Source organism: Trachemys scripta, chromosome 5 (genome assembly GCF_013100865.1).
Source record: "Trachemys scripta elegans isolate TJP31775 chromosome 5, CAS_Tse_1.0, whole genome shotgun sequence".
NCBI classification, from domain to species: domain Eukaryota; kingdom Metazoa; phylum Chordata; order Testudines; family Emydidae; genus Trachemys; species Trachemys scripta.
The window spans coordinates 39,378,197-39,666,554 of record NC_048302.1 but is presented as its reverse complement, the minus strand read 5'-3'; the positions used below and the strand labels follow the sequence as shown (position 1 = coordinate 39,666,554).

The following is a 288,358-nucleotide window of genomic DNA, read 5'->3' as shown; positions in this document are numbered from 1 at the left end:
ACACACCAAACCCATGTGAATAACTCTCTAATTTCCTTTTCCAATTTAATAAATCTTCAGATAGTTTATTATGGGATTGGCCTTGTCGTTGGTGTGAGACCTAAAGCACAAGTGACCTGGGGTCAGGGACTGGTCCTTTGGGATCAGAAGTAACCTGAATATTTTGCTGTGATTCGTGGTGCAATTGGCCATCTACCTTAGAGGTATGCTCACCTGGATGGCAAGACAGACTGGAGTATCCAAGGGGATCATCTGTGACTCTGTGTTAAAGCTGTTCAAGTGCCTACAGAGTTTGCACTTGGTTGGTGAAATCTAAGTTTAGAACTCACAACCAATTAGGGGTTTGTGCCCTGGTTTTTAATAGCCTGTCCTGAGGTAGGTTCTCATGCTCTTGCATCACCCTTATACCGTGTAACACGCTGTAATGCTTCCATTATGGTTTGGTGTGATGTAGAGGCTTTACTGTCACGCACTTGAGTAACCTGCATTACACAACTATGGCTTCCCCATTCCAGTACAATGTGACTGCCCTACACTTGTGCCACATACCTAGTATATGTGCGCTATCTCATGTGACAGACACATAAGTGCATCCTACACTATACACTTATTGCAACACAGACCACTACTACTTTCAAATCTTTTAGAAAACTTAGTCATTCCTCCACATAACAGGAAAAAATGAAATATATTGTTATGATACTGCATTCTTGTGTGTGTGGATATATATATAAAACATAAATCAAAGAGCTGTTTTAAACTCTCTGGTAGTAGAAGGTGCTTTGCTACTGGAGAGGCCTTCTTCCAGATACAAGATATAAAATTGTGCCCCCAACTTCTTGTTGTCAGTGAAGTTCCCACAGAGGCTTTTTTTGGTGGGAGGGGGGAAAATAGGAATAGAGTTAACCTTAGTGATTAGGCCCAATTCTCTGAGGTTTTAAACTGAAAGCAATTATTTGTTTCCTTCTTAAATTGTGTAGTAGTGTTGCTGGGTGCTATTAAACAGCTGCATGGTGAATGAAGGGGCTTCTATCTGCAAATATTTTGGGATCTTTCTGGGTAACAGATGCTATATAAGCATCCAATTATCTAGAAAAGTATGTTTAATGGATTCACAAAAACGTTTAACAAAACCAGAATATATTCAACTTACCAACTAATAGCCAAACAACATTGGAGTCGTGTTCTGTCAAAAAGTGTTCCAACTGTGTGATACTTGGGACAAAACTGTCATTTTTTCTTTGTTCCATTGCTAGATTGCTGTTGTATCAGTGTATAAAGGGCTGAAAGAGAAAGATTCCAAACTGAATAATATAGCACAGCAAAACTATCAAAAAGTTCCCACACAAAACTATGTTAAAGAACTCATAATGGTTTAGCTCGCACATAAGGCAGAAGATAAGAGTTCACATTCATACCCTATCCCAGGGGTTCTCAAACTTCATTGCACCCTTACCCCTTTCTGACAAGGTAAGTTACTACATGACCCCAGGAGGGGGACGAAAGCCTGAGCCCACCTGAGCCCAGCTGCCCCGGGTGGAGGGGCCAAAGCATGAGCACCACTGTTCCGCGGGGGGGGGTAGCGGCCAAAGCTTCAGCCTGTGACCTGAGCCCCGCCACTAAGGGATGAAGTCCTCAGGACTCAGGCTTCAGCTTTGGCCCCAGGCAATGGGTCTCAGGCTTCGGCCGCGAACAGTGGGACTTGGTCTTGGGCTTTGGCCCCAGCAAGTCTAACGCCAGCCCTGGCAACCCCATTAAAATGGGGTCACGGCCAACTTTGGAGTCCCAACCCACAGTTTGAGAACCACTGCTCTACCCCATACAAGGCAGGCCAACCTCGTACAAGATTTGTAAAGTTGACTCTAATATTAGAGTTCCCCATATACCTACTTTCTGAGGATTGGGAGGATAACTGCCCAAGATTATTTCAAAAACTTTAGCATCAGAGCACCAAAATATTTTCCCTTTAACTTCATCATGATTCCTAGCTATCCTTTCAGCCACTTCGGTGCCTGCTGAGAAGCCACTACTGAGTAATACAAAGTGCTTCTTCCTGCTACAATGAGTATACTTCCTCAGCACACTCCACCTCTGCCAAAATGGAAATGAACCAAGTCATAAATTGTGTTCTCCCCCACAGGGTAGCAAGACTGAGGACCCATCTAGTAACTAACAAGCTTATAACAGCACAAGTCACACCACAAAACATGTTATCTTTCCACAATGTAAAGGCAACTAATATATACTAAATTAGTTAACCCACAACAAGGAAAGCATTACAAGCAAATGTGGATAAAAGAGAGTGTACCTTTCACATTAACACACGGGAAATTCACTTCTACAAAGTGTTTTTTTCAGAGCAGATTTAAGTCACAGACAGTATGTTTCACAGGGATTACTATACTCTCCAGGAGAATTAAAAAGATCTATCAGTTTTCAGCACTGTACCTCAAGACACCAACTAAGGCATATAATAGCTCAGAAACATATTGCATGACTTTTCTTTAAATTTCTTAAGTTCATAATGCCAAACAGAAATGCAGAGTTCGACTTCCAAAAAGGCAGGTGCATCAAAGTGTATGTGCACCAATTAAGTGCATATCTGACCATTTGCACACCCATTCAGTGATTACTTTTCCATATTAGGTGTACAACTGAACACCGAGTGTTTTTAAAAAAAATTCAAGCCTGTAATTCATATTTTTTTCCAAGGAAGTTATGCCTGGCAGCCATTAAAAGAAGACTAGTTCTTCCTTCTCTTTTTTTCCTTCCTTTCTAAAAGGTAATATGATAGAATATGGCTTCATGCCTTTCCCTTCTCAGTCCCTCATGTCACCCCAGAAATTAGAGTCCTAGACTGGGACCCTGTCTGAAGAACCCAGCATGGTTTTCAGTCGCCAGGTGAGTGCACAGTTACATGTATGCACAATTGCCCAACTTTGCTAGTTTACATCAAGCTCCAAATGAGCAAGCATGTGAAGATTCAGGCACCTGCAATCAGGATCTGTATGCACACAAGCAGATATGCTCAGCTACCTGAGGGCTGAAAGATCTTTTCCAGAGATTTTTCCCTTCCCAAGTCTCATCAACCCAAACATGCACAAAACAGCCTAGAAAGCTGGCCTAGAAAACATCCATTGAGAGGCACCAGCTCTTCATAGCCATCAAGCTTTGTGTGCATCAAGAGTTACCACCAAGCACTAATGTGACAGGAAGTTTACAACTCTTCCAAAACTAGACCTCTCCCTACACAGAGGCTTGATCATGGCTGCACCCTTAATGCACAGGTGCAGAGAGGAAAAAGATAACGTTATCTGAAATGTGTGCCCCCAGCAAGCTTCTCATCTAGGAAGTTGGTTGGATGGTTGCCACAGAGGCTGCCTCACATTCCATGTGCTGGGGGAGAGACATCCTTTGTCTTGACCCCTTTCTCCTGGAAGGTGAAAAGGAATAAGGCAAAGATTGCTAGTGGATGGACAAAAGTGCTAGTCTCTTAGATGAATAGATGCACATGGGAGCATGGATGGGTGCTGAGAGGAGATGCCATGGCAACATGGTCTAATACTTAGATCATCTGTGCCAGTCCCTTAGGCTAACTACATCTGTGCATAGAGAGAGAAACTGGGGGGAGGAGAAGGGAGGAAAGACATCCCAATGGGAGATTGCTTTATGTGTTGGGTCCTTAGTATCTACTCATGCTTCATTTTCCCTGAGTAGTGTCTTTCAGTGCTGCCTGGCATGAGCATTTCTTCTTTAGGACAACTTAATGTCTTCAGTACTGAAACTCCTGCTGCCCTGAGAGGTAGGACAATCTTCACAGCATCCTGCTGTGGAAAGCTCCTGAATAGGCAGACTAGAAAACATCACAAAGAGCTCCATTAATGGGTAAAAAGTAATGACTTCTCCCTGAACTTTGTCTGTTGGCAATTAAGATTGGCCATCACCACCATCAATACTTGAAAGAAACATTTCCCAAACTGAAAAGGATAAAAAAAAAATCAAAAACAAAAAAGCCAAAATGTAAGGCATTATGGTGTTCACTGCCTCAAAAAAACCACTGAACTATAGAAATAATGCTACACCCCATCAGGGCAGTACTGAGCTGCACCGTCTCCACCAGTAATTATCATCTAGAATATTGCCTCAGCTTTCTATCAAGCATACACCATAAACTCCAGGGGACAGGGACTGTATGTCATAGTTCCTGAGTTAGTAGCACCTTTATCCCCTTTGTGGCCTCATCAAGGGTCACCCCCTCTTAGGTCTCAAGCCTCTAGCAGCCACGTTTCTCAGGGAGCTAGACCTGGGTCTTAGGTTGCAGGCTCCTGCAATTTACTGTGATTAGCTCATGAAGTCTGATTTTATGAAGCAAAGTACTATTTATTCAGAAGAAAAGCATTACAGAAAAAACATATACAAACAAACAGCTTGTATGCATGTCTAGCTTTCTATTCACCCAACCTCCACATGGGGAAAATCCTGACAGGACTAAAATACTTCAGACCTTCCCACAGAGCCTGTCTCTGGGCACAGACTCAGTCAGTTCTTGGATCAAGTGCAAGTGACCCTCTTCCTCAGATCAGGTCGGTCACTTTATGCAGTTTCAAGTATTTTGTATTCTTAGGCTTCTTGAACCAGGTCAGACCAGTATATACTATTTCCCTTGAAGGTGTAACCTAAAAAAAGACTTGATATCTACATTGTTTCGGGATTAGGTATTTGCATTAATTACACATCATTGATTTTATTTCCTGAACAACATCCCTTTTACTCACCCACTGAGACAGAAATATGATCACTACCAAGCCATAAAGATACATATAACACTTATAAAGCTGATAAAATAATCTTTGAATATTCCATGTTTCACATCTGCCACACACTGTCTTTTCCCTTTCTCCCTACAGACACCAATGCAAACTGATGGCATTCCAGTAAAACAGAATGCACCTGTCCAAAAACTACAAAGCTATTAGAGTTCCCACCAGTTGCATGCTGGAAGCATGGACCCATTACAACTAGTGTATCTGGAGAAGTAATTTGCAATTAGGAAAACAGGTTATATAAATGTGAGGTAACTGACTCAAATAAAAGCCTACCACTTCTGGACATTACGCATCAGATTCCAATTTTTTAAATAAGAACTCGAAGTTTAGAGAGCTTGAATTACATCTCAAAGTCAAAATCAATATTTCAGAGTTTCAAATTAGTTTTATAGCTATACAGTGCAATGTGACCGTGTAATTAGGTGATGTTTCAAGAAAATCAGTGTTGAAATGAGATCTTTCACCTTTGTCAGAGACATCAAAGTCTATCACAAAACCTAGACCATTACCTCTCAATCAATCTTCTTCCTAGGTAATGTACACATTCAATGTCTATAAGAACCAAGCGGAATATTAGTCATTCCGATTATTTTCAGTTTCACTAGTATGAAAAGATGTGTTGACTGACAGAAAGGACGAGAAAGAATTAATCTAGAGGAAGAAGAAAAATCACTCACCAGAGCAAACTACTCAAGCAGTGGCAATATTCAATGTTACTAGAGTACATGGCTCAACAATCATCCACGAGAAAAGATGAATACAAAACAAAAATAAAATACAATCTGTCAGGATTGAGTGAATCTATGGTCCTTTAAAACAGTATTACCAAGATTGGAACATTGCTAATCCATGAGCAACAGTCTACTGGCTCATTCAGAGGACTGAAAGTCAGGAAAACTATGTTCTGTTCATCGGTTTGTCACTGACATGTTAGATCTTAGGCGATTCACTTTACCTCTCTGTATCTCAAATTCTCCATCTATCCAATGAGAATAAGCATATACCCATACCATACCTCAGAGGTATATGCTGAGTCTTAACTAACTCTTATTCAGCAGATTGAAATTCTCAGTTGGAAGGCAATATAAAAATATATTATGCCAAAGTTTTATTATTATAAGGCAATCTACCTAGAAACGAATATATCTACAATTTTGGCAGAACTCCAAAGAAGGTATTGGGGATGCATGAGGTAGGAGCAAAATTCTGAGAGGGAAGGCTATTTAGTGATTAATAGAGCTAAACATCATTTTGAGATTCAACAGGATCTCCTCCATATGTTCAGCCAGCCCTCTCCTCCATTCATTACCCTTAAATATTATGCAGACCAATGATTTAGTAGCCTAAAACTCTTCAGAAGTAGCATCATTACTGCCCTTCACAATACCGCCTGAGGCAACAGTCAAAACACTAAATATCAGATAGTGTGACATGAGTGCCTTATACAACATTTACTGTGTTTTCATTTCATCTACTAGAACCATGTTTTAGTTATCCTAACACAGTTCAAAAAACACAAGTGCAAGGCATTTTCCTGTTTCTACTGAAGTCAATGGAAGCAAGTTCAACCTCTAAACACATTTCAATTGTTTATTAAGAATCATCCATCAAGGGAAAAGTCAGCCCAATTCCTGTAAAGTTATTTCATTGCTATTTAGATTTAAGAACAACTAGTTGCAATACTTTTTAATTTACTTCAATTTTCTAGTTTTCTGGCATTACTTTCTAAAACCTAAACTGTATGAAACAAAGAGAAATATAGTTGGGCACTCCTTTAGAGAAGTTGATTTTACAATGACTCACACTTTTCAGTTTTATTTAAAAATGAAGGGTATGTTTGGTCAGTTATAATACTTATTTTATGTAAACATGATTTGAAGGGAAGCTCCTTGCAGTAATGCAATGATGTAGGAAAGTTTAGCTTTTTTATTCAAATTAATAAAAGCTGTTCAAGTTTAAACACCCGTCAGCCCAGAGTTGCTCTTTAACCCCTTCAGATGTAGTATGGGCTTTACACACCCCATCACAGTCCCTGTATCAAGAAGGGCTAGAACTTATTTTTTATTTCAATATTTTCTCAAATTGAATATTTAAATATTTACAAGGCATTCATTAAACTGAGATAAAAAGTTTCACTTAGTCAATGATTCAAGTTTCAAGACATGCACAATGGTACAGTAAGGAAGTGGAGACGAAACCCCTCTGCTCATTACGATGAAGGACTCCCCAAAGGTGAAGCTTCTGCTTTCCTCTGCTCTCTCCCATGGTTATTTTGACAGGTGAGCCCTATACAACATTTTGACTGCACTGGTACAACTATCTCCACAAAATCAGTATTTAATTTTTGATTAATTACATATGCGCCTACCATAATTCATTCACTAAAGCTCAATTCTAAAATAAACTTCACCAGTTCAAAACCATTTAAACCATCATCTTCAAACAAAGCTTCAGTAAAAAGATAGGTCTTGCAATGTACCCTGATGTTCAAACTGACTTTTCAGACTGATGGAGCAAAGTACTCATCTAATAGGATGGATCTTCCACCATAACCCATCCCACCTGATTCTGTCAAGGTGAAACACAAAGATTGATTTTGGTAAGGTTATAGAAAACCACCTCTGACAGCCTATAAAGGCACTCAGAACTACTGGTAGCCAGCTAAGTCCATAGAACACAGATGTAATGTGCTCTTCACAAAAAGCACTACCAGCTAAGAGGTAGCTCATGCTTTGGAGTAATCTTCAAGGGTAGCCCCACATAAAGCACTTTGCTATAATCCAACCTGGAGATGACAAAGACATATGTAACTGTGGCAAGGCCTGCATCCAAGAGAAAAAGGCAAGAATGAGATAATCTTGACTACTTTTGCTACCTAGGAATCCCAGCGCAGTGCACAATCCAAAGGGAACTGCAAGGTATGAACTTTAAAAAAATGGTAACTGTGTCTGTTAATTCAGAGAGCACAATGTATATTAAGAAAATGGACTCAAGGAGTTTACTGCCCATGAACAATAGTGGGCAGGATCGAACCGGGAATCTCGGGAGCTTAGTGCATGAGCCTCTACCGCATGAGCTAAAAGCCAACTGGCTGTTAGCTGAGGCTGTAGAGCAGACTCATTTAACTCCCTCTAAGCGGTCTTGGTGCCATTAAATGGGACACAACACCACACCACACCCAGAAGGACTGTGGGTTACATACTTCCCCTAGCTGAATAAGCGCATCCCAAGCTTCAGAGTCTTCCCAGTTGAAATCCTGGACAAGTCCCCATTTGTAACGCCAACATTCTCCTGTCATCAGCAGGCGGGATCAAACCTGAGACCTCTGGAGCTCAGTGCATGAGCCTCTACTGTATGAGCTAAAAGCCAAATGGCTGTTAGCTATGGCTGTAGAGCAGACTCATTTTCTCTCTCTTTCTAAGTGGTCTCAGTGCCACTAGGTGGGACAGAACACCACACCCAGGAGGTGTCCCCGTATCTAGTACAGACCAGGATTCCAGTCTCGGGGAAGATACTTGTGTTTTAGTTTTCCCTATCTATAAATGGGAATAATTTGCCTGCCATCCTTACAGGTATACGTGAGATTTCTATTTTATATTGCCCATTAGTTAATGGTCATAAAGCACTTTGAAAGGAAAATGTAAAGTGCTGCAACATATGTCTGATATTTTCTTTAGCAAGTAGCAATAATATTTTGCAATTATATCATGCCTTTCATCAGAAGATCTCAAAATACATTACAGACATTAAACTTAGCCTTACAGCATCTGAGACAAAGGGGGAAAGAACTGACCTGCCTCAAGTGACAGAGAAAGTTGATAGAGCTGGGAATAGAATCTATGAATTCCACTTCCTAGTGCTGTAATCATTCCACCACATGCAGTCCTGTAAAAAACTGATCTACATTATTTATGTCTAGTATTTTACACTTCAAAAACTCAAAGAAATTATTTTAATAAACAAATCAGTGATTGGCCAAATATTTCTGTGTAAAACACATTCTTAAACAGCAGTTAAATTGATCTCACCCAAGTCTTTCTTCCCAAAAGTCTTTCTCCCAAAGACAAAACCTTTATGTGCATTCTGCACTATGCACGTGTTCAAAAGCCTTTTACATATAAATCACCTCTAACTTGGGTTATATTAATTAGATCTCATTAACAGGGAGGAGGAGTACTACTCAATATTTGTAGTTATGTAGCAATATTTCTCTTGAGCTGTAATTTCAGCTGCCTTCCCACCTTCCTCTCACATGTTATCCATCATAAACGTGCTTTTCTTCACTGGAAAAGAAATATTAAAGAGGCACAGATAATGTTATCTCTTTTAGCTCCTGCCAACATGTCATACAACTTTATTTCTTAAGGGATGACTGCTAACAAGCAGTCTTACTTTCCCTTCTTTATGAGATTTTTGACACACTAACAAAAATTAATGAATCTGAAACCTAATACTGTTGTTAAGATAACATTTAATAAAGTCATTGCAATAGTCAGTATTTTAAATAGCCTGCCTTGGGAATCAATACTTGATTTACCCAGGGTTTTTTTTTCCCCCCACCTACATTATCCAAACTATCAATTAACTATCCAATCAAGAGCCTCTGCTGGAAATTTAAAAAAACATGGGCTCAGTCTCACAAAGAGAAACAGCTAGCAGTTTCTTTACAATCTCTTCTGATGGAGAATAAGAAAATAAAATCTATTTTCAGTACTGACTGAGAGAAGACACTACATTATCTTCACAGACAGGAGGAGAGAAAAGATCAGCAAACAATGAAATGGAAAGTCAGACTGTATAACAAAGCAAAAAAAAAAAATCCCCGGTTTTATCTCTGTTGCATTACAATAACAAATAGTGTCACAATGGCAAACTCAACTACTTCATGGTATTGCACTGTGCTACAAACCTTTCAGAACGGTAAGAGAAATATTCTACAGTGCATTACAAATATTTTTAAATTTAAGAAGAGAACTGTTACACAAATAATTTATAATAATTCCCACACATACAATCTCCCTCTCCTGACTCCCCCCCATAGGATAATATTATGGAAGACCTGTAGACATCCTACAAGGTCACATGACTTAAGTATGACATGCAACAAGTGGAGACAACTACTACTGTGCTGGTGGTGGAAATCTGGTTGGTTGCAGCATAAAGATTTTTTTTAAGTAAAATTTTGTGGCATGTGAAAGGCAAAAGAATATTTTTAGATGGTGTAGGCCAGCTGGAAAGTGCTGGCTCCACTGTTGTCTGAGATTAACATTTTTAAGGAGTGCAGAATGACTACTGAAGAAAGCAATGGTGTGGCCTTTTAAGAAACCATGAATTGATGTTTACATGGACAACTTCTGTCAGATCTAATATTCCATTTTTAAATTGCGAATAAGATTACGGTGACAACTCTCAGTACACAGATGACTCAGATCTCCTTGTTACTTGTCCATGTGTACATAAACCTGGGTTTGGCATGGAGACTGAACTGGTTGTGCTAGTCAATGATCTGACAATGGACAAAGGTATTAGAATTGTCATGTGCCTTCTATGTTAATAAAGAGGTGGTGACTCGACTTCTACTTGTGTGTGACTTCAGTCTTCTCTTCAAGAAAGAATACAAAGGGTAGCTGTGGGCAACTGATCTGCTTCCCCAGGGCTCCCAACTTTAGAATGTTACAGGGTTCCATTTTATCACACACACACCCCTTATTTAATGTGTATATGTAACTATTAGAAGGGTTAGCTAGAAAGCACAGGATAAGGTGTTTTCAGTATGTAGATGATCCTTAGCTTTCTTTTCTCGATGTCTTTCTTCTTGACTCACGTGCTATGGTCAAGCATGTCAACTAATAATGGGGCATGGATTGGAGCAAACTGACCAAAGCTCAATCTAAATAAGACTGAAGTGACAATGGTTGGCTGCAAAGCACCTGAAGTAGATGGCACAGATAGCATCACTCCTCTGATTGAGGATGTTTGTTCTCTATTAGTTTCCTGAGTTCACAACATAGGGATGATGCCAGCTCTCAAGCAACTTCTGGGCCAGCATATTACAGCAGTGACCAAGACAATTTGTTTGATATGTGCTTGGCCAAAAAGGTAGGTTTTCCATCTGATGCAGACAAGGCTACCATTATCCACATCTTTGGACTCCTCAACATTAAACTACTGCAATATGTACTATAAGGGGCTACCCCTTAAATTAATTGGAAACTGAAACACGTTAAATACAGCTGCCCACTTAAGCAATGTGTGACATTTAAGTTGTTGAGTATGATTTATAAAACATTAACTGGCTTGAGACATACCTACCCAAGAGACCACCTCTCTGTGTGTGATATTGTTTCCTCTGTGAATTGCTGGCAATCCCTTAAGGCCAAGGATGATCTCTTTCACAGGTTTTGTTTTTCATGGGTCCTTTGGTGACTGAAGAGTCAGATTCTTGAGCCACAGGCTCGTTGGCCAACATTGCAGATGATGTTGGAAGACAGGGTCGGGCCGTAATTGCTGCATGACAGGTGTCTTTCCTTTCTTTTCTGGCGTTTTTCTGCCACCAGGGCAAGGCAATTTTCCTCAAAAGTGGACGTTCCCTCTCTGACAAGTCTTTGCCAGTTATCCCTATCCTTCGCTGCTGTCTCCCGATGTTCGGTGTCGATGCCACATCTCTTGATGTTTATCTTGAGGGTGTCTTTAAAGCGTTTCTTTTGGGCACCTCATTTCCTTTCTCCTTTGGTAAGCTGGGCATACAGCAGTTGTTTTGGTACGCATACGTCAGGCATGCACACATAGTGCCTGTTCCACCTCAGCTGGTGCTGGAAATCAGGGCCTCAACACTGAAGATGTTGGTCTCTGTGAGGACACTGACATTAGTGCGATGATCCTCCCACTTTATGTTGAGGATCTTCTGAAGAAAGTGCTGGCGTTCCAGGTTTTTCAGATATTTTCTGTAGGTCACCTAAGTCTCACAGCCATAGAGGAGAGTTGGGATTACCACCACTCTGTAAACTAACAGTTTACTATGTGTTCTGATTGTTGAACACCCGGCGAGACAGTCTGCCAAAGGCAAGGTTGGCAAGGTGAATTCTGTGCTGAATCTCGACATCCATCTCTGCACTCTGTGAGAGATGGCTGCCAAGATAGGCAAAGTATTCTACATTTTCCAGATCTTCTTTGTCAATATAGATCTTCCTTGCTGGATCTGATGATTGACCGGGGACTGGCTGGTGGAGAACTTTTATTTTGCCAATGTTCAGTTAGCCCTAGGCTTTTGTAAGTTTCAGAGAAGCAATTAAGGGCTGTTTGAAGATCCTCCTTTGAATGTGCAACTGCAGCACAATCATCTGCGTACTGGAGTTCAGTTATTGTTGCTGATATTACTTTAGTTCTGGCACCGAGACGAGAGCGGTTGAAGAGGTTGCTGCCAATCTGATATTGGAAGCCAATGCCCTGTGTTAGACAGTCTTGGGTTAGTGTTTTCATAGCTGCTAAGAAAATGGAGAAAAGGGTGGGTGCCAGTACACAACCTTGTTTTATGCCAATTCAGATGACAAAGGAGGTTGAGACACTGCATAGGATGGAGCCACTGCATAGGATAGCAGTCATCTGCTCATGGAAGAGTCTTACAATGGTGATAAATTTGCTTGGGCAGCCAAACTTTGACACAATTTTTCACAGAGCCTTACCATTGACAGAGTAGACTTTGGTCAACTCGATAAAGCCATATACAGCTCCTGGTGTTGTTCTTGACATTCTTCCTGGATCTGTCTGGCTGCAAAAATCATTTCAGTGGTGCCTCATGATGGTCTGAAACCGCACTGGGACTAGTACTTCCTTGGCAAGAGAGAGCAGGCAATTCAGTAAGATTCTAGCAAGAATCTTCCCAGAGATGGAGAGGAGAGCAATGCCTCGATAGTTGCCACAGTCGGCCTGGTCTCCCTTTTTGAAAATGATGACGATGTTAGCATTACGTAAGTTGACAGGGATTTCTTCGGTGCACCAGACTTTGAAGAGCAGCAGGTGAAACTTGTTAGTCAGTAGTTCTCCCCCCACTTTCAGTACTGCAGCTGGTATGCCATCAGGACCTGGAACTTTATTGTTCTTCATTTGTTTAATTGCTTTGCAGATTGTTAATTGCTTTGCTCAGGTGTTGGTAGTTGGCAAGAGTTTCCCAGATTGGGTGCTGAGGGATGGAGTTGATGGTGTCGTCAGTAACAGTCAATTCTCAATTTAGAACAGTGGTCCCCAACCTTTTTCGTCTGGCAGGCGCGAGACGACGAGCCACCGTGGACTATGGCTGGTAGATGAGCACCCACCGAAATGCCACCAAGAAGTGGCAATGTCAATAGACGTTGCCGCCAAAATGCTGCTGGCAAGCAGTGTCATCCAGAGGCGTCGCCGCCGAAAATCGGTGGCATTTCGGCAGCAACACCTCTGGATGACGCTTCTTGTCGGCGGCATTTCAGCGGATGCTCGTCCGCCGGCCAGTACACGGGCGCACATAGATGCCCCGACAGGTGCCATGGCGCCCGCAGGCACCACATTGGGGACCACTGATTTAGAAGCTTTTAGTTGTGTTCCTTCCAGCACTCTTTGATGGGTTCATTATAGTTAAGAAGGATACCACCATCTTCAGATCTCAGAGGTGAGAGTCCACCTGAGATTGGTGCATACAGGGTCTTTGTCTCACAAAAAAAGCTCCGCATACCATATCTGTCAGCAAATGTTTGGATTTCTTTTGCTTTGTCCTCCCACCATTTGTGTTTGATTTCTCGGACCCTCCTTTTAACTTCAGTTTTGAGCTGATGGAAAGAGCTCTGCTTCTGATTGGATAGTGGTTGGTTTTGTCAGTTGCAGAAAAAACTTCTCTTCTGGTCCAAAAGGGCTGTAATCTCAATTTTGTTTTATTAAACTAGTCCTGATGGCGGCGGGTATAAAGGCCAATGAAGTCCTCGCAAATCTCACGGATGGTCTGTTTTAGGGCTTCCCAGTCTTCTTTGACACTTGTGCTATCATTTCCAGGTATGCATATAGCCAGTTGTTAACTGAGGAGTGTTTAGAAGGTCTCCTGATGCACTGGCAGTATACTGACATCCTGGTGACATTTGAGAAGTTGAGTATGATTTACAAAACATTAACTGGCTTGAGACATACCTACCCAAGAGACCACCTCTTTCTGTGTGAGATATTATTTCCTCTATGAATGAAATAGGCCAGAATGACCATTAGGTGTACCATATGCTATGTTTTCTGCGGATAGCTGAGGGATGAGTGATCTGTTTGTTGGCTATTTTAAGTTACTAGATGAAACACTTATTTCACTTGCTATGCTGTGAGGTGGCTATTTTTTGTATGGAATGTTATTTTTCATTAATTGTTAGGGCACTCCCAGTTTAATCAAACAGGAACAATTTTACTGCAACAAACAGAGACTTAGGCAGAAGATGTTAGCTTATTAGCCTCCCAAATTAAACTGTCCCAATGACACATAATAACTATAAATTGGATATTCAAAACAGAATTTTCTGGAGTATGTTTAATACATTTTCATATGAATAAATTATATGAAAGTAATGTTTAAACTTCTGCTTCTTAAGGATGGATTTTTATTTTTAGATGATAGAACGGCTAGCCAAAGTTACTAATACAGGGCTGCTTTTGAGATAAGGAGCACATCTTTGCTCACTACTCTAACACATGCAAAGGAGGAATGTGATGAAGTAAGGAGGTCTGGGGTTTATATGAATGAATGCAAAGAAATAAATAGTATTTTCTTAGGCTGTCAACTACTACCATGATAAGTGCAGCACAGAAGCCTAAACATAGCCCAAATGCTGCTCAGCTCACTCAAATGAGTAGTCCCATTAAAGTCAATGGGATTAGTGGCATGAATAAACTGAGCAGGATTTGGACTACAATAGTACTTTGCACTTACAGCACTCATCATCCAAAGATCTCACAGAGCTCTACAGTTTTAATTTACCTACTCTCACAACACCTCTGAAAGAAAAGGTATATTGTCCATTTTACATAAGGGAAACCTGTTGTAAGAGATTAAGTACAGTATCTTACAAACAATATTTCATGCTCATGCAATAAAGGGGCACAAAGATCACTTATCAACAAAATGCTTATTCTTCAGCTATTCTTTAATGCAGCAACTGGCTTTATTTGCCAGTCATCTGCAGAAAACTACAGGTCAGTTGCAATGTACAAAGTACTCTCTTACATATATGTACTTTGCAGTATTTTTTTCTAAAAACAAACACACAAACAAACTAAGGTTTAAAACGAATGCAAGTTTCCCCATGACATCAACATTTCAGCAGAAGCAATCCTCAGGGAGCTCTGTTGTCTCTCATGGCAACTTAGTTTCAAAACTCATTTTTTCCTGCCTAGATTCTGGGGGTGGAGGGTACATGAGTATTTGGTAAATTTCAAACATATATATTACATTATAACCTTCACCCCTAAGTTTGTAACCTTTGCATTCTTCTAAATCAAATGTTAGGAAATTCCAGAAGTAAGATTGCCTATGCAACCTTAATTCGGCCCCCTTGTGGGTATGCATTGAGATATGGCCTTTAATTACATGATTTCATACTATTTTTTCATTCATTCACAGCCCAAATTGATTTCAGTTGCATACAACACCTCTCAGAGTTTGCTCCAGGCGTCTCACATTGGGCATACAGAAAATGAGGAATACACAGTTAGTGTCCACCTGTGAAAATGTATGGTTTATATCAGTGTTTCTCAAACTTGGGATGCCGCTTGTATAGGGAAAGCCCCTGGCGGGCCGGTTTACCTGCCGCGTCCGCAAGTCTGGCCGATCGTGGCTCCCACTGGCCACAGTTTGCTGCTCCAGGCCAATGGGAGCTGCAGGAAGCGGCGGCCAGTAAGTCCCTGAGCCCACGCCGCTTCCCGCAGCTCCCATTGGCCTGGAGCAGCGAACCGCGGCCAGTGGGAGCCATGATCGGCCGGACCTGCGGATGCAGCAAGTAAACAAACCGGCCCGGCCCACCAGGGGCTTTCCCTACACAAGCGGCATCCCAAGTTTGGGAAACACTGGTTTATATGACTTGCTCAGTACCACTATGTGCAGAGGCAGGAAAAGAATTCAGTTCTCCATGGCAGCATTCAGCTACCTCAGTCATGAGCCCGTTCATTCTCTTCCTATTGTTCCCTGCATCATTCACTACACACATTCCAACATCTCCAACATAAAAGGCAGAGATCCAACAGAACCAACCCCAACTTCATTCACACAGCAGGTCCACTACCTACACTGAATAAGGTGTTCTAAGGGGTTCCTTAGAAAACAAAAGTATCTGATCATGTAACTACAGGCTGTATCATAATGCATATGCACAAGAGGCTGAATTAAAATTACACAAGCAACCTTAATTCTGGCATTTCCTGACTCTGCAGCTATAACATTGTATATCACTTCCTACATTTTTAAAAAGTAAAACAACAGAATTTCCATGATGTGCAACCAATATTGACAGCCACATGAGTCATCAGCAGGGTTGAAGTCTTCAGATCACAACATAAGTCTCTAACACTGGAGCTAACTAAAGTTAACTTGTAGCAATATCAGGCTTTTATTTCCTTTATGGACCAGCCACTACAGGGTGATGACACATTTAGCTGTGAAACCCATGGGAAATTTGCTGAAGTAGAGGAATGTTGACACACTGGAATCCTAGGTTCAATCTGAGGTTCTGGAAGAGAGTGTGATTTAGTGGTTGTAGACCTGCCCACCCTTGTTTCTATTCCCCTCTACATCTATCCACCCCCATCCCCAGCTCCTTTCCCTGCCTCCCTCTGTTCCTCACTCATCCACATTTGAGTCAAGCTGCTTCCTAATTCTCCTCCATGCTGCTTGCAGTCCAGCAGGCAAAGCAACAAGAGCACAAGAGAATCTCATTGCTCTCAGTTCTGATCCCTGACACCACAGGAGCCCCAGCTATCAGGAAGGACAACAGCAGGAGAAGTTCTGCTCAGCCCTGAGACAGGACATACTCTGTCTCACAGTGGTACATGAACAGTCTGGTCAGCACATAGGAAAGAACTGTGTGGCTATGGAGCATACTCCATATAGATCGAATCTTCAGAGGATTTAACTGCCAGCTTCCAACAACCTGTACCGAGCATGTGCAAACTGCTACATTCAGAGGCTTGTAATCTGGCCAAATTTGGCTGGATTTTCACAGGAATTGCAAGAGGCATATTCCTGATGTTGGGGTGGCCTCTCCAACCCCATCCTCACCCCAACCTCAAGCCCCTGTTCCAAAATCTGGAGGTACAAAAGCTTCAACAAAACTATTAAAAAGGGTGGGAGAGAAGCATTTTTCTCTAATATTGTTCTTGGAAACTGCTGAACCATTTTAGTTAAAGCTTAACAAAAGAAGATTCCAGTGTGGTTATTCCGGACATCAAATTGTATTTCTACATTTCAGTGCCAAAACTGATACAGAGTGTATCGACTCTGCAAATGTAATATTTCCTTGTTCAGTTCATAAGAATTTGAATTTCTGGCAATTACATTTTTCTCTGCCAAAAGAGTAACAAAACATGGTATACATATGGGGGAGCAGAAGAAAACTCTTTGCTGCACACCACTTTCAGGCCACTTATGATTTTGCTGATGAAATTTGCACTCAGGCATCTTCCACAAAGCATGACTGTTTTCGCTGTAGGAAATCCACATGGTCTATTAGGCATGCTAAATCCATCACCAACTGATGGATTTGAAAGGTTAAAACTGCTTCTTCAGGTTATAATCTTGAAATTAGAGTGCAACATGTCCTACTGAACTGAACTGGAAGCTTGTCTGCATGGTGCTGTACAACACAATACCAGCCTTTAATGCTTAATGTATTGAGTTTTGTTGTTGTTGTTTTATTAAATGGAGTCTCTATAGTTATGTCACTTTTCTGGATTTCCCTATTATTGCTGATGGCCAAATTAAGATACAGCTCTACTAGAAACAGAAAGAATAGAGGAGGATGCTGGGTACCAATTAGAAATACTACACTTGCTATTTTGGTTAAAAATGTGTTTCATTGGCTGAAGTATGTTGGTATTAATCAGGTGTTCGCCTTTTCCACTTTCTAGCACTAGCGGAACTCAATCTTGGTGAGATGTACTTCATCCTCATCCAGTTTCCAAATTCCAACTATTAACTGGTAATTTATGGATAAAAATTTGTCTTAAATTACCTAAAATTAGCTGCTTTTGTGAAAAAGCTCTATTAGTCATTATAAAAAGCAAACCTCGTTTTAACCCGACTGATGTGAGGTGTTAACATTGTTAACAACAAAAGTGACAGCTCTGTCTAAATGAATACATGTCCACATGACATTTAGAGAGCATTTGTATCTACACCAATATGATAAAAAGAATAGAAACCCACCAAATAGCTTGCCTGGCAGCACACAAACACAAAAAGCTACCTTTGAAGACCCAGATTCAGTATCGCCTTACTGGTAGCTCAGAGTGCCACAGCAGTAATGCTCACTCAAGATAGAAGAAAGGAAGAAGAGAGCAGACTGCAGAACGCTTTGTAGCATCTGCACATATATTAGCATTATGATCACAGATGACGCTTTCCAGCATTCTTGGTCATTGGAATAGTGTTGCTTAGTGTAGCAACAGACAATTGAGGCAAAGCAAGAAACAACTGAATGACTACCATAAAGACCTAGAACTGAAGGTGAAAATACAGATGACTGCTTAATATTCTCAGCTACAGAATCAAGATGTGGCTTGTGTGGAAGGACAGCAGAAGGAAAAATTCAAGGTTCACCCATCCTTCTAATTTTGGTTACCTTTTCCTCTTTGTAACACCTTCCCCTTCCTAACATCATTTTGTAGGAATAAACAGGATTATAATCTGACTGTTTGAGCGCAGATCGACTCTTCTAATTCTAATAGAGAGCATTTTTAATTTGAGGGTGAAGGAAATCAGGGCCGCCCGGGAGGAGGGCAAGTGGGGCAATTTGCCCCATGCCTCGCAGGGGCCCCCACGAGAGTTTTTCGGGGGCCCTGGAGTGGGGTCCTTCATTTGCTCCGGGGGCCCCGGAAAAGTCTCGCAGGGTCCGGACCCCTGGAGCTTCTTCTGCTCTGGGTCTTCGGCAGCAGTTGTGCGGTGGGGGGTCGTTCTGCTCCAGGACCTGCCGCCGAAGTGCTCTGAAGACCCACGGCGGGGGGTCCTTCCGCCCCAGGACCCGCCACCAAAGTGCCAGGTCTTCAGCAGCAATTCAGCGGCGGGGGCCCCCTGCCGCCAAAGACCCCAGGCCCCCTGAATCCTCTGGGCAGTCCTGAAGGAAATAGAGAACACCTTAGTCATCTCCCCTCCATCCCATATTCAGTGTTCTAGGCCTGATCTGCACCTAAAACTTAGGTTGGCCTATCTATATCATTCAAGTCTGTGAAAAAAACCTCACACTTGTGCAAAATAGTTAGGTTGATTTAAGTTTTAGGTTGAAACCAGGCCTAGATGCAGCTAGGTTGACAGAAGAATACGTCCCTCAACCTACTTCTGTCTCTTGAAGGGATGGATTTAATATGGCGACGGAAAAACCTCTTCTGTTACTGTAGTATGTGTTTTTTAAGTAACTTACAAGGTTTTCTCTCCTCCCTTTGACCAAATACTTTGCACTGACAAATCATTCAAACTCCCAATTCCTACAGCAATTATGAAAAATTTAAAATGCACATAGCAATCTGTACTTTTGCAACACTCAACATACCAGATTATATTTAGGGAGATTTATCTAGTAATGTCTATTAATTTACATAAGCTGCCAGGATGCTTTACATGAGTATTTCAGGATATGGCTCCCTTTACCATAGGGTATCAAAACCATCGTAAGCTTCTTAAGGAAAACAGAAAGAAAAAAAACAAGGTGGCAGTTTTAGTTTTCTATCCATTGTACCTCTTCCTTTCACCTAAAGTCTCCAATATTTCTACTACAAGATCCAGCTTATGACACAAATGATTCAGGTGGGAGAGTGAAAAAGACAAATGATCCATAATGCCACCACATCTCCAGTGAAAGGTGCAATTGAGCTATCAGAAGCCTCCTGTGGTCACAAATTATTTATCAGCCTCTAAAATGTATCTAGCATAGCACATTACTGAAAAAAGGAAAGATTTGGCCTCTGCCCCCAATGAGCTCCATCTAGACATGTAAACTGTTAGCTGCCCAGGTTGCACTGTGATAAGGGTAAATGGAGGTTACTGGAGTTCTTAGAGATGGACTCTGCATATTTATACTCCGGGGATGCACCAGATATGTGCAGCTCAAATGGTGAAATGTGGCAATTGGTGCCCATTGGAGCACCCTCGTACCCAGCGGCACTCCAGGCACCAGAGCTCCAAGCGCGTGCCTGGGGCAGCAAGCCATGGGGGGGCGCCCTGCCGGTCCCTGTGGGAGTGGCAGTCAGGCCGCCATTGACGGCATGCCTGCGGGAGGTCCACCGGTCCCATGGATTCGGCGGCAATTCTGCGGCAGGTATGCCGAAGCTGCGGGACTGGCGGATCTCCCGCAGGCATGCCGCCAAAGGCGGCCTGCCTGCCACGCTTGGGGTGGCAAAAAAGCTAGAGCCGCCCCTTCTCGTACCCCCTTTTACCTCTCCCCTCTCTGTTCCTGAGGGTTCTAGGGCAAAGTGCTCTGACCACCTCAGTTCCTTCTCACCACCTCCTCAGCTATGAGCTATAATTAAGGCGCCTAGGAAGAGGGGAAGGTGGGCATGTAGTGGAAATGTACAGAGTCTGTCATAAAGAACTTTGTTGACAAGTAACCTCTGTTTCTCCTTCAAGTGGCCTCTGCATATTCCCACTCCCCTTCCCCTCTTCCTCACAACCTTCATTATAAAAAATAAATAAATAAATAAATTTGAGATATCCTATCTCCTAGAACTGGACGGGACCTTGAAAGGTCATCGAGTCCAGCCCCCTGCCTTCACTAGCAGGACCAAGTACTGATTTTGCCCCAGATCCCTAAGTGGCCCCGTCACGGATTGACCTCACAACCCTAGGTTTAGCAGGCCAATGCTCAAACCACTGAGCTATCCCTCCCCCCAATTATAACCCATGACTGAGGTGCCAGTGGGACGGAACTGTATGGTGACCAGATAGCAAGTGTGAAAAATCGGGACAGGGGGTGGGGGGGTAATAGGAGCCTATATAGGAAAAAGCCCCAAATATCGGGACTGTCCCTATAAAATCGGGACATCTGGTCACCCCACGGAACTGAGGCAGCCAAAGTGCCACACCCCCTTTTATAGCCTTGCCTTAGAATATTCAGGGAACGATGAGGGGAGGTGCAAAGGGAGTATGCAAGAGCACTCCAGCAGGCACTGCTTGTCAGGTTCTACCATCTGAGGCTACTTCTACACTATATACCACTGGTGGCAGTGTGCAGTCTACATGTAGGTACAAACTGCAGTGAAAAGCATACTGCATCTACACTGTGGTATGTAGATATACATGCCCGTGAAAGGCTCTCATAGAGGGAATGCAGCGGGGAAAGGCTCAACCTGAGCCTCTCTCTGCTGCCGGACTCTTTCCCTATGGTGGGGTAAGGGCTGCAGCAGCAGGAAGTTGGCACAGCCTTTCCCCGCCATCTCCCCTGCCACAGCCTTTCCCCATGGCCAGAGTTTTTTCCTGCAGCAGGAAAGGCTCCAGCAGTAGCACAGTACACTGCTAAAAATGGCAGCACAGCCAGGGATGCACAGCCTGGGTGAGTAGAGAGCCACATAGGGATGTACTTGCGTGCATACTTGCCTGCACCCTTCAGGCACGTCTTTACTCTCCTAAGTTGTGCCTCACCATATACACTGCTATTTATACCAGTGCCAAGGGGGCTACATGGGTATGTACACTACACATTGGTGAAAGACGCATGTAACACAGACACACAAGAGCAAACAATATGTCAAACAGAATACAAAACACATTGTTCATTAATTGTGGCTCTTAAACATGATTTTTCTTATTTCTTATTAAGGCTACATTTAAAGATAAAACAGAATAAAGAATAAGGAAGAAAAATTTCACTGCAATCTGTCCTGCAACATATATAAAACACTATAACATCATGAATTAATAATTGATAATCATGTCTGTAGCTGCAGAAAGGCAGTAAATTACACATTGGTTAATGTGTATTAATCCTTTTAGATCCGAACTTCTAGTTCATTTAGAGTTCTATTTACATAGCACAAACACACAGCTTTAAAAATCAGGATTCAAGTTCTCTGTGTAAAACCTACCAACAACACTATATGGCAAATATTTTTCCAGTAAGTTCTTCCTTCACAGAAAACTACCTTGTGAGGGAAGTTTACCAATTACTTTCCAAGTTTCTTAACAGCACTTGACATTTTACATATTTGTTTACTTTCTTTTTGCATCATTTACACAGTATCAACACAGCTCTGAACTAGGAAAAGGATGTGTTTGTTGAGTTGTTGCAGAGACAGAAGAGGAAACAATACATTGTTTTGGCAATGTCTCAAATTTCTCTTTTAGGGAAAAGGCTAAACCATTTTCACTGTTGAAAAATGGAATCCATCAACTTAGAAAACTATATATATTCGGAATTTCTTTACCAGTGTTACTAGAACCAACTTCATACATAAAGAACAAATTATTAAAAAAAAACAAAATCTAGCTTACTTTTAGCTGTTTAAATTGCTTACTTTCTGCATTTCACTCAGTTTGGACAATGAAACTAAACTAGTCAGTTTCACAGCCAGGTTCTCATGAACTAGTACAATGCTGCTTGGCCAACGTACCAAAAATGTTATATTTTAAAAAAATTAAATAAAAACATCTATTTAGAACAGATTTTTATTAAGTCCTCTAAAAATAATCTATATTGTTGTTTTCAGGTACTTGAAAGATTCTCTAAAACCAGATCCCGTAGCAAACAAACTCTCTTTTAAAGAGCTCTTATTCCTTAGTGTTCTCAATCAGGTATTAGTTTTAATCCAATCTAACACAAACCTCTCTTCTTGTCAGTAGAAAGGATGCAATGTTACTAATTCTCATAATTCTATCACGAGTCTCATAATATCTGTTGTTTTTCTTAAAGCCTCGGCTCCAGGAATTATAATTAAGACTACATTTTAATCATGGGTACTATTAGTAAAAGTCATGGACAGGTCACGGACAGTAAACAAAAATTCACAGGCTGTGACCTGTCCATGACTTGTACTATATACCCCTAACTAAAACTTGGGCTGAGAGGCCGCGGATGCTAGGGGAGTGGGCCAGGGTAACACGGGTGTGGGAGGGGCGGCGCGTGGCCCAGGACCCCACTGGTGCGGGGGAGGGGAAGAGGCATGCAGCAGCGTGCAGCCCGGGACCCCTGCTAGTGCTGGGGGGAGGAGAGGAAGGGTTGGCAGGGCTGGCGGGCTCCCCAACCGGCTCAGCACGGCTCCCCAGAAGTGGCTGGCATATCCCTGCAGCTGCTAGGGGGAGGGAAGGCCAGGGAGGCTCTGTGCACTGCCCCCGCCATGAGCGCCGGCTCCCACCACAAGCACCGGCTCTGCAGTGCCCATTGGCCGGGAACCGCAGCCAATGGGAGCTGCAGGGACCGTGCCTGTAGGCAGGGTCGGCGTGCAGAGCCCCCTGATCTCCCTACCTAGGAGCTGCAGGGACATGCTGGCCACTTCTGGAGAGCCCCACCCCTCCCTCGAGGTAAGCACCGCACCACATCCCAACCCCCTACCCCAGCCCTGAGCCCCCTTCCTGCACCCAAACTACTGCTGCTGCTGGGGAGGTAAGTGGTGGCCCAAGGGCAGCCCCAGAACCAGCCGCACTGGCCACCGCAGAAGTCACAGAAAGTCACGGAATCTGTGACTTCCGTGACAGACACGCAGCCTTAATTATGATTACCAGAAAGTCTTAGCTTTCATTTAAAAAAGAAAAAGGTTTAAGTTTCCAACTCTTGGGATTTCAGCAAAGAGCTAAAAACAAAACAAAGCTTGAAAGCTTAAAACAAAAAGGCAAATAAAAAGACACTGCCCCTTTAAAAAAAAAAACTCATGATTCTTTGTTCTCTCTCATGATTTTATGAATGGCTTGTTTAGCAATACTAAAGAGGAAAACATCTCAAAGTTCTAAAACTTCTACCCAAACCCCATGCAAAAAGAATGCAGCCACTATTCATAACCAGGGCTCTGCATACTCCATGCTTCTTTGGAATCTGCTACAGAATAATGGCACAAAAGCCAAGCTCTTAAAAAGAAAGCTGTTAAGTATCTAGCCCTTAAGGTTGCAAAGGGCACCTTCCACAAGTGAATGAAATGTAGACATATAAAATGTCGACTGAAGTCTGCAGTCATCCTAAATATACCCAAGACAGGTGAAATGCTTCAACGCCCCACATAAATGAACAATTTAGAAATCTTAGGCCCTGATCCTGTAAAGACTTATGTCCATACCTAACTTCACACACTTCTATTAACTTCAGTAAGACCACTGCCTTGGGGTAAAATTAATCATGTGTATTAGTATTTGCAGCATCAAGGCCTAATTATGCAAATTTAAGCCCTGATCCTTCATGTTCACATGGAGCTCAGTGCAGGATTGCTTCCTTAAAATTTAAGTGTTTTACCAATGATAATTTGAACATCTTGTTAACATGCTTAGCACTACCAGTACTGCCTCTCCACATTATTACCAGGTGCCAAGAGCTCTAATTCTCCCCTGCTCAACTGTCCAAACCTTCAACTTCCATCCTGACAACTTCTGTAATACAGTTACACATTTTAAACACAAAACTGTGAAGCACAATGAAAATTAAAAATTAATGGACAAAGTAAAATTTTAATTTAATATCAAATTAAATATCAGAAGGGATCTATCATGACTGTTTTCCTGATTTTCATACTCCATTAAAAACTTCATTTTTTTAATTTCCCTCTAATCTGCTATATTTGAGTGCTGTAGAACACAAAGGTCATGCCACAAATCTTAGGTCGAGCTTGCCAAGGAGCACACATACAACAACGAACCTTTATACCTATAATGATGATGATTATGGGCCATAAGTGATTACTCACTGTTCTATTCAGTCCAAAAATAGTTTTATGATTGGAATCCTGGGCCTACTTCTTTTAACAACTGAGGCATTACTAAAATGGGAAACAAAAATTCAGATATGGACTATGATTAGTCTTTCAATGTTAAGATATTGAATAATTAGTCTTTCAAGATATGTTTCCAGTACAGTGTAAAACAACTTACATTCGTAACACATTAAAAACATTTTTTAGTATTTAGTATTATTTCAATATGATCTTAGACAAATGAAAAAATTATGGGGTTTGGGGTTTTTTAAGCAACTAGGATATGTCAATCATTAAGCAAAGGATCAGAGATACTGATAGTTATAGTTGACAAAGATCATCCCCAAAAGTGAATCTTTCTGTACAGACCAAACGAATTGGAGGTTCTTAAACTTTTATGATTTCATGTAATTCATACTCTCACTTGAAACAATTTTTTTTCCAAGCATATCACTGATTTTTTTTCTTCTCTGGAGACATACACAGGTGTGGGACAGAGCTCCCAAGAAACTCCACAAGCTTCCTCTCTCAGAATTTCCAATTAGTATGTCCCACAGGAGAAGGTTACTGAGGGCTGAAGAAGCAGCAGGGGATGTTGGCCTACAAATACCGCAGAACATAGTGATCCTACAGGAGCTGTGCTGAACCTCCTTCCGTTGTTATGCAAGAAGCTCTACAGAGGAGACTTTGTGAGAGTTTGTTCTACTTGAACTACTGAAGAATATGAAGAGGAATATGCCACTGAAAATGGCCACTCCCACCTCTATCCCCAAATATTCATGAAACCGTGATACTATACTGTACTCACACAGCGAGGTATGTCACAGAGCCAGAGCTCTCCATTCCACATTTTGGATTTTCGCCTTTTATCTCCCAAAAAGAAGGCAATGTTCTTACTAATTTCAGATAGTACAGATGTTCTTTTAGGAGTCAGTTTGTATGTCATCGTAATTAGCATTAGGAAGTGTTTTGTGGTGGGTGGGTGGTTGTGCGTGAGTGTGTATATATATATATATATATATATATATATATCAATTACTTGGGAAGTTACATCTATTTAAATTTACAACTAATGGACCTACTTTGTTTTTACTATGGCTTGGTTGTATAGGTTTGATAGCACAGCTAGCTGACAAGTGCAATAAAATGTGATGTTACAGCTAGCACAGATTCAGCATGGGATTCCCACATAGCCATGCATTTTGACAATCTTGTAAGGAAGGATCTTATTGGTGCTGTTGTTCTGTTCCTACCCCCACCGCTTCACCAGCTATACCAACAAGAACACATCTCATTAGCTCCACACTTTTGTTCCAATGCAGTTTTATGGCATCTTGTTTTTTTTACCATGAATTATTGACCTCAGAAGTGTTGACTCATGAAGCTCAGATTACAGCCAACTTTTATGGTACACAAATTTATACCATCTTCTTTAAAACTTCTTGTAAAGGGAGTGTCTCTGTGTGCACCGTATACCTGGGATCCAAGTGGGACAGCAACAGCACAGGACTAACCCTGTTGTAAAGCCGGTCAGTTTCATTTTCTGCTCAGCACAGGCCAAGTGTGGGGCACCCTGTGCACACTGAGTGAAAGTGACCAGTCTAATGTTAGTTTCACTTCAGTGAAGGAGCAACACAAATGACACCTGAGGGAGAAGATGAGAGGACAGCCCCAATTTTCAGGAGAGCCAATGGGAGCAACAAGAATGACCAGATAACTAAGAAACTTAGAAATAAAATTAAAAAAAACCTTCCCATAGCTGTCCAGCCGCTTTCACAGGGCTGCTTGGACACCAGTCAAGGCATCTCCTGAGGCAAGTCTCGCTCTGCCCATTGTACAGCCGGTACAAGGCAAGGCAGCACCAGGAGACCCGCCCCCATGCCGTGCCCCCCAACGGCCCCACCCGCTCCCCACTCAGCTGTTAGCCGGCACCCCGCAGACACCCCACCCCCCAGCGCTCCCCCAGGGGCCCGTAGCCCGCCCCTCACACGTAGGGTGACCAGATAGCAAGTGTGAAAAACTGGGACAGGAGGTGGGGGGGGGGTAATAGGAGCCTATATAAGAAAAACCCCCAAATATCAGGACTGGCCCTATAAAATCGGGACATCTGGTCACCCTACAGGGCCCCCCAGCGCCAGCCACCCCCGCACACAGGGGCGGGATAGAGTACCCCACCCCACCCGGCGCCCCCAGCCCGGCCCAGCGCCCCATCGCTTACGCCATTGTCCGGTGTTTACATCCGCACCCCTCCCCGCTTCTTACTACAGCCCCGGCGGCAGCCGCACACACCGGATGGCTCTGCCCACACGCACCGGCCAGCCCTCCCTCTGCGCCGCCCACCAATCGCCGGGCACAACCGGGCCGGTTGGCCAATGACCACGCACTGCATCCGACAGGAGGCAGGTGGAAGGATCCCTCCGTAGCCAATGGCAAAACGAGGCCCTGCAGGGGATCCTCCTACACCGGGTTGAAGTCAGGAGGGAGTGGGTTGGTAGGGGCTCGTGCGCGCGCGCGCGCAGACGGACGCCTTCACAGTTCAAAGGGTTTATCTCATGAATAATTAAAGTTACCTCATGAATAGTCAATATTCCCGCCGAGGCGGTCCCGCCCCCTTCCTGTCCCCTCCTCGGCGCCCCGCCCCGGCCTGCGGGGAGTGCAGGGGATTGTTCATTCATTGCCCTGGGCGGGCGCGGTGGCTCTTGCGGTGCGGTAGCCGTGGCCTTCAGCGTGCCGCACAAGATAGTCAATGAATAGCTCGGGGGCTCGCGGGTTGCACAGATGCCACGCAATGTTTGTTAGTATTTCTCTGGGGTCCATATTTACCGGCCTCTACCCAAAGCTTCTCATTCCTGTCCCTGTGACCAGAGAGGGGCCTGCACCAAACCCCTAGTCCGGGACACACCTAAATTATGCTCATGGTTGAAAGAATCTAGATCTGGGCCATGATCCAGATTTCGCATAGGGCAGCCTGAAACAAAAGCCCAGGTTTAAACATCTCCCAACTTGTTCAGTGTTTTCAATCAAAACCCACACAAAAAAATGTCTGGCTTGAAATATTACTGAATTCCAGAGGTAAAACACCGCAGGCAAAATATACATAAAGCAACAATGAAAGGGCGCTACCTTTAACATGGAGAGAGCAACATACCAGTGCAGAACACTCTGCACAGCAATGGAGAGCAGGGAAATTTGGAATGGGCCCCAGGACCAGCTCTTAATTCTGTAAGAGGTGCCATAGGATCATTACTGCCCATGCAAAGTACCCAAGGGCTTACAATGCAAGAGGCCTTCCCTCAACAAATGATTGAAAAAAGAAATATGGAAAGCTGTCCTCCGCGGTCCTTTTGAAAAATGCTACAGTCTGGTCATATAAACTCAAAATGGCAACTAGGGCAACTTTTGTGTGGGTTTGCGTGGTTACTTTGGTTTTTTGCTAAGGCTATGTCTACACTAGCACATTTGTTGGTATAACATGTTGCTCAAGAGCATGGAAGAACACACCCCTGAGTGACATACGTTACACCAACAGAAGTGCAGGTGTGGACAGCGCTATGGCGGCAGGAGCCAACATAGCAGCTACCACCCCTTGTTGGGGGTAGTTTACTTATGTCGACGGGAGAGCTCTCTCCTATGGGCATAAAGCGGCTACATGGGAGATCTAGTGGCGCGACTGCAGCGGTACTGCTGTGCCTCTGTAAGCTCTGTAGACATGGCCTAATCATTTCCACCCTGGAGAACCAGGGCCGGCTCCAGGGTTTTTGCCGCCCCAAACAGCCCCTCCCCCCCCCCCCAAAAAAGCCATGATCGTGATCGCAATCTGCGGCACTTTGGCGGCAATTCGGCGGGAGGTCCTTCACTCCGAGCGGGAGTGAGGGACCCTCCACCAAATTGCCGCCGAATAGCTGGACGTGCCACCCCCCCTCCAGAGTGGCCGCCCCGAGCACCTGCTTGCTAAGCTGGTGCCTGGAGCCGGCACTGTGGAGAACTATCAACATCCACTAAAATATCTATTGTGTACAGTATTTATTTACGGAATAGGATTTTTCTGAGTCCTAACTGACATGGATTATATACATTTTAAAAATGTTTCTGTTTACATTACTCATCTGAGCCAGAATTTGAAGGACTGGGCCCAAAGTAAATCTTTCCTTCAAATGTCCCTAACCAAGAGACAAAATATTAGCATGTCCTAGGGAGAAGGTTCTGAAAGAGTACATCACCTGGGGAGAAAACACTGAGACAGAACCAGAGGCTAAGAAATGAGAAGGAATCAGAGGCAGTTTGAGAAGCATGGGAAGGAATCAGAGTCTGTTTAAAGAAGTTGAAGAGGATGAAAACAAGAGCAGACTGCTGAAGGAAACTAACTTTTGGAGAGAGGAACAGAAAGAGTTCCTGAAGCAGGGAAAAGAGAAAGCATAAATTAGAATAGCAGTTGCAGGAAGAAGTTAGAGAGAGACAGAGGCGAGATCACAATAGAAGGGAATAAAGAAAAAGAAGTTGAAATTACAGTTCCATTGGTATCATGCTACATTGGGCAGCAAGGGTTGTATTTGTTTTTGTTTGTTTGTTTTTTTAAGGTAAATTTAGGTATCTGTAATTTGGATATCTTCTCTAGATCCCCACAACAATGATGAAGTTCAGTCAGAGTTGTTTTGGGCTTTAGTGGTGAGACCCAGATAGATTCACTGAAGCTGGAACACACAATAAATTATAAATGCAGTTGTTGGATCTAATACAACATTATCGTGATCTTCTATGGGGCATCATATAGTTAGAGAAGCAGTTGATCCTGACATGCACATTCTTCTTTATTGTAATCAAGCACAAACAATAAATTCTGGCTTAATTATGTGTGATCCCACAAGAAACACTGTTGCCTCATTTGCTCACAGTTTCATGATTTTTTATTTTATACACGCTGAAGTATTTTATTTTCAGTTCTCAGATAACTGTATTCTGCTTGTTCATATCTTGTCTTCTGTTTGTTCCATGCAAAGCCAGTGTACAAAACTTTTGGCATGGAATTCAGCAAAGGGAAAATAAAATTTGAAACAAAGTTTCCAATGTTTGTTTGGTCATGACTGGGCATTCAGCATTATAAAACATGATATAATGAGCTTATAGAGTTATTTACAATTGCACAGTGTAGAATTCTGCAAACTAACATTGTATCACATGAACTTTAAAGTATCTAAAATACACTTGTAAAGCAAAATAGATACAAATTATCATATATAATGTATGGGGGAAGGGGCACTGACTATTTATTAACCAAAACTGTTACTGGAATGTTAAGTTTCTAATTTAAACCACAAAAGTTGAAAATCAGAGTTAAGGATTAAACAACATCCCAAACTGTCATTGTGTGTGTGCATTATGGGCTCAGTTTTGTAAGGTACTAAGCATACCTGTATGGTGCTGACATTCCTTGAGTCCCATGGAAGTCATTAGACATGTAGGGAGTTCAGTATCTCACAGAACTGAACCCCGAACAGGATATAGGGATAAATCCACACCTGGTATAAATTGTCATAACTTCGCTGACTTCAATTACAATTTATACCAGCTGAGGATCTGCTTGATATTGTCTTTCATTCAATAATCATGTAATACTAAACAGTGCATACTATTGGGTAAATATGAGCTAGCTGGAAAATTAAAAGCTATTTTTGTAACAAATTGCAACTTTTTTTAAATGTTCTAAAGAGAACCATTTTTCATTTTTTTTTAAATGTTCATGAAATTGTTTATATTAAAAATAGCCTAAACATAAAAATTTTATCAAACTAGATACCAAAATTATTTAAGTTTTGGCAAACAAACCTTTTAAATTACATTGACACTAAGAAGCTTTGTTTTAGGTTGCTTGTTTGTTTTAATGCATGTATGCTTAAATACTACTAAAAATATAGCACTGCAATAGATAATTCAACATGTGTACGTTACCTTTTGCAATTATAATTCTCTCTTTCATTTTAGGCCCTGCTGCTAGCAGCAGTGCATTAAAGCAGAATCCCTCCCAGTCCAGGATCTTAGCCCCTAGTTTAAAGAGGTTATATGAATTTGTGAACACAGAATTCTGGTCTTCAGAGATCTGACACTCACAGTGTGGGAGTAGCAGTTCACTTTGGTCTGCCTGTCTGAATGTCTTACTAACTGGCTGATGTGCAGATCCTTCTGCCTGCAAGCAGGTACAGGGGAGGAATGCCACCCAGCCAGTTCAGAACAAAGACTCAGTGGCATTTTGGAGCCACCAGGATCTCTTCTGATGCTATATGTGTCTGCAAGAAGATCTCACTCAGACACACAAATGGTCCCTTATGATGAAGTTGGACTGATAGTGAGAATTTCTTAGGTGTGCTCGGAAATTCTGGTAGACTCAGCCTTCATTTAGGCTTTATCCAACACTGGCCAGGAGCCCTGTGAAATATCTTTGTCAGATCTGCCTCTCCCATCTTTTTTACCCTTTCTCTGGAAGTCCTTTTCATTGTAGTGAAATACTAAATATTACTACAATTACATAACATTTACATTCTTGTATGCCCAGATGCCATAATTAGTATCAGGGCCACATTGTTATAAGAATAATAAAGAGACAGCCCTGGCTTAATGGAGCAAATGAGCTACTTTGTAATATAGAGTTATATCCTTCATGTATTATTAATTATTATTATTATTATTATTTGTGTGCCTGCACCATTACTAAATATGATATGGAAAACACGCTTACATTTCAAAAGGATGGGCCAGCTCTTAGCTACAAGTGTCATGGGAGTCATGTGGCTAAAATATTTGTGTCAAATATTTGGGAAATGTCATAGACAGTGCTAGAAGATGCTCAAAAGATGTAGACATTTGTATAGCAGCAGCTGCTGCCACATTTTGGGTCATTCATCAGCCTCTGTGAGGACATCATGATCAAGTTTGCTATGAAGCTGTGGATCTATAGAACTGCAGTTATACCAACTCTTGTACAGCAGTGAAATCTGGGCATTGAGGAAGGCTGAAAAGATTTGGATTGACATTTTTGATTCTCTGTCTTCAGCAACTGTTCCATATTAAGTAGCAGGATAAGATCAGCAATGAGGATATTCAGAGCTGAATCCAGAAACCACCACCATCAGTAATGGTTTGGTTTTGGCTTTTGGTACAGACGACATTAGGATGGAAGACCAATGAATTACGGAGCATGTTTACCAAGGAATGTCACTACATGGCTGGCGATCATGGTGCTCAATTTGCAAAGAAGCTATATTCTTTTTGGATTTGCCATGGCAATGATGATGTGGCTGAAACTCCATGGAGACTTTTTACCATATCTCTTGCTGGAAGCATGCAGGAAGGTGGACACTGACATGGAATAGTGCTTGGTGAATAAGAGACCAACAAGTAGAGAATAAAGCTTTAAATGATATACTCCCACCTGTGAAATGTATACATGGTGGCCATTCTGTTGAAGAAAGCCTGTAGGGAAAATGTTCACCCTCTGCTACCCTCAACCCACTTGTTTCACAGAAAGCACTGTACTGACCTCTCTGAAAAAGTAATGATGATGCTCAGGAAAATGCCCTTAAAATGTTGAATATGAAAAACAAACTGAAAAACTAGAAGACAAAATTTTGTAAAGCATGTTAAATATGAAAGCGGGAGAAAAAGAAAGATCCATTTTCTAATAGAAACATTTCTGTTTGTAAAAAGAACGAGGAGTACTTGTAGAGACTAACAAATTTATTTGGGCATAAGCTTTCATGGGCTAGAACCCACTTCATCAGATGCATGGAGTGGAAAATGTAGGAGCAGATATAAATACATGAAAGGATGCGGGTTGCCTTACCAAGTGTGAGGTCAGTCTAATGAGATAAGTCAATTAACAGCAGGGTACCAAGGGAGGAAAAATAACTTTTGAAGAGGTAATGAGGGTGGCCCATTACAGACAGTTGATAAGAAGGTGTAGATAACAGTAGGGAGAAATTAGTATTGGGGAAATTAGGTTTAGGTTTTGTAATGACCCAACCACTTCCAGTCTTTATTCAGGCCTAATCTGATGGTATCCAGTTTGCAAATTAATTCCAGTTCTGCAGCTTCATGTTGGAGTCTGTTTTTTAAGTTTTGTTGTTGAAGAATTGCCACTTTTAGATCTGTTATTGAGTGACCAGAGAGATTGAAGTGTTCTTCTACTGGTTTTTGAACGTTATGATTCCTGATGTCAGATTTGTGTCCATTTATTCTTTTGCGTAGAGACTGTCCGGTTTGGCCAATGTACATGGCAGAGGGGCATTGCTGGCACATGATGGCATATATCACATTGGTAGATGTGCAGGTGAATGAGCCCTTGATGGTGTGGCTGATGTAGTTAGGTCCTGTGATGGTGTTGCTTGAATAGATATGTGGACAGAGTTGGCACTGAGGTTTGTTGCAGGGTTTGGTTCCTGGGTTGGTGTTTTTGTTGTGTGGTGTGTAGTTGCTGGTGAGTATTTTCTTCAGGTTGGGGGGCTGTCTGTAAGGACTGGCCTGTCTCTCAAGGTCTGTGAGAGTGAGGGATCATCCTTCAGGCTAGGTTGTAGATCCTTGATGATGTGCTGGAGAGGTTTTAGTTGGGGGCTATAGGTGATGGCTAGTGGCGTTCTGTTACTTTCTTTGTTGGGCCTGTCTTGTAGTAAGTGACTTCCGGGTACCCTTCTGGCTTTGTCAATCTGTGTCTTCACTTCACCAGGGTGGGTATTGTAGTTTTAAGAATGCTTGATAGAGATCCTGTAGGTGTTTGTCTCTGTCTGAGGGATCGGAGCAAATGCAGTTGTATCTTAGAGCTTGGCTGTAGACAATGGATCGTGTGATGTGGTCTGGATGAAAGCTGGAGGCATGTAGGTAAGTATAGCAGTCAGTAGTTTCCTGTATAGGGTGGTGTTTATGTGACCATCACTTATTAGCACTGTAGTGTCTAGGAAGTGGATCTCTTGTGTAGACTGGTCCAGGCTGAGGTTGATGGTGGGATGGAAATTGTTGAAATCTTGGTGGAATTCCCCAAAGGCCTCCTTCCCATGGGTCCAGATGATTAAGATGTCATCAATGTTGTGCAAGTAGACTAAGGGTGTAAGGGGATGAGAGCTGAGGAAGTGTTGTTCTAAGTCAGCCATAAAAATATTGGCATACTGAGGCACCATGCGAGTACCCATAGCAGTCCCACTGACTTGAAGGTATAAATTGTCCCCAAATCTGAAATAGTTGTGGGTGAGGACAATGTCACAAAGTTTGGCCACTAGGTTTGCCGTGATGGTATCGGGGATTCTATTCCTGATGGCTTGTAGTCCATCTTTGTGTGGAATGTTCGTGTAGAGAGCTTCTACATCTATGGTGGCCAGGATGGTGTTTTCTGGAAGATCACCAGAGGATTGTAGTTTCCTCAGGAAGTCAGTGGTGTCTCGAAGATAGCTGGGAGTGCTGGTAGCATAGGGCCTGAGGAGAGAGTCTACATAGCCAGGCAATCCTGCTGTCAGGGTGCCAGTGCCTGAGATGATGGGGCATCCAGGATTTCCAGGTTTATGGATGTTGGGTAGCAGATAGAATACCCCTGGTCAGGGTTCTGTTTGTGTTTATGTCCTTTGTAACCTGTAACAATATAACCTTTATCAGGGTTCAAACATAAAAGTTGTGTCTTAATTTCTAAAAGTGATAATTCCAATAACAAGAAAAAATGTTGATTCAGAATAAATACCCTGGTCCTGCAAGTTCATCCTTATGGGCGGAGCCCTCCAGCCATGCTGCTCTCCATTGACTTTAATGGAGCGCTGAATGGGTATAAGGGCCCACCTGCACAGACTAACCTGCAGGATTGTAGCCTAAGTGCCTACAGCTAATATTTTTATATTATGAGTAGATAGAAATGAGGGCCCTAATAATATTTATGTTCCAAGGTCAATTTAGCACAATGTGCTGCTTCAGTGGTTCATACCAGAAATGATCAAGCACATATATATTTAGAACAGCCAATCTTCCAACCAACCGTATCTCTGTTTCAGTTTCTATATGCAGGTAAACATTAATTTGCTATTCAAGGCGTGTCTATTTATCTGTATTCCTTGAAGTAACAGTTTTGTGAATCTATACCATTCTATATAAGCTTTTTTGTTACAATATATCTCAGATTGCCAACATTGTATTTAAAAAATACAGGACGGACCTCAGATGATCCCTTCCTTCTAGCTCCAGGCTCTCTGCACACACTCAACGCTCCTCTTCTGGATGGGGAAGGGCACAATGCCCAGCGCAGGTTCACTACTCTAGATCTGTGCAACATTGCATGTGCAGGGCATGGGGCAGGCAAGCAAAGCCCTCCAGAAGCCCAGTACCAGGCAGCAGAAGCCCCAGAGCTGGATCCCTGCAACCTCCTCCGCCAGGACACCATGCTCTCTCGATCAATCCAGAGCTGCCTGCTGCCCCAGGGCCTCCTCCCATGACTGTCCTGGCATGTGCAGAGCCTCCTGGGTGCTTCAAAGTGACTGGGACTTGGGCACTGCTCCCCACCACCTGCCTGGAGTCCCTGAGGGCTCCTGGGGGCGAGCACCAGAGACAGAGGCCACTGCAGAGCTGGAGGAGAGACACCTGGCCCTTCAGCACAGCTCCAGGCCACACAGTCCCATCCACTTTCTCAGCCAGACAGAGCCTGCGCAGGGAAAGCTGATGGGATATACTCACCTAGCAACCCAATAAGCTCAGCTGGGCCCAGTAAACCTTCACTAAATGACTGTGCACCATGATTGGTTAGAAGAACCAACTAGGTCACTATTTAAGCCCTGTAGCAATAGCAGGATAGTTAGTGGGTACTCAATATTTTCCCTGCTCCTAGTGAAGCTAGACTGATTTTCATTCTCTGTCCCTTTCCTGCTTCACTCTAGCCCTAGTGCCTCTGAATTCCTGATACCTAACTCCTGGCCCTGACCACTGGCTTATCTCCTGACCATGACTCTGGCTCTGCCCTTTGGTTCTGTTCTGACTCATGGTTTTGACCATTGGCTTGCATCATAACTATGCCTCCAGTTCTGCCCTCTGATTTTGCTCTTGCACCACCTACATCTCTGCATGTGAGAGAAATCATAGATTCATAGATTCTAGGACTGGAAGGGACCTCGAGAGGTCATCGAGTCCAGTCCCCTGCCCGCATGGCAGGACCAAATACTGTCTAGACCATCCCTGATAGACATTTATCTAACCTACTCTTAAATATCTCCAGAGATGGAGATTCCACAACCTCCCTAGGCAATTTATTCCAGTGTTTAACCACCCTGACAGGAACTTTTTCCTAATGTCCAACCTAGACCTCCTCTGCTGCAGTTTAAACCCACTGCTTCTTGTTCTATCCTTAGAGGCTAAGGTGAACAAGTTTTCTCCCTCCTCCTTATGACACCCTTTTAAATACCTGAAAACTGCTATCATGTCCCCTCTCAGTCTTCTCTTTTCCAAACTAAACAAACCCAATTCTTTCAGCCTTCCTTCATAGGTCATGTTCTCAAGACCTTTAATCATTCTTGTTGCTCTTCTCTGGACCCTCTCCAATTTCTTCACATCTTTTTTGAAATGCGGTGCCCAGAACTGGACACAATACTCCAGCTGAGGCCTAACCTAGAGCCTTTCCGCAAAAGAGCGCCAAACTCAAACAAAAGGGTGCCAAAGTTCCCAAGAAAGAAGGGTAGCTAACATTGCTGCCAAACAACTACTAGATACCATTCAAGATGGCGATTTAAACAAATTTTTGACATTACCATTTCCCAGGTAAATAAAACAAGATACCGCATAGATATAGATCAGAGCATGCATATGAAAACATAAATACATGAATAAGGCTGTACACAGGGTTAGCTTTGTGACCCCTGACTGTTTGCCTGCTGCTTTTTGAAGATTCTATTTTGTGGATGTTTGTCTTTGCTGCTGATTTCCATCACTAGTTCCATTCTTTTCATTATCCCTCATGACCCTGTGAGGGAGTGTCTATATTTTAGCTCCTTAGAACTCTCTCCAGCTTTCTTTTCCTTCTTCCTCTCCAATAAGGGATTTTCCTTCCAATGTATTTGTTCCCCATAGATAAAGCTACTGGATTCTCTTTTTCAACTCTTCCTTTTGCATATGGATACTGGCCACACACAAAAGAGGACTTTTAGGTTTCTACAATTTATTTACAAAAATGACCTTTAAATATGGCTAAACAAACAAATATTCAAGGTGTGAAAACTACTAACATAAACAGAGGCCACTCAGGTGACAGGGGAAAAGCTCTAAACATTTGCTATTGCTTTTTGAAATCCATGAGGTGATTCAGATCTGAAGTATGTCCTTGTGAAAGAGCCAGGGCCGTCCCTAGCAGGGTGGGAGCCCAGACAAATCAGCCTGTATGGGCCCCCTTTAACATTTTTCATACAGGTGAAATCTGGTGTGGGGAGGTTACACCAGTGCTGGAGAGTGAGGGATGATGGAGAGTCACAGGTGGCACCTATGCTAGGGGCGAGGGGGCTCTCTGTGCTGGGGGATCCGGGAAAAGGGAGTGGTCTGGGGTAGAAGGGCAATGGATGGGTCAGCCTGGCACTGGTGTGTCCCAGCTGTGCTAGGACACTGGTGGCTGGTGCGGCGGCAGGTGACGCCGGAGCCAGTGGAGCAGGGCAGTCTGGGGTCGCTGCTGCTGCTGCCGGAGACTGAGTCCAAGCCCCGTGATGCCGAGCAAGAAAAAGAAATACAACATGCGCTTCCTGCCGGTGAGTGCAGGCCCAACCCCCGCTGCCAGTGTCAGGCCAAACATCAGTTTGAATTTGAGGTGAACCCAAGTAATTAACTTCAGATCTAACTTTAAATTCCCTCCAAGTTCCAGCATGCTCATTCAAGCCTCTCCTCTCTAGTATTACTGCAAGCTCATTCACTCTGCTGTGAGAAGCAGCAAGCTTCAGAGGGCATTGTGTACAAGACACAGCATGAAGGGCCCCAGTTCTAGTGTTGTCCCTGGGGTATAACTTTTCAAGCTTGCCCAGATTTTTCTCATGCTTATAGGAAACAGAGAATCATTCATGTTTAATTCCTTGCAGTCTATGACGTGTGTTTGCTTATTAACATGGGAACTGAAAAATACATTTTATAGATCCTGTCTCACAATTTGACCATAACTTTCAAGTTTGTCTTCCACACTATAAATTATTGTAAATTATTTTTGGGGTCAGGTGACATTTCCATTAGCCTCAGAATAGTTGTTTTTATGTTCACTGTAACAAGGCACAGTTTGTAAAAAAAGAACATTATTTGCATGAGCATATAGTCCTGAAATTATTTAAATTTCAGTTTTGTGACAGAAGTCTATTCCCTAAGCATTACTTTAAAAACTCCAAAATCAATTTATCCAGCACTTTATCTGTGACTGATACTGCACTCGTGTTCCATAGTGTCTAACTCAAGCTGATTTTGAATGGTTAGTATTTATTTAAACCAACATGTAAAGGCTCTGACTATTTTATAAAGACAGAAATCATCTATATTTGTTTCTTGTGTTTCTCACATTATTATTCTTCAGAGTTATACAAGGACATGAGATCTTGATTTTTAAAGGGGCTTAGCGCCACTAGTCGAATTGAAAATCAAGGATACATGACACATTCAAGGATACATTTGCTCAACACCATATCTAAAAATCAAGATCTGATTTTGGTGCTCCCCTCTTCACTCAGCCTTCCAAAAGTGTCCTGAAAACCAGTCTAAGCAAAAAATCTGCTTGTGCACTATTGCCATAATAGTGATGATGATAATGATGACACTAATTACAGTGTACTCACTTGTCACCAAAAATTACTTGTCCTCTGACACCAGACAAGTACAATTTTACAAAACTGCCATATCTGGTACTTTAAATAGCATCTATCCTTTTTCTCTCTCCTCATCATCCCATTAATGTTGGCAGTGGCATCTATGAGAGGTCCTCTTCTCTCCAAGGTAGTGACTAGAGCACAGAGTTAGCTCATTCAAGATGGGATCCTCGAGCCTTCACCCATTGCTTTATTCTGTGTCATCTCACCATTCTCTTGTCCCCTCTCTTAAAGAAACCTACAATCACAATGCTCACTCTGCATTCAGAAAAGCAGACAAATTCCAACAATCTTCCTAATGTTCTCTGATGTCCAATTTATAGCCTGTCTGATCAGACCATAGGTTTACATTCAAGGATTTTGCATTGATGACATGATTTACTTAGCTAATAAGGAAAATACTAGAATATTGACTGAAAGCTACGTAGCCTTTATCCCATGCCCAGAATTAAAAGGATAAGACAATCCTCTTGCACAGAATTCTCTTATCTATCTTGGAAAAGTTTCCCTGACTTTAAATTCTAGATCACAAGAAACTCTAATTTTCCCTGTGTCCGGAGATCAACTTGAACCAGGAGTGGTGTGGGTAGGACAACTCAGGACTGAAAAACAGAATAAGTTTCTTCTGGGGCTTTGAGGAAGCTAGAACAAATCAATGAAACGTAAGTGTTTGGGTTTTAATCTACAGTTTATGTAACTGAGAGCAGAATTTAGCTGATTGGTATCATGTAGAGAAGCTGTGTTTACACACACAGAGTTCATTCTAGTCTACATTCATAAACAAATTCTGAGCTCAGATATAAATAAATATAATAGATAAACATAAATAAATATATACTTCAGAAATTTCTAATCCTGCTTGATTTACATACTGAAAACTTATTATCGCAAAGGCTGGGTTTAAAAAACCTGGCTTTTTAGTGTAATGGTAAATTTTCTAAATCTTGGACCCTTTTTATCTAAAGACTAAATCACAGACACTCATTTAAGAAAAACAAACAAACAGTAATAATTCGTATTAAGCACACAATTTGCCGGTCCTGAAAGTCACTTGTTGCTAATTATAGACTTCATTACATACTTGACCTTACAGAACTTGCTGTAGTTTCGTCTGCCAGAAGGACCCTTCCAAGTAATTGTGTTTGACCTCCTGGGTGAGTCAACGTGATCAAAGAGAAAAAGCCACTCATATTATAGATTGATAGGCTGATCTAAATAACAATAGTAAGTCTGCTGGTAGAGGAGCAACTGGCAGTTAAACTCTTATGCTAAGGAAAATCCAGGATGTGTGATTATACTGAACCTGCATGCTGATGTGTCAACTTCAAAATATATTTCAATGGAAATTGTTAGCCTCATGTAGCACCCTACAAGTGATTGTATACGTATATCAAATTCCTGGAAATAAGAAATCCTAATGCTTTTTCTCAGCCAGATGAATTTTGGTGAGTAATCTACTAGAGTAAAAGGACAAACCCACACAGATCTTATATCAACACAGATATGCATGGATTAGGTTGTTCTTCTTGACTTCCCTGACTATCATTTGTAGGACAAAATGCTCATTAGCATGTCATTTGATATACACATTGCTTCCATATTCCTTAAATTAATTAAAGTAAAGCAATTTGTATTATAGTCCAGCAATCATCAGAGTATCTGAGGGTTAGTAACATAGCAATGTTGATTCAGTCACCCAGAAGAAAGAGAAACAAAGAGGGTCTGTATCCTAGCACAAGTCCAAGACCTTACAACAGTTTGGGAATACAATATCAATCCCATTTGCACTACAAAAAGAAACAACATTGTAGCTGCTTAACTATTTAACTATTAAAAATATTTTTAAAAATGTGTTATTTGGAGTTACATATGCAAAGGACCTGTTAGCTACCTTATTGGCCTGGTGCATAGCAGTGGAAGATGTATAAACCATGTAACATCTTCCAAAATGGTAGTAATCTACATTAGACAATGAGTGCCAATGAGCAAAATGCAAGGACAAAAATCCCATGAACTTCAAACCCACCTTTTCCTCATGCACACCTCACAGGACAGGCCTCAAAAATGCAGCACTTAACATGCTGGGTTCCGGTTCCTGGGTATGTCTCCTAGGCACGACAGTAATACAAATAATAAAATAATCATAATAATGTCAGGTAAAATTCTGGTCTCACTGACATCAATGGCAAGTTTTGCATTGATTTCAATAGGTCCACAATTTCACCTACAGAAGCTAAAACCTAAAGTTCAACATTTTTCCATCAAAGCTGGGGATTTTAAAAAAATAGGTTTTTCAATAAAATATAATTATTTTTAAAGCACCTGTGAAAAAACATTGACTTTTAATTAAAAACCCAAATGTTAGAAAACTAAAACAGGGCTCAGCAATAGGGGAGGTCATGGTGCTTCAAGGGCTACATAGCATGGTCAAGGATCTCAGCCCACAGAGAAAAATGGGGTCATGAGGAACCATGGGGGCATTTCCAAACCAAAATTTTCAGATTTCAGCTCTATAGCTGCAGCCAAATTGTTCAGGTTTATTTTTTGTTTTAGGGAATAGTCAAAATTGCTCATGGAAAAAACAAAACATTTTCCTACAGACCTATCTTTCCCTTATTCACTGGTTCATACAAGAAAAACCCACAATCAAAATTCATCTAACTCTGACGCTCATTGAAAGCTGAAAGACAATTGCATTAAAAAGGCCTTCACAGAACGCAAGTTGTGTTTTAAAACTTTTCCCCGCTTGACTAAAAGATTTATCTGATTGTTCAAACACACTTGAATATCTCTAATTTTGGCACTAAATGATATACTCTTTTACACCTCTTCCTTCTATGGTCCTTTGACTCTTTTTAAGCCCATTTTTGCCCCTCTCCCCCAAACCTGATGACCTCATTACACGTACATGTGAAAGTGAAGAGGATTACAACTTTGTTTATATAAGATTCATTTTAGTGGTACTTAATTCTACACATAGGTAGTTGTCTTGTGGGGGGCCCCGTCAGTGACCTTGCATGAACAGTGTGCGCGAGATCACACTGTTTGGAGGACTCCATTTGAGCCCTGGGTGGAACTGAGCAGGATGGAGCAACTGACACCCTGTGGGCAAGATCTGGCTTTCAGGGGGCCCATCATTGTCTTGGGGCCACCTGTGATTGAATGGATTGCAGGGGCCTAACACCATCACTGCACATAGTCCCTGAGACTGAGTATCTCATAAATTCCAAGATTGCACTTGTCTTGTAAATTCCAAGATCTGACACTGAGTTAGACATCAACACTCCTGAGAGACTGTTAGAATTCTTCCAAATCCCGACACAGAGTGCTTCAGTAGTTACATTGGCCTAACACTGTACAGGGACTGTTATTCTGATACCAGAGACTTCCTCTTGCTTACTGTATCTTTGCCTGGACTGTTCTCTGAAACCATTAAAAAATAGTTACTGCCTCTGGGTATATGTTTGGAATCCCCTAAAGGTCTTACACAGGCTCTTTGATTTGTGACACTGTTGTCAGTGTCAGCCTGTATAAAGGAGACATCATTAATAGCCTGCTTTGTAGAGAAACATTCTAAGTCAGTTTTCTCATTTTTATTTCTGTCTGGTTTTATTAGTAGTATGTAGGGTTTTTTTTATTTGGTGTCACACGTCCTCTGAGCCATTTTGTGCTCTGTTTCAGAATGTTCACTATTACATTTTTACCACTGCAATGTAATTTTGATTATTCATAACTTCTTATTTTATATAAAAAGCGACAAGGTCTCTATGAGTGCACAAACTGAAAGTCCTTCCATGATCAGATTTCAACTGTACTTAAAACAAGTGTTCTAAAGGAAATGGTATTGTTCAGAACCACTTCCAAGCCATGAAAGCATTCCACATCCAGGGCCATTTCAGGATAAAACAAAACACAATTCAGAAAATCTTTCAGTTAGGAGATAACTAAATCCTGAAGTCCCTGCTCAGTTCTTGCTGATGAAGTCCATGAGAGTTTTGCCTGAATAAAGCCAGAGTAAGGATTTGAATGTTTGGCCCTAGGATTTCCACCAAGGGAAAATGAATAACAGTATTTTACCTATCTTCATCAATCTGAGGAGTTTGAAATCCCCATTATTCCATACGAAAGAAATGGTATGTCGTGCCTTTAAATTGTATAATGCTGCCTGCTCTTACTGGGTCTGTCTCATCAACAGAAATTAGTGCAAAAAAAGTTTTTACCTCACCCATCTTGTCTCTCATTCTAGGTAAGCATATGTCTATTTTACCTGTTTAAATACTTCTGCTAGTCATGTAGTACCCCATGCTGTTTTTTTTATTTCTATTTTAGCCACTTCAGCTCTCACAAAGTGGTTTGTACTGAAACATACCAGTAGGGAATCATTGTATTAGAAGTGGTAGCAAATTTTACATGCTTTATTTTGAAGCGATCTGAACATTTATTTGAATATATTATATACAGTGTTTACAGAATAAAGTTCCTTTTTAGACCACTTGCCCCTTGCTAAGTTCCTAGGATGTTGGACAGATGTGTAGTAAGTAATGTAACACCACTTCCAAACAAGGATATTGGATTACAATTTTTGTAGTAGACCATGATTATTTTTAACTTTCATTTCCCTTGTAATTATTTCCATTTCTAGATTCCTAAATCTGCCATGGCTTGTCATGTGAATCTCATCTATTCTGTGTTTACAAATAATTCTGGCCTTGAGTCTGCATTCCTTGCACACTGGGAATTCCCATAGACATGAGTTTTGGATGTACAAGAAACTCAAGTTGTGATCCTATGTAAAATATGACCAAACATTGTCCATTACCTGCTCTGTATACAACAGGCTTTTTAAAAAAATGGAAATACACTTAATGTACATAACAGCTGCCCAAATTCTGATTTAGGTATTTACATTCTTCATAACTCCCCCTGAGATGTCTGTTGGAAAAGTTAATCTTCACTTGCTCACTTACCAATTGTTTGTGTAATGGAAAGTAGTGGGGCTGAGTGGGTGTTTTCTTTAATTGTTTGTTTAAATACAAGGGGCTCCATCAGTGAATTGCCTGGGCACAAATCTCTTGTTGACTTTAATGTGAGATATGTGTGTTCAACTGATGGAATAATCAGACTCAAGTATTGCCTAGCAACTTTAGGGAGAAATTATCTGGGAGAAACAGAGGAAGGATAGAGAGGAAACAAAATAAATTAGGAAGAAAGAAATGGTGTGTGCATATAATGGCAATGGGAAAATTACAGAAGATCTAGACACTGACATTCATCTGTAACATCATCAGTTTTTAATCTCATTTGGGCAGCTATGTGTGTAGTATTGTTAGGGCACAATTGCTACCACGTTCAGCTACAGTAGGCGCTGTTTTTAGTACATAAGAACATAAGAATATAAGAATGGCCATACTGGATCAGACCAAAGGTCCATCCAGCCCAGTATCCTGTCTACCGACAGTGGCCAATGCCAGGTGCCCCAGTGGGAGTGAACCTAATAGGTAATGATCAAGTGATCTCTCTCCTGCCATCCATCTCCACCCTCTGACAAACAGAGGCTAGCGACACCATTCCTTACCCCTCCTGGCTAATAGCCATTAATGGACTTAACCTCCATGAATTTATCTAGTTCTCTTTTAAACCCAGTTATAGTTCTAGCCTTCACAACCTCCTCAGGCAAGGAGTTCCACAGGTTGACTGTGTGCTGTGTGAAGAAGAACTTCCTTTTATTTGTTTTAAACCTGCTGCCCATTAATTTCATTTGGTGGCCCCTAGTTCTTATATTATGGGAACAAGTAAATAACTTTTCCATAATCACTTTGTCCACACCACTCATGAGTTTATATACATCTGTAGCAGTATTCAAGATGTGGGCGCACCATGGATTTATATAAGGGCAATAAGATATTCTCTGTCTTATTCTCTATCCCTTTTTTAATGATTCCTAACATCCTATTGTGTTGATTGCTGGTGTACACTTAAGGGACCGGACCATTGTCGGTCTCTTTTTATTTCAGATTGCTTCAGTTTTCTTTCTCATTCTTGGCTTCTTAGTTCAAATACGGAAGCCCTGTTTACAGTATACATTATAGTACCAAACCATCACTGAGAAATGATAAACAAAAGGAATAGTATTTTTCAATTCACTTTATACAAGTACTGTAGTGCAATTTCTCTATTGTGAAAGTGCAACTTACAAATGCAGATTTTTTTTGTTACATAACTGTACTCAAAAAACCAAGATAATGTAAAACTTTAGAGCCTACAAGTCCACTCAGTCCTACTTCTTGTTCAGCCAATTGCAAGTTTGTTTACATTTATGGGACATAATGCTGCCCACTTCTTATTTACGATGTCACCTGTAAGTGAGAACAGGTGTTTGCATGGCACTTTTGTAGCCCGCATTGCAAGGTATTTACATGCCAGATATGTTAAACATTCGTATGCTGCTTCCTGCTTTGGCCACCATGCCAGGGGGCATGCTTTCATGCTGATGATACTCGTTAAAAAAAATACATTAATTAAATTTGTGACTGAACTCCTTGGGGGAGAATTATATGTCTCCTGCTCTGTTTTACCTGCATTCTGCCATATATTTCATGTTATAGCAGTCTCAGATGATGACTCAGCACATGTTGTTCATTTTGAGAATACTTTCACTGAAGATTTGACAAAACGCAAAGAAGGTACCAATGTGAGATTTCTACAGATAGCTACAGCACTCGACACAAGGTTTAAAAATCTGAAGTGACTTCCAAAATCTGAGAGGGACAAGGCTGCTTTCAGAAGCCTGAAAAGAGCAACACTTTGATGCGGAAATTACAGAACTGAACCACCAAAATAGAAAATCAACCTTCTGCTGGTGGCATCTGACTCAGATGATAAAAATGAATTTGCGTTGGTCCACACTGTTTTGGATCATTATCAAGCAGAACCCATCATTGGCATGGACACATATCCTCTGGAATGGTGGTTGAAGCATGAAGTGACATATGAATCTTTACCGCATCTCGTATGTAAATATCTTGCGACGCTGGCTACAACAGTGCCATGCAAACACTTGTTGTCGTTTTAAACAAGAAGCAGGCAGTATTATCTCCTGCAAATGTAAACAAACTAATTTGTCTGAGCGATTGGCTGAACAAGAAGTAGGACTTAGTGGGCATATAGGCTCTAAAGTTTTACATAGTTTTATTTTTGAGTGCAGGTTTTTTTTTACATAATTCTACATTTGTAAGTTCACCTTCATGATAAAGAGATTGCACAACATTATTTGTATTAGATGAATTGAAAAATACTATTTCTTTTGTTTTTACTGTGCAAACATTTGTAATAAAAATAATATAAAGTGAGCACTGTACACTTTGTATTCTGTGTGGTAATTGAAATCAATATATTTGAAAATGTAGAAAACATCCAAAAATATTAAAATAAATTGCATTCTGTTATTCTTTAACAGTGCGATTAATCACGCACTTAATCACAATGAATTTTTAAAATCACATGATTAATCGCAATTAATTTTTTTAATTGTGATTAATTTTTTTAATCGCTTGACAGCCCTACTAGAAAGCTTCCATAGAACCATAACTAAGGAAGAAAGCAGAGACACTTGGCAAATTAACTCACACTAAGAGTATTTCCAGGAAATGTTTATCTCTGTTTCTGAAAAATACAAATAGTGTTTTGAAAGAACAGCAGTGTTCAAATTGGATAAATGAAGTGGGGAGACCATGTGGATTGATGAGAGAGGCACCTTCCACCATATGTTTTTGGTGTCATCTGTTCTATCTCAAATAGCAAAAATCTTGCCCTTCAGCAGCATTTTTGACCTCCAAGCATAAGTCAACCTAGCAATATATATAATCCTCGACATGCTGAGACCACTCCCTATCATGCTGAACAATAATGTCTCATTGTTTCCTTGTACTCCCCCATCTGTCTGTATCCATCTGTTGTCTCTTGTCTCATAGTTAGATTGGAGGCTCTCTGAGACAGGGACCATCTTTTTGTTCTATACTCGTACAACACCTACCACAACAGTGTCCTTGTCCGTGACTGGGGCTCTATGCACTATGATAATACAAATACTACTTGATCACCTTGATCGATTGGTCCTTCAGCCCTCGTATAGATTGAGCCGATCACAACATGCCTCCAATTCTTCTCGTATCCTGGCCTTCCTTCTCCATGTGCAGCCATGTCTTTTCACAATAAAATCTTCCCATCTCTTTGGAGGTCGGCTGAGTGGTCATTTCAGTTCCCATGGGTACCACTTGGCGACAGCTGTAGTCAATCGATTGTCAGTGAGCCTCGCTATATGCCCGGCCCATCGCATTTTACTATGCCTGCTCTCAACAACAACATGCTGCACTCCACATTTCTGTCTGATCACTTCACTGGGGACTCAGTCGCAGATTGAAATTCCCAGAATTCTTTTTTCCATCGCCCTCTCCATGACAGGCAGTTGCTGCTCCTCTGTCTTCATCAGCGCCCATGTTTCGCTGCTGTACAACATTGCTGGCAGTACTGTTGAGTTGAAGAGGCTGGCGCGTGTTGCGTTGTTGATTTTTCCTTGGTGGACATCCTTGATAGAATTGAATGCGCACCCACCTGCTTTCTTTCTTTGTAAATACTACTACTATTACTAATAATAACAACAATATATGTGTATATATAAGAATAAAGTGTATAAGTGATACAGATTATTCTTTCCAATGTGCCTTTGTCAACAGTGAATTTTATTTGCTATCAAGTTATCCATCCTCTTAACTTTGTTAGATCCTACTGAAATGCCTCACCGACTTCTCTACACAAAATTCCCTTGAACTTTAAACAATGTTTAACAGCCTGATTTGGCTGTTATTAACTATGGGCTTGATCCAAAGCCCATGGAATCACTGGAAAGACTCCATTTGACTTCAAAGGACTTGGATCAGGCCCTTATGGAAGAACTGAGAAATCCTATATTTGGATTTGTAAATCGTAATAATATACATGCACAAAACATTTTCACTCTCCTATGTGTATTAGTAAAAATACCTTGCATTTCAATAGGCATCTTTAATCCAACAAATTTGACTTTGTCAACGAACTAAGCATAACATCCCCATAGATAGATAAGGAAGTGCAGCCACCCGCATTCACCTCTACAAGGCCACCAAAACGTATCTGGAGTTTTCAGTCAACTGAACTCCAGTTTAGAATTATCGTGACATGAGTCAAAGAAGTGTTAGAAAATGGTCAAGGGATCTAAAGCTAATTTTTTGAAATACCTAAATGTAACAGTCTTTGTCTGATTTTTAGCAAGTTTTTCAGAAAGACTCTACTATGGGATAAGATGTGGCATGCAAAATTGCAGGAATATTGGTTTCTTTGGAAGAAGTAACAAGGAGAGTATCCCTTTAAGTAGAAACATGTTTCACTTTTAGACCGTTAACCGCTTCTGTTAAAAGTATTTGCAAAAAGGAGTGAGACTGCATACACTAACACTGGCACTTTTGCTAAGCAAAAAAAATCTTTTCTGTTGTATTTTAAATGCCAATTAAAAAAGTTAACATATGCTTCAATGCCATGTAATGCTTTCCTGTTGGAAAGGTTCTGTATCTAATTCTGTCAACTGATCCTATTTGTCCTTGTCACTGCTGCCCACAGAAACACTCCCTGCAAGCAGAGAGCTTGACACAGCTGCCACCAGCAGCTAAGAAGGGCACATTATTCAGGTACTAGAGCTGCTTTCAACTGGGCTAATCCTAAAATCTGTATTCCAGTGGATTCATTCAGTATGAATTATTGATTAGGGGCCTGCGCCAAAGCTCACTGAAATCAATGGATTTCTTTCCATTGACTTCAGTGGGGATTGGATCAGGACCTATCTGTTGATGATGGAACTGGAATAGCTATTCCAAATGAGAAAAACAGCATGGCATAAATCAGCCAACATGATTTCAGTAGAGAGGGAATTCTTGGGTATGTTATTTCATTCCTTTTTAGATCTGTACTCTGAGTACAGTCTCAAACAAGCTGTATATCAGGTGATTTGTGCCACGCGGTTCTGATATTTTCAAGGGATTTCTTCCTCTTGCTTGTATTATGTGAAAACAGTGCAAAGGCCTCAATTGATGCAAAATGAAGTTGGCCTCTGTTTAGACCACAATATCACACCAAGCTTGTGCTCTGGTCCTTCCATTGGCTCCCAGTTTGTTCCTACCACCAGTTCAAGCCCTTGAAAGTTGTTAGCAGATGAGGTCCAGCTATATTAAAGATTGGAGGCCAGATTCTGTGGCCTGACTCCACTCCCTTTACCCTGTTTGCCCTCCACTCTGTGTTTGCTATGGTGCAAAGGGAGCAGAAAATTCCTGTGTTTCCCAATGTTTGTAAAGCTGATATAGCCACCGCCTATTCAAGCGCCTCTAATTGTTGCAGGGATGTGAGGGGCAGAAGGGAAGCCTGACATATATTAGAGCAGCTTACAACAAGGCTGGAGCCATTGCAGATGTGACTAGAGAATCAGGGAGCTGTGCCTCAGTGTCCCCATCTGAAAATGAGGATAATTATAATTATCTGCTTTGTGAAGCACTTTGAGATCTGCTGATGAAAAGTGCTATAGAAAAGCAAGGCACTATTATTATCTAACTCCATCCTTTGAGCATGCTATAAAACCTTCCTCTTTGGTAAAGCTTTTCCACCAGGTGCTAGAACTCCAGTAGTTCTAGGAACAGAACAAACTAAGGGGGCTTCGCAGAAGGAAGCTCTCCATGATAAACTGAGACCACACACAGTGGGAGTGGGATATAAACTATACAACAACCTGATTCACAGTTCATGGGACAAGACACAGAAGACAGCTGGCATCTAGTCCCACCAACCAGTCTTTTTCTTCAAGAAAAGGTGCTTTGATCCCCACCTCATGTTTTCCTTCACCTTCCTGCCTCTGCCCTTCTCCTCGGTTTTTCTTTCAATTACCTTTTTTCTCCATTCCGTTTTTCTCTCAGCTGCTCCTTTGCTGCCCCTCCCCACCTTCATACCAAATCCAAGATCATACAATGGCCAGACTTGCACAGAGATTCTATCCCGTCTCCTTGATCTTTCCCCACAGTACCCCCACTGCTGGCTCCCCTTTGCAGCAGGCACTGGAAGATGTAGTACTGAGTTCACCGAGGCTGATCATACTATTGCACAGATCCAGTGAAGGGACATCACCAGGCCCTCCCATCAAGCATGAGACCAGGACAGCTGTCCTGGCAGTCTACCAGCCTGCTTCCCACCCCAGCACTAGCCCGGTCATTGAAACATACTAAGGGTAGAGGCCACCAAAACTTTCAGTCACAGAGGAAAACCACATAGGGAAAAAAAGGACCTTAATTAACAAGTACTTTCTTTTCAGCACAAGAAGTAGTGCTTCCTGAGTGGGGAAGAAGAACCAGTTATTTTAAAGTTAAAGTAAAAGCACCACAATTTTAACTGTTGTGTGGGGAGGGATTAGCAGCAGCTCTCTACAAAATTACTGTAAAATTTGTGGTGCTTTTTTATTTTAAAAAGTGGTGCAATACAATGTGCAAGTGAAAAATCAAGCAGTTATTTATTTATCACTTTAATTACAGCACTTGTATCTTAAGCTCAGCAGGCGGAAGTCTCTGGCACACTTAAAAGATATTGCATGTCCATGTACTAAAACATGTCTTTTAAGCCCTAAGCTGATCCCATAATAACTTTAAATAATTCCTTGCAGTTGTCCAATTCTTGTAAAAGAGCAATAAATATGTACTACATCTACTGAATTAAAAGCACTTGCCTTTTTTGCCTGCATATAGAAATGACAAAGGGCATCAATTTCAAGGAATACTAATAGTCCTTACTCGGGCAAAATATGTCATTGAGTTTAATGGATGGTATGAGTAAGGACTTCTGTAATGTACCCGTGACAGGTTCAGTCACAGAGATCCCCTTGGGACTGTCGCCTGATGTGCTGAAATTACCTCTGAGTCCGTTTTCTCTGCCAGTGTGGGACTTCGAGAACCCTGTCTTGTTGAGCCAGACATGCTAGCCTGCCGCAACACAGACCCAGGGTCTGGACCACGCCCCCAAAGCTGCAGGCTACCTGTCTCCAGAACCCAGACACCTAGTTCCCAATGGGATCCAAACCCCAAATAAATCCGTTTTACTCAGTATAAAGCTTATACAGGGTAAATTCATAAATTGTCCACCCTCTATAACACTGATAGAGAGATATGCACAGCTGTTTGTTCCACCAGGTACTAGTCACTTACTCTGGGTTTATTAATAAACAAAAGTGATTTTATTAAGTATAAAAAGTAGGATTTAAGTGGTTTCAAGTAATAACAGACAGAACAAAGTAAGTCACCAAACAAAATAAAGCAAAAACACGCAGGTCTAAGCCTAATACATTAAGAAACTGATTACAGGTAGTATCTTACCCTCAGAGATATTCCAATAAGCTTCTTTCACAGACTAGACGCCTTCCTAGTCTGGGCCCAATCCTTTCCCCGGGTACAGTCCTTGTTAATTCCAGCAGACATCTCAGGTGGTAAGCAGAGGTTTTCTCATGACTGGCAGCCCTGTTTGTCCTGCTCCACTCCCTTTTATAGCTTTGGCACAAGGCAGGAATTCCCAGCCCCGCCTCATCAATGGAAAAGTACAATAATTAAGATGGATTCCAGTATCATGTGACATGGCCAAAGGACACAGGAAGGCTTGCAGGTAAATAAACCATTTACAACCAATTGTCCTTGTCAATGTGAGCCATCAAGATTCTAATGGCCCACACTTTGCATAATTAGAATAGGACCTCAGAGTTATACTTCATATTTCTAGTTTCAGATACAAGAAGGATACATGCATACAAATAGGAGGAATATATTCTGTAGTTTATAACCTTTGTTATGATATCTTACAAGAGACCTTTTGCATAAAGCATATTCCAGTTACATCATATTCATACTCATAAGCATATTTCAATAAAACATATGAAGTGCAACATCACAGTACCCCAATATTTATCGGTCTTTATTGCCGTATATATTAACCTTATGCTTTTCATATTTTTGGGTGCTGCTCCTGTAAAAGCAATGCTAGCTCAGGTTTTGTCTATAGTAGAATTGTTTTGCCAAAACTCTCCCCCAGTTGCTGCCACTGGTTCAACTCCTTCTAGGGTAGCAACAGCAGGACCATTAGTGTAGGCAAGGTACAGGCAGCCACCAGTGTTTTAATCACTATGTGAACAAGGTAGGGTCAGATAACTTGATGGTAAAACTGTCAGCACTGGTGTGGAACACTCAACAGTAGCTCCTTTGCTGACATAATGGTATCAAAATATTGGCAAAAATGCTAGTGCAGACATCCCCTAATAGCAAGGGGCACCTTGATGTAGACACAGCAGTGAAATGAGGACAGACACATGCATGGAATTATGTGAAAGGCTGCAACTTTTATTAAACTATAGCACAAGGGAGGGGCACTACCCACCGATCACCCATACTCTCCTTTACCAGGCATTTAATTGGTTCTAGTGTGGGGGTTACATGACTACTTATCATATAACCCATAATGCGGGTGACTCTCTGCAGCCTACACCCAGGACACAGCTCTCTTTGAGTCCTAGCTCCCGCCCCCACATAAAGGGGACAGTGTGCAAACAGGGGGTAGGGATCTTGGCCTGCAAGGGCCACAAGGTCTGACATCAACTCGTGAAAGCCACAAGGTCTCACCCTATCCCATGAGCCCAAGGCCCATCACCAAAACCCAGTTATTTTACTTCAGGGAACAGTAATTTATCCTTAATTAATTTTATCCTTTTAGCCTCACTGGAAACCAGCCACAAGTTGCCAGAAATTAAAAATTCAACCCAAGTACCTCAGTTAGGTACTGAGCACATTCCTACTTAACCCACATTGGCTTGCAGGTGCTGCAAGGAAGGTGAAAAACTCCTTGATTCTCTGCCAATTAGCCTGTGGGAGAAGAAATTCCTGCCTGACCCCCAAAAGGGCTATTGGCTAGACCCACAGCATCTGTCAGGCTGGGTTCCCATTCCTAATTTGGGGTGGATAAGATAGGGCTACTGGAACAGAGCCAAAAGAGGCTCCACCTGGTCCCATTTCACGTTACATTCTGGGAGCTGGGAAATGCTGGCCAATCAGCTGTTGTGATGGTAGCAAAATGTTGGCAAAGAAGCCCAGTGTAGACATTGCCTAACAGCAGAGGGCACAATCTTGCGGACATTACTCATGTTAATAAACACTCTTTCTGGTAACAAGTATTTGTAGGCTTATGCTCAAAATAATAATATGTGCACTTTTCACAAAGCCATCATTCCATATCTGACCTTTCAATACTAATCCCCAAAGGAAACCTCAACAACAGCATCAAAAGATGGGCCTGGGAACTTAAATTCATAATGCTGCTAGATACTAAAAGCCCATGGACTCAACAGGTACACTGATTTTATGTCCCATTACAACAATTTGCCTGCTAACCCTTAACTGCCCACTTCAAATTCCTTTTGCACAACAATCTAACCCTTATTGCCTACACCATTTTAAGTGGCCTCCTACACCATGCATTACCTCTTATGCTTAATAATCTGTCCCAACTTGTATTTAGCTCAGACACTGATTTCCTCTCCCAGACCTGAAGAAGCGTGTGTAGCTCGAAAGCTTGTACCTCTCACCAACAGAAGTCGGTCCAATAAAAGATATTACATCACCTACTTGTCTATCTCATGATTTATTAATGTAAATCTCCTACTTACATATTTATCCCGTGACTCTTTCCTGGTTAGGTTTAAGTGGTGCTGGCATGCAATTATACATTTTTATCACTAACAACTTATTTTATGGCACAGTAACTGGCTGTTGATGATAATTTATACTATATTTAACTGTACCAGTAGGTAAACCAGAACATACATTAGTGCAGCCAAGCAAGACATTGCTTTTAGCTACTGGTATCTGGATGTTTAACTGCCCTGACTGCATAACTATGTAACACAACTAACTGGCTACACTAGATAACATTGCATATCAAAAAGTACATTCTTTAGTCAGTCTTTTTTTGTTTGTCTAATAAAACATGATTCCTGGGTGGTCATGGATAAATCTAGCAAGGCTGATTATTAGCATTTTATGAATCATGTATCTGAGTTGTTAGTGTGTTGTATCTGATATGAATCCTTGCATTACTATTTCATTCTCCTAGATGTCCATAGCTACACTGGCCTGTTGTATTACTTTTTTGCTGTATATCCAGTTTACCTATATTTTCTGGCTGCCTCTTGTGAGTTCATTAACAGGTTCCTTCATGCAGTGACAAGTTATAGAGAAGGACACAGGTTCTATGTGATCTGGAGGGTTGACTCCTGCCTTAACACATTTTTTTTAAAATCAATCCCTAGGTTATGACATGTTGAATTAAAAAAAAAAAATTCAAAGCCCTGCTATTTTTTTCACCTTTGTAAATACTTTCAGTCAATCAGTTTTAATATAACATTAGAGATAATGAAGCAAAATATTCCATTATTCTTATTGCACTCCATGTAAGTAAGTGAATTTGATTATGCTACAAAAGGAAAGAATTTGTAATCATTAACTATAATGTTTTTGGGAAGGAGATTAGATAGGAGACTAGCATCATTAGAGGTTTTTATCTAAAGATTTCCTGCCTGGGGTAATTGTTCAGAGGAGCAGCAGTAGTCAGAGGGATTATGTCATTTATTTTCTTTATTAAAGCTTTGGGCTAAGCATTGTTTTATGGATTCATTTGAAAAAAATATTTTTATTTTCACGAAAAGTGAGACTGTCTTTTTTGTTGAACTCATCCTTTTGGTGGAGTTGAAGGGATTCTTTTCTTTCTTTTTTCTTACAAAACACATCAGAAAACTGTGGTTAAATGATATTTCACTTTTAGTGTATTGTCAGCTAAATCCTTTGAGATTGTATTATATTGCTAGACAAGCCAAAAGTTTCAATCATATTTATTAGCAATATTAGCATGAAAATAGTTGAAAATATGTTCTTTTACTTGTATTCATCTATGAAACGTGACTGTTTTGACCTATTGATAAGAATGTCAATACATCACTATAGTGTAAGTCTACACAGCAGTCCTATAATTGATCACACACACAAACACAACTTGCATCTGTTATCTAGTTTTTCCAGATGCTTTTCCTATGCTGTGTGTTCTTGGATGTTATTTCTGTCTTGTGTTCCCTTGTACGCTGGATTTCCAATAAAAGAAATGTAAAAAGAAAAAAGTATGCATTTTATATAAAATCTAAAATGATAAATGTTTTTCTGCTTCCCACCCCCCCACACACACACACACACGTGTGTGTGTGTGTGTGTGAGATGCTTTTTGATTTTGGAATCTCTTTACTGGAAACAGAAAAGTGGGAGAACATAAAAATGTTTCCTTACAGGTGACTTGCAAGGATAAAAAATTGAAATTATTCAATTTTTTTTGCTTCCTTGTGATTTAACAAAAAAGGACTGAAAAGCTTTTTTTTTTCTTTTAACTTTGATTACTTTTTACACTGTAAATGCAAGTTTTGTATACCCAAGAAATCTAAGGACAACTGAAAAACGAATGGGATTAAGACATCACAAGAAACAAGAAGCTGAAGTTGAGTAAGAGAGAGAGAAAAATATTTTTAGTCAGACTGCTTAAAATTGTTCAGGCTAGGTCTTCAGCAGGTTTAAATTACTGCATTAAATGTACCTGCACTGATGTCAGTGTGTGTATATACAGACCAATTTACATGATGTGAGGCTCTTGCTCTTTGCTTTTTGTTAAAGCCCATTAGACCAAAATACCTAATAAACTCTTGGGAGAAAGGATATCTTTGCTGAACATTCAACTCCCCCATTCTTTCAAGTAAGATGTGAAAAAGCTCATAATACAGATTTGAGACCCCTAAGAATTATTCCAGCAAAACCAGGGAAGATCAATTTTGATGTTCCTGCTGTCTGGCTTTGTGCTGTGGATCTCAGACGCTTTATAAGAAGTGATTGGGTGCTCAATCAAGCACATGTAATAAGCAGGCTTTCTACCAATGTATTTAGTATACCTTTTTCCCTTTCTGAAAAGGGATAAGGGACTCCAGCAGGTGCACTTAATATCAGCAAAACTGACAGATGGTGTTGGTCTCCTCTTTTTTTCCAATTGTGCAAATTCAATTCTTAAATGTAATTTTTTTTTAAAAAGTTGTCCCACAGAGATTTCCCCTCAAATCTTTAATAAATTTCTCTAAAGGTAGGTGAGGGGGAGAGAGATCATATAAAAATTCTTTTTCTATTCCTCTCTGAGCAAGCATGGGTTGTTAGCAGTTAGTTTTCAAAATACTCATTCTTTCTTTCCTCTGAACTGAAATGATGATTTGCTTAAGCTGCTAGAATTACTATTGTGCCAAAGTGGCACAAGTGCATCACAACGTCAATAGATTATAACTTTTAGGAACTTGGGAAGCACTTGCGATGGAAAAATATCTATAACTCTAGAAGGCACTCTTATAACAATTATCTGAACACCTGACTGCCCTTTATCAATTACACTGAAAAAGGATTAGTAATTAGAAGTTCAGAACATTTGACCAAGTTCTCTCTGTACTAACAGGATTATTTTTCCCTACGTGATAATTGGTCATACACAAGACAGATTAAGTGTCTAATGTGAGGACTTTGTGATCCTTACCTGTACTTCCAAATGTACTCTTTGTTCTTATTGTGTTAATACCTTGCAATAGTGTCTGAGAATGTATCTGTCTAGGCTTCTATACCTGACTGTGATGTCTGAGCATGTCACAGGAACATTCTGTCCTCAAGTTCTCATACTCTTCCAGTAGCACCTGGTTGCCTGTCATGGTGGAATTAGGTCTTTTGGCATTCTCTGGAGAGGATTCCTAAAGCCCTGCCATTCCCCACCCCAGTGCTGTCCCTAGGAGAAGGCCTATAATCTCCATTTTGGGGTTAATCCCCAGCCAAAATTCAGAAATAGCTCAGAGAGCCACTACTAGCTAGAAACTAATTAAGTGCAGGTAAGCCAAGATATGTCGCTTCAGTAAGTCCACTGCTTTCAGAGGGAAGAGGTGACAGCATGCTGGGCTGATTGGAAACTAGACCAGAGGAGCACGGGAGAAACAAGGAAACTTGAACTGTATTTTTTAAAAGTTCTTTGCCTATAAAGCTGCATGGACACAATGCAATTAGAGATTTTTGCAGAATTGGTGCCAATTCAAATAAACTCAGACCCTTGCAATAAAACCCTCTCTCAAGAGAGTGACTTGTATATTCAAGCCTGAGTCTCTGGGGAATTTTTGACTCTTGTCATTCTGCCCCTTGACCTGTGACAAGCTCTCAGTCTTATTCTGGGCTGCTTCTTGCTTGTATTTCTCAGTAGGAGTTGGCAGCATGAAGCAAGGGGTAGTCTGCCAGTGTCCCTCTCTGAAATCCTGTTCAGGAGTTGAAACAGCCTCACAGACATACATGAAGAATCACAGTTATCTCTACAATTTAATCAGACAGGGATTCTGCGAAGTTTTACCCACAATTTAACAAATGCTTTCTATCTCCCTCTATTTTTCAAGGCATGGTTCAGTTTCCCAGACTTTTATATGAAGATTGTGGTAAATTTGACAAAACGCAACTATATTTAAAGTTATTTAAATGCAAATAAAACATCAGAACAATTTTAAAAGACATGAAAAATATCTATTTTCCAACAGTCTGAAAAATTATTAAACAGAATTTTATAAAATAAAAAAAAATGAATGTGTCGTCTGGTTAAGCACAAGCATAAGAAATTTCAGTCCAAAGATGATTTTTTTCAGAAAGTTATAAGTGCCTGAAAACAGAAAAGAACACTGTGAAAGTGCTTCATCAGCCACGATAGAACCTGGCTACTGCACAGTTGTAATAACTATTTAGAGACCACATATTGAAATAAATTGATGCTTCATGTGAAATCTTGGCACCACTACAGATGAGACTTTTGCCACTGGCTTTAATTGGAGCCAGGATTTCACCCTTATGCTCTGACTACACTAGAGATCTTACAGCGGTGCAGCTGCACCCCCTGTAAACTCTCTATTGTAGCACTCTAAGTCAATGGGAGAGTGCCTTACTCCCCATATCAGTGGAGCATCTGAGAAGACAATGGCAAATCCAATTGCAAGGACATTGACACCTTGTAACCAACAACCCAGAGGGATATGGACTTCCCCACCTCGCCTTAGGGAAGCTGAACAATCCCCCAGCTCGAGATCAAAGGACTGGATGGGTATGAGGTGGGGAATAAGAGTTGGTTAAGTTGTGGCTCTCACCTGGAGTCTGACAAAGGAGGTCAGATGGAGGCAGACAGACAGAGCTTGAACCAAAGGGTTCACTATAGCTTGGCTGGGCTCTGGGCTAACCAGAATGAACTATGTTTTAATCTTCATTTCTCTAGATTGCCTCAAAGACTTCCTTTGCGATGTTCCAGTTAAAAAATAAACCTGACTGTTTTGACAACATTGTGTAAGAGCTACTGCAAATGCTCGGCAAGGCGCATTAATCCCCCAAAAATGTACAAGTATCCTTTTGGACTTGCTGAACAGAGCTTACAATGTGAAGCAAGAGTGCTGCAGGCCCAGAGGTCCAGTCTAAGCAGGCAATGAAGCCAAGTGGCTTACCCTGGAGGAAGACTGAGACCCCGAAGGGGTCTGGCGCACTGAAGGGGTTCCTCCTAGAGACTGTTCCAAATCTGGGGCCATAGCACCAATCCTGTGGATCTGTGACAAGGGTACCTGGAGATCAATAGTGATATGTGGGATCAAGATCTCAAGCAGATTTTTAGGGTAGAACATGTTGCTTCTATAATTCCTTATAATAGCTTGATATTACCTTCATGAAGGTCACTGGGCCAAAGTGTTGTCTCACCAGATCTGTAATTTCTGATGCTAAAATGTCTTAGGAAAATACATTCTGTTGAAAGCATTTTTTGCTAATAGCATTAAACGCATGCAGGCAGGATACATCTCTCCTCCTATAAAAAACTATACACATGATTAAAAAAGGACTAGAACTCAGGGAATTATTCTGCCTGAAACTTAAAGAAGGCAAAGGAGCAACTCTAACGCAGTCCAGCGGAGACTCTATAAATAACACCCTAATCTCAGTCTGCTGAAGTAAAAGCATTACTTTAGCCTTCTAGCTGAAATATTATGGTATGTTCTGTAAGTGCGTTTAGCTACAAATATTAAATCATCTTATTGTTTTAATTTGCATTAGCAATCAAGTATTAGATAGCAGGAGGACTGACATTATTTCAGAGCATCCTTAATGGCTGATGACAGAATGAAGAAAGAATGAGGAAAAATCACAGTTCTCCAGCTAGCACTTTCTCCCATAAATGCAAGGTGATGAATTTATTACTCTTGAAAAGCCAGACTGATGGGACTGGAAACTGAAGCCATCTACTTATCCATAACACGGGTGTAATACAAGCAATGGCAATGTAAGCTTCTTCATGCTGCTGTGCCCTGCCAATGTGCCTCTGCCTGATGTGGAGCTAGTACTGAGCGAGCAGCTTATACTTCGCTCCATTCAATCTCTCTATTGAAATTGCCAACAGGAGTGCTGATTAATGTGTGATTATGACTTTTATAATATGGATTCTTATCCACTGGGAACTAGACTGAACCTCCAGATGACCAGCTCATTTCACATCAGCCACTGAACAACCACCACCAGGTGACAATGACTTTGCCCACTAATGACTAGGGCTGTTTGAAGAGGGCCTATTGTTATTTCAAAAAAAAAAAATTTTTTTTGACTAATATAGAAGTTCTGCATGTGTAACACCCTGCTGCTGCATTCAGTTTCTAGCTGAATTAAAGTTTGTTGGGGTTTTTAGACAATGTGATTGTAACAAGGTCGGCACCCACCTCTCATGTGCGCCCATTCTGCTTGGGTGTGTTTGTGTTCTTTCACTAAGTAGTCCCGGCCCTGATATGGGGCCATATCTCCAGGGCTTCCTCCCTGGAGACCCTATCTTCCTGGGGTCCTCTCTGGGCTCAGTCTTTACTCAGTCCCCACAGCCAGCCAGGAGCTCTCTCAATGTTGTCCAGTCCCTGCTAGCAAACTGTTTTTGGCTCAGTCCTAGCAGCCAGCTAGGAACCTCTTGCTGCCCCGGTCCCTGCTAGCACACTGTCTTTGGTCCTGTTGGTCTTCCACCTAGGCATGCAGTCCTTTCTTCTCCCAGGACCGGCTCTAGGCCCCAGCAAACCAAGCATGTGCTTGGGGCGGCACAATTGCAGGGACAGCATTCCGGGAGGTGTTTTGTTTTTGGTTTTTTTTTGTTTTGCTTGGGGTGGCAAAAAACCTAGAGCCAGCCCTGTCTTCTCCAGCTCCAAGCAGCAACTAACTGCTGCTCTATTCTGCAGCTCCTTTTATATGGCCCTCCTGGCCACTGATTGGACATTCCAGCAGCCCCTCTGATTGCTTGCCTCCTTGCAACCACTCTAAGCCAATTGGAGGACCTTTCCACTGCTCCTTTCCTGGGATGGGTGTGGCAGAACCCTGAGGCCTCCAGGAGAGCCTTTGGGACTAATCCAGCCCATCATACTGACCTAACCTCATTCCTTCAAATACCCTTTTGTTATAATATTGTGGCTAGATAAGTTATATTGTTGCTCACGTAAGGTATGTCTACACTACAGCTGGGGGCAAGCCTCCCTGTCCAGGTAGACAGACTCAAACTAGCTTGGCTCAAGCTAGAGTGCTAAAAATAGCAGTGTGAATGTTGTGGCTCGGGCAGCAGCTTGGGCTTTCAAGCCTACTCATTTCTTAGGTCTGAGCTCAGGTGGCTAGCCCATGTCTCCACTGGAGCCACAATGTCCATGCTGCTATTTTTAGCATGCTTGAGCTAGCATGAGTCTATCTACCTGGGCTAGGAGGCATGCTCCTAGCTGCAGTGTAGACATACCCATAATGGCATACTGGTCAGAGTGATAAACTCTATTTACAAACTGCATATTGTATAGTGAAATCAGTAAACTAAGGGGCAGGGGGTGGAACCTGTAAAGCCATGTGATAGAGTTTAATATAAACTGCCTGCTGCCTCAATTTATTGTTTCAAGATTCTCATATTCCCGTACATGGAAAAGGTACCTCAGCCTTTGGAATGTATGTTCTGGCATTTTTTGTCTGGTAAACCATAAAAAAAATGACAGGACATCCTGCTGTCCTTTGGGGTCTTCATCAAGAGTTAGATAAAGTCAGATCTTTATAAGAGTGTGCTAGATCTCAATAGTAAATGCAGTATCTTGTATTTCATCTTCTAGCAGTTAAAGAACCCATAGACACTACCAACCCAATTAACAGAACATTATTACCTTTAGTCTGTCTTTGCATCGTTAGCAGTGTGAGAAATCTTTAATACATAATATGTATGTTCTCTTGCACACAAGTACTGTATGTTCATTAGTCTGCAGCACACACAATATTACTGAGACAACCACATTAATCTCAGACAAACTATTTACATCGCCAGTCAGTAAAGAAAACGAATACAGAGACAACAGGCACTAAGTGCAGTGAACTGTATATGTTCACTCATTCATGGTATGAATCACCGGTTGTAGTTAATGTTATTGCCATCACAACAACAAGTATTCCCAGTGGAGTTCCCAGGAATAGAGCAGTGGCTGTGAATACAGCAGTCAGATGACCGATCCAAATTCAGGGCAAAAGGAGCTGGGCAATGACCCAAGAGTATTCCTCCTGAGCTGTGAGATAGAACATGGGAAATGGATGATGCGGTTGTTCTATATCAGCTGTAACAAAAAATGCCTCTCTTGCCTTATCCCCAGCAAACACTGGGTTTAAATGTATGTCACAGTTATTTTTAACTTTGAGAATGAAAGCACTATTGGTATTAGAAGAAATTCGCTTTTTTGCATACACGCATTATAATATAGATATGTATCATATATCACACTGTGCTCTCTTTAACAATGTATTGCTTAGAAAAAAATTGCTAACAGGGGTGCTGATTAATGTGTGATTATTACTTTTATAATATGGATACTTGTCCACTGGGAATTAGTATTTTTGTTTTAAAAAGAGGAAAGATCCTGAACACAAAATTCCCAGGACCCCAGGTTCCCTTTCCAAACAAAATTACACAGAAGAGGAAAAACTTGTCACAAATTGCCACAGCATAAAAGTTACGAAGAAAACCCAGGTAAAAATCCTTTTGGAGGTGTGCAAGAGGATTTTGCAGGCTTGTGCTGTGTCAAAGGACATAGTCTTCTATTCATGTACAGGCTCCAAGAATGATATCTGCAGAAATCAGCAGACATTGGATTATTTAGTTTGTGGGCCAATCTCTTTAGACTTGCTTTGTGTCTCATTACCCACCAACTCCTTCAACCTATTCACGTCTATTAATTCTGCAAGTTTGTCCTGGGCTGATGCCACTTTGAAGAGCTACCATCTGTTCCACCCCTTCAGTTGGCCTGTCCTCTCAAAACCTGCAGTCTCACCTTTATGCAGTGAGAGTCCTCAGACATCCCAGGAGAAGCAGGAGATGATGCTTCTTTAGTGGCTATTTCCTCTTCCTTTTCCACCATCCAGATATAGCTGCAGGGGTGCTGTAAAGTGGGGATGCTAAGAGCCATTGAACCAAACTGTAAACCCTGTATATGATGGTAACCAATTCAAGCCAGGGGGCGCAGCAGCAGTCCCCTGGCACCCCTACTTCCAGCACTTATGAATAGCTGCTATTTGAGCCTGTTTCAAGTGCCCCCACACACTTTCAGTGGAGCAAATTATTTGGCCCTAAATCCATTGTGGACTTTGTTTTCTCTTCACAGTCTCAGCATTACGTGGACTATATTAATTACTTATCTTTTAAAGCACTTAGACAAAGTAAAGCACTGTGTTAAATACTGTAAGTGTTAAACATTTTTATGTTTAACTTAGATGTTAAACTTCTGACTTAAAAGTATCCAAGAGAATACTTGTACCAGGTCTAAAAAAGAGGCTTTTAAGAAGTTGCAATGCAACCCAAAACCCAGAAACCCTTGGGACTCAAGTTTGTGCTTTACTCCCAGGCTAGCAAATACTGGCATTGCTAGCTGTGATGGCAAGTGCTCTCAGCCTGTTGTGGTTATGCCTCTCAAATGAACCCTCTGCCTGACACTTGGTGTGGCATTGACAGGATGAAAGAAGCCACATCCTGCCCACTTTGACAGGCATCCTTGGTGTAAGGAAGTAAAAGGGGGACATTTTGGATTCGAGATGATCTCTGGCTGAAAAAGACAAAAGTAAACAAAAGCAGAAAGGGAGACAGGAAATGCAAGGAGTTCAATTTCATTGGTGCCCTTGAAGTGCAAGTAGGATAAAAGGTCAGGGTTTGTTTCTGTAATTCCAAGTTCAGAGGAACATTCTGCTTTGAAATCAGAATGTAGTTGGACATGTTCAGTATAAACCTTCTCAACAGCAGTTTATTTCATGGAAATCAGCTTTGCATAAAAACAGATTTTGATAGGTTTTGAAAGGGTATTTCCATACTTTCCCTAAGAAGGCAAAACTAAGAACATTGCAAGTGGTCCCCTAAAATGAAATCAAGTCTGACTTTGCTCTTATAGTACACAATGATCCCATGGTAAGGCACAAGCTTAAGAAGCAGGAAACCTGGGTTCTATTCTCAGTACTGCCATAGATTTCCTGTGTCATCTTCAGCAAGTCTCCTCTTTCTGCTTCCATTTTCTTATCTATAAAATGGGGAGACAAGCCCTTCCTTAATGCACAGGGCTGTTTGAGATGAAAAGTGTATAAATGGCTCTGCACTTTGAGATCCTTGGATGGAAGGAGTTATAGAAGCTTTATTATGCACGGTTTGACTTCCAGTTGTAGCAGAAGAGGTTCTATATGGGAGGAAGGTGTCGGGTGCATTTTGTCCTTGCCAGCATGAATGAATGTATAATTTGAAAAAAATGCAGTAAAATAAAAATAAAAAAAAATCACAAAAACCCTAATGCTCCCCTGCCTCTCAGGTTAATAGGTCAGTGAACGAAGAAGGTATTTTTTGTAAAGAAAGAGGTGTTGTAGCACAGTGCCTCCCAAGCATCCCTTCATAGTGCCTCTGCAGTGCCTCTGCAGTGCCCTGCCCATTTTGCCCTCTAAGAACTCAGCCAGTTCAAAAATCCCCAGCAGGAATCCAATTTATTTAGTCCCCTGGATATACACTGGCCCTCCAGGCCCCAGCACTAGTTCAGCCTCACACCCAATAGTTCAAAATAACTCATGAGGGTTGCCTACACATGAAATGCTACAGCTGCACTGCTATAGTACTTTAGGGTAGACACTACCTATGCCGAAAGGAGGGTTCGCCTGTTGGCGTAGGTAATTCACCTCCCCGAGAGGCTGTAGCTAGGTCGACGGAAGAATTCTTCGTGTGGAGCAGTTTGTTTATATACACAGGGATGTCCCTTGAATCCTCCTCACACATTTTGGTGAAACTTTCATGGAGGTACTCTGCAATCTTCTCCCGGAGGTTTCTAGGGATGGCAGCCTTATTTCTTCCTCCGTAGTAGGACACTGTTGGTGAGAACTTCGGCAGTCACCTTTCCAGTAAACAGGCTAGCAGCATACAGGCCTGGGATGCCAGCAGCAGCTGTGCTTTCTCTGCCTTTGTTACCCTCAGGAGTGAGATATCAGCTAAAATCACCACTGCCTGTGGAAAATGGCACCAGTGTTCAGTGCCATTGCCCTGTACTCATAGTTTTATGCAACTGAACAATTCCCTCCTCATTTCCCTCACCTCTACAGGGCCATACTCAATATGGCTGGTGCTGTGAGTGGTACTGAGCACAATCACTCCGAAGCAGACATGTCAATTAGCATGTCTTGTTTATAACTGTTAGAGAGCAAGGAAAGGGAGTTCTAAATCTCAGCTTTCACTTTCTTTTGTGACTATACTAACAATGGCACCTCTATGTGTTTTATCTGCAGCCGATGCCATTGTGGCCTTGAGGGGTTCCTCTTCCATACCCATGGAATGCCTGAGCCAGATAAGTAGGACATAGAATAGGACTCGAGATGACATGTTCAGCTACATCCTGCAAGCCAAATCTGCATCAGACCGTGAACAGAAGGCCTGGAGGGTGAATATTGCAGACTGTATAGAGAGGAAAGAGCGGGCAGGAGAAAGCCCAGGAGTCCCAGCAGGAAGAGGAGAGGGAGAGGCACCAGGACATAATGGGGCTTCTCTGGCAGCAAACACAAATGCAGCAGACTCTTGTGGGTCTACAGGTTCAATAATCCCAGGATCACCCTTTGCAATCCATTGGAGAACTCCAGTATAACACTTCCGTACTCCCTACCCCCCAAGATTCCAGGTGGCATCAGGAGCCACATCCCTACCCTACCACTCCACACTGGGGACATTAAGGACAACCACAGCTTCACATACCTGTGAGAGCCACAGTTGATGTATGTGCAGCTAAAATGGACATGAATGTTCCTTCCCCTTCTTTAAGCTTGATTCCATACATTTATCAAGGTTTTCATGTATTTGCTTTTAACTTGCACAGAATGTTTATGTGTGTTTTCCTTACTCAATACAACTCTATTATTTGGAAAATAATTCATCTTTATTAGTTCCCAACTTATGCTGGACAATGCCTGGTGGTAGTGAAAGCACCCACCAGTTGTTACTGTACACTGTGACGCAACTCAGAATCAGTGACAAACAGTGTAATAATCATAAATGTACAGCAAGCACCACAGAATTAATAGATAGATTGTCAGTATTATATTCATAAATGTACACCACGCATTACATAATTCCTCACAGGCACCCAAACTGCAGGGCCTAGTAGAGCACAGTACACCACAACTCATTACTGTGCTTTTAACATGCTTCAAAGCCTCCCTGAGCCATACAGCTCTGCACTGAGCTCCTCTGATAACCTTTGTGTCTAGCTGTTCAAACTCAGCAGACAGCCCCTCCCTTTGTACCCCGGCAACATCTTTTCCCCCTTTGCTTCACAGATATATTGCAGGACACAGTAGCAGTTATAACCATTGGGCTGTTTTTTTATGCTGAGATCCAATATTATGAGTAAACAATGCCAGAGTCCCTTCAGTCTACCAAAAACACATTCACCTGTCATTCAGCACATGCTGAGCTGGTAGTTGAATCTTTCCTTGCTGCTGTCGATGCATTCGGTGTATGGCTTCATGAGCCAGGGGACTAAAGAATAGACTGGGTCCCCCAGAATTACTACTGACATTTCAACATCACCAATGGTAATCCCTTGGTCATGAAAAAAAGTCCCTGCTGGTAACTTTCTGAACAGTCCTGTGTTCTTAAAGATGCAAGTATCTTACATCATCCCTGACCAGCCAACACTGATGTTGGTGAAGTGATCCACCAGTGCTTGCATAACCATAGAAAAATAGCCCTTTCTATTAATGTACTCTGTGGCAAGGTGGTCAGGTGCCAAAATAGAGATATGTGTGCTGTCTATCTCTCCACTGCAGTTTGGGAACCCTGTTGCTGCAAATCCATCCATTATGTCCTACACTTTGCCGAGAGTCACTGTTGTCATGAACGGGACAAGGGAGGTCAGACCTAGTAGTTGGAGGAGGAGTCAGGCTGAGCCAAGTACAGGGAGGTCAGAGTCCAAGACAGGCCAAAGGGCAAACCAAGGTTCAAGCATCAGGAGACAGGCAGGATCAGGTTATCGGGAGATCAGGGTCAGATGCCAGCAATCAAAGAGCAAAGTCAAGGGCAAACCAGGGTCAGAAGCTGGAGTCTACAGTCTATCGCGAGCAGGGTCTGGAGCAGAGATAGGCAGGCAGTCTGTGCTTTTGCTCAGATAGCTCTCCTGCATGGCTTCCTGGTTTAAGTACTGGTATAGCCAATCAATGGGCTGCAATGGGCCACCACTCAGGTCATGCTGGGGGGTACTTCCTGCTGAGCCCAGCCTCACAGAGTCCTCCCGTAGGAGCACAGCCTAAGCCTCCAGTGGTGATGCGGAGAAGTCAGCAGCTCAGAACCCTCAGGTTCCAGTCCTGCATGTTCTTACAGCACCCCTGCATGGCAGGAGGTGATTAATGGCCCTGCACAACAACAGCCCCCAACCCCAGTGCATTTTCCAACTCCAAAATGATTCCCACTGGCTAGTAGCAATCCCGCATTGCAGATTTCCACTGTGCCATTGCCACATCCTTCTCCACTGTCAATACAGCACTCCCTCTGATTTCCCTGTGCTGGAGGGCTAAGGTGAGCTTGGCACACAGATCCAGGAATGTTGCCTTGCACATCAAAAAGTTCTGCAGCCACTGCTCGTTATCTCAAACCTGCTTTATGATGTGATCCCACCAGTCAGTGCTCATTTCTTGGGCCCAGAAGCGGCGCTCCACCATTTAGAGCTGCTTTGTGAACACCACCAGCAATCTGGAATTGGTTCTCACTAAGTCTGACAAGCATCTGCAAAGGTGTTCTGTAGCTGGTGTTCTGTCTGACCCATTTCCTGTTACTAATGGTATTAAGCAAGGCTGTGTGATCGGTCCACTCTTGTTTAATCTCTTCTATGTAGCAATGGTCAATGATGCTACAAGAGACCTGAATGGTGGCATCACGTTACGTTTCCAATCCTCTAGAAAATTATTCAATCGGAACAGGCTGTGATCTTCCACAAAAGTCTTTGAGGTAATTGTTAATGAGCTGCTATATGCCAATGGCTGTGCTCTTGAGGCACATACTCAGAAGATACACAATTGATTATGGACAAATCCACAGAGTCTGCAGAAAGGTACAGGCTGACAATCAATTTGAAAAAGACAGAAGTCATGTAGCAACCTGCACCAGGGAAAACCTACACAAAACCAAAAGTGACCATCAGCAACACAAAACTGAATGCTGTTACAAATGTCTGCTATCCTGGTAGTATATTGTTGAATGATGTTACTATAGACAAGGACCTGACAACTTGTATCAACAAAGTCAGTTCATCATTTGGCAGACTATCAGGCAGAGTCTGGCAGCAAGATGGTATTAAGATTCAAACCAAGTTAAAAGTCTATAAAGTGGCTGTGCTGTCCAACTTGTTGTATGGGTGTGAGACCTGGAACTGCTACAGGCATCACATTGTAGATTCGTTCCATTTACGACATCTACGTGCCATAGTCTGCATCAAATGGCAGGATAAGGTTTCCAATAATGAGGTTCTGGAATGTAGTCACTGCACAGAGACTGAAGCCGTGCTTATAGCATCACAGTTACATTGGGCTGATCATGTGTGGAGAATGGACGACACCAGAATGCCAGAGCAGTTGCTGTTTAGCGAACTGAAAGTGGGCAACCGCTTATGAGGTGGCCAGAAAAAACACTTCAAAGACATACAGAAGCTAATTTGAAACAGTGCTACAGTGACGTTGACAGCTGGAAGTCATCAGCAACAGATAGATCATGCTGGCGAGCAGTAGCCAACAATGGGATTACCCAGTTCAAGATTAACAGCCGTATGAATTTTGAGGAACAGAAACTGAGTCGTAAACAGTGTCAGACTCAGCAGGCACAGACTGTAATCTCTTCCTTGGCATTGAGCTACCTGTGCTCATCATGCAGAAAGGACTGCCACTCTTGCATTGGTCTTTTTAAGCACAACCATCCTCACAAGACGTAAAACTTGTCAGTGTCATCTTCGGTCACAAAGGACGACAACGACAACAATCTGGACTGAAGTTTTAAGTGTCCAAAAAAGATGAAATGTGTAGGGATGATCATTTTAACTTATAAAGGTATTGTATAAAATTGTTGCTGAAAGTTACCACAGACTGGAACCAAAGGAAGGATATAATCTGAGTTTGTCTGAACCGAAAGAACTGTTGATTACGGGTATCAACACTTCTAGAGAAGCTACAAAATTACCTTATCAATAGACCAGAACTTTCATATGTTCTGCAGAAGGAACATCAATAATTTGCCATATTTTTGGATCTTTCTTTTCTGGGGAGCAGTCGGCAACTTACTCACTACCAATAGCACCACACCTTGGGACCCATCTCCCAGGCTTTTACCATCACATTGTTGGGCCTTCTTTTTCCTGGCGCAGAAAGATGTCCTGACCAGATGAGAAGTGTGGACCAGATCAGATCATCATTACCAAAGCTATATCCTTCACAACCCATGATATGTGAATCTTTTATTCTATCTCAAGTGTGTCAGTTTCCTCCTCACCTTATTCCTTGGATCTTTTAATTATCTTTTGCTTTTTGCCTGCTGGCTAAAAAGAGTTTGATTCTCTTAGTCTGATAAGAGTTAGGACAAACCTTAAACCTTATCTTGAAGCCTTTCCTCTGATCAGTTTGGCACCTAGAAGCATGTCCCAAGCAGTCAATTCCAGAAGAATAAAGATAGTGTCTCAAAGTGGTTAATATGTCTGTGCATCCCGGCAAGGGATAAAACAGTGCAACTTAGCCAGACATTTTTCAACAATAGGAAAGTGAAGCTGTGGTCCTTTATGCTGTGCCTATGACTTGAAAGAAACTGAACTACAAGCATAAGAGACAGAAGCTGCATTTTCTTATCTTCTATTATTTTCTTCTGTCTTCTCACTGTGTGTACATCCTGTCTTAAGAAAAAACAGGAGCTGACTTTAACAACAAAACCCCAGAGCTACAACCTAAAATTGAATCTCTCTTTTCCCCAGCAAGGACATTTGATACTATCTGACTGTCAAACAAGGGCTTTTCCTTTTAAAAAACTCTATATATCTATATAAAGAGAGGCTGTGGGGATGGGAGGAGGTAAAGGAAACTGATAAAATCAAGATTTATTTGAATTTGAGTTTAAAATGTTTTTCTTTTTTCTCTGTTATCTTTAATAAATGTTAAAACAAAATTTTGTTGGCAATGTACAACAAATGAAACCAAGTGTCAGGAATGGGGGCCTGCATCTGCATCTGCTTAGTCGTCAGCCAATGAGCACAGCTGGGTTACAGCAGAACCACCTGATTGGCTAAGGCAGTCATGTGGCTTAGTCTTAATCCCAACAGCAAAGGATCAATAGTTGCTCAATGCAAATAGACTCATAGACTTTAAGGCCAGAAGGGATCATCATGATGATCTAGTTTGACCTCCTGCACATTGCAGGCCACAGAATCTCACTGAACCACTTGTGTAATAGACCCCTAACCTCTGGCTGAGTTACTGAAGCTCTCAAATTATGATTTAAAGACTGGAAATTACAGAGAATCCACCATTTACATTGATTTAAACCTGCAAATGACCTATACCCCATGCTGCAGAGGAAGGCGGAAAAAAACCGTGGGTCTCTGTCACTCTGACCCAGGAGAAAATTATTTTCTGACCCCAGATATGGTGATCAATTAGACCCCAAGCATGTGGGCAAGACCCACCAGTCAGACACTTGTGAAATAATTCGTTGTAGTAACTTAGAGCCCTCCCCATCTAGTATCCCATCATGGGCTGTTGGGGATATTTGCTGCTAGCAGTCGCAGTTTGGCTACTTGCCATGGTAGGCAGTCTTATCATACTATCCTCTCCATAAATTTATCAAGCTCAGTCTTGAAGCCAGTTAGGTTTTTTGCTCCCACTGCTCCCATTGGAAGGCTGCTCCAGAACTTTACTCCTCTGATGGTTAGAAACCATCTAATTTCAAGCCTAAACTTGTTGATGGCCAGTTTACATCCATTTATTCTTGTGTCCACATTGGCACTTAACTTAAGTAACTCCTGTCCCTCCTTGGTATTTATCCCTTTGATGCATTTATAGAGAGCAATCATATCTCCCATGAGCCTTCTTTTGGTTAGGCTAAACAAGCCAAGCTCCTTGAGTCTCCTCTCATAAAGTAGGTTTTCCATTCCTCAGATCATCCTAGTAGCCCTTCTCTGCACCATTTCCTGTTTGAATTCATTATTCTTAAACATGGGAAACCAGAACTGCACACAGTATTCCAGAGGAGGTCTCACCAGTGCCTTGTATAATGGTACCAACACTTCCCTGTTGCTACTGTAAATACCTCGCCTGATACATCCTAGGACTGCACTGGCCTTTTTCATGGCTGCATTACATGTGCAGCTCATAGTCATCCTGTGATCAGCCAATACTCCCAAGTCTTTCTCCTCCTCTGTCAGTTCCAGCTGGTAAGTCCCCAGCTTATAGCAACAATTCTTATTGTTAGTCCCTAAGTGCGTGATCTTGGACTTTGCACTATTAAATTTCATCCCATTTCTAGGTCTATTGCCTAAAAAATTATTTTTCTTCTCAAAGAAGGAGATCAGGTTGTCTGACATGATCTAATTTTTATAAAAACATGTTGTAAAATTTGTTCCAAGACCTTGCATACAATTGAGGTCAAACTAACAAGCCTGTAGTTTCCCGGATCACTTTTCCCCCCTTTCATAAAAATAGGAACTATATTATTATTTCCCCAGTCATAATTTTCTGGTTCTCTGTGTTTACTTTACTCCAGCTAGGTTCCTGCTTTGCTCCTGCACTGCTTCAGTCTAGACCTTACTTGCACTCAACCTGGAGTCTGCCCTGCACCAAGTCTTGTTCCAGTCCTGTCTCAGCCTTGCTTCTGTCTTGGAACCAGCCCTGCTCCTGCCTTCCCTGACTCCAGGTAATCTGGTTTTGACCTTTGGCTCTCATTCCAGACTCTGACTCTATCTTGACCAGTGGCTCTGGCGTTTAGACTCTGAGTTTGGTTCCAGTCCCCAGCACTGATGCTTGCTCTGACCACTAGGCCTCTGGAAACCACACTCTGAACCCAAATGATTGCTTTATGCTTTTCAGCTTCTGTCTTCATTCTATTTCATTCTTCTATTTTTTTTATTTTGGGCCAGTGCATGATCATAGGATCAGTGTATCCTAGTTACAAATGCAGTCTAAAATGTTATTTTAGTTCTGACATTATCTAAGAGCCATGTTAAACCACAACTACATTAGTGCATTCATGTGACACCAAACTTTAGCATATCCCTCCACCCATTCTGTTGCTGATATAAAGTTATTTCCTCTGCTATGTTTGACGTTTCTTTAAATAAGCTGGAAGTGTCTAACTTTCTAAGTATTGCACATTTTGCTACTATTAGATATGTCACTAACTATTTAATGGTGTTCAGTGGCAGACTGAATTCATCTAGTAATTTCAAGGTACAGATTTCGGGACTGACAGATTTTTATTGTCAGAAAGAACTTTACATATATTACTCTAGTGGTTTAGTAATTTGTGGCAAGAAAACAATTATATGAGGCAGGTTAGCTGATGGTTGGTGGCATCTCCAGCATAGTTGTACTATAGGGAAGCAGTGGTGCCTAAAACATTGGACAGGGACTCAGGAGTTTGTGTTCTATTCCTGGTTCTGTTGGTGACCACAGGCAAGTCACTTTCCTTTCTCTGTGCCTCAGTTTCCCCACATGTAAAATTATACTGGCCTCCTTTCTAAAGCACTTTCAGATTTCTGGATGAAAAAGATCTAAATAAGTGCTCTGTATAATTGTTATTTATCTGTTTTATGTAGTGGTCATGTGTGCACTAAAATCTAAGATTTATTTATTTATTTATTTGGTTAAGGAAAAATCATAGTGATAATGAATTGGGTTTGTTTCTCATGTTCTACCATGTTTTTTCCAAATACTCGGACAAATCAAATTCCTACTTTACTTTTATATCTAATGTCCGTGGGTATGAGACAATTAGCCATTTGTATATCTTGCAAGATATTACTGAAATTCATAACAAAATTATCCACTTGTGATATTAGTTCACTTTCCCATGTATTGATTAAGTGCTGTTATTGTAAACAGTTTTGCTTTTGTTTCTTACCCCTAGTTAGTTTAAATGAAGCCACTCCAGATAGATTTGCCCACTTCTTATGACTTTTTTTACTGTCCATTTGTGTATGTCTTACTGACTGCTCAGACGGAAAGTATTGTTCCCATTAGTGCCATGTCTTATATAAGTCCTCACTTTCTGGAAAATGAAGCCAAATCACCATGCTACACAGGGGAAATGAATGGGACAGTTCACACTTCTCAGAGCTACTGTTGCAGGCTCTCTGCAAACTCTGGGAGACATTTGCATTGGTTACACTTGCTTTAAGCTTTAAGGTTTTCTTAGCTGCCAAAGAGCTGCAGCCTCACTTTCATGTAAGAAAGAAAGAAAGAAAGAAAGATGAGACTCTGGAGAACAACTGAGTTCTGTCTATACCCGGATAGTTGTTTGTGTCCCCCAGGAATTGTGCCTTGTACTTTTGGAAACACTGCATTAGTGTAAGCAGGATAAGTGGGCCTTCCCTGGAAAGTTCTTGAGATGACTAAAGCCTATACTCAGGATGTGAAGACTGTCATCCCAGGTGGAGGCATCACCTTCTGTAAAATCTGCTATTGCAGCCCCTAGAAGGTTCCAGTAGATCCCTGTCTCTTCAGGACTGCTGACCTGAAGATGGTGCTCATAACCAAAGGGAAATGTGTTGAGCCCCCATAGTATATAATTTGGCCTTTCCAGCTGTGATCTGAAGTATGCAGTAATCTAGGCCTGTTGTAAATGGGGTTAAAGAGCTTTACTCATCTTCATCTTAGATGTAATTGTGTGAATGGGTATTGTGACTGTGTAATATTATAGTTGCTGAATGATAATAAGAGGTGATGGCTGAAGTGTATATCTTTTAGATTTCCCTTGGTTATTCCCCTCCTTTTACCTACAAGTATTTCTGATGTCAGATGCAGGCCCAACACTTGTCAGCCACATACATCACTGCACCAAATTTGCTGTTTATATGATAGTTTAGAAAAATAGTCTCTGCTTCACATGACCATAGCCTTCAGCAAAAGCAGGGTAGAATCCTGACAGATAAACTAATTCATAAACATCGCCTTTCCCTTTTAGCAATGTTTCTTACTACTCGGTATCATTCATAAATTAGTGTTACTCTAGATTTCCCCAAAATGTTGGGTCTGTCATGAAGACAACAGACTAAAGGACCATACAATTAGCATACTGAAACTGATACTAAGGGAAACTAATTTAAACAGAGTGAAGCTCTGAGGGACATATACATTGACTTTTAAATTTCAATATAGTGTTGAGGATGGAGGGGAACCTCCTTCAGGCAGTTTTAATAGGAACATAGGATCTGCCATGGTGTATCAAACCAGTGATCCATCAAGTCCAGTATTCTCCCTTCTGTACTGGCCATTGTAAGATGCTTCAGAGGAAAGCAAAGAGCCATGATGCACCTGGCTAATTTTGCTATTTTAATTCTACATAAAATGCCATATTCTTCTCACCCCTTGCCCCAAGTGGTTACAAATTTTCAACCAATCCAGTGATATGAATGACTTAATACACTTTAATATTTACAGTTATTTATGCTCACTAGTAGGCAGTTCTATAGACAAACTCTGCTCTGTTCCTTTTGATCTGTCATTGTGGGTGAGACAATTTTATTTGCTTTATCTTTCATTACTCCTCCAATCTACAGTATATTTCAATTCAGGGGCAAGCAAGTCATCAGTATTCACATAGCATCCCTGACTTCTAAACAAATATCAGGGGCTGTGTCCATCAGCCAGTCATCTGGTATTATAAAAAAAATACAGCATTCATAGAATTACACTTCTATTCACCAAAGTTCCTATGTTTAAATTATATACCATTGTTTTATGTCCAGAGTTTCTGAAGGCGGCAAAGTCTGAATCCATATCAGAATACTTTGTGATTTTGATTCACTTCCAAATAGATACCAATGAATATTGGCTAGCGGTATATGTAGTAGAGCTAAAACGCATAAGGCATACTAATGTATTTTATTGTTGTATTGCTTATTTACTTATATTTTGCTGGATATAAATGTTTTACTTCCTTGTTCTCTTTAGGATTTTCATCAGGGCCTGTTTTTTTCTGTTTTGATAGCCTAGACTTTTCATCTGCTTTCTCCTTCCTTAAATCAGGTCTATTTTGCAGTGTGTTCTCTTTTTCTGTGCCATTTTATATTCTAAGTTTAAGTAAGCAGGGAGTGCCAACCTGCATCAGACTATTGGGCCATCAGATCCCGTGTCCATCAGATCCAGAGTCCTGTCTCAAGAGTGTCCTGTACTTGAGATTTAAAAGTGCAGAACACTGAAAACAAAGGCAAAGCAACAAGGGAGACACAGAAAGGGAGGCTGTAAACATTGGTATCTGCTTTGGATGAAGAAGTGCTGGACTGAATTTGTTGCTGTTTATCTTAATTATCAGGGCTGGCGCAACCCATTAGGTGACCTAGGCGGCCGCCTGGGGCACTACAATTTGGGGGGCGGTGACCGTGGCGGTATTTCAGCGGCGGGACCTTCCGCCGCCTCTGTGGGGGGCGGTATTTCAGGGCAGGACCTTCTGCCACCTAGGGCGGCAGAAAAGCTGGCGGTGCTCCTGTTGATTATTCATAATTGTTTGCATTGTTATAATGTCTAAAGGACTTATTCTGGAATGGGGTTCCTATTAGCATGCACTGCTCACACAATGAAAAGATGGACCGTGCCCCGAACAGCTTGCACTATAAATATGTGATGGAAGCAAGAAGTGGATACAACAAAATACAGAACTTCTTTTTCCCTTGTAGGTGATGTTGGATACAGCTCACCCATTACAGCATTGTGTGAGAGTGCATCAGAGATGTAGGCAAGAGCTGCAAATGTACAGATATCATACCAAATTGAGAGCAAGGAAGAAGAGGAAGAGACCTACTGCGGAGAGGTTGGATAGAAAACAATCTCAACGTAGAACAAATTTCTCTTGAACTATACGAAAAGAATGTTAGGGTTGCAAAGTAAAGCAAGGAATTGATTCAAAATGCTAAAGCAATTATTCCCTTGACATCTCTTCTTTCCATTCCAGTCTGAATTCAGGGCAATGATGGGTGCTCCCTGCCAGAGCTTTGCCGCTGGGATCCATTGTGTGTATATCTGATCGGGAAGGAAGTAAATACCAAACTCCCAAGTAAGAGACAATGTTGTGTACAGTGATCTTCCCTCCAGCTCTAGGCTGAACTCCATAGTGTATCAACTGGGAGGGATTCCACACAGGAGAGGAAGAGAAGAGAATGTCATACTCAGAATGAGGGCCTGCAGATGATCTGGGAACAGCTAGTTAACTGCAGCTGAAACCCCCAATTGGCCAGATCAGCTGAGTTGCATTGCCAGGAATGCTCCTAAGTCCAGCAGTCGGTCTTGGGCAGTGGCTGTGATTGGTCCTGTGCCTGCCTTGTTCTGAGCCCTTCTTGGTCTGAGTCCTGGTTCCGGAGGGCCAGGCCTGACTGGCCATGACAATCACAGAGCTGGTGCTTCCTTCCATGTCACTACCTGACCCCACCCCAGAAGGACTTGATCTGACTCCCCTCTGTTGGGAAGGCAATGTAAATGACAAGAGCTAATGTGAGGCTGTCTTTCTGTATGGCCTCCTCAAAACATCATTTCTGATTGTGTGCATCAGTGTTTCTGGCAGGTCTGATTTTACCGTTGTTGGGCTTCTCGAGTTTTCATTTTGTTTTCAGCCAATTTGGCTATCAGTATATCATTTTCACTCTCCCCTTTTTATAATGCAAATGTGTACCACTCTTTATGCGTTTTATCTGATACAAGTATCTTTATTACAAGTTGTGTAGAAGAGAATAGGGAAGCCAACAAGAGCATTACTGACACCAAAATTATGACTGAGATAACACTCCTATCAGATAAGAGACACCCATAGCTATATTCATTTGCAGTTAATCCTTTTAATTTGAATGTCAAACAGAATGGATAATACAGTGCCTTTTCTCTCTAAAAGGTTTGATATACAGAAATTATATTAAGCACTATGGGAGTCTGAAAATGGACTGCCTAAACACCAAGCCAAAAGTTGTATTGAAGGGCAAATGCCTGGACTGATAAGAAATGGAAGGTTTCAACTGGATAATGATTTACAATTTAAAAATAAGTTTGAATTTGGAAAGCCTCATTAAAATATTGTATCTGGTATTGGGGTTTAGTTATGAACAACTCATTCAGAGTTCTCTAAAAGTAATCTTATTTATTTAATAATTCAGCTCTGTTATCGCCACAAAAATGGAATAAGCTATGATTATTCTTGAAAACTCAGTAACTGGCCAGATTTTGTTCATGCAATTTTTTTTTATAGCATGCTCGTGAAAACTTTCATTTGCAGTTTTTTTATACAGATTCATTTTTTGGCAGTTTTCTGGATCATTTGTCAAGTTGAGCTTGATTGATAAGCTAGAGGCTTTTTAAAAAAAAAATCAAGAATCTTAGCATTAAAGTTTGATATGAATATGTCTGTCTCTCCTCATATATTAATAGTGTCTCTGTCCATCTGACAAGCAACCTGCTTTGGATCACATTTCATTTTAGAAATCTTAGGTAGACCATTGCAAGAGGCCTAACTATTGGGACTAGGAGCTATTGAATATTCACCTACATTTCCTGTAAATCTCGAAAAAAGATTACTATTCATTTAATGGATCAGTCCAAAACACAGATCTCATGATTTTTTTAACTATGAAAGTGCATTTGTAATTAATTGGACACTAACATTAAAACTTATAGGAAAAAAATATAAAGCTGTAGCTTTCGAAGAACTTAAGAACAAACAAAACACTATTTCTCTTCTATGTAAATATTCAAATAATGATTCTTAGGATATACAAAAAATGGAGCGTTCAACTCGGATTAAAAGATGATTCATATCTGCTATACAAAAAAATTAAAGATCAACTGTATAAAGTTCACCATCTGAGGGGAGTAGGAATGGAAGACTAATCATCACGCCTGATATTACAACTTTTCACAGTTAACTATATGTCTCATTAAAATATACCCCTTGCTAAAATAAATAAATAAAATTTAAAAAATCTTAATTTGAGCCCACTATCACCAGCAAATCTCCTATAAGTATGTCTAGAAGTTTCTCTACCACAGCAGTATCCCCAAAATAAAACTCTCTGTGTTTGTATGCAGTATAACACAAAGGGTACATCTATACTTACCTCCGGGTCCGGCGGTAAGCAATTGATCTTCTGGGATCGATTTATCGTGTCTTGTCTAGACGCGATAAATTGATCCCGGATCGATCCCGGAAGTGCTTGCCGTCGACGCCAGTACTCCTGCTCCGCGACAGGAGTACGCGGAGTCAACGGGGGAGCCTGCCTGTGGATCCGTGGTAAGTTCGAACTAAGATACTTTGACTTCAGCTACGTTATTCACGTAGCTGAAGTTGCGTATCTTAGTCCGAAGTGGGGACTTAGTGGGGACCAGGCCTTAGTGTGGACCAGCCCAAAGAGGGTATGATCCTGCATGGAGAACTATATGGGTTTAGGGGCTTTAGATTGGCTACGATATGTCTATACACCTCTACCCCGCTATAACGCGACCCGATATAACACGAATTCGGATATAACGTGGTAAAGCAGCGCTCCGGGGAGGGCGGGGCTGCACACTCCTGTGGATCAAAGCAAGTTTGATATAACGTGGTTTCACCTATAATGCGGTAAGATTTTTTGGCTCCCGAGGACAGCGTTATATCGAGGTAGAGGTGTATTTCTAGGTACATAAACAGCCATCTCCTTACATTTGGTTCGCAACTCACTGGAGAATGTCTTCTGTCCTGCCAGATTTGTGTTGAGTAGACATACATGGCCTTATTTTCAGTGTTTCAGTGGGAGCTGTTCATGCTCATCACCTGTAATGAAGGAAACTTGAGATTTTCTTTCTTTCTCTTAACTTGTCTCGGCTACATGTCTGGCTTGGTTTGACAGAAGCCAGGGGAAATGTTTATTCTACCTCCCCAGGAGGATAGGTTGTTTTTGTGCTTCCATTAATGGTAGTCGGTGAAATCCTAGCCCCACTGAAGTCTATGGCAAAACTTCCAGACCATTGAAGTCAAAGAATTTGCTGAGGTTTTTTAGGAGCAGGTAGTCAGACTCCTCCGCTCCCTGCTGAGTGGATAGAGAATATATGTGTCAGCCAATGCAATAAGATCCTGTTAGCCATGCTTGAACTAGAGGCTGTGGGCTTGTTATATTCACATGCAGGCTAGCTGGAAAAAATAGCAGGTGAGAGGAGACGTATATCATTACTTTTTGTTCTTTGTTTTGGTATACCATTAATTTCTTCCCATCTCCCACCCCCAAGAGAACAATGCCAGGTAACATACTATAAGGGCAAGCTTGATGCTATCTGAAGCTGAAGACATTCTCCTTCATGCTTGAATGAACTTGTGTTGATGGGAAGACTGAATCAAGATGAGATGAACAGGTGATAAAGTGAAGTGAGATTCTGATATATAGTCAAATTCCATACAGTAAGTTTAGAGAGACCACGTGGGTGAACTAATATGTTTTATTGGACCAACTTCTGTTGGTAAAAGAAGACAAGCTTTTGAGCTACACCAGTGGCTCTCAAATTTTTTACTGGTGACCCCTTTCACATAGCAAACCTCTCAGTTCGACTTCCCTTATAAATTAAAAACACTTGTTTATATATTTAACACTATTATAAATGTTGGCGGCAAAGCAGGGTTTGGGGTGGAGGTTGACAGGTCGCAACCCCCCATGTAATAACCTCGCAACCCCCTGAGGGGTCCCAATCCTCAGTTTGAGAACCCCTGAGCTACACAGAGTGCTTCAGGTTTGGGAAAGGTACTCCATGTGAGAGTCAAATACAAGGTGGAGCAGATTATTTAGCATAAATAGCTAACATATTCTAAGAAACCATTCAAGGTAAAGTGGCCCACTAACACCTCTGGTCATAGGACAAAAAAGGGGAGTTAGTGGGTTAGATTGTTGTAATAAGCCATAAATCCAGTGTCTCAAGACCAAGATATTTAGTTCCTACCAAAACTGCAGAGTTCTCCAGCAGCTGAACCAAAACCATTGAACAATATAGTAGAGACCAAACTATGGAAAATGTTCACGGTTATATGAATCCTCCTTAAAATGAGGCTTAAAAAAACCTAAGGGTCTGCAAACTGCACCTTAGTGTTTTGACTTTACAGGGAAGGAAAAGAGCCTTTGTAGAAATGGTTCAGAGAATTCTCCTTTGGTATTTAAAGTTCCCAGATTTTTATTAGAAATATTTATATAAAACGGGTTGTTTACAAACCAGAAGAACAGATCCAAAGTACAATTTTCCTGGGGAAATGGTCAGATAACTTACGACAATTTGTGTAGATTATAAAAAATAGATTATATGCACTTTTGGTCTCACTCTTCCACCAAAAGAACATACGATACTTTGAATTGTAACAAAGACTGGATGGTATCTGTCCATGAGTTCTGAAGGAATTTAACAATGAAGTGCTGCATTACTAACGCAAATATGTAATCTATTAAAATCACCAACTATACCCAAGGGCAACTTTGTATTCTGAGGGTCAAGTTAATGGCTTTTCCCCCTCTCTCTCTCTCTGGGATATGTTTGTTTGGCCATATTTCCTTGTATTGTTTAGCTGTGTTTTTAGTTTAATTCTCTTAAGGTGCCCAGAGTGCTTTTTTGGGAATGTGTCCATAAATTAAAATAGATTATGATTACAGTTTGTAAAAAGACAGGAAAAATAGTTGTCTGGAAATAATCATGGTGGATTGGCTTATATAGTTATGTAACCAGTTCCTGTATTTATTATGTACTTTCTATCATGTCCAGACCCTGCAGCAACTCAGCTGCTGATCTCCCAGTTACAGAGTGATTGAACTATCTACAAATTTATTCAGACTTAATCATTTGCACTGGACAAAAATCATTGCTAATTTGCTAAAATCTTATCTGTTCTGCACTCTATTCATCCATCGTGATCCTGAATCCCATTTGTAATTCAGTGTGCTGCTTCCTGAGGTATATGACTATGGAACAGACTGGGTGGTTCAAGGGGTTAGGAACAGATTATGCGGCCTTTCAGCTGGAGGTTGCTGGTTTAAATAGGGCTCAGGTCAGCAGACCAAAAGTTGTTGCTATCTGTCAGTTGTTTTGTGGCCAGTATGAAATGAGCTGATTTTGTTTCAATCCAGTTCCTACAGGTTAGTCTAGGACAAAGACATAAGGAAATGATTTTCAAGGTGTAAATGGGAATTGGGTATCCAACTCTCCTTGACTTACAAAGGGAGTTGGGAACCTATCTGCTTTTTGTGCCTTTGGAAAATCTCCCCAGTATGGACATGAAATAAAACTACCTACTCATATGTAAATATTGAGGCTACTCAGTCATGGAGTACACAAAACACTTAAAGTGCCAGTAGTGTACCGTGACTTGGAGACAAGCCCTAAGTCCAATAGCCACATGTCTGAATGGTTAAATGAAAGGGTATTTTACTAGGGCTGGCACAAAAGGGAAAGGTTGCAGATACCTTACGTGCAGAAACTTAACAGTTACAGTTCAAAGTAAGCAATAGCCATGAATGTTGGGTTCCTGGAGCAGTCCAGGTGTGAGTTAGGGCTCTTCAGGCTAGGGCTGGGGGGTGTCCTCTTCAGTCCAATCTCTATTCAAGCAAATAGAGGCTTGTAGGTTTCTAAGCCAGGTTCAGTTAGTGTGTCTCATCAGGGTCCCTTTGCACTGGTTTCCTGCCCAGCTGATGCTGCTTCCCAATAAGTCCTGTATAGACCTATACACAGCTGTAAAGTCCAGCCCTTACAGCCTGTTCCAAACACTGCTCTGTGTACAGTTCCTGTGGAATTCTTTCTGCATCCAGCTTCTCTGCAGCTCCTTGCCTAACATGCAGCCTCTACGTCACAGAGCCAGCCTGGCCACTTTCTGCTTCAAGACACTTTCCTCGGGCCAGGGAAAGAGAAAGGGAAGTCCTGTGAAGAGGGGGTTCATGGCAGTTGTAATCCTCGTTTAGCAGATCCATCAAACATAATTAGATGCAGTTGCTGTAGGTCAAGGCAAAAACATATTGGCAGGACAGAATGGGGAGATTGCTCTACTGCATCTTCATGTGGTGCATTGATCTTCAGTATTTGTGCTGTCAATCTAGCACCTTTCATCAGCAACAGATCTGCTAAAACTAGAAATACAATTGTAGTTTTCCCAGAGCAAGACTTTTTTCCTGTTATACCTATGAGTTTTATACAAGAATTGGGATAATGATCAACAACAAAAACTAATCTGACAGAACCGCCAGCATGTGTACATGCCTTTGTGGCCTTTTTATTCTTCTAGGGCTCAGTTCTGCAAGGTGCTGAACACTCCAACCTAGATACAGGAAAGCCCTTAAGCATGTGCTTAACTTTAAGCATGGAAGTAGCCTCCTTGAAGTCAATGGAACTATTAATATGCTTAAAGCTAAGTTTAGTAGTTCCTTGCAGGATTGAGCCCCTATTGACTGTCTCTGGAACTAGCCTAAGGTATTGTTTGCCTCCTGTTCTACACTAAGATTGTGAGCGGACAAAGCTTTAGTTTTATAAGCGGCATAATTTCTTAAATGGCGCACATCTTCCTGCACATTCTACAAATGAAGGGTACTCAGAAGCAAATATCTCTTAGGGAAATGGTTAGAGTTCTTGGATATCTCAGAAGCAATGTCTTAGAGGATGTTTCAATTCAAAAGGGAAATCTTGATGTTATGCATTGTAACATTTTACCTTCTTGTTAAAGGCTCCATTGATACTTTATTCTATGCCAATGTTAACAGATTATACATATATATATTTTTAGAAGGCTATGGGGGCATGAAGGAGGCCACTCTACCATGACTAGACTTGGTAGGTCTCTAGACAATGTGTCAGATATACAAAACAGAAGAGAGACACTGGATTCCAATATGCCTAATTTCAAAACATCATTCTTTCCGCCTGCTCTCAGAAAGGTTAACAATTTGGTTGTAAGGACTTTATAAAAAAAATAGGGCCTGATCTTGCAACCCTTGTTCATGCAAAGTGTCCCAGTGAAGTCAGGACTGGGTACACAAACTGGGTTAAACTTAGCAGTTTTGATTCATGTTCTTATGACTTGCAGTCACATAGATTCATATTCCTTGAGTTCCAAGTTCTACCTAATCCCAAAATTCAAAGAGATGCTGTAGGGAGCCAGGGTGGCTTCCCTCCGAACCTGAGGGTAAAGTGCCTGTCCCTCAGCCTGAGTGGGCGGGGCCAGCCCAAGCTCGCTCCACCCCCCGGAAGGGGAGGGGTGGAACAGGAAGTATAAAGGGCGGGGCCCTTAGCTCAGTTAGGGCAGCACCAGGGAGGGAGGCAGACACAGACCGTGGGCTGCTCCCTTCAGAGCCTGCTGCCACACCAGGGGAGGCCCTGGGCCAGTGGAGACCTCACCTGGAGGACGGACTGGGGCTGCCAGGACTGCCCGCTGCCGAGTACCCAGAGGAACTGGAGGAGTCGGAGGGGGAGCGGGAGCTGCCAGCAGCCGAGTACCCAGAGGAGCTGGAGGAGCCTGAGCCTGAGGGGGAGCCGGAGCTGCCAGCAGCGGACTACCCCGACGCACTCACGGGACCAGAGGGATTCGGGGAAAGCTGTCGGGTAGGAAGTAGCCCAGGGACAGAGCTGCACAGTGGTGAGTCTATGTAGCGGGACGACCCCGCTGACCCAGTGGTGGGACCCTCGTTCTGCCACTGTCAGGGCCCTGGGCTGGAGCGCAGTGGTGTAGGGTGGGCCTGCGCTCCCCTACCCGGCAGAGCCACGCCGGGACCTTTGCCGGCGCTCCCCTGCCTGAGGGGCGCGCTACTGACCTTTGCCGGCGCTCCCCTGCCTGAGGGGCGCGCTACTGACCTTTGCCGGCGCTCCCCTGCCTGAGGGGCGCGCTACTGACCTTTGCCGGCGCTCCCCTGCCTGAGGGGCGCGCTACTGACCTTTGCCGGCGCTCCCCTGCCTGAGGGGCGCGCTACTGACCTTTGCCGGCGCTCCCCTGCCTGAGGGGCGCGCTACTGACTCTGGCTGGCGGCCGCCCCGCCGCTAATTCCCCGCTGACGGAGGCGTGACCCAGGCCGGCCAGTGACCTCATAGCTCCCCACCGCCCCCTAGCGGGTAGGTGGGCCAACGCCGATCACAGATGCTCAATAAAAGCAGCCATGTGTCACCTAGTGTTGAGGGGGGAAAAATATTGATTCAGGTTCACTTAGTCAACTGGTGAATCTAGGCTCAGATTTGAGTTGATAACAAAACCAGAAGCCAAATGAGCTTTGTTGGGCTAGGGGGGTTTTGTGAACATTTTGCCTAGCTCTAATAATAACAAATCGTCCCAATTCTAGAAACGTTTAACAACCAGAGGGCCAATTATCCTCTTGAACTCTGCAATTGGAGGGGATCTTCTGGAAATGGAGGTCAGTCGTCTTGGCCTCTGCCCACTTTAAACTTGCACCAGAGACCCAGATTTAGGTCTGGGTCACATTATGTGATAAAAGCACTAGGACTCTCATAGGGTCCTGAATCTTAATTATGTACAAGAGTCAGATAAAACAAAATATCTGCCCACTTAATGTATCAACTAATTGCATCTCTTCTGAAGTGAAATAAGATACATAGAAGGGAGAAATGCAGCTACAGCAATCTAATTGGATTAAGAAGAGAAAATATTGGATTTAGGGGGAAATAAGATAAATTCCAATATTTTTCCTCCACTTATCCTAATTGAGTGGTTTTAGGTCCTCTTGAACACAGAATAGTGATAATCTATGAGGTTAGCAATGACAGCATGGAACTCCAATAGCCTTCTAGGCTGAAGACAGAACCACAGCAAATGTATAGTTATGAATTTAGTTTAATATATTGTGAAATGGCTAAAATTGAATATAGCTGATACTTAACACAGCAAAAGTATTGGAAAATATTTTAAACTAAATGACACACTTTAAGATAGACAAAGTGGGTGACAATATTTTTTATGGGACCATCTTCTGTGTGGCTCGAAAGCTTGTTATCTCTCACCAACACAAGCTGGTCCAATAAAAGATATTCCCTCACCTATCTGTCTCGCTAATATGCTGGGACTGATACAGCTACAACTACAATTCATACACTTTAAGATAGACTACTTAACAACTTTCAAGGTCTAGGAAAAAGTTGGTAGATGAGTACAAAATCTACAGAACCAGTAAACTGTTCTAAGCATTAGTCTTAGACCAATGATCAGAACATTTTTTCTTCCTTTTCTGAATAGTAGGTATGACCAAAGCATACCAAATTTATATTCTGTTAATCCAAATTGGGGAGGGCATGATGGTTGTGATTCAAAATTATACTCCATGTAACTTGCAGAACTCTCCAGACTGTTTGCAATTTTTAGATTGTGATATCTTGAATGAATCTCTTGAAGCATCACTGCCCACAATGTTATATAATGCTGGCTCTTCATAGACGGTATATATTATCATCCTTACACTCTTTCACTAAACTGAATAAAAAGTTCAAAATATAACAAATTGCTGAATATCGCCATACAGTAACTCTTGTACCAATTGGTACAGATATGCTCCATTTATCCATTCTTATTTGCAGCACTGCCAGCAAAAGAAAAACATTGAATTGTTTAGGAATTTTGTCTTTTTGACAGTAAACTTGTTCACCAGGCAGTTGCCCACTTCTATACAGCAACAGGATGGGCTCAATGTTTGCATCTGTAGGGAGTATTGACTGAGAAAAGGGCATAAGATATGATTTTAGTGAAGGAAGTCCTGGCTTGAAAAACCTTGTATTTTGAGCTAAATATAGATGACAGAAAAGCAAAATTTATTATACTTAATTAATATACACTATGCTTAATTAATATTTTATTTTTAAAATATATGCAGTCAGCACAGCAATGTATAAAGAAGTAAAATGATCCCTGCAGCCCTTATTCTAGTAATCTTTCTCCTGACTCCTGATTTCAGTAAGAGGAGAAAAAGAAGGCTTAATGTGTGGAGGATGAGGACATTGGATTTGTATGCAGATGTACCTAGCTAGGCATGTGCAAATGTTTAGACCTACATACACTTGCAGAGTTTCACAGGAGAAAAGGGTGTTGATCCATTTTTGCCTTGATCAACCATTATGTAGACCTTTCAAAATATGGCTAGTATCTTCATCAGCATGATGCTACAGTAGCCACTGAGATCATATAATACAACTTCAAAACACAACTCTGAGAGACTGATTTTCCTCTAGTGATTTGGTAATATTTTACACCTACTCACTTTGCATAGAGCTTAATGACTACACGAGGTGCATAAAATCATAGGTTCAGGTCAAATTTTGTGTATCGTTTCATTTAGTTTAAACCGTAACATTAGCTTAGTCCAGAGTTCTGCTTAAAAATAAATGACTTGATATGGCCCCTTATTTTTCTTCATGCTAGGTGAGACATTCAGGATTACATGGAAGTACTTAATTCTACAGCTAAACACCATTTAAAATATTAGACTCTTGGTAAATTCCATGTAGGAAACTGAAGGCCAACTCTTTTAATTTACACTGTTGGAATTCCCACTGACTTCCTGATTCCCATGAAAGTTGCATGTATGTAAATGAGAGCAGGATTCAGCAGAGCATAAAATCTAGATTCTGTTCCTGGCATTGCTGCTGATTTGTTGGTCAAGACACTTTACTGCTTTGTGTCTTTCTTTATCTATCTTTAAATGGGGGAAAATATTGCTTACCTACCTGACAGAAATGTTATGAGACATAATGTTTGCAAAGAACTTTGGCATCATCATATACAATTTAAGGTAATATTGCACGGTACATTTTTTTTTTCTTGAACCTTGCTGATGCTTATCTCCTGGGAAATAATGCCTCGCTTCAACAGGCAGATTAAGTCCATTATCAAATTAATTCTTAAACATGCCTCCCCCCCAAATTCTGTTAATGGAAAATCTCATATCTTACGAATAAAACACCCCTTCTATTCACCATCATCTCTTACTGACTTTCATTGCCACTCTCATTACGCATGCTGAAGCCCAATAAGTTCTGAACAATTTTGATTTTGGTTGAAATAGCTTCAGTTTAAGGTAAAGTTGTTATTTTTAGGTTTCAGAGTAGCAGCCGTGTTAGTCTGTATCCGCAAAAAGAACAGGAATACTTGTGGCACCTTAGAGACTAACAAATTTAAATTTTAAATTTGTTAGTCTCTAAGGTGCCACAAGTACTCCTGTTCTTTTTGTTATTTTTAAACACTGGTGTCAGGCTATTTGTTTTATAATTCAGGTCTTTGCTCCATTAATTTATCTTACAGAGATAGAAACCAGAAAATAGATAAGACTGGGATTCTTGTTTTTTTATCACACTCAAAGGAAAGTTATGACTGCAGTTTCTTGAATCATTTTATTCCATTTTAGACCTGCCCTTTGGCTGATCAGTCACCTCAGCTAGAGATACTGTCAGTGGGTGTTATCTAAATTGTGCCCCTCTCTTAATTTTGAGCAGGATAACAATATTCCATCAGAACAGTTGGTTTATATAAACAATCCCCTTGTCCAATACAATTTTACCAAAATATCCCTAGCTTGATAAACTCATGCTCTTGATAAGAGTGAGAGATTGCCTTAATTCTGCTGTTCCAGCGGAGATCTATAATACTTATGGAACTAAAGCTACACCACAAACATTAATGTGAAAATTAATTCAACAAACAGCACTCTAAGTAATAAAGACTACTGCCTCTGCCATGCTCCATTATTTATTTTAAATATCTTACTCTTTTACTATTCAGTGTGTCCTTGTAGTAACATCTTTCTTTTACTCCTATCTAAATGATTACCAAGTAGGGGGTTTCTAAACTAAAATCGTGTCATTTCAAAATACTATACAGTCTATTTGTTTAGTGCTCATGGAAAAAGTACCAAACTGACAGTCCTGGAGACATAGGTCCTCCCTGAGCTAAGACAGTAGCAGCACAAACTTCTCCATGCTGTTCTACCAATATATCTCAAACCATTTCTGGAAGGACCCGCTCTTCATTCTTTGGTCTCTTTGCTGTAGCTTTCATGTGGACATCTGTTCACTAAGAACTGCAATGATGTCACTAAATAAGAGGAGTAATGCCTCTGGAATATTATTGACTTGGGGTTAAACTTCATAAGTGACTTTGGAGCACATCTTCAAAAGTGATATTTAGGGCCAGATTTTCAAAGGTTTGATTTCAGTGAGAGTTTGGCACCCACTGGAATTCTCAAAAGCATGTAACTGTCTCTTTAGACATCTAAGTATCTTTGCAAATCTGGCCCTTTGGAGCCTGAGTCACTTTTGTTAATGTAAGACACTTAAGTAGTTTTGAAAACTTTACCCTTGGGCTGTATTTGAACTGATGACTATTCACATACCATGGTGGCGGCTGAGATACAAGAAGACAGATGAGCTCATAGCCTAGCTCTAATCTTCCTGTTCTTTCTGTTCCTTCAGATTACTGTAGATTATCTATATATATTACTCGTGCAGATTAGAAGTACATCTCTACATAGATCCTATATATTGCTTCTAAAAAATCTGAAAATATTGGTTAGAAGTACAAAATATTTCTGAAACTAAAACAATACAAGGATTTTGAGCTACACAATTGAATTTTTAATTGACATCTCAGCTACTTCTCCAAAAGGATTTTCTCCTCACTTTGGAAAGGAGAGTTGAAATGCAAGCCTCAATTGGCTAGTTAACAAGTAAAATAGGGAAGGCAGGATGAAGAAAAGCATAATCAGCAGCACCTAGTCCAAATCTGTAGAGACCCCTCAACATTAGCAGTATTTATTTGGGCTTTGTGGATTGGGGTAGTAAGACGAGGCAGATAAAGGGATATAGCTGATTTATGTGACATTATCTTCTTCCTAAACATCTGGAATGAGTGCAATCATGGCAGCCTGACCCAGAAAGTTTTATGAAAACTCTCTCTGCATTTTTCTCCGCCATCACGCAGAGAGGTATGGGTGAAGGTACAGAGAAGGCAGCTAGTGGAAGCAAGGTTCCTAAAGAGATCATGTTGCCAGGAAAGAATGCAGTATACAAGGGCAGGTCCCCGTTACAGATGTTCTGGCCCTTTGTACAGCTGGCTCTGCGGTACTTATTTGCAGATCTGTGGGACTGGAAAGCCATGCCCCTCCCACTCCTTTGACAAACAATTTCCTCTATTTTATACCATGATGCCTCATGAAATCAGACTTGAAAGCCTGGGGTTTGTCTGGGTAACTTGTCCCCTCCAATTGTTCCTCCCCCCCCATAATTTGTGAAATCAATAATCTGATTTAGTAGAACTCCACAAATTGTGAGGGAAACTGAGGATTTACAATTTAAAAAAAAATTAAAAATAAGACTATCACAAGAATTACTAATGAAGGCTCTCAAGGTGCAAGAAATTGCATACAAACAAAATCGAAATAAAATTAGTATTGTTAGTAATTTAATAGCTAATTTCCTTAGGATGTTTCTAAGAGAATTTTTATTGCTGCTCCATGTGATTAAATGTAACCTAGTGTGTCATGTTTAGTTACATAAAATTTCATTGTTACATAGCTGAAAAACAGCTGAGGTTGTGGGCCCATCAGCCTGACCAGCAAGAATTCATATTGGATAACCCTCTGAGACTCACCTGCCACAAGGGGTGGTTCTGCTGCACCAGAGTAGGAAAATGTGAGGAGCCCACAAAGAGGATGTGCCTCCCCTGTGTGCTATTGAGCCAAGTTCTCCAGAGGCTCCTAGTACACTACTGTACAGTGGAAAGTTTGCTGGAGGAGCAGGGGAAATGGATCCACTGCTATGTGACCATTCTCCCAGCCCTGAAGCTGCAGTAATGGCAGCTGAGTGGCTCTTTTGCCACATTGCAGTATGGGAGGAGGAATTCCTCCCCACCTAGCCTATGGCTGAGGAGATCAACATATAGCCTGGCTGTTGAAGTTGTGCACTGGGGGTAGAACTTGGAGATAGGTGCATTTTGGCAGGAATCCACATTAAGTGCTATTGCTTCAGTTTCCACCTCACTTTTATTTAAAAACACTATGGACCCTCATTCTTCACTCATGGAAGTTTTTAATGGCTAAGGGCATTGCTATTGGGCATTGTCTCTCCTGTGAAGTTTTGTGTGTGAAAACAAGTGTATATGAGTTAAATATTGATTCTCAAGGATAGGGTTAAAGTTAGGATTCTCATTATTGAAAGATAGCATATGCCACTCCTTATGAAAGAAATAATGCTCTAATAGGGTGATGGGAGTGGGGGAAATGGTGGTACTGATTTTTTTAAAATCAAATCACCGCTCATTCTTTAGGTCTTTTAATAACAATATATCTCCCCACAAACTTAAATTTTCATCCTAATATTCTTGTCGCTATAGAAGCTTCCTGTTATCTATAGATGTGTTTACTTCATTCTCAAAGCACTTTATCAGTAGTTTCTTTATGATATAATCCATGCTTAAAGATTGACAAGACACTTTTAATATGGCTTGTCTCCCAAGATAAGGTTATGGTATTAATTACTTAGGGGACCTGATTTCAAATGGTTATAACCAGTTTTCTCAGGATACATAAGTAAAATTCAATGTAGCCAGTAAACAGTCTTTCAATAATACATACACTTCTACCCCGATATAATGCTGTCCTCGGGAGCCAAAAAATCTTACCGCGTTATAGGTGAAACCGCGTTATATTGAACTTGCTTTGATCCACCGGAGTGTGTAGCCCCGCCCCCCCGGAGCACTGTTTTACCTCGTTATATCCGAATTCATGTTATATTGAGTCACATTATGTCGGGGTAGAGGTGTATTAGAATTTGTATCCATTCAAATGTTAATAAGCTTCCAAGTATCCCAGAATAGATGTATAAATTAAATATCTGTGCTCCACACTTTCAACTGTCATTTTTGTTCTACTACATACAAAAAGTATTCATTTCTCTTGGAAATAGTAGAGCCTTCTATATTTTATATTAGGCAATGTTGAACTGCTGGCTAGATAAGTGACTGGAAATGAAGTGCTGGCTAGATGCAGGGTGGAGGGTTTTGATTTTGTGGAACATTAGCTCACCTTCCATGGGGAGAGGGAGGTGTATAGTTGGATGGCCTTCACCTCAGTAGAAGAGAGACCATTCTACACACACAACTAATATCAAAAGGGGGCGGGTAAAAAGAGGGAAGCTATGAGCGCTCATGAGAAAATAGAGATGTTGAGAACAACATTAATCAAGGAACCAATGGACATGAAGAGAAGAAATTCTTGAATTGCCTATACACCAACGCTATGAGCCTGGGAAACAAATAAGAGGAATTGAAATTGCTCGTTTATGAGCAAAAATTCAATCTAGTTGGTATTATTGAAACCTGGTGGGATGATTCACATAATTGGAATGTTAAAATCAATGCTTATAACCTATTTAGGAAGGACTGAATTAGCAAAAGGGGAGGGGGCGTGGCAGTAGCATTCTGTCAAAAATGGCATTACCTGTTTCCAAGACACTAACTGTGAAGAAAATGATCTTGAATGCTTATGGATCAGTGTCCTAACAGATAAAGCACAAGATGCCAAAGGCGAGCGACGGGGGGAGGGGCTGGAGGAGCGAATGGTGGGCATGGTCTTTGGGGAGAAAAGTTTAGAGGGGAGAAGCCGAGCAGGAGCAGAGCCACAAGTGAAGAGGCAGGGCAATAGGGTGGGGCGGGTCCACAGGGTGGAGCATGGGCAGAGCAAAGGGCAGGGCCACAGTCTGCGCCAGTGGCTCCCCCACTTCTAGGGAGATTCCAGCACTCCTGCCTGGCAATCATAAAGGGCCCCTTCCAAGTGTGGGCCTGGCGCCATTGGTGCCATTGTAAACACAGTACTGTCCATTAATTATGTTACCCTCATTTCATTCTTTATTAATCAAGTCCCATATGAGCCACTCATTATCTTGTCCAGGATCAATGTCAGGACTATAATTACCCAGGTCATCCCATATATCCTTTCCTGAGTAAGGAGTGCAAAATGAGTATTATCGTTTTAGGTCAATGAGACTCTGCAGGAGTCAGTGCTAGCAGAATGCGTCGGCTGACTGGGCTCTAATACAGTGTAGAAGAATTAGGTTTAACATCTTGATGTCTGTCTTGTATGGATAATCCTATGTGATTCTAAATTGCTGTGGTTAGCACTTAGTATGATGATGAGTGCTTATAAATATCTAAAACTGGGCCCATTCTGCCCTACAACCTATATAATCCTATTGAAGACAAAGCGGGTTAGACATGGTGTAAATGGACAGAAAATGGCCCACTGATATTTTTTTTTAATGGATTAAACTGACAAAGACAAACTCATTCATTTTCCAAATGCCAAAATTTTAGGAGAACTGGAATGAGGTTATGCATCTCTTCAAGATTCTTCTTACACATGCAACAATACAAACTTATGTGTGGTGAAAATACACAATGCAGAATCTCAGCTCATATTGAAAACTAGTTGTGCATCAGAAAAGAAAGAAGTAGGGTATTGCAATACTGTTCTCTAGGCGTACTGAGGAGACTTGTACACTCAGCCGTAGCAGAGGTGAGTGTCTTGTGTTGCTCAATAGTTATCTCTCTCTAAGGAGGGAATAGTATTTCAGGATGGATTCTTCTCCCATTGAAATAGATAGTGAAACTCCCATTAGCTTCAGTGGCAGTAGGATCTGGACTTCAGTCTTTCTCGCTCCACTGCGTAGTGGCTGCTACATTAAGCCTTTAAGTTCAAAGCAAGAAAAAAACCTGGTTGCAGTCTGCAATGTGGAGATAGAAAGAGAATAGCTATACTGTAATGAATAAACTAACAAATTGATTGCTGTACAGACTCCTTATGAAAACAGATGAAGTTAAATTCTCCCTCAGTGCAACCCTACTGACTCTAATGGGGTTGCACAGTTATGAGGGCATAATTTGCCTCATAATATAATTACCTGAAACTCTCATAGGAACAAAAGAAGAAGTAACTTTTGTATTCTCCTTTTTACAACAAGAATCTTTGTGATTGAGCTCTATACAAATGAGTATAATTAGCTTCAGTTACCAGTAAGAGGCATAATAAGTGTCTTAATGCTCACATTTTATTTCTTTATACTTGTCACTTAAAAATAATTTGGAAATCTAGATTGTCATTGCATTTTTGTCATAGGCAAGCCAATGAAAATGTTGAACTCTTCTTATTTTCACGTGTCGGGAACCTTATTTAAACCATTTTCCTGGGCTGGGGGGGGGGGGAGAGAGAGACTGCTCAGAAATGTAATTCGTTATGAGACTTATATGATTGTATCAGTCAATTGATTGCTTTTTAATTTGTTTCTTGGACGTTTTTGTGGAAATCACACTGTTTGGGGCCATGCACCGCTTCATGCTGCTATGCATATAAAATATACAATTTGTGTCTTTTTGAATATTCTTGAAAGCACCATGTCCATGTTAATATTACTGTACATATAACCCTACTTAGAAGTTATGCCTGGGAGAAAAACTATTTACATCGATAAAATGCACATAAAGGCTGCTTAGTGTGGGCTTCATTTGTGTCTGGGAATCCTTATAACTGCCCCGTAGCAAAGTTGCCTTGTCTGTCCTTTCTTCAATAGGAACTATTCTTAAATGCCCCAGCTTTGTTTGAGACATGCGCTGATTTGGGGCGGGAGAGGGAAGCTGTTATTTCCCTGCTCATGTGCAGGTTGGAGTGGAGTCCCCTCCTCTCCTCACTGCCTGCTTTGGTAGATGATCGATTCTCTCTCGGAGTGATGATGCTGTCTGTCCTAGCAAAGTGATGATGAAAAGGGAGAGGAGAGGGGCAGACCTGGAGTGCTTTCTCCTCATCAGCTCCTCACTCAGACCTACTCCCCAGCTCTGCCTATCAGGCTGCACATTGTCTTTCCTTCCTGACAAGCAGCAGCAGCCTGGGAGGGGAAGGGATATTCTTTTATGGTGAGGGTTTTGTCCCTTCCAGCTGCTCTGTCCCTTGCTGGGCAGGGCTTTCCTCCTCCTCCTCCTCGCTTCCCCAGCACAGGCTGCTAGCCGAGGTTGGCCGGCAGCAGCATCCTGAGAAGAACCTGAGCATGTCCAGCAAGGGCAGGCGATGTAAGGAGCAGGGGAGAGTGACCTTCCCCCAGCAGCAGCAGGAGGAGGAGGACGGGGGAGAGGAAGAGGAGCAGCAGCGCCGGCGGCGGGGCAGGAGAGGCGTTAATGGGGGGCTGGAGCCCTCGCAGCAGCAGCAGAGAGCAGTGAAAACCCAGCGGGACCCCTACGGCTACTACCCGCCCCTTCCACTGGTCAGCAGCATGTAAGTACCGGCGCTGGCTGGGGGGTGGCCCCCTTCCTGCTGGTGCCCTGGCGGCGCCTGGAGAGGAGATGTGCGGGGGGTCGGGGAAAGGCTCCGACTGTACAGCCACAAAGTTAGCGCTTGTCATGCCAGCGCGCCCCGGCTGCGAGGCAGGTGAGCAAGACGCTGGGGCTCTGGCAGCCCCGCCAAACCGGGCACCCCCCGGATCTCCTACCCGCTCAGGCACCGCCTGACTGTGTCTCTCCAGGGGGACAGCGCGGGCCAGTTCCCTTGGAGCCACTCCGAGGAGATGCTGGGGCGATGATCTCCGTTTAGAAATACAAGCGGGTCAGTAATGCAGAGCGGATGGGGGAGGAGGTACAGGTACCTAGCCTTGGGGTGGATGCTTTCAATAAAGCCGTGATGATGGGGTTATAAATCCCCCACCCCCCGAGTTTGCTTTATTATTCTGGGCAATAGACTGGGAAAGTGAAGGATGCTGCGTCAGTAAAATTACACAGGCAGAGCAGGTGCCTGGACCACTTGCAGGGGGGTCCGGGAAATTAAATGCAATGCTAGACTGTGTCTCTTTGAGTTGGAGGAAAAATAGACTTCCATTCATTTCCGGAGTTACATCTGGATTTGAAGCAAGACAGAGGGGAGGAAAAAACCCAGAGGAAAGGGGACAGCCTGGATCTAGATACAGTAGATAGATGCTTTCTCCTTTCTTTAGGCTGGGTGGAGTGGCCTGGATTTGCAACACAATCTTTCAGTTTGTTTCTCGTGCAGAAGGAAGAAGACCCTCCCCATATCCCCGAAGATTCTCATGGTAGGCAGGAGGCCCAAGGATGGAGCTCAGAGACCGAGGGTCAGCAGTGCCCCCTGGTGTCTCTCCTGCGCGCTCCACCAAACTGCTCCGGACAGACAGTATTTGAGCTCCTACCCTGCCTATCCCTTACTAGCGTTTATCTAGAGCTAGACCCAGCAGATGCAGATGAAATATTGCAAAGGATTTTGTTGGGTGCAAACAGGAGAGGAATGCGATGGTTTATCAGTTTGTTAATATATCCTACCAAGAGCAGGTTTTCTCGGGCAATCTTTATTCTATCAAATCGACTGTTATTCACACAAAACTTTTAAAATTAAATTTATGTTAGATGTGACACAGCGCAGATTCCTTCTGCAAAAGCCAGGATGGAAATATTTTACCAAACTTATTAGTAAGGTTACTCAAAATCCAAGACATTTCCTAAGAGAGGATGTTTTAATATCCTACTGGCTAAACTTAATTTACATTGACAGCAATTATATAACATACAGCTATATGATGTTTTGTGCCTAGTAAAATAGTTTTCTGAGAAAATCCAATTGTTGGCTTAGTCAAAGTTTTGGGAGTTAATGAAGTTCTCTTGTCCCAGTGGTAAAAAACTATTACTTCCACACAGGTACAAAAGTATTTTTACATTTTCATATGGTGAAAAATATGTTCATAATCTACACTAATAGAATCACACCCCAAAAATAGAAAACTGAAAGAATTGTGCAGAGGGACAAACTTTTGAACTGCATCTTGTAAGTTTATTTCAAGTTTTGACACCTTCTGAAAACATCATGATGGTTAATAGTTAGGAGGACTTACCTGCAACAGAAATACATTTACTTTTGTAAAGATGTTAATTTTTTTGTCTGTTTTACAAAATCAATACAATGGCTAGCTAGGGAAAGAGGAATAGGAAGGGACTGGCTTGCCCAGTTTTTGTGTGTGGTGCCTATGAATTGTTCAGTCCTTTAATATGTTATAGTTTTGGTTGACACTTCAATATTTTGGTCTCCAAGGATTACCTGAATATCTTACAATTTCAGGTCAAATTAATTCTTAATTAAATGTTTTCATTACTAAGCAAATGAACACTTTTTGAGTTATATATTATTACAGAATGTGTTCTGTGTTTGTAAACGTGCTTAATTAAAATCACACTGGGGATGATTTTAAAATACAACAATTAGAGTAGCACTTAGAATGTGATAATCACAAATATATGTACATTCTACCATCCTTGGGTAGGAGTTTTACACTGTATTATGCTTTGTAGCCAGTGGCCCAAACATCAAGAGACTTAAATTTCTAGATCTCTTTACTGATAATATAAATGGTGTCACAGAGCCACTGACATACTCCCTTCCTTAAGAAATGAATATTACACCAACATGGACTAATACCTGAGTCCAGTTTACTCAGCTCAAGGCTTTTGTATCTGGGATGAGCTCCACCTGTTGGAATTACTTATCAGAATACAGCTCTTGCATTCCTATCCTAGAAGTGACAGTCCACTGGGCTGATACTAGTACTCCCCAATCAACGTAATAGGACATGCTGAAGCAACAGGGTATAGAGGGGAAAGGATATGTAACTTCTGTTATCTCTACTGAATGCCCAACTCTGCAGTCTGATTCCAAACTAACATAGCATGTTAGAGAGGGTTTCTGCTAGATAGTCAGGTCGTTTCCTCTGGGATGCTGTTTTAAGTAGGATTTTAAATGCTAAAAAAATGTAGCACATATTAATGAAGTCAATGTGAATAAGTATACTGATTAACTGAGATAAGGTGTCCTGGTACGCGCTGTAGCTGTACAAACATAGAATAAGAGACAGTCCCCTCCTTGCAGAGTTTACCATCTAAGTCAACATGACAGATAAAGGATGGAAGGGGAAACAGGCAAAGAGGACTAAAGTGACTTGCCCAAGGTTATACAGCAAGTGAGTGGCTGCACCGGGAATAAAACCCAGGTTTCTTGATTCCCAGCCCAGTTATCTATCCAAGTTATGTACTGACAAGTGCTGGGCTGCTACATGATGTATACTATACATTCATATATCCAGGGTTCTGGTTCTATTCATCATAGTTTTATAAACAAGACAAAATGATGGAGACAAGTATTGATAAAACATTGTAAAAGAAGGAAGGGATTATATTGGTAGTGTGATCCTTGATCATTAAAACTGGTTAGCTACTAGTCAGACACTTATTCTATTGCATATATCACTTGGGCATTCTGAATGTTTAGGCACACACCTTTTCTAGACTAAGGCTGTGCCATGTGTCATTGGAAAGTATTCCAAATTTACACTAGAGTAACATTTGGATTATGATCTTGATTTCACAAGGTATTAATGGTCTTGTCAAGGAACACACAGGCAAAAATACTATGAGTTGTGGATTCCATTTTTCAAAGAAACCTTAAGGGAGTTAGGCAGCTATCTCCCACTGAAATGCAATGGTAGTTGTGCACCTAATTCCCTGAGACTCCTTTGACAATCACAGCTCAGATCAGGGGGAGGAGTGCAAGGGAATTTAATGTTCTCCTCTGCCCACCCCTTACCATGTTGCTTCTCTGTATAGGCTGTTTCCCTTGTGCTGTGTCTGCACAGATCTGGCCCTGAGATCAGAATCTGTCTAGCTGTAAACTTATTTTTCCTATGAAGCATATTACTTGTTCTTTCCACTGAGCTTATTTGTACCTAAGCAAACAGGGATGGTAAAAAATGACAAAGATTTGTGAGGAGGGGACTGGAATGGAGTGATGTCTTCCTTTGAATATCTTACTGTATCTTACCTCTGCTGACGTGGTCTGACTGTTGTCTTCACAGCCATGAACCAGCACTTCCACTAACAATGATTCATTATATCCACTTTGGATGAGATTACTTCAGAATGGACCAGTGTTATACTGTGGGTTGGGATCAGACTGCTCAGCTGTCCTAGGCTATGTGAGTGCATTTCAAGTGAGTGAGCCTCTCTGTTCCAGCAAGCCAGGTGATATTTTACAGATGAGAGAGAGAGAAATCCTCATGTTATACATTTGGATTTAGGGGAATATGCACTGAGCCAAGAGGCTGTGAGTTTAAGTTCATCTCTTCTACTGACAGGTATTTATATTTCTGAGCACTTCAAAACATTTACTGTTGGGCAAGGCCTAAGCACTGCTGTCCTACGAGCAAAGCTAGTATCATTCCCTCCACTATAAAAATGTTAACTGAGAGGTTGCAGAAGGTTACTTTTGACAGAACTGGGAATAGAAACTAGGTCTTTTATACAGCAGATTCAAGCCTCATCTATGCTGCTTTTAGATTGATTTACTGATGTACTTAGCTATTCTGACTGTAACTGGTAGACCACAGTCCCTTCTCAGGCACACATATACAACCTCAGAAATGGAGATTGTTCGTAACTCTGAATGTTCATAACTCTGAACAAAACGTTATGGTTGTTCTTTCAAAAATTTACACCCAAATATTGACTTAATACATCTTTGAAACTTTACTATGCAGAAGAAAGATGCTGCTTTCCCTTTATTTTTTAGTAGTTTGCATTTTACACAATATTGTACTGTATTTGGCCTTTTTTATTTTATGTTTTTGCCTCTACTGCTGCCTGAATGCATACTTCTGGTTCCAAATGAGGCATCTGGTTGACTGGTCAGTTCATAACTCTGGTGTTCATAACTCTGAGGTTCTACTGTATACACTTGTCACTTCTCCCCTTCCTAGCTGGTCCAAAGAAGACGGCAGTTGGTTTTTTAATCTCAAATTACAGAAGTCGTTACTGGGGATCTAAAGTCCCTGCTCTCAACCTATGTGAGGGATCCTTATGGCTGCAAATAATGCAATTTCTGTTTCTCTAGTTTTCTTTTTTATAATTGGTTAATTTTGTGTTTTCACTGTGTAAACTAACTCAGGAACAAGTTTTATAGTTAAAAATTGTCTGTCAGTGATGACACAATGAGCAATAAAGCACAGGTGTCCCACGTTTCAGTCATTTGTCACACATTTCAATTGTCAGTCACACTCGGGCAGGTTTGAAGGTTAAAAGGTATGGTTGGTGTGGAGGAGGGTAGCAGCTCATCACATTACATTTGAGAAGTAGAGGAACCAACAGCCGAATGCCCAGCTTGTCACTGCTAAGTATGATGTTTCTAGCTTAGTGCATAGCAGTAACAATATGTCCATCTAGAGGGAAAATTTAGCTTCAGGAGCAGACTTGAGTGTTCAGGCAACAAAGCAGCGCATGCTAATGTGATAGTGTTATGCATGCAAATCATGAGATGAAGAGACTTCTTAAGCATCTTTTTCTGGAGAAAAGAGGGCTTTAATGTCTCTTTTTTATTTATTACCTGTATCAAAGATGATGAATTTTGTGGACAAAAATATGATTATGAAGTAGGATAGTTTTTATTTGTTTATTTTCTGAAACTTCCTTGTGTGTAAATTAATCACAGTCTTACCAGGAACATATTATTATTGCTTCTGAAAGTTCCTGCTGTATCTCATTAGGATTAAGTGACTTCATAGAGTGTTTTCTCGGTCACTCTAAAGCATGCCCATACTATGGAGGGAGTGGGTGGCACAAAAGGGAAGAAGGAGATGTACTGTCCCTATTTCATGTTATCCTAGAAAAACATAACCATGGATTATACTATGAAACTGGAGATGTACTCTCCCCTCTGCAAATAGTGTTAGGACCACAGCCTGGCTCTGAAAAGCTAGAATATGTTAGTGAGATGGGTATTGTAAAACAGGAACTTGCATGAGTAATAATAATCATGGTTAGGCTAACTGTTAATAATTTAGGGTCTGATTCTGTACACATTTAAACTGTTGTTAAAGTCATTCGAAGTTTTGCCTAACTAAGTTCAGGACTGGATCCATGCTAGCAAATGACTACTATTGGTAATGTAGTTAAGAAGCTACAATTTGTAATTTAGGACACCAGGAACATGCTTGCTTTATCCATGCCATAAGCAGATATTGTACACTGTTAGCCAATTAGTTCAGGATTAGGGATGCTCTGAGTCAAATTCTGCTCTAGGTTACACTTGTTCATCCTGTTTGCTAGTGAAGCTTTTAAGTTCCTTGAAACAAAAAGCGGTACACCGAGGGTTTGTCTAAACTGCAGTTGGAGGCATAATTGGAGCTTGGGTAGGCATATCCGAGCTAACTTTAATCTAGCGAGCACAACTAAAAATAACAGTGAAGCTTCCGTGGCAAGGACCCGGGCACAGGCTGTACAAGCCTTCCTGGAACCTTGGGTGCATGCTTGTGTTGCTAGCCGGCACCAGGATCTGAAGAGCAGCTCGGTCCCTGGTTTGCAAGTGGGAGTAGGACTGTGTCTTCACCTTCCTGATCTGAATCTCTCCACTGAACAGCTTAGTTATTCAAGCTGTGCATTGGGAGTAGAATTTACTTATAAACTAACATTACGTCTGACTAAGAACGCATTGGAGTCAGGAGAATTTCAGTTTATATTTGTCATTGTTTTTATCCTTCATGGTTACAGAGAAAAGCTTGAACATGTGAACCCTAAAGGCTGAAAAAACAGAAGGCAAATAAAAAGAACCAAAAATATATTAAATCTTGTGACTTTTTTAAAGTCAGTCTCATAATTTTGGGGAGGCTTGACTTGATTTTTGAATGCTTTGGATTGCCAGTACTAAATGTGGGATAATTATAGTGCAATCAAAAAGCTAAAACTTCAATTATTCAAAATATTTCATAGATTCCTTGGGATTCCTTTTAAAAAGTGATAATTAAATTTAAGAAATGGAAATTAGAAAAGGACATAGCAGACTATCTGATCCTACACTTCTTACTTTGACAATTTCAACTGACTTCGGAAAGGTGTATAAATTTGATGAGAGAGTTGCCTGAATCTAGCCATATATTCTGGCAATGTGATACCATACAAAATTGCTAGCTCTTGATTTTTTTCAGAAGGTCTGTTTAGTTAGTAAAATACCAGCAACTTTCATTTAAGTATTTTGAAAAGACATCTCACGCACGTCATATCTTTTTGTCATAAAATAAATTGCTGAGTACATCTTTCTTATTGGCAAAACATACTCCACATTGTGCCTTTGGAAGGATGTATCTCCTCCAAAGAAACCAAATGAGTCTCTTTGCTCTAGCAGTGGGTTCTGAAAGAATGATTTATAGAATGGGAAATAAAAATGTACTGAAAAAATTGTACTGAATATTTGAAAATGAATGGTATGTTAAACACTTATTTCATAAAAGATAGATGGGTTGCAAAGTGAATTGTTAGAACTTCTTTAGATCAAGGATTAATCATAAAAGAATTTATTCTGTCTTTATTTGCTGTTTAATAAAATTATAATAAAAAAATTACAATTTATGAGAGTGATCCTCCCCGTAGGTACCATTACATCTTTGGATGGGAAAGACGGGTAGAAACCAAGCAGCATGTCAAATATTAGTTATGATCTTGTTTAACTAGCCTTTTCATATTTACTATATTCTCATTTTTATTTGTGATTTAAGGACAAGAGGGTGATAGCATCTAACTGTTTATCACCTATACTCCACAGTCAAACCTCTCTCAGGGTATGTCTACACTACGAAATTAGGTCGAATTAATAGAAGCCGGTTTTATAGAAATCGGTTGTATACAGCCGATTGTGTGTGTCCCCACATAAAATGCTCCAAGTGCTCTAGTCGGCGGACTGCGTCCACAGTACCGAGGCTAGCATCGACTTCCGGAGCATTGCACTATGGGTAGCTATCCCACAGTTCCCGCAGTGTCCGCCGCCCATTGGAATTCTGGGTTGAGATCCTAATGCCTGAATGATGCAAAACAGTGTCACGGGGGATTCTGGGTACATGTCGTCAGGCCCCTCCCCCTCCGTCAGAGCAACGGCAGACAATAGATTCGCGCCTTTTTACTTGGGTTACCTGTGCAGACAACATACCACGGCAAGCATGGAGCCCGCTCAGCTCAGCTGAGCTCACCGTCACCATATGTCCTCTGGGTGCCGGCAGACGTGGGACTGCATTGCTACACAGCAGCAGCAGCTAACTGCCTTTTGGCGGTAGACGGTGCAGCATGACTGGTAGCCTTCATCCGCGATCTGGGTGCTGGCAGCTGTGGGGCTGGCAGCCGTAGGGCTACATTCCACCAGCCCCTTGCCTTTTGCCTTTTGGCAGTAGATGGTGTATTACGATTGGTAACCGTCCTATTACAAGTTGGATCATCGCACATTAGCAGAGTCTTCCCTGAGCAGCAGATCGTGCAATAGGCCTGAAGGCCATCATAGTACACTAACTGCCAAGCACCCAGTATTTGCTGCCAAGCACCCAGAAGATGCCGAGGGCTATCAGTCATGCTGCACCGTCGTCTTAAGATGTAAAAAATAGATTTGTTCTGTATTAATTTGCTTCCCCTCCCTCCGTGAAATCAACGGCCTGCTAAACCCAGGGTTTTCAGTTTAATCTTTGGGGGGACCATTCTATGTGACAGTTGTTTGTGTTTCTCCCTGATGCACAGCCACCTTTCTTGATTTTAATTCCCTGTACCTGTACGCCATGTCGTCACTCGGCCCTCCCTCCTTCCCGCCCTCCCTCCTTCTCCTGGTCCGTCAGATACTAGTTTCCTGCTTTTTTTCAGACCAGGCGCCATAGCTAGCACTGGGATCATGGAGTCCGCTCAGATCACCGCGGCAATTATGAGCACTATGAACACCACTCGCATTGTCCTGGAATATATGCAGAGCCAGGACATGCCAAGGCGAAACCCGGACCAGCAATAGTGGATGGTTTTGCTGAAATGGGATTCCCAAACTGTGGTGGGGCCATAGACGGAACCCATATCCCTATCTTGGCACCGGAGCACCAAGCCACCGAGTACATAAACCGCAAGGGGTACTTTTCAATGCTGCTGCAAGCCCTGGTGGATCACAAGGGACGTTTCACCAACATCAACGTGGGATGGCCAGGAAAGGTACATGATGCTCGTGTCTTCAGGCACTCTGGTCTGTTTCGAAAGCTGGAGGAAGGGACTTTCTTCCCGGACCAGAAAGTAACCGTTGGGGATGTCGAAATGCCTATCGGGATCCTTGGGGACCCAGCCTACCCCTTAATGCCATGGCTCATGAAGCCGTACACAGGCAGCCTGGACAGGAGTCAGGACCTGTTCAACTATAGGCTGAGCAAGTGCCGAATGGTGGTGGAATGTGCATTTGGACGTTTAAAAGCACGCTGGAGCAGCTTACTGACTCACTCAGACCTCAGCGAAAAGAATATCCCCATTGTTCTTGCTGCTTGCTGTGCGCTCCACAATATCTGTGAGAGTAAAGGGAAGACATTTATGGCGAGGTGGGAGGTTGAGGCAACTCGCTTGGCCGCTGATTACGCGCAGCCAGACACCAGGGCGGTTAGAGGAGCACAGCAGGGCGCGGTGCGCATCAGAGAAGCTTTGAAAACGAGTTTTGTGACTGGCCAGGCTACGGTGTGAAACTTCTGTTTGTTTCTCCTTGATGAACCCTCCAACCCCCCCACCCCCCACCCGGTTCACTCTACTTCTCTGTAAACCAACCACCCCACCCTCGCCTCCCCACTTCGAGCACCGCTTGCAGAGGCAATAAAGTCATTGTTATTTCACATTTATGCATTCTTTATTAATTCCTCACACAAGTAGGGGGATAATTGCCAAGGTAGCCTGGGATGGGTGGGGGAGGAGGGATGGAAAAGGACACACTGCATTTTAAAACTTTAACTCTTATTGAAGGCCAGCCTTCTGATGCTTGGGCAATCGTCTGGGGTGGAGTGACTAGAGGCCCCCCCACCATGTTCTTGGGCGTCTGGGTGAGGAGGCTATGGAACTTGGGGAGGAGGGCTGTTGGTTACACAGGGGCTGTAGCAGCGGTCTCTGCTCCTGCTGCCTTTCCTGCAGCTCAACCATACGCTGGAGCATATCAGTTTGATGCTCCAGCAGACAGAGCATTGACTCTTGCCTTCTGTCTGCAAGCTGACGCCACCTATCATCTTCAGCCCGCCACTTGCTCTTTTCATCCCGCCATTCAGCCCCCCACCTCTTCTCTCGTTCATATTGTGCTTTTCTCATGTCTGACATTGACTGCCTCCACGCATTCTGCTGTGCTCTATCAGCGTGGGAGGACATCTGGAGCTCCGTGAACATATCGTCCCGCGTCCTCCGTTTTCTCTTTCTAACGTTCACTAGCCTCTGCGAAGGAGAAACATTTGCAGCTGGTGGAGGAAAAGGGAGAGGTGGTTAAAAAAGACACATTTTAGAGAACAATGGGTACACTCTTTCGTTACAAGGTCGCATTTTTCCTCTTATAGTGAGGGCCTGCCGGTTTGGTATAAGAGATCACTCACGCAGTGCCAGGCAACAGATTTCGGCTTGCAGGCAGCCATGGTAAGCCACAGTCTTTTGGCTTTTTTAACCTTCTTAACATGTGGGAATGGTTTCAAACAGCAGCGCCCACATTTCTCATATCAAGGAAGAATTGGGTTGGCCATTTAAAATGGGTTTTCAATGTAAAAGGAGGGGCTGCAGTTTCCGGATTAACATGCAGCACAAACCCAAGTAAACCACCCCCCCACACACACACACGATTCTCTGGGATGATCACTTCACCCCTCCCCCCACCACGTGGTTAACAGCGGGGAACATTTCTGTTCAGAAGAGCAGGAACGGGCACCTCTGAATGTCCCCTTAATAAAATCACCCCATTTCAACCAGGTGACCATGAATGATATCACTCTCCTGAGGATAACAAAGAGAGATAAGGAATGGATGTTGTCTGCATGCCAGCAAACACCGGGACCATACGCTGCCATGCTTTGTTATGCAATGATTCCAAACTACGTGCTACTGGCCTGGTGTGGTAAAGTGTCCTACCATGGCGGACGGGATAAGGCAGCCCTCCCCAGAAACCTTTTGCAAAGGCTTTGGGAGTACATGAGGGAGAGCTTTCTGGAGATGTCCCTGGAGGATTTCCGCTCCATCCCCATACACGTTAACAGACTTTTCCAGTAGCTGTACTGGCTGCGATTGCCAGGGCAAATTAATCATTAATCATTAAACACGCTTGCTTTTAAACCATGTGTAATATTTACAAAGGTACACTCACCAGACGTCTCCTGTGTGCCCTCAGGGTCTTGGGTGAGTTCGGGGGTTACTGGTTCCAGGTCCAGGGTGACAAACATATCCTGGCTGTTGGGGAAACCGGTTTCTCTGCTTCCTTGCTGCTGTGAGCTACCCATTATCTCCATCCTCATCTTCCTCGTTCCCCGAACCCTCTTCCCTGTGTGTTTCTCCATTGACGGAGTCATAGCACACGGTTGGGGTAGTGGTGGCTGCACCCCCTAGAATGGCATGCAGCTCCGCGTAGAAGCGGCAAGTTTGCGGCTCTGCCCCGGACCTTCCATTTGCTTCTCTGGCTTTGTGGTAGGCTTGCTGTAGCTCCTTAATTTTCACGCGGCACTGCTGTGTCCCTGTTATGGCCTCGGTCCTTCATGGCCTTGGAGACCTTTTCTAATACTTTGCCATTTCTTTTACTGCTACGGAGTTCAGCTAGCACTGATTCATCTCCCCATATGGCGAGCAGATCCCGTACCTCCCGTTCGGTCCATGCTGGAGCTCTTTTGCGATCCTGGGACTCCATCACGGTTACCTGTGCTGATGAGCTCTGCGTGGTTACCTGTGCTCTCCACGCTGGGCAAACAGGAAATGAAATTCAAACGTTCGCGGGTCTTTTCCTGTCTACCTAGTCAGTGCATCTGAGTTGAGAGTGCTGTCCAGAGCGGTCACAATGAAGCACTGTGGGATAGCTCCTGGAGGCCAATAACGTCGAATTCCGTCCACACTACCCCAATTCCGACCCACAAAGGCCGATTTTATCGCTAATCCCCTCGTCGAAGGTGGCGTAAAGAAACCGGTTTAAAGGGCCCTTTAAGTCGAAAGAAAGGGCTTCGTCGTGTGAATGTGTCCAGGCTTAATTCGATTTAACGCTGCTAAAGTCGACCTAAACCCGTAGTGTAGACCAGGCCTCAAAATGCTTTCACATGTAAAATATGCCTAAATCAGTTCTGAGCTTAGCACAAAATCACAAATCCTCTTTGTAACACAGCTTTTCCTTTTTGTAGACATAAGTAAAGAGGTTCAGGAGCAAAGAATAATGGATGTGTCTTCTTTGGCATAGCCGTTTGACATGTTTCAAAAACAGATATTTCTTTTTGCATAGACTACACGGTAGTGCCACATACACTGCTGCTATACAAAAACACTAATCATGCTTGAACATTTAAATAAGATAAAATATTTTATCATGGGAGAGGCCTGCCATTGGTAATTAATATTGTAATATCACCATCCAGATTACAATGAAACAGCACATTTGTGTTAGCTAAAATATCCAAGGGCTGGACCAGTGTGCTTTCAGGATGCTTGTAGCTTTCATAAAGTTATAAAGAGTTTGTTTTGCTCAATATATTATGGGCTGATGCAGACAGCTTCAACAGCAGCATCCCTCCTACATCATGAATGGAATTTTTTATGCAAAATAAAAATGTTTGGGTCCAAAATGGCTGCACCTTGTATTGAATTCCCACTGAAGTCAATGCGAATTCTTTGCTGACTGGATTGTACTGCCATGGTACAGAGAACACTGTTAAGAAGGTTGCATTGTCAAGCACTCAGATGTTTAAAAAATGCCCAAATTAAGGTTGTCTGTTTAACCTTAATTCAGCCCCATGTGCATGGTGATGCAGTCTTTAATTACATCATCACATACTATTTTTTTCCACAGATGGACTGTACTTAATAAACAGCTAATTAATATTTTATTTACTACTTGTTGTTCAATGTATGGCCCAAGGCCTTGTTTACTGTACACTATTCTGCTCTGACCCCCACATACAAATAATTTCCCAGGACTATGAAAATTTAAATTGATAAAAATAAAAAAAATGCTTCAAATAAACATTGATATGATCTGTTGAAATTATAAAATAAAAACTGAATTCTGCCAAGCCTAGTCATAACTTAGCTAAATGTGGGTGACTTACACTAAGGCCACCCCTTGACAAATTTCAAGTCCCTGCTTCAAGCCATGTAGACTCCTACAGCAACTTCTAAAAATAATTCTTACAACCAATTCATTAACATGGACAAAACAATGCATTTTCCCCTAATCTTATGTCCAGAAATAGCTGAACCATTTTGCTTAAACTTTCCAAAATAATTCAGCTTGAGGCAGACACCCAGCATGGAAAATTTAAGCCCAAATGCTTAAAGTTTGGCAGAATTATAAGCAACTGAAAACAAGATCTTATAATTGGAAGCGTTAATACTTAATAGCAGATGGTGCTGCCAGCCACACCTATAATAAAAACATGGCTTACAGAGGGGGAAGCTATTTTCTGTTAATAGATATCTACTTCATTAATAGCTGTCATACAGTAAAATGGCATCATTGGAGATAACTTTGTGACCAGCAACAACGGGCCAAATAATAAAGTCCTCACTCTCTTTTTACTTAGTCTTTCCTCAGGCAAAACTCAGATTGAAGTTAGTAAGGACTGAATCTTAGGGTTACCATACGTCCTCTTTTTCCCGGACATGTCCAGCTTTTCGGCACTCAAACCCCCATCCGGGGGGAATTGCCAAAAAGCCGAACATGTCCGGGAAAATGGCGGCTCTGCTCCTCCCCTGACTCTTCGGCTCTGTTTAAGAGCCGAGCTGCCCGAGCGCTATGGGCTTCAGGCAGCCCCCTTGCCTCCGGACCCCAGCCGGGGCGCAGGGTCCGGAGGCAAGGGGGCTGCCCGAAGCCCAAGCGCTTCCCCTCCCAGGCTCCAGCTGTGCTGGGGAAGCGCCGGCTGGGGGCGCAGGGTCTGGGGGCTGCCCGACAAACCGTGAAGCCGGTAGCGCTCGGGCAGCCGTTTCCGCGTGGCTGGGAGTGGGAGGGAGGAGGGGGCGGAGTTAGGGCGGGGAAGGGGCGGAGTTGGGGCGGGGCTGGGGGTTGGGGAAATGGGCGGGGCCAGGGCCCATGGAGGGTCCTCTCTTTTTATTTGCTAGATATGGTAACCCTAGGCTGAGTACAGTTTTTAGAAGTTGGCCAAACACTGGTAGTGGTGCATGCTAAAAAATATGTAATTGGTCTTGTATAGTCTATGTGCAGAGATCACCAGCTAGGGTCAGAAAAGAAAGTTTTCCCCACTTACAGCATTACATGTGGTGCAAGGTATCATATGTTTTGTTTGCATTTTGCCTTCCTCTAAACCATCAGGTCTGTGCCACTATTGTGGGGCGGATACAGGACTTGATGTTTCCTATGTGTACCTATTGAATGTGCTTAGAAGATATTTTTGAAAGGAAATGATGTTGCACATAAAAATAGTTTACCATAATCCTTGAGGAGAAATGGGCCTACACGAAATGAGTCTGTGAACACCTTTCAGTTGTGAGCAAAAGACAATATAAGGATCCGTGACCCCTTCTCTACCAAGAAGCCTTTTCTGTGCAAGGGTAAAGAGTGAAGGGCCAGGACAGAGGGAGATACAGGCAGACAGCTGGGCAAATGACACAAGACAAAGGAGAAAGTCATCAGTGTCTATAGCCACTGGGGAAGAATCTGCCAAGGAAATGATTGCTATAATAGTCTACAATTATTTTATCTTTTCTGCTTATTAGGTCCATTGAAGGAAGCCCGTCTCTGAGACATATGACTATGATGAGGGAAAAGGGAAGACGGCAAGCTATTAGAGGCCCAGCGTTCATGTTCAACAACAGGGGCACAAGCCTCACTGCTGAAGAAGAGCGTTTTCTGGATGCAGCAGAGTATGGGAACATTCCCGTGGTGCGCAAAATGCTGGAGGAGTCAAAAACACTAAATGTCAACTGTGTTGATTATATGGGCCAAAACGCCTTGCAGCTGGCTGTAGGGAATGAGCATTTGGAAGTGACAGAACTTCTGTTGAAGAAGGAGAACTTGGCACGAATTGGAGATGCACTGCTGCTCGCTATTAGCAAGGGGTACATCCGGATAGTGGAAGCAATTTTGAATCATCCTGGTTTTGCAGCAAATAAGCGACTGACTCTGAGCCCCTGCGAGCAGGAGCTCCAGGATGATGATTTTTATTCCTATGATGAAGACGGCACCCGCTTTTCACCAGATATCACCCCCATCATTTTAGCTGCCCACTGCCAAAAATACGAGGTTGTGCACATGTTGTTATTGAAAGGAGCGAGGATAGAAAGACCTCATGACTATTTCTGCAAATGCAATGACTGCACTGAAAAGCAAAAGCATGATTCTTTTAGTCACTCCAGGTCGAGGATAAATGCCTACAAAGGCCTGGCTAGTCCTGCTTACCTGTCTCTTTCCAGCGAAGACCCAGTTCTCACAGCTCTAGAACTCAGTAATGAGCTTGCCAAGTTGGCCAACATTGAAAAAGAATTCAAGGTATGAGATCTTTTTTGTTTGCCTCTTTTTTTTTTTAATGTTGACTTCACTTGTAATGTCATCAGATGCTTGACATTATTTCCTGTATTTTACCTTTTGAGTTAAAGTTGTTTGATTTATATTGTTCCTTTTGGTTCTTGCTATTTTGAATGCTCATTGAGTAAACCATTAAAAAGCAATTTTGCTTGAAACAAAATTGCTTTTACACTTAATATGCATCAAGAGATACAGAAAAAGTGCCAGTGTGAGCATTATTAACCCTACAATCAATGGGAAACAATTTTATTCACTGTAACAGATAATAGTTGTTTTTGCTGATGTGCACTCTATAGGGGTAATATAATCTGAGCATCAAGCAGCAAAATTACACTTTTCATTTACACAATGACTTTGTTTCCATTTTTTATTCACACACATTTTGAATGCTGTTTTCTGCAAATTATGAAGATGACGTGTGATTGTTGTTTTACCACTGGACAGTCAATTTTTTCATTCATTTTTCAGGAGTGTATTTGTCTACCCAGAAATGTATTTGTCTGTTTACATATGCAGTCCCTTTTATTCTCTTTTTGACTTGTATTTTTTAGTTTCACTGTACACTAATTATTTTGTATATCTCAGCATCTCCATTAAGTAATTCATGATTAGACAATGATAAATATTACCCAGTGCTGCCGCTTCATGATATGCAGTTCCCTGTAATACCTCAGAAGGGACACTCACAAAAACCAGCTGTATGGTTGAGACTACACTGCACTAAAAAAAGCCTGGATCAGGGAATGACAGACTGTAAACAGAGAGTGGTTATATAAATGATGTATCTAGTTGCAGCAAAAATTTTAATGGGGTCCTGCAGGGTCAATGTTGAGTACCACTTTATTTAATTAACATCTTCATACATGATGTGAAGGAGGGAAAAAGACTCATTAATCTTTGCAGATCACAGCCAGCTGTAATTTATTACAAACACAATGGAGGACTGAGAAGAAATACAAGTGGATCTAGAGTGGGTGGGGAAAAATGGGTAGGAATGAATAGAATGAAGTTTCATTTGAACAAAGAACGAATGTATCCTTCTGGACAGGAGTAATCCCAAATATTGTTAGATAACAGAAGCGAGGCAGAACTAGTAAGAAGGAAAGCTTTAATACTGAGAAAAACCTATGGGTGGTTATGAGATAACTTTAACAGAACATGAGTTTGTGCTCCAGGAATGGCCTGCACCGCTGACAGAGTATAATGCCAAAGCAAATATTTTATGATTAGGGGCTTGATTCTGCACAAAATTCACATGGGCTCCGCAGCCCTTACTCCAACCACTGTGGCACTTACTCAGGTAAAAATCTACAGTAAGGGCTGCAAGACCTCTGGGTTCTGTAAGGTTCCTTATAGCCTACACATCCTAGAGCCTCTTTTAGTCTTTCTCCATCATTTTTAACTTCTCGTCTTCCTCACATGGAGAAAGAAGCTGCCATTACAGAAATAACATACTGTCTATTCTAAATTCCCCACACCACCTGTCCAAACTATATTGAGGTAGATCAAACAATGTCTTTATTTCCACTGAAATATATTTATATGGGAAAAGATTTTGCAGAGATAGAACTGAAAAATGAGAGAGATTTTTTTGCCAAATAGGGACTATTCCTCCAAAACAGAGACTGTTGGCATATATGCCCCACACTAAGACCTGTAGTTACCTGCTTCACACGCAAATCATTATTGACAGAAAAACCATAGTTGACACCAATTTAGTATTTTTTTTTTACCATGGACTATTTTCCAAATAAACCATGATCCTGTTTTCCAGAGTTATGTGTGTACATGCTGATGACTCATGTTTTTTTAAATAATATTTCAGTTATCAGAACCGTAAAATTAATGCCTTTTTCTGGCTCTTCTTAAAAATCACTCTTCTAGTGGACCGACACAGCACTAAATCCTACATGCAAGTGTTTTACTGTGTGTCACTTTAATTATTATGACATTAATGCTCAGACCCTGTTAGACCCAGGTTCCCTTGTGCTATACAAATACATAGGTAAAAGACAGTCCACGCCACAAAGAACTAAATTAAGATAAGACATAGGTGTGTGTAACCAACAAACACTGTCATGAAGATGCAGTCATGCAAAAACATGCCGAAGCAAACCCCAACATCAGTAGAGCAGAATTCTATACAATATAAACCCAGTGACAGGGAAACCCCAAAGGTTCAGAGTTTGGATGCATCTGACAGGCCAGATGGCGGCAATTATACCACTGCTGCGTGAACTGGATGATATGGGTTCAAATGACACCATGAGGAGTACTGGAGAGCTTATGCCTCAGGTCAAAGGCCACTCAAGCCAATCTGCTGCCCCAGGCAAAACTTCAGAGTGTTGCCCCTTTCCTACTCCCTTAGAAATTTGTGGCAAGAACCCCACCACAGTCCCCCACATGCTCATCTCATACCAGCCCAGCATGTGTGGCAGTTATAGTGTTGCCAGCTCTCCCAGATTTATAGTGAGGTGACACTGACCCTGCTGCAAGAGTTCTCACTGGTGGACTGAGCTGGTACAGAACTTCCAGATTCTCTCCTAACCATAATTAATTAATTAATTAATTCTGTTCTTCATCCACCCAGCCCCACATCTGCCCATTCCCAGCCACCAATGAATTGTGAAACTCCCAGCCCTCAAATCAATTCTGCCCCACTCCAGTCCCACATCTGCCCCTCTGGGTACATCTGCTCATCTTGTAGCTCTAGGAGTTCCTCACCACCTCCAGGCCTTGGAGGGACAAGGCCCCCTTCTATCTGTTCCCAAGCCTGTGGGGAAGGGCCGCTCCTAGGATTCTTTGCTCCCCGCTTCTCCTTCCAAGGCCTGGAGTTACAGGGAATGTGATAGAAATGGGAGCAGGGAGGAGCAGGGAGAAGACTGACCCTTTTTTCACAGGATAGAAGTGGGGAGGAAGGAGCAGAGCCACTCTGAGTTGCTGGGCTCTTTCTGCTTTCTCCTTCCTCATCCCTTCCTGCAAGATTGGTGTTGGCTGCTCCATCTGCCCTTTGCCCGCCCCCCAAAAAACATACCTACTCTTAGCTCCAGAGGGGAAGGTGGAGATCTCTCTCTGCCTGCTTCCTGCAGCAGCTTTTCCCCAGGAGGTGAGGACATGGGGAAGGCATGAAGGCTGGAGTTTTTAACACCATCGCCCGACTGGCTCCATTAGCAGCCCAAATCACATTACTTGCAATAAAGTCACGAGAGGATTGCAATAAATTCCATCAGGGCTGCAGGCAGGGCTGCCAAAAGCCTGAGGGTTACACAACATGCCACACTGGCAGCCTTGGCGCTAGAGCTGGGACTGAGAGAGCAACCTGTTAGCAGATCTTTTCTGTATCTCACATGAATCCATTCTAGGTTGTTTACCCATGTTTGTTTGGTGCAAGCCCAAGTTGTGACACTGTTAAATAGAGCTGCCTTTTTATAAGTGTCTCTTCAGTCTCTTCTGGCATGAAGCTGAGGTTAAAGGTGAATGGCGTACTGACTCCTTGCTATGTACTGCCATCACCCTGCGGGGAAGCTGGCACTCCCATCCACTATGATTGAGTGTGGCCTGTAGTCCTCTCGTGCTCCCTCCTCTGCAGGGCTGGCTCCAGGTTTTTTGCCGCCCCAAGCAAAAAAAAAAAAAAAAGGGGGAGGGATGGAGTGCCGCCGCCGAAGCAAAAATAAAAATAAAATAAAATAAAATAAAGCCCCTTGAAAAGTGCTGCCCGCAAAGGGCCGGAATGCCACCCCTTGAAAAGGGCTGCCCCATGCACATGGTTGGAACGCTGGTGCCTAGAGCCAGCCTTGCTCCTCTGGGATCATCATGGGGGATATCGAGGGATTTAAGTTTTCAGCTTCAGTCAAAAGTAACTGATAACACAGCACTGAACATAATTCTTCCAAGATTTGTTTTTAAAATATAGACACCACCCCCTCTCATACCTAGACAACAGCAAGATTCATTTCAACAGAAATTCATGAACTGTTCTCAAAGCCTATGGTAAATTGCAGCTTGGCTCATTTCCTGTTTGCACTCTCTGCATTTCACTTTCTGGTTACATGTAGCAGCACCAGCAGCTCAGTAAGCAGCTTTGGGTGTGGTTCCCTACAGAGTGGGAGTGTTGGCTACACATTTAATGAGGGGTGGTTTAAAAATGTTTTGGGGCTAAATTTCCAAAAACAGACATGCTTAATTGAATGTGCACAGTTGGGTATGTGAAAAGCCAAATGTAGCTGCATAACTGCTTATTTGCACAAGAAAATACTGATGTACACATGCAAATCAAGGTTTGCACAAACATAGTGGAGTTTGTTTGCATGCAGTTTAGTGCACTCAGTCTTGAAAATTAGATTTTTAATGGGGGATAAAAGTTAGTGTTTATTTCACTGCTAATGAAACTGATTTCTTCTCAAATTTATGGAATAAGAATTCAAAGGAACCAATGAAACCTGATTTTTGTTGAAGTTACAAGACACTAAGGTGGCCAAATATAAATACTGAAAATAGAAAGGAAAACTGAAGGCTCCTAGGTATATTTGACTTCTTTATCTTTTCCCTACTTCCAACTCCTCCTTCTAGTGTTTCCCTTTCCACTCTTTCTCTGCTGCCTTTCGTGTGTCTTCTTTATCGCTGCCAGTGTGGGTTTCCACTTCTTGCCCCTGTGGTAGGATTTTGCCTTTCTCGTCTCAGCACCTGTGTGTGGTTCTATCTTCTCTCTCCCTCCCTTCTTCTTTCTTCCTTTTCAAGTTCCCCTATTTGGGATTTCCCCTTCCCTTGTCCTTTCCCTCTCTGCCCACTCCCTGCGGTTCCCCCTTTTTCTTTCCTTCTGTGGGGTTTTCTTGTCTTCTACCTCTATGTAGTTCTTCCTCTCTCCCTGATCTGGTGAAGCGAGGTTGGTCTCAGATGAAACTGCAGATGGCTATCTCTGGAAGCCAGCTGAGGGATAAACAAAGCAATAGCATGAGCATCTTGAAGCCCCAGCAGCAGCATGAACTCCTGGAGGCCAGAACAAGAATTGCAGTAATTCCTCCCCTCCCCTACTCCAAGTTCTCACTAGTAGGGTTAAGCAACAAGGTTCAGGATAGAAGTCAGAAATTCCACATTGTCCCAGATAAATCAGGACTGTTGGCAAGTATTGAAAAACATTCATTCCATTAAAAACATTCATTCCATACCAAATTTTAATCTTTTAAAACAACTGATTAGATTCTCTTCTGTCAGGGAGATACAGCAGCCATGATTAGGTCTTCAATAACATTTTAGAAGCTTTAGAGAGGATTAGAAGGAAAATAGTGATGCTGAGAAAGACCTTGCTGTGACTAAGTCATGATAGTCATAGAATATGAATTTTGCTCCAGTAGTGGATTTGCACCAAATTTGATATTTAAAAAGCTTTTCTGACCAATGTATCTGCTCAGAAAGAATGTTTAGAAGTACAATGACACTTTTGAGGCACATAAATGTGGTGGTTAGATTTCTTTCTTTCTTTTTTTTTATAGAAAAGATCAACTATGAAGAGTTAGAGTATGCTATACTACAAGAAGAACCAGGCTAGCACATATTTTTTATGCAGTGGCTGGGGCACTGTGTACTACCACTTTTTCATTGCTAGACTTTATAGGAAAACACAGTTCTGTAACTGTGGCTTGACCTATGGTGCAACATTGTTCATAACCATGGTTATAGAATCATGGTTTTCCCATCCACATTTGCATCAAACTTGTTAGAATACAAATACCGCCAACCATTGTAGATCCCTGCTCTTCTAGTTTCAGCAGGCCCTTAGGACACTGCAGTTAGTTATTGGTTTCTTACTTGTATAGTCCTTAAAGTATCTGAGCACTTTGCAAAACATTACGTTCATAGTCCCAAAGAGCTTCTAAGTCCATCTGTTTGCATCATCTTATTGATAACTGATTGGCTGAGACTTATTTTTAGACATTTTATATTTCTCAGATAAAATAGATTATAAGTGGTTGTTTTACATTTTTAAGTTTTTATCATGGGACAATGGAAGGCTTTCTAGCAGTCAGATCAGCTGACAGCCCTTTGGTATAATGAGTGATAAAAGTTAAATATGAACCTACAAAGGAATGAGTTTGCTAAAAATGGCAATGCTATAATTTGGTTTACATATAATGGCATTAGGCTAAATGCCCTCATATAAACTTTAGCAAGAATTGCACTTGCTTTCACCAGGGCTGAATTTGGTCCTTCAGGTCAAGGATCAAAGAGCTCTCTAGTCCCACTTTATATAGGATAAATTCCTACACTTGGTTGTGCTTGAAGCTCCCATTGAAACTGATGGAAGATATGGATATGCATTTAAGGGCAGATATCCCTTTTCCAAGTCAATTAGCATAGTCTTCCTTAGCTGAACTAATAAAGAGCATTCAAACTTCTACATTTAGAACCAGATTTTAAGAGCTCGAATCAATATGCATTAATGTATACAAATTTGTGTTTGATTTGTGCATGAAGTTCTTATAACTCACACAAATTGGGTATTTATGCACATGGTCTAAATAGCCATTTTTATACTTTCCAAGTTTGCATGTGCACTTGCACCAGTTGTGTGAGTGAATTAGTTATGCAATTCTATGTGCCCCTGTGCTCTGGCCATTTTGAAAATATGGATCATAACATATATATACAGTATATATATACATTTTTATTTGAATAAATACTTTTGTTATTTAAGAACTTGTTACAAATTCTTAAAATGTTTACTGCATAAATTGTTAAATTGATGCCTAAATATGTATATGTATAATGTGGCTAAGTGATGGTTTCAGTGGAGTGAAACTAAATTTTAATTTCCTAGCTTTTTTCTTTTATTTTTCAAAAAGAGCTTTTCACTAACAGCTTTTTCCATTAAATGTCCATGTTCTTTTAAGAAAAAAGAAAAGCAAATGAATGCTTAGATGGTAAAGGAAGTTGTGTGAGCTGCTTGCATGGTACACTATTATTTTCAGATTAGAACTCCTTTACTTCTCAGCCAATTTCTTCATTTAGTAAATCCCACATTCATCACTCAGATCTATGTACATATCAATAAAGGCATTTTAAAGTGCAAGAAAAAGCCTGGTCAGTTTTCTCAGAACTAAATTAAATTGTATTCATGCAAGGACAAAATTTGGATCTTGCTGCATAAAAAATGTCATTTGGATAACTCAAAAAAAGCCAAACTAAATTTTACTAAACTTTAAAAAAATCAGCATTGAACAGAGAACAGGCCTAATTATGTCAGAGCAAAGACTGATTGTTCTAAAAAATTTTAAGTGCCGGAAAACAGAATTTAGGATGGCTGTGATTCCTCTCCCATCAATATAATGCTGTTACTGCTGGCAATGAGGTTTTACGTAGGTGCATCCTCCCACACACTATCAGTTGCAGGATCTGAGCCATAATTTGTGGCCTTATGTTTCCTGTATGGCGTACTGGGTGATAACATGAGAGGATTCCATGTTTCTAAAGCTAAAATGCCTGTTTATTAAGAGAGCTATGTACAGAGATGCTGCAACTGACGCTACCTTTGAAGCTAGGGTTGCCAACTTTCTACTTGCACAAAACTGACACCCTGGCCCCGCCCCTCTTCCGAAGCCCCGTCCCTTCTCTTAGGCCTCGCCCCTGCTCACTCCATCCCTTCCTCTGTCACTCGCTCTCCCCACCCTCACTCACTCGCTCATTTTTACCAGGCTGGCTCGGGGTTTGTGTGTGGGAGGGGGTGAGGGCTCCGGCTGGGGGTGCAGACTCCGGGGTACGGCCAGAAATGAGGAATTCAAGGTGCGGGAGGGGGCTCCAGGCTGAGGCAGTGGGTTGGGATGCAGGAGGGGGTGAGGGCTCCAGCTGGGGCTGAGGGCTCTGGGGTGGCACCAGGGATGAGGGGTTTGGGGTGCAGGAAGGGGCTCTGGGATGGGGGATGGAGCTGAGGGGTTTGGATATGGGAAGGGGCTCCGGGCTGAGGCAGGGGATTGGGGTGTGGGAGAGGGTACAGGCTCTGGGCTGGGGGTGTGGGTTCCAGGGTGGGGCTAGAAATGAGGGGTTCAGGGTGCGGGAGGGGACTCCATGCTGGTTGAGAGGGGTGGGAGGGCTTGGCTGAGGGTGCGGGCTCCGGCTGAGGGTGCAGGCTCTGGGGTGGGGCTGGGGATGAAGGGTTTGTGGTGCAGGAGGGTGCTCTGGACTGGGGCAGAGGGGTTGGGTGCAGGTGGGGTGTGAGTGCTCTGTCTGGGGGTGCAGGCTCTGAGGTGGGGCTGGGGCTGGGGATGAGAGGTTTGGGGTGATGGAGGGTGCTCTGGGCTGGGACCGAAGGGTTTGGAGGGTGGGAAGGGGATCAAGGCTGGGGCAGGGGGTTTAGGTGCTGAGGTCAGGGCCGGCTCTGCCTTTTTTGCTGCCCCAGGCAAAAAAGCCTCCCGCCGCGCCCCCGAACGCAGCAGGGGAGGGCGGCGAGCCCGGCCGCGGGTCGCTCTCCCCGACTGGCCGGAGTGCCAGGGGCAGGGCGGCGAGCCCGCCGCGGCTCCACTGGCAGCCAGAGCGCCAGGAGGAGGGCAGAGAGCCCGCCGCGGCTCCGCTCTCTCTGGCGGCCAGAGCGTCTGGAGGAGGGCGGAGAGCCCACCGCAGCTCCGCTCTCCCCGGTGGCCAGAGCGCCGGGAGGAGGGCGGAGAGCCCAGCCGGGGCTCTGCTCTCCCCAGCAGCCAGAGCGCCGGGGGGAGAGCAGTGAGCCGGCTGGGGCTCCACTCTCCCCGGTGGCCAGAGCGCCGGGGGGAGGGCGGCGAGCCCGGCCAGAGCTCCACTCTCCCCGGTGGCCAGAGCGCCGGGGGCCGCACCGCGCCGCCCCCCTCCAGGTGCCGCCCCAAGCACAAGCTTGGTGGGCTGGTGCCTGGAGCTGGTCCTGGCTGGGGTGTAAGGGCTCCAGATGGGGGTACAAACTCTGGGGTGGGGCTGGATATGAGGGGTTTGGGGTGTAGGAGGGTGCTCTGGGCTGGGACTGAGAGGTTCAGAGGATGGGCATGGGATCATGGTTGGGACAGGGGGTTGGGGCATGGGAGGGGGTCAGGGGTGCAGGCTCCAGGCGGTGATTACCTCAGGTGGCTCCCAGAAGCAGCGGCATGTCCCCACTCCAGCTTCTATGCGGAGGCGTGGCCAGGCGGCTCGGCACGCTGCCCCTTCCCCAGGCGCCGCCCCTGCAGCTCCCATTGGCTGTGGTTACCGGCCAATGGGAGCTGCAGAGCTGGCGCTTGGGGTGCGGGCTGCACGCGGAGCCCCCTGGCTGCCCCATGGCTAAGAGCCAGAGGGGGGACATGCTGCTGCTTCCAGGAACTGCCGGGAGCCTGCCTTAGCCCCGCTGACCAGACTTTTAACAGCCCGGTCAGTGGTGCTGACCCTATATGCACAGTGACTGGCTTCTTGGTGCCTCCTCCAAACTCTTCTCTCTTGCAACCTGTGCTCCTCCTTCCAAATTCCATGCAGGTTGCTACTCCTTATATTATTAACAAAATGTTAAGTTTTAATTTCCTTTCTTATGCCTGTTGTTTTAACTCCAAATGATTCTGTACATGGTGATTAATGTGCTTTCCTTTCCACCATTTATATAAATGCCTATTTAGTTGTAGTGAAAATGGTAGCAACTGTCTTTAAGTAGCAAATTAATTATTTAAGGGAAACCTTTCAATTTCTTAATTACTGATATGCAATGCTTTTGTTTTTGGAAATTAGAAAATAGTACAAATAAATACTGTATAACACTGCTGTGTAGAGCAACTTTCCAAAACATATTACAAAAAGCTAATTCAGTTAAAAAATTAACAAAACTAATAGCAGAAGGGGAAAGAAATTGAGGTGTTTAAACAAGGGAAAAGATATGTTTGCAGATGGGCAGACGGTAAAGCTGAGATATATAGGAAGGGTTTTCCAGCTGACAGGAGTTGCAGAGAGGAAAGATCTCACATGAAGAGTGTTCAGAAGATGGAGTGTGTGAAAAGAAAGAGAGAATGCCAGTGCTAGATGCATAGAGAATAGTCAGTATAAAGAGACAAAGGATTCACATTGGTCCTTTTATAGCCTATAGGAAAAACTAGCTGGAGCAAATGATTGGGGGATTTTAAAAGAAAAGGGAGTACAATCTTGAATTGGGTCCTGAAATGAATGATGGACTGTTTATGCAACTGATAGGATCATATTTCTTTGTACTTGTGGGAAGATGGCCAACTGCACCTGTATATGAGGGAATCAAGTGCTGAGTCTTGGCGAGGCCACTGAGGAAGGTGTTAGAGAAATCAAGGTGAGGACATGAAAGCATGAATGAAGATTTCAAGAGAAGTGGAACTGAGATATAGGCATACATGGCTAATGTCACAGAGGTGATAATAGGCAGATATGCAGACATAAAAGTTTGCAGAAAGAAGGTTCAAGGTTAGGCATTACACTAAAATTATGTACAGAGGTTGGATCAACAATATTGAGATGCAGCCACAAATTTCCTGTGAAGATAAGCAAAGAGGGTGAACAGATGGAAATTGTTAAAGGCTTTGACAGATATGAACAACTGAGTGTTACCAGTGTGAAAGTAGCAGCTACAGTTAACGGTAGAAATAAGATGACTCAGTGGGAGGAGGTAAATTGAAAAGGGTAGAAGAGTCAGCAATGTGCTATGCACTGCATAGAACAGGGGCTTACGCACAGAAAAGCTGTCACTGCAGCACTCTAGAAATAATAGTTTGACAGGTATAAAGGTGGGATCTCGACACACCTGCATAACAATGGGTGTAGTCCAGGAGAATAGAGTAGCCCACAGTGTCTAAGGAAGCAGTGAGGTCACAGAGAATGAAAAGAGTCCCAGAGACAGCAGAAAGAGAGAAGTATTTAACTATATACAATTGAGAGATTCCCATGCTATCACCTGCACTGAACCCAGACTGAAAATGGACAAGCATATTGTAGTGCAAAACTGGAGAGATGAGAAAATGCTACTTTTTCAAGTGCTTTTTAGAAAAAGAGAAATTAGGACACTACGGGGTCCCATCTATGCTGCGAGGAGGGAGGCAATGGGCAGCCTAGGTAAACAGGTTAGAGCACTGTTCTAAACAACACTGTCCAGGCAAACCATGTTTAAGTTGTGTTAAACTACATTTAAAACTAGTTCAGATAACACAGTGTTAATTTCCAGTACTGGGGACTTTAAAAAGAATCTCTGAAGCAAAGGAAGGTTTTTTAAGAAGGGAGGCAGATAGTGAGACATTTTAGAGACTTGGGGAAGGTAATAAAGACAGCAATTATTGACAGTAATGGTAGTGGAGGGAGAAACAGTGATGGAAAATGAACAAATGAGAAGAAAGGGCAAGGGATTAAGAAGGTAGATAGTTTTGTGAAGGGACTGGTTCGTATCAGACATATGCAAGAGGTACATAGGAGAGAGGGGAGAGGAAAGGAAGGGAAAGGTATATAGGGAGTGCTGGAGAAGACAAAAATTATTGCAATTTGGAATTTCTCAGAAATGCTGGGGAAATGATGAGAGGGAGAGAGGACTAGAGAAAAAAATGAAAAGTAAGAACAAGGATTATCAGCACCTTTAGCAATGATGGAGGAACAGAAATTAGATTTTGTAGCTCAAATGGCGATCTCTGTAGAATGTATCTGGCACTTAAAAATACATTGGCATTTTTTGCAGCAGTAAGGTTAATAAGTCCAGGGTTCTGGTCTCCAATTTGGGCAATTCCATTTTACCACTGAAATTTCCTTAGCTCTTCCATTTTGATTCAGGATTCTTCTTCACTTGTCCTAAACCTTTGTGTAATATTGTAGTGCACTGTTAAACGGTTGCCACCTCAGAGGTGGTCTGTTGCCTTTTAGTAAAGAGTGAAGTGATTGTAATATATAATATAGTACAATATAAATTTGTAAAGTACTTAGAGATTCACAGGATGTAAAGTACAATATAAATATGACACTATTAAGCTTTCATTAATTTGTCCATATTTCCTTATTGTCAGCTGCTAAGCAAACCCATCTTGTGAGTCAAAGGCTATTATTTTTTAACTTCCTTTTCAGAATGACTATCGCAAGCTGTCTATGCAATGCAAGGACTTTGTGGTTGGTGTCCTTGATCTCTGCCGAGACTCTGAAGAGGTAGAAGCCATTCTAAACGGGGATTTGGATGCTGAGCCAGTTGAAACACAGAGGCACAGAGCTTCACTGAGTCGTGTCAAACTAGCCATTAAGTATGAAGTAAAAAAGGTAACCGTGTAACCAGCACGTTTAGACAATGTTGTATGTGAATGCATTGTATCATATTCTGCATGTATTAATGGACTGACAGTAAATTATCTTAAGACAAAATATGTGGGCCAGATTCGCAGTAGGTATAAACTAACACACACAAAAACCCTCCAATGGAACTATGTCAGTGTATACCAGCTGAGAATTTGGCCCTGCATTTTTAATGACAGAAATAGCATGTGCCAGAAAGATGATATATTTACACAAATTACAGTCGGTGAAATCCTGGTCTCATCCAAGTCAATGGCAGTGAAGATTTCAGTGGGGCCAGCATTTCACTCCGTTAATGTAGCTATGTGCATGAGTCTTCTTGCCAATCCCTGTGATAGCATTTTAATCAAAAGTGAAGGCTGTAGCCACAACAGGATTTCTTTCATGTTATCATAAAAGGGCTATTTTGTTAGTGTTTTTTTTAAATGTTATATTTACTTGCTACTTGCAGTATTGGAATTGATCAAATAAATTATATCATAAGCTGCTTGGAAAGTCTTGCATCTGTCCACTAGGATAGCTGTCTACACATATTTTTCTTTTTAAGGAGAGCCTTCATTTCACTGCTCTGAAAGAGAACACATTTCAATTGTTACTCTGTTTCTTTATCATATTTTTGAAGGCATCATATAGCACCAAACAGCTCATCTGCAAATGTGTTGCTGTTAATCAAGCAGCCTTATAGAAAAAAATTCTGTCTGACTTATAGTGTCTTCTGTTTAAATAAATCAGAGTGTGTTCAATTGTGGAAATATGCACTTCAGTTTTATTGTCAGTTAATCAATCAGTTTATTCATATGTTTTTGTAAATACTCAAAGCACGGTATATCTGCAGTGGATACCAATGGCAAAGATTTTGTTTGCCATAAAAATACTTTATTCTGTGAAATTAATATTCTTTACAGCCAGAAATACAACGCTGTAGAATGCAACCGGTTAGTTAAATGTTTATCACTTCATTGTATGCAGTGTAGCTGTAGCTGTGTCAGTCCCAGGATATTAGAGAGACAAGGTGGGTGAGATAATCTCTTATTCGACCAACTTCTGCTGGTGAGAGAGATGCTTTTCAGCTCTTACAAGAGCTCTGTCTCTCTCACCAACAGAAATTGGTCCCATAAGAGATTACCTCACCCACCTGGTTTTATCAATTCATTATCATGTAAAGAAATTTTAGCAGCACATACAGAAGAAATATAGCGACAGCTATATTTTATTTATTGGATGACTTATGCTGATGGTTGTGTGCAGAGGCAGGATAAAATTACCATAAAAAAATACTGCTATTTTCACAATGTTATGATTTCCCATTTAATTTTTTTTTAAATCCCCACAAAAATATGGGAATTCCCAACTTTTCAAAATTCCCATTTTTCACTTTATTTACCCACTTTTCCACTAGCTATGGTTGTAAGCTTTTCCAACAGGGTGAAATACATGAGTAATCATCATACAGTTTTGTAAAAGTGTAAAATCTTCAAGTGAAGGAAGCTGCTCACCACAGGTGTCCTCTTCTGGTTGGGCACAGGTGTAGCAAGGCTACTTCTTCTCTGGCACCGCCCCGATGTCAGCTACTCCAGCCTTGTGGTGGTCTGTTCTCCTTGTACTCCAACCCTCTGCCTAGGTCACACCTTTCTGTCCACCCCTTTTGCAGTTATATAAAGAGCCCTAATGGGGTTGCCCTGTTGGTTAGGTGATAGGCCTTTAGGATCTTCCCTTGCCCAGGTTCTCCCTGTTAGGGGTAGGGTTTATGCCTTCTGCCCTCCTGGTGGTAGGGGAACCAGGGCCTGCCCTTTCTAAGTCCTGTGCCCAAAAGAGCTGTACTGCTGCCGCCCTGGATCACTTTCTTACCAGTCCCCTCTTTCCCAACAGGCAAAATAATAAACAGTAAATAACTGACATCAAAGGTAAAGTCTCAGATCTTCTGAGTGTTGCAAGTCTCTCCCTTATGGCTCTGGTATTGTCTCTGCAACCAGAGCCTCGGGCAACAGGACCTCTCCCACTGCTCCTTCCCAAGAGCTCAGAGTGTAGTCAGTTCCCTTCACTGTCTGCTCCTCTACTAAGCTAGCCTGTTCCCCTTTTGATCTCCTCCTCCAAGCTGTGTGTGCTTTGCAGATAGGGTGGGGTGGGCACCTGGGGCCAGAGCAGCTGCTTAATCCCTTTCTTTCCAGGCTGGTGTTTGCACAACCTGTCATACTTCAAAATTGGGGAAAACCAATATAATTCTTGGCAAACTTCACAATTCTTGACACATGTTTAATGATGGGAACAGGAACCTCTCACTAGATCGGTGGTTCAAAGCTAGCCAATATGAACATGGTCTAAAAGCCTAGAAGGGATTGGTAGCGACTCAGCCCTGGTCTACAGTGTGGGGGGTGGGATCGATCTAAGTTACGCAACTTCAGCTACATGAATAACGTAGCTGAAGTCGATGTACTTAGATCTACTTACTTCACTATGGTGAGTTGACTGCTGCCGCTCCCCCGTCAACTCTGCCTGTGCCTCTCGCCGAGCTGGAGTACAGGAGCCGACGGGAGAGCGCTCGGGGATCGATTGCTGCCCACCGATCCAGCCGGTAGTGAAGACATACCCTGAAAGTTCTTTACCATCTGTTGTCTTTTCAATGCTTTGTTAAATGAGCTGTCTTTGTAATCAAGTCCCAGTAGACAAGCATCTTCACTGCAAAAAATCACCATCACTATGGTATTTTTCTTTGCATTCTCAGCAGAGAGAGAGAGAGAGAAAGAAGATTGCTCAGTCTCAATGTCCATTCAGTCTCCTCACATCGAGTTGAGGAGCACATTAAGAGGGTGTCACGGAGTGCGTGTTTCTGGTGCACACACTGTACCTGTTCTGTAGATAAATTAAAGGTTTTAGGTCCTAATCTTGGGCCATTCCATTGGCACAACAGGACCTAAACCCAGTGAATTGGTGACCATGGTGACCCCAGAGAATCTGTGCTGGTTATGGAGATCCTCAGATGGGGTAAAGTCACCGTAGCTATGCCTATGCCACTCCCAACAGATGGCCAGGACAGAGAGCATGATAAGGAGAAAGGGAGCATGGCCAGGGAATCTCTACCCTGGGAGAGCCCCTTGGTGCTGTAATAGCCTCTTGGGGCCATTGGCAGCTGGTGCAAGTTGTAACAGCTGTCAAATTGCAGAGCAGATTTGGGTTTGGGGGGTTGCAAAAGGACCTTTGCCCTCATACCCTCAACTTTGTGTTAAACAATCCTTGGCTTCACACAAGGAAGTGGAGTAACATTTTGAAAAATGCATAAGTGAGGCACGCCTGAAAATTTCACCCATAGTCCTTAGCCTCCCATATTTCTGTCTGGACTTCTGAGTTCATCTACAAAAGAAAAGTGAACTTCTGCGAGACAAAAGTACAGCCAAGCATTGCTAGGATTGCAGCTCCATATGATAATTAATGAGAAAAAAAGCCTCTTTTTAAAAAAAAGAGTTAAAAGCTAATGTCCTCAGAAGCGCATTGTGTGGGAAATGCAGCTCATAACTCTGACCATCCAATAGAGTGCCTACACTTACTATCCTATGCACTGTATAAAAAAAACGTAGCCCTGCTCCAGAAACAGGGTATGATTTTCAGGCTAATGATCAAGATAAAACTGCAGCCTCTCAAACAGCATATGTCCAAAGGAAGTAAAAGCCAGGAGAAACTCTTTAGCATAACTAGACTGGCTCACCATGCTAAGGAGTTGCTGCCATGCTGCTTGTCCTTCCTTATTGTGTGCTAGCTATCTCTGTATTTAAACTGCAAACAATCTCACAGAAGTTTCTCTCAGTGGGCCAAATCCTGCAGTTCTTATTTAGGCAAAACCCACTATAGGAATGTTCAACTGAAATCAATGGGAGTTTGGCCAGAGTACTGTCCAGCCACTCCCCTCAGTGGGAAACTGCAGTCCATGGTCTAGCCACTTCCTTCAGTGGCTCCAGCACCTTGCATCAGGGCCTCAGTCTGCAGATCTCTGGCTGCAGTACTGCTCTGTCCAGGGTGCTTGCTGCCCTCCACCTACAAAGCAGCCAATCTTCCTCCCTTCTCAAGCTCCAGGGAGTGACTGCCCCTGCTCAGTTCTGCAGCTCTTCTTATATGGGCCAGCCCGACCCTGATTGGCTGCTCCTATAAGCCCTTCTGTGATTAGCTGTCTCCTACACAGCCTCCCTAGGGTAGCTTTTAACCTCTTTTCTGCCAGTGTGGGGCAGATGCATCATCACAGGGTCTTAACACAATTCATGGGAATGTTAAAAATGATGATGTAATTCTATAATTACATCTACTCATACAGAAAAATAGATATGTATTACAACTTGCATTGTTACCTGAATTTTCATAGTCGGTAAACTAAATGAAAACTGAATAGTGGTTCTCTGTTAACTATCTACAAGATGTGAAAGTCAAAAACAGCTATATAAAATTGGCTTATCAGATCTGGCCTCTGTGCCTATTCAGAGTTTAATGGGAGTTAGGGTGACCAGATGAGATGAAGAAAATATCGGGACACCAAGGGGGGCAAAAAAAAAAAAAAGCCGAGTGATCCCGGCGGCACAAAATATTGGGACAAAAATTGCATCCCGACCAGAGATCGATCGGGATGCGGGACAAACAGCTCAAAATCGGGACGGTCCCGATTTTATCGGGACGTCTGGTCACCCTAATGGGAGTGGGATTGGGCCCTAAAATAGATAAATGTAATGAAAGATGAGGTGGATGTGGGTGTGAGAATGTGAGATAGCAGAAATGCAGAAATCACCAGAGGAAGGGGTGATGTGGTTGGAAGAGAGTTTGAGCTGTAGCATCCTGAAGAGATTGTAGGGGGAAAGCTGAGAAGATGGAAGCCAAAGAAAAGATTGCAGTGGTGAGGTTAGAAATGACCAAAGCATGAATTAAAATTTTGATAGTGGATCCAGTGGGTTTCAGAGCCGTTATAGGAGAAGTGACAAGATTTGGTGAGGGATCCTTATCTTCAAGGTGTTCTATGATCTGGGCCCAGGATGTTTAAAAGACCACCTAAAGCGCCAGGATGAAGACTGTGGTCAATTACAACGCTCCGCTAGCACAACGAAGCCTTCTCCAGTAAGAGTTGTCTGTGTGGGAGCCAGAGCTTTATTTAGAGGTTCCCCTGAGATGTGGAGTGAACTCCCCCAAGATCTAAGGGCCATCACAAACCTTACCACCTTCCATTTCAAGTGCAAGGCACATTTTTTGACCTTGCCTTCTTTGACATAAATATGTAGCAACATGTATATTTATAACAAAACCAAAATTCTCTAAAATCCTACATGAACAAGACACTCCACTGTACACGCTTTCCCCGGGAGAGGATGAGAAAACAAACAACAAATGACAGATGTGTAGTCATGTTGCTTAATGCACTACTGGAAAGTGGTCAGATACTATGGTAATGAACATGGTTTAAAAACCTACATAAAATAGAATAAAGGGGAGATAATGCAGTTGTCAATGGTTAAATTCACCTCTAATCTCCTCTTGGCAGCTCTTTGATCTGTTTCCTGAAGGGAACTTGCATAACAGTTGACAATACTCTCTTCCCCACTTGGTCCTCTCTCATGTCAGTGAAGAAATAGAGAACATGGGCAGTTTTCCTCTTAATGTCAAATCAAAATGCTACTAGACCATTAGCAACAAACCTACTGGGTGGCAAGACTTGTCTGTGGATGCGTATTAGAAGTGTGCTTGCACTGGGGGACTTCACTCTCCAGGACCAGGACCCCTGTACCTCCCGAGCGTAATAACTATTGGAGTAGAGGGGCTGTTTCTTCCCAGTCCCCCAGATATTTGGGGTGAGGCAGGTATTACTTCCCCTTTCCCCAAGATTTTTTAGGGCTGGCTTAAATACAGTTTTGGAACTAGAAGTAACCTGTTGACTTCAGTCTTTCTCTGCTGCTCAAGATGAACCTGCTGCTTCCTGCTGGGTGCCCCTGCTGGTGAACAGTGGACCTATCTGTGCAAAGGGTGGGGCTTATTCTTGCAAAAGGAAAGAGCACAAGAAAACTAGAACTCAAAACAAGCCAAATTCCAAATAAAATAATATTTGTGTGTATTTTTTCAAAATGGGCAAGGTTGCTAATTAACTCAGGATGACCCTCACTTTTCTAAGTGGTGACGGTTAGTTAAGAGACCAGATGTACATTAAGCTCTTAATGACTTTTAGCTCTTGATCTGCCATTCCATTGTAAGCAGAAAATGCTTTACTATGTGATTTAGTTGGCACATGAGTCACACACCAGCATATTTAGAGAATTTTCTTTCTAGCAAAGTGGATTAAAAGGTGAAGATTACTTCCCTGTTTAAAGCCACTGCATCAAATTAACATTTTTCTCCCTAAGAGATGAAAGATTTCCTTGTCTTCATTACCTGCCTCTTGATTTAATTTTTGTTAAGAAGCCTGCCCTATTTTACTATAAGCATTTTTAAATTATATTTGACATTAAGTGGAAGTTAGCTTGCAAGAGAGTTGGCAAGCAACAATGAATGGTACCTTATGATCTCAACAGAGAATGAAGATGTAAAGAAGAAGTAGTAAAGTAGATGTACAATGCTTACATTATATTGATTTAGTTTGAGGAACTCAGTTCAAACCGCAAAATGCAGTCTGAAACAATCTGTCTAAGCTACATAGAGAATTAGCTAGCGTGCGTACAGGAGTACTGTATGTTGTTATCAGAACAATTTAAAAAAATTGTGAAGACTCCTATAATTTTCTAATTTAGTGGCAAGCTATCACAGATAGGCAGGATCTGTGCTATGCCCCAGCTTTTGCACAGTCTTTTGGAGGAACCCCTTTAGTGTGCCTGACTCCCCAGGGGTCTTACTCTTCTTTCAGGGTAGGCCATACAGCCTCGCCACTTCCTAGGGAGAGCTACTGGGCTCCAGCACCCCTGCTTCACACGCTAAGCTCTACCCAGTGAGTCCAACTGAGAGAGACTCCTGATAGAGACTTGTACACTCTTCAGGGACTAGTGCACCCCAGCCAGTATTGTAATGACATCCAAACAGCATTTTCAAAACAGAGTAGGATTTATTAATGAGGTGGAACACAGCATAGGAAGTCCTTAGGTTAGCATAGAGAAATGAAGGTTAAAGCATAGTCCATTCTGGTCAAGCCATAATTCACCAGACAATCTGTAGTGAACTACATTTTCAGGCTCTGTCTTTCTGACTTCCTCTTTAATCAGTCCCCATGTGCGAGAAAGCTCAAGTTTCTTCCAGTGACCACACTTATGCTCTCCTACCTCACACATCCCAGTCCTTTGTTTTCAAGTTGGGGGTCTCTGCTCAGCTTCCCTCTTGAGAGTGTCAATCCAGGAGTCATTGGAGCTTGCATTGTCTCTTTAGATCCCTTATTGAGATGGGATGGTTTTGGCCAGTTTCTTAATGACTCTATTCATTGCACCCAGACAGGGAGGTAACACACCTATGTCTCTTAGTCCGCCCTGAGATCAAACTTAATCCTTTTCTCCCAACTGGGTAGCAATGTAAAGTATGGGGAAAATTGAGGCAAACAGAGGATTCATAAAAATATTTAAAAATATTCTTACTTTGTTACACAAGTATTGGCCAATTTAACTACTTTATAAATATTACAAAGTAAGCATACTTTGCTCTTGAATAGTACTTCTCATCTTTAAAGTGCATGGCAAACATTAATTGAATCTTCACAACACCATGTGAGACAGTCTGTCTCAGATAAATGCTATTTATTATCTTCATTTTACAAATGGAGAAACTGAGTTTAAAAGTCAGACTTGCCCAGAACTAGAAAAGGAATCAGTTTTAGAGCAATGAGGATGCTATTATTTTTGTGCTCACCCTGCTTAGTCTTGTGCACAACTTCACACCACTCTTGCACTACATGGCAGTCTTACTGTACATCTTCACAATAATATAGAAACACAAAGTCAAGGTTTAAAAAACAGTGCTAAACAAACTCACTTTTAAACAAAATCAAAACAAAACTGATTTTAATAGACTAAAGCTTAAAAGTTATCAAAACAAATGCAAGTGTCTTTCTTTTATACTACATTTTCTATTTCTTATATCAGTGTTTATTTGTAATAAATATTAAAATGGAATTAAGTACAGTACTCCACGCAGAGTTAGTCACAGCTTGTCAATATAGAATTACGTTTTGGTGAATATACCCTTCTCTATGTATATGTGAATCTCTTACTGATGCTAATGAAAGTAATGTGTGCATGCATCTACTTGTTGCAGATAAATATAATGTGCCTGAAAGAAGAAAAATCCCTGTACATTAACAGGAAATAGATCCCATAGGATGTCTCACTTTTGGATCTAAAGCTTTCATGTATTATTTCCATTAAACTTTCTGACAGACGGAAAAAAAGGCTGTGGAAACTACAAGACAGTAAACCTTGCATGAATGATAGCATCTGACAAGCAACCCAGTGCTAATGTTGTATTTATTAATAACAGTGATAATTAATAGCTAACTGGGAGAAGCAAGTTCCTACACTCAACTTGATAGCATTTCTCTGTCTGTCTGTTTCTGTCCGTTGTAGGACACTGATCGCTTCACTTGTATGCTATACATCTTTGCCTCACCTTTTGTCTAGTTTTTGCCTTTTTAGATTCTAAAACGTAAGGGTGGAATTTTCAAAAGCACTTAGAAATGGCGTGGGAGTTTTACTATTCACCTCAATCGGAGTTAGGCCAGCACAGAAAGATTTGCAAATCCCATCCCAAATGTACACATTTGAGTGTCTGGAAGTTAGGCATATAAATTCATTATTCAGGCACCTAAATAAGTGGCCTGATTTTAAAGATTTAGAGTTAATGAGAGCAGTGTATACTCAGCACCTCTGAAAATCAGGCCATTCTTATTTAAATGCTTAAATATGGATTTAGGTGCATAACTTTAAGCACTCAAGTTTTAAAATGTTGACCTGAGATCTTTTATGGCAGGGACCATGTCTCCTTATGTGTTTGTCCAACATGTAACACTATGGTGTCCCAATTCCGATTGGGGTTTTTGAGCACGTTCATTCCCTCTGAAGTATCTGGCACTGGCCACTGTCATAAGACATGACGACCGGCATGGCCCCAGAGGCCACCAGGCCGATCCGCCGGACGATGGGGGTCTGGTGCTGCGGCCCGGTGGTGGCGTTGACTCCTCTGGCAGCAGTAGTTTGTGGAGTGGGCTGGGGGGTGGACCCCGTTCCCTCGGCAGGCGGGGTTCGCGGTGCAGGTTGAGGGGTCGCATTGGCTCTTCCTGCAGTTGGCGCCCGTAGGGTGGCCTGGGGACCGGCGTCGGTTCCGCGGGGGGCAGGATTTCGGGCGGCCACGCGTGGCGGGGCGCTGACCCTTCTTGGGATGGGGTTGCGCTGGTTGGGCGTCGGGAGGGCACTGAGACGCCTCAGCTCAGAGAGCTTACGGGCTACCTGGGTGGATGTGAAAGGTGTCCAGCTGGCAGGGGCTCGGTTAACGTTGCCTGCTGTGGGAGGTGCCGTCTCGATGGTGGGGCCCTGGTCCAACGGCTCGGGGGTTGGAGTGGGTTTTAAGGTGGCGGTTGGCGGGGGTGCCCCGTTTCCACGTGGCGCGGGAGCAGCGGGCCGGGGCACAGGAGGGCGAGAGGCCGGAACCGGAGCTGTCGCTGAACGGGCTCTCTTGCAGCTGGCCTGGTGTGCCTTGCATCTCTTCTGCGTTTCGAAGGGCAGGTTGCAGAGGGCGCAGCTGAAGGTGGTGGATTTGCCATGGCACCTCTTCAAGTGCCTGGTGACTCCTCCGAGGAGGCGGAAACGTCGGGGCGGCGAGCAGATGGGGCAGATGAGCGCATCAGCGGCAACGGGGTAGGTGAGGTAGATGGTGCCATCGTCAGCCCCCTGTGGAGCGGGGGTCTCAGTGGTAGTAGAGGTTTCTCCAGTGAGGGTGTCCCGCTGGGGGTCGGGCGGGGACTGCTGGGGACCAGGGGGTGTGACTGGTGCCCGCCGGGAGACAGGGGAGCCGTCTCGTGGTGGCTGGAGCTGCTGGGGGGCAGGGGGCGTGTCCGGGTACCGCAGGAGAACCGGGGAGGCATCTCGTGGTGGCTGGGGCGTGTGGCAGAGTTCCCTTGACAGCTGGGGGACGTGGGGTGGAGTGTTCAGTAGTTGCGGCTGCTGTGGGGCGGTGCGGGGGTCTTCCGTTGGCTGGAGCAGCAGGAGCGTGGAGGGGATCCCCAGCGGTTGGGGCGGTAGGGGAGTGGTTGGGGGGTCCCCCGGTGGCTGTAGCAGCTGGTGGACAGCGGGGGAGTCGCTCTGCAGCTGGAGTGCCAGGTGATGGGGGGGGCAGGTCTCCCAGGTTCCGCGGCTACCCCCTGATACTTGACTGCAATCTAAATGAACAAATAAAAATAATGTGCACTGGACAAAAATAAAATAAACCTCCCATATGAGAGATTTGCTCAAAATCAAATGATCTACTGTAACTAAAAAGAATAGATTTTAGTATTTTTAGTTAAAACATACACCTCTCAGATCTCATTTGAGCCTCTGTAAGGTGTTGTTATGATAACAGCTCAGTAAAACTAGTAAATTAATAAATAAATGTAATTATAGCATAAAACTGCATAGTGGTAACAATCTCTATGTTCAAGAACCTTTTGATTTTTAAAATAATACAAGAGAAAGAATCATTTTTGGAAGACCATCAAACTACGCCATTTAATAGTATCTTTCAGCTAAGATATTGTTGAGATCATGAATTTCTGTAAGAACAGAGGAAACATGATAATAGATTGTGATATCTATTTTAAATGTTTAGAATAATTTATAACAAAGCATGTAACACAGTAAACGGAGAGTTCTGGTAACATTATGGACCATGAGAGTGGCTTTTCACTAGATTCCCAAAATGGAATTTCCTTGTATTACATCGTGGCAATTTTTGTTTGTTTTCCATAGAATTCCATTCCATTGGGATGTTTTGTTAGAAAAGTCCTGTGATTGCTTTCCATATTGTCAAGAAGTCAGATGAGTAGTGGTATCATGCCTTGTTGAGACTAATATAATTACACAGTGCCACTACAATACACATTACAATATAGCTTCTGCTGCTCAGTAGGAGTGTTCCAAACCTTATATTATAATCTTGCTGATTTATATTTCTTGTTTTAGTCCATTTTAAACTTAAAATGGGATATTTAGTGAAAGAGGTGCTTAATGCTTTCAAAAAGTAATTAGGTTTTCAAAAAGAAATTAGATGCTTTGTGTGTGGGAGTGGCAGGGGGCAGGGTTACAGGTGAGTTAGATTCAGATCTGAAAGTTCTGGGATCCATAGAAACACTTCATATAGATTGGAACAATTTTGGTCTGCTGGGGCTGAGCAATTTGTGAAAACGCATGAGAGCACTCAGCTCCGAAGGAGCTAGCCCATAATCTGTAGAGCCAAACTTGGTCTCAGATGTGAGGCTTTTGTTAAATTTAATGAGCGCTGCCCACATGTGCATCCAAATGCAGAATTTGGCTCATTAATTCAGATCATCACTTCAGTTTCTATTCCTTCTCTTTTTTGTTTATTTATAAATTAACCAAAATGTTAGGAAAGGACAAAAAGAACATGCTTTTAAAGATCTAAATTAATACTTGTTATTTATTTATTTATTTGCTAATCCTGCATGTAATGTTTATATAATTCTTATTATAAATTGTATTGAACCTCGATTTTCTTTCTTTTTATCTACAGTTTGTGGCCCATCCAAACTGTCAGCAACAGCTGTTGACTATCTGGTATGAAAATCTGTCAGGATTACGGGAACAGACCATAGCTATCAAGTGTCTCGTTGTGCTGGTTGTTGCATTGGGCCTTCCACTTCTTGCCATTGGTTACTGGATTGCACCATGTAGCAGGGTACAGATTTTTTATAAATTACATATTAAACACCTTGTACTGGTCCAGATGTTCCTTTTCAGTTACTGTCATCTTCAACGTAATCTTGCACTCCTAGTTTTGTATCACCTGAATTTTAACTGATTATTCAGATTTTTTAGAAATCGCAGCCTTGAACCAAATTCTCTTATTTTAAAGAGGGGATAAGATTGATCAAGTATGAGGAGGAAATGTTATTCTATGTGCAAGTAAATTGTGTTTGAGAACTAAGATATGTAGTAAGCTCTCTCAGACTCCATGATATTTATGTTTGTTTTAATATTTTGGGTTAGATTCTCTCCATGATACCAGCTATGCACTTGAACTTGTACAAGTACTATGTACTTTTTGCTAATGACCACTTCCTACAGTGGCCCAAAAAGCTCTATATCAGTTCCTCTCAGCTGGCATCTCAGGGATCTGATTCTGCTCTCATATAATTCTATAGCAAAACTACCATTGACTTCAATGGTACAGAATTGAGCCCTAAATGAAATACTTGTTTTTGCTAAACTGTTAGGTCAGATTGCTTATAAAGGTGAATTGCAAAGCAAAATTTAAATGAAGCACAGTTTTCTAACCACACTGTGGGGGCATTCAGAAGAGAACAACATTTTTAACAAATCATTTCACATTTATATTTTCCCCGGTGAAATCATCCTGGTGTTTCTAGGTTCACAGATGATGTCACAACACAAATACCAGCAGTCTCACTGAAATCCATTCATTCCATGATATGTGTGATGTCAACCAAATGATGTATTCTGATATATCTTCAGTAAACCAGGAAGAACAAAAGAGGATTTCACAGAGAGAAGGTTTTTTTAAAGTTTATTTAGAACTTACTTCTTTGCGTAATGTCTTCCTGGCCCTTCCCCACAAGCTCGTTCAGATGGGGTATCCAGCACAGAAATCTGTGTTCCATTTGAGTTTATATTTTGCTTTGCAGTTCACCGTTAAGAGGTGATAAGATTCTGCACACCCCATACATTTTTAAAAGGAAACTGATGTTTTCTTTCCCTGGTCATTTATTTATTTGTTTATTTTAAAGATTAATCTTTATGAAATAGCATCATTGTTACTCAGATTATCTTCTGAAATGTCACTTCCCTTGATGAGCTGTTGTAAAGGTAACCCTTATAGCTGCGTGGTAGACTGATGTCATGTAAACTCATGATCAGTTTTTTTTAATGTCTGATATGGAAAAAATGACATTTCTCCAGGAGCTTTAATTCCCACTGACAGAAACACTTGGCCGTTTTTGAATGCTCATGTGAAATCAAAGTATTGGGCGTACAGATCAACTGCTTAATACTGTAATTTAAAAATGCTTTATAAAGGTCAGGTACAAACAGGGGCTATTAAAGTCCTTTGTATAACTAGTGAATGTCAAATTAGTGCATACTTTACTGCTCAGCTCACTGAATCTGACCCCTGACTTCAGGTCCAGGAAAACCATGAGATAGGGAAACTACTTCAGACTCCTCACTCACTAAATTCACTGGCTTTCTTGTGAAAGGATATTGCTGTTAGTACAGAACTTCAGATGAGGTTTTAAAATCTCACATAATATTTTGTCTTATGTCATAATTAATACCATTCTTGGCCCTATGCTATTCAACATTTTTATAAGTGACCCAAAAGAAAACAGAAAATAATCACTGATCAAGTTTACAGATGACACAAAAATTGGGGGAGTGATAAATAATGAAGATAGGTCACTGATATAGAGCGATTTGTATCACTTGGTAAGCTAGGTGTAAGGACACATGCATTTTAATGGGGTTAAATGAAAATATATACATTTGGGAACAAAGACTGTAGGCCATACTTACAGGATGGGGAACTCAATTTTAGGAAGCAATGACTCTGAAAAGGATTTGAGGGTTGTGGTGTATACTCAGATGAACATGAGCTCCCAGTACAACGGTGTGGCCAAAAAAGTTCATGTGATCCTTGGATGCATAAACGGGAATCTCAAGTAGAAGTAGAGAGGTTATTTTTCCTCTGTATTTGACACTGGTGTGATTGCTGCTGTAATACTGTGTCCACAGTTCTGGAATGTTATTGAAAAATTGGAGAGGGTTACAAGAAGAGCCACAAGAGAATCATTAAAGGATTAGAAAACGTGCCTTACAGTGGCAGACTCAAGGATTTCAATCTATTTATTTTAAGAAAAAGAAGGTTGAGGGGGGGACTTGATTACAGTCTATATGAACCTATATGAGGAACAAATATTTGATAATGGATTCTTTAATCTATTAGAGAAAGGTATAACACAATCCAGTGGCTGGAAGTTGAAGACAAATTCAGGCTGGAAATAAGGTGTAAATTTTTAACAGTGAGGGTAATTAACCGTTGGAACAATTTACCAAGGGTCATGGTAGATTCTCTAACACTGCAATTTTTAAATTAAGATTGGATGTTTTTCTAAAAGCTATGCTCTAGGAATTATTTTGGGGAGTTTAGTGGCCTGTGTTATACAAGGGGTTAGAGCACATGATCACAATGGTCCCTATGAATACAACTGATATGTTTGAACTAACTTAGTATTACTCCCTTGCTATATTTGGGGAGCCAGATAATTCCTGCATCTTTGAGAGACTGTGCAGGGGTTGAGGCAAGAAGTTCTGACCACCACTAACCATGCAATATCTCATGAAAGGACGGGGTAACAGTAGTCCTTCCACGCAGGGGTCTTCAGAGACTGCTCCGTGCATATATCCCCAAGGGTGCTATTCACTTCAAAAGGGGTTGGAAGGAAGCTGGGAGAGGAAACTGGTAGAAACTGTATTTCCTAAAATGCAGTCCCTCCTGGATTTCCCAATGGTGTGGGGTGGTTGCATCTCTGCACAGTCTCCACTTTAGGCCAACATCTAAATGACACACTGGTCCATAGTTACCCGAAGTCTTTGGGCCAGAATTTGATTGCTCTTTTGTGGGTGCATTACAGGAGGTTAGGGGGAAAGAATGCCCATCCCCCAAGAACCCTTTCACTGGCACTCATTGAGTGCATAAACTGGGGAGTCACAGCACCAACAGAGGTACAAGAACCCCCCCCCCCCCGAGGTAAGCAGTAGAATCCCTCCAGAAAAGGTGAGCAATGGCCCTGCCCCTTACCACACTGGCTTGTGGCACCGGGCTAGTGCAAATGGGATCACTTGCTCCCTCTTTGTACAGGAGGTAGCAAATGCAGCTCCAGAGTGCTTTCCCTTCAGCTTCCCTGAAGTGTGCTGCTTCCTCTATCTTCTGCAGGAAGACTGCTGCTGGCCACTGCCACTGTTGTAATGCACCTCCACCCACCCCAAATGCAGCAACATTAATAGAGCCACTCTCTAGCCCACAGAGTGCTCTTTTAATCCAGATGAATTCATTTAAACATGTTAATATTTCTGAACTCGTTTTACTTTACTTTGTTGCTGTGTAAATTTTTTCAATTATTTTTTTAAAAAGTCTTGATCTGGGGGATATTTTATGCTCTGAATACATCATCCAGAGAAGAGTCTACTTTTCCTCAGGCATGATATAAATAGTGCTTTGATGTTCTGATTTGCTGAACTCGATACAGCTAATTATCATAGGTAAACTAATAATGCCCTGAAAACTTTGAATATCTTCCCTGTTGGTAGAGAAGATATTTTGTTATCCACTTTTCCCTGGGCCTGATCCACCTCTCCATTGACTTCCATGGGCATTAGATCAGGTCCTCTCTGAAAGTAGTGAATGCTGACATGGTGTGGATGTAATTCCAGAGAGGATACTCTGCAGACATTGTCTTCTATGTGATTATGGAGCATCAAAAATGCTGACTGACAGAACATCATCCTGTATGGGTTGCCTTCTTGAGACTACTGTCAGGAATGATACCATTGCATGACTGTTCAGTGCACTTAAAGGGTATCCCTAAGCAATAGTGGGTACTTTAATTCTAGTCCACCATTATCTGTAAGTGCCTCTTTATGCTTCTGAGCTGTATGATGCAAGGGAAATGATGTATCTTTTTTAAAAATGAGGGACTGGTTTTGTTTTGCCTTCACAGCTTGGAAAAATTCTCCGCAGCCCATTTATGAAATTTGTGGCACATGCAGCATCCTTCATTATTTTCTTGGGCCTACTGGTGTTCAATGCCTCAGACAGATTTGAAGGCATCACAACCCTCCCAAATGTCACTGTTACTGATTACCCTAAACAGATCTTTAGGGTGAAAACTACCCAGTTCACTTGGACAGAGATGCTGATCATGGTGTGGGTGCTTGGTAAGTATAGAATATTACTGCTTCACTCCAATTCCATGACAGATGTATTGTGTAGATAGACATTCTAAAAGAAAAACGCGAGGCCCAAATGCTGACCCCCCCCAATGCAGCCGTGGATATGGCTCCAGTGGTATTCAGGGGCTACAGTGGCTCCCAGAGGAAAACTTCCGGCGCCAACAATTGGCATAAGCAGATCCACACTGCCCTTCATGCAGCCCCGGGTGTACAAAAGTGCCATGGGTAGGAAAAGCATGTTTCTAGTTTCTTCTGCTTTCAGTAAGAGCTGTCTCAGTTAAGTGAACATCATCAACATGTCTTCTTATGTTCAGTGTAATGAACAATTTTATTTAACATTGTAAAATGAGTAATTTTCCACATATTTGCAAGAGTAAAATGGCCAGCTGTGTTCTTCAGAGGAGGAAGATTGTATCACTGTATAATAAATGAAAAATTCAATGACTCACAATGATACTACTACAATGTTCAGAAATCCTGGCATTTGTGGCAGAAACCCAGGTTTGGTGTAATATCATAGATATCATATCAGTAATATCATAGCTTTCAGAATGTAATAGGACTGGTGTAATATCACTGATACAATAGTGTAATAACATAAACTGCAACAGAGAGTCCTGTGGCACCTTTAAGACTAACAGTTGTATTGGAGCATAAGCTTTCGTGGGTGAATACCCACTTTGTCAGACGCATGACGAATGTAGACGCATGCGTCTGATGAAGTGAGTATTCACCCATGAAAGCTTATGCTCCAATACATCTGTTAGTCTTAAAGGTGCCACAGGACTCTCTGTTGCTTTTTACAGATCCAGACTGTAAACCCCTCTGATACGGCTACCCCTCTGATACTTGACAACATAAACTGGTTATTTTAAACAAGATCACAAAGTCTATGCCGTTGTATATGCCAGAAGGTCAGGTGTTTCCATGGCTCGATGTTAATGCATTAGCTAATTAGTGCTTACTTAGCACTGGAGGAAATCACAGCTTCTTTCAGTGTTAAAGAGCTAATGACTCAGTTTTTGTTACTAGACTTTTTTTTCATTGCCTGATCATCTGCCAGCCTGTTTGAGATTTTATGTATGTTATTAAGTGAAATGGGAGAGGAGCACTGGTAGGGTTATCCTTCCACTTTTAAAAGATATCCTTCTGTAACAAAAACATCACATTGAGAGGTCATGATGTTTGCACTGTGAAGTCATTATATTACAATGTAGCAGCCCCAATGTATGATGACTGAGCTTTGGCCCTAAAGACAGCCCCAGGAAAGTTGAAATAGGTAGCAACCCTGTAATACTGAAAATGTGTACTTCAGTGCCTTCCTGGTGAATCCTGATTTTATGGGAGGGAAAGTTAAATGATTCTCAGTTGTGACCAAACTGGCTCTATTTCTTTCTTGTTGCAGGTATGATGTGGTCAGAATGCAAAGAGCTCTGGCTAGAAGGACCCAGGGAATATATTTTGCAGCTGTGGAATGTTCTGGATTTTGGGATGTTGTCCATTTTCATAGCTGCTTTCACAGCCAGGCTCCTAGCATTTCTGCAGGCCACCAAAGCACAGCAATATGTGGACAACTACATTGAGGAGAGTGACCTCTCCGTAGTCACACTTCCACCCGAAATAGAGTATTTTACTTACGGTGAGTTTGAATGTTACTTTCAAGTAGTAAATTAGTGGACACTCATATAAAGGGACAGTGTTAGGACTGTTAGGCATAAATAGAAACCCTTTACAACTATTTGATTTCATAATATTTACCTTAAGGTTTCTGCCCATTTGTTTTTATTTTTTATGCTTTTTAAACAGTATTTGTTGTGACCATCAGTTTAACAAATAACGTATTGGCATACTAATACTAAACAAAATAGGGCCAAATTCAGCTCAGGTTTAACTGGGCATAACCATGAAGTCCATGCAGTTGCTTATGCCAGAGCTAAATTTGACCCCTAGGGCTAGATTCAACAAGAGATTTAGGTGCCTTATTGCCACTTTAGGTACCTAAGTCCAAAATTTAGATCCTCAAAACACTCTGCTCAGCTGCCAGCTAACCCTGTAGGTGCCTATATTTCTGTTGGTGGACATGCAAAAAACTCCCTCACCTATCTCTTCTGTGGAGCCTAATCTGGTAGGCATGCTTAGAGGCTGCCTTCTGGATTGGGCCCCACACAAAACACAGCTGAGGATATAGTGCCATCCTCCTTATAGCCAGTGGTTGGAGCACTCACGTGGGATGTCAGGCACAAATTAAAACCCCAAGTCTGCCTGATACAGAGCAGGGATTTGAACCCAGGTCTCCCAGCTGAGTGTTGGGGCATAGGGTATTTTTTAGAGTGGGTTTCTCTCAGTCTCTCCTGTCAAAGCTGTTCCACTTTCTATAAAATACTTAAATATTCACTGGAGCCGGGTCTAGAACTGGGTCTTCTAGGTGAGTGCGTTAACCACTGGGCTAGAGAGTCATTCTCATCCTCTTTCTGGTCCAATGAATGCTTAAGCATTTTATAAGGGAGGAACAGCTTCAACAGGTGAAATTGAGAACCCCCTCTCAAAAAATATCCTATATCTAGGTTTGGCAAATTTTGATTTTTATAATTTTGATGGATAATATTGCTGTGTATTTTTAAGAATTTTTTTAGACTTTGATCTATTAAAATTTTCACAGCTGCATGAAATTATGAGGGGATCAGACAAATGTTTAATGACAGTAGATGTTGCAATTCAAAGCGTTAAAGCTTTATAAACCATTAAAAAACAAATTGTCAACATCAGATGTCAAAATATACAACATAAATATCTTTAAATCAACATATCATATCTGTTTTTACTGCTCATTCACTTGTCCATTTGTAACAAGCCTAATTCACAAGTCTAAATTATTGGATTTTGACTCTAAGTTCTCAAGCAGCATTTTTCTTACTTGCCTGTTTGTTCATTTTAATTATTATCGATGGAAATATTTTTTGTCTGTTTGCATGTGTATGATGACCAGTGTTTACCAATAACAATCTAATCCTAGAGCCGTCCCTTAGGTAGGGCTAATTGAGGTGACAGCTCTGGGCCCTGCCTTTTGGGGAGGCCCCATGGGTCGGTGCGATTGGCCAGCGTGGTTGGTCCCGGAAGACATCGGCGTGGGAACTAGGGGTGCGGAGGGTACTGCAGCACCCTTGGGCTCCTGGGTGCCGCCCCACACGCCCGGGGTCCTGGCTGCTGCCCCACGCCCACAGTCTTAGCGGAGACAGCGCCCGGCTCAGCTGCCCATGTTTCGCTGTAATGAGCCCCGGACGGAGGCCTGAGCTACCATGGCACTATGGCCAACAATAGTCCCGCAGTTGGTGCCAGCAACTGCCAGCAGCAGCAGGCTGCCCAGCACCAGGCTGGATCCAGCCCAGCCGCCAATGCAGAGCGGGGCCCCCAAGCCGGCGGTGGCTAATTTGTCCCAGGCCATGCACGCCCCCTAGGGACAGTCCTGTCTAATCCTTCAAGGCTACCTTAGCCCAGTAGCTAGGGCCCTCACCTGGGAGACTTGGGTTCAAGTCCTTGCTCTGAATCAGGAACAGTGGGGATTTGAACTGGGCTGATGGGTATAAGGGGGAGACTCCTCTCTCTTGTTTTTTTGGTGAGAAAATTGTAACAAAAACCTAAATAGCCTGTTGCACTCAATAAACTAAATTTGTTCCTCAGCCAACACTCCTGGCTTTCCATAAAAAAACCAAACCACCCTCCTGCCGCTTTCATACACTGCTACTGATTCAATCCTGCATATGATAACGCCTAATAAATTATTAGCCTTTCCATTGCCTTAATTAAAAAACAAAACAACCAACCAAAAAACACCCCACAACCTTTGGTGATATTGACCTGATATTAACACATGTTACTGAAAAAAAGCTAATATTGTATTTATTTCCACATAATTCACTGTTAATTTTTCTCTAAAAAGTTTTTGTATTAAATATTTATTTTACTGTCCTTATTTATGATGTCATTATTACTCTTTTATGGATATTTTATGATTTTTAACCTACAAAATAACTTTTTTATAGAACATATGTGTGGTTATATCTTATTAAAGCAGCGGTCTTTAGTCATTGATACAATTTAAATACAAAATAATTATTGTTGTTAAACAAAAATGGACTGGGACATAGCGTCCAGACTCAGGAAAGACTGAATAATGATTAGTGGTCCTATTTAGCTGTTATAGATACCTAAACAAATTAAATAAAGAGAAATAAAGATTAGGTACATATAAGAATACTACTATGTTTTAATTTTATTTTGGAAAATTTTATCATGCACAGAAACATGCAAATATTAGTAGTGATTTTAATTATTATAGAATCTATAATTGTTATATGTAATAATATAAAAAAATCATACTATGGTAGGGTTTATCCTCATATTAATTTTCATGCTTAACTACCAATAGAGAGGTAAATACACACACTATTAGAAGAGATCCTCATGTCTCTTTACATTATAACTTCCACTGAAAAAGTATACATTTCAAATTCTTCATTTATAACTTAAAAACTAATTGTAATACAACATCAGCTATTAGACTCCACAAATGTTTGTCCTTACTAGATACAGATATGTGCATGACAATTCCCCATCTATAGCTATATTTTTCTAAACATGGTGATAAGTAAGAAACTCAATTATTTACCCTTTTATTTCATGTGTTCCAGCCAGAGACAAATGGCTCCCATCTGATCCACAGATAATATCTGAAGGTCTCTATGCAATAGCTGTTGTGCTTAGCTTCTCTCGGATTGCATATATCCTGCCTGCAAATGAGAGCTTTGGGCCCTTGCAGATTTCCCTTGGAAGGACTGTAAAGGACATTTTTAAGTTTATGGTCCTTTTTATTATGGTATTTTTTGCATTTATGATTGGGATGTTCATACTCTACTCCTACTACCTTGGAGCTAAAGTAAACTCTGCTTTTACAACGTAAGTATGAAGTTGTGCTTAAGCAAAAGGAAATACAAAATTTTAGTCATTACCCGCTAGAGGCCTGAGGCTTGAAATGTTATATCGGCATAGCTATATGTGAAAAAAAACACCCCATGACCAACACAGTTATGGCAACGAAACCCCTGGTGTAGATGCAGCTATGTCGACCGAAGAGTGCTTTCATCGATGTAGCTAATGTCATTTGGGGAGGTGGCATTTTTACACTGACAGAGAAACTCATTCTGTTGGTATAGGCTGTGTCTGCTCTAAGGACTATACTGGTGGGACTGTGCTGGCAGAGCTATGCTGGCATAGCTGTGCTGATATCATCTCTGTTGTGTAGACATAGCCTGAGTTTGTGAGATGTTGAGTGCCCTCTGCTCCCAGTATAGTCAAATCAAGATGGGAAGAAATCAAACGTTCTGTGAAAAAATATTTTTTGTATTTGTTGTTTTGATTAAACATCTACACTAAAATCCCTTACAAAACTTTAAAATCTAAATCACAGACAGAAATTTGAGGTTATTTACTAAATTTGTCATAAGAACTGTGTATTTATTATATAATTAGTAACATTCCTCTCGATTCTTTCATACAGAGTTGAAGAAAGTTTCAAGACCTTGTTTTGGTCAATATTTGGTTTATCTGAAGTGACTTCAGTTGTCCTCAAATATGATCATAAATTCATAGAGAATATTGGCTATGTTTTGTATGGCATATACAATGTAACAATGGTTGTAGTTCTGCTCAACATGCTGATTGCTATGATCAACAGCTCGTACCAAGAAATTGAGGTAAGGTCTCTCTCTCTAAGGTATCTCTCCCTTTTGTTATGTTTTAAAAGGACACTAGAATCCTTTTAATGGGCACATTCTGATGGAAATAAGTATCAGTAAAGGGACTACCCCAGTTAAAGAAGCTCACAAGAAAACACTGTGCTAGGAGATAATGGCTTATTTCATAACAACTTTAGAGAGAAAAAAGCTACAAAATATTACAAAGTCGAAGTTAGAGTGAGAACAAGTCATTTACACCTTATTTAAACAGTACTTTGAACCATCAGTGAAAAACATGGTTTAATCTCTCCCCCCCCCCCCCCCCCAGTCTGGGTTTGGTTACTAGCATTGAAAGGCCAAAACTTTTTTTGGTAGAACCATGTTTAAGGGCCTGTCTAGACAGTAAAGTTATGCTTTACCATGTCACCATGTAGTTTAATCTGTGAATAGTATCAAATTGTGTTATAAACATATTTCTACACAATGATATAGCCCAGTAAAAACCCAGAGTCCAAAGAAGAATTCAAACAAAATCAAATTTCAACTCTTTTCTGGATGGAAGCAGTATCAGTGACAATGCAAGTGTGAATGCAATTCCAATCAGAATCCCCCTCTTCCTTCTTTCTATGGTTGGCAGCTGAGTCCTGTAGCTTAATGATCCCCTACTACATTTGTTCTACAGCCATTTAATACCTGCCAATCTGGTCCTCTGCCTGCAGACATGTTAGAAAAACTGGGTTGAGGATTTGGCTCTACCTGGCAAACAAGCCAAGCTGTTTGGGACCTCCCAGGATCTGGACAGATAGTATAGTTCATTACCTTTATACAGACATGAGAGTATGGTAAGCACTGTACAAACAGTAAAGGTCTGTCCCAAAAAAAGTACAACTTAAACAAACTTTCAAATGAAGGATGGGATACAATAGACAGCAGAGCTATTGAGCAGACAATTTTAGCACATGGCTAGTTGATCCCCTAATTCTTACTTTTTAAACGTTTCATAACACCTTTTCCTGAACACAGTACATTTGACTGGATGGACAGGCCTTCGGTGCTGGTTAGATGGATTTTACTGTATTCCATAAAGATAATTGGCTCGCTAGTGCATTTTCCCCAAACCTTTTAACTAAACATAGATGTGTTAGATACTTCAGCTTCATTAATACATACATTTTCTTAGGTTTACGCACTATGCTAATGCATGACATAAGCAAAGATTTTCGTGTAAGAGTGTTCTGATGACTAAATCACATTTAACAGCTATTTCAAGCTTAATTATTCAGTCTGAAGTGTAAGCACCGTTTTTCTGCTTTCAGTACAATATTTAAAACTTGATTCTAATCTTAGCTACACATTGCCATGTGCCCTGAAAATTTAGTGGCTGCACTCACACACACCTGCAGAGTGGCAGATTTTTAATACCTACAGTTTATCTTAAATTAGAATGAGTTCTCAAAATTATGAATAGCTATTTCATCTCAGCCAGGTGCTTTATTTGGGGTTCATTGGGACTGCAAATATACCTCTACCCTGATATATAACGCTGTCCTCGGGAGCCAAAAAATCTTACCATGTTATAGGTGAAACCGCGTTATATCGAACTTGCTTTGATCCACCGGAGTGCTGCTTTACCGCGTTATATCCGAATTCATGTTACATCGGGTCACGTTATATCGGGGTAGAGGTGTAACTTCATTTCAGAATTTAATTAATTAAATTAATTAATTAATTTTAAATTAATTAAAGGTGCTTACCGTTCAAATACTGTGCAAGAAAAGGAAGGAAAGAAAGACACACCCAAACTGCTGAAGATTACTGGTTTTAAAAGTCAAAACCAGATTGCTTACAAAGACAAAAGTATATTTAAGATGCCAATCAATCTGTGGCAGTACAAAAACAGTTTTAGCAAAATTTCATCTTGCTTTTGTGATATCAGAAAGTACGTAAAAATTATGTGCAAATAGTTTTTTTGGGAAATTCTAAGATGATTTACTCTGTACAAAATATGATGGAAACATCCAAACTTTAGGGTCTATTCTTTGCTCCCTACTCACATATTTATGGTCCAGATCATGAGAGGTTTTAGTATCTGCTGGCTCTTGACCTATATTAAATGGAATTGATGATTTCAGTCAACCCTTTCTAGACAAGAGCCCAAATTATGCAAACCACTATCATGACTGGCAATGATACTCTGGCTGGCAATCTCAGCAGACAGGCCCAAATGTATTGCCATGGGGAATGAACTATGCCATCACACCTAGTTTAGAGGTCCCTGCAGTTCACCTTGGCAGGATATAATGGGAAAACTTTACCTATTCTGTGGATAAATGCAGGGCTGCAGTATCCAGGGCTATAATTTTGGCATTTTTTGATGAGTAATAAATTGACTTAAAATTTTAAAATAAAAGGAGAAAAATCAAAACATGTTTTGCACATGCATTTCTGATACTTTATATTCCTTAGGATTAAATTTAATCTGGAAACAAATAAACTAACTTTTCATCTTTGGAGAATGTGTTCAAATTTCAGTTAGTTGAGGCTCGCAAAACTGCCATGAGATTTTACCAGTCTGGGCACAAAATCTGTTTGCTTATTCCTTCCCATGGATGCCAATTAAAAAAAATGATACTGGGTTAACCATCAAAAGAAGATCAAAATTAATGTTCATCGGCAGGGCTGTGTGGAAAGGCTTGCATGTTAACTGCTCACACTATGCCTACCCAAAAGGCAACACTATTATTTCCTCACTTGCATGGCACCACATTTCAGCATTAAATTTAAGGAAGAAAATACTTGCTTTTATTAAATAACTTTCTCTTTTAATAGCAGGACCTTAATATTTCAGTTTTCACTCATTGCAGATATGACACTTTTTAAAACTATTTGCATGCTTCAACTAAATATGACCATAAAAAGCCCACGTAAATAGACACAGCAGGAATTAAGTTAAAACAGACTTGATAACGCAGCTGCATTTCAGTTGGGAATCATTGACACTAACAAGTTCATCACATTTCTGTATAAAACAAAAAGAGAAGCTATTTAAGGTAAACTACTTTTGAAAGAGTCTTGAATTGTATGAAACCTAAAGTTAAGTAAAACAAAGTAGACATCTTTTTGTTTCCAACGCAGGATGACAGTGATGTGGAGTGGAAGTTTGCTCGCTCTAAGCTCTGGTTATCTTACTTTGATGATGGAAAAACATTACCTCCACCATTCAGTCTTGTACCAAGCCCCAAGTCTTTTTTCTATTTCATCATGAGGATCATCAGCTTTTCTAAGTGCAGGAGGAGAAGACTGCAGAAAGATACTGAAATAGGGATGAGTAACTCCAAATCTAGGGTAGGTCTTAAAATGTTTTCATTGCACTGGATAAATGTGTTTGCCTCCTAGCTCTTTTCTTTCCTTTAAATCTTAGGGGATAGTTTGTACTTGTGAAGGATAGTACCATAATTAATCAAGCATTTTATTTTTAAAGTGCTGTAACCAGATACCTTTTAAGCACAGCACAAAAGCAAAGTAAAATGATACAGTTTTGCAAGGCAGCAAGGTCCCTTTACCAAATATAACTGAAAGCATAAATAACCCAACAAAAACATCATTCCTCGCCAACTACCAAACAACAAAAATAAAATCCCGCAAGAAATGCCCTAAATAGTAAACAAAGAAGTCTTCAGCCTTATCCAGAAAGATGCCACTGGTGGACTTTCATGTATTTTAAGGGTAAAAGACTGGAAGATCTGGAAAGCTAACTTTTCCTTTCATCACCAGAATAGGTGAAGGGGCAAGTTTAGCCAGCTATATAGTATACCATTTCCCAAACTTCTTTACTACCAAAAGCTATGTTCCTGACAGGGATGAGGGACAATTGTGCCTTTGTGGTATAATAATATCTAGCGCTTCCCTAACATCTTCACTCAGAGCATCTGAAATGTTCTTTACAAATAGCAATAAATTCAGTCTTGCAACACTCCTGTGAGGTAGATAACTATTGTTCCCATTTTGCAGATGGGTACAAGGGACACAGAGAGGTTAAAAGTGACCTTCAAAGGATTTTTTTATAAATTAGGATCATAGCCTTTTTTGATGGTTTACCAGGTATACAGAATGATTGAAAGAATATTTTTTAAAGTCATATATTTTGGTTGCTTTTTACTTTATAAAATATGGGAAATGTCAAGTTTGGTCTTTGCAGGTTTTGATGAAGGGCTTCCTGAAACTTCTGTTTGTTGTGACCTGTCAGGAGTGTTGAATCTTTAACAAAGATATCTCTCTACCTTCATATTATTTGGGCACTGGAGTTAAATATGTGTGTAAATAAATAAATAAATAAAACCCCACACATATCCCCAAAAGTAGTTTGAAACAGTTTAGCTAAAAAACCTTTCCCCTCCTAATTACTGGGTTGTCACTCTGTGGTCTCTTGTAATGTCCTCATTTCACTAGTACTCCAGTCTTCAGAAAGTCTTTCAAGATAGGTAAAACCTGAACTTATAATGTAAAAAAAAAAAAAATTAATCAGAATTGTTTCTTTTATGATAAAAACACTCAGGCTTTCTTTATACATCACAGAGAAACAAAATAGAGTGTGTGTGTGTGTATCTATCTGTATCTATATTTTTAATGGTCACTTTTAAATGACTTTAAATGGTCACACAGGAAGTTCATGGCAGAGCCAGTAATAGATCCCAAGAGTCTGATTCTCCTCTCATCTCCACAAGTTTTTCACTGCTGTAACTCCTAATTCCCACTGCTATAAATGAGGCCTCAGATCTTCTAATCCCCAACCTTATGGTTTAGCCACAAGACCATCTTTCCACAACCCTTTTTCCCTTCTCTTTCTACTCCAGAGCTATAAAACTCTAAGTATTTGGACTCTGATAGCTATTACAAGAGTTTATTGCTGCACTAATAACTTGATGGTGAACTGTTTTCCAAATACATTATTATTATTCCTCAAGGCCATGGTTCAGCAAAACACATATGCCCATGCTTTGACTTTAATGAGACTTGGGCACATTCTTGAAGTATATGCTTAAGTGATTTGCTGAATAGGGATGGCCTTAAGCAGATACTTGAAATTAAACTCATGCTTAGGTGCTTTGCTGAGTTTGGGCCCAAATTATTTTCAATGTTTTCTGAAAACAATATTCTGAAATGATGCGCTACTGCCATATTATTCTGTTATGTCATATGGAAAAAAGATGAAGCTGGATTATAGTAGCTGTGAATTCCATAGAATATGTTCTAATTTAGCTTTATTGTTTCCTAGTTAAACCTCGTCACTCAATCTAACTCAAGGGTTTTCGAATCGCACAGTTTTAACAGCATTCTCAATCAGCCAACACGCTATCAGGTAAGGAATTCAGTGGGCTCTAGTTTAGAGCACTGTGATAATGTGAGGATACTAACAGAATTCTGTGCTTCAAATACACTGAGTCTTCCCAAGATGAAAAAGAATTATCTCGGCAATCAGAGAAGCATATTGTTGCTGCTGCTGCTGTGTGCGCACAGTACTTGTAGCTTGTTTTTCAAGCCCCATCATTTGAAACATTTAAAACTAGTTCTCCAATAGGCCTTTCCTTGATCTGACCATTTTGACAGCCTGTGCAGCAAGTGACAGAAGCAAATTTCTGGGGAAAGATCCAGAGAGCACTGGGTTGATATTATCTTCTCTTCCTTTCTTTAGAGGTTCTTTCTGATTACATGTGCTCTGTGATGCTTGAATGTCCTGGAGATGGAGGGTGAAGTTTAGACTTGAAATTAGACGAAGGTTTCTAACCATCAGAGGAGTGAAGTTCTGGAACAGCCTTCCAAGGGGAGTAGTGGGGGCAAAAGACATATCTGGCTTCAAGACTAAACTTGATAAGTTTATGGAGGGGATGGTATAATTGGATAGCCTAATTTTGGCAATTAATTCGTCTTTGCCCAATGGCTTGTGATGGGATGTTAGATGGAGTGGGATCTGAGTTACTACAGATTTCTTTCCTGGGTGTCTGTCTGGTGAGTCTTGCCCACATGCTAAGGGTTTAGCTGATCGCCATATTGGGTCGGGAAGGAATTTTCCTCCAGGGCAGATTGGCAGAAGCCCTGGGGGTTTTTCGCCTTCCTCTGCAGTTTGGGGCATGGGTCACTTGCTGGAAGATTCTCTGTACCTTGAAGTCTTTAAACCATGATTTGAGGACTTCAATGGCTCAGGCACAGGTTTGATACAGGAATAGGTAGGTGAGATTCTGTGGCCTGCATTGTGCAGGTCAGACTAGATGATCATAATGGTCCCTTCTGACCTTAAAGTCTATGATTCTATGATTCTATGAGAGAAGTGGGGGGACAGGGTGGCTCCTTCTGCTAGGATGTGGAACCTGTCAAAGACCATTTCATACAGCTCAGAAAGGGAAGAATATTTGCTCTGGCCCCTACTGGTGAATCTTTTGCACACTAAGCAGATCCTGTGAGGGCCGGCTGCAGGTTTTTTGCCGCCCCAAGCAAAACAAAATAAAATGCTGGAGTGTCGCCGCCGAAGCAAAAAAAAACAAAAAACCCCCAAGTGCCACCCCTTGAAAAGTGTCACCCCAAGCACATGATTGGAACGCTGGTGCCTAGAGCCGGCCCTGGATCCTGTGAAAGGGGCTTTAGGAATCTGTAGGGGTTAGGTTAGGCTATATATCAGTAAATAAACTTGCATAGCCACAGATATGAGTAGGGCAACAACAGGAGTGCACAAAAGGAGCCCTTGCAGTAGGGGTGTCCAAAATATGGCCCAACGGCCAGATCCTGCCTGCTTAAAACATTTATGCCAAAGGACATACTTAGACTATGCAGAGTTTATTGTGAAAAAAGGTGAGTTTCTAGTCCTCATGGTTGCAAAGATGACCTTTCAAATATGAATCAAGTATAACTGAGACAGTGCTGTCTTCCTGAGGCTGCCAACAGCTTTACATAATAACGTAGAGGTGTAAACTCCCTTGTCCCAGTGTCAGCTTTGAAGCCCAATGATGATATGTCAATGTTAACATTAACGATTTCATTGCTGATCATTTTGGTTTATAGAATGGAGAAGGGAGTGGCAGTGAATCCCATAGGAAAGCAGGAAATGAGTTTTTCTTCAGGGAAGGAAGTGCATGGAGGACAGGAAACTCACAAAGACAGAGAGGGAGAGAAAATGAGAACAGAGAATAAGAAAGGAAGAGAAACAAAGGGTAGAAAAGCAGAGTGGAGCACATTTCCTCACTGAGTGATACTGACAGACAGCAAGGTGCTGAAAAAATAAATAATAACTAAAAGTTATTTATTATTTGGTGGGCTGGCAGGATTGTGAGGTGCTCAAGGAGCCGTGGAAACATTTAAAAAATGTCTAACCAAAATGTCATTTTGACTTTCTAAATGAAATTTGGGATTTCCTGTTCTGCAGGAAATTTTGGAACTTTGTCTTTTGTTCTGTTTTAGAACAAAAACTTGCTTTAAATTTCAGAATTTATCACCGATTTGGAATTCCAGTTTCCAGCCAGCTTTAGTTCCCACACTGTGGTCCATAAATCCCTGGTGGTTTGTGGAAGCATTTGCTAGCTAGTCACATTGTGCTGACATTTTTTTTCTTGTTTCCAGCTGCCAAACTGAAATAAAAGCAGCTAAAAATTCATTAAATACCTTCTGTAATATTACTTAACCCTGTAAGCAATTGCTGTAGTTGTCACAGGCATATTATGCAATCATGAAGGGGAGAGGAGATGGCTAATGCCATGTGTGTGTGAGAAGTGGTAGTCCACTTGATCTGAATGGGCAGGAGGGTGACCCCAAGACAATCTTCCTGTTAAATTGTGACTCGCATGATGAAAACGTCTGAGAACCCCTGCCATAGATAATGATAAAGTGAATTCAGCTGCAAAAAAAATTACTGTGAAGGGGCAGAATTAAACCCCTACAATTGAGAGGTAATGCTGAAAACTTAGGGGATATTGCAACCCTAACCTTTTCCCATGGACAATCATATATGAGTTAAAGGGATGGAGTGGTAAACAGGATGATCAGTCCTAATTCTGAATGATCTGACTTCAGTGTATTTAAACGTTTTTTTAAAATAGTTGTGTTTGAAGTTTTTGCCCATTTGGTACATACATTAAACTAAAGAAACAAATCCTAAAGGAAGGTCACAACACACTATATATTCAGGCTTGCCAAGATCAATCACAGTGAAAAATTTATGGCTAGTTAATGTCAAACAGCAATCCCCATAGATTAATCCAAGCATATATGTCAATTTAAAAGATTGCTCCTATGTCCAGATACTTTTTACTCTTGATCTAGAGCTGACCTGTAGGCACACATAAAGTGCTTAGGATGGGGTTGGTGGCTTATCAGAGTTCAGTACCTCGTGAGATACCTGAGTTTTAATCCAACCTCAGGATGCTCATGCCTTGTGCTGAAAGGGGTTCACAGCACTGACATGAAGCTCTCATCATTTTGGGTGAGGGCACATATTTAGGGGCAAAACCTGCTCCCCTATTTGGGTACAGAAGGAGCCAAACACAGTAAAACCACCACGGTTCTGCTGAAGCAGGAAGCCGACTGCAGAGAGGCTGCACAGGATAATTCCATACCTTTTGTACAGTGAAAAACAGAACGGTTCTCCACAGCTATATCAAGGGAGTTGGAACAAGGTGGGAGGGGTCGCAATTGAGTCCATTTGGGGTTGTTTCCAGTTAAAATCACGGCATCGGGAAAGGGCTGTAGAGGAGCTGTGCTGGTATGTGGGGCCCGCAGGATTCCATCCCTGATGACTGTGTAGATGTCTCTTGTATAAGGCCTATTACTTAGGCTTTGCATGGGGGTCCATAATTTTAAATCTTAAGCAATAACAATGGAGGTAACTTGGCGTTTCCTGAGTATTAATGACTGGCTGGAAGGAGTTGATGGCCTGAAGTTCAAATAAATACAAATGCCAGCTGGTCATTAATCCTCAGGAAATGTTCTATGCTGAGGTCATTATTGCTAAGTCCTGCCGTTCTTTTCAGGCAACTCTCTCATTGCTCTAAAGCCTGAGTAAGGGACACTGCTTGAACCATAAGGTGAAAATGAAATAACCAGATGAATGTGCAGTTTGGGCATTGTATTTTCAGATGGTATTTACAGGAAATTTCTATAGCATTAATGCCTTGTACAATAGCCAGTTTGATTTTATAAATCATCTCTCAGCACTCCATTCAACCTTATACTGTATGGTGCATTCTGATCAGTAAAGAGCTGCTTTATTATAGCCTCAGGGAAGGTAGCAAATCCTCTAAATCATAGCATGTATGCAGTGACACAGCTCCTGCCAAAGCACAAGGAAGTAGAATGGGACCTTAGAAAGTAAGGGATGGGGGAAAATCAACTCGGAAGATGTGAATGAAAATCCTACAGTTAACCTAACATACTGAGTTCCTGACATAGGGAAGTTAGAACTAGAAGTCTGCACAATATTTATAATGTAATGGAAAGAATTTTAAATTTGAAGATTTGGATATTTTGTTACAAGTGCGAAGAGTAGTCATATTTTCTCAAAAACATTGCCAAATTTTGCTAATTTTTTCCAGTAAAAACACCCATTTTCAAGTGAATGTGGCTTTGTTGCAAAATCATGTGAGGATTGGTACATGTTTTAGATATAAAAATAGCTATTCTGTAGAATTTTGTGGAGAAGCAAAATTTCAGGGGTGTGAAATTGCTTGGAATGAAGGGACAATAATGTCATGAAAATATTGTTAGCACTTTTGTATTACTCCAGTTAAGACCTCCTGCTGGCCTGGGCTGCATATAAGAGGAATGTAGACAAGGAAGGGATCATAATTTAATATCTGGGTCTACTTAACCCACCAATAAAAGCAAAGATGAAGAAAGTGCTGACTTCTTGGCTGTGGGACGTTTCACTTACAGGCATATGAGACATTTAAGTGAATAGAACACAGGCTGTCTAACTGCTTAACTATGTATTTTTTGTCCAACAGCAAATCATGAAAAGGCTTATAAAACGTTATGTTCTGAAAGCACAAGTGGACAAAGAAAACGATGAAGTGAATGAAGGTGAGAGCCACTGTAAACACAGCATTCACAGATATTGTTTTTCTGCAGGACTATATTATTATTATTTATTTGTTCTACAGTTACACCTAGAAACACCAGCTGAGATCAGGGCCTCATTCTACTAGATGAACTTAGCACAAATACATAGCAAGAGACAGTCTTTGCCACAAAGAACTTGCAATGTAATAGGCAAGACAGACAAATGGTGGGAGAAAGGATGTATTATTCCTATTTTCTAGACTGGGTAACTGAAGGACAGAGAGATCAAGTAACTTGCCCAAAATCTCACAGGAAATCGGTGGTGGAGCCTGGAAATGAACTCAGATATCCTACGCCTCAGTCTGGTACCTTAAGCACCTTGAAAATCCTTCCTCTTCATTTCATTTCAACTGAACACGCAATGTATTGTATTACACTGTGAACCATAAAACTAGAAGAGGGAAATGGAAGAGGGAACATTCACCTGTAAAATTGCATGGCCCTGGGAGAACCACCAGTCTACACTGAAAATGGCTATGTGGTAGCTGTATGGTGAGAAAAGAAAGGGGCAATGGCCACAGTTCCTGGTGGGGGCCAGAGTCCTATGAGAAATGGTAGGACAGCCCTTAACGAATCTTAGTCGGCCTCAGAAAGCTTTTCTGACCCTAGTTCTATTTCAGCCAAGGCAACATGGCTCTCTAACTTGCAGTAGTGACGTTGGCCTGTCAATTGGTCACTACATACCCATAACTCTCTGCAAGGAGAAGCAGACATGGAAGCAGGAAGTTAGTTATGCTCAGAGAAAAAAGAATTTATGATGCAAAATGCATCATTGGTTACTCTGCTTGAGAGGCAAACATGCTGCATAGCAGCTGTTACCTTAACTCCTCCCCTCACCAGATGGCCCTTACAGAGCTGAGCTTGTGCACTGTAGAAGCAGAGGCTGCAGGCAGTTTGTATGATGGGGAAGGATGCCCTGCATAGCTTTCTTCCCTCTGTATGGCCCTCTCACCCCAGTTTCTGCAGGATTTCCATGGTTTTGCACTCATTCACACTACACAGTGAGGGGAATCATATAGGCCTATATTAAATCACACATGCATTGCACTGCTCAGCAATACTTCTTCAAACATAGTGCTATCAAAACCATTCATGTGACAAAAATATCACTCAGAATATTGCCTAAACATTGGTGTGAAGAAAAAGGCAGGTTTTTTTTACTGCTAAACTGTAATAATTAAAATCTTTTAAGAAAGACATTGAAAAATATCCTTGAAAACAAACATCCTGCATGCTAAATTTGTTAGTTAGCCCTGATTGATGTTAGTGCTCATGGTCTGACATCTAGATTTAAACTGGATCTTATTTAATTACTGCCACTACCAATTCCATCTCTACAGTTAAGGCTAATTCATGCAAACTCTGCCAGGTATAGGGTTTAGTGGCTTGATTTATTCTAGTGAAATCATTTGGACTATCCATGCATGATAGGAATGGGCCCTTCTTTCAGAGCAGTTTAGCACTTATTTTTAATGTTAAGCAAAATAGCTTTCTGAAAAAAATTGATGCTTTATACACCGAAAGCCTTGCTACCATACTAAATATGCTTAAATGTACAGTAACTCCTCACTTAACGTTGTAGTTATGTTCCTGAAAAATGCAACTTTAAGTGAAACGATGTTAAGCGAATCCAATTTCCCCATAAGAATTAATGTAAATAGGGGGGGTTAGGTTCCAGGGCAGCTTCCCCTACTCTGCAAGCACCAGAGGCGGGGTATTCAACCTTCAGCCCGCCCACTCCACTCCTTCCCCCAAACCCTCACCCTTGACCCGCCTCTTCTCCCCCCCACCTCCTCCCCCTTTACTTCACTGGCTGCATCCTGGCTCCTCCTCACCCCTCCCTTCTAAACGCCAAAAGCCAGCTGATTGCTGAGTAGGGGAGGGAGGGGGGAGGCACGCCAACTCCTCGCTACTCCCCCCTCCCTTCGGCAATCAGCTGGCTTGCTGTGTTCCGGAGGCAGGGGAGGGAGCGGGAGCCTGCACGCCGAGTCCTTGCTCTTCCCCCCTCCCTCCAAAACGCCGCAAGCCAGCTGATTGCTGCCAGCAGGAGGCGGGGGGGAAGAGGGGGAAGTCGCTGATCCGCTGAGTCTGCCGGCGGGCGGGAGGTGCTGGGGGGGAGGAGGCCGTAGGGAGGCTGCCAGCTGTGGAGAAAGCAGACAGCCAGTGTAAGAGTGGAGAATTGCACAACTTTAAATGAGTATGCTCCCTAATTGCTCAGCAATGTAACAACGAAACAACGTTAAGTGGGATGACTTTAAGTGAGGAGTTACTGTAAATAAAAACATATTCTAAACTATCTGAAGTTAACTAAACTTATTTTTCACTCTCATAACCTGTGAATCATTTCCTGAGTGCTATGGCATTGGCAAAATAGTGACAGCCGCAAAAAGACCGTCAAGCTGATTGAAACCTGAATCTAGGCTTGAAAAGAAATTAAACTATAATGTATACCTTAATCTTATTTTATACACCGTAAACTAGAAATTTCTGTACATTTGAAAACCAGTAAAATATGAATAAAAAGAAAACAAAATCAAGAGAATAGCTGTAGTAACTGAACAGCCCACTCTGAAATCTGTTATTACTACTGAACTCATTTCTGACTAAGAGTAGAATAGAAAAAGGAAAGTGCACGGCACAAAAATCCCAGGGGTGCTGAGTTTCTAGATGATGCCCAGGGTTGTACAAAAAAGAAGAGTACAGCATACAGTTCAATTTGGAATTTTTGGCCAGAAGCCCAGAAGTATGTAACTGTACCAGAAAAACTTTAAAATTTATATTCTGGTTTTGGTATTTTTAACTTACACATACATCTTTTGCAAAGCAGGATAGAGATGATGGTATCTACTGTTCTGTCACCAAAATGCTTGACAAAGCACAAGTCTTTTGAAGGGTTTTGTCCCTTCTTGTGTTTGCACTTGGACTTCAGGTTAGCAGTACGGTCAAGCAGTGAGAGCACAACACAGAGTCAGGAGACCTAAATTCTGATCTTTCACTGCTTCTCCTTTGTGACCTTGAGCAAGTCAGCTGACCTCTCTGAACCTCAGATTTCTCAGCAGTAAAAGAGATCATATGTACCCTGCATCATACTTATCTCACAGTGGTATTGTGAGGATTAATTATGGTTTTCAAAGCATATTGGATGTAAGGTGCTATATACACTGTGAAAAATCCTTTGATTGCTAAATATTATTTCAAATATATGAGCCTAAGGATTTCATTTTAAGAGAACAGTAAAGGTCTTATTTTGTACTCTGTACTTCACACATGGCAAGCAATTTTCTGCCCAGGGTACTGGATAAAAATTGACAGCACTCATAGTTTGTGGGAAGAATGATACTTTGAATATTCAAGAAAGGTTCTACCCTTGAAGTCCTGAAATAAAGACCACTGTTGCTTGTCACCGACCTGGCCTTGATATTTGTGTTTTGACCAGGAAGATTTTAATTTAAGTACCGTTTTTATACTTGTCAAAGTCTGACATCCCTTAAAATAGGTTGATTTTTCCTCCTGCTTTCTAAAGATGGGCTTTTGGTTAAGGAAGAAGACAGAGCCTCAGAAGATGTGTTTTTATCTTTGCCACACTCTTCCTGGGTGACCTAAGCAACTCATTTAAAAATATCCTTCCATGCTTCTTCTCTATAAAATAGAGATAATATTTACCAGTCTCACAATGATGTTATGATTAATTTATTAACATTTGTAAAGTGTTTTGAGAACCTTAGATGTACTATATACAGGTGAAGTACAGTGTTAGTTTATTAGGTCAAGGAAAGACGTATGGTATTCTGATGAATGTTTTGGTTGGGTAGGTGATAATTCTAAAAATGTGCATTGTTGTGACTTAAAACTTTAATATTTAACAAACAATACTAAAGTATTTCTTTCAACAATTAATACAGGTGAATTAAAGGAAATCAAACAAGACATCTCCAGTCTTCGCTATGAACTTTTGGAAGATAAATCCCAAGCAACAGAAGATTTAGCAATTCTAATACATAAACTCAGTGAGAAACTCAACCCCAATATGTCAAGATGTGAATGATTCAATGAATTATCGGGATTCCTGGCATTTTCTTCAGCACAAATATTGGCAATAATATTTTGGAGTATCTTATACTTGAAAAATATATTGTAGATTTTTAGCACTAAATAACTTTATGTACAGCTTTCTTTAAATTTAGTCAGGAAATTTTATTAACTCATCACGCAAAAAATGCTCTGTTCATTTAAGTGTATTGAAAAGTAAGAACTCTCATACCAGTTTTTGCATTTAATAAGAAAGTACAATTGAAAGTGAAAAGATCTTGCATTGCTGATATTTTGACTGTTTTATGAACAAACTTCAAAAACTTTGCACTAAACAATTTGCACACACACACACACACACACACACACACACACACACACACACACACACACACACAAAAGGCACTGCAAAGGACCCTGTTCCCTGCAGCAACTGGTGTGAACAGGATTCTCTAGAATGTAATAAATAAGGAGTAGTCAGCTGAATCTCAGTTAAGTATTATTTGAAATATTTATGTTTTTTCAATTATTCTAATAACAGATACGACCGAAGAACTCACAGAATGGATACTTTAAGGTTTAACAATGAATATCAAAGCGTGAATATAACTTTAGGAGCACTGTTTAACATACATATACTACAGTTTGTTTCTTAATGCAGCATAATGTTTGCTTTCAACAGTAGGGACTAGAAACTCTTTTTAAAAAAAACTTTTGAATGTAAAGTGAACTCAGTCAAAAGTTATTCTTTCTTGTGGTAGAGATGATTTTTTTTAAATTCAGATTCTATGCAGGGCTGGTATTTTGTTACACTATTCTAAATGATGCCTCTGATGCTTACTTGTTAAATAAAATATTCATACTTTACAGACTCTTTAACTTGCCCCAGTTACTCAGCACCTGATTTTGATGTGTACAGTGGTATACACAGAGACTTTTTACAACAATCAATCAAAAGTAGTAAAAAGCTGTTTTAGGCAGTATTGGTAGCAACACCTATACCTAACATTTTCCATTATAAGACCTTTCAGTTGCTTAAAGCTTTGGCAAATCTATGATGTTCAAGCTGGAATTTTCCATTCCAGATGTGTGTGCACCTTCGATTGAATTTTTTGGAGAAATTTCAGCAAAAACTAAGCCATTTCTGAGACGAACTTATGGGAAAATATGTTTTGCTTATCTCAAAAAATTCTGTTTCACTGAAGTCCTAGCACCTCCTTGCTTTGGAGAAAGACTTGAAATTTTTGGCAAGGGAATTACCTATCTGTCAAGGATGGGCCTTTTGCTTTTCCATGAAAATCTGTCCAAATGTGGCCAAGCTACGTGCCTCTGAAAATTATAGTTTGTGCATGTTTGGTAGAGTCTGGCACCGAAATTCTCCAAAGATTTTGTCTGCACTGCAAGTGTTCTATCCCCACAAAGCTGAAGCACACCAACTAGATAAGTGCCATTCCCACAGAGTGACTGAGCATAATCTACTCTAGGGATGAGCAGAATTTCCCCAAAATTGCCCTTCTAGACTGCAGAGGCCACGGTGTCGCTAAGCAACAGAGGCAAGAGTGAAGAGACTGTCTCTCCTTCTGCTCTCATAGCCCTCACTGACAGCATGGAAGAAAAGGGAGTAGCTGGAAGACAGAGACATGAGGGAGGGAGAAGACTGGGCCAGGAGCCAGAATGTAAACTGGTATTTGTATTACTGTAGTGCCTGTGAGCCCCCACCAGGGAGCATAACCTCAGTGTGCCAGATGCTGTATAAACACAAAACAAAAGGATGATCCTTGCCCCCAAAGAGCAATCTAAGTACTGTATAAGACAAGATGGATCAACAGGGGAGTTAATAGAAACAATACTGGTCAGCATGGTAACGACTGGTTTCAACACTCCAGGAGCTTAGCCCTACTTGTCCAGTTTAGTTGTAAGTATCATAGCACAGGAGTTTTGTAAAATAGTGCAGTGCCAACCTAGAGGCATTTTGCCTCTCCCATATATTTCTTCTTGATGCTGAGCAAGTCACTCATTGTGTGTCCAGCTCATTTCCTGCCGACTAATCACAGAAATCCAGGGGCTGATTTACAGACATGATGGCCATTGGCAATGGCAGTTAGTCAACGGGGCACACCATGCCTGCAAAGCGCCTTCAATGACTCTCACTGCCATGGTACTTCCTAGTAGAAATTAAACTCCTGGGGAGCCTTCGTAGGAGGCATGATGCTCCCAGGTGCGTGAACCCCCTTGCCACGGGGCAGGGACTTTTAGAAAACTGGGTAACAATTTCCCCGCCCAGTCTCCGCTGACAGTTGCGGTTAGACATTAGACAAGGAGGGCGAGGTAGTATCTTCCAGTACCAACGCTAGCAGTGATGTCACCGGGGCTGAGAGCTCGGCCCCCAGGAGCAGCGCCGACCTTGGCAGCCCCACGATGGCTACTGTGCTGGGAGACCCTCGTCCACAGCCTTCTCTGTAGAAGCGGCTGCGGCTCTGACGCCGCAGCGGTATCTCCGTCCTGCCCACGATAAGACCGGGTGGCCCGCTGCCTCCAACCACCCGCAGCCCTGCCCGCCCCGCTATCACCATCCGTCGCCCGTGAGAACCGAGGGCGCGCAACCCCCGCACCGCCCTCCGGCTCTGCGCCAGCCTCGCCGCCATCTCCCAGCAGGCCAGGCGCGGGCTCCTGCTGCAGCGGTCCCTAAACACGCCGCCCGCGCAGAGAGGCGGCGACGCCTTGCCCAATCACTGCACCTGTTCAATGCTGACCCCGCCCCTTCGCCGTCCAGCGTGTCCAATAGCAGGCCGACTTGTGGGGGAGGTGTCTTTTCGGCGTCTCCATGGTAGCGGATAATTAGCTGTCTCTGGGAGAAGGCTGGGGGAGTTGGGCCGCTGGGTGGGGTTAGGGAGGCTGGGGCTGCGGCTGTTGGGGTCAGTCCCTGGACCGTGCGGCTGGAGTCGCCCCCGAGCCTGGGGCCATGGAGCTGCAACTGGCCCGCGTGGATTATTTGCAGGTAATGCCGCGGCCGCGCCGCGCGGGGCTCCCCAGTGATGGGACAGGGCTGGCGGTGGGTCTGTAAACAGAGGCCGTCTGGGAAAAGCTCCTGTGCCGCCAAGCCCCGCTCCAGCCCTGCGCTCCCAGGAGCCCGGCCTGTTATCACACTATGTAACATCTGCGGGGGAGTTTCCGCACGTTTCTTTGCTGTATTTCGCTGAGCCGGGACAAACGCTACCTGAGACCTCACAGGCTTTAATAGATCCAGCCTCGCAACACCTCTGCCAGGCAGGGATTGCCCCACTTTACACATGGGGAAACTGAGGCACAAAGTGGCTCTGTGACTTGCCCAAGGTCACCCAAGAAGTCTGTGGCACAGCAGTGAAGTGAGTCCTGCTCTCCTAAATCTTAGGCTAGTGCCCTGAGTGCTGGACCATCCTTTCTTCCTTTCTCTCTCTCCCTCTCCTTCTTCCTGGCTGAGCATCTGGTAGGCTAGTCTACTGGATTGCATGTTAGGATATGTTTATTTTATAACAGAAAACTATTAGCATTATAATTAAAATTAAAATATATTAGTGTTAAGTTTTATGAAACTTTCATATCCAACCCCCCCAAATGTGGGGCCTAAAACAAGTTAAAATTTTAAGATGATGTTAAAAAAAATTATGAACAGAGTTTGAACATAGAAGTTTCTGGTTATCAGGGAATAACATACAGATTATCGAGGGTGCAAAGTTTGGCTTAAGATCAGGTGGCATGAGGAATACATAATCTGCAATATTAATACACCTTTAAAAAAATCAAGTATACCTTAAAACTGCTGGATACAAAGGCCCAAATTCTGCAGAGTGTTTCACTTTATGGACATGAATAGTCCTACTAATTCAGTGGGACATCATACCTTTGTAATTCTAAGCATCTGCTTAAATCTGTGCATTGTCAGGGCCTAATACTATAATCCTAAATTAAATAGTGTTTCTACACATTTATCTATACAGCTGTGGGGACTCTGCAGTGTGGGAGTCAGTAATGTCTGGGATAACAGAAATAAGCATCAGAAATATCAATATTAATAATTGGATCTATTATTAAATATTGCAGTTTTTGAAATATTACACCAGTTATGCATGTTGCTTTATTTTGGCTATCTGCCTCAAGTAACTATCCAGGAGACAGGTGGTGTTCACATCTCTGAAACCAGTACCCCCAACCAGAGGAATTAGCGGACTTGTCAGCAAGTACAAAGCAGTACAAGTCTCAAATGGATGGTCTTTACAATTCATCTTTTTATATGAGAGTTGTGGCATAATATTTTGGCTATCCAAGCAATGCTGAATTACTGTTCTTCTTGCTTTGTGGATAGAGGCGTTAAATAGCATGAACACTAATGCATGAAATTTAAAATAGAGGAGTGGGACTTAAATTTTTTTGAAATGTAAGAGTTGAGATGTTCAGTAACGAGTTGATGTTTTCAAATAGGTGGGAGTGACATCTCAGAAGACCATGAAGCTTCTTCCTGCATCAAGACGTAGGGCAACACAGAAGGTAGCTTTTGTTGACAATGAGATACTTGTTCGGTTAAAAATTAATATTATTATTCCCTTGGAACAATAGTGGTGCAAATAATCTTTTGATTCTTTCTATCTGGGACAGTATAGGCAAAGCTTCCCAACTAATTCTGTTTCAAGACCTGCTGACAATGCATGGACATTCTTAGGCTTTAGCTCTGGTCAAGTGAAAAATTCTCTTAGTTGTATATTTCTCCACCCTTGTTCTTTTTTGCTAAGAACACTTGTTGAAGACAGGAGTTGTTTGTTTGTTTGTTTGTTTGTTTTTTCTTTTTAAAACAGATTTTTTCTGGTGAATTCATGATTATGATTTCTGTGTGGGAAGAAAATATCAGAATAGATGAACTCTTAAGAAAACAATTATATGCTTTTTCATTTCTGGTAATAAGTAAAGGATGAGCAATATAAAATATAGAAAAACAGTTTTATCAAAATAATACTATTTTTTTCAAAGATTCCATTATGTGACAGATGTTCTTTAAAACAACAAATACGAAAAGGGTTGACAGTTAAATAATTTCAGAGAAATAATTTAGATTTAAGCTCTATGACTAAAGGACTTTGTCTTTATAGCTATAAAGTGTTGTGTGCTTGTATGATATAGTATGATCATTAAATATGCAGTAGTTGGTAATACTTACTTTCCATACTGCAGATGCACATGACTAATATAAGGAAAGTTCTTCCTTTTTAAGATGGGAAGCTAATGATCTTTACAGGAATAATGCTGATATAATTATGCATTACATTTTTGCAGGTTGTCATTGGAGATCATGATGGTGTTGTTACATGTTTTGGCATAAAAAAAGGGGAAGCTATGGTAAGGTCAGCTATTTATGTAATTGTTTTAAAGTTCTTGGTGTACAGTTTTTCATCTGTCCCCAATATTGTACATAATGAATATTAAAAAGCTGTTTGTGTTAATGAAAGGAACAAGATGGCTCTGGACATTGGCAAAAGGTTACTAAGCCCCATGATTCTAGATCAGTGGTTGGCTTCCAAACTATGTCAGTAATGACTTTTTTTTTTAAAATAGTTAACATCTAACATATATTTAAATGACTGTGAACTAATTGCTCTGTAGAAGCTAAAGTTGTGGATAGCAGGACAACTTACAAAAACAACTTTCACAGCTTGTATCTTGGTAGTGTGTCTGATAAGTTAATTTTACATGTCCATAAAATCATTTTTTCATTACTAGAGATGATTTCTCTGGAATTGGAATGCAGCATGCATGTGGGGCACTGTGCAGAAGCTTGCACTACAGCTCTCTGTGCTGTGCTTCCATAAACAGCATGGAATCTTAAGTATTTTATCTATTAGCTTTTAGAGCACTGAGTTGATTTATAAAATGCCTTATTTCTTCACTGATACTGAGGAACAATGTATAATAGGTATCTGGGTAGCTGTGTTAGTCCGTATCCACAAAAACAACGAGGAGTCCTGTGGAACCTTAAAGACTAACAGATTTATTTGGGCATAAGCTTTCGTAAAGGCTTCTGCTTGCCTGCATCTGTAACTTTCACTCCATGCATCTGAAGAAGTCAGATTTTTTTACCCACGAAAGCTTATGCCCAAATAAATTTTAGTCTTTAAGGTACCACGGGACTCCTTGTTGTTTAACGTATAATAAAACCTCATCAGGTATACATGTTCTGTAAAATCACTGCAATTATGTCAAAAGTCCCAATGCAAATTTGGCATCTTTTGTATTTAAAAAAATGCAAATACAGTATTGAAATAATTAAGTATCACTTTCCTTTTTGACTTCCACAGCCAGTGTTCAAGACACTGCCAGGGCAAAGGATCACAAGGCTGGAGCTGGGAGGAGCTCTTAATACACCACAGGAGAAAATTTTTGTGGCTACAGGATCAGAGGTTAGAGGTTTCACAAAGAGAGGGAAGCAGTTCCTTTCATTTGAAACTAACCTCACTGAAAACATCAAAGCTATGTATGTGCAGTACTTTGTTTTTCAATATTATTTCATTTTAATAAAACTAGTTTGTTAGTTTTTGGTTCTGTGAAAGAATTTTCTATCACATTAGTCTAAATTGGTTTTCTGGCAGGTAGCTCAGGAAAGTGGCCATCCAGATTAAGCACATCCCAACTAAGTGCAGTATACTATTGTGTTCTAATACTTATTTTTGTATCACTTTTTTTTAGTTTTCATGTACTCCTAGCACTCGTTTTTTTTTTTCTCTCAAAATGAAATTTGAGGGTTTATTTTTTTGTACAACCAAGTAGTTGTATTAAGTTTTTCTCTAAAGACAGTATCTGTGCAAGATTTTCACTCTTAAGTCTCTTCTCTCTATCCTGAGATAGGTAGAACTCCTGTAAAGGTATCAGCAAGTCAGAGAGTGAGCCCCATTACAACTGCTTGTCATTCATTAACTTAATTGCTGCAATTGAAAGCTTCTAGCCAGCTCCTCTTCATCCCAATCAGCCTTGATGACATCCAGTATTCTTTTCTTTTTGTCCTTCCTTGACTTCCAGTCAGGCTTGTAGTGAGGTTTTTTGTAATCTACTTTTCTGATTCTCTCCGCCCTCCCCACCCCCGTTTGCATTCGTCACTGCTACTGGCCCAGGAGTACTGGCAGACACTTGGCTCTGGACAGCTCAGAGGAACTTAATGACTGCACTACAGAAACATTGGGCTTAGTTCTTTCGTTACTTTTTTTGTTTATCTCTGGGTCCCTTTGTTTTGGTGTTTCAATAATTATGTTGAGGCCTGGGCTCTGAGGCGTCTTGTTTTGTGTGGTTTCTGTGGGAATAGTTTGGGGGTGGAGAGGAAGGGGAGAGAAGGGAATGTAATGAATTTTCTCAATCCCTTGGGAGGAAGAAAAAACATTCACTAAGGAAAGCGTGTGCCCTAGCTGATAGGGCACTGGAATGAGAGTTGGAGACCTGCGTTCTGTTCTAAGCCTTGCTTTTTATCTACTATATGATCTTGAGTACTTTGGATGAGTCATTTTACCTTTCTGTGCCTTGGTTTCCTTATCTGTAAAATGGGTATACTTACCTTCGTTTTGAAAAGTACTTTGAACTACAAAGGTAGTAGTATTTATAGAAGTGGTGTCCACCTGGCAGAAAATTGTCGCATTTGCTGCATCCTCTGTCCTAAGACTTAGGTCTGCTGTGCCGGGATGTCAGGTTTGTTTGAAGATGTAACTCCAGGTACTCAGTGCCTTGAGCAATGCCTCAAAGTCTTCTTCAAGGCACCCCATATACATTTTCATCATTCTGAACCAGAGTGCTTAGAAAGTAAAATCTTTGAAAAGAGTGCCTGGGCTTAGCTGTGGAGCTCTATGTCAGCACACACTCAGGTTCTCTCTTGGCTCAGCAGAATAGTTTCACCACGCAAGAGGCCTTTGTTGTACCTTGGATTCTGGGAGCACCCTTAATCTCTGAGTCCCCAAGGCCTTTCAGGTCCTGGTTCTTGAGATGGTGGTATCGTGTTCTGGCTCATTTGACGAAGCATCACCTCCACGTAAGCATCATCACCAAGAAACATCCAGAGAGCCAGCTGTCTTCCTGACACATAACTGCCTGAGGTTCTAGACATCACTGCATTGAAGGGATGGGGATGACCTGCTACTGCTGCCTGGAAGGGCCTGTGCCCTTGCAAACAGGTTTGGAACAACTGCTGAAGAAGGTGTGGCAAACGCTTTGCACCATAACTCCTCACTTAAAGACTGCTGAGAATAAGTATGTATACTGCTGACTGTATCCCTCCCCACCCAAGAGCTTGGTTGTCATAGCTAGAGGAAGACTGGCTAAACATGTGGCATTGCACTCCAGAACCCTGAGCTTTGGTACAAGATCTAATTTGGATACTTAGTGATGTGAACTAATAGGTCTTTGTGGCAAGAGGGCACATTAAATTTTGGAAAAAGCCTGTGCTCTTGTTAAGATTCTTCCTCAGGACAAATACCAGGATAATAAAAAGCTAATGCAAGGTGCAAGGACCTGGCATCAGAGGCTTGTGGTCTTTGATGCAGGAGATATCGAAGGGCGAGTTTTGTGGGCAGATTTTACTTCCTGCTAAAATCAGGAACTGAATAGAAGATTCTGAGAATAGTGGTTAAGTTCAGAGTTGGTATGTGATTGCCAGGGGATGTGTGGTGTACATTCTTACCTGCTACTACTGCCCTTAGAGAGAAAAAAACTTGGGAGTTTGTGCCTGATCCAGGCTTGGGTGCTGAGACACAGGAGTGAGAATCCTGTAAGTAAAACATTTGAACTCCAGAGTGACCCCAAATTCCTTGTTAAGGGGCATATTTGGGAGTAGAAGGACAATTCCCACACAATACCAGTTTGAATATACCTTATCTTGGAAATGAACAACTTGGAAATAAGCAAGGAGATGGGAGGAAATACATCCCTCTTTTGTGGTGCACAAGACAAAACTTAATTTTTATTTGTATGAGCCTTAAGTATTTGATGTCCCATGTTGGTAATGCAGTATCAGGGTTAAAAATACTTCAGAGGTATCCGCATAGATTGAGGCACTGGCCCATTACTGTGTTTTCATAGTAGACTGTGAGTTAACTCATAAATATTTGCAGTTATTAAGTTTTGCATTTGGTTGTATGTGTACATTGGACACTTCAAAGGAAGCACACTAGTTTAGAAATTATGGACCATTGATTAAAATATTCTAATGTGCTTGAAGGCCTGCTAGGTTTAATTTGCACCAAAATGTGATTATTTAATCACTGCGTGTATGTAAAATACTTAGATTTTTACAGTGAATAATGTTAGTATAATGTAAATTGCATATTTTGGATTAAAAGCTCAGGGCTTGTCCACACAGTGGGGTAGTGGCAGGACTTTTTGCCTTGGGCCCTAATGAGTCTAATGCCAGCCATGCTTGGCGGACCCCCTGAAATCTGCTCGCGGCCCCACAGGGAGAACCACTGGTGTAGTGCACACTAAGGGGATGTGATTTCTAAAGATCATTAACATGTTGCACATTAACTGATCCAGGGGTGGCCAGCCTGAGAATGAGCCATTATTTACCAATGTACGTTGCCAAAGAGCTACAGTAATACGTCAGCAGCCTCCATCTGCTCCCCTGCACCACTCCAAGCATCTCCCGCCCACCAACAACCCTGTTGATCAGCGCCTTCCCCTCTTTTCCCGCACCTCCTGATCAGCTGTTTTGTGGCGTGGGGGAGGAGATGGAGCGAGGACATGGCAGGCTCAGGGGATGGGGCGGGAAGGGGTTGAGCAGGGGTAGGGTCTGTGGCAGAGCCAGGGGTTGAGCAGTGAGCACCCCCTGGCACATTGGAAAGTTGGCGCATGAAGCTCCAGCACTGGAGTCGGTGCCTATACAAGGAGCCACATATTAACTTCTGAAGAGCCGCATGTGGCTCCGGAGCAAGAGGTTGGCCACCCCTGGACTGGTCGATGTAGACCATGCTGGTGTGCGTTAAATGTTCCTTAGTGCACTTGAACATAGTGCTGTTCAAACATTCAGCATTGTGTTCAAGTGCACTGGAGAACTTATAGCATGCACCAGCAATGTCCGCACAGACCAGTCAGTGAGCTCCAGAAATCATACCCCTGTAGTTTGTGTTGCTGCACCTTATAGACATGTCTTCAGAGGGTGGATGCTCATCATTTGCCAGTTAGTTCCATTTCTATAAACGGTATCCAACTAACCAAAAGCTTTTAACTGTTCAGGTTGAGGAGATAGCCTTGACATTATAAACCAATGTACAACATGCTTTTTCTAGCTGAAGGCTAAACTGAAATAATATCAAGAAGTTCAGTCTTCTATCCAATCATGTTTCAAAACTAGCGCTCCATTCCATGTTCATGTAAATATTAACTTAATTGCTGTGTTTGAATCTTACACCAGCATGAATGCAGAGTTCCACAGCAGTGGCTGAAGGTGCTCTGCTGGGAGATATGAATTGATTCTCTGACTCAGCTTTCTTTACTACTCACTCTCCCTAACCCATCCTATACCCATTATGGCTCCCTCCAGGATCTTGATCAATCTCACTACACTTCCATTGGCATGGCCTGTGGAATGGAATACAATTTTTGTTGCTGTAATAAACATTCTCTTTACAGTCTTACTGCTGGATTTTTTTTTTTTAATGTTAATTGAACACTCCACTTGGGGTGGTAGGCTGACTTGACTACTACACGTAGCAAATGGCAGAGTGACTAGTTCAGCAGGATATGCACAAAAAACACTTGCAGGGACAGTATGTCAATAAAAATTTAAAAACCATGTTTTAAAAATATTTTCTCCATACTTTAACATGGAGTGGCCTGTTAGGGAGATGAAACAGGACTTAGAGCAGTCAAAAACACTCTTAAAATATTCATTCGAGTGTGTGTGTATAGATATACACATTTGAATAATAATTAAACCTTTTTAATTATTTCTGCGGTGATCTGGAAGCCTACTTTCGTTGTCTCCGACTCAAGGAATATTTTCAACGCACCACTGAACAGTGCACTGACCCACAGGAACCCTCCTACCAACACTACAAGAAGAAGAATTCTGCGTGGACTCCTGACGGTCAAAATGACAGACTGGACCTCTACATTGAGTGTTTCCGCAGACGTGCACAGGCTGAAATTGTGGACAAACAACATCACTTGTCCCATAACCTCAGCCATACAGAACGCAATGCCATCCACAGCCTCAGAAACAAGTCTCTGACATTATCATCAAATGTCAAATGACAAAGGAGGTGCTGTAGTCATAATGAACAGGTCAGATTATGAACAGGAGGCTGTCAGGCAACTCTCCAAGATCACATTCTACAGGCCACTATCCTCTGATCCCACTGAGGAATACCAAAAGAAACTACACCATCTGCTCAAGAAATTCCCAGCTACAATACAGGAACAAATCTACATGGACACACCCCCAGAACCCCAACCAGAGGTATTCTCTCTGCTACCCAAGATCCATAAACCTGGAAACCCTGGACGCCCCATCATCTCAGGCATTGGCACTCTTACAGCAGGATAATCTGGCTTTTTGGACTCTCTCCTCAGACCGTACGTTACCAGCACTCCCAGCTATCTTCAAGACACCACCGACTTCCTGAGGAAACTACAGTGCATTGTTGTTCTTCCTGAAAACACCATCCTGGCCACCATGGATTTAGAATCTCTTTACACCAATATTCCACATGAGGATGGAACTACAAGCTGTCAGAAACAGTATCCCTGATGAGGCCACAGCACACCTGGTGGCTGAGCTTTGTGACTTTGTCCTCACCCACAACCACTTCAGATTTGGGGACAACTTATACCTTCAAGTCAGTGGCACTGCTATGGGTACCCTCATGGCCCCATAGTATGCCAACATTTTTATGGCTGACTTAGAACAACGCTTCCTCAGCTCTCGTCCCCTAGTGCCCCTCCTCTACTTGCACTACATTGATGACATCTTCATCATATGGACCCACGGAAAGGAGGCTCTTGAAGAATTCCACCTGGACTTCAACAATTTCTACCCCACCATCAACCTCAGCCTGGACCAGTCCACACAAGAGATCCACTTCCTGGACACTACAGTACAAATAAGTGATGGTCACATAAACACCACCCTATACCGGAAACCTACTGACGGCTATACGTACCTACATGCCTCCAGCTTCCATCCAAGACACATCACACGATCCATTGTCTACAGCAAAGCCCTAAGATACAACCGAATTTGCTCCAACCCCTCAGACAGAGACAAACACCTACAAGATCTTTATCAAGCATTCGTAAAACTACAATACCCACCTGGGGAAGTGAGGAAACAGATTGACAGAGCAAGACGGGTACCCAGAAATCACCTACTACAGGACAGGCCCAACAAGGACAATAACAGAACACCACTGGCCATCACATACAGCCCCCAGCTAAAACCTCTCCAGCGCATTATCCATGACTTACAACCTATCCTGGAAAATGATCCCTCACTCTCACAGACCTTGGGAGGCAGGCCAGTCCTCGCTTACAGACAACCCCCGCCAACCTGAAGCAAATACTCACCAGCAACTACACGCCACACCACAGAAACACCAACCCAGGAACCAATCCCTGTAGCAAACCTCGTTGCCTACTCTGTCCCCATATCTACTCTGGCGACACCATCAGAGGACCTAACCGCATCAGCTACACCATCAAGGGCTCATTCACCTGCATATCCATTAATGTTATCTATGCCAGCAATGCCCCTCTGCCATGTACATTGGCCAAACCGGACAGTCTCTCCGCAAAAGAATAAATGGACACAAATTGGACATCAGGAATGGTAACATACATAAGCCAGTAAGTGAACACTTCAATCTCCCTGGTCATTCTATTACAGATTTAAAAGTCACTATCATTGAACAAAAAAAACTTCAGAAACAGACTTCAAAGAGAAGCAGCAGAACTAAAATTCATTTGCAAATTTAACACCATTAATCTGGGCTTGAATAGGGACTGGGAGTGGCTGGCTCGTTACAGAAGCAGCTTTTCCTCTCCTGGAATTGACACCTCCTTATCTATTATTGGGAGTGGACTACATCCACCCTGATTGAATTGGCCCTGTCAAACCTGGTTCTCCACTTGCGAAGTAACTCCCTGCTCTCCATGTGTCAGAATACAATGCCTGCATCTGTAACTTTCACTCTATGCATCTGAAGAAGTGAGGTTTTTACTCACGAAAGCTTATGCCCAAATAAATCTATTAGTCTTTAAGGTGCCACCAGACTCTTGTTGTTTTTGTAGATACAGACTAACACGGCTACCCCCCCGATACTTAAACCTCTTTGTCTGTCTGTTGTCATACATACAGGTAGGGCTTTTTAAAAGGTATAAAATAAAGAAAAATATTACACTGTCAGAATCCTATAAAATTAACTAGAACCTAGTTTAGATTAATAATTTGGCCACCTCCTTCACTGTAAATCTTCTTTCTCCCTCTCGCCAAAAAGTTTTTAAATGTAATTTAGCCATAAGATCAGAAGGGGGCCAACTTCGTAAACTTCTTGTCAAGAGGGAGGTGGCAGCAGAAGGAGTGAGTAGGTTGGGAAGTTGGGCTCTGCTTCAACTCCCGTTAAATCAAAGGAAGTCTTTCTGCTGATGTGTGAGTGTTTCATTGAGCCCCTTCTGAGAGCCACAAGGTGGCAGTAAGTGAGGAAACCAGTAACTTTATCACTGGATAGACAGTCCTGTTATGCAGTGAAACAAATGGAGCTAGGGTGACCAGACAGCAAATGTAAAAAATTGGGACGGGGGTGGGGGGTAATAGGAGCCTATAGAAGAAAAAGACCCAAAAATCGGGACTGTCCCTATAAAATCGGGACATCTGATCACCCTAAATGGAGCGCACCATTGAATTGCCACATTTATTAATGTAGACATAATTTTTGAAATGGGGGCCCCTCCAAAAACAGATCTGTATGCTTTTCTTTTTTGTATTTGGGTCTGAATTAATATTAAGTATAACTTTTTAAATAGCTCTTATAAGTAAACTAGGAACATAAATATTAAAATGTACTTATCTTTATTCTCAAAGCTTCATTCAGTACAAAATATTTTCAACTTTGTGACTCAGTTTAAGAAAAAACATATTGAACTACATTTAATCATTTCATTGCTACTTACGTGGTAGGTCAGGCAAAACATCATTCCAAAAGTGACCTAATTGGTTGACCAAATATGTTAATTTTCTGTGTTGACTGAAGATATCCAGAATAAAATATTGCAATCCATCATCTGTGGTGAGACTCCTGATACTTAGGGTGTCACAGAATGCTGCATTGTGGAACGCTTTTGGTGAACCAGTAAATTAACAGATATTGAGGGGGGAGGAGTGTAACGTTACATAGGACTTGTTTACACTCTGGATTTTAGCTTTTTGATCAATGTAGTTATACTGGTACAAACCCCAATGTACGCACAATACATGGTTGTAAACTGTCCACGCTAGAAGTTTGTATTATTATAACTATGTCAGTATGGCTTCACTGGTGGCTAAAACCTCTATAGACAAGGGATTAATGCCTCAGTCACTCTTAAATTTAAATTTAGGCTCCTAGAGTAACTTGGGCACATTAGAAAATTTACCCAAGGCCGTAGTGAAAACTTACTTGTGTGCAGAATGTCACCCTTCTATTTCACCATTCTAGTTATGGTGACTCATTTTAACTCAATCTGTGTTCACTCAATTGTTTTTGCTTTACAGTTAATCTTCAACGTTTGTTTAGTTTTTTGGAGTATTCCTCCAAAGCCCAAAAGGGTTACTGCTCCATCATGTTTAAATTTTCTACTCCCATTCTTTCTTTCTTTCTTTATTTTTTACTGAGCCCTTTCTCTTGCTCACCTTTCATCAAAGTTAATCTAATATATTTACCAAAAAACCCTAAGTCAAAACAATGCCCCCACTCACCCTGCTTATATTGTGCTTCTAAAAATGTATTTTAAAAATGCCTTAACTACTTCTCTTGAGACACACATGGAGATCATTTTTTATGTTCTCTCATCCTATTCTAAAAGGCTCAGGGGGAACTCTGCCTGAACATGCTTTAATCAAGAGGGCATTTCTTTTCTTTTCAATAATTTTGTTTCTCTTTAAATTTATATTATGAAGAGTATTAGTAAGGTCTTTTTAGCATTTGTTGTCTGCAGACCCTTATGCAGAGATGAAAATAAACTATAGGGGAAAAATATAAAGGAATGTAAAGTATATGATTTTATATTTTGTAGAAAATAACAGGTTTAATCTATTTAAACAGATTAATTGCTTATTTTGCTCAGTAAGGCCCTGAATGTACAAACAGTTATACATGTGTGTAACTTGATCCACATGTATATTGGGGCCCAAGAGAATATCACTATAACTTTAAATGCTGACAAAATTAAATACTTTTCTTTTTCTCAGGCATATATCGGGAGCAGATCTCTTTCTTTGTGCAAGCTATATCTATAACCATTACTGTGACTGCAAGGACCAGCACTACTACCTGTCAGGAGATAAAATCAATGATGTCCTTTGTCTTCCAGTAGAGAAACTGTCTTGCATTAGACCAATATTGGCATGCCAGGATAGAGTCCTTAGAGTTTTACAGGTTAAAAATCTTTGTTTTTTTGTCACTTCCTTTACTGGTACCATAGAACCTCACTAATTCACACTACTGACTATAAGATCCACTCCATGCATCTGAAGAAGTGGATTTTTTACACACGAAAGCTTATGCTCAAATAAATGTTAGTCTTTAAGGTGCCACCGGACTCCTTGTTGTTACTGTGAAATGTTAAGTAAGCAAACAAACACAATTTTAAAATATCAAATCTAACACATCATGAAGTATGCTTTGTATATTGGCTATAAATATTCTATAGCATATTTTATAATATAGTAGTAGTCGTCGTCGTCGTCTACTCTTAAATCTGCTGAGAAGTGAGATGAGTGCTCTTTTTGATAAGAATTAACATTTGTAGGCTAGTGAGGTAAGGATTAGTGAAATTCTGCTTAAAGGTATGTGGTGTGCACGTGCTTAGACCTTGATCCTGCATTTTACTCACATGTATCATTAACTTGAGCTATAGTTCCTTATAATTTAAGTGAGTAATCCCATTGATTTCAATGGCACTACTCATATGAGTAAAATTTAAACACGTGTTTGTGGATGGGAGCTTAAATCTGTCTCTCATAACATATACATTTTCAATTTGAATAAATCACTTAATCAGATCAAGTTTTATTAACTCTATAAATCATAAAAATAATTATGTGAAAGATCATTACATGTATACCAGACATGCCAACCCCGGGGAAAAAAATGCAGAAATTGGGCTTGTTTTTTGGCTTAATTGGCTTGCGAGTTGCTTGTTGGCTAGCTTTTTGGCTTGTAGCTTGTTACTTCTTTTTTTTTTTTTTTTTTTTTTTTTTTTTTTGATTGGCTCCTGACAAGCAGGAGGAAAGTGGGGGAGAGAGTCAGGGGTGCAGAACGGGCCCACCACAGTCCCAGGCTGCACGCTGGGGGGATCTAGTTGAATAGAGTTTTGGGATTCTTAGGGATTGGCTTGTTTTGGCCTTGTTTTGAAATGGGATTAGCTTGATTTTTGGCTTATTGTGAAAGTTGGGGTGCTTATTTACCACGTAAAAGTTGGCAACTGAATTGGTACATGAATTTTCAGGTTATATTGCCACAAAAACTGAGTTTAAAAACACTAGAAATACATTTTAAACATCTTATTTAACATCTTTTAATAAAAAACCAGTCTTGTACTCCATTTATACACTTCACTGTTCTGTAGTTTTGAAAGATTACCAACACACATAGCAAGTTTATCCATACGTGTAACACAGAATACACATACTTATGCAATTTTAAGTGATTTTTTTTTTTTTAAATGGATCATTTTAAAAACTCTTTTCTTTTCTTCTTCATCTGTAGGGGTCTGACTTGCTATATGAAGTGGAAGTTTCTGGACTGCCTACTGTTCTTGCTTTAAACAATGGAAATGGTGGTAACTAGATCTTAAATATATCAGTATTTCACTGAAATGTATTTTAAATAAAAGTATCAAAATCTGGATGTCTTATTTACAAATATTGTAGAACCTTGGTTAACATTGTCTAGAAGCTGAAAAATTCAGAAAGGGTCACAGCTCTGACCATGCAGTTTTTTCTTATAATAGTTTACATATAACATTTGGTAGCTTTGATAGAATTTGACAAACTTTTATGTCAGAACATTTCTAATTAGCTCATTGCCAAAAACAGAATTGCTGTGGTTAAGAGACAAAGCAAGATTCCTGTTAGTCTTTTTTGTTCAAAGTGTCATATGTCCAAAGCTCCATTTTTCATACAGAAACATAACTAGCACTTGTGTTATTAAATGCAGCCTTTGTCCACTTCAGGCACGAGTAAGAGGCTAAGGCCCGGCCTAAACCAGTAATTTACTTCAGTTTAGCTACATCTTTCGCAGGTATGAGAGACGGCTATACTGACCTAACCCCTGGTGCAAACTAGCACTAGGTTGATAGAAGAATTATTCTGTCAACCTAGCTACCATCTCCTAGGCATAGGGAATTCATCTCCTCATGGGAGAAGCCCTCCTGTCAGCATAGGTAGTGTCTACATTGAAGTATATGGTGGTGCAGCTGTGCCACTGCAGTGTTTTAAGCATCCACAAGCACTAAAAGGCACGAAGTGGAACTTCAGGGACTATCGTAGCCTCCTATCCGGACATGGTGAGAGAGGCCAGCAGCGATTTAGGCATGGGGGTTGTTCAGGAGGTGAAGGACTTGATAGTTTCTCCCACACACCTTTTTCTGTCTCTGGTCCTGATTGTCTTTTATTCTAAGACTCTTTACACCACTTTGGCAGTGTAAAGGGGCCACAAAAGGGAGTGCAAATTGCATTTACGTTCCCTTTAAGTTCCTTTTAAACTACCACTGATATGAAAAGTAACATTACTGTAAATGAAAAACAGGGCCTTTGCCTTTATTTTTTGCGTGATGTAGGAATTCTTTTCATGGACATTGATCTTTCACTGTGCCGTGGATTTCTTTACATTTATCTTCAGTAGCTGTGATTTGGTGAATGAGAAGGTTGAGCAGAGCTGTCATGATCCGAGCGTATGGAGGAGAGATGTAATTTAGGTTTGGCCTAAACTTAAAAATCACATCCCCGACCAACATAGTTATGCCAGGCTAACCCCAAGGGTAGATGCAGCTATGTCAACAGAAGAGTGCTTATGTCAATGTAGCTAACGTTGTTCAGGGAGGTGGTGTTCCACACTAGTGAAAAACCCCTTTTGGCGGTGTAGGCTGTGTCTACACTATGGGGTTATGCCAGCATACCTATGCTGACATAGTCTCTGTACGGTAGACACAACCTTAAAGTTTAAAATTGTTTAGCCAGCCCTTTTGCTATCTTCTGTCACCTGAATTTAGCGCTATAGGTCAAAAAAATTAATGAATGGCTCTAATCCGGCTCCTAATCCATTTTCTTTCAGTCAGGCCATTTGAAAGTAGCACTGTGATGGCAGCAGCTGGTTTGGGAGGGAGAATAAGTTTCCCTTTTAAATCCCACTTAGCAGAAGCTGGATTCTGTAGCCCTTATCCAGCGAGGTAAATGAGTGAGGTAGTTTTGTCTTTTTGAAGACTCTCCACAAACCATCTAATGGGGGTGGGGGAAGAGGAATGGGAGGGAAGTACTTCTCTTGCTAGTCTTTTCAGAAGCTGGGGAAAATATCCTTACTTTAATGTATTCAGTATTTATATAATTGATGTCCTGCTCCTTTTACATTAACAGCTATTGAGTTGAGTGAGAGATGCACACATGTAAGAAGAACAGGAAAGAACAAATTATTAAAATACCTATAGTTTTCAAGATGTTTGAGTGTCCATCTTCTGAAGTTCTAGCCTTGTTTCTTCCACTGTGTTTTGAAAAAGTCTGGTAACTGTTGCAGAACATGAATTTTAATATTTTGTGATTCATACATTACATTCTAAAGGAAAATATTAAAGAAAAGAGTTAAGTCCTTAAAATATTTGAATAGTTTAAAATATAATAAATAGATGTAAAAAATAGAACCAATATAGTACCTATATGCTTAGGTGATTCTGGAGAAGAACTTCTGTTTGGAACATCTGATGGGAAAGTTGGTCTCATTCAGGTTTCAAGTGCATCTCCAGTACATAAGTGGGAAGTCAGAAATGAGAAGAAGAGAGGAGGTATGTATCTTGGTAATCTTTCCAGATCATTGGTATTCCATTTTACACCAGGCCGTATGAAATAAAGTTACTAGTAAATTTCATTATTACTTATGGGTATTTTTTGTGTTATAGTAAATATTTTGAAGATAAATCACAGTTTTGCCTGTATATTACAGTAACTAGAGTACTCCGTTTCCTTGCTCCTGACCTCTTGCTGAAGAAGTTTTTGTCTTGGTTTTTTTTTTTTTTTTCTTATTCTTCATGCAGGTTATTTCCAGTTCTTATTTAGTATGCTTTTGTTTACTATTTTAAGGTGACCTTTTAAAAAATAAACTCCTTTAAATTATTTTATATATATAATTTGACTGTCTGCTGTTGTGGTGGTTGTACTTATAAGTCCAAACATGAAAATCCTATTTTTCCAAACCTGTGGCATTTTGAATTCTTCCCCCAGCACAGGTGTTATCACTGTCCCTGTGTAATATTGTTTTTTGTCACTTTGTACCTGCTTTCAGTCTGAGGATTGGCCAAGGCTCTTTTTGATGCTGCACTATTCTTTAAATGGCCAAAAATTATTGCTTTGATTTCCAGGACATTGATTCCCTTTTATGTTTATGCTGCCTCTGCAGCAATCTCAGGTGTTGTTCCTCTGAAAAGGGAAGGACCATGAATAGAACCCAGTTATCACATGTGCTTGTAGAGCATGCTGCTATGTTCATTCTTTTGTCACTCAAAAATATTTTTAGTAAACTTCTTAGTATTACGTCATTTTTCAAATATGAGTTTTGATTTTGCGTGACTCAAATGCTTTAAAGGGGCCTGAATCTTAGATTTGGTTTTGGGTTCTTTACAGTTGATTTCTATTAAGTCTTTTTATTTCTGTGCTTTGCATTGGAATATAGTTCTGTTTTTTACCTACTTAGTCCAGTACATTGTTTCTCATATCAAAGTGATGAAGTCACTCATTTTACTCAGAAGCCAAAAATGGCATTAATAAAACCTTACAAACTTAGCAAGAATGCACTGTCAATTTGGTTTTTTTAAGACTATTAATGCACTGTAATACCTTTTTCATGGGCTACTTTGCAAATAGTTCATTGAGAGACAAAAGGTGAAATGAGCAGTCAGTTTGTTGTTCATAAGATGTTTTTTTTTAATTTATTTATAGGTATCTTATGTATTGATAACTTTGACATTCTGGGTGATGGAGTTAAAGAATTACTTGTTGGCCGAGATGATGGTATGTTAGAAATCTATAACTTCGATAGCACAAGTGAGCCTGTCCTTCGATATGATCACGTAAGCTCATCACAAGAAATGCCCTCTTCACAGGGCATATTTTAAACTTATTTGCTTTAAATTAGAAAAGAAATGAATTATAATTGTTTAATTTCTTAATTTTTATTTGTAACTATATTTAGGGTCCTGCCAAATTCACAGCCTACCAAAAACACATCACAGACTGTGAAATCTGATCTCCCTGTGAAATCTGGCACCCACCCCGGGGCTCCTACCTTCTGCAGGCCTCCAATTGCTAGTCCCAGCCAGGGATAGGGAGGGATGAGATTTCCTCTTCCACTGAAGGGAGCCCCACCTGGGGCAGGTTAGACATACCTCCGGGATCTGCCCCAGCTGAAGGAAGCGCCGTGGCTCCAGCTGTCAGCCCCCAGCTGCAGGAAGCTCCATGGCTCCACTTGAGAGACTGCTGAGGGTAGCACTCCCATGGCCCCCCTACAATAGCCTTGTGACTTTTCCCACCCTGACCGCCTTTTGGGTCAGGCCCCCAACCGTTACACCACCCTGAAATTTCAGATGTAAACATCTGAAAACGTGCCATTGACTAATTTTAAAACCCTGTGGCCGTGAAATTGACCAAAATGGACAGTGAATTTGGTAGGGCTCTAACGATATTGTTACACAGCTAAACCAATGGTATGCCTTAGATATGTATTTGCATTGTCTTTCTTGCCCTTCAGTCATTATTAAACATTTTATATAAATGTATTTATTTAAATGGTCTGCAGCCGTTCTGTCTGCATGGTATAGCTATATTCTTATGTGCTGTTAAAGAGTGTTTAAAAGGTGGTTTGTTCAGTGCTGAACTTCATTTTATTTTTAGGCACACTGTGTAATAGCAATTACAAAAATGGCCAAGGGCTTACCTAAACTGTTAAGAATTCAAAAATGTTATTTGTATTTTAAAATTTTATGCTTCCATTTAATGGTAGAAACCCCAACACAAAAGGAATATGCTAATATGTGAGAACCAGAAAATGAAACAGGCCAGTCAATTTGAATGAAATGCTAAAATTAAACAGCACAAATGGTAAACATACATTTTGAAAGTTCTCTTTTTTTTTTTTTTTTTTTTTTTTTTTTAAATAACTTAAGATGGTGTTACTAACTCAGGTTAGTAAAACAATCTAAACAAAACAACACTCAACCAAACACAAACCACCCCCAAAACTTTAAAATATATTGATTATTTTTTTCCTCCTCTTAAATAAACAAGTGACTCTTTAAAGTTTATACTTTCTGGTATGGCTGTATTTATTACTAATTGTTTAAAATAGTGGATTTAATTCATAGTCACTCTTCTTTCCTTCCAGCACATTCTGGTAATTACTGCTTGAAAATTAGACTGTGCATCAAGGTTTTACTTTATAAACCAGTTCCTAATATGTCTTTCAAGGTACATATACAGTAGAACCAAAAATATATGTGCTGAAACACAATAACAAGTAATTAAGTATTTCTTATACTTTTGAGCTGTTGTGCATCTGAATAGATTTTTCTGCACTACAATTACAGAAGGGGAAGTGTTGTTTTTTTTTTTTTTTTTTTTTCTTTAAACAGCGCTCATATAAAATGAATAAAGTAATGTATCTCCTGAGTGCTCGTCTGTTTTTATTTTTTAGGCCTTGTCAGAGAGCATCACATCTATCCAGGGTGGCTGTGTAGGAAAGGATGGGTATGATGAAATCTTAGCATCCACATATTCAGGTAAGTTGTGTATTGAATACTTAAAAGAATTTTGGCTATTGATATTATAATGGTTAAGCAAACTGTGCTGTTAATGGAGCTGGAATTTTATTAATACAGTGTAATTTGTTCTGGTTACAAAAGAATAGTATTCTGGCACAAAATTCTCTGCTTTTAAAATACTTCTGAGTTTGGGAAACATTTTATTGTATATATTTTAAATTGCATTAAAACCCTGTGATTTTTCACTTTATATCTCACTGTAGTATACTACAGCAGTTAGTTATTGTCAGGTATAGGCAGCTGTATAACAGTGATGAGTGCATTAGAAATGTTTAGATTTTATACATGATGGAATTGTTTATGGTTTCATAATTTTGTAGTTGTGACTATTATCTTTTTTTGGTTCATTGTCTTTTCTATGTTCCTCTTAGTCATGAATATGCATCTTGCTAGGTGTCTTAACAGCTTTGTTTTGCTTCTTTTGCCTTTTCAGTAGTGCTAAACTTTTGGAGCTGTCAAAGCGGCCAGTTTTGAGAAATTAGAAAACAAGTTTACCTTTCGTAAGGAGGGTTATGTAGACTTGAAGTCTTCAGTAGACCCTCAGTAGCACTGGTCTGTCCGTGAGGGACATCTAGTAAGAAAAGTGTTGTATATGTTTTGCTCAATAGTTTAAAACAGTAAAAGCTCACTTTTTAAAAATTATTGTTAGGTTTCAAATCTGATTTACTGAAATCCAAGTTTTAATTGTGTTAACCTTTATAGTGGGTTTTAGACTGAGTCAATGGCAAATGTTTACTTTGTGTGTACAGTGCAGTCCGCAGAAGGCTAACAGGCTGTGGGGCAGATCCTCATCTGGTGTAAATTGTTAGTTCCATTGCCTTAGTAGTATGAGCTATTACAATTTATACCAGCTGAGGATCTGCTCTAAAGTCTCCCTGCGGTTCCTCACTGTCTGTGATAATGTTACTGTAAAGATCACAGAAGCTGTAAGAAGACTTTCTGGGCAAGCTCTGAAAGAGGTGGAGGAAGGAAAATATCTAGCTGTGGGCTTCCTAAGGTAAACTGCAGTAAGAGTGCAAAGTACATTAGGTTTGGTGGATCACAAAAATAATGTTTAGAGCAGCAAATGATAGATTTGAATTTGGCACTGTAGCATTTTTTTTATTTTATGTATTTTCTGCTTTTTTTTTTATGCATAGTCCTTGATTGAGGCTTTTTATTGTTTGAAAAATGGCTGAGAGGTTTGAGACGCTCATTAGTAACAACTTTTTGCTATGTTGCTCCTGAGGCCTTGCCTACACTAAAGAGAAAAGTTGATCTAAGCTACGCAATTTGAGTTACATGAATAGCGTAACTCAAATCGACGTAGCTTAGATCTACTTACTGCAGGGTCCACACTATGCGATGTCAACTGGAGACACTCTCCCGTCGACTCCCCTTACTCTTCTCGATCAGGTGGAGTACAGGAGTCGATGGTAGTGATTGGCAGTCGATTTAGAGGGTCTTCACAAGACCCACTAAATCGATCACCAGTGCATCGATCACCACCGCGTCGATCCTCCGGTAAGTGTAGACAAGCCTTAAGTGACTGTTGCTGCTATGGGGAGTATCGACAATTCACAGTAGGGAAAGTGTTCCCAGGGGAAATTTTGCTCATAAGCAGCATTTGCACTTACAAGGTTTTGCTGCAAACAAGCGTCTACTGTACTGGACGTGTAAATTAGTTTTCATGGTACATTTTGTAACAATACTGTATCACTATTCCCCCTTTAAAGGGGCTGAAATCATTGAAAAGGTCTAGAAACCATTCAAATCCACATAAACATAGTTGGGGTGTCAAGGCAAAGCCAAATCAAGTGCTCTTTGTTCCAATCTGGATGCCATAGTGAAATGAAGCAAAACAATACTGATTTAAAAGAGATAAAACAGAAGTATATGTACCTATGCTGAGCCACACACTTGGTCCATTATACAACATTTTACTGCATTTTTATCCTTAAAAACGAACTATCCATGGTGTCATTGGAACCTCTGTTAGAGGATCAACATTAAGTAATACAACAATTAATTAGCACATTATTAGCACTTTTCATCAGATCTCAAAATTGCTCAACTCTGAAAATCCATGCCCCCAACCCCATTGTTTTGATTCAGTATCAAAACTGGGAATAGAGCCCACACCTTGACTGCCTGTCTTCTCGACGACTCTTATGTTCTACAGTGTTAAGGCAGTGTGGCTGAGTTAGGACTTTTCAAATGCTTTCTTGTTTGTAGTTTATAAGGAATATTTCATAGTTCTTTGTATGTTTCTTTCAGGATGGGTGACAGGACTGACTACAGAGCCTGTCCATAGAGAAGGTGGATCTGGTGAAGAACTAAAGATAAGCCAAGAGATGCAGAACAAGATTTCATCCTTAAGGTAGCTTAAATAAAGGAAAATTTTAAAGAAGGCTAAGTATAAAATGTGACCCATGTTTACGACTGTGGTGATCTGGGGGAGTAATCCCCTGGAAATGAAAGTAATGCTATCAGCTTGTGATGCATACTTTTGTGTTACCCCGGGAACTACCAAAACGCCTAGAAATTTGTAAAGGGGAAAATATGTATGGTATTTACAGTGTGTTTATTTTTTGCATCTGGTATAACATATAGAGAGAGACAGTGGGTGAGGTAATATCTTTTATTGGGGTGACTTCTGTTGCTGAGAGATACAAGCTTTAGAGCAGGGGTTCTCAAGCTGGGGGTCAGGACACCTCAGGGGATCGTGAGGTTATTACATGGGGGGGTTGCGAGCTGTCAACTTCTACTCCAAACCGTGCTTTGCCTCCAACATTTATAATGGTGTTAAATATATTTTAAAGTATTAGGGCGGTCGCACTCAGAGGCTTGCTATGTGAAAGGGGTCACCAGTACAAAAGTTTGAGAACCACTGCTTTAGAGCTACAGAGAGGAGTTCTTCAGGTTCTGGAAAAGGTACTGAAAGTATCACAGCTAAATACAAGATGGAATAGATAGTTTAGCACATATTCTAAGGAACCATTCAAGGTGAAGTGGCGTGTTAACCGCTCTGTAGTTATAGGACAAAAAGGAGGGTTAGTGGGTTGCAGATTGTTGTAATAAACCATAAATCCAGTGTCTTTCTTAAAGCCATGATTCTTAGTGTTTAGCAAAGTTATGAATTTAAGTGCCCAGGCTCATCTTTTGAAAGTGTTGTGCAAGTTTCCTTTGAGGATGAAGTCAGATAGGAGTGATTGCCTTGTGTTTTGTCTTTTATTGTTTTCTTGTGTGTGAGCTCATTCAAAAGAATAGTGATTGTCTGGTTTCATCCACATACTTGTTGTGGGGCATTTAGTGCACTGGCTGAGGTTCACCACATGTTATATGCATGTGTAGGATCCAGGGATCTTGAAAGGTGTGTTGAGGGAGGGTGTTGATCATTTTAGCAGTGGAGATATGGCTGCAGGTTTTGCATCTGTTTTTCTGGCAGGGTTTGGTGCCACTTTGAGTTGGTGTGTTCTGGTCTGTGGGGAGTTTGCATCTGATGATGAGGTTGGGGGGTTGTTTGAAGGCCAGAAGAGGGAGTTGTCTCCACAACAACACTGCATAGCACATTGTATACAAGGCCGGCTCCAGGCACCAGCTTGCCAAGCAGGTGCTTGGGGCGGCCACTCCAGAGAGGGGCGGCGTCCAGCTATTCGGCGGCAATTCAGCGGACGGTCCCTCATTCCTGATTGGAGCGAAAGACCTCCTGCTGAGTTGCCGCCACAGATCGTGATCGTGGCTTTTTTTTTTTTTTTTTGGGCTGCTTAGGGCGGCAAAAACCCTGGAGCCGGCCCTGATTGTATAGTCAGTTTCACTCTTCTTTGATTTGCTTTCACATTGCCCTACTACGCTACCTGGCTGCGGCATCAGTGTGTCTCTTTTGCATATTCTGAAGAAATGGTTTGGGCCTGTTTATCTAACTTTGGAACATGTCACAGCAATGTTATACAGTAGAATCTTGTAACTTTACTTACAATGTTGCCATACATATTTTACCAGGACAGTAATGTTCAGCAGATTATGAGTTCTCAAATGATACCTCACAAGGCATACTTTGTAGAAAATTTATCATAGTTTTGTAAAAAGGAAGAACATAGGAATATTGTCCATCACAACATGCCCTTCGATTAACTTAACTATCAGGGTAAGTTAATCACAGCCACCCACCTAGAAAAAAGGGGGTATGAAACTACCCAGAAGTTTTGCACTGACTGGACAGAGGCTTTGCTGAGTCCTTACTTGGATAAGGGGTGTGCGTGTGTGCATGCATTTGTGTAAGAAGGTAAGAGTAAAAAAGGCCAGAGTAAGAAAGCCGAACAGTAGCCTGTAAACTCAGTGCAACCCTGAAGAAACCTAGAGAGAGGTTTGGATCAAGGATGCTGGCTGAACAAAGCTTGAGCCTGTAAGCTACGAAACTGCTTCTTTTGATTTTGGTCCCTCCTGCATTCAGCGAAGGAGGATTTTGTACATTCCTTGTAAATAAACAAGAAATCACCAGACTCCACTGTCAAGTTCTACTCCCAAGTGGGACATCCCTAAGGCCCCAAACTTTGAGTAGCTGTGTAGATCCAAAAGCAGTAACAATATTTCACGTGTTATCAAAGGAGGATATTGAATATTAATATGTAGTGGCCATTGAGATTTCACATCAGGAATTTATTGTTAGAGGAAATTTTGTTCTCCTTCCTATATCCTCTTGAAATCTCACTACTCTTAAAAAGAAAAATATATTGTTATAACATGTACATTTCCTTATTTTGTAATTTAGATGATGTTTGGAAAAAAATGCTTTGCTATATGATATCTGTGGAAGGGTGGTTGGTGACTTTATTTCTCTTTGTCCTAACTGGAAAAAAATGAGGAAGAGAGTCACTTTGCAGAAACAGTAGATTGAGTTTCTAGGGCATCTCTGTGAAAAAGTTACCTTCAGGATTTTATTTTTACATCTGACAATTTTTCTTTCTTAGGAATGAGTTGGAACATTTACAGATAAAGGTCTTGCAAGAACGTGAAAAATACCAGCAGTCTTCTCGGTCCAGTACTGCTCTTTCAGCAGTACCTGCATTTAGTGTGAATGACAAGTTTACATTAAATAAGGATGATGCCAGCTACAGTCTTATCTTAGAGGTGCAGACAGCAATAGATAATGTCTTGGTACAGGTGAGTGATGTTTTAAGACCTGGAATCAAACAAAAATGTATGACTTTAAAACTAAACAATGAAGAAAATTGTAACATTTATTTTTTGATCCAGAACACTGTTAGCTGGTTGTTGCTTACTGAATTAATATATATATATTTTTTAATTTGACAAGTTCCGTTTTAAAGAACTTCTTTAATGCTAAAAGCCTCTTTCAGTTTGTTTTAATACTGGTTCAGAACCACATTGAAATACAGGTTTTATAAATATCTAGATTGTTATAAGACAAAACTGCAGTTTATATAATATTGAAAAAAAATATTGTTTGTAAACTTTTCATGTGCTCTTAAAGAACAGCTAGAATTTAAACACTTTTAGTGTAATCGAAGATTATAATTTTATACTAAAATAAAACCCAGACATATGGCATACAATTATCAGCAGGCTGATGTGGAACTTCTGGGTTTATTCTTGGGCTTCACTTTTTTTAATAAGTGTAGCAAATAAAATAAAAAATATAGTTCAGAATCTTGAATGTGGTGTTCGTACTGAATTGTGATATGTTGGTGTTCTGTAGGTCACTTTGGTGTCCTCGGTACTGACCAAGTTGCATTAGAACATTATAGGTCACAATCTTACCATATGATCTGCCTGGGTTGGCATCTGCCTGGGATTTGGCAGGGTTGTAACGGTCCATCAACCTGGATTAGATCACAGGATGCAATCCTAGTTTGTAAAAGCATGAATTTGAAGTATGACTGTGGTGAGGCTGGACTCCCTTCCAAAAGGAGGCCCAGTTTGTCAAAGGAAAACGAAAACCGGGTTTGTTTGTTTTCTGGTCCTCTCTCTTTTTCTCAGGCACTTGGCAAAAGCAGAATCTTCTGTTGCTCTTGGAATACTCTATGGGTGAAATGCTGGCCTTATTGAAGTCAGTAGCAAAACTCCTATTACCGGTAATGCCAGTAGGACTGGGATTTCACCTTATAACTGGTTCAGCTTTTGCTGAGTCTTCAGTGGAAATGATTCCTCTAAATTTAAAAATGTAATTTGTTTTAGAACATTCTTATCAAAATACACCTTTCCTTTTTTTAAAAAAAAATCAATACTTGAGGTGAGGTTCCCTTGCAATATTTACCATTCCTGCAGGTGGGGATTTAGTAGTCTGTGTATTAGAGAGAGGCATCCCAGTCATGAAATTAATGGATTTGCTATTTTATTTAGCTTTTCAAAGGTATACATCTTACATTAGCTAATATGAGAACACATCTCCAGTTACAAGATGAAGTTTAAAACATCACAAATAAGATAGACTTGGAAGATAAAGATCTCCAAATTGTCCTGGGATTTAAATTTAACAAATATGCTAAACATCTATTTAATCTTTTACCCTTCTCAAATTAAGATTATCAAACAATTATATTGCATCTTCCTCACTAATATAATTGATTATAATTAGAGGAGATATATATATATATATATATATATATACACACACACTAGAAACTATTCAGCAATTTATGCTTTTTTTCCCCCACCTCTTCCCTTTAAATGTTCTGCACAGAGTGATGTTCCAATAGACCTACTGGATGTGGATAAAAATTCTGCTGTTGTTAGTTTTAGTGGCTGTGATTCTGAAGTAAGTAACACAAAAAGGTAAAGATAATCGTCATACTTGTATAGAGACTACTGGATGAAAGCTGTTAACTGCTATGTATTAGAATTTGGATTTACAGATTCATACTTTAAAGTCCTAGGAGTTACAATAATTTATTTAATGGCTGAAATTAAATAAAATGTTGGGAGGTAGGAAGTTTTGGAAAATCCAGTTTTGCTGGTAGTACACCTCTACCTCGATATAATGCTGTCCTCGGAAGCCAAAAAATCTTACCGCGTTATAGGTGAAACGGTGTTATATCGAACTTACTTTGATTCACCAGAGCGCACAGCCCCGCCCCCCGGAGCACTGCTTTACCACGTTATATCAGAATTCGTGTTATATTGGGTCGCGTTATATCGGGGTAGAGGTGTATAATAGATGTCAACTTTCGGTCCAGTATATTTCTTTTCTGAAAGTTATTAGGCAAAGAGCACTATATATTTATACAGGAGAGTCGCATCTTACGCGGGGGTTTGGTTCTAAAGTCAGCGCGTATGAGGAAAAATTACTCTTGAAAATCCCTTAAATCGCCCATAAAGTACAATACTGTATACTGTACATGGTTTTGTGTATACAACCGTATACAGTAATGTATAGTATATAATAGAGTACATATGCAAAATATAATTTTACAGTACTGTATTTTTAATTACAGGGGGAATTACAAAGGGTCGTCAGGGCTTGATGTCGATCCAGGACACAGAGGTGTCAGAGAGCTTGGGTGACGGAGAGCGAGTCGTAGATGAAGTGGTTGGCTCTGGTTCAGCTCGAGAAGTTGATGAGCCTACGCAATCTGCTGCTGCTTGGTTTTCCTTGAAAAACATGGTGATCGGCAGCTGTCGCTGTTGTCTCTTGAGCTGCTCAAACATTTCTTGATACGGTCTCAAATAGTCTGTAATACTACGTGTGATTTTGAGGCTTCGTTCCATAGAGGGATCGTATTCAGAAATTAAATCATTCAAATGTTTCGCTGCTTGGAACACTTCAGCAAATTTATGAAGATTCCAACTTGCTGGCTCTTCCTGTTCGTCGTCATCATCTTCGTCTTCTGTAGACTATTTTATCAGTTCCTCTAACTCTTCGTTAGTCAATGTTTCTCTATGGCTCTCAATTAATTCTTCAATTTCTTCCTCAAGGATGTCGATGAAGCCATCACCACCCACTTGCCTGGTCACGTGAACAATACATTTCACTTCTTTGTCAATGGTTGGGAAACCCTTAAAATCATTCACACATTCTTTCCATAGGTTTCGCCAACATGCATTGACTGTTTCAGGCTTGATTGCATCCATTGCCTGTTTAAGTGATGCAATCGGCAGTGTTGAAGGACTTCCAACACTCCATCACATTAAGATTGGGATCAGCATCCATTGCGCTACGTATCCGTGAGAACGTAAGCTTCGTGTACGTGGCCTTGAAACAGCTAATCACGCCTTGGTCGAGAGGATGGAGGTGTTATTGGGGGAAGGGGGGTAGGAGAAAGATGACTTCAATGTCATTATGTGCAAACCAGAGTGCTGCAAGGTGGCCAGGAGCATTGTCTACGATCAGCAACACTTTAAAGTCAAGACATTTCTCTTCGAGGTACCGCTTGACCTCCGGAATGAAACACTCGTGGAACCAATCCAGAAATAATGCTGCCGTCACCCAAGCCTTTTTTATTTGATTGCCAGAACACAGGCAGGAGATTTTTTGTTCTTGCCTTTTAGGGCACAGGGATTTGCAGACCTGTAGAGCAAGCCCGGCTTTATTAAATGCCCAGCCGCATTGCCACAGAACAACACAGTCACACGGTCTTTAGCTGCTTTGAAGCCAGTCTTTGAAGACTTTCTGATTTCGAAATACAAGTGCGTTTGGGCATTTTTTTTCCAGAAGAGCCCAGTCTCGTCAGCATTTAAAAACTTGTTCCAGAAGATAGCCCTTTTCTTCTATGATTTTCTTTAATTGTTCGGGGTAGGCTTTTGCTGCCTCTTCTTTGGCAGATGCAGCTTCACCAGTAGTCTGCACGTTTTTGAGGTTAAAGCAGTTCCTAAAATTGTTAAGCCAACCTTGGCTGGCTTTGAATTCCTTCTCATCAGAAGGCTGTCCCTCTTCGGCAGGAGGTTTGAACAGCGTGTAGAGGCTAAGAGCCTTTTCTCACAACATATTGCCATCGATAGACAAACGTTTATGGTTCATGTCTTCCAGCCATAAGTTTAATGCCTTTTCAGTCTTCACTAAAGTCTTATCACGCACCTAGCTCGTCACCTTAGCAATTATTGGCGCACTTGATGCTACAGCTTGACGAATTTCTCTCTCTTGAATCTTGATGGCACAGATGCTAGATTCATGCGGCCATATTTATGCGCCACGTTGGAGAACGACATACCGTCTCTCAATAAGTCCAACACAGCCAGTTTTTCCTCCAGCGTTGGAACAGATCGCTGTTTATTCGATTGAGCACCAGATGAAGTAGTTGGCTTGCGTTTAGGGGCCATGTTGTACAAAAAATACGTATCTTTAAACACTAGACTCGTACTCAGTGCGGCGAGATGCTCACAGTATGAGAGGCATGCAGGAACTGAGACGGACTGAGGGAACAGCAGATTCACGTCTCCCATCTCACGCTCACTCCGGGGCATACGCTCATTTACAGGTGTCTTGTTTTTTTTGTTTTTTTTGTTTTTTTTTTTGCCGAGCGCGTATAGTTGAATTCACGTAAGTTAAATGCGCGTATGATGCAACTCGCCTGTACTTACTGTATATCTTTAAAATGTAAAATTGGCATCATGAGACTGCTGTATTCCAGATACTCTCATGTTTGACTAAATACATTATTTTTATACATACTGTTTTCTTAAAAAAATAATTTCAGAAATGAAATTAGCATTATGAAGATCTTTTTGAAGTCTTTTTTCCCCCACAATTGTCTTCTAAATATTTTTGGTTTGTTAGTGACTAATTTGGCACATCAAAGATTTATCCTTAAGATTACAGAAATTAACTGCTTGCTTTGAATTTCTTAATCATTCTGGGTGATCATTACTTTGGCTTATGTTGCTTTAGCCTACAGTGTGTTTTCTGACTAATTTTTCTTTGCATAATTAGGATAATTTAGCTTGTCAGATCCTGGGCTGAGTCAATATCAGGAAAACTGGTAGATTATTGTATCTTTTAATTTTGCAGAATGGAGTTTTCAGATATATTTTCTTTTCAGTTTTAACAAAGAGTTCAATAGATTTCCTATTTTTTATCTTTATAGAGAGAGCTGGTATTTACTAATACAATATGGGGTGAAATTCTGGCCCTACTGAAGTCAGTGGCAGTTTTGCTATTGACTTCAGTGGAACCAGGATTTCACTTGTGTTTACTTTTCATGTAACAGTTTTTCATAGACAGCAAAAACTGTCACTATGCTGCTAAAGTTTTGATGATGAAACTTTTATGAATTCAGAAATATTTTTATTTATTTATTTTGTTTTTCATTTTGAATTGTTCACAGCCAAACAGCAACTTTCTCCTTGCCACTTACCGATGTCAAGCAAATACTACTAGACTGGAGCTTAAGGTAAAGATGCTACAAAATATTTTCCTGTACTTTTCAAAAACGTGTTTTATCTAGGAAATGTAAATATGTATCTTGTGCTATGCTTTCGTGCACACAGGTTGAATGAGTGGGTTGAATGTGTTAACTTGAGCAAAATGACTAGTCCAGCGATTCTTATATCATAGAATCATAGAATATCAAGGTTGGAAGGGACCTCAGGAGGTCATCTACTCCAACCCCCTGCTTTTTGAAAAAAGAGAGGCGGAGCCAAGAAATCACCAATGAGTCTAGAAACAGACTTTCTCTGAGTACCTTCAAAAAGGATGAAGCAGGGAGAGACGTGCCAGGAAACAGAAGTTAGAAACAAGACGGGGAAAATGTTTCAGATTTTGGAATGGAAATTAATTCAGTTTTAAAGCTTGACTATATATTTACATACTTATAAAATCAAATGCATAAAGTTTTTTTTTTTTTTTTTTTTTTTAATCTTAAACCACTCATAGAACTATAGAAATGTAAGATTAGAAGGAATGTCGAGAAGTAACCTAGTCCAACCCTCTGCATTGAGGCAGGACCAAGGAAACATAGATCATCCCTGAGTGGTGTTTGTCTAATCTATTCTTCAGAAATCTCCATGATCGGGTTTCCACAAACTCCTTCAGTATTCCAGAGCTTAGCTACTCTTTTCCTAATATCTGACTGAAATCTCTCTTGCTGCAGATTAAGCCAATTACTACGTGCTCTACATGGAGAACAGTTGATCATTGTCCTCTTGAAATATATTAAAGTTGTTATAAAGACTTTTTTTAATCGGGTGACCATTTAGTCTTCTTGTCTCAAGACTAAACATGCCCAGTTTTTTCAACCTATCCTCATAGGTGAGGTTTTCTTTCCTGTTTTTTGTTACTTTCCTCTGGACACACTCTAGTTTGTCCACATCTTTTCTCAAGTGTGGTGGTCAGAATTCGACGCAGTACTCCAGCTGCGGCCTCACCAGTGCCAAGTAAAGTGGGACAATTACCTCCTGTGTCTGGCATATGGCACTCCTGTTAATACACCCGGAATGACACTAGCCTTTTTTAGAAGTGCATCACATTGTTGACTCGTATTCAATTTGTAATCCACTATAACTAGAGCCCAGCAACTCTACGGATATCCACTTCATATCTGTGAATATCCACAGACCGTGTTTACGGATAACAGATTGGATGCAGATACAAATTTTGAATTTGCACAGGGCTCTAACTATAACCTCTAGTTTCTTTTCAGCAATACCACCACTTGGATAATTATTCTGCATTTGATTTTTCTTTCCTAAGTGTAGTACCTTGCACTCAGCTTTATTAAATTTAATCTTGTTGAATTCAGACCAATTCTCCAGTTTGTCAAAGTCATTTTGAACTCTAATCCTGTCCTCCAGAGTGTTTGCAACCCCTCCCAGCTTGGTGTCATATGCAGTTTTTTAAAAGCATACTCTCCACTCCATTATCCAAGCCATTAATGAAAAGATTGAATAGTGACAGCACCCAGCCCCCTGCGACCCCACTAGATACATCTCCCAGTTTGATCATGAACCACAGATAACTACTCTGGGTATGTTTTTTCTACCAGTTGTGCACCCACTTTATAGTAGTTTCATCTAGACCACATTTTCCTAGTTTGCTTAAGAGAATGTCATGTGGAACAGTGTCAAAAGCGTCACTAAAAGCAAGAAAAAGATCATATGCTTAACTTGAAGGTGAATAGCCTCCTCAGTGGGACTGTTGACCTGCTGCTTATGTGCTCAGTGATCTGGGAAATTCACAAAGTTCGATAGCTGCCACAGGAAAGATGAGAGCTCACAAATAGGATCATGTTAAGGAGAAGAGATGATCTATAAGGCACTCACTTATTCTCTAGTCTTTTTCTTGACAGAATCACTCACCATTGCAGCCCTTGTAAGTTTAATATTTATGTCCAATTTTTCTGTTTGAGATTCTCAGCAAAAGTATTTATCTTTAGTTATTTTTAAGTGTACAACACAGTTTAATATTTTAATGAGGAGACAACACTGACCTAGCTGATGATAAACTAGACTGGGATTCAGAAGACCTGGCTTCTATTCTCAGCTCTATTATAGGCCTGCTGGGTGATCTTGGACAAGTCACTTCCTCTGTGCCTCAGTTTCCCCATCAGTAAAATGGAGATAATGTTATGGCTCACCTTTGTAAAGTGCCTTGCTATCTGATGAAAAGGACTATACAAAGACCTGGGTGTTATAAAACAAAATATATTGACTAAATGTATTTACAAATTAAGAATTGTGATTTCTACACCACAATTAAAGAATTTATATATTTGCTACCTCCTTTCTAATGTTCCAGGACACATTTATATCAAATGTGGATTGTAACCTTTTAGCTAGATGTCATCAATATATTTTAATTATCACTTCTAGTACTCTTAGATTCTGATGTGATGTATCTATTCTGTTTTATATAAATTCTTATACTACCCTCATTATTGTAATATATAAGCACCTTCCAAGAGTGCATTAAGTGACATGACTGTCATGTGTAATTTGTTCTCTTTTTCATTCACGCATGGGGGATGGGTAAAGAACTGTATGTGAAGTATAGTGTTTTTGTTTGTTTGTTAGTTTAAATGTACACACTGCTGTGTGTTTGTAAGAAAGGCATATTCTAAGAAGTGCACCTTGCACTTGGAGTGGAAGATGGTGAGGATTGTGTTGGTGCTTGGTTCTTGTGTGAGTTCATTCCACAGTCTTGAACTGGCCCCCAAGAGAGCTCTGTCTCCTGCACAGATGAGCTTTACTCTTACAACAGAAACATCAGTTGTACCTGAGGAGCAGAGTTTCTGAATTGCCATTCTTAAATTCTTTTCTTTTGCCACATATTCTAATATAATTACTTGGCAGTCCTTTCCTCTGTCCTTTTGGCGATATTTGTTGTTTTGTTTTCTTCTAATAAACATCATGTGCTGGATCCTCTCCTTCTAAGAAAGCTTTCTGCCACTCCATTGGTGCAAGGCTGCCCTAAAAGTGGCCACAAGAGGACCTCCCCTGCGTGGAGGGAATCTTTGTATTCAAATACTTCTGTGGCTTTTGTCACAATATCTGACTGCTTGTGAGGCACTCGGTCACGGATTTTGGCACTTGAGTCAAAGCCCATTGAAGTCAATGGGAGTCTATCTATTGACTTCAATGGATTTTGGATTGGCTCCTTTATCCTCACAACATCCATGTACCTCAGTACTCCCCCTGTAACAGGGTAAATTCCTTGTAACTTTGTACAAGTCATTTAAGCATATACCTGAGCTTGGAGTTAAACCAGGGTTTCCTGAATGCCAGTTTAATGTTCCAGCCCCTATGCCATCCTTCATTCAGATGGTATAAAGCCATCTTAGTAGCACCTTTATGCTTTGCTCCACCCTTGTGGCCTGTGAAGGGGCAGTGGATAGCATATCCCTGTGCCTTGACAATTCCATTGGAGCTCTTGACAGCTGGTACACGTTACAGCAATCTAGACAGAAAATGAAAGTATACAGGGCTGGATTGATGTAGAGTGAGGTTTGGGATGGGGGTGAGTGCAAAACTGGCTCAAAGCCTCTTTTGCACACTCCACTTTTCTTAGTGTTCCCTAACTGCAGCTGAGGATATAGACCCATTTCTTTTAAAAAAAAAAAAAAATCTGCTTTTGCGGGGGGGACTGAAGGATTTTGCTTGTTGTGAAGTGGGTGGGTGGGTGCTGTTGAGGTGGTCGTTTTGGAATAGTTTTAAGTGTAGAATGACATGTCTTATGTCATCTTACATAGCATAAATTCTGTAAAAACTTGTACAGTAACACCAAAGGATTAGGAGTGGCTGGACTAAGTCTTTGTTCTTTGGGCAGTCAGAATCAAAGCAAATAGATTTTCTTTTCCTCTGTAATAAATCTGTGCCAATTCTGGCAGTTTCTTGTTGAATGCTATTCCATCTAGTTTCAAAAAGTTAAATTTGCCCCTTTTATAGGAGTACTGTTAATTGGATCATTAGTACTGTAGTTTTTTAAAAAATATATATATATTTTTTAATTCTGGTAAATTCATTATTTTTTCCCACTCTCCTCTTTGTTACGTTTATTGATGTAGATTCGATCAATTGAAGGCCAGTATGGGACACTGCAAGCATATGTAACACCAAGAATTCAACCGAAAACCTGCCAACTTTGTCAATATCCGATTAAACCACTTTCACTTCATCAAAGAACTCACTTTATTGATCATGACAGGTATTTACAAAGAGAGAGCAATACTTCTTCAAAAATTGGTTCAATCCAATTGAAACTTAGTTGACTGCGTAACCTGCAGTAATCATTTTAGCAACTGATTGTAATACTCAACATCGCAAGTCTCTTCTAGGGTGTTTGTTTATTTTTTTTAAACAAATAGTACCCTCCCATATCTACCTGAGTCCAAAAACTGGTCTAGGTTTCTTGTTTGCCTTTTATTCCTCTGTTGTGAGGCTGCCATTTTATCCAGTTATACTTAAACTTCTTGTTTCTTACATCACAGCTATTGCATACTTTTAAAAAGGACTGAAGGAAAATAGAATCCCAGTGAACTAGACCAAATGCGTTTACTCCTCCTTGATTCACTTGCTTGAGATGCTAATAGGAAAGGTTTCCTATTCATTCCATTATGCCTATTTCACATGTATTACCTCTGCAAAGTACTTGCATATCTCTGGTTTAGAGAACAGGAGACTCATGAGAGTGTTTCGAATACTCTGATTTTCTGCACTGTCAGTTGATCACTCCACCCACAGCCTGCTTTGGTTTTTAAAATGCAAAATAAGTAACCTGGAAAAACAGTTTGCCAATGTATGGTGTTCTTGCCCAGTTGTGACTCATCTGGATTGAGAATATTCAAATAAGAAGTGTCTCTCTCACACAGGATTTTGTGCTGAATTTATCAGAGAATACTATTGAATGCTGATTGCAATTTTTAGAATATATATCAGTGTGCAGGAAGTCTGAATTAGTTAGGACTTTGCTAGAAGTCAGTGAAAACTCATGTTTGAGGCTGAAAGGGCGGAACACATACCATATGAAAAATAAACTTTTGTCTGCAATTGCATAGCTACCGCAGCATCTGTACTGCTCATCAGTAACTAATTCCCATCTTCTTTCTGTATTCAAAATACTATAGACCCATGAACACACTGATGCTCAAAGGCCACTTCAGTTTTGCTGAAATTCACTCCTGGGTTGTGTTTTGCTTGCCTGAAGTTCCTGAAAAAACTCCAATAGGTGATAGTGTGACTTTCTACTTTCAGAACACCTTCCTGGATACACAGCTTGAAAGTACTTACAGGTAAAATCAAGTATGATTGCTGAAGCATGTTTTGGTTAAAAACAAATATAGAAATAGAGCTAAATTGTCCCCTAAATAAACTTTTTTATGGAGGGGAACTGCAATCAGAATTTTCATCTGGTTGTTTATTTTAGGGCTGGGGGGGGGGGGGGATGGGGAAACAGTTTGCATTCCTCCACCCTGTGAAACAAGAAAAGAGTTCAGCCCCTGAAATCTGAGGATCTTGAGAGAGTTGCCAGAAGCCAGAGCAATCAGTGTAGAGGCAATATACCTTGAATGGCAATGCTTCCTTGAAGACATAGCTTGTTTTCTGTTAAGATGTATTATAGCAGACAATAAGTTTTTTGCCCTGTCTGTCACCCAATCCTTGTGGGTCACCCAGTTCTTGTGAGGCCCCCGTGGAGAAGACAGGGTGAATAATTCCATATGTCCAGGATTATAAAATATCCTGCTTTGGAGCAGAGCCTTCTCTTTTCCATGTCTTCACCTTAAATGTGTCCCATCTGAATACCAGCCTCAATCAAATCCTACAGTGCTTATTTAGGCAAACTCCCTTTCAAGTCAATGAGAACTTTACTTACATAAGGGCTGTCAGATTTGATCCTTAGTATGTATTATGCAGTAATTAGATGATCCTTCATAATGTAGTATTTTTTAAGGGTGGGATAATTGAAAATAATTGTGTCAAGTATCAGAGGGGTAGCTGTGTTAGTCTGGACCTGTAAAAAGCAACAAAGAGTCCTGTGGCACCTTATAGACTAACAGATGTATTGGAGCATAAGCTTTTGTGGATGAATTACATGCATCTGACGAAGTGGGTATTCACCCACGAAAGTTTATGCTCCAATACATCTCTTAGTCTATAAGGTGCCACGGGACTCTTTGTTGCTTTTGAAAATAATTGAGCATTGCTAAACAGGGAAGCCTTGGTGTATTTGGCTTTGTAATTTGTGTCTTCAGCATACTGTTTGCTGTGAGAGAGACAAATTCAGTGTTCCTTTTTTGCAAATGTAAGTGCCTGCCTAACAAGTATAGCAAAACTATCTTAGAGCACATGCTGGTTTGTAACTTTATTTTTTTCCTTTTTCAGTAAAGGAAGCTAAATCACTAGTGAGTTCCTCTCTCCCTCTCTGTTACAAGTAAAATATGCTCTAATCATTATAGTTTTAATGGGTGTTTAATCTTCCTAAGAAAAAAGCATGTGATAAAGCCTCAAGCTGAAAAAAATTCTCCCCTTTCTGCAGCTTCCATTAGAGAAATGGAGTACTTGTGGCACCTTAGAGACTAACAAATTTATTAGAGCATCAGCTTTTGTGGGCTACAGCCCACTTTTTCGGATGCATAGAATGGAACATATATTGAGGAGATATATATACACACATACAGAGAGCATGAAAAGGTGGGAGTTGTCTTACCAACTCTGAGAGGCCAATTAAGTAAGAGAAAAAAACTTTTGAAGTGATAATCAAGATAGCCCAGTACAGACAGTTTGATAAGTGTGAAAATACTTACATGGGGAGATAGATTCAATGTTTGTAATGGCTCAGCCATTCCCAGTCTCTATTCAAGCCTAAATTGATTGTATCTAGTTTGCATAGCAATTCATATTATAATATGTTCCATTCTATGCATCGGAAGAAGTGGGCTGTAGCCCACGAAAGCTTATGCTCAAATAAATTTGTTAGTCTCTAAGGTGCCACAAGTACTCCTGTTCTTTTTGCGGATATAGACTAACACGGCTGCTACTCTGAAACCTGTCATTAGAGAAATGTTTATTTTCAGTGTTAGGAATAATATTCTCTGTTCTCTTTAAATGAATCAGTGTGCTGCTTCAGCTAGCAGATATCGTTTTGCTTTATAATCGAGTTGTAGAAGTTGGAAACATTAATTACTATTACTCTAATTATATAGATTCCAACTTGATCTTGGATTACAATAAGAAATGCTTATAAATTGATGTGAGAAAGTCAAAACGCTTTCTACTCTTTTTCATGTAAAGTGAGACTGATATTGGGGTGTGTTAGGCACTCATATTATGGTGACAGGCACACTGTAATAACTTAGGTAGCTACATAGATGTCAGGAATCCTAGATACTACACAGTGTTCCAGATTTTTTACATGCACACGCACATGCATACAGACAAACCCTGCTTCCTCTGTGGCATAGGAAATCTATAAGAACAGCCTATGCTTTCTGACTGTGAGAGAATGGTGTTCTGTGGTGTAGCAAGATTGAGCTCTGGATAGCGAGTGTGATGAAATCAGTGTACGGAAATATTCTGATAGCTAGTCTGTGGAATAGCTTTAGCGATGGCCTCTAAGGAGGTTGTGCTTCATCCCCTGACTAGAGAGTGGGGTAGCCCTATTTATCACTTTAAAATGGAAACCAAGTGCACTGGCCTGCCCTAACTCTACTTCTTAAATCTTTTTTTTGTTTTGGCAGAAAAGGGGAGGGATTTTTCAAATCTGACAACATTTCTACCATATCCATTCTAAAAGATGTGCTCTCTAAAGAAGCCACCAAAAGGAAAATTAATCTCAATATATCATATGGTAAGATTTTTTTTTTCTCTTCTATTTCATTTTATCATCTTATGCATGAAATGCATTAAAAGTATTGATCTGATTGCTAATTTTTTTTGTACCTACTAGATATAAATGAAGTATCTGTGAACCACACATTAAAACTAATCCACCCGAAACTAGAATATCAGCTGCTGTTGGCCAAGAAAGTTCAGTTAATAGATGCTTTAAAAGTAGGTATCTGATCATAACTTCTACTGTGGAGAGGGGAGGAGGAGTTGTTTGGTTTTAGGGTGGCAGCGACCAAGTTATACATGACTTGTGTCAGATGCATGCCGTCACTGTGTTTGCAGTATTTCTGTTGCCGGGACTGCTGTTCATGTATGTTGGTTATCAAAGAGATTTTGTTAAAAATAACTCCATACACCACTTGTATTCGAGCTTGACTAGTAAGTAATCTGTTTTAATGATTGATCAGTTATTTGTGACAGCTTTTTAAATATAGCTACCTCTTGCTACCCTGTTTAACACTGGTTCTCCAGCTCCTTTCCTCTCTTCCTTGGCTCCAGATAAACTAAAATAGAACTGGTCTTTAAACCAGAAGATAATCACCTGCAGCAAAAGATAAACTAAGACTCTTGGGGTTCTGCCCCAGCTATCAGCAGGAAGTATATGGCGATTATTCAGAAGTTATTAATCTTTGACCCTGGAACCATGTCAGTAATCATTTGAAGGTGGAAGTAGTCTAAATTGGAGAATTGATTGATGTCCTGCATTTACTAATCCTAATACACATTTTTAAAAACTCCCCTTAAGGATAGTCTTGAAAGGAGGACTGTACCTTTTCTGTGGCTACACAGAAATCTAGTCTGTTCAGAGTGTTAAACTGAATAGGCATCCTTCTAAAGATGCAGATCTATAAGAAATGGTGGTTTATTCTCCAGTACAATTGTCAGACATCTGTCACGCCTGACATATTTATCTGGTCTCCATGACAAATGCAGATTCTGCAAAATGTAAGCCTTAAATAAATTTCTAACCCATATGGTTACAAAAAATTAAGTTTCTAATTGTGACTCAAGCATAGACCGATTTAAATATCTCTAAGAGGTATAAACCATCCCAATTGTCTCAGTCAAGTGTTAATTCTGAAATCCAAAGATGACCTTTTAAGAGATGGATTTTCAAAAAATGTAGGTGTTTGTGTGTGGCTACACAGTTACTGCAGTTGTGTGTGTGCAGATCAGGGAATTGCACGTGTAAATAGCCAAATAAAGGGCAGCAATAGCATTGGTTCTAAATGTGGGGAAGTCTCTGCTACCTATTCCTTCTCCAGCCTCTTTACACCCTAGCAATAAAAACTCCACTGCCTTCCTGTGTTACTGTTCATAAATTTCTCAAGCAGCAACAGAGTACAGTTGACATGAGTCTTGTTTATTTAATTGCTGTGCAGAGGACTGTGTTTTGATCAGTTTCATGCCTGGTAGTCTAGTTAATTTCATTTGTGCTGCTGCTTTTTAAGACTAAAAGCAGCTGCCCTACTGGAGCTCTGTTTCTGTACGCTAAGGAAGACAGCACTGCATTGATTCACATTTCAAATATTTCCTTTACAATCATGCTTTCCATTAAAAAAGTTTCTAGTGAGTTTTAAATTCTGTAGAATTACCCCTCTCTTCCCCCCCCCCCCCCCCCCCATGTGCTAGTTGGCAAATGGATTGTTTTAACCTCTTTCTTAACTGTCAAATGCCACAACTCAGCCTGGAATCTGAATCCGAGTTCTCTGGCCATTTAATGTCCTACAACTGTGGTTCTCTCAATCAGGAGTGTGTGTACCCCTGGGGTAAACAGAAGCCCTCCAGGGGGTGTATCAACTCACCTAGATATTTGCCTAGTTTTACAACAGGCTACATAAAAAGCACTAGCTAAGTTAGTACAAACTACAATTTCATACAGACAGTGACTTGTTTTTACTACTCTACATACTATACACTGAGGTATAAGTATGATATTTATGTTCCAATTGATTTATTTTATAATTATAGGGTAAAAATGAGATTTTGTAAGCAAGTAGTTTTTAAGTGAGGTGAAACTTGGGGTACGCAAGACAAATCATATTCCTGAAAGGGGTACAGTAGTCTGGAAAGCTTGAGAGCCACTGCCCTGCAATAAAGGTTTTTTGACTAAACTTTATTAACAATTCTATTGATATATGAGCCAGGAAGGAACCTGGCTCCCTTTTTCATTTCTGTGTTTGGTTCTGTAGCACTAACAGGAGTAAAATATAATAAAGGTTTGTTGCTAGTTAGCAGGCATGACTTGAAATAATATACAGGGAACTGCTCTGTTAAGTGCCACTTTACATAGACATTTTTCTGAGGACAGTCTCCCTTGAACATCCCAGTTAAATACATGGAAAAAGTTCACATCTCACAGCACTATTGTTTCTGTCTGTTTGGAGATTCAGGCAGCATAGCATCAGGTCATGTTGAGGAGGTTGTCTCTTCAACCATAAAACAGATTTTTTTTTCTTTTTTGTTAATGAAAGTTTAGGTTTAGAAGAAATAGATGAAACCACCAGAGAAGTGGTGGTATAAAATGTTAGTGAGTAATAGTTTAGTCTGTTCTCTTAAAGTGTCAAGAAGAGTTTAAGCAACTGTTCTTTCCTTATTTCATGGTATCATGTTGGTTTTTTAATAAAAGAACACCATAACTTGAAATGAAGTCTGTTTGTTTTTAAACATTAATTATAAATAGTTTCAGGTACTATACTTGTCCTAGATTCCTAGAAGACCCACTGGCAACTTTTTGTGACTTCTGCAATCTAACTTTACTACCTTTTCTTCTTTTAAATGTTTGTCCCTGTTTCTTTGTGAACAACCAAACAGCAATGGGAAAGTGACTACTAAATTGGAAAAGTGGCACTGACTATATGCTAAAGACTTCAATTGATTTTAAGGGGAATGGGATGAGACCTAAAGTGCTGTCACTGCTGCACTGTGTAAACAAACTGAAAACATAGAGAATTTGTTTTCTTAATTTGTAACAATAGTAGCTCAGATTTTTAGATAAAGGGGGGGGGGGTTGTTTGTTAGTTAATTGGAGCGTCCTTTAACTTTTTAGGGTGGTGATTATATTTCTTGGCTACTGGATTGTTTACATTTTGATATTTTATTTTAATATATGTGGCAGTCAAAAAAAAAAAAAAAAAAAAAAAAAACCTTTTGAAATAATCTTTCCATCCCCCAGTACTCAGTTTGTATCCAGAGGGAGAGTCCCATTCCTGCAGCCACAAAAGAATGTCTGCCTTTAGTCTAGAAATGGTTGAATATAAGGAGGGTTGGGGGAATATTGCTCATAATCTTAACTTAGTCTGAAAGAAAAAAAGATAATTTTTAAATATTTTGTTCTCATAAATCCCAATGAATTGTCAGTGTAAAGCAACTCTTTGATGGAGTTCTTTCTCCTAACTACTTGAAAATATATTTCTGTTCTTTCTGTGGACTTACTGACTTTAAAAAGTGACTATGTAAAAATGACACTTTTTTACTCAGCAAATTTGATTTCTGGGTATCTTATTTTCTGATGTTGGTAACCAAAATATGTTTTGGGAGTTTTATTGCTTTTTACCTTTTTGCAGTCTTGAAGAATCAGCATAGTTGAAGGAAACTGAGCAGTTTTTTGTTCCTTCTTGTGAAATAACAGAATTGTTTATGTAATTATTGGCACTTCTGAACACCTATATAACCTGGGCTTGTCCTGGAGAACCTTGTTTACAAGTGGTGATCAAGGGGAAAAACCAACAACAATCCATCTTGATTTTCAGATTGCAGATTTCTGGGGCTGTCAGCTAGAGAGAACATCTTTTTAGTTGTTGTAAGCTATGCCTGTTAGATGCAAAAATTAATGGGGAAAAATAACACAACTCCACAATGCCACTTTTAGTGGTCTATTTCCGCAGTAGAACAACATTGTAAGATAACTATAATACATGTTAAAATTATATATTTAGTTTAAAAAAAAAAAAAAAGTTACAGGACCAACTTCTTATGGAGTCAATTCCAGAGCCAGAAGATAATGAAAATTCTAAGATTTCAGGTGCCCCAATTCATTCTCTTTGAATTGGCCAGGACAGGTAGAACTATCACTCCTATTTTTGACAGCCAGTAGTTTCTCTGTTGAATTTTTCAGTATCGGTTCCTGTGTTACTGTAATATTTTCTACATTGGGATATTGCGGTTTGTACTTTTACTCACCTCAGAAAACTCCAAAACCCAAACTGATTTTGTAGCATAGAAATGGCCTGTTGAAGTAACTCCAAATGCTTGTTCACTTGATGATTCCTTCATCAGTCCATAGACTATTTCTAAAAAAGGTGAGCAAACTAGTATTTAAAAGTAACACCGTCTAATGTGGTAGCAAATTCTGAGTAGGATCCATTTTCATCTGATGATACTGTTTCTTATTCTGAGTTCCCAGAAAAAGACCAAAATCAGATTGAAAAACTCAGTATAAGATCACTGTTCAGTTCCAAACCACCAGCCAGTGAAGAAACAGTACTGATGAACTGTGAAGGGGAGTCCTATTCTGCTGGTGTTCAGAAATGGAAGCTGTAACACAGGGGTTTGAGAATCCAGCATTAAAAGTAGGCAGTACTGTTTGGAACTTAGTGAGGAGAGGGAGAAAAATTACATTTCCAAAATAGTAAGAGCAGTTTTGAAGGACTGTTTCACCTGTCTATGCACTACCTCCTGTCAGATCTAAACTCCATTTTCATTTCTCTTAGGTTTTTAGAGTTGACAGCCTTTTAATTCTTTTGTAACATTTTAAAATCTATTTTAAGGAGTTGCAGGTTCATGAGGGAAACATGGACTTCCTGATACCAGAGTATCGCTGCATTTTAGAGGAAGCAGACTACCTTCTTGAAGAGTACAAGAAACAACCTGCACATCTTGAGAGACTTTATGGTTCGTTCATTAATAGAGCTTTTCTCTTTTTTTAGCTTCTTTTTCTTTACGCTAAAAATATTAACAGCCAGAGAGAGCAATAGACAAGATAAAAATATAGTTCTAAGTTTTCTAGTAATAGCACTAGACTAAATTGGCAGGTAGGTACAATCTAGTAGCATCAGGAGGACCAGTGGATCACAGTGAATATGCATGTAAAAACTCTTCTGGGTAAACTTAAGAGTCTGGGTATTACTGCAGATTTTGATATTCTGAAATAAAACTGAAAAATAAAGGTAAAAGTCAAATTATGCACTTAGTATTATTGACATACATATAAGAACAAATGCAAAGTACGCCACTTAGGAAGGAACAATCATTTGCATATATACAAAATAGGAAATGACTGCCTAGGACAGAGTACAGTGGAAAGGGATCTGTGGGTCATAGTGGATCACAGGCTAAATATGAGTGAACAGTGTAACGCTGTTGCAAAAAAAGCAAACATTATTCTGGGATGTTAACTAAGAGGAGTATTGTAAGCAAGACATGAGATGTAATTCTTCCGTTCTACTCCATGCTGATGAGGCCTCAACTGGAGTATTGTGTCCAGTTTGGGGCGCCACATTTCAGGAAAGATGTGGACAAATTGGAGAGAGTCCAGAGAAGAGCAACAAAAATGATTAAAGGTCTAGAAAACATGATCTATGAGGGAAGATTGAAAAAATTTAGTTTGTTTAGTCTGGAGAAGACTGAGGGGGACATAAGTTTTCAAGTACATAAAAGGTAGTTAAAAGGAGGAGGGAGAAAAATTGTTCTCCTTAACCTCTGAGGATAGGATAACAAGCAATGGGTTTAAATTGCAGCAAGGGCGGTTTAGGTAACAATTCCTAACTGTCAGGGTGGTTAAGTACTAGAATAAATTGCCCAGGGAGGTTGTGGAATCTTCATCATTGGAGATTTTTAAGAGCAGGCTAGACAGACACGTGTCAGGGATGGTCTGGATTAGTGGTTCTCAACCCGAGTGAGGGGACCCACTGGGGGGGCCATGAACTGGTTTCAGGGGATCTGCCAAGCAGGACCAGCATTAGAGTTGCTGGGGCCCAGGGCAGAAAGAGGAAGCCCCACCCTATGTGGCTGAAGCTCGGGACCCTGAGCCCTGCCACCTGGGGCTGACACCAAAGCCTGAACAACTAAGCTTTGCGGGGCCCCCTGTGGCCTGGGCCACCGGGTAATTGCCTTGTTTGCTACCCCCTAACACCAGCCCCAGCTTTTATATGCAGAAAAACAGTTGTGGCACAGGTAGGGTAACCAGACGTCTCGATTTTATTGGGACTGTCCCGATATTTACTTGTTTGTCCCACGTCCCGACCGATGTTTGGTCGGGACGTGAATTGTCCCAATATTTTGTCCTCCGGCGCACAGGCGGAGGGAGCTCGCGCCCCTTCCCTCCCCCATTGGATCCCTCCCTAAATTCCCGCCCTTGCCCCGCCCCCAGCACCACCCCATTGGATCCCCTAATCAGCTGTATGGCGGCGCAAGTGCTGGAGGGAGGGGGGAGAAGCAGGATGCGGCAGCCTGCTCAGGGGAGGTGGAGGCGAGTTGGTGCGGGGTGGCGGGGCGTGGAGCTGCCGATGGGTGCTCAGCCCCCACCAATTTTTCCTATGCTCCAGCAGCTCTTGGGTTGTTGTGGTTTTTTGCTTTTGTTCTTTCCTCCACTGCTGGCTCTTAGTTTTTTGTTTTTTTGCTCTGCTGGCACACTCTTCCCCCCCCCCCCCCCCCCCCACCCCCGATATTTCACATCTCTCATCTGGTCACCCTAGGCACAGGTAGGCCGTGGAGTTTTTATAGCATGTTCGGGGGGGCCTAACCCAGAAAGAAAAAGGTTGAGAACCCCTGGTCTAGATAATACATAGTCCTGTCTTGAGTGCGGGGGACTGGACTAGAAGACCTCTCATTGTCCCTTCCAGTCCTATGATTCTATATGAAACTCTTCAGAAACTCAAGAACGATTCAGAAGAGAACCTTAGAAAATGAATCAATGAGATCTGAGGCAGTGCTGAAAATTCAGGAGTTGGATTATTCTAATGAGATTCATGCACTTTATTTTGTGGAATGCTAAAAGAGAGGGATGACTGTTTGTTACAACCCCAATTCAGGAATGCATCCTTATTCAGGACAGCTCTTCAACACGTGCTTAACTTTGGATATATGTTTATGGCCTGTTGATGTAATATGGCAAGTGTTATCTTGACCAAAGATGGATTTAAGCATGTCCTTAAGTTCTCTCCTGAATCAGGCTCTAAGTTATTGTATTTACATTGAAAGTCAAAAGTGAAAGACATAGTGGGAAATATAAATACAAATCGTAGATATATAAAATTGAAATCTGATTTTTCTACTAAAGTACAGAACTTGTTGGATCAGAACTTCTTAGTAATACCGGTAGAAAAATTCAAGAACTGACCAATTCACAATGCACCAGAAGCCTTGAGACCCTATAGATCTTAAAATTATCCAGTGTTGAATGGAATCTTTGCATATCTGGATCTTGAAATCTGTAAAGTAACCACGGAAGCTGCTCACAGCACATACAATCTGCAGGTGTGACAGTGAATAGGCTTCAGTAAGCCTACATACACAGGCTGTTAGTTGAAAAACACATTTTAAAACTTGTTTTTTGTTAAGCAATTTTCTTTCTGTCCTAAGAGCACCTTCCACTTGAGATGCAGGTAATTCAAAGACAGAAATGCTGTTATTTGGAATGTAGCTGAAACATAAAGTATTGTAGGATCCCAGGGCCTCTGGTACTTCAACTGTAAGTGAATTTTGAAACATATTGTATTAAACTAAATAATTTTAGTTCTATAATCTAAAAGATCAACCATAATTTAACTCAAATTACATTATTAAAAGAAAACTACTGTTAAAAATAAAGCAAAGACTAAACCTTGTCAATCAACATTATTTTTGCAGGCATGATTACAGATCTCTTCATTGATAAATTTAAATTTAAAGGCACAAATGTGAAAACGAAAGTTCCTCTTCTTCTGGAAATTTTGGACAGTTATGACCAAAACGCACTGATTGCATTCTTCGATGCTGCTGCCTAAACTAGAAGAAATGATATGTTGGGACAGTTTTCTTATTGATGTGAATCAGGGCAATCAGATATTGAATATTTTTAATGTAAGTGCTTTTAGTATATCTTGATTTGCTTTTATGTATCTAACATTTTGCTGTGTTGACCGTTCTATAATGTGGTCCTGTACTTCTATTTATTACAGTATGTTCAGAATTTGAGCTGAAAATAACTGTAAAGCCTATTGCATATAACGTATGTTTACTTGAATACCGATCATAATAGCTGAAGAAAATTGTGATAGGATCAGGTGCAAAGACTTAAATTTTTTTGAAAATACTAACTTTTATTACTCTAGTTAAACAGGACATGGGAGAAGATTCCACAGTTGTAAGAGTTCTAGAGAAACAAGTCTTTGTGGGCTTGGCATCTGTCTAATATTAAATATATTGGGGGAAATTAAGAAAGTAACAATTGGAAATGTATAGCTATATCAAACTGTTTAAAATACTCACTGTATACAGAAAACGGTACAATACTGTAAATTACCTGTATGTTGTATATATTATAGATATTGAAGACAATTTTGTATGTAGGAAGGGAAAGAGGTACTTAGTTGCTTTAAAGGGTAATTAGGTATATAATTGCACTATGTTGCATAAGCCATCTAGTAAGTATAAAATTCTTAAGAACGCATATAAATTATTGTATATAGTCCCCTTAGAAGGGATTGAGTTGGACTGCCTCCATACTGCTCCTATGCCTGAAATGCTCACTGTCACCATCTATCAGGCGCTTACCCTGTTTGTGGTTTTTTTTTTTTCCCCCTTCCAAACCCTCCCGAAAAATTTCTATTACAAAGTCCACAGTCTCTAACATCTTTTAGTAACAATGACATCTCCTATCTCTCGCAAAGCATTTTTGAGAGAACACTTTTTTGTCCTATGGATTTAGATGGTAAGCATATTAGGGCAGGAACACTAACTACTTTTGTCTTGTACAGCCTCAATCATGCTGTCTATGCCTAACAACAAATAAATCTATTTCAATGAGTGATGTTGGATTTAATTATTTACACTTGCTTAAATAGCCCATGCAGCTATGTAGCATACCAGATGATCCAGAGGCAGTGATGGTGAACTGAGCCTTATAGCATCATGGGGTGATGCCTAGGAGCCTTCCTCATAACATGTCAAAATCTAAATTTTCATTTAGCAAACAATTATGTTTCTATCCCTCATGTTTGCCAAGAAAAATTTGAAAATGTGACTCAAGTGTAACTGATGTGGTGATGTTTGCCAACAACCTACATCAGCCATTAGAGCCACAGAGGAAGCTGCCTTCCTTCACCCCCACTACCCAAAAAGTCAGGATGCTCTGCTAGATTGGCTTTCCCCGTGGTTGGAATTACACCCCTCATGGCTCCACTTCTTTGCTCTGACCTATTGCTGTTATGGGCCAAGTGAAGAGCATGAATTAAGTTCTGGTAGTTTCTCGTGCTATCCACTTAGGGCACCAAAATTGTGCCTGAGTCTCCTTGCTATTTTTTTCAATTTTATAATCATTTCTTTTTACATTTTTTTTCCCCCTGTTCCCTGCTATTGTGTGAAAGACCCACTCAAACAGAAGCCAGGCCTTGATCCTGCATCAGGAGCTGACAGTACTGTCCCCTGCATGTGTTCAGAATCCCATTGTACTAACGTAGAGGTCTGCAGGAGCAAATCAAAATTGACTGACTATACCGGCATAGTCGTGAAAATGATTACATAAAGTGCTGTCAATTACACAAAGTAATGAGAGAAGAGAAAATGCTTTTTCTCTTTAATTTCTTGTTAATGTTTAGGATGTTTTTAAACAACAGTAGGTTAACAATTTTCAGATAGCAGTGTGGTTTTTGGAAGTTGAAAACAACTCTGTAAGTGGAGGCTACTATCAAGCCTCTTGGATCTGGCTTCCTTTTCTTCCTCATATTCCCATTAACCCCACCACTATGTAGGAGATAAGCTGACCCATTCCAAAAGGAACTGTGCGTTGGTTTTGAACCTACTGTTTCCTTTGCTGTAGAGATCCAGAAGTTAAAAAATCAAACAAACTGAGCAATTACAATTATTCCAGAACATTAGAAATATGGATGAAGAATTGCCTGCTATAAAATTAAATCGAAAGACCATCCTGAAAACTAGTTCAGATAGTATTTTAAAATTATGATTCTTTTCTAGTCATTGGTGTTAAAAAGACAGTTAAAAGGGAAATCAAGAACCTATTTTGGGTCTCATTCAACACGATCAAGATGCAAAGAGACTAAGGTATACATATTTGGCTGACATATGCTTTTGTTCAGAAGGAATCCATCCAAGCTGTCAAAGAATGTGCCTGATGGGTGTAGTTATTTACACCTTAAATGACTGCTTTTTGGAGCAGCTAGTCCTGGAACCAACAAGAGGAGAGGCAGTTCTTGATTTATTCCTAAGTGGAGCACAGGATCAGGTCCAAGAGGTGCATATAGCTGGAGCACTTGGTACTAGTGACCATAATATAATTAAATTTAACATCCCTGTGGTGGGGAAAACACCACAGTGGCCCAACATTGTAACATTTAATTCAGAAAGAGGAACTACACAAAAATGTGGAGGTTATTAAACAGAAAATAAAAGGTACAGCACTAAAAGTAAAATCCCTGCAAGCTGCATGGGATAGAGCCAAAATAGAGGCTCAACTTAAATGTATACCCCAAATTAAAAAACATAGTAAGAGAACCAAAAAAGAGCCACCATGGCTAAACAACAAAGTAAAAGAAGCAGTGAGAGGCAAAAAGGCATCCTTTAAAAAGTGGAAGTTAAATCCTAATGAGGAAAATAAAAAGCATAAATTCTGTCATGTGAAGTGTAAAAATGTAACTAGGAAGGCCAAAAGAGAACTTGAAGAACAGCTAGCCAAAGACTCAAAAAGTAATAGCAAAAAAATGTTTAAGTATATCAGAAGCAGGAAGCCTGCTAACCAACCAGTGGGGCTACTGGATGATTGAGATGCTAAAGGAGCACTCAAGGATAAGGCCATTGCGGAGAAACTAAATGAATTCTTTGCATTGGTCTTCATGGTTGAGGATGTGAGGGAGATTCCTAAACCTGAGCCATTCTGTTTAGGTGACAAATCTGAGGAACTATCCCAGATCGAGGTGGTTTTGGAACAAATTGATAAACTAAAACAGTAATAAGTCTCCAGGCCCAGATGGTATTTACCCAAGAGTTCTGAAGGAACTCAAATGTGAAATTGCAGGCCTACTGACTGTAGTCTATAACATCATTTAATCAGCTTCTGTACCAAATGACTGGAGGACAGCTAATGTGCTGCCAATATTTAAAAAGGGCTTCAGAGGTGACCCCAGCAGTTACAGGCCAGTAAGCCTGACTTCGGTACCGGGCAAACTGGTTGAAACTATAAAGGACAAAATTGTCAGATACATAAATGAATATAATTTGTTGGGGAATAGTCAACATGGTTTTTATAAAGGGAGATCATGCCTCACCAATCTACTAGAATTCTTTGAGGGGGTCAACAAGCATATGGACAAGGGGATCCAGTGGAAATAGTGTACTTAGTTTTTCAGAAAGTCTTTGAGAAGGTCCCTCACCAAAGGCTCTTAAGCAAAGTAAGCAGTCATGGGATACGAGGGAAGGTTCTTTCATGGATTGATAACTGATTAAAAGATAGGAAACAAAGGGTAGGAATAAACGGTCAGTTTTCAGAATGGAGAGAGGTAAATAGAAGTGTCTCCTGGGGTCTGTACTGAGACCAGTCCTATTCAACATATTGATAAATGATCTGGAAAAAGGGGTAAACAGTAAGGTGACATAATTTGCAGATGATACAAAACTACTCAAGATAATTAAGACCCAGGCAGACTGCAAATAGCTACAAAAGGATCTCTCAAAACTGAGTCATTGGGTAACAAAATGGCAGATGAAATTCAGTGTTGATAAATGCAAAGTAATGCATATTGGAAAATATAATCCCACCTATACATATAAAACGATGCGGTCAAATTAGCTGTTACCACTCAAGAAAGAGATCTTGGAGTCTGTGGATGGTTCTCGGAAACAGGGCCGGCTCCAGCATTTCTGCCGCCCCAAGCCAAAAAATAAAAAGCCACGATCGGCGGCGGCAATTGGGGGGGCCGGAAAAGCTGCGATCGGCGGCGGCAGTTCAGCGGCAGGTCCTTCAGTCCCAGAGGGAGGGAGAGACCTGCCACCTCCGAATTGCCGCACATGCTGCCCCTCTCCCTTAGCCACCCCAACCACCTGCTTGTTAAGCTGGTGCCTGGAGCCGGCCCTGCTCAGAAAACATCCACTCAATGTGCAGCGGCAGTCAAAAAAGTGAACAGAATGTTGGGAATCATTAAGAAAGGGATAGATAAGACAAAAAATATCATATTGCCTCTATATAAATCCATGGTACGCCTACATCTTGCGTACTGCATGCAGATGTGGTCACCCCATCTCAAAAAAGATATATTGGACTTGGAAAAGGTTCAGAAAAGGGGCAACAAAAATTATTAGGCTTATGGAACAGCTGCCATATGAGGAAAGATTAATAAGACTGGGACTTTTCAGCTTGGAAAAGAGACAACTAAGGGGGGATATGATTGAGGTCTATAAAATCATGACTGGTATGGAGAAAGAAAATAAGGAAGTGTTATTTACTCCTTCTCATAACACAAGAACTAGGGGCCACCAAATGAAATTAATAGGCAGCAGGTTTAAAACAAACAAAGTATTTTTTTACACAATGCACAGTTAAGCTGTGGAACTCCTTACCAAAGGATGTTGTGAAGGCCAAAATTATAACAGGGTTCAAAAGAGAACTAGATAAATTCATGGAGGATAGGTCCATCAATGGCTACTGGCAGGGATGGTGTCCCTAGCCTCTGTTTGCCAGAAGCTGGGAATGGGTGACAGGGGATGGATCATTTGATGATTACCTGTTCTGTTCATTCCCTCTGGGGCACCTGGGATTGGCCACTGTCAGAAGACAGGATACTGGGCTAGATGGACCTTTGGTCTCACCCAGTATGGCCGTTTTTATGTTCTAGTTGGTTACCAGACAACAGTCAGCTTAGAATTCACAAGTAAATCTAATGTTTGATGGCTGTTTTGATCTGGATAGTATATACTAAAGTACTGAATTATTTTTTATTACCTAATCTTAATATTAGACCAATGACCAACATTCAGAAGGCCAAGTGTTATACCCTTGTGAAATGTTGTCTGCCAATTTGTAAACAATGGCCCAGCTGCTGAGGTCTTTGATCCAGTCCAAACATCCTCTTCCCCTGGATAGTTATTGCATTTACCCAAAATCTGTGCATCTTTGAGAGTGGGCAGCATTTCCCCCCCCCCCCCCCGCTTCGTTCCCACCTCCCCTGTGGAAGAAGCAGGGAGTCCAGTGTACAAAACCGTACATTTTCCAACATCCACTGGGGGTACAAGGTGTTCTCTTCAGGGTTGGCTTTCCAAGACAAGGGCTTGCACCAATTCAGAATGACCCTCTGTTGCTTTTGCTAGCTCCCTGGCAGTGCAGCTGCAATAGCAGCTTGGAAAGTGCTTGCTTTCCTTGAAGCGCTGCTGCCAAAGGGAACAATCTAAACATTGGTCCACACTGTGCCTTTACTCAGCTTCTTCATGCTTGTAATCTCCTCTGCAGATCCACTGGTATAGGTAGTGCCACGGAGGCATTATTGTTAACCCCCTTGTGTCAAAAGTAGCATGCACTGCGTACATGGGTCTACTCAGTTCAATCTGGCTCTATTCTCACACTGGCTTCCAGTTTATTTAAAGATTAATTGCATGTGGTGTTAAAATTATTTATTTGTATTACAACAGTGGTCAGAGGTCTCATCTGAGATTGTACAGTACCTAGCATAACTGGGGCCCAAACACCTGAGAGACAGTCCAAAGAGCTTACAGTGTACATTAGGATAGGAAATAGAGGCACAGATAGGAGACGTGACTTACCCAAGATCACAAATCTGGTCACTAGCAGAGCTGGGAACAGAATCTAGGTTTCCTGAGTCCCTGGCCAGTTCCCTATCCACTGGACAATGCTGCCTCTCCATATTTATTTGATTTACAAATGCAAATAAAACAGCACAAAATAAAATGAATTTTAAATTATTTTCAGCATTTCTGGTGCTGGAATACTTTTGTTTCTTGTGTATCTCTTCACAGAGTAGTAATATAAAGAAAATGTGCTACATTCTATAAATCAAATGGCCCTTAGAACAATGAATTTAGCAATAAATATATTTATAGTTTTACCATATTAAATCAATGTTTGTATTCATTTATCATCTTCAAGTAACTAAAGTCTGTTCCCAATGTGAAATGAGCATATTTTTTATTCCATGCCTTTTATTCATCTTTCTACAAGTGTTTTCTTCTATTGTTTACTGAAAGAACAGTAAAATGTCATTTATGAACATTTTTATGGTTTCAGAATCAAAATTATAATGAAGATACAATATTCACGTAAAATGTATCATCCAGGAAAATAAATCAGTGTAAAATCAGCCAAAAACTTCTTGGAGGGGAGAACAGAAAGCAAAAATATGTGTATGTATATCCTGAACACCTAATAAATTAATAAATGTTACTTTAAATACTATAGGGGATCATGGTTAAATATTCAAAGTTGTGAACACATTTAATTAATAATTAGGTAAAATAGATAATCCTTAATAGCCTTATTTTTATACTTCCATAGCTAAGATTTTTTTTCACCATCTTAATAATAGAAAATCCCCATTGCATATGAATTTTACATAAGCTATATTTAGCTCAAAAAAGAAACCAAGAGCAATTAATTTAGATCATATCAACAGTAATTTTGTCTGTCTAGACCAGCTGGCTTTTGATCTACCAGGCACTAGAAAAACTTTTTTCATTAATTTATTTTAAATAATATATTTAATGTGCTAACTAGAACTATTTCCTGCTTCCCTCCCATGCCCACTCTCCCGCCTCAAAATACAAAAGCAAACCAGTAGGAGGGACTGGTGGTGATGGGATCAGTGGTTCCATGTCGCCTATAAAGGTGTGATCTGCAGTCTTTAGGTTGGTGAAATGAGTTGTAAGGGTCTGAGTTCAATTTTTAGTGGATAGCTTTTCTCAAAGAACATTATCCCAATTGGTGCCTTTGTTAGTGTCAGCAGAAGGTTTGAACATTCATGAAGACTGAATTATTTTCTGACTCCCAAAGGTGGTCCCTCCAGAAATGGGTGGGAACATTAATGTAGTAATTTATACTGCCAGTGCCATTGCTATGCTAGTTTTGAAGAAAAACAGAACTTCAGTCTTATGTACATCAGTGTACACCTTTAACACAAGCACTACATTAACTGTAGCAATATACCCATCTTTTTAATATTAATTTTTATTTGCATCATATGCATTTCAAAATATAACATCCCAGAAAAGTTTCAAACCTTAAAAAAAACCAAAATCAGTGGTTTTAAATGTCACTACAAATCTCATGAATAACATTTACCATGTTTCAAAATTCACTCTGTAAATAAAGGCCTGTATATGTAGATAGTTTTGTAATACTGTGAACTTTTAAAAGGATTATTATTATTTTACTGTATGTTGTTATAACACTCAAAGTAAATGTTTAGTGTGAAATAAGCACTATAAACTGCCCTTATAATGAGAAAGATGTCACATACAGCATCACTTACCTACAAGATTTTGTGCCACTTAATAGCATGGGGGAACCCTATATACAGATGATAAAAAATGTGAGTAATAATTTTAAAATGAATCAGTAATTTGAAATTAAAAAATCACTACCCATAAAGGGGCATATATACACAAAAGTGCTAACTCCAAGTCAGGAAAACAAGCTATTGGGTCCTTACACAGGTGCTGGAACTAGGAGTATGGGAGATGCTGCCACACCCCCACCTTGAAGTGGTTTCTATTATATACAGGATTTACAGGTTGGTCCAATGGCTCTCAGCACCCCCACTATAAAAATTATTCCAGCACCCCTGAATCCTTGGTAGAAAAAGAAAAGGAGATAAACAATTCCCAGTTACAGACATAAAAAACAAACAAGCAATGGGTAGCTGGTTCACACTGTGGGGCAGAGTCTAGCTAGCATGATTTTTATATTTAAAACTATCCCCTGGGTCTGGGAGTTTAGATGATCCAAAGCCCATTGAAGTAAAGTGAGAGTCTTTTCATTGACTTCAATGGTCCTTGGATCATGCCCCATCCTAGGCAGCAGAGTTAAAAGGGTAATCTGACCAAAACTGGGAATGAATCTGCCTGTTCTGTGTTTGGCTCCATTGGAGGAGTGTGGCAAGAGTTGAGCTGTTATTCCATACTTTTTTGCTGTAAAATTTCTGCTTTAGGGTTTGGTGGTAAAATCCAAGAGCACATAGCTCTTATATTCTGCAGTGCTGCTGATCCCTAGTATAATAGGATTTAATTAATACATATGACGTACTGAGTTAAAAGTATCTACATGAAATAAAATTGTTTTCCAATTCGGACTGGTTTGGAAATATATATACTCCATGATACAAGATACCCTGAGTTGGGTTTCTAAGTTTTCATAAAAAATAGATTCTTATCTAAAAAGGGAGATTTTATTCAACAATGATCACTGCCTTCTCCACTGCACAAATATACCATGTAAGGGCTTGTCTACACGAAGAAGTTAATTTGGATCCAGGTAGGGTGTGAATATAGAGCATAATTGCTATTGCTAACTGCCTGCGGGGAGCTCTTATTCTGGAATAAGGTTTTTTAAAATTCCAAATAAATTTAATCCACTTCCAGAATAGGTTAAACTAAACAGTAGCAAAGAACTCTTACTCTGGCGTAAGAGCATCCACACAAGCAGTTAATCAGGAATAGGTGTCCCTGTAGATAAGCCCTAATTAAATCTAGTTTTACTTAAGAAAGTGAAAAAAGAAAAGATTATAGTGATGTAGCCTCCAGGCTCAAATTCACCTAGCTCCTTCAGCAAGAGTGTGTTAATTGTCAACTGCCTGGCTCACAAATGTGGAATTACAAGACTGAGACCATAGAAAACTGGGAGGTTGAAAGAACGAGGAGTACTTGTTGAGGACACTAGGCCCGTGCCGTGAGCCTCCGCACCGAGCACTGTCTGATTTGGGGGGATCTTTGTCACGGGTTTGCTGGGCACGGAGCTGCTTTACAGAAGAGGCGCGCGCCCCGGTACAACCCCGCCCGGCCTGACATTCTAGGCGCGGAGCTGCCCCGAACCGCCAACGCCTTTTCTACCCGATCACCACGTGCCAGAGGGTTTGCGGGATCGGGGCCTTGCGCTCTTACCGCTGTACCGTCAGCCTGGCTGCGCAGCGCTGCACGAGGCAGGGATCTCCCACCCCGCCCCCGCCCCCTGGCTGTGGCTGCCCCTCGCGCCGTTCCCTCCCGCCCCGCCCATGCCGACTGTTCGCGCAGCGCGTTTGGCCCCCGCGGGGTGCCGTAGGCGGTGTGACGTGCGGCCCTGGGTTCCCCATTGGCGGATTCAATAGTCGCGGGCTACTTGAACGGTGGGAGCGGAGCGGGCTGGAGGAGCTGCCCGCAGCGCAAGTCCCATTTCTCCCGGGCACCCCAGCGGCGCGGCGCCTCTATCCCCAGGGAGCGGCCGCAGAGCCGGGTGCCCGCCGAGCTCCGACCCCCCAGTACACGCGGCTGCCGAGCCGCGCAGGAGCCCCCCGGCGCTGGGATGATGCTGGCGGGCGCCGCTGACCTGGAGCAGGAGAACCAGGAGAATGTGCCCCCCGGCGGCAAAGCGCGGCCGCCCGCCGCCGCCTCCGGGGCCCGCCCGGTGCTGGCGTTGCTGCGGGGCAACCAGCGCCGCCCGACCCAGCAGCAGGCAAGGCGGGCGCTGTACGATGGGGCTGCCGGGCGGGGGCGCTGCGGGCCGGGGCTCTGGTGGCGGCTGTACTCGCGTCGTCCCTACCGCTTACAGTGCCGGCGGGCGCGTCTGCACCGGGGCGCTGCAGCGACCGGGACCGGCTCCTGTGCTTGGACCCCGACTCTCGTACCCCGCAGTGTGAACAGCTGCCCGGCATCCGCCATCTTAGGGCCGCGCTTCTCTCTGCTGCGCCCCGCGGAGCAAGGAGCTGGCCGGGGGTAGCGAGCTGTCAGCAGCCGGCCGGGGGAGTTGGCTCCTGCTGGGCTGGGGATGCGGGGCTCGGCTGGGGTGGGTGGGGCGCCTAGACAGCAACGCGCCAGCATTGCTGAGAGACGGGCAGGCTCCGCGGCTCCTGCCTAGGCTGAGCACCTGGGAGCGCGGGCCGGGCACATGGCGGTGGCTCTCCTCGAGCAGAAGAGAGAGAGAGGGCGGACTGCTCAGGCACGACGTGACTAGCTCGGAATATTGCCGGGGCCTCCATGGATAGCCCTAAATCGCGATGCAAACCAGCGGGCGTTAGGCTGCAATGGGTTCCGGAGCCCTGTTGGATGGAAAGAGGGGAGGGCTCCATGGAAACACTAATGGCAAACTCTTATTCTAGGCTGCTCTTGCTCACGCATCCTGGAGTATTAATGATGAAAACTATGGCAAAGTTCCAGCTGGGAAAGGGGGTAACAAACAGCCTGCTTTTGCCATCCATATGGATGAGCCTGATGGGGAGAGACGAAAGAGACAAGTGGTTCCTAAAAAGGCTGTGTCCCATGAAGAGGTCCTAGGCTTAAATACTGCTGTAACGTCTTTAGGAGACAGAAAACCCTTGGCACCCCTAGACAATCCAATGGATCTTAGTTTTGGTAAGTATGTTCATTACTAACAGAAAATGGTGTATAAAGCACAGATTCTGTCTTTGAAATTGACATGCCAAATTCAGTACTGGGCTCTCATATAGGCTACTTTATACAATACTAAATCAGTTTAACTAGGTACTACATAAATTTAATTGCAGTTGAAAGTTACAAATCTGTAGTCTGTTCAAACATGCAGTATTGTAGCAAGAATACTAGACTTGCATCTCTTGACAATTCCTAATGCATTTGTCAGTTCTGAACAGCAGTGGTTCTCAACCTATTTACTATCCTGGGCTGCATATGCAGCTCTCTCTGTGAAATGTGGGCCACATCTATCCACACTATATATACTACCTGTATGGCCCCAATGATGTCACATGGGCTGCAGCTATGTCCTGATTGGGTTGGGGGTTGAGAACCACTACCAGTGTTGAGGCTCCAGGGTTGGGAGGGCACTAACCCACCCTCATCTAAAGCCTCCTCCTCTTCCCGCCCCCTCCCCAAGGGGAGGCTCCACTAGACCCAGGTGTCAAAAGATTACAGGGACAACAAATGAAAAAACCAGGACCAGGAGTGAGGATTACAGGTTCAAAAGCAGGGATCCAGAGGGAGACACTGACCAGAGAACCTCAGACACTACCCCACTGCACCTTATATGCATTTGTCTGTAGTTGAGCCAGAATGTATTCACTTGGTTTTTCTGAAGTGAACACTTTTCCCACTATGCTCCTGTAGTACCAGGTCAGTGAAACTAAATTTGCAAAATTCTAGCAGAAACTGGATGCAAGTATCTTTAAATCACACTTTCAATCTCAATTGGATTATCAAAAGTAATTTATCACAAACAAGAATTCTCAATTTGATTGTGGGAAGACCAGACCATTCTAGATCTTAGATCAGAGCAGTACCCATGGAGAAGTGTCAGTCTTTGCTGTGATCTTTCCATAAGTAATGGAACAATATCTTCCTATAAAGGTCCAGTTTGAGTGATTTAGGGTTGCTTAGAAGACCTCCCAAATCTAGAGGCTATGGGAGAGGACATAGATTTGAGTTGGTAGGTGGCTAATTCCTGAAGCTGCTCTATTTCTTCCTGATACTTCCTCCCTGTGCATTACCAAAGCTATTTTCAGTCAATCACTCTGCTTTGCCCACTAACTGCCGTATTTGTGTGTCCTTACCCTTCTTAGCTCCACTGTGGCTCATGAGTGAAGGATCTGTTTGAGCCCTGCCACCTTGTAACTTATTGGAGGGGGTTATGGATTGCAGGGAAACACAAACCACTTTAGAGCTTTGCTCCTAGCTACAGTCTTGAAGGCTAAAGGGAAAAGGAGCAGAGTATTTAACTCCAGGCATGGTCTCTGCCGAGACTGGAATGCTCTTAGCTCAGAGGGTACTGATAGGGTGGTACCTCTAGCTCCTGCTGTCTCCAGGTGTGAATACTGGAGCTCCAAACTCAATCTGAAAATAAGTGCTTCAAAATGCTTGAATTCATGGGGGGGGGAGTGTGGCCTCTACTACAAAGGGATGTGGAGGTCAGGGGTTACTGCGAAGGAGAGTGTGGGGCAACACAAATACTGCTGCTATGTTGCAGTCTTGCTATAGTCTATATTGACTCCTTCATGTATATGCACAGGTATATCACATGCCATGTATTAAAAACACAACTGACACTGACTGAATCTAACAAGACTAATACTTAATTCTATGGTTCCCTTTTTACATTGCTGTCTAAAATGTCTAATCCAATTTCCAGAACTAGAATCCACAATGTAATTCCTTAATCCCCTCTGTTCAAGTATTAAATGGGTCTAGATTGGGTCAATTTACGTAACTTATATGGTAGCCTGCTGGTTTGTGGATTCCTAAAATAATGACAATGGGATATTGTTAGACACACTGTAGTTATTCTCTACATGTAAATACATCTGTGGAGGGACCATATCAGTAGCCTAGTTCTGTAGCTCTGGCAACTACTTAATCCCCATTGTGAAAATCTACCTCCATTTTAGACCAACCTCTAAACTCACTAATCAAAGGCTTCAGCTTACTCTAAATCAGCACGGAACTTGAATTTTTATTTTAACATGGTATCACAAAGTGACTTCTTCTGATTGTCAGGGTAGAGATACCCTTTGCACTTCATGTTTGCCATTGAGCTCCCTTTCCCTTGGAACAGTTGATAAGGGATTCCTGAAGAACAAATGTGTCTAGTTCCCAGTGACTAAAATGAAGTAGGATAAAACCGCAAACTGCTGACTTTCTGGTCTCCCTGGACTGCTGCAGCTTTGGTGGCTCAAATGCATAAGAAACTAAACTAACACTCAGTGTTAATCATTAGACTCTCTTGTAAATGTGTGGGCTGACAACTCTACAAACTTAAATTAGTGTGGCTACTATCTTGAATTTTTTTTAGATTCTCCAAGTATTATGGATATATCAGTAACTCAAGAAGTGGAAGAAAAAGTAAACGTTAACCAAGTGCCAGACTACATTGAAGACATCTATACATACCTTAGGGAAATAGAGGTAAGAGGCCATAAATATGCCCTTAGAACTAGAAGTGTTTGGTCTACATTCTGGACAGAATGTAGAAATTCTTATGCAGTGTTAAAGCTAGTACAGTGACAGAATAAGCAATTTATAAGTTGAGAGAGGACACTAGACCAGGGGTCGGCAACCTTTCAGAAGTGGTGTGCCAAGCCTTTATTTATTCACTCTAATTTAAGGTTTTGTGAGCCAGTAATACATTTCTAACATTTTTAGAAGGTCTTTCTATAAGCTATACAAGAATAGCTTAGTTGTATAAAGAAAACAACATTTTTAAAATGTTTAAGAATTTTTATTTAAAATGCAGAGCCCCCCAGACCAGTGGCCACGATCCAGGCACTGCAAGTGCCACTGAAAATCAGCTTGCGTGCCACATTTGGCATGTGTGCCATAGGCTGCCTACCCCTGCACTAGACTATGGAATCATTTCCTGATGAAACTGCTGAACCCTTCTCAAATTATACTGAAACTGGCTAGATAATCCACTGAACACAAAATAGAGAATAAGCCCATACTGGCTGGACAATGGACTTGGTGACCTAAGACCTTTGATATCTAAACTAGATTCTACTTTAGATGTAGTACATGTGTTTAACCAACTCTTGGATTCTTATCTGTGGTGGATTTTTGGTCAGTAAGAATAAAAACATAAGAATGGTCATTCTGGGTCACACCAATGGCCCAGTATCTGATAGTAGCTAATACCAGGTGCTTCAGAGGGAATGAACAGAACAGGTAATCATCAAGTGATCCATTCCCAGCTTCTGGCAAACAGAGGCTAGGGAACAGTCTCGTCTCTTTGCAAGATTCAAATACTAATTAAATCTCTTATGTACATAAATCACAACTGTCTTAACAGGTGAAATGCAAGCCTAAAGTGGGTTACATGAAGAAGCAGCCTGATATAACAAACAATATGAGAGCTATTCTTGTGGACTGGCTGGTGGAAGTTGGAGAAGAATATAAATTACAGAATGAAACTCTGCACTTAGCTGTAAACTACATTGATAGATTTCTTTCCTCAATGTCTGTGCTGAGAGGGAAGCTTCAGCTTGTGGGGACTGCAGCTATGTTGCTAGCATCGTAAGTTTAAACTAGCATCCATTGCTTTTCAACTTCTAGAACTTGATCACCTTTTCTGTAGGTGTCCAGAGGGAAAATCTGGGGGCTGTATTTTCTTTTTCCTTGTCTATAGAAAAGAACTGGGGATGGTGGCACAACTTAGTGAATCCTTCTTTTCCCAAGAGGCCTAGATTCACATCTGGCATCCTCAGGGTTGTGGGAGTGTTTTTGTGTGTGTGTGGGGGGTGTTTAAAGCACATATGACATTTGCAAGCCATGGAATGTGGCTTCTCTCTTTATCTGAGCTCATGTAACTAGCACTCTAAAATCAATACTCAAAGTCTTTTTACAAGCCTTTGTCTCAGGGTACATAGGGCCAATGAGAACATGGAAATTTGAACACAACTCAATTTGAGATTCCTGAAACTACAGTAACTAGAAGTACTAGTTTTAGTACTAAAAAAAATCACATTACTAGCAATAGTGTACTGAGAAGAACTGCTTAAAGCTTTCAGTATAACATCTAGATCTCTAAAGCCATACAAAGTGACTTAATGTAGCAACCAGCAGAGTTTCTAGGGAGGTACAGTTCTGCCATCTCTCCAACTGCAGTCAGATTTGGCAAACATGATTCTACTAAACACTGAGACTGATGGACATGCTCTTTATCTGTAGCTACCAGCTTACTGTTTCTTTCAAACTGCAGGAAGTTTGAAGAAATCTACCCTCCTGAAGTAGCAGAGTTTGTTTACATCACAGATGATACCTACACCAAGAAACAAGTCCTAAGGATGGAGCACTTAGTGTTGAAAGTCTTGTCATTTGACTTGGCAGCTCCAACAATAAACCAGTTCCTCACTCAGTACTTCCTATACCAGCAGACTAATGCTAAAGTGGAACATTTATCAATGGTAAGTATGGATTTGGAGTTAATAGACCTTTCTGGATGCATTAGGCTTAGTACTTGTGGAGCTTTCAGGCTTGCTGTCATTCCCCACTGGAGAAGGGGGGATGTGCCAATTGTGTGTATTTAAAAAAAACTAAAAAAAAAAAAAAAAAAATCTGAAAGCTTAAAACTGGCAGGCTGAGAACAGCAGCTTTGCTTCCCTGTCTGGTTTCTAGAGGTTGCAGCTGGCACTCTATTCTAGTGGTGAGACTGCAGTACTCTAGTGCTCATTATAGTGAGAATTGGCCATAAAAGATGGCCTTTCATGCCTGTCACAATGAGAATTCAAATACTGGCTCAGCCTTGGCTGAGGGGACATAAATTCAATGGATGAACTACAGTAAGCTAAAATGTAAAGCTTATGTGATCTCAGGAAGACTTACTATAGTCTACTTTGTAAACATTTGGTGGTCTCTACAGCACTGGCTCATTCAGGCTCATTGTAGACCGGGGTGGGCAAACTTTTTGGCCCAAGGGCCACATCTGGGTGGAGAAATTTCATGCAGAGCCATGAATGTAGGGCTGGGCATGGGGTGGGGTGCAGGAAGGGGTTCAGGGTGCAGGTTCCAGCCTGGCACTGCTTACCTAGAGCAGCTGTAGTGGGGCTATGGTGGGCTCCCCACCTGCCCTGGCCCTGCATTACACTGCTCCGGAAGCATCTGGCACCATGGCTCCTGGAGGGAGGAGAGGCTCAGTGCACTACCCTGACCTGCAGGCACTGCCCCTGCTGCTCCCATTGGCCACAGTTTCCTGTCCCCTGCAACTCCCATTGGCTGGGAGTGGTGCCTGTCGGCAAAGGCAGTGCATGGAGCACTCTGCTGCCCTCTCCTCCTCTCCCCCCCCCCCCCCCCCCCCCCCCCCAATCCTTCATCAGGATGTGGTGCTGGCCACTTCCGGGAGCAGCACGGGGCCTGCAGTGCCCCGGACGTGGCTGGCCCGTGGGCTGGATCCAAAGCCCTGGTGGGTTGGATCCAACCCCTGTGCTGTAGTTTGACCACCCCTGGTCTTCACCAATATTTGACTAAATCCTAGCTGAGATGAAAAGGACACTGTTCTGATGTAAAACTAACCCTCCCTTGGGACACAGGCAGCAACTATAGAAATAGTCAAAATATTTTGAAATATATGAAGTGGAATAACATGGGCACCAGAGTATAGAACCAAATACTTATTTGGATCTGAGACTTTCCTTTGAATATTGAGAGCTATATTTATATTGCTGCAAAAATTGGATGCTTGTCTTAAACACTGTATTGAAGGCTAGTTAACAAATAAGTGTTACTGTACACCTTAACTAATGAGGAAGATGCTAAGACTGTAACCATCTTGTACTGGTGATAGCTTCTAATCATTTGGCAATGACTTTCTTTACAGTATCTGGGGGAGCTGAGTTTAATTGATGCTGATCCATACTTGAAATACTTGCCATCACTTATTGCTGCTGCAGCATTTCATCTAGCAAGCTATACTATCACTGGACAAACCTTGGTATGTAGAACAAGTAGCTTTAGAAAAGTCTCACTTATAAGTAAATAGCCTTAAATACAGCAAATTGCAACATTCTGTATGAGCTGTTCTTGGCTGGCAATGCATAATTTCTATTAATAGGTTTTGATCTTATATGGGGTTGAGGGTGTGATTAGTCTAATTTTTAATTGTCCTTAGTCAGAACTCAGTAATGGTTTCTACACCAGCCCATTGGCTAGATTCCAAAATCAGCAAGCTTCTAACAGTGGGTGATCGCTAGAGGAGTACTTTACAGAATATGGGGTGTGTGTCGTATCTTCTCTTCTCCCCCCCCCCCCCCCCCAAATATATTAGTGCTATCTCCAGTATTCTCCTCCTAAACACTGTCTCTTGCAGGGACACTTACTTTCTTTACTGAAACAGTATTTTAATTCTTTTGCCTTAACTACTTGGAAGCACAGAGGAAAGGACCACTACTGGAAGAACAAACAGTTATGTCTTAGAGCCTAGCATAGTTGAGATGATGAATAGGATGTTTTTGTCTGATAGGTAGTTATAGATCAGCAGGTATGGGTATACAGTGGAAGATTGCATGCAGCTTATGCTTCTTTGGCAGTTCCAGCTTGATATTTATACTTTACAAAAGTGAAAATATCATTGGCATAACACTAATAGCTACTTTGCCAAGGAATCATGCATTCTGCTAGTACCCTTTCTACCTGCAGGTGGAGACATGGAATACCCACTGTCTAGAATAGCATTAAGTATAGCTTTGTCTTGTATTCCAAGTACAGTAACTCCTAACATTATGTTCCTGAAAAATGTGACTTTAAGCAAATCCAATTTCCCCATAAGAATTAATATAAAGGGGGTGGGGAGTAGGTTCCAGGGAAATTTTTTTCACCAAACTACATAGTGTGTGTGTGTGTGTGTGTGTGTGTGTGCTATGTGTTGAACAATTTTTAATACTGTTCACAGCTATGATTGTGAAGCTTGGTTGAGGTGGTGAAGTTAGAGGGTGGAAGAGGGAGGGATATTTCCCAGGGAATATCTTGCTGCTAAATGATGAACTAGACTTGGCTGAGCCCTCAAGGGTTAAAATATTAATGTAGCCTCTCCTGCAAGGCAGCACGAACACAAGGGAGGTGAGAGCATAGCAGACAGACCCACACCTTGTGGGGTGCAGGGGGGGGAGAGAGGCACACTTCCCCTTTAAGTAAGCTGACCCATTCTTAAGTGCGTTGTCTTTTTAAGTCCATCAGGAACTTGAGGCAATAGCTGCTGCCCCAAGCTCTCTATTAGTCTGTGTCCCTTCCCTGCTCTATATGGAGAAGGGGTAAGCCAGCTGCAGGAGCAGGGGGGAGGGGGACACCCTGACCTTAGCCCCTCCTGCACAGCAAGCAGGAGTCTTTGGGAGTAGCGCCAAGGCAGAGGGCAGGAGCAGCACATGGTAGTGGGGGAGGGACAGCTGAACTGCCTTGATAGCTCAGTGGGTGGCTGCAGCACAGGGAACTTAGGGGGGCTGCTGGTTCACCCTGGTTACAAGCCCCCACTAGCTAGCTGCAACAGCTGCTCTTCCTGCAAGCAGTGGACAAAGCAGGCGGCTACCAAACTACTCTAAAGTTGTGCAATGCTCCCTTTTAACAAGCATGTTCCCTAATTGATCAGCAATGTAACAACGTTAACCGGGGCAACTTTAAGTGAGGAGTTACTGTATGGGAAAACTGCTGCAAAGTAACTGATGGAAAATATGGCATATTAATCTGACCAATTTATTTTCCCTTTCCTCAGCCTGAATCTCTGTCCAAAATGACAGGATATACCCTTGAAAGCCTTAAGCCTTGTCTCATGGACCTCCATAAGACCTACCTCAGAGCAGCACAACACACACAACAGTCTATAAGAGAGAAATATAAGAGTACAAAGTAAGTACCCACTTCTCTAGGTAAACTCCAATACATACCTCTAATTTAAGCTAAGCAGGCTAGCTAGCCTACTCTGTTACAGTAGACCACTGAAGGTTGTCAGTGCACTCAATATTAAGTCTCCTCTTCCTTGCTTTTTTTGATGCAGGCATGACTTCTGTCACTGATTTGGCCACTGTCTGCTCATAAAATGAGCTAATAACCACAACAGATTTGGTGTCTTGACTTGCAACTCAAGATGTAGTCTCAGTCCAGAAATGGAGACTGATTGCAGGAATTGCTTGGTGAAGTTCAATCACCTGTTAAAGAGGTGACCATTATGTCCCTTCTAGCCCTAAAAATCTAAGTACAAAATAAGGAGTTTTAAACCTATTAAGTGTTTAGTTTAACATGTTCTGACCCATGGCAGACAGATGCTAGTTTACAAACTGTTAATGCTATATTCAGTCCTTAATATAATATAATCCCTTTAGCAGAGATTGTTCTAACATGACTACATCTGACACCCTTTTCTCCTTCAGGTACCATGGAGTATCACTCATTGATCCACCAGAGACACTAAATTTATCCTAACAATCAAGAGACTCTTAATGTGTATTATACTTGCAAGCAAATGATGTACAGTTTTAACTCTGGTCAAGATTTTTAGATGTCTTACAATCATTTCAGAATAACACCATGTGGTGTAACTTGAAATTATGAAGTTTGTTAGTTTTTATATGGTTTTAATGTAAATCTTTTTGTACATGCAATCTTGTTCTAAATATTTAGCTGGAGCTCTTTTATAAAGCTGTTCTGTTCAAATATTGAATTAACCATGAAGGTGAACTGTTAATGTTTGTTCCAAAACTACTAGAATGTCCAATTAAGGAGCAGTACATTAAAATGGGGATTTTTTTTAACTTTTGGAGTGACTGAAAGGCAAAGTGGTAAATCCAGTTATGCTGAACAAATTACAAACTTGACAACTATTTGTGGCAATATAAGATGCTATTAAGGTTTAGTTTCACTTGAGTTTAGATGAAATCTTGGCTTTAACTGTCATACTGCTAGAACTGATTTGATCTAACTCTAATATAAAAAAAGTAACCACTTCGAAGAAATCGAACTGACTTCAGTAGCTTGCAGGAATTAAATGTGGACTTGCTTCAAAAGCAGGCTTTCCAATTTAGTGCTCAAACTATCATTAAGTAGTAGTCTCTAAAGCAGCCATCTGATAGCTAGAACTATAAGTGCTGAAGTGTCCTTATGTGAACAGAAATGGCCTCTTCTAGCTATTTTCTAGTCTAAGTGTACAACTGCTACTAGTAAGTTCATACAGCATTTTTACTAAAACTTTGGTTTCTCTAAAAGCTTCCTTGTAGTAAGAGGTTTAACTACAGCTTTACCTCCCCACTGCCACCACCCTGCTAGGAAAGCAAACTACAGCAGGGAAAGTGGCCACTGGTACTACACCCTCCCCTGAGGGAGAATAAAGCTGACTACTACAGCCTGAAGGCATGCCATGGATGGATTATAGCTAGAGTGAGACTGAATTCAGAACAGCCCATTTGGACAGGCTTTTATGCAGCATGTAGTGGAAATCTTATGTCAGTGTCAAGTTTTAATTGGTCTTCTGCTTAAATTGTAGCACTCTGCTAATGTGGTAGTTGAAAATTTTTTTACTGTTAAATCAAACTGACCTTTCTCCTCCTGTAAACTTGTATTACCACTGCTCAAGATTTACTGTGCTTAAAGTGTAAAGCAGGAACAGGGTTTAAAAGGAAATCTGGAAGTTTGTCAAATAAACCCTCTACTGAAGCTGATGCCAGTGGTCTTGCTTATCTTGACCTGCATTGATCACTGTAGCTGACTTGTAACCAGTGTGATATCAATGATTCAATTCAAAAGTGGGACTGCTTTTTCCATAAAGCAGGACTCAACTGTTTCTAAACTTGGCTTAAGACACCAAGAAATAAATGCGTCTTCCTAGTCAAGCTAACTAATAGGAGGAAAGCAAATTCCTTTTTTAATCTAACATGCCATCTTACATGGGTAAGCTATAGCTTAACTCTAGTATCTAATCCAAACCTGACAATTGCCCCATGAGTCAGCTTGACAGCAATTATGTTCACTCTCATTTCAATTTTTTTAAATATGGCACAGCCAGCTTCCTCTATCAAGCAAAACCATTCTCTTCAATCCTATCAGTTTAACTAGGCAGCCTGGGCCATGAGATGTATTTTAGTTTTTTGAAAGAAGGCTAGGAAGCTACGTAGGAGGCCTGCTCCTAGGCTTGACTGAATCACCTGATTAAGAGAGGGGTTAAGGAAAGCAGAAGTAGAGGGTAGGCTTGGTGCCATGAATTTCCTGTCACCTCCCTGTGCATGCTTGACCATTCCTCCACTGGGGAATGGGGAAACCATAGCCTAAAGTACAGGGAGGATCATATTAATAACCCTCCAAAGATTAACAGGCTAAAGTCTCTGCAACAAGTTTAGAAAAAAGTCAATCTACATATGGGGGTGTGTGCATGCATTTAATTAATGTATCCCCACTAGCTTTAACTTTCATATGCTGTTTTTGAAATGCTCTAAACCATGCTCATAATTTTATATCATCCTTGGTTTAGTAGTGGCTTTGGCTCAGGGTTCCTGTGTGACTTGAGCTAACAACTGTGAGAATAGATAACTCCCTTGGATTGAAAGAAATGAGTGGTGGTATTCCTTGCTAAAGCTGCCCAATCTGATAGTGTGTGTGTGTGTGGAGGAAAGGGGCATAGCTTTTTTTTTTTTTTTGCATATTAGTGGTAGGATATAGGTAACTTTAAAGCTTATCCTACATCAAAAGCAGAGTTTATCTTGACCTTTTTAGAAGAAATGTCAGACTGTCTGCTTCCTGTTATACTGCTTCTGAAGGCAACAAAACTGCAGCACTACCACTGCACTCACTGTTATAGGGTACTGACAAACCCCTCTGCTCGTGTGAGTGGACACCTACCCTAAGCCTCTTGTCAAGATTGAGGAATCTCTAATATTAGTGAGCACAGCTCTGTTCACAGTATCTCTCTTTCTAGTTCCCTTCATAGTCTGATTTCTATTATCCCTTGCCCTTTTCCCTTAAAGCCCTAACATTTCCCTGTAAAGTTCCCAGCATCTTGTCTCCCTTACCTCAGCTATAATGCACACAAGGCTGCATTATTAGGCCAAACCTTTCCCTAAGGCACAAGCAGATTATACAGTAGAGCAAACAGTAGTTTTTGTATACCTTTCTCCCAGAACCAGTTGCATGTTTTTCCCCTCAATATAAAAGGTCAATACAAATGTAGCCTAGAGGTTGGAAAAGTGATGGGACAAGATCCCTCCAAGGAGAATTCTAGATAGGATACTTCATGTTTACAGCTCTTTCTGCTGTGTAAAGTTTATGAACCCACTGCAATATATCTACAATAGGGCCCTACATTGACTTGAGTGAAAACTTCACCTGCAGCAACTATAAAACGCTGCATTTGGACTCATTCATATTTACAGTAGCCAATTCTTCCCCATTTAAAAAAACACACAATCTGACACTGCACCTAAACATATTGGTGTTTCTTTTTAAGAAGATTATTCACTAAGAGGCATGTAAAGAGCTCTGGCAAGAAGCACTTTTTGCAAAGTTTTAAAGTTACAGAGGCAAAATTAAATCTTCTCAGTTTTACTATATAACTTATGAACACATGAAATAAAATGTACATTATTTCTACTCTTGTACGTATTTTCCTGTTTGTCTATTTCATCTTCCTTCTAAACTGCCTAATGAAGCAGATGAGATTAACTTGTCTAATGCTCCTATGTAGATCCTTTTTCCTATGTTTCTTCCTACTTCGTCTCAGTAAGTCCTAGTGTTATAGGATAGTTCTTTTTAAACTTGCAGGTTAAGTATTCCTTCATTTTCATGAAACATGGTTAAACTGAAATTTGTTTAAAAATAAACATTAACAAAGACTATAGGCTCTCTTAATTTCTTACAATTAATAGGGGAGGAATTTTTTTAGTCTGAGATGCTTGAATCACGTTCTTGGTAAAGAAGACAAAGGAGCTACTTTGTCTACAACACTCATCTCTTGCAGACATGAGACCTGATCCACTCACAATAATTCCACTACCAGTAATTCTGTTGATGTAAAGAGGTACTGGATGAAGCTTATGCTTACACTGAACACAAATCAAACCATGCCAAATCAGAACCTGAATACTTAAATATAGATTTGCACTGCCTTAAAGGAAGTTAAAAGGCTGAGAAGATACTCTTACTAGATGGAAGTGTTAACATTTACAGATGTTTTTACTGCAATTTGAGAGTTTGCTTACATATTTGGTTACCACCCTATTATACCTCCTACTCAAATGGTGATACTTGTGAATGTTTAGTTTATTGCAAGACAATGTACAGTATTATATAAAAAAATATACAGAGTAGTAGACCTGAGTTTCAGAAATGGAGGGGAGGGAGAGAAGGAAAACTGATCTACAAAAATACATTCAGTAGCTTAATATACAGAGTAAGTATGTCTCATTTCAGTATTAATCTATATAATTATTATGAAGGGAACATGACTAATGAGTAGCTCTCTTCTTTTTTCTCTTTTTGTTAAATGCTTTCTTACTTGAAGAATTTTCCTGTTGGGCACTGGTGTGAGTTCTGTGAACAAACAACATTTTAACCTAAAATAAGGCAGCATAATAAAAGACTGATGTTCCCTGCAAGTCAAGCCCCAAGTCAAAGGTTTTCAAGATCTCAGCTCTGTACATGACCCACCTACTACAACCTAATCATGTTTTACTTGTAACAGGGTTTAAAGAAAACTAAGGGAAATCCCCATCCAAACTGCAAACAACCTCAGCAACACAAATCCACATTTAACAGACAAGTCATAGTAGACTACCTTTCTAGATACCATAACTTTTATTAGCAGTGAGTTGCATGGTTCTTATAAAGAAAGGAATACATAGGTGTTAAAAATAATACAAGCTCCTGTTGCATTAGTAGGTAGAGCTGGGAAATATGGACTCTATCCTATTCACGGGGCAGAATCCACTGTAGTACACCTGAGGAGTAGGGTAGGTGGTTCTAATCCACCCTTTTGCTAACCCGGGGTAACAGAACATCCAAATATTTGATTTAAATTGCACCAGCTGGAGCAGTCCCATCAGCACTGCTTTATTATCATCAGGTGTTGATTAGCCCAAACACCAGATGCTTTGGCCTCAACTCATATGCAGAAGGAGGCATGGATGGCATAGAGTTGAACCTGCTGATTCAGGGCAGAGACTCTCTTTTTATTCAGTTTGTACAATAGCTAGGACAATGGGCTCCTGGTTCATGACAAGGACTCATAAGCACTACAGTAATACAAAAAAATTACACTACCCATAGATTCCCCAACATTAAGAGAATCCTTGGCTGCTCTCTTAGGCAGTGCAAAGAACCCAAAACAGGCTGAGGATCTGGCCCCATTATCTGAGTGCTTGCATTATGCTGAGGAATGTTTTCCTTGACAAGCATAGACACAAGGAAGCATACCATAGTTGCCGAAACTATTCCTTGTCTCAACACGGTATGCTGTTTTAAAGACACCCCCTCCCCCCACTTAACTACATAGTTTTGGTTACCGTGTTTTCTTCGGTCTCTCCTCTGGTTCCAGAATGACAACTTCCTCCTCTTCGCTGTCAGACAGTACAATTGTGTTGTCCTCTTACAAACAAACAAGAGAAAGCTGTTATTTATATTACTGTAGAACCTGAGTGTTGTTTTGTACATCACATTTCTTTGAGTATAAGTCATTACTACACACCTAGAGACATTTTAAAGCAGGAGGACATGTTTTTGTAACTCTAGTATGCAACTTACTCAAGGGCCAGAATCACCCTTTGAGCACAATAACTTTAAAACAACTGATACTTTATTTTAGCTGTTATAAACCGAACACTTCTATAAGAGTGGCTGAGTTTGTTTTAGTATCCTGCTGCCTCTGCCACATCTCTCAACAGTAGGTATAGGACAGAGCACCAAGACCATTCTCATCAGTTTGTCTTGTATTTTGTTTTGATTAGATACTGCCATAATGGCAACAGGCACAAAACAAAGCAGGTCTTTCCCCTAAAGTACCTTTCTTTGTTACCCTCTGGTCCCTACTAATTCCTCAGTATAGGGTTTCTCTCTTGTAAAAACTCCACCCTCTATTCCCAGCATGTCTTTCTGGGGTTGGATATTTCAATTTGGCAGATTTAAGCCATAACAGCTCTAAAGTCATTTTGCAGATGGTAGCTGCATCTTCCTGCTGGCAAGTACCTGTGGTTTCCCTTTCTTACTGCTGAGGAGAGGACACAGCTTCAAATACACCAGAATTAATACACGAACAGTGTTTTCAGTAACATCACATTTAAAGCAGATACTAACCCTTCTTAGTTTTGCTCACAACATTTATCTCTTCCGTTTCCATTTTCTGACCTTCTGAGGTGGTAGCATCATCACTGTTACCTTCTTCTTCCTCCTCTCTCTCAGATTCTTCAAGGTCTCCCCAGGAGTTCTCTAGTCCCTCCCCAATTTGGGCCGTCCCAGGCATCCGTAGTATTGGTTTGGCAAAACTGAGCTAATTAAGAAAAATTCAGGAATTGCCAGAATTCTTATTTGTACTCATTGTACAGCATGTTGGACTAGATAAATTTTTTGGAAAGTTTAAGTACCAACATACATACATAATCTGTGGTGAGTACCAAGGGCTGAGCACGTGATGTGAAGAAATTCATCTGAGCAAAATGGAAGTCAATGTTCTCTTGAATGGCTGACAAAGTAAAAATGCCTAAAGTATGCACAATGAATGAGACAACTGATCACCTTCACGTCACAGCCCCACATTGCCATGTAGAAGATAGCTGGGTTCATCTTTTGCTGCCTGTACTGCAGAACTCGTCTCCCCTAGAAGGGCCCCACATTGCCGTTCAGTGATTCCTCTTTTCTATATCCATGGAATAGAAATTAATGACGCCGCATGGAGCTGCAATGAACCCTCCTTAGCTGAAGGATTCAGAGGCATTAGGGGACTAATGGAAAAGGGAGACAGAGAAAGATTCTGGTGGAAAACCCACACACTGCTGATCAACATGCTATACTATGAATTCCTCTAGCCAGATACACTTTCTATAAACAAAACAAGATCTAGATGATCATAATGTAGTCTTATAGTCTTCAAAGAAATGAGAAACTCAAGATGTATTGGGTGATTCAGAAAGCGTTAACTGTGAGATATCATTGTCTTCTCACAAAAGTGATATAGTAGAAAAGATACACATCTGAAGGAGGGTCAGCCTTGGTGATGATTTCTTCAGCTTGCTCTTCCACATCATTAGTATCAACAGGAGCTCTTTCCATTTTAAAGGCAGAGATCTTTTGATTTGGTATAGACTCTGCAAAGCCAAACTTTCCACCTTCTTTTCTATTTGTTAAATAAATACAAAAATTATATTTCAAGACATTTCACATTATAAAAAGTCAAGTTAAAGAGTTCAGCTATATACAGAGATGTTATTTACAACAGCAACACTAAAAAAACAGGTTAGCTGTTTAAACTGTTAAGTCAGTAGTTCTCAAACTTTTGTACTGGTGACCCCTTTCAAATAGCAAGCCTCTGAGTGTGACCCCCCCCCCATAAATTAAAAACACTTTTTAATATATTTAACATCATTATAAATGCTGAAGATAATAACTTCATGACCCGAGGGATCCCGACCCCAGTTTGAGAATCCCTGTGTTAAATGAAACAATACAGCAAATTTGTTCCTGATTTAGGAGATCAGGGACAGAACCTTTGAACAGAGAAGGCCAAGTTTTCCCTAGTTGTGGTCTCAGTCACCTGAGAACAGCAATCCTTTTTTGAATGTGGCTGTTTTATTAGTATCATGCCACCTTCTTTAGGCAGCTAAGCTTTTCTTTTTCCAACTTTATTCTCTCCCCTCCTCCCCAAGGTTTCCCATGGTAGTCGTTTTGCATCATGCAGCGAATACTATTGGCTTGAGCGTGTCAATACAACCATCTCTTCACAGAAAACAGAACTATTAGCTGAGTCTGAATCTAACACAACTTATTGAAGATCATCAGTTGCACAGCTTCTCTTTCAGAGACTCCTCTCATAGGAAAACAGTACAAGAATAATCTGACTCCACAAAAGGTTAGTATTAACTTCCAATACATTGCATTTTAATAACCTCACCTAACTTTCCGGTCATTCTCCAAAGCCTTTTGAATTAGCTCTGTGATCTCTGCTACTTTAACACCAGTTATTTTACTGCATCTCAGAACCTGTTTGTAGTGAATAATAGTTTATTATCGTGCAATTAAAATAAACATAACTTTGTACTTAAGTAAAAACATGTACTTTTTTTGTACTGCTAGACCAGGGGTGGCCAACCTGAGCCTGAGATGGAGCCAGAATTTACTAATGTACATTGCCAAAGAGCCACAGTAATACATCAGCAGCCCCTCCATCAGCTTCCCCCACACGCCTCCCCCTTCCTCCCGATCAGCTGTTTCGTGGCAGGCAGGAGGTTTGCGGGTGGTGGGGGGAGGTGCGAGGACACAGCAGGCTCAGGGGAGGGGGGAGAGTGGGGGCAGGGCCTGTGGCAGAGCCAGGGTTTGAGCAGTGAGCACCCCCTGGCACACTGGCAAGTTGGCGCCTGTAGCTCCAGCCCCAGAGTTGGTGCCTATACAAGGAGCCGCATATTGACTTCTGAAGAAGCCACAGGTTGGCCAACCCTGTGCTAGATGCTAATGCCCCATGAATGATGTCTCAGTCAGGAAGTTCAAATGGAAGCTTCCCCACAAACCTTTAATTTAGAACTTGTTTGCTAGAGGAAATATGCTTTACACCTAGTTAGTACTGTTTAACCTGAGCAGTCTGTCAGTATGTTATATATTGTATGCCCAGATCTATACTGAAACTACCAAATGTATTGATAATTACAAAAAGAGCTATGTGCCATCTTAAGAATGCAAAAGACTTCCAATGTTTATTATTATTGGCCTTAAGAAAAAAAAAAGTTTAGTTTCATTTCAGTTCAAAGTGACAAATATTTCAAGACTAGCTGCTACACAAATACCAACTGAGAAGCATTGGAATCTGGCAGCAATAAGTTATTTGTTATAGTCAAGAAATAAGTTTATTTTTAAAAAGACTTATAAAAACCACTTAGAAATGTTAATAGATTGCTTCCCCAAATACCTTAAGCTTCAAGAAGTACAGAGTATGAGAGCAAACATTTGGCGTTTAGACCATCCCCACAAAGTACTGTCATATTTACATTTCCTATGGAATCAGACAGAGATACCATTCTTCTCTCACACTAAAACACTAGATGCCTTAATATAAATATTACAATACATCAAGAAGTTTATATCAGAGAGAATGACTAGTCAAAGAAAATGCCATTTACCTGATCTTTTAACAGCATAATCCCTCCACTGGACTGGATAGTACAAATCTCACGATGTTTATTCATGGCAATCACTAGGAGGCCATCCATTACACGTTCCTCTCGTTCACTGGGATCCACCAACAAATAGGTCCTGAAACCATTGTTGAGTAGGGCACAATAGTTAAGGGTAACCTGCTTGCCTGAAACTTTAAGGGCAGGAGACAAATTACACAAACAAGCTTCATGGTTTTTGGGATGAGTATACCCAAAGAGACTGGTTTCAGAAGTGTATGAAAAGTCTATGGAAATTTCATGTTACACAGTGCAGCATGAAGAACACCTCTTCTTCACACCTTCTCATTTCAGATAAAGCTAGGTCACTAGTGCATTTTGTTAACATGGCTATTTATGGAAACTTATGTTTTTATTTCAGTTCTGCAGAAACTGGTAGATGACTTAAGTCAGTGCCATAACAGAAACTTACCCTTGCTGGAAGAAGGCAAAACTGACACAGATAGGCATGTGATGGATACTCAAAGGGACAGGATCACGTTCCTCAGGGGTGTACTAAAAATATAAATAGTCAAGGTGGCAATTTGTTACTTATCCAATTCCGTATATAATCTATAAGAAAGTACTAAAGAAATTAGGTATTTCAGAAAAATCAAAAGTAAGAAAAGCCTAGTCATCTAAAAATTCAACAGGACTTGATTCTCTCTCTCTTTTTAAAATGTGATTTCCTATTAATATTACCTATCTAGGTAACTATACTGCACCCATCTTTGTGCTATTTGAGCCCTTCCAGTTTGGCTGAGAAGTGCTATAAAATGTCATCCTAATTTAAATTTTTTAATGTTTACAGTCTCTCAAATTGAAAATCAATAACTGTATACTATACATATTGATAAAAACAAATGTATCTATTCCTATCCCTTGATATTAAGTAGCTCTACCTCCAAGACTTAACTTGTCTCTATTGACAGAGATCCATTTTATATAGAGCAGCAATCATCAATGAAATTTTAATTTCAATAATCCCACCACTTTCACCTCATCCTACTCACCAAAGTTACTTCCTCTCCTTGCACAGATACATCTGGCCTACGGAAGTGACACAAAGCCACTATTGCTGCTATACTTGCAGCATCAATAATGTTTCCGTCATGATTCAACAAATGCAGGTCCACACGAATTTGCCACACCTGAGGCAGGAAAAAAACCAACATGAAAATTCATGAAACTGTAGTACTGATAACTTGTCTGGATTTTCCAACATCTTTTCAAAATAACTTTTTATTATTCATGTTGAATGTAAGTATAATTCAATTCTTGATCATCAAAAATTACAATGATGAAAATTGAATAAATCCAAACAGAAACAGTATCTATTTTCAACACTATTAATTTGTGACAAAGAAAATAAAATTGAAGTATGATTTCAGCCCCGATCCTGTAAACAAGGGATTCTCAAACTTCATTGCACTGCGACTCCCTTCTGACAAGAAAAATTACTACATGACCCCATGAGAGAGGACTGAAGCCTGAGCCCCACCGCCCCAGGGAGGAAGCAAAGCCGAAGGGCTTCAGCCCCAGGCAAGAGGCCTATAACCTGAGCCTCGCTGCCCAGGGCTGAAGCTCTGGAGGCTTAGGCCCTGGAGGTGGGGCTCGCGCTTCAACTCGGGGGGAGTGATAGCTCAGTGGTTTGAGCATTGGCCTGCTAAAGCCAGGGTTGTGAGTTCAATCCTTGAGGGGGCCACTTAGGGATCTGGGGCAAAAATCAGTACTTGGTCCTGCTAGTGAAGGCAGGGGGCTGGACTCGATGACCTTTCAAGGTCCCTTCCAGTTCTAGGAGATAAGATATCTCCATTTAAAAAAAAAAAAAAAAACCACACAACTCTGGCCCCAGGCCCCAGCAAGTCTAAGCCAGCCCTGGTGACCCCATTAAAAATGGGGTCGTGACCCACTTTGGGGTCCCGACCCACAGCTTGAGAACCGCCACTGTAAACATTCATGCATATGATTAGCTTTAGCATGTACATAGCCCGTTGACTTTAAAGGGACTATGCACAATCTTAAAGTTAAACACATCTATGTTTGCACTGCTGGAACCTTAGTCTTTCAAAATAAAATCAGGATTATTGGTCCTCAAAGACAGACTGACCTCTAAAATGCAACATATTAATCCCCTAGTATTAAAAACCTTTTGATTTCATAGCATTTTTCACACCTTTACACCAGCAACAACACAGAGAGATTCAGTGTCTATACATTTTGAGTTTCTTAGACATCTTTCTAGTAGTCGATTCAGTTTCACCAAAAGCTCAGATTGCCTGGAAAAAACCAAGAGATTGGGTACATTTTAGCTGTGTGTTATTAATAAGTCTGACAACTATGATACTGAATAGCTTTCCTTATACAGACGCTCCCCGGGTTACGCAAGTCCTGACTTATGCAAATTCGCACTTACGGGAAAAGTTCCATAAGCCCAGAAATAGGATTTTCAAGTTGCGGAAATTTTTGCGTAACGTACAGGTATAAGTTTCCAACTTACGCAAAATTCGAGTTAAGCGAGGCTTTCCAGAACGGAACAATTGCGTAAGTTGGGGAGTGTCTGTACCATCCTTGTTTGTAGACAAAGAAGAGACATACCTGCCAGGCTCAAAAGCTGGTGCAGCCATTGGGGAGAGCTCAAGATTAAAGAAAAGTATACCCTCTGTAGCTCGATTTAGCTTTGGGGAAACAAGTTCACATGAAACCTGTCCAAGGACTCTGCAAAAGAAACCCCCCACAAACCCCAAAAAGACTTCAGTATGGGTGACAAAAACAATTTTAACATTAAGCAACTTGCACTTGAATTTTACTGCACATCTCCAATTTATTACATCTTCTTCATATATAGGACTTGATCATAGAGATAAAATGCCAGTCACTATCAGGGAATAAGCAGGATCTAGATGTTAGAACACAGGCCAGAAGTTCAAATTTCTGTGGTTTATTCCCAATTCTACTACTGTGGGAGCTCGAACAATTTACTTGTGTCTACTTCAGTTCCTACAGCCTATGAAACAGAGATACCATCTACTTCATAAGGGTGTTGCAAGGCTTAATTTGAGATCCTTGGATGGGGGAATTAATGAATTGCCAACATCCAGGGTTAGGATATAAAGATCCGCTTATCTGTAGCTTTCCACGCTGTACCTATAAAAAACACCTCAAGGGAGACCAACCTCTATTTGTTTTCCTCAGCGCCATCCCCCCCCCACACACACTCATCGCTACCGCCCTCCTGCAGGCTGCTGCGGTTAATCTGCGCCCCGCGTGCACCAGCGCAATTGGGGCCGCTCCAGCAGGGACTCGCGTGAGCAGCGCGCACTCCGGGAGGACGCGGCGGTTGTTGGGAGACAGACGGGCCGTTGACTGGGCGATCACTGCGGGTCCTGCCCCGCACGAGGGGTCTCCCCGCAGTACCTGGTCCTCCCCAGCTCCACGATGCAGCAGCCGTAGTCGGCACCGAAGGAGATTCGCACGTTCCTGTAGTCGTAGCTCTGCCGCCCGTCCAAGCGCTGCAAAGCCGAGAGCAGAGTCACCACCCGCGCGGGACAGCGCCGGGTCCGACCCGGAGGGACAGCCCGGCGACTCGGGGAGAGATGGGGGCTCGCCCGGACCCCGCCCGCGCTCCCATGGGAGGGGGCCTGGCCGGTAGCGGCACTGTGGAGTGGGGGGGGGAGGTAAGGGTGGTCTCGGTCTCGTACCTTTCTCTCCTCGATGGCGCGCAGCAGAAAGCGCCGCTCGCAGTTGGACAGCGGCGTCTCCTTCATGCTGGCGGTGCCTCGCGAGCTGGGCCCCTCTCCGCTCGCGCCCCTGAAACGTCATCAAGAGGCGTCGCTGTAGCCAGACAGTGCGCAGGCGCGGGGGTTGGACTCCTCCAGGCGCTGTGTCGCCGTCGCCGTCTCCGCCGAGGCGGGCGGCCGGCCGTCGCGCTGCCGCAGGGACAGGGAGCTGCTCGGGTGGGGCGGGGACCGGAATCCAAGCCCATAGAGCCGGTGATCAGGGGCAGCGTCCCGGCTCCCGTGCCAGCGCCGGGAGCGTGGCGCCAACGGAAATTCACAGTCTCCGTTCTACTGGCACAAAACCAAACACTCCTCCGAGGCCCCGCCCCCGCTCACTCCATCCCCTGCTCCTCCCCACTCTCACTCGCGCATTTTAACCGGGCTGGCTCAGCGAGTTGGGGTGCAGGTGCCGTCTGGGGGTGCGGGCTCTGGGGTGGGGTCGGAAATGAGGTGTTCAGGGTGCAGGAGGCGGTTCTGGCCTGAGGCTGTGGGTTGGGGTGAGGGCTCTGGGCTTGGGCCAGGGATGAAGGGTTTGGGATGCTGGGGGGCGGGGGGTGGAGCCGTGGGGTTCAGAGTATGGGAGGGGGTTCTGGGCTAACAGGGATTGGGGTGCAGGGGGGCTGAGGGCTCTGGTGTGGGACCAGGGATGAGGGATTTGGGGTGCAGCAACAGGAGGGGACTCTGGGCTGGGGCTGAGGGGTTTGGAGTGTTGGAGAGGGCTCTGGGCTGGAGCCAGGGATTGGGATGAGGGGTTTGTTGGATGGGAGGGGGATCAGGGCTGGGGCAAGGGGTTGGGGTGCAGGAGGGGGTCAGGGGTGCAGACTCTGGGTGGCACTTACCTCAAGAAGCTCTGGGAAGCAGCGGGATATCCCTCCTCTGGTTCCTATGCGGAGGCGTGGCCAGGCAGCTCTGCATGCTGCCCCGTCCGCAGGCACCACCCCCACAGCTCCCATTGGCCATAGTTTCCAGCCAATGGTAGCTGCGGAACTGGCACTTGCAGCGGGGGCAGCGTACAGAGCCCCCTGGCTGCCCCTATACATAGGAGCCGGAGTTGGGACATGCCGCTGCTTCCAGGAGCAGCGCGGTGCCTGCCTTAGCCCCGCTGCTCCGCCAGATGGACTTTTTAATGGCCCAGTCAGCAGTACTGACCAGAGCCAACAGGATCCCTTTTTGACCGGGTGTTCTGGTTGAAAACTGGACACCTGGCAACCCTAAGTCTTCCTCACCTGACTGGCGTGCATCACGGGGCTGTGCGGCCTGGCAGGGGTCGCGGTTTCCGGAGTGGTCTGCCTGGTAGAAAGGTTCTGGGCTGAACTTTGGGTACCTCACGGTAGTTCTGCTTTGCTTCTCTTCTGCTGCTTGCCCCAAAGCCTGCAGAGCAGGGGTTGGGAGTTTGGATGCGAGCTGCTGCGGTCTCCCTGCCGTTTGAACCTGCATTGGCAGTGTAGCTTTGTCACGGTTAATGCCATTTGTTCATGTGGGACATCCTAACAGGTGTGTAAATCTGAGCCATGTAAATACAGGCAGTCCTCAGACTTACGACACAATTGGTTCCTTACAATTGCGTCAAGTCGTAATGTCGTAACGCAGAACTGCAATCTACTCCATTGCGGGATCGAGCGTCATAAACTCGAAACCTATAGTCGTAAGTCGAATCAGGGTGTCAATGTAGAAGCATTGTAAGTGCAATTCATTGTAACTCAAACGTCATAAAGTCGAGGACTGCAGCATGAAACCAGCAAGCTCAGCCGCACGTTGTATAGGACTATGGTCACCAGAGCTCTCTGTTCAGCACCATAGCCCAGAGCGAACATCCTTACAGCACCTAGGACATGTCCTGTCTAGGGGTTTGATTAAGTGAAGCGACAGCTCTGATTACACATTTATCAGACTGGGCATGTCTATCAAATGTTAATATACAAAAAAACTTGGATAGGTGTGCTGGGTATTTTTGCATGTGAACATACTTTGTGTTGAATAAAAGGTAACCAAATATCTAGCTCTCTGTCTTCTGTCTATTTTGCAGGGTATGTATTTGGCGTGTGAATTTTTCCACAACTACCACCCTTGGTTTTTGAGCCATTCCTCTACAGTTGGACTGTTTTTTTCTTTTTTGTCCAATGAGAGGCTAGCTCTAGCCAAGCAGCTACATGGAGCTGAGAGATTTAATTTTTTATTTCCTTTTGTGTGACCATTTCTTCCAGGAAGCTCCAGGAGAATTAGCGAAGAATCATTTGGTAATAAATATCCAACAATTTGTGATTCTTGGTTATGGATTACATCCCAATGCTCTCTAATAACTGGACATTTTCATCATATATGCATAAAATCTCTCACTACAATTTTTGTATCACTTATCCCCATTCAATGTATTTATATATTCTGTGGTTCGTGATTTGGGTTAAGATCTGGATTATTTGTTATGGGTGTCATGGCAAGGCAAAATAACTTATTTCTAGTTATATTCCAAACCCATAGAGTGGCCTTTGCAAAAGGATGTGTGTATGGTTTGGGCTGACTGGCTTGATTATACCATAGAATATTTGGAACAGCTACTCCACACTGACTAATGGGTCTGTACAAAGTATCTGTGCTTACGCTAGGTCTTTTCTTATTCCATATAAATTCTGACATCCTCTGTATTTGTGCTAAGGTTTTGACTGGGATGATCACAGAAGGATTGAAACCAGAAAGCTGTCCTTGGCAAAACTTTCATTTTGACTGTGACTGTTCTTCTCAATCAAGAAATGGCATACTTTCTCCAGCACTCCAGATTTTTTTTACATTTGCTGAAGTAGTGGATTGACATTTAAATCACAGAGCACTTATGTGTTGTTTGAGATTTGAATTCCCAGGTATCCTACAGGGTTTGCTGCTCATTTGTGCCCAGTTTTTTTTCTGGAGGAGTGACTTTTCAGAGTCTGGTAAATTTATAGCTAGCATTTCAGATTTGGCATATTTTCCTTTAAATCCAGATGCTTTCCCAAAGTCTTGGATTTCTTTAGAAACTAATTTTAGGGAAATATTTAATTTAGATAAATATTACATCATCTGTATATAAAGCTGTTTTCTGATGTGCTCCTGGAAGTTTTAGTCCTATGATAGATACATTGTCCCTTAGCCTCTGAGCAAAAAGTTCTGGGGCCAGTGCAAAAAGTAGAGAGAGTATGGACATCCCTGCCTAGTCCCTCTGTGTAGTTCAAATGGGAGATTTAACTCCATAACTTCATACAGCTGCTTTTGTGTAAAGAGCAGTTAACCTTTTAAGGGACTGGGGACCAATGTCCATATAGGGCAGGATTAGAAGTTTCACTATATTCTATCAGAGACTTTCTCTGCATCAAGTGATAAATTCATCTTTTTTTGGTCTGGCATTATGGATGATTCCAAGAATTCTCCAAATATTATTGGACATCTGTCTATCCTTAATGAATCCAGTTTGATCTGGATTTATATAAGCTGAGAGCATGGACTGCCGTTGGCTTGTTAGTTTTTTGCTAAAATGTTTTTCATGATAAGGGCTGCAGGTTTGTCTTGGTGGGAAGCAATGTCATGGATACTGTGTTTTTCCTGTTTGTCCATTATGTGTTTTTGTGTCCATGATTTTAATAAACTCACCCTCCAGCAGCGGCTCCTGTCCTGTGGAGCTGGACATGGCTCCCCGCTCTGGGTGTTGCAACTTGGTGCACATGGTCACAATGCCACTTAGGTTTGGCCCAGCCACCCTGCCATCGTGATGGGGAGGCAGCAGGGCAAAATATGAGTGAGTGGAGCTGTGACCCCATGGGCCAGCCCTGCGGGACAAGAGCCATTGCTTCGGGGTGAGCGTGGGGTGGGCTCTCTTCATCCCCCCTTCTCCATCCCTTTATTTGTCATAGTATTTTTTTATTTAAAAAAAATCACAAAATTTTACTAAATTTACTGTGACTGCTCTATAATTTTTGATTAACAAATGCTGTGACAAATCTGCAGCCCTAGTCATGGTTCAAAAATGACATGGGCCTGTGAGAGCTGCACAACAAGATAATGCCTTTTCCTACTTCAGGGAGAACAGCCACTGCAACTTCTTTCATGCATTGTAGAAATACCTCTCCTAACCAAATAGCATTGAAGGTGCCTTTCAAGGGACCCTCTTAAATACCTTGCAAAATTCATCTGGAAAGCCATCAGGTCCTGGAGCTTTACTACTTTTCATATTTGCTACAGTCTCTAAGATTTCTTCTTCTATTATTTATCAGTTTTGTTTATCTTGGGCATTTCTGCTACCTCCAGATATTTTTGGATAACTTCAGAGCTTGGTGTATCTGAGATCCAGAGGTTTTTACAATAAACAGCAAAAATAATATGTATTTCATTAGGGTAAGAACACACCGTTTTTTGCAGTGGAGACACAACCTCAGTGGTAGCTGCTATCTCAGTGTTGCTTCCCAGCAGGACCCCATTTAATACTGCAAAGTAGGACTGAAATAATCATCTTTTCTGCTTGAACCCAGTGGAAATTATAGTTTCAGAGATCTCTGTTTTAAAAGGTTTTGTTTATGATTTATCACAGCACCCACCACAAGGGGGCCCAGCCTAGTCATGGCCTCTTGGTACTACTCCACTATAAATAATGATACTTTAACTGTTGGCTGCACAACATCCAGCTGAAATTTGACCTTTTAGGGTTTACTCTGGAAGGCAACCATATGATATTAGAAGGGAAATGTCAATGGGAAGGATATAGATTGAGGATAAGCCACAGTACCCAGACCCTCTCCAGAAACAACATTAAATACATGACAATCAAAAGGAAAAATCAACTCAGTTGTAAACAAGTTGAGGTTGCCAGTGCCTGAAATAATTAGCCACCTCCCAGATAGTGCTAACCAGCTCTACCTCTTTCAAGTATAATCCTGCTCAAGTATAAAATTGTCCATGATCTCCTGAGCAATACTGTCCTATCCTGTCCAATAAAACTGCTTTCCGTCTCAAGTTCCCCTATCCATGTCTTCTAAGTCTGTTTGTTTTCCCTTGCCTGCTGACCTACAACAGTCCTGTGGAGAGATGGATAAATTTTAAAACAATTTTAAAGGTTCAGCTAAATATCCAAAAATCTGAATGCTTTTTTAAAAGTTTAACAGAATCAGTTTATATAGATCACCCTCCATCTTGCAATGGTGGATTTAGACTATATTGGGTCAAGATCACCAAAAGTGTAGCACTACTTCCTGACATGAAAACCTTACATTTCTTTCTCCCCCTCCCATGACCTCCGTTTATGTCAGCAGTGTGCTCAAATGAGTTGATTGTGTCAGAATCACATCACTAGTTAGTACTATGGCATCACCATAAATTGAGCATCCCACTAGTATTTAGGGATTTATGCTCACAACCACCCCTTGAGATAATGAAGTATTATTATTCTCATCTTTTACAGATAGGGAACTGAAGCACAGAGAATAAGTAACTTGCCTGTGGTCACACAGGAAGTCTGTGATGGAACAAGGAATTGAAGCCAGATCTCTTGTGTCCCAGGCCAGTGACTTACTCATTGTCTATGATTCCTTGCCTCTGCTTGCTCCCATTTTCTCAGGTCTTATAACCTAAAGTGGTGTGAACCAGGGTGCATTTCTTCCCTTGATTTTGTCCCTGCAGAAATCAGATGTGTGCCATTCTGTTTATTAATTTACTGTTGTATCAGGGCCCAATCCATCTGTCAGGCCTGGATCCTAAGGATCCTCCCTGTAGCCCTCACCCTACTTCCAGAAGTTCAGGATAATCTTCCCTCTCTGTTACTTCACATATCCCTTCTTCCACCTGACACTCAATCTATTTCACTCTCCCTGCTACTAGAGCCCATTTCAATTCCCACTGATCACCTAGTCTGTTTCCATGATCCTTCTGCTGCTGTAACTCCTCTCTGCGTTTTAATATGGGGTTCAGCAGATCCAACTGATCCTCTCTTTAGCCCTTACCCTATTTCTAGATGCTCAAGTAAATCTTCCGTCCACCTACCGCACATAACTCTTCTACCAGTTGACAAGTTAGGTTTTGGTACATTGCTCACTGCAAATTTGCTGGTGCTCTAAAGCTTTCCCATTACTTGGGTCCCACAGTACATGACATGTATGTGTCTGACTGGAATCTGAAGAGCAATAAATCTTAGATGTTTTCCTGCTGTTTGTCACAGGTGTGAACCGTGTGATGTACATACTATGGCACAAACAAGAGAGAGAGCCACAGTGCTGTTGGTGATTTGCCTTAAAAGGTAGGAGTGGTAGAGAAGCCAAAATGTATGAGGAGTGTGGGTCAGGGATTGATTGAGGAGGTTTGGGTAAAAAGCTGATTGGCATTTGAAAATCCAAATTGGGAGGGATTGGTGAAATTGTGACCAGTGAGTTTGCCTTAACTGTTTTGCCCATTTCCAGTGCTGAGACATCCCAGAAAACTTTGAGTTCTGCTTCCTCTATAACTGACAGGAACAAGGCCCTATGAACACACTTTTGCCCTGCTTTAAAATAAAGTTTATGGGAAATAAACACATTAGGAACATGAGAGAGATAAATAGTGTCGCAGACTTGAAGGCAACACAAACACCCACAGGTAGGTGAAGAAAAGATATTTACTTTTGCTTGAAAATTTCACCCATGGGTGGAAACTCATTTCATACTTCCTGCTGCTTGCAAATAACTTTTATGTTTCGTCTATGATTTATGTTAGCGTTTATGGCTGTAATTTCCCACCAACTCAGTCAAAAAAAAAATAGTATTGCCATAATTAAATTGATCTTTCCCCATGCTGAATTGTTTGAAGTCACTTCATTATATTACATGTTAAACCTTGTTAACATATTTGAATACAGACTTTGAGATGTTTATTTTATTTCAGCCAAGGATTCAAAGATTCCTAATCTTAATGCAAACTAAAAGTTGTGTCACATTAAAAAAAAAAAAATCTAATGCCTAGACAAACACAGGTTAGTGTTTTAGGATTGTCAAATCATTTCATTAATTCTGTTCAAAATCTAATACAAACAGGAAATAAAATACAAATGTTTAGGTATTGAGGAGGGGACAGAAGTCACCTACTGTATAAGCAGCAAGATGATGTTACGCAAGTACTTTCTCCTTCCAAATGAAACAGCAGGTGAAATGTTCTAAGCACAATAACATAGTGATATGCAGTAGTTTAGTGCTTGATGCTTCTCCTGTCCTGTCACAAACATATGTTACCACTTGGAACAGAACTCTCCCAGGTTATATTAACAAATACGTGATTTAGAGTGTAATCTTCCCTCTGAAGATCTTATCTTATGCTCCTTAGTCAGACAAAACTACTCCTTGCTGGTTTCTTTTTGATTGCAATCGGAGTTTTCTTGAATAAAGATATGAGGTAAAATTGTGGTCCTATTGAAGTGAATGGCAAAACTCCCATTGATGTTAATGGTGCCAGGATTTCATCTACAAGTATGATATTAGGCCCTGAGACAAAAAAGGAATCAAAATCAGGGCATGATGTTAGGTGCCATTATGCTGTTGATGGTGCCATTTTTGGATAAGATGAAAAATTCAGGTAGTGACTGCTTGTGATCAGTAAAGATCCTATGGTATGTGACGGTTGGATCACAGAAACCCCCTCGGGAGCTGATACCCGATGTGCAAAGACTACCCCTGCTTCTGTTTTCCCTGCCAGCCCAGGACTCCAGCACCCTGTCTTGCTGAGCCAGACACTCCCATCTGCCCCAACACAGACCCAGGGTGTGAATCACTCGCCCCAAAGCTGCAAGTTTACCTGAAAACAGCTCACAGTAGTGTGCTTGTCTTTAGCACTCAGATGCCCAACTCCCAATGGGGTCTAAACCCAGATAAATCCGTTTTACCCTGCATAAAGCTTATTAAACTCATAAATTGTTTGCCCTCTATAACACCGATAGAGAGAGATACACAGCTGTTTGCTCCCCCAGGTATTAATACATACTCTTGAGTAAATTACTAAATAAAAAGTGATTTTATTAAATACAGACAGTAGGATTTAAGTGGTTCAAAGTAGTAACAGACAGAATAAAGTAAGTCACCAAGCAAAATAAAATAAAATGCGCAAATCTATGTCTAATCAAACTGAATACAGATAATCTCACCCTCAGAGATGCTTCAGTAAATTTTTTCTCAGACTGGACACCTTCCAGGCCTGGGCACAATTCTTTCCCCTGGTATAGCTCTTGTTGCAGCTCAGGTGATAGCTAGGGGATTCTTCATGATGGCTCCTCTCCCCCCTTGTTCTCTTCCACCCCTTTATATATCTTTTGCATAAGACGGGAACCCTTTGTCCCTCTGGGTTTCCACCCCCCCTCACTGGAAAAGCACCAGGTTAAAGATGGTTTCAGGGTAGCAGCCGTGTTAGTCTGTATCCTCAAAAAGAACAGGAGTTCTTTTTGAGGTTAAAGATGGATTCCAGTTCAGTGACATGATCACATGTCACTGCAAGACTTCATTACTCACTTGCCAGCACACACACATACAGGAAGACTCACAGGTAAATACAGCCATCTGCAGACAATGGGAGTCATCAAGATTCCAAACCATCCTTAATGGCCCAAACTTTACATAATTACAATAGGCCCTCAGAGTTATGTTTTATATTTCTAGTTTTAGATACAAGAGTGGTACATTTCTACAAATAGGATGATCACACTCAGTAGATTATGAGCTTTGTAATGATACCTTACAAGAGACCTTTTGCATGAAGCATATCCCAGTTACATTATATTCACTTATATTTTTATAAAACCATATAGACTGCACAACATCACATGGTATTTTTTATAACAATAGATCCAACAACAGTGGAGCTAGTTTACCTCATTACTATTATATGGAGCTGGATAATTAATAATTGGCTAGTCTTATCTATTTTAGTAAAATATCACAAACCATGTAATATTTTGGGCTTAATATGCCTTTTTATGTGTATTAACACAACATATATTAAAATGATCATTTAGATTTTGAAAAATCAACATAAAGACTGACACTATTTTATAAATTGGGGTAAAATGTTAATTAAACTGAAATCCCAGATTTGAACACCCTTGTACTTAATTTTTGACATAAATGTAAACTTTGCTGCTTGGATGCTTTTCAAATTTAAACATTTTATATTTGCTAAGTATTATTCTGAGGATCACAGTCTCCTCTCACTTATACTGATGTAACCTGATTGCTCAATTTAGGTCAGTAGATCTTGCTTGTGCAACTAGGAATACACAACTAGGAATAAAATTTAGCTTTGATCATGAGAAGAAGCATATCTCATAATATGGAAAGTGTGAATGATATTTGAGAATAAGGTTTTTAATTAACTAAAAGTAGGCTTTTTAAAGCCACTTGGCTGGTAGCCTAATGATGAAAAGTGTCAGTTTTCCTTTAAACAAAATTGATTGTAAAGGGGGAGGGGGGAACCTATTTAGCTAGTACACTTCCTGTAATTCAGTTGTGAGCAGTTCACATTTATGATATTACAAATTATTTGATCTACTCAGAATATGAGTCTATATTTTTCAGCATAGAGTTAATTGCCTAAATAAGTAATTTGGTTTTCAGAGGTATTTAGTAGCTGCTACTGAAGCCCATGAGAGCTGCTGGGTGCTCATCAGCATCTCTGAAAATCAGGACTTTAGGACAGATTTTCAGAATTGGATATGACCTGTAAGTCTCATGAGATGTTTTTCCCCTGAACATCTTCATATGAAATAATATCACAGTACTCATTGGCAGAATCAAGCACAAGCTTAAGCCCCAAACATTTCAATGTCTTTTAAGAGATGTTGTGTTTGCATATTCAAATAAAACAAAACTAAACCCATAAAAGTGGCTGCCGTAATTGAATATCCAGACATCCAAATATTTGGGTTTCCTAAACCCAACCTAAACTGAATTTCCTGGTTTTCTAACTTAAAAACAAAGAAAAATACCTTGAAAGATAATGCAAAACACCGATACATGCCTACTCATTTAACTTCATCTCAACAAGATTGTTTTGTGGGGGATCAGACTATTTTCTGAACACAAACATTGTTTAGTCTGACATTTTTCTGACTCTTTCTCTGCCTAGAGGAGAATATTTTGATAACCTTTTTGAGAGCTCTGAGCTACTGGTTTCCCTTACCAAGTGCATGCCATACTCTCCGGAAAGTCTATTTATATTGAGTGGACTTCTTCCATTTTAGATCTTCTTTCTCTCCCTCACTTGAACATTGTGTGTTCACTTTCAGGCCACAGCTTATTTTTGTTTGACAGAAATCCTTGCCTTCAAGAAACACTTTTTTTACTTAGGGTCTCAGGAGTCTTGTGAAAACAGTGATCTTTGGCATCAGCTACAGTTGTCCTCCTAAGTAAGTGGGTAAAGCTCTGTACATGGTCATGTGTTGAACCGCTTTCCAAGTTTCCAAAAAGCTGTTATGCATCATGAGTGGCAATTGATAAATTATACAGCCATCAGCTAACAACATTTAGGCATTATTGACCAAAGCCCTGAGTCTGCAAGCAGCTCCATGTGAGCAGACCCTGAAAACCATGTGGAATCCCAGTCGGGCGTGCCTCCACGCATGCTTGCAAGATCAAGTCTCATGGATGGATTTAGATAGGCAGACCGGTGGGTAAAAGGCTCAAAAGGCCAAGTTCAGCTGTTGTGAAAGCCTCCAATCAGTCTGACCTTGCTTAAATTAGGACTGAATTTAATTCAGTATCCTTTTATCAATCCCCTGAGGTATTCTGTTTCTCCAGAGCTTTTTTTTTGTTCTGTGCCATCACAGGAAGAATATATCCTATATGTAGAAGTAGCTAAGATCTGAAGCCTTAGCCCTACCACATTAATAGTTACAATATCTTTTAGGGTAATTTTGGCTACACATGAAGGAAACACGAATAAAGTAGCTATCGTAAGACAGCCCACTAGTCATTCTTCTACCTAATATTAATAATCCTATAGTATTATATATTTATAATATATTAATCAACCAAAAATTAAAATAAAATAGATAGTACCAAATTAGTGTGAAGCAGTGAGAGGAAAATCCTCTTGCTATGTTAAAAGCTGTGCAGAATAATATCCATTGACTCCACAGCAAACATACAATATTGAATAGGTTGTAATTTGAGCCCCATTCCTGATCTAGCTTTCGCCCCCAACCCCGCAGTTTGACTCAGCACAGATGCAGACATATGAAGAGCCAGTTGCACTATTGCAGCCTTATTTACTAATGCCAAAGAACTGCAAAAGCTTGGGGTTTCAGTTTCACAATGCAGAGGAAGTAGCTTTGATTTTTTTCTTATGGTTTAGATTTGTTCTAATTTGAAAGTACTAATAATTTTTGTTATTGCTTTTATTATTTATTTATACTTTGCACAAAAGATTTTAGGGAGGCAGTGGTCCTTACCATACCTTACTGAAGGGGAGTGGCCACCATACACCCTGTAAAGACACTCCTGAAGTAGGAGTGGGTGGGCCATTCAGCCCCTGGATGGAGTAGGGAGCTATATGAGTGCTAAGTATTATTGCCTTAAGTGTCTTCTAGCTTCCCTGAAGACATCTAATATAATGATCATAGTGCTTATATAGGTCTTTATATTAATTCATGAGATAAATATTATGTCAGTTTTGCAGATAGGGAAACAAAGAGCCTAAGATGAATATTTTCAAATGTCCACTAATTTTGAATGCTCAACTTGGCAGCCTATAGGTGCTGGAAACCTGCAGCTACTACAAAAATTCATTTGGAGTTGTGGGTGCTCAACAGTTCTGAAAATCAGGCCCAAGGCATGTTAAAATATTGGCAGCCAAAATGAGTAGACAATTTTATCCTAAGCAAATTTGTCCAAGGCCAAAGAATAAGTCATCAACAGAGTCAGGACTAGAACTCTTATTTCCTGGCATCTGCTCTTGGGCTCTGACCTTTAGACCCAACACATCTCGAAGAAGGCTTCTACGAAGAAGGGCAAAAGATGGCAGGGGGCGAGTCAGATTCACTTCTGGACAAATTTAAACACAGTTTAATGTCCAATTCTGTTCTGAAAAATGTTTGTGTATAAAAGTAGCTTTTTACTCAGCAGATCTAGTCCCTGTGTGTATTTGGAGTCAGATATGCTGACTTAGGTGATACAAATAATTAAATATTGTTATCCTTGTCAGACCCATATGTCCAACACAGCTGAGAAAAGATGGGCTGGATTCTGTTCCTTCTTGTGCATCATCAACAGAATTGTTTACTAAATTCCAATTGCAGGACCAATCATTTACACCTATACAAACTCTGTGAAGATAATGGAGTTTAATCGGTGTTGCTGAAGGCCTAATGTGGCAAACAGACTCTTTTATTCTTGGTAATTATGTGCAAGAAAGAAAGCTCTGAGTTTGAATAGCAGATTCCTGATTGAGTTTGCAGGGCTGGTAGTTGCATTTGAGGTGGAAGCCATCGAGACACAACGAATATAGCGCACACACCAGTGCCATTTCCTCAGAGTGGCATACACTGTAAGGCATATTGAAAACTTTACCTCTCCTTGTACGAAAACACAGCTTTCATGGTCAAATGGGTGACCTTACTACATGGACCATGAAGACTCCGCACAAATAATATTACAGCCAAGAAGGCCTTTTCCAGAAGTCTCCTATCTCTTGTTTGCTTAAAATTTTATATGGCTGACACTGACAAGCCATTTTCATTATTACATCCTACCCATGTGCATCTCTTTAAGACCTCTGTGTCTTCCATGTACCCAAGCTAGGGTCAGCAGATGTCCCGATTTTATAGGACAGTCCTGATATTTGGGGCTTTTTCTTATATAGGTGCCAATTACCCCCCACCCCTGTCTCAATTTTTCACACTTACTATCTGGTCACCCTACCCCAAGCCTTCATGTTAAAATCTCTTCCATGCCTTTTCCTTGTTACAGCCAGAACCATTGCTATTCATTAAGCATGCGTAGTTCAATTGCATTAGCCCTGACCAAAAATAGACAGCTTCTACTCATTATTTCTTTCTCCCTTTGCTTCTGGTGTCCCCTGCTGGAAAAGATAGAACCTAGTGGATGATTAGCGGGCTGGTAATTACTATATTACATATAAATTAACCCCAAACCAGCTTTAAGGAAACAGTACAATACAGAACGTAGCCCTCCAAAGGTTCGGTGTGACTGGAAATTGTGAAATCCTGATGTTCAGGAGAGTATAAAATTCCCCACACTATTAATAAAAACAATTTTCTGGAAAACAGTTTTATTTTGTCTTAATTGGAGACAGAGTGTACATCTCTTAGGAAGGACTCTAAGGACCTGATTTTGATTTTCCTCTGTTTTACACCAAAGGAACTCCATTGACATAATTGGAGGAACGCCTTATTGACAGTCATGTAAATAGCTGCAGAATCACAGCCTGAAGACTAGCCATCAATTTAAGATCCACATCTCTCTCACTCCAAGCGGGAAGAAGCATTTCCTTATTATCTGACTCCCCTACTCCCTTCCATCATTTGATGCAGCCAACTAAAACTAAAGCTTTTTTGAACTTAGTTCAACTCACATAACTTCTTAAAAGAGACACAATCTGGTTAAAATTCATATTTTAACAAAATATTCCTTAATTGTGTAACCAATTAATAATTTATAATTAACATGGAACAAGTTTTAATAATATGTATTTTTTCACTATTTATGCTGTTTACTTTTTGCATTTAGGGCAACCAGACTGCAAGTGTGAAAAATCAGGACAGAGGGTGAGGGGGTAATAGGAGCCTATATAAGAAAAAGACCCAAAAATCAGGACTGTCCCTATAAAATCGGGACATCTGGTCACCCTATTTGCATTTCATATCACTTGGACAATGAACACAGATTGTCAGTTCTACTTGCTGGTCCTCATGCAGTAGCATAATGCTGCAATGTTTTAGTTGCAGACACTGCAGAGGAATCCCAACAAATATGTTTTCATGTTCTTCAGTAAAAACAGTTTTATATCATCCAACTCTTGTAAGAGAGAGGTTTGCGGTCTGCAAGTGTGTTAAGCAAGACTTAAATTATCATAGATTATTTCCCGGAGCCCCCACCGTCCCACCCCCATATTCTATAAAAACTCCAGGGGGTTTGAAAATATTTACCAGAGCTCTGCTTCGGACAGCTGTGGCTGAATTTAAGCCCCGGTGTTAAGCAAATGAGCTCCTGGGATGGTTCGTGTTGAGTACAAACCTTTTAGGGGACTCAAGGAGAGGGCTCCTCCTGCCCTCCAGAGGATTTCTAGGTCCAGAACTTGCTAGTGTAGTGTCTATTCCATGCAGAATCCCAGTCACTTCAGTGTATCTTTAGGGTTTGTTTCTTTAAGGTCTTACCAAACTTAGTACTAAACAGAAAACTTTCTCTTTTTGGTAAAAGCTCCATGAATACACCATACACTCTAACTGTACCTGCTACACTGGTATTAGAAATGAGCTTAGGAGGCTGGGGATTGTTTTGGCAGCCCCTCAAACCAGATGTGGGTCACGTTCAAGTTCTGTGTTATATGAAGTATCAAGGTCTGGGGAGCAGAAGCAGGGACGGCTCTAGTTTTTATTTTATTTTATTTATTTATTTTGCTGTCCCAAGCGCAAAAAAAACAAAACAAGCCTCCGAGAGCGAACTGCCAAAGCAAAAAATGCCGCCCCTGGAATGCTGCCATTCCGCCTCTGGAGTTGTGCCGCCCCAAGCGCGTGCTTGGTTAGCTGGTGCCTAGAACCGGCCCTGAGCAGAAGAGGGGTCAGATAAAAGGTCCCTGTCTTGGTCCACTTCTAGCAGGTATGGAATCTTATCGGGGTAGATATACAGATTCCCAGTTCTCTTTGCCATTCTCTTCTTGCCAAGCCTTAGTGATTCATATAAAACAGAACCCAGATCTGAACCACACCTGGTTTCTGCAAAACAGGACTGATGAAGTTTCACAAAAGCAAACCAATTTCTGGAATCCATCTCTAATAATTGCACAGTAGGCAAAGTGAGGGGATACTATTTTTGTTTATTTAATATGTTTCATAAAACCTAAAATGAAAAACTCTAAACCTAAGTTTTGGGTTTAATTTCCCTGTCATTGTCATTTTAAACAACTCCACAAAGGAGTTCTTTAATTTGTAGGGCCCACATACATTGGTTTTGCATATAAGAATCTCATGAAGTCCGTTCAGAACTGAAGCACCAGCAATGAAAGACCAGCCATGCACAGGATAGTACCCTGAGGTGTTTCAACATGTCTTTTGCTGTTACATATTGCAAGCAGGAGAGAGGGATAGGGAAGGAGGAAAAACATTTAAAAATATATCAAAAATATTTCAAAGCATAGTATTAAGGAGTTTGCCTTTCTCTATGTGCATAGCAACAAGTAATAAAACAGTCCCCCAGGGAGAGAGCCCACAGTTTTAGTCCTATCTTTCTATTGATGTGTTTTGAATTTTCTTTTTGGTTTGCCTTTGGATTCTATTACATAAAAAGTAGGGTGAAAGTAGTGCAAATTTGGGAAAGAATTCACACAGGGTAAAATTAATTCACCATGGCAAGGGGATGTGGAAGGCAGTGGAATTGTGCATGAGTGGCAGCTGAGTAGAGCAGTCAAAACTACAAAACAAATATTGGGAAACATTTCAAAGTTGTTTTCTTTTCAGTGTTTGAAAAGAAAGCATTTTTCTTTCTGGGTTTTTTGGTTGGTTGTTTTTTTGCCATAAAAACGTGGAGAGGGAGATTTGTGTCAAACACTATCAAAATAGTTATTGAAAAATTTCATTTGCAGAAAACTGCAGTTTAGAGTAAACAAAAAACAACCCCATGAACTGTAATGACTCTCCATCAATAACTGTAAAGAGAGGAGAGGCAGGATAAAATTTTGCTTTGGAGTAAGGTGATCAGATGTCCCAATTTTTGGGTCTTTTTCTTCTATAGGCTCCTATTACCTCCCCCACCCCCCACCCCATCCCCTGTCCTGATTTTTCACATTTGCTGTCTGGTCACCCTACTTTGGGGGTAGAGCAGAAAAAGGCCCTTGCATATCTGGCCTGGCCTTTTTATTAAATGCATTTGCCCCAGCCAGCCAATCCAAAAGCCTGTTGTAGGATCCCAAATTACCCAATGAGATCTCCTTTCTCAGGGGCTTAGTCCATTGACTGACTTGCATCTCAGGGCAGTTGAAAGGGTGTGGTCCATTTGCTTGGCCCTGCCCAGCAAGCCATTGGTAGCAGCTTTTGATGAACAAAAATTTGTCCTAAGCATTTTGAGAGTGCTTTTAGCGAAACTTGCCGTTTAAAAAAAAAAAAAAAAATTTCTTGAAAAATTGAAAATTCAACTGTGAACAACTTTTTTATTAAAAATTTCATTTCTCCTCTGCTCCTGCCTCTCTACTTTTCAATTAAATACTTTTCATTCAAAAGGTGTTCATCAGCTCTATTGCTGAAAGGCAGGGGTGAAAGTAAAATTGAAAACTTACCAGTCCAGGGCTGGCTCCGCCCAGGGGCTGGACCTCAGGCAGAAAGGGTGGGGCTGGGGGTCAGCATCTCAGCCAGCCCTTCCACTCTGCCTCACCTGCGCTGCCTGGGGCTCCAGCAGCGACTTAAAGGGCCCGGGGCTCTGGCCACTGCTGCCACTACCACAGCAGCGGCCGGAGCCCCAGACTCTTTTAAATCGCCAACACCTGGGTGGTTGCTCCCTTCTGTCCTCCGTGGCAGCGCTTTAAGCAGGGTCACACTTTAAAGTAAGGCGGTGGGGCAGGTACCGGCAGCCACTTTTTACCAGTACGCTGTACTGGCCCATACCACCTCACTTTCATCCCTGCTGAAAGTAGGGTTACCATATTTCAACAGTCAAAAAAGAGGACACCCTAGCCCCGCCCCAGCCCTGCCCTCTCCCACTTCCCGCCCCCCTCAGAATCCCCCTACCTGTCCCCTGACTGCCCTCTCCTGAGACCCCCCCACCCTAATTGCCCCCAGGACCCCACCCCCTATCTAAGTCTCCCTGTCCCCTGACTGCCCCAACCGCTCTCTACACCCCTTTCTCCTGACAGCCCCCCCAGAACCCCCAACCAATCTAACCCCCCCGTTCCCTGTCCCTTGCCTGCCCCAACCGCTCTCTACACCCCCTTCTCCTGACAGCCCCTCCAGAATCCCCGACCAATCTAACCCCCCGTTCCCTGTCCCTTGCCTGCCCCCCCCAGGCCGAGGGAGAGCAGCGAGCTCCACGTGCAGCCAAACACTGTGGTGCTGCTCTGCGGGGGAGGAGGAGCGGGGGAGGGGGAGGGACTCTGGCTACTAGATGCCCCAGTGGCTGCGAGCGGCTTTCGATCAGGCCCAGCCATCCAATCAGCCGCACCGCACTCTGCATGAGGGGAAGGGGGAAATCCCGGACATTTCTACTTTATTAGAAATCCTCCCCAGACGGCCATTTAAAGTTGAAAAAGCCGGACATGTCCGGGGAAACCCGGACGGATGGTAACCCTACTGAAAGGGCATACAAAGGGATTCCTTCCTCATGAAACTGACTCCATGCTAGCTCTGCTTAGTACAGCACTACACAGTATTTGACCGTAGGCTTAAGGAGGAGCCAGATCCACGGTTATCCTGGTCCACCTGCCACAAATGCCTATGCAAGGAGTTTGCCAGATTCACAGATACTATTCCAATATAGGGGTTGGAATTATAACCATCCTGGAACTGGTCATGCGTGCACATTGGAGCTGAACTGACCTCCTTTAATCCAGAGTTTGCACAAAGTCTGATTTGGGGGGCTTTGTGTGTTGAGGAGGGTGGAGAATTTCACCCTCAAAGCAAGGATGTAGAAAACCAAACAAATGCACATAAATGGAAATGCAGGGCATGTAAAAGGTAAGGTTGTGGATAATGGAATAGATAAGACAATTTCTTCGTGTTTATGTGAATAAAATGCAAGAGGTGCAATTGAATTAAATAATAGAAATAGATCAAGTGTTTGAAACCAGAGAGAAAGGGGATGAACATATTAGAGTACATAAGTAAATAAAAACTGGCACTTAGGTTAAAGCAGGAATTACCTAGAAGATGATGATCTATAATGCCATTCACAAGTGTCCATCTGTGTTGAGATTAATATTTAATAGGCTGAAAAATATTAATTGGATTATCTCATTGGATTGAGCAGTAAAAGAAAATCTCACTTGATGACTGAAGAAAATATAAACCTTATCAGAATCTCAGTATTCTGAATATAAAATCCCAGCAACCTCAATTTATGGCCTAATAAAAATCTGACCTCCACTTTTCCTGGTGCCCTCATTACCTGCAGTGTATTCCAGTCTGGCTAGTTGCCACCCCCACCCTTGAGTTCTCTGTTCTCTCTCTCTCTGCCTGCACAGCATGATGTATGCACAACATACAGTGTATTAAATGCTGTGAGAGGATAAATTATACAAATGTAAAATATTATCATTAATAACCTGGCTTTACAACATCCTATGAGGCTTTGAAACACTAATAAAAATCACTCTGTTTGAATGGAAGGCTGGATAAACATTATGAGCAATGCAGTCTGAGGAAGTGTAACTTAAATTGTAATGTTAAAGTCAGCTTGTGTTTTAAAAGGGTCTCCACCTGAACCCTCAACCAATCATCCAAATATCAGTGTAACACAGATTAGCAGTAACTTCTGGCCAGTCCGCTCACAGTCATGCTCTCTCTCCTCATCTCTTCTCTCACAGGTCATATTTCTCAGTCCACCCAGGCATGCTGCATAATCCTGTTGCTACTTCTGTCCATGTTGTGGGTGGTCCTGGTGTTAGTTTATTGTTTATATTCTGCAAGGAATTTTACACACCAATAATAATGTCCTTGTGTCATGGACTCTCAGATCGTGCCCTCTCTTGGCCCCGTGGGGGTTGCCCCTTTCGGTGAGACAGCCCTTCTTGGGGGGTCCACTCTCTCTCGGGTTAGGCTCCTCTACCTCCTGGAGTCGCACCTCCCTGAGCCTTAGCACGCCTGTCTCTTGCCGTGGGCCCCCTCAGGGAGTCCCCTCGCTCTGGACCCCCGGGGCCTCCACCCCCCGAAGGGGTTGATGCAACCCAGTTCTCTAGACTGGAGTGACTCTCAGCCAGTGTAAAACAGGAGGGTTTATTGAGCATTGAACACAGCACAGGAAACTCTCGGGGCCTCAGGCCTGGCCTCCCATTTCAGCACAGCACATCCCAGTTTCCCCAGCATCCAGGTGGGCTCTGCCTGCTCTCGCTCTCCAGCCCAGAGCCCCCCTGCTTCCCAGCTGGGCATCTGATATCACCTCCCGCCAAGCCCCGCCTCTGTCCATTGTCTTCTATCCAGGTAAACAGGATCGCCTGGGCTTCCTCTCCCCTTTTTTGTTCTCTGGCCCCCTCTGGCTGGAACCGGCTGGTTAGGTCACTGGGATCCTCTCTTTACAGCCCATTGTCCTCTCACTGGCCGGCACTGGCTACGACTCCTGAGTTGGGTGTCCAGGTCGTCAGGTCACCAGTCGCTGGGGGTCCATGCTCCAGGCCATCGGCTGGGGTCCCAAGTTCCCTCTCCGGTCCTCTGTAACAACAAACTCCCTTTCCCCTCGCCTCACTAAACCACTCCCTCTGCATGCAAACCATTGGATAAACAAGGAAAAAACAAGAAAATCCCCCAGTTTGTCATACCTTGCACCAAAGAGGTGTATGGAACTCCCTTTTAATTCAACTGTACTTTTTACAATTAACCACCTTAATAGCATATAGCACATTGTTACAAGCCTTCATTCACCGCCTGTAGCCAGCATGGCAGCAACAACCTGTCCCCAGTCAATCACTTCTCAATATTAATGATACTGAGAAAACTTACTTCATTGTGAAACATGTGACACTCAGGGTGGGATTTTCAAAGGTGCTCAGCATTTGTCTAACAAACTTCCATTGACTTCAACTAGGAGCAGAATTAGGTCAATGCTGAGCAGTTTTGAAAATCCCACCCTAAAAGGCCTAAATGACATGCTTCAGGAAGTAGGGGAAGGGTGTTCTTGCCTGCTCAAATGACTGTAGGGTTATGGACTTTTGGTCCTGTTTATTGTTGTGTCACTGCTACCACAGCCCTTGTCATGGACTTAGATGTCAGGCCTTGCTATTGTTGACAGAGTATTGGGAGAAGAAACATGCAATGACATCATCTGCTGACCTTTCTCTCGTCCATTAATCATATATACCCAGCTTTTCAACCATGAAAATATAGCAAAACAGTGTCACCCTGATCTTTTACAATGACACAAACATGGAATATAGTACTAGCCCTGTTCCTGGACTCCAAAGCACAATGTCCTGACCCAAAGTGTGGATCAGCAAACATCGTTGACACACAACTGACCAAAAAAAAAATCTGGATGTGTTGAACTGCAATTGCTGTAGCCCTGTTGAAAGACTGTATCCCAGCCCAGCTGCAAGAAACATGGTTCCATTTATAGTATAGACGGGACCTAAATGATCAAGCTAACCAATACAATGGAGATTAACTTCAGTGTGTTATTCCCTTCTTTGTTCAGAGCTCCCAGGTGTATTTTACAAACTCCAAATTACCCCTAGTCATCTTTTTACATGAGCATTTATGTGTCTAACTGTTTTCTAACTATCATATGCCTGAAAACCCTGTGTTCAATTATTTAGATATAAATTATAAATACAGAAGCTAGTGGAATTAAAGCTTTCACATGCACTATGTTTTTATAGGGTAACAACAATATATGATCCATTTTATAGATTTGCCTTTTATATCCCTTCTCAATGGCTGCACAGGGCCCTACCGTTTCATTGTGAAAAGTGTAGGGTTGGGAAGCGATTATAGGATTCCTATATATTCAGGCTGTATGTTTGGACTTGAGCCTTCAATCACTTTAGCATCAAGAAGCTGCTCTATTTTTTTTTCATGTAACTTTTTTTTTTTTCAACAGGGGTTTTTATTTTGATTTTTTTGGTCTTTATTAATTTTATTTTTAAATGTAAATTCTATATGTATTTTTGCTAATACAGTCTACAACAGGAGTCTGAAACTCAATTTACCTTAGGGCCGGTGCCAGTCCTCAAATCCTCCCAGCGGGCCAATGTCACTCATGCCGCCCTGAACCCGCCCCCCAAAAACTCCAACCCCCACCTGCCTAAGGCTCTGGGACAGAGTTTGGGTGGGGAAGGAAGTCTGGGGTAGGGGATTGGGGTGCAGGTTCTGGGATGGAGTTTGGGGGCTGGGGTGTATGTGGGAAGGGGGTGCAGGCTCTGGGAGGGAGTTTGCAGGTTGGAGGGGTGTGTGTGGGAAGGGGGTGCAGGCTCTTGGAGGGGGTCGGGGGCGCGGTGCTTACCTGGGGCTCCAAGGCAGGGTGGGTCTGGGGCCTCCATGCGCTTCTGCCCCCAGGCACTGCCCCTGCAGCTTCCCATTAGCTGCAGGGCCACCCCGGACCGCAGGGAGGGCCGGCAGCCACTGGGGCAAGCAGGCAGATGCTGCTTAGCTTTGCTTCGCTGCCAGGATCCCTGAGGGGGGAGGCTCCCGCGGGCCAGGAGTTTGAGACTACAAAGTGCCTTGACTTTTAAATTAAATTTCATAGCTGTAATTGGACCCAGCTTTTTTTTTTAATGTAGCTTGCAAAAGAGTCTTTTCGAAATAGAATTCTATTGTGCATGGAAGCCATTTAACAAGTGATGTAATCAATGTGCATCACATAAGAGCAGACAAAAAATCTTTCATAAATCTTCTAGATTAATATCCTGTTCAAGTCAAAGTCAAGTGTTAATATTGTCCTATTGCTTTACCAGACACAGTAATTCTGAAAATTTACAAGCAGGACAATGCTAATGACTGTACTGAAGAAATGACAAAACAGGGATGTGTCAATTGCTGGAGAGTTCACAATAGGAGGCTTTCACAGTTTTAAAATGAATCAATGTGATCAGATTACACCGAGTCCAATATTGATGAAGATGTGAGAATGAGACTTTACTATTTGAAGGAAAAAGAGCTAAATGGTCATTTTTTCCCCAGATTGTTCCTATTTAACTCTGTAAAGTGTTTTGAGATCCAATTTGTATAGAAGGCATGATGCCATATGGTGACCCAATACATTCACTTCTTGCACATCCCAAACTCCCATTAATGCTATACTGTATTTAGAAATTTGGGAAGAGGGCATTCTAAACACAGAATAATTTATATATTTATTTAATCCGACTGAGATGTTTGTATATACATAATCCAAGACATTTCACATAGTCCTAATATAAAAGATTCAAAACAGGCAGTAGAGCATATGTTCACTCTTGTAAAAATTGCAGTCTAATACTTGGTACATGTATGTTTTGGGAATATTAATTCAGTATAACCAAATAGTTCACTGATGTTCAGACACACTTTTTGGCCCTTTTAGTTAGTTTAGCTGTTTAACGTTTTAGCTAGGTCAGCACAGAAGGTGTGTCAGGAAAAGAGAGAGAGGGAGGCAGGCTGGGAGAATGGTTGAAAGCAGGAGTGTGTGGAGGAGGGGAGTACATCAGTATTGTACTCTGTGCTACCATCCAGAGTGCATACAGCAACCACTGCAGCTGGTGTTATTTACCGCTGTTCTAAGTTATGACTGGGACTGTTTCAGTCTCTTGCTGCCTCAGGACTGAGAGAGGCATAAAGGTGGCTTTGATCCACCTCCCTTTCTTCTCTCCTCAGGGATCTTTCTCTTTAAGGTCCCTTAGACAAAGATCAAGCATGAACGTTTGTCTCTAAAGCAGAATTTTTCAGATAGTGGGTGCAACTCCCATTGATTTATGCCAAATCTGACTCTGGCTATATATATATATATCTGCTTGTTGTGAAGAAAATAGCTCTAAGATACTACCTGGATAACACAAAGGTGAATGAGACACTGAGCCATAATGTGCTATTGATTTTTTTAAGCAGAAGCATTCACTGATTTTAGGCCACTAAAATCAATGGTATAAGGCCCATCTTAATTACAATGTTCACCAAAACAACAAAAAAACAGAGGCAATTAGTTTTTTAGAATTTATTCCCTATTTTACTTTGTAATGTGATACCAGTAAGCAATCCAAACTCAATACTTTTGTTCTCTAAACTTGTGGGTGGGATGAGTGCCATTTTTGAATGGGGAGAAGGGAGGGGGAGGAAGGGAACAAGATGCGGTGTTCAGGTAAAAAACTAAACAAACAAAAAATGCCCCCCCTCCCAATCCTTTTATAAAAACTAATGCAGGTACACATTTATCCAAGCAGCTTTCCCTTTCATCAGCAGGCTCATCTGCACTTGTCTGGCAGGATTGGCTTGACTTGATTCCAGAGGAGTTTCAAACAGTTCCTTGCTTGTGGCATTCTTGGCTCCCCTGTCTTGTCTCCGTCTCCTCTTCCTCCCCCTCGCTGTTCATGGCAGGGGTCACCACCTTGGGTTCCTGGGAAGTGTCCAGTTATATGTGGGGTGCTGGTGGGGTCACTGCCAAGTCTGGCATGCAGTTTTTCTTTAAAATGGCAGGTCTGTGGGGCAGCACCAGATTTCTTGTTGCTCTCCCTCACTGGGTGATACGCCTGGCAAAGTTCCTTTGCTTCCATGTGGCACTGCTGTTCATCCCCGTCATGCCCCCATTGCAGCATCCTCTATGCAATCTGCATGTAGACTGTTGATATTTCTATGTCTGTTCCATAGCTGTTCTTTCACAGCCTCTTCTCTTTGTAGGGCGAGGAGATCCATGACTTTCTGCTCCTGCAGAAGTGCATCTAGTAGCTCCTTCTGTACATGGAGCTGGCATGCTAGGATGCACACAATAAAGGGGAGCTGCTAGGTGTGCTTGCCAAGGTAGGCAATCAGAAAAGACATTTCAAAAACGTGTGTGTGTGTGTGGGGGGGCCGCTTAAACAGGAGGGGTGGGCTTCTTATCTATGACTCCACTCTTTGAGTGGAATTCAAAATTGGGGCCAGAGCCATCAGTTATGGGGACAGGACACCCAACTGCTGGAGGAACGTTAGGGTTGACACAACTCATGCAGTGTCTAACCATCCACAGCATCAACCTAGGTAGGTTGACCATAGCTCTTTGTCACTTAGAGTGATGAGATTATTATATCGCTGTAATAGGGTGGGAGACAAATTTTAGTGTAGCTAAGTGCATAACTAGGTCAACACAAGTCCACTTACATTGACCTAACTTTGTAGTATAGTGTAGATTGTGACTTTTCCATCCCAATGGCAATATTATTTAGCCGTTTCACTCCAAAACAGAGCAATGCCTTCAAACTTTTAGAAGCAGAAAACTTCTTCTCTGATATTGGAAAAAGTCATGCAGTTCTTGACTAGTTAAAACATTGTAAAACCAAAAACATTGGCTCAGAACAGCCTTTCCTATGGGAAGGAACCTGGGAGTAGGGGAAGTAGGGAGAGAAAGCTCTCTGCGGATCTTCCTGTAGCGTTTTCCCCAAATTAATCCTTGGGGAAATTCTCTTCCTCCATATTTCCTGAGAGTAAAGTGCCAGTGAACACTGTAAGGGATTCCCCTGAGCACAGCTTCCCTGGAACCCTCCCACCTTCAACTGGGGTTCCCCCATGTGGAGGGGTTCCATATAAAATGTAATACATCTGAGATTGTATTACTGTTTCCTAGTCATCTGTATGGGGCTGGTGAAGGTACAGTGCAGCCCCCCCATGTTAACCCTCTCATATGACCCTCTCCCACTTCCCCCATTTGGGTCCCAATCCTATGCACAACCTTCTGTGGCATCTTGGGAAGTGGGTGACCCCCCACTCTTCCACACCAGGTAGGAAAGTGTGCAGGTATCTTGGGGCACACTCTAGCCTGTTATTTTGATGATATAGAGGGGATACCAATCATTCTGTACATCTCTGAAAGACTTTACAGACACCACTTTGAAGACCAACATCCTAAAGCAAGGAGCAATTGTACCAGAGCCAGGTATTTGCACGCATCCTACTCCTGAAGCTACGAAGTAAACTGCGAAAGTCCGTTGGCTTTAATGGGAACAGGATTGGGTCCACTGTAAAAACAGATGTCCATTGTAAAAAGATAAGGAAAGAGAGAACATAAGTCTATAGAGACTTTTTTGGTACTGATGTTCCATTGTACAGCACCAGGTACCAGGTCAATATGGTGCTATATGAAATGAGGAAAACTAATAGTGCACTCTGCAGGCCAGGTTTTATTTCTGAAGTTATATCATTTCTCCCCCAAAAGCCTTATCATGTTAGTTGTGGACTGGTCCACCTGGAGCCATTCGGGTATAAATCATTTTCACTGTATCCCAGCTTAATCAGGGCAGTGGAGTGATTAAATGCCCACCCTTTAGATTTGAAGCTAAGCAGGGCCCCTTTTACACTGAGACCAGGAGAAAAATCATCTCTGTTCAGAATCTAGGAACTATCCTGGATCAGCTCAGGGGGCCAGCTGGTCCACTGTCTAGTCTATGAGAGGGGCCAGAACAGAAGCCAAAGGCTTCAGAGGAAAGGGCAACCCTCCCCCTCCCCAAAAGCTGACAGTGATGAGCCTGCGAAGACTTTCTTTCCCAATGCAAAATTGTTCCGGACAGCTGCAGCCTGGCTCTGCCTAGTGACATTGAGAAGGTTCAGCACAGCGATTTCTCCCCGTCCTGGAAATTGCCTCATGTGAGCGGAGCCAGCGGCCCTGACCCACCCCTGGCGGGGGCTGCCCTTTGTTCCGTGGCCCCAGAGCCAGCAGCTCCGCCTGGGGGGCTTCGCAGCAAGCCGGGACTGTTTTCCGTGGATCGTTTCCAAGCGTCGGTCCGTCCGGGAGGGTCAGAGCTAGAGCTGGAGCTGCCTCTCGTGCGCTACACCTGCCTGCGCCCCTCACTGATCGCCCCCTGCACCAGGATGACCAGAAGAGGGGGAAGAGAGCCCGGGATGCCTTCGCCCCCGCAGCAACCAAGCGCTGCCCAGGCGGGCGGCGAGTCGCAGCCCGCGGGCCCCTGCCCAGGCAGCTGTTCTCTACCGCGCTAGGACTCACTTTGCGCTGGGCGTTTCGGCGGCTCGCCCTCCGGCCAGCGGGCCGAGCCCTGCCCAGGAAACCCTCCCACCTGTCGCGGCCAGCGCCGGCTCTGCCCTGCCGGTGCATCCCCGGCGTGTGTGTGCGGGGGGAAGAGACTCCCCTACTGAGGAACTTCCCGCCCGGGCGGAGCGTCCCACCAGCTCCCCTGGCAGCGGCAGCATGGCGTGGTGGGAGTTCAACTTGCTGCTCTACCTGGCGCTCTTCTTCCTCCTGCTCCTCCTCCTCGGCCTCCTGCTCTTCCTGCTCATCAAGCAGCTGAAGGACTCCGTGGCCAGCGCCAGGGCTCTGCAGCCGGGCCGCCCGTCCCTGCGGGAGCCCTGGGGCTCGTGCCGCGAGCAAGCCCTGTGATTCCGGGCGCAGTCTGGAGACCGGTGTGTGTGGGGGGTCCCCGCTGCAGGATGTAGCGTCCTTGCTGACGTCCCGGGCTTCCCTCGCTCCCTTTGGCTGTCTGGGTTTCGCAGCCCCCCGCATTTAAGGGAGAGCAGTCAAGTTTGGCCAGGGCAAGTTTGAGTTCCGAGGCGGCCCAGGGGGCTGACCGTGGATCTCTGCAGCTCTGTACGGGACACATGGTCCCGCGCCCTGGGGCCGAGCACTGTCGGCAGACGCCGCCTAGTATTGTGCTCTGCTTTTGCTGGAGGATGCAGCGTCTGTGGGCTGCGGTGAAGTAGTTTCCTGAGGGAGCGGGGGAATTCCTGCTGTGTCTGCGGCGTGCGAGGAGGAGCTGTCAGCCCAGGGAACAGCTCGCAGGCTAAGCAGCTGCTGGAAAAGAGGAATCTCCCGCTTGGTGAAGTATTTCCATCCAGGTGCTCTGAATGGCTTCTGCCCACTTTTAATCTTTGAGATCGATGACTAGATTAGTGGAATATTACTCGTATTCATGTCCTGACAACGGGCAGAACTACTGCACAGTGCCTGTCACTGCTTTCTGCCCTCTAGTGCAGTGCAGCAGCAGAGAGGAAACTTCTGGGCCACAAGTCCTCACAAAAGGATCAAGTACCTCGTTTTCAGCATAGCAGCCTCAAACACGGACACAATCTTATCTTTACATTCATCTTCCCCTTGGAAAATACCTGCTGGTGTAAGCACTCTGTTGCTATTCATCCGCAAACTTCCTCCACTTTTGATTCTCCCCCGTCTGCTGCTGCCTTTAATCTGTCTATCAGTCTATCTCAGTACATAATAAAGGAGAAAATGTGACGATAAAAGCCTCAATCCTGAAGTCTTTACTCAAGGGGAAAAAATCCTATTAGGCCAGTTTCATCTGGGAAATTATTTTGGATTTGCACTGGCATAATTGAGATTAGAATTAGAGCGGTTTGGAAAATTCTGAAATTTTTCAACAAAAAGGGGATGCACTTTTTTGCAAATATTTTAATGAAAACAATACCAATTTTTCCACTATATCTATTAAGAATCCAATCCATTTATTTTGTACGCCCTGTTCCTTGGGTCCACTTGAAATCACAAGCTTCACTCAGCAGGTAGAAGTGAAAAAGTGGCTGTATTGTATTTTTCTACTCCCCAGATCTCAGCAGTTAATAGGAACCAATTTAGCCTCCGTGCAAATTAAAGCTACTCTCACTTATATAATCGGGTAATGGTTTCCATGGGCCATTTTGCTGTCTGAAGACCACTGGAGCACAGCTTGGAGTTGGAGACACTTCCCTTGGCCACACCTTACATGGAGTGAGATGCTTCCCATGATGGAGATTCCTGCAAGATATGGGACTCTTCAGTTGCCCATTTAGGGCATATTACTGTGGTGTCACGGGCCAGGATCTGACCAAGCGAATTTCCTGAGAGCTTTATTTGAATAAGGACCCTGAGATACAGTCCAGTGATTTTTGGTTTGGTTTGAGAGGCTATACTGGCTCTCCCTTTTTACAGTATAAAATCTACTGAAAACAAGGTGTGTGAAACAACTTCCACCTTGACTTTGTGGCATCTGGAGTCTGTGAGCTACAGAGGAATGAGTCAGTAATGCAGTACATTAGGTTTGAGTTTACTGATCCATATCATAGAGATTGTACTTAAGTATCTTCATTTACATAGGGACAGTTGTTGGGATAAAACATTGCAGTGATTCTGTGCCATGACAAGTGGACAGCCACAATCTTGTCCTTATAACAAGGACAATTTTTTAAAAACCATGATCAGATAGTAACACCCATACACTACATTTAGTGAAATAAAAGGGTTGCATAAAAGTGTTTGTAATGCTGATGTACATTTTTTCTCATTTTGTTATTCTCAATTGTTAGATTACACAAATATACATAGTATTGAGTCTGCACACTCATGGGCGGTGGGTATAATAGGCCATGGAAGGTTGGGTGCTGCTGCCGACCTGCTGCCAGACTCCTGGGCCCTGGTGGCCCCAGCCCTTCCCCGAGACCCCCACCGCCTCCTCCACGCTACATACCCCCATCACCGCTGCTTGCCTCCTCAGGTGCTGGGACCGGCGGCTCAGTGGGGGACAGGGCCTTCAGGGGCAGGAGGAGCTGGCACTAGGGGGCCAGTGGCTCAGCCCAGCAGGCACTCGGGGGCTGTGGGCGCTGGCGGCTCGGCCCGGTGCTGGGGGAGGCCGGATGCTCAGCCAGTCTCTGGTGGGGCAGTGGGTCGGGGGCAGGGGGGCTGGCGGTCTTGCCTCCCCAAAGCCAGGGTTCACTTGCTGCCCATGACACTCATGCAATACAGCATAGTGCAGTGGCCAGTTAATATACATCATACAAATTAATACACTAATATTAATGTTTAATGTGAACTCAGTAGAATAATGTGGGTTTAAATTATGGATTCTGGCATTAACTATTGAATGTTCAAACTGTATTTTCTTGTCTTGTGTCAGCTTCTTCTAGTGTAATCCAGAGTGCCAGGGTCCGATGATTGAAAGTTGTTTTGGGGTGGGGAAGGTTTGAGGTAGCACAAGTTGCCTACAACTGCCTCCACCACCAGTAGGCAGGGCCGGCTTTAGGCCAATTCCACCAATTCCCCCGAATCGGGCCCCGCGCCTAAGAGGGCCCCACGCCCAGTGGCAGGGCCGCCGGGGGGGGGGGAGAGGGAGAAAGAAGTGGCCGAGAATCCCTTCCCTGGCTAGAGGATCCTTTTTAATTTTTACTCACCCGGTGGCGCTCCGGGTCTTCGGCGGCACTTCGGCAGCAGGTCCTTCAGTGCCGCCGAAGACCCGGAGTGAGTGAAGGACCCACCGCTGAAGACTAGGAGCACCGCCCGGTGAGTACAAGCCCCACAAGTTTTTTTATGTGGTTTTTTTTTTTTTTGTCATTCCTGCCGGGGCCCCGTCGAAACTGTTCGAATCGGGCCCCGCACTTCCTAAAGCCGGCCCTGCCAGTAGGTTGCCATTTTTTGGTGTGTCTATGGGAGGGAAGTGTGGGTTGGACTCCTCTGGCCTTCCAATAGACCTTTAAAGCTGCCCATCTCCAGTGGAAATCCCTGGGGGAGAGTGGCAAGGCAGATACCACTCTTCTCTGGGAGTGTACCATCCTGGGCTACAGCTGCCCCTGCTGACACAAGGGGGTTCAATTTCCAACCCTACATGCCAGTGCTTATGCATGGAACCCACTATCTCCAATTTACTGTGCAATTAGCTGTGAAATTAATCATTAACAATGTGGTGATGGTCAGTTACAAGAGTATATAGTAATGCATCCCTGTACTGTAATACAGTGTAGAGTTACGGTGGGAACTGTCCACAGCGTTATTATTGGCCATATCACCTCCTACATAAGTTGTTCCAGCACTGGGGACTGTTCATCATTGTAGGAGCTGGATTTTATAATGTAGTATGAGAATTAATGTATGATTTGATTTCATCCTGCTAGCCACTCTTTTTTAATAGCAGAAAGAAATGACCCTCTGGGACTATGAGATTCTGTTTTCCCATATGCATTACAAATTGGGTCCTCTTTAACTCTTTGTTTTAAGATTTAGTTAGTAAGAGACAGGATTCTCTATTGTGTCTATGTTAAGTAGATTAGAGGAACATTGAAGGCCTGGGTCTCAATGTAAATTGTCTTGGTTATTGATCGTAAAACTTAGCAAGCTTTAATTTGCAATGCCTTTTTGCTTGGTATAAAATACCTACTAAAAAGAAGAACAGGAGTACTTGTGGCACCTTAGAGACTAACAAATTTATTAGAGCATAAGCTTTCGTGGACTTCTGTTTGTATTCTCAATCTGTTTGTGTGAATGAGGAATGCATGCATCCGGAAAAGATAAGGTATGAAAGCCATAACAAATGTCCAGATGGTCAAGGAGAAGTGAGAGACTTGGAAAGACCAGGAGACCATCAGAAAACATCCATTGTATCCGATGTTAAACATGTTAGCAGCATTGACGACCTCAGAGGTGAGGCAGGCTCCCCCCGAAGGCGAGACAACAAATAGGAGATAATGATGGGAAGCCAGACAATAACCATCAAATGATAACACTACTTAAGGACTAATGATTACAGGATGACATTGCAAAATGCATGGACTCAAATGGGAATTTACAACTATAAAGCTGGGGTGTTTTGCATGGAACTCTGGGTTCAGTCCTGCAAGGCCTCGGAGCATCGGATCGCGACCGACAGAACCCAACTCCACACTCGTGCTCAATCTAACTGGCCATTAGATTGACTCGAGCTACACAGGGCCGGCTCCAGCATTTCTGCCGCCCCAAGCAAAAAAAAAAAAAAAAAAAAGTCGCAATCGCAACCAGCGACGGCAATTGGAGGAAGAGGGGGGAAAGCCGCCATCGGCGGCGGCAGTTTGGCGGCAGGTCCTTCACTCCTAGAGGGGCCTGCCGCCCCCGAATTGCCGCACATGCCGCCCCTCTCCCTTGGCCGCCCCAAGCACCTGCTTGTTAAGCTGGTGCCTGGAGCCGGCCCTGGAGCTACAACAGACTGGTAACTATAAAAATCACTGCAGGACTTGTGTGTGGCATATGCTAACTTGTATTTTCAATAAATGCTGCATATTTACCTTCCTCTATAAAGATCCCGTGTGCTTTGTATGAACATAACATCATGAGTGCTTGGATTCATGCAGGTGACTTTTTTGCGTTACTCCCCCAGGAGGGCTAGGTTTAACACCATTCTCCCCAGGGACCAGGAGGCTTTGGCCCCCTTAATCTATGGTTGAGACCTGAAGACCTATTGTCAGCGCCCTGTGTCTTCAAACTATTTTCAGGCTTCCCCTGCTTTCTGGGTAGCAGGGCTCTAACAAAGCCTTGTTGACAAGGGCTCATCCCACCCACCACCCCCAGAATCACCCTGCTTTGTGATTTCAGAATGCAGAGGGAGAAAGATGAGTATGTCAGTGCTAATAGTGTCTGCATTTTATTATTTGCTAAATTCCCAAAAGGTTGTTGTGGGGATGATTCTCTGGACAGTGTCCATCCCATCCAGTCCCAATCCCTCCTAGCTCGCCCAGTCCTGCATCCTCCAAAATGTGGAACCCAAATCGCACCCAGGGGGAGGTTTTGTAGGTTCATGGAAAGATGGTGGAAGAACAATGCTGTGGAGGTAGTACTTTTCCCTTCTGTGACCCCCTCAAGCACATATCTGCCAGGTCTTAATCTTCCTCTAGAAAGATGGAGGGAATTTCAAAAAGGATGGCTAATGCTTTTGTTTACTTGATATAAACAACCATATAATTGTCCTGACCTGGAATAGTCTGCATTAGCACAAAGAGATTACTTTTATACCTTGTAGATTATGCAGAAATTAACACTGAACTATTTTAATATAGTGGGAATATCTAATATATGTTTAATAATTATATTTGAAGAATTACTGCTTCTATGAACTAGGGAATGAGTTGGGTTTTGTTTTTGTTTTTTTTAATGAGTCTTCGGGTACGTCCAGACTACCCGCCATATCGGTGGGTAGCAATTGATTTATCGGGGATCGATATATCGTGTCTCGTTAAGACGCGATATATCGTGTCTCGTTAAGACGCGATATATCGTGTCTCGTTAAGACGCGATATAACGATCCCTGAACACGCTCCCCATTGACTCCGGAACTCCACCGGAGTGAGCGGCGGTAGTGGAGTCAACGGGGGAGCTGCGGCCATCGATCCCGCGCCGTGAGGACCCAAGGTAAATCAATCTAAGATACTTCGACTTCAGCTACGCTATTCATGTAGCTGAAGTTTCATATCTTAGATCGATTCCCCCCTCCCCCTCAGCGTAGACCAGCCCTTCAGCACTGCTATTGACAGGCAAGGAAGATGCTGAACTGCATTTTTTAGAAAGTTGGGAACTAGGAGCTGAATCACCTCTCATTTATACAAGTTTTACACTAGTAGCCTCATTGGAAAGTTACTCCTGATTTGCACTAGTGTAAGTGAGAGGCGACTCAGGCCTCTATTCTGTTGTGCTATGAGTAACATATCTCAAATGTCCTGATTTTGAAAATTTCTGCCATATAGAGGTACGTGTCCCTAAATTCCACTGCAAGTAGCCACGTTCTATTTGACAATAATCTCCAAATTTCACTGTAGTGATCTGCAACGCAAGTTGGAAGGACAATCAGTGAAGTTGTCTGACATCACACACACAAGTGACGACAGACATCTGCACTATCCAAATAGATTTCCATTTTTGGATATGAATTTTAGGGCACAGCTGTGGAGGACATCTGGAGCACAACAACAGGACAAAAGTCAGGTGGAGCTCAAGCTTTTCTATGCCAACGTCATATCTGATATTTTAGAATTTAAAAATGCCATACATTATTCCTGATATGCTTGCTTAGTGAGGAAAATGGACAGATACCGTGTGGCACGGATGGTGCAGCATCCTAGTTCAAGGGCTGTTTGTGTGAAGTTTCTTGGTCCAGTCACTATGATCAGTTTTTTGCCTTCAAAATGAGGGACATGCATTGTTTTGTTTAACCACTGAAAGAGAAATAATGCAAAGGATCTAAGAGAATAGTAACATGGGCAGAAAATAACACAAGACTGATCTTAGAAAAATTCCATCCAATATATGTGGATGGAGTAGGAGAATAACTTGAAGTCCTGAAGGGACAGGTAGCAAATTAATCATGAGTTTACAAAGCAATATTGCCAAAAAAAAAAAAAAAAAAGGCCCAGTGCACTGCTGAGCTGCATACGCATGGGCATCATTTCACTGGGTAGGGAGATAAGAATCCCTTTCTATTCAGCTCTGGTGTGACTGAACTGAGAATACTGTGTTTTGCCTGTGCACTTAATTGCTAAAACAATATTGACAGCTGGAGGGCGTTTAGATAAAAGCAACAAAAATGGTTAAGGGACTTCTGAGGAAAGATGTATAGCTTTGCTAGTTGACAACTAAGGGGAACATGGTAACAGTCTACAAACACGTGAAGGATGTAAACACCAAAGAAGATGAGGAATTATTTAGCCCAGCTAAAGAATTTTGTAACTAAGAGAAACGAGATGGAATTAAGAATGGGAATATTAAAATGGATAGCAGGAAAAATGTCTTTATAGTATTAAATTATAGAATACTTTCCCAAGGACTGTGTTGGAAGCCCAAAGCTTGACATGTTTAAAACCAATGTACAATAGGGAATTATCCTGCACTGGCAGGAACATTCAGTAAATATCCAAACAATTATTTGTCTAGCTCCACACTAATGGAAACTAAGAAACAATGCACCAGAGTCATTCCTGGTGAACCCAGATGAATTATACTATGACTTTGGACCAATTTGAGTTCTGGGAAATAATGTAAAATAAATGCAATTACCTATTTCTGTATCAAATACTTAATTGAGTAACAAGTAACATATTATTATCCACAGTCAGAACGACACAAGACTCACTCAGTTCTTTAATTTGCAGGCTTTCCAATGAACCTTTTGCTTTCCACTGCCCCTGCCTTTACTCCCCTTGAGTTTGAAATTCAATACTTAGGGACAATTCACCTCTGTGCTGAGGGCCAGCACCAAGACTACACACCATTTAAGGCCCTCACAATAAGTCTTAAATGGGACTTTAGTGGTGCAGACCTTGTGCTTGGCCTCTGCATGGGGATTAATGACACCCTAGCCAATGCTTGTGATTTTATTGCCAGTCTCCTGATTATCTGTGGGAGGGTTTTAAGCCCCAGCTCCTGGAGTCACATGGTTATGTGAGACTCTCAGCTTTCATTAAAAAAAAAAAAAAAAAAAAGATTGTCTAGCTCCTGTGACAGCAGAGAAAAGCTAGAAAATATAGCCCCTACAGGCTCCAGTACCAGGAAGCAACCAAAAAGAACCCAACATTTACTCTTTTTAAAAATCTCATGATTTTTAAGCCTATCTAATGATTTTGGGGGGCCTGACAGATGATTGTTGAATGCTTGGGGTTAGCAATATTGAAATTCAGCTGAGAACATTGCATTTCACTTTTTTTTTTTTTTTCTTATCCAAGATTACTGAAGTTTCCTGAGCCTGGTCTGCATTTTTAGTTTGCATAGTTGTGGTCCACATTATTCAGTATTGTAACTCTTCAGGCAGTTTTACTCAGTGTGGGAAGAGGTATGGGGGAATCAGTGCAGGTTCACAGTTCTCTAGTTATATCTCAGACTTTGCTACAATGGATGAGAGAAAACATTTGATCCCCTTTTTAGGTAACTAGAAGTTACTGTGAATGCATGAAGTTGTTTTTGATTGGCCATCTTGGCCCATCTTGTTTACTCTCAGCTAATAATATGTTTAGGGAGGGTGTGATATTAATGGACGCAAAAAGACCTTTTTTCTTTCTTTCTTTCTTTTTTTTTTTCTTCTCTTTTTTCAGATGGACAGTCTAGCCTACTGGAAAACAGGACTGGCTGCCATTTCAGTGGTGGCTGAGAGCTTTAGAAAATGGGACTATGTCATTTGGAACAGAACAAAGTGTCATGACAGCTCTGTCAGGGGACTGGTCAAGTACCAGAGTAATTAAAGGAGGGCACAGAAATCCAGACATCATAATGATTACAGCATGGTTTTAAGTGAAGAAATACTAATGTATTATCTCTCAACATTCATATACTTTGTTTTCCAAACTCAGAAAGCCTGTTAGCCCATATATAACTTCCTTAGCTGAAAGTGCACCAATGAGAATGGAGAGTGGGTATGCTTTTGCTGGTTTCCTGTTTTGTTTTTGCAAAACAAACAAGAATGGAAATGCACACACCAGTGACCTACCTAACTTGTCTACATCTCCATGGATTATGTTTTTATTTTTTTTTTTACACATGAACTCTGTGCTCTGTTTTTGTGACTATTTGTACCTGCCTTGCTGGAAACAGTGTTCTGAAACAATGCATATTACAGGGTTAAAGGGTTATGTTCCTTCTTCACTGAAGATGACAAACGATGAAGAAAACTGAATTACATTTTACTCCTAACTGCATACAGAAGGATCTACTTAATGGCACCTTAATAAATGATGCTCCCAGTCAACTGAAGTGATTCAGTACAATGCATTTCAAACACTGGATAAACTGAAAGCCTTGTATGACCTCTGAGCCCATTCACAGTATTAAGCAAATGTGAATAGGTTTGCTAAATGAATTTCCTTCTGCGCAGCTCTTTAAACTGTACAGTAAATGTTTCTCCCCTGCTCTATTGTGGCTGCTAAATCAGCTAATATTTATCTCAGTATATATTTCAAGAGTTTGATGATTTGTCCCATGCTTATTTTTTAAAGCAATTCATGGAATATCTACCAGTACAATGTGTGTTCCTGAGCTTTCTGCTTCCACTTGGTTGTCCATTTAAGAGGCCACAACAGTACAATAAATAAATGTGAATGTAAAGAGAGAAATTGGTCCCCTGCCTTTGATATCATTTTCAGTATAACAGCTGGAAAATACTGAATACCAAATATAAGGGCTGTTCAAAAGATCCTCAGAATTGGGGTACACAGATGACTAATAATTTGGGAGGACAAACCATTTAAGTGATATATGGGCTGATGTTGCAACGCAGCTGAATCTTGTTGTAAAGTGCATGGCAGATGTAAACTGAGGCCCTTAAAAAGATATAGACCATTGGGAGGGGCATTGGACACAGCTTTGTAGCTGTTTCTCTCTTCCCCCAATATTGAGACCTCAAGAAGTTGTTCCAATAAACCCCCCAGCAGGGCTAATGCTAGTATAGCTAGCTGTTTGTGTATGCTTTATTAGAATTAACGCTGCACTAAAGAAGATGCTAATAGGCAATCCTCTGTCTTAAGCATCTCCATGCAGTTTCTAATAGAGTTTTATTCACTCTGTGGTTACTAAAGATCACTTCTTATTAGCAGACCAAGTTTTGCTGGTGCCTTGAGTGGCTGGCTGCTTAGGCAGATTTTACTATTTTTGTTGCTAGAATATATAGCTAGAATGTAGGGCTTTTTGTTCCCCTGATTTCCTTTTCATTTTGATTGATTGATTAATTAATTAATATACTCAAACCAGCCTTTCATACACAATGTAGAATATCATGTAACTTCAACCATGTGATGAAACCCAACCTTCCCATCTCAGAACTTGAAAATGCATCATAAAAAGCAGCGCCAAAATCTTTGCTGACATCCAGATAATGAAGGGCAAAATACAAAGCTTTTGCATATGCTTCATAAACAGGTAAACTTAATGATCAATTTAGCGATGACTATTTCACACAGCTCTATTTCTAATATTTTAAATTGTAAGCTCTCCAGAGCAGGGGTTGTTTCTCCATGTGTTTGCACAGCAACTAGCACAATGGAACCCACAACTAGGGCCTTCCCGTGCTACTGCAACATAAATAAAATAACAGTAAATATTGCTGTGTGCTTAATAGTTGCTGGTCATGTTCCTACACAGTCAATATGGTACAAGCGTCTTACTTATTATGGCAAAAGTACTCTGTGGTACCTTCAGTTTTGTGAAAGTCTCTCTCTATAAACCAAATTTTATATTAGTCTTAGCCTGTGAGTTCTTTGGAGCAGGGACTGTCTCTTTATGTGCTTGTACTGTGTCTAGCAAAATGGGGCCTGAATCTGAGTAGGGTCTCTGGGTGTTACTGTAATATACATAAAATAATGATATTGCTTTCGGAGTATGAAAAGGATAACTGAACCGCATGGGTTGCAGATGTATGCTTGCCATTCCATTAGTTATCCTTAAAGGGGAGTATTTTGTTTTTGCAGAGCTGCACTGCAGGTATAGTTGAGAAGGGCCTGATCCAAAGCCCACTGAAATCAGTAGGATCCTTTCCATTCAATTCTGTGGCCTTTGTACCAGGCTCTAAATGAAATAAGAGTGATTTCTTTTCTTATTATTAGTAATTGGCCAGTAGACCAAGTGTTATAAACCACATCTCTATGAAATGTTCATTCTGTCTGGTTAAAATAAAGATACTGGAATTTTCAAACACTGCCTCTGTAAAGTCTGCCTAAATGATGAACTGAATTGTCTGATATGCATTGCCTTAATTTAAATATATATAAACTTTGGACACTTCAATGTAGAATCAGAAGATTATGGATATTTAGCAGGAGAAATATATTCTCTGTATAATATCTGCAGTATATTATTATGCAAACAAAGAATAGGCTTGACTGAGAGATGTTTCCATTCACAGGGCCTCATTCACCATTGCTCTACATTATTGTTACACTTGTGTAACTCCAAAGAAATCAATGGAATTACACCAGACTAAAAAATGGAATGAAGCAATGATTCACCATTTTGTCCTTAGTCCTAGTTCAGTCCTCTATCTACTCAACTATACTGCTGTCTAAACCATGCTGAATCAAGGCAAGTATGATCAAGCCATCTAGACTTCTTTGGCGTTTGAGGACTAGTATTCTTAGGACTCTGCAGCATATTCTCTTTGGCATGTCCTAACCTTAATCATTCCCAGAATATGCTCTGGTCCATATACATATGCACTTTGGTAACAATCTTTTTTTACTTAGATACTTTGCAGATATAACTGTTTAAACCTTTAAGCCCTGCAAGGAGTGCCTCAGAATGCAGACCTAACAAGGATGCATGATTTTCTTTTTTACCATTTGACCTCAGTTCTGTTGTCCAAAGAATATAGGTAGCAATTGTTTGTTTCTCTCCTGTTGCTATGTGAAAGACCCACACAAACAAGGGAAACTGTACTGGGGAAACAGACAATTTTGACAGCCGATTTTGTGTTTGTGTGTGTGTGTGTGTGAGAGTGAGAGAGAGATGTGGATACCTGACTCCTAAGAGATGCACAGAGCCCAGCAAACTCATTTCACAGAGGCCATTTAATAGTCATCAAATGGAAAAGTCTTGTACTCAGTTTCAAGCTGTGTTGGATTTGAACCAGTAAGGTAGATGCGGAAGGTGCTCTATAGCCCATTAATCCCCAGGATGATCTAGAACCTTCAACCCTCTTAGGTGAAGACATTTTCTATGGAAATCTCTGAAACAACAAAGTTTTAGAACCTGAAGGGCATGTGAAATGTTTAGGATTGAGGGTCAGAGCCACGCAAGATGAGAAGACACAATACTGACTGACTGATCTAATCCACTTACTTTCTAGGCATACAGTGCTGATCAATGAAGTATTGTATTGACTGGGAGTTGTTATATAAAATGCTTACAATTTTGCAATTGAACCATGTTGATTTAAGAGAAAGATACTTTAAATAGATTCATTTTTATTTGATGCATTCAGTTTATTTCAGTTTAAGTGGTTTAAGTTTGGGTATAGCACAGTGTGTATCCTATTCCGTCTTTAACCATTTGAAAGCTGCTTTTCAGTTAGTTAATAGGATTGTGCAATTCAAAAGGATTTACTTGACTGACACTTGTCTGGGCTAATATTATAGACAGTTCACTGTTGTGAAAATGCAAATGAAACAAATATTTGAATAGTAGAAAACACTGCAACTGTATTTTCAGTGCAGTGGAAGAAATCATGTGCTTTCATAAACTATGATGCTTTTACTTGTGTTTTGCACTGAAGTAACTAGACATATTTATTTTCCTTCTTCTGTGCTCATTTTTCACCTTTTTGGTGCAGAATTAGTCAAGCTCTGATTTTTCTGACATTATGTCTAGTTCTTCAGCCTATAAAATATAATCCAACTTTATATGCAAGTCCCCAGATGTATATGAACTGAAATCGGTGGGAGTCTTTCCATAGATTTCAGTGGGCTTTGTGTTCTCTTCTGTTCTGAAGCGATGCTATTACTGCACACATCACCGTAACATTGGAGGGGACATCTACAATGTGAAAAACTTCCCGTGGCAGCAAGTCTCAGAGCCCAGTTCAACTGAGTCAGGCTCATGGGGCACACATGTAGATGTTCCCCTCTGAAATCTGGCGAGAAGAGTGGGTCTCAGAGTCCATATTCCAGCCCAAGTGAGAACCTCTATACTGCTATTTTTAGCCCATATAGTGCAAGCCCTGTGAGCCCGAGTCAGTTGACCTGGTCTCTGAGACTTGTTTCCATGGGGGTTTGTTTGTTTGCAGTGTAGACATACCTCCAGTGTGTTCCAGAAGTGGATTAAGCAACATGACTGACATCTGTCATCATGTGTTTGCTCTCTCATCCTCTCCTCAAGGAGAGAAGTGTGCAGTGGAGAGTTTTGTTTAGTTAGAGAGTTTTTTTTAAAAATACATATTTATAAATATACCTGTTGCTTTGTATTTATGTTAGAAAAGTCACGGTCAAAGAAATATGTTCGCATTTGGAGCGGAAGGTGATGAGGTTTGTGATGGTCCTTGGGTCCTGGGGGCGTTCATTGTACAATCTTGGACTCGCCCCTGAGAAAGTTCTCTCTTCTATGCAGATAAACTTTATGCTTATTGTGAATAGTTCCATTGTTCCAGAGATGCATAGTTGTCAATCATGGTCTTAATCCTGGAGCTTTTGGCAGTCTTTAGATAGTCTGGCCCCAGGCCATGGAGTCCTTGAAGATAGGGACCTCAAGACCTTGAACTTTTATCAGGCCCACATTCTACTCAAAAGCTAGCTTCCTTGTCATAGAGGCAAACCACTTAAGCACATGCTTATCTCTATGAATTTGACCAATTCTACTGACTGACCAAACTGAGTAAAGTGGAGAATCTTTCCATGGACTGTGTATTAGACAGCATACTGAGCTACAGATGAATTTGCATAGAGGTGATGGGAATGCCCCCAAATAAAAACATTTTGGAATCAAATATTGAAACACTGAATACATCTGATAAGCAAACACATCCTTCTTTTTCCAGCTCTAGAACTATTAATCATAAGTCCCCACAAAGAATATTGAAAGCACTGATATGATATTTATTAGTGCCAGCCCATAATGTAAGTGCTGCTGGATGGCATAATCTAAGTGTTCTGATTTAGGACAAAAAGACAGTGAAAGCGTGGAATGTGTTGATAAAAGAAAAATGAATAATTATAGTATACTCCTACAAGACCTGCTTGAGCACATTACTGCTGTTTCATAAACTACTTAGAAAAGGCAGCCAGTGTGCAAATCTCTTGTGTTCCTAGCAATTAAAGTTTGCCTGTATTCATACTGTGTCATACTTCTATTCAGTTGTACCAATATGTATTAATAAATAACAATCTTGAGATCTGCAATTTAAAACTACATTTTAGAAAAGGCAGCATCCCTTTTCCATAAACAGGTTTGCAGGTCCCACACTCCCAACCGAGCACTAGATGTCTCCTTTTCCAAAAGGAAGCATAATTAGTGCCACTTTGTAAAAATTCAAATATCATTTACATTTGAACAGAATGGATTTCAATATATCAATGGTTAAATGCTTTCATCTTTTCACTTCCCCTTTCCCCTCTGCAAAACTGAGCCCCTTTGCTTAGTTATACTTGTTTGCCTAAACTTTTAACAGGTCCCAGTCATAATAGACCTACTTATACTAAACTGTTTGTCAGAATGGAGTTGGAGCACCTAAAATTTCTTTTCAGGGGCTCACGAGGAGTGTGCTCAGTGTTTTAACTGTGTGGTTTTGCCAGTCATGCTAGTCTGTAGGAAAATCATTCTGTCATCGCACAAATTACATTGTAACACAATATCACTAGCCAAGTGCATAAACTTCAGTGGAGTCCAAACTAAAGGAAACTACCAATCCTGCAGCCGCTGACAGCATGGATTCAGCACTAATTCTCCCTTTGCATATCTACAATGCACAAATAGTGCTGGATGACTCATTGATGTACTGTGAGTGTGCCTGAGTGCCTATGTGTATGAATTATAGGAGGAGATGCAACTGATGAATATTCAGATAGGATGAAATGCACTACTTTTTGCATAAAGCCTGTGAAAACGGGCTTTGAGAAACCAAACGTGGATTAAGCGGGGGTTGATTGGGATTCTAGAACAGCACGTGCACATGTTATGAGGATTTCTTGGCCTCTGGATCCAAATAAGCCTCTTTTGTCCACCCTCACTGGAATTCACTTGCACTAACCTGGCAGGTGCAGAAACCACTCCATGAAGTACAGGGGCTCTCTGTATGGTTCTACACACACCATCAATAAAACGGGGGGCTAATAAATTCTGCATAGGATAGTGTGTGGGACATATTGTATCTGAGGCAGAAAGGAGTGTTTCCTATTCCTAATGGCTGCGCAGAATATTGTCTGATGCAGACAGAGAAAGATGTAGCTTTAAGGTCTTTGTGAGTTCCTGAGGGTTTTCACTTCCTCCTGTGGTCTGATGCAAACTAGTTGTCACCAAACTCCAGGAACCTACTGCCTCTCTAAGCTGTGGTTCAAATGCTCAACCTTTCTAGTTTTTCATTTGAATGCAGTGGCTCAGTGGTGTGAATATTTACATATGATAGAACAGGTTTATACTGAGATTTGGGCACTTTAGTAGCCTAAGTAAAATAATTCAAATTTAACATGGTCTTTTACAAGTAACTTAAAATCAAGGAGTTAGTAAGCTAGGCATTTTCTAAAAGTGGAATGAACTTGCCGTCATTTCCTGTGGCTGGGATGCAAAGTCCAAAGTTGCTGATTCACCCAGCCTCCATCAAACAGATGTGAACCTATTATTTTTTTCCACAGCCTTCGTTGTAATCTCTCTAAACCTAGGTACAGTAAATTGTGTGGTTGTACCTCATAATTTTATCTAGTGAGACATTAATTTGATCACCACAACCATTTTGGATTATGAGAGTATCTGGTGCACTATACGGGGTGCTCCTTGAGGCCCACTGCTGAGTACCCTGTTTCCATTGTCTTCAGTGACATGCAGTACTTAGAAGGATGGTGCCCTCTGTTTGTTTTTATGATATCTTTGCTGGAGTCATCTTCATTTTGAACCAGATTCTGCTACTCTTATGATGAGTAGTACCTTACTTCTCACACAGTCCCCTTGTATTCAAAGAGACAATTTGTGGAATAAGATATTACTCAGTGTGTAAAGAGTGATTGGCTCTTTTAAGAGGAGATGAAGTGGGATTCACCTGTGCCATTATTAACTAGCTGCTTGCCAACCTGAGGGCATGGGGCTAAGAGGGTCAAGTGACAACTTAATGGACACCTGGGTCTCATACAAAGGTCTGTGAGTGCTCACCCTGGGGTGTGGAATCACAGAGTGTAAGCAGGCTCCTGAGGAAGGCCCTCAGTCAGGGTTTATAGGTGGCCGGGTACTGCAGGGGAACCAGCCTCTCTATACCAGCACATGGAAGGATGCAGGCAACAGAGCCCAGCAGGGGTTTAGAATGGTACTCTAGTGGAACCAGCCGGGGGCTGCCTGAGTATGCTACCATAGAGCCAATAAGACTCTCAAAGGTAGCCCAGAAAGGGGATGGGTGAACTGAGGAGAAGCCCCTTAAGAGTGGAAGAACCTTTTTTGTTGCAACTTTTTAGTTGCCCTTTCCCTACTCTGGACGGGGTTAAGATCGTTTGTGACTTGTTTTACTGGGGATGCTGAAGGAAGGAAATGGAGGCAGGGAGTGCCTGTAGAGCCATGCTTAGCCAGCAGGGGTGCCACGGGGCCGTCATGCCCTACAAAACAGTAGCAGAATCTAGTCCTGTGTATTTATTTCAGCAATGCCTAGACGTGTGCTAGGTGCCTTACAGAACAAACAGAGATGGTTCTGTGACGTTGTGCAGTCTATATGGTTTTATAAAAACATGATAATAAGTGAATATAATGTAACTGGGATATGCTTCATGCAAAAGGTCTCTTGTAAGGTATCATTACAAAGCTCATAATCTACTGAGTGTGATCATCCTATTTGTAGAAATGTACCACTCTTGTATCTAAAACTAGAAATATAAAACATAACTCTGAGGGCCTATTGTAATTATGTAAAGTGTGGGCCATTAAGGATGGTTTGGAATCTTGATGACTCCCATTGTCTGCAGATGGCTGTATTTACCTGTGAGTCTTCCTGTATATGTGTGTGCTGGCAAGTGCGTAATGAAATCTTGCAGTGACATGTGATCATGTCACCAGAACTGGAATCCATCTTTAACCTGGTGCTTTTCCAGTGAGGGGGGGTTGGAAACCCAGAGGGACAAAGGGTTCCCGCCTTATGCAAAAGATATATAAAGGGGTGGAAGAGAACAAGGGGGGAGAGGAGCCATCATGAAGAATCCCCTAGCTATCACCTGAGCTGGAAAAAGAGCTGTACCAGGGGAAAGAATTGTGCCCAGGCCTGGAAGGTGTCCAGTCCGAGAAAAAACTTACCGAAGCATCTCTGAGGGTGAGATTATCTGTATTCAGTTTGATTAGGCATAGATTTGCGCATTTTATTTTATTTTGCTTGGTGACTTACTTTGTTCTGTCTGTTACTACTTGGAACCACTTAAATCCTACTTTCTGTATTTAATAAAATCACTTTTTATTTAGTAATTTACTCAGAGTATGTATTAATACCTGGGGGAGCAAACAACTGTGCATATCTCTCTATCAGTGTTATAGAGGGTGAACAATTTATGAGTTTGCCCTGCATAAGCTTTATGCAGGGTAAAACGGATTTATCTGGGTTTAGACCCCATTGTGAGTTGGGCATCTGAGTGCTAAAGACAAGCACACTACTGTGAGCTGTTTTCAGGTAAACTTGCAGCTTTGGGGCAAGTGATTCAGACCCTGGGTCTGTGTTGCAGCAGACTGGAGTGTCTGGCTCAACAAGAGAGGGTGCTGGAGTCCTGAGCTGGCAGGGAAAACAGGAGCAAGGGTAGCCTTTGCACATCAGATGGCAGCTCCCAAGGGGGTTTCTGTGATCCAACCCGTCACAGGTTCGTTCTACTTACTACAGCTGACTTCTCAAATTTAGTGAGATTTACTAGTTGATTAAGTACATCTAATTGTTACAAATAGTGTGCTAAAGTTTCTCTGGTGTTGCCTCCAAACTTATTTACTCATTATTAAGCACCGCTATGCTTACTTGTACTCTTATGGGCCTGCATGTGCTCTCCTTTACAATGGGGTAAATCTGGAGTAACCCCATTGAAGTCAATGCACTTGCAGTGTGAGTGCGGGCAGGCCCTAGAACTTGAAGAGTATGCAACTTCTAATTATTGCAAAGTAGGGTGTAAATCACAAGCCAGTTACACTCAGGCCCCTTCAGCAGCAGATAAGGTGAAAGGTTGATCTAGTGGTCAGGGTGCTAGCCTGGGACTCAGGAGATCTGGATTCAGTTTCCTGCTACCTTATGCAAGCCACTTAGCCGCTTTGTTTCAGTTCTGCATCTGTAAAAGGAGGATAATAGAACTTCCCTACTGCAAAGGGGCCTGGTGAGAATTAACATACTACTACAATAATGGGGGACTAATATGTACTTTGGATGGATAAAGGAGCCTTAAACTCCTACTCCACTAGAGGCCCCATTAATTCCTCTTATAATTTCTTTTTATAGGCAGTTGAAATAAAAATATATGGACCACATCCTTAGATGGTATAAACTGGCATAGTTCCTCTAAATTCAGTTTTTATTTTTTCCCTGTGGTAGCTTTGTATTTGCTTCTTTCTGATTTGTCATACTTATATCAAGATACATCTACAGCAGGTAGCAATGAATGCTCATTCTTCTGCTGTTCTTTCATCAAGGACATTAAAGGACTTACCAATACAGTGACATTTCTTTGCACTCACATCTCTTATATTTGATAGTGATTTACTCAGCACCTCATGGGTTTTAGCCCAGTGTGATTTAGGGCTTGTCTAAATTTAAAACGCTACAGGTGTGCCGCTGTGTAGTGCCTCAGTGTCGACACTACCTACACTAACAGGAGAGACTCTCCCAGTGGTGTAGGTAATCCATCTCCCTAAGAGATGGAAGCTAGGTTGTCAGAAGAATTCTTTTGTTGGCCTAGTGCTGTCTACACAGGAACTTAGGTCAGCTTAACTACATGGCTCGGGAGTGTGGATTTTTCATACCCCTAAATGACGTAGTTAAATCAACGTATTCTCCTAGTGTAGACCAGGCCTGCGATTGCTCTTAAATCATTTAAAGAGTGCTGCTAATATCTAGATGGGGAGGAAATATTTTATAAATTAAACGGCTATCATTATTATCGATGTGTTGCCCATTCCCACTCTTTCACTGACATCTGCTCTGTGGGTGTCTGTCTGTGCTGACGCAGTGGGAGGGGGTGACTGCCAATTGAGAGAGTCTGGGGTCATTAATTCTAACGTCGTCTCTGGATACAGAGATGGATGAGTGTTGCCTTCTTCGTCTTGTGTGGTTAGTCTGCAAATCTGTACTCTGCCACTTCAATAACCAGTCAGTATTTAGAAGCGGTCTGTGTGTCCTAGAAGGGGTTATGACACTCTAGTTAGCTTCAGGAAGAAGGTAAGCAAATATTTTAATTGCCTTGTATTTTGTCCAGCTTGTAGATTCACAAAGCCAAGCATAGATGGCATTTAAATTGTGTTGTGAGCTTTTGGAGTTGCCATTCATTTTCTACCTTTTACAAAGCGCTCAAACACTTCGCAAATATCATGTGCATGTATCCTCTGAAAACTCTTAGAATTCTTTAGTTGGCCAGAGAGGCTGCTTTTGAGTGAAATAAGTCACGGACTCTCCCCGTCTGGCCTGGGGCATGCTGTACTGCTTCCCTAATAAAATAATGGAGCACTTAAAATCTTTATATTTCAAAGCACTTTACAAAGCTATCCTGGTCTCGTTTTTACAGATAGGGGAATTGAAGCACAGAGGATAGTGTGACTTATCCAAAGACAAAAGGTGAGTCAAGAACACAGCTAGGAATAGAACCCAATTTTCTGACTCCTTGTCCTGTACCCTGTATAACGGATCATGCTGCCTAACTAGTCTTGAGGGAGGTAACTGATATTTTCCCTAGGGTGCATTAAGCTGTGTCCAGAAATCAAATTCTGGCCTCCTGCAATCTTGTGCTGCTAGGTTAGCATGCTGTCCCTTCATGTTTCTTTAACATTCTTTTTAGTATCTTCTATCATATACATATTGAGCATATTTTAAGCTATATTTATTTCCAAGCTAACCCACTTTGAGTTTCCAACTGTTGGTTCTTAAGTGGCTCTTGACCTAATTAATAATCACACACTTGTCTTAAACACCTACTCTGCCAAGAGGAAACTCTAGAGTATTAAAAATAGTTTTTCATTTTTCTTTTCAGTTCCATAGACTATAGCTAAAGGCCTAGATTTGAAATCAGCATACAGGGGCTGAAGCCAGGGCCAGAATCTGGCCCAAATTCTTAACAGTTTGGGTAGAAAACGTTAACCGGATTCAGAAAAGTATGCTCACCAAGTCCCTGTAATGGAACATTTCATTTTGTATGTGGATAGGCCTGTAATGAAAAGCTACTGCACATGAAGGAGATGCCCGCATCTCCTCTGGTGACAAACATGAATATTTTTCACCAGGTCTACATGACACACTTACTTTGGTATAACTATGTCACCCAGGGGTGTGAAAAATCCACCACCCTAGTAATACAGACCTTAGCCTCCCGCATGTTGACAGTGTGATGTTGGCGGGAGAGCTTCTCCTGTTGACATAGACACTGCCTCTCACCGAGGTGGTGTAACTAAGCCAACGGGAGAGAGCTTTCCTGTCGGCTTAGAGCATCTTCATCCAAGTGCTGCAGCAGCTCAGCTGCACCAATGCAGTGTTTGTCGTGTAGACCAGCCCTAAATCCAGCGTCAAATGTTGTAATGTTGGCATGAATCACACTCTTTGTTTCCATTAACATTCTTTTACAATACTGAGTCTCAAGAGAGGTCAAATATCTACCATTAACATCTCTCTGTAATGGACTGTGTTTAAAAGTTATGAATCACTTATGGGAACCAACATCTCTAATTTCCAAAGTAAGCCTTAAAACAATAAACAAAGCAACAAAACCCTTCCCATTATTCGCTGACATACTTAACCTGGGCTTCATTAGACTTTCAGTGCTAGTACATGCAGCACAGAAATAATTTCATCAGCTGTGTGTCCATCAGGGCCACCCGGGGCGGGGGGCAAGTGGGGCAATTTGCCCCAGGCCCCGGGCCCCAGCCCCAAGAGAATATAGTATTCTATAGTATTGCAACTTCTTTTTTATAGAAGGGGCCCCTGAAATTGCTTTGCTCCAAGCCCCCTGAATCCTCTGGGTGGCCCTCGTGTCCATTATGGTAAATGGAGTCTTTTGGATCCTGCCAGTAATGCGGTGGCTTTTCTAATCTTTTCTATATACTATTGAGATAATTTATTTGCACTTGCATAGTACCTTCCATTTCAAGCTCTCAAAGCACTTTGCAAGCCTTCATTTAGGCTAACACCTAAATAAGGTGAGGTAAACTTTTTCTTTTTATAGATAAAGAAACTGATGCCCTGAGAAATTCAGTGAGATCTTCCTCATCACACAGGAAATCTTTGGTAGAACTGGGGATAGAACCCAGATCCCCAGAGTTCCCATCGCTAATATTAACCAAAATTTGAGAAGTGCCTTTTCCCCCACTCTGAATACTGGTTTATCATACAATCAACACCATGTCTCTAAAGTCCCTTTGGAGATGTTTGCCCCATGATATTTCACTGCCACCCAGAGAGACTTTCAGTCCAATCTATTGCACTTTGCAGCCTTTATAATAGGACTTGCAACATGTATCTCTCTTAATATATCACAGCAGGAATTTTTGGAGGATTATAACATGCTGCAACCCAGGAAAACCTTTCAATTCTTGGCTGTTCTGTACAGTGTAGGAAAGATGTACACTGGAATCATTAGGTAGCAACTCCATGAAATAAGCTAAAAGGCCCTTTCCATTTTCAATACAGTTTTGATATGTAGTAGTTGTAGCAATCCTTCCTTTAGCATGCCTTAGTTTTTCTATTATAATACAAGCTAATTGCTCAAATGTTGTGAATGTTATAGAGTACTTCTGCAGTGTTGGTATCAAACTGGTGCTCTTCCCTTCCATACAGTACTCTCATTCAGAAGGTGTAAGACTCTAGCGGAACTAGCATCACCTGGCAAAACATCTAACATTTTTTATAGTACAGAAACCACACTTTGAAAACAGCTGCAGTTCGGTTTGATTTTCTTTTGTCTAGGGAGGCTAATGATTTTTCATTGTAACTGACAAGTACATATACAGATCTCTCCCATTGTTGTTGTAGCTATGTTGGTTCTAGGATATGAGAGAGAAGAAGGGTGAGGTGATATTTATTATTGGACCAGCTTCTGTTGGTGGAGAAGATGAGCTTGTATGCTTCACAGAGCTCTTCCTCAGCCTATGCTCTGTGCAGCTTGAAAGCTTGTCCTCTCCACCCATAAAAGATCCAGTAAAATGTATTACTTCACCCACCTTGTCTCTCTCATATACAGATCTCAGCTAATTTAGATCAGAATTGTTGTTAATGAAGCAAAATACAACTAATTATTTTTGCTGCTCAAAGTGATTCCAATATGTTACAGCCTGTTGGTTAATTCAGACTTGGAAATTCCATCATGTTGTGACAGATGCAGGAATTTCCTGCAACATTCTTGAAAAAACGTAAGCTTAGGTAGCTTTGGAGGCCATTGCATTACAAATGCTAAGTTTATGTATTATTGTGGGATTGTATGTAACTTCTATGGGGGGAGATGGGACCAATGTAAACCTTGGGAAATGTTATACGTTTCAGAGGACTATTTGAAATAGTGTGCCAGACACAAATAAACTGATAGACCAACCATAGTTAGGGGGAGGAATATCAAATGTACCGCTGCTGGTTTTGCAAGAACTCAACCTTTGAAGCTTTGCCCTGGGGGAGGAGGGGGGGGGGGGAAGGGCTTTGTCTGCTGTGAGGTTTCTAATATAATCTGCATTTCTGAGGTTAATTTGGCTAACCAACTGCCAGCCACTGTACTACACTGTCTGGCTTCAAATTCGGTTAGATATTTTGGGATTAATTTACTCTTTCAGTGAATGATCTTGAGACTAACCCCAGGCTTTTACTTTGCATGGGCTGGGTTCATACCTTCCTGTGTATTTGGAGTTTAGCACAACCATCCCCAATCCTGATTTGAACCCTCTGGGTGCTGCCATAATTAAATAATTATCATGTGTATATGTTCAATTTCTCTTTGGGTTGGATTGTACTTTGTGCACAGCCTGGTGTCAGGGAAGGTGCAGCACTGCACTGTTCCAACAACAACTCCTGGAGGCATCACATTTCAACAATGAGGCACAAAGCCACTAGGGTTCTCTGGTGCACTGGGAGAGTTGTTTCCACCTTTCAGGAATTCACTAGAAAATTAGACCATGTTAGAAAATGGCCTGGAGGCATTGTGTTACACATGACTAAGCAGTCTGTGTAGACATGAACCATCATGTCAACTGTTGTTCATGGACGAACCTTACTGGAACAATACGCTTAACCACAACCAGCTGACATGGTGTTAAACACATGTGTACACTGGCTGCTAAATCATGTTCGATGTTGTGTTAATTAACACAACTCTCCAAGGCTATGTTTTAACATGACTTAATTTTCTAGTGAAGACAATACCTATGAGGATACAATGTGTATTTCTCCCTGTGGTCATGAGCCCACCCTCTTGCTGCCCATTTTGGTTAGGTGAGGTTAGTATGAGTCTCACACAGTTCTTGCATTCAGGTCAGCATACAGCCTGTGACTGTGGGAAGGTACAAGAGAGAGGCTACTGCATCTGTAATAGCTAAATGAATGAACCCATCTGTTGCACAAATATAGTCCAAACATCCTGAGATCCTTGGAAAGCCTCCTTTCTCCACAGAGTTATACAAATATTTGCTTGCTACTATAAACCTTGGTTATGCTTTAGCTGGTACTAAAGAACATCTGTCAGTCCCCACCCCATCTGGGCCTTGTGCTTGGCAAAGAAATTGGCCTGTACTA

The 288,358-nt window shown here is 41.6% G+C and overlaps 5 protein-coding genes across 5 annotated transcripts in view; 3 read left to right on the top strand and 2 right to left on the bottom strand.

Moving 5' to 3' along the window:
• KIAA1109 (KIAA1109 ortholog) overlaps positions 1-27,204 on the bottom strand; it is a 244,747-nt gene extending 217,543 nt beyond the window's left edge. Inside the window, exons 1-2 of the mRNA XM_034771463.1 lie at positions 27,133-27,204; positions 1,154-1,283 (exon numbers count right to left, since the gene is read on the bottom strand). Of these exons, the coding sequence (XP_034627354.1) occupies positions 1,154-1,250 (97 nt within the window). The 5' untranslated portion in view covers positions 1,251-1,283; positions 27,133-27,204. The remainder of the gene's footprint in view (positions 1-1,153; positions 1,284-27,132) is intronic.
• A 66,232-nt stretch (positions 27,205-93,436) lies between these two features.
• Positions 93,437-158,401, top strand: TRPC3 (transient receptor potential cation channel subfamily C member 3). The gene is made up of 12 exons (XM_034772683.1): positions 93,437-93,968; positions 108,455-109,226; positions 121,299-121,484; positions 133,233-133,397; positions 137,455-137,671; positions 139,092-139,325; positions 142,375-142,639; positions 143,241-143,436; positions 146,554-146,763; positions 148,694-148,777; positions 153,405-153,480; positions 157,422-158,401. Exons 1-12 carry the CDS (start codon positions 93,745-93,747, stop codon positions 157,562-157,564), a joined length of 2,772 nt encoding a protein of 923 aa, XP_034628574.1. The 5' UTR covers positions 93,437-93,744; the 3' UTR covers positions 157,565-158,401.
• A 1,990-nt stretch (positions 158,402-160,391) lies between these two features.
• On the top strand, positions 160,392-207,083 carry BBS7 (Bardet-Biedl syndrome 7). The gene is made up of 19 exons (XM_034771824.1): positions 160,392-160,546; positions 162,007-162,072; positions 162,853-162,915; positions 163,872-164,047; positions 172,991-173,177; positions 174,510-174,582; positions 176,680-176,796; positions 177,947-178,077; positions 179,697-179,781; positions 182,080-182,182; positions 184,773-184,965; positions 186,506-186,580; positions 190,083-190,148; positions 194,256-194,395; positions 195,315-195,479; positions 197,925-198,034; positions 198,134-198,237; positions 202,845-202,968; positions 205,924-207,083. Exons 1-19 carry the CDS (start codon positions 160,511-160,513, stop codon positions 206,058-206,060), a joined length of 2,151 nt encoding a protein of 716 aa, XP_034627715.1. The 5' UTR covers positions 160,392-160,510; the 3' UTR covers positions 206,061-207,083.
• Positions 207,084-215,588: 8,505 nt separating this feature from the next.
• Positions 215,589-226,577, top strand: CCNA2 (cyclin A2). Its single transcript, XM_034771595.1, has 8 exons — positions 215,589-215,935; positions 216,579-216,831; positions 219,239-219,351; positions 220,232-220,455; positions 221,141-221,345; positions 222,755-222,868; positions 224,639-224,772; positions 225,294-226,577. The coding sequence occupies exons 1-8, from the start codon at positions 215,786-215,788 to the stop codon at positions 225,343-225,345; spliced, it is 1,245 nt and encodes a 414-aa protein (XP_034627486.1). The 5' UTR covers positions 215,589-215,785; the 3' UTR covers positions 225,346-226,577.
• Positions 226,578-229,146: 2,569 nt separating this feature from the next.
• On the bottom strand, positions 229,147-238,114 carry EXOSC9 (exosome component 9). Its single transcript, XM_034771594.1, has 12 exons — positions 237,959-238,114; positions 237,675-237,769; positions 236,856-236,975; positions 236,434-236,536; positions 235,271-235,408; positions 234,691-234,773; positions 234,225-234,357; positions 233,006-233,094; positions 232,085-232,231; positions 231,196-231,383; positions 230,409-230,490; positions 229,147-229,437 (listed from the first exon to the last, which is right to left on the bottom strand). Exons 1-12 carry the CDS (start codon positions 238,022-238,024, stop codon positions 229,353-229,355), a joined length of 1,329 nt encoding a protein of 442 aa, XP_034627485.1. The 5' UTR covers positions 238,025-238,114; the 3' UTR covers positions 229,147-229,352.
• Between the last annotated feature and the right edge of the window lie 50,244 nt (positions 238,115-288,358).

Excerpts from the sequence above, each read along its gene's own strand:
- TRPC3 (XM_034772683.1), top strand. The coding sequence starts at position 93,745 with ATGTCCAGCAAGGGCAGGCGATGTAAGGAGCAGGGGAGAGTGACCTTC. Across the intron at positions 109,227-121,298 it reads ACATTGAAAAAGAATTCAAG|AATGACTATCGCAAGCTGTC; the intron begins GTATGAGATCTT and ends CTTCCTTTTCAG. Across the intron at positions 143,437-146,553 it reads GCTCGTACCAAGAAATTGAG|GATGACAGTGATGTGGAGTG; the intron begins GTAAGGTCTCTC and ends TTTCCAACGCAG.
- BBS7 (XM_034771824.1), top strand. The coding sequence starts at position 160,511 with ATGGAGCTGCAACTGGCCCGCGTGGATTATTTGCAG. Across the intron at positions 182,183-184,772 it reads AACAAGATTTCATCCTTAAG|GAATGAGTTGGAACATTTAC; the intron begins GTAGCTTAAATA and ends TTTCTTTCTTAG. Across the intron at positions 184,966-186,505 it reads TAGATAATGTCTTGGTACAG|AGTGATGTTCCAATAGACCT; the intron begins GTGAGTGATGTT and ends TGTTCTGCACAG.
- CCNA2 (XM_034771595.1), top strand. The coding sequence starts at position 215,786 with ATGATGCTGGCGGGCGCCGCTGACCTGGAGCAGGAGAACCAGGAGAAT. Across the intron at positions 215,936-216,578 it reads GCCGCCCGACCCAGCAGCAG|GCTGCTCTTGCTCACGCATC; the intron begins GCAAGGCGGGCG and ends CTCTTATTCTAG. Across the intron at positions 219,352-220,231 it reads CATACCTTAGGGAAATAGAG|GTGAAATGCAAGCCTAAAGT; the intron begins GTAAGAGGCCAT and ends CTGTCTTAACAG.
- EXOSC9 (XM_034771594.1), bottom strand. The coding sequence starts at position 238,024 with ATGAAGGAGACGCCGCTGTCCAACTGCGAGCGGCGCTTTCTGCTGCGC. Across the intron at positions 234,358-234,690 it reads TTTGCCTTCTTCCAGCAAGG|GACCTATTTGTTGGTGGATC; the intron begins GTAAGTTTCTGT and ends CAATGGTTTCAG. Across the intron at positions 230,491-231,195 it reads TGTGAGCAAAACTAAGAAGG|AGGACAACACAATTGTACTG; the intron begins GTTAGTATCTGC and ends TTTGTTTGTAAG.